The sequence below is a fragment of the Pseudonaja textilis genome, chromosome 2 (assembly GCF_049901715.1).
Source record: "Pseudonaja textilis isolate UNSWEBS1 chromosome 2, rPseTex1.2, whole genome shotgun sequence".
NCBI lineage: Eukaryota > Metazoa > Chordata > Lepidosauria > Squamata > Elapidae > Pseudonaja > Pseudonaja textilis.
Window position 1 is genome coordinate 224,238,081 of NC_141991.1, and position 288,358 is coordinate 224,526,438.

Below are 288,358 nucleotides of genomic sequence, written 5' to 3' on the forward strand. Positions count from 1 at the left end.
TGATTTAAAAAGAGACAAGACAAGGATTTCCACTGTCTCCACTTTTGCTCATTTTAGTTCTTGAAGTACTAGAGACATAAGACAAGATAAGAGAGTTATGGGAGTTAAGATTAAGAAACAAATTTATAAGAGTATCTGTGGATGTTAATTCTGAAAGATTAACTAGAGAAAATAGAAACATTAATGGGAAAATTAAATGACTTTGGTTTTAAGATTAATAATCAGAAGACAAGGATGATAACAAAAATATGAAAGTAGAAGACCAAATACAATTGATGGAAAAAAGATTGATAAAAAAATAAAATGCTTGGCTATTACTATAACAAATATGAATTGCATGCTATTTCAAAATAATTAAGATATGAAATAAAATTAAGAAGGACATATGGAATAGGAGGAATTAAAATTATCAGCATTGGGGGAATCTTTGTCATAAAAATAAATGTTTTGCCAAGAATGGTGTTTTTGTATTAGACAGTGTCTATTTTGACAACTGATATTCCATTCAAATAATGACAAAAAGATATACCTCAATTTATAAGGCAAGGAAAAAACATGAATTGAATATAAAGTGTTAAGAGATTCAAAAGAAAGAGAAGAACTGGGTTTACTGGATTTGAAATTGCATTTTACTGCTTGCTGTTTGTCTGGAATAAAGAATTAATGTTGCTGAGAAGCAAGCTTTTTTAACAATTAAAAGATCATAAGTGACATGGATATTTATGGTACATTAAGGTTAAAGTTAACGTAGACTTTAAAATCAATTTTATATGTGCCATATTGAGAATATGGAGTGAATATAAACCTGAGTCATGATGAAAAATATGTTTATGGATCTCAGCTTAAATAGCTTTTCATAGAAGTTAAACAGATGAGGACAAATGGTTGGAGTACTGGGAATTATTAGAAAACTATCAAGGGGAATTTAAACTCAAACCAAAAGAGCCACTAACAGCAGAAGATTATGGTTTTCATTGGTTTTCCCCTTTAGTTATCAGAAAGATTCGAAATGGACAGAATGACCAATGGCATGGAGCAACATAAGACAAAATGTGAAGTACAATTGTATACTGATAATGAATGTTTAATTGCTAAAATGTATATACTTTCACTGAAATTTGAAACAGGAAATACAGGTTAAATAATGTATGATAAAATGGGCCAAGAATTTTGGTTATAATATATAGATGGATCAATCTGAAAATATGTGACTAAAAGGACTGAAAGTTGTGTGTTATGATCCCAAACAGAATTTTCATAAAATGACACTATTGTTGGTACATGATACCAGAGAAGTAATCTAGAATGTATAAAGACATTTTAAATGTATTTTAGAAATGTGAACAAAAAGCAGGAACAATTTATCATGTTTGGTGGACATGTAAAAAAGCTTTAAAATTGGTTTCAAATACATAATTTGCTGTAGAAGATTTTAAAGATTAATATTCAACTGAAGTGAGAATTTTCCCTTTTAGAACTGCAGTAATGGATAAACAGTTAGAAAAGAGCCATGGAAGATTATTTCAGTATACGATTACTGTGGTGAGATTACTATATGACAAAGATAGAAAGATTCAACTAATGGAGGAATTGTGAAATTTACAAATTTTGCTGCAATGGATAAATTGCTTATATTTATTAGTGATTGGAAACCTCTAATGGATTAATGAAAAAATGAAAGTGATTTAGGGCTTTGATGACAAGATAGCACAAATTAACAGTATTATGAAAGAACTTTAGAGAGGTTACATATAATTATACCTTTAATTGTTGTGAATTATCATTATTCAACTCAGTCTGGAACTGGTAAAAATTTAACAGTTTGTGCTAACCAAGGACCTAAGAGCTGTTAAGGTAGCATCTGAGTATATAGGCAAAGCTTCTAATGTATGATTTTAATAACTTTATCATGATGTTGTAGATGAGATTTTGGTACAGCTACTAATAAGGTGATCTACTGTTTCATTTTTCTCATTGCGTAAGTGTCATTTGCTGTTGTTACTGATATGTTGAATTTTTGCTTCCATGGAATTGGTCTACAAGACTTGTTCTTGGGCAGCCAAAATGAAGCATTCAGTTTCTTTCTTCAAGAGCTCAATTCAGGGCAATAATAAGAGGCACAATGATATCATACACCATTAAAAGAAATAAAGAAAAATATGCCCAACAAAATAAATTAGAACAAAGAATCAAGGAATTAGAAACTCAGCTACAAAACATCCCAAAAGATTGTAAATTGAAAAATCAGATGATAATAACTAAACATAAATTTAATCGAACAAGAGGGAATGGTTTCAAAGTTGAATATAGCTAGACAGATATTCTTTGAACAGGCCAATAAACGAAGAAGGTGATTGGCCTACAAACTTAAAAAAACAAAAAAGATTGATCTACCAACTAATAGATGAAAATGGGGATGCCCAACAAGGAGTAGAACAGAAAAAAGAAATTGCATATACATTTTTTGAAGATCTTTATAAAAAGAAGGAGGTAAACGAGGATATGATAAGAAACTATTTGGCTATTACTAAAGATAAAATAATCAAGGAGATGAAGGAAATGTTAATTAGAGACATTACGTGGCCCGAGTTAAAAACAGCAATAGAAAACCAAAAGAACGAAAAAACCCCAGGACCTGATGGGATACCAGGGGAACTTTATAAGAAAATAGGAGAACAAATAGGACCTCTCATGATGGAAGTATATAATGAGGTCTTACTTGCAGCAAGAATGCCGGATTCATGGAAGGAGACACTGATATCGCTGATCCTGAAAGAAGACTCAGACTTACGACTTATACAAAATTATAGACCAATTTCCCTGTTAAATACTGATTATAAAATATTTACCACAATTATAGCAAATAGATTTTAAAAAATTGAATGAATATATACATAAAGATCAAAACAGATTCCTTCCCAATAGACAAATTAGGAATAATTTAAGAATAGTACTTAATGTTTTGGAATATTACGAAGCCCACCCGGAAAAACAAATAGCTCTTGTATTCTTGGATGCACAGAAGGCCTTTGACAACATAAATTGGCAATTCCTAATTCAACAAATTTACAATATGAATTTAGGCACTAAATTTGAAAACATTGTGACTACAATTTATGATTCACAAAAGGCAAATATTATAATTAATGGAGAGTACACGCGCTCAATAAAAATAGAGAAAGGAGTTAGGCAGGGATGTCCATTATCTCCCTTGCTCTTCATATTATCTTTGGAAACATTGCTTACACGAATTAGACAGAACCCAGGAATAAAAGGACTAAAAATTAAGAAAGAATATAAACTCCAGTCATTTGCGGATGATATGGTTTTTTTCATAGAGGAACCAATTGAAACAGGTCAAGAACTATTGAAAGAGTTAGATCAATTTGGGGAAGTTGCAGGACTTAAAATCAATAGGAAAAAAATGAAATTAATAACTAAAAATTTAACAGAAAAACAGAAATTAAAATTTGAAAGGATAATAGGATTACAAATAGTAAAAAAAGTTAAATACTTAGGCATTTGGTTGACGACTCAATGCAAAACCCTAATGGAAAATAATTATAATAAACTACTACAGCAAGTCAAAAAAGATTTAGAGATATGGGTCAAATTGCAAATCTCTTTACTAGGGAGGATTGCCATTATAAAAATGAGCATTCTGCCCAAATTTATTTACTTATTCCAAACAATACCAATAAAAAAAACATAAACATTACTTTGGGGAACTTAACAAGATAATCACCAAATTCATTTGGCAAGGAAAAAAACCGAGGATAAACCTAAAGGCAATGCAAGATATGAAGAGCAGGGGAGGTGTGGCACTCCCAAATTGGGAAATATACTATAGTGCAGCCTCCTTACTTTGGTTGAAAGAGTGGGTAAACCTATCAAACAAAAGAATCTTATTTCTAGAAAGCCACGACTTACAGAGGGGGTGGCATGCATTTTTATGGGACAGTGGAAAAATCAAACAGAACTATTTCCACAGACATATAATTAGAGATTCCTTATTGGCTAATTGGAATTAAAAAAAACTTTCTTTAAAAATCCCAATCTGAATCTCAACGATGGAGGCGATGATACATCCAAATAATCTAGATCTTAACAAAATGATAAAATACAAAGACCTTCTTGATGCGCAAGGAACTTTAAAATCATGGCAAGATCTCCAAGAACAAGGGCTACAAGTAGACCGGTGGGCTTACCTGCAAATTTAAAATAGATATAGTCAGGATAAGAAAAATTTTGGAATTTATGCTAAGTCACAACAATTAGATAAAATCCTATTAGGCCCAGATAAAAAAATATAACTAAATTTTATAATTATTTATTAGAGATAGAATTAGAAGAGGAAGTAGTCAAAGGCAACATGATAGCTTGGAGTAGAAACATAGGACGTAGCATTACATTATTAGAATGGGAAAAGGTCTGGACAAGAAACAATAAAATCACAAAAGCAGCAACATATAAAGAAAATGCCTATAAAATGTTTTATAGATGGTATCTCTCACCCTCGAGAATAGCGAAGATGTCTCTTAACGTGGATCCGAATTTCTGGAAATGTAAAAAAGAAACACGGAACATTCTTTCACATGTGGTGGTCCTGCATTGAAGCCCAAAGATACTGGCACAGAATAAAAAAATCGTTAGAGGAAATAACAGCGGAGCAAATTGAATTAAAACCAGAATTCTTCTTACTGGGGATATGTAATAGACAAATTTCTAAAAAAGTCAAATATATAATACTGCACATTCTTACTGCAGCCAGAATAACCTTTGCACAGTGTTGGAAACAAGCAGATATTCCAACTGAGGAAATGGTCATTCAGAAAATAACAGCTTGTGCAGAGATGGATAAATTAACCTTAGCACTTAAGGAAAAAGAAACATCAGAATATTATAAAAGCTGGGAATGCTGGTATGACTGGATAGAACAAAAATAGAAAATATATTAGTAAACACCGTAAAATGTAAAAGAGGTAGTAATTATATACTTGCAATAAGATGTATTTGTAAATATGTCACCAATATTGATAACAAACAAGGAACCATAGACTGTTGAGAATAGAACTGCTAGTTTTTTAAAATCTTTTTTTCTTTTTGTGTGTTGTATATGTGTTTTTTTGACATTTTAGTTGTATAATTAATAAAGTTTTTTTTTAAAAAAATAGTTCAATTCAGTTTTTGTTTTTATAGTCTTAAATAATCTTATGTAGAGCAAATGGGAAATTTTCAACCCTTTTTAGCCAATTCATAGCCACAGTTTGTTTTGATTAAAATGCTGTTAGTAATCCCATCAAAAGTACATATAACAGAGGTGACAATGAATTGCCTTGGAAGATTCCTTGTTTGATTATTATTAGTGTATGTTACATTGGCCAGACTATGGAATCACACAAATAGTAGTTTAGCTGCTTGTTTACCAGCTCTGTCAGGTACCCACTTGCACGCTTCCCATCACACAAGGCGAGCTAGTTTCACCAGAAAGACAGACAAGTGGCTCTTCCTGCAGTATCATCCTAGGCTCCCTCCCTCCCCAGAGCAGCCTCACAAACAAGCACAATACCCGGGATGGTTCAGAAGGCAGGAATCTGACTGTCTGCAGAGTACCAGCTCATCTCCCACTAAACCAATTCATCTACTCACATGGAATATGCTTTTGAACTGTAACGTGGACAGAAGCTGAGGTGAAAGATGGGAGCTCACCCTGACACACAGCACTGGGACCCAAACTGCTGGAGCAGAAATAATCTTGAACATCATTAAGCCATTGAGCCTCTATTGCTGTGAAGAATATCAGAAACTACTTTGTATTTTTTTTCTTACTTTTCCGTTTTTAAAAAAAACCTTTTTTCTTTCACTTCTTGCTTTCTTTTTGCTGTTTCCTTTTCTTTTTTCCTTAATTTTATATTAGTTTGCATTAGTTTTCTTTTTAAAGACTTCAATAAAAACCATATTTTAAAAAGGAATTGTAATGATGATTTGATGACGATAATGAAAAATATTCTTCAGGATATTTGCAAGTGTGGAAACAGAGATTTTCATTATTTATCCTTAAATGTGAACTCTAGGCAGCTCCTTTCAGATAGGATCACCTTTAGGATTCTAGTAGTCTACCATAAACTTATTACCTTGCTGGCTATTCGGGGGTCCAGAAATACATTTACCTGAAATAAATATTCTGCCTCAATTTCAGAGACAGAATTCTGTCTTAGCTGTAGAAAATCAAAAGCCTATCCATTGTGAAGATGAGAAGCTATTTACTGTGTTGCAAGAAATTTTTACCCTAATCCCAATTTAAACCAATAAAGCCAAACAGTGAAACAACAATGCTTTGAAGTTTTATTGATTTGTGACCATAGTGTGTTCTTAAGACAAAATTTATATGTAAAGAAGCATTTTTATGAAACTATTTATGTACATCATCTTTCTGCTTACCTTATTAGGAACCACCCATAATTATTGGTATGCGTTTGCTTCTATCTCAGTAACTTATTTTAAAAACAAGGAGAAGTGTTTTTAATTTGTATATGGCCTGTGCTTCACATCACTTATTTTCTTTCCAGCAAGTGCTGTGCTTTGGATACCTTTACTACGTGACAATTACTTCTAGCTTATTCAATTGAACACCTTAAATGTGGCTTTGGTTATGGTTGCTAATGCTTTCTGGTATAGAGGTCTGCAATGTTCATTCCCGTTGAAATTATCCTCCTTCTATCTTCTGGGTTTTATCTTTTCCTGTGAGGAAATGGATAGGGTGGTCTATTTCAAAAGGTCTATTTCTTATTACTTGCTTTTATGCATCAAGACTTTTTTTTTGGGGGGGGGGGCAAATTATTTATTAAAAGTATTTTTTTTTACTAAGTGTGACTTTTATATCATTGAAACTTACAACTCACTCTATTTCTATACTGTCTCAGTCTCACCCTGCCTATGGAAATCCACTTTGGTTAATCCTGGTTAATTCCCCTGGCTGTCATCAGCTTGCGGCATTTTGGTGCCAGCCTTATATTTATTTAAATTAATTGTTACTCTTGCTGGACTCTTGTTCATTCGCTTTGCTGGCCTGAAAAGTTAGTGTGATTCTGATTTTGCAGTCACTGATATTTATGCTACTGATAGTTTAGAATGGTTACAAGGCTCTTCAGTTGGATAGTGCTGAATGATTGGACTGCAATATTACCATCAAAACAACAACACACCCCTTTTCAGCATCCAGCATGGCCCTTTGCAAAAGCCTCATTTCCATCTAAGTCAACATCTGAGGAAAAAAAATTCTCAGTCCTCAGTTCTCCAGCTGTCACTCCTCTTCTGCAAAAAAAATGAAAAGAAAATCAGAGTTACACTTTAACTACTTCACCCACTGGAACATCTCGACTCAGAATTTATACTTGTGTTAAGGCAGCTACTGTGACTTATTCAGGAAATCATGATTCAAGCAAATCATGGAGTAACATAATGCATTTGTTCAATCAGCCATATTTGCTATCTTTCCCTCTGTCTCTCGCACTCAAATACACTGTACCCCCAGTGTGGGCACGCAAAGTTCCAGAATGTATTAATTGCTCCTCTCTCAGTGCATCAGATCAAAAATGTTCCTTCTATTTGCCACTTCAGTTTAGCTTTAAGTACTCATCCCTATTTAAATTGCATTCCTTCCATCTCAATTGGTATTTCAATGGGCTTGGAAAAAGCAAGGCTGAGGCACAGCTAGGCTGTGACGCCATGTCATTTAAGTGCTGGATAGACAACGTGCTTAGTGTAGGTCAGCTGGAAGGAAATGACAGTGATTTTAGCCTTTGGGCATCCATTTCAGAATGGAGGAAATTGAAATCCTGCTAGTGGAAATAACTTGAGAGTTACTAAGGTAGTATTTCTAGGCATAGTCATAACATTGACTGACCAACTGCATTGCTGGGCTGCACTATCTGGATTGTAAAAATCCAAACAGCCACTAGATGTTAGCAAAGAAAGATGGAAAATTCTAATATTTTGCTGCCAACTTGTGGCTGTTTAGCAGCTTAGTCATAGGATGCCCCAGAAAGGTGCAGATAGCATGAAACTTCACAATAGACTCTAAAAGTCAGGGCTTTTCCCTACCTTTCAGCAGTTTCCTGATTTTCTTTCACACACAGATTGAAATTGCACTCCATGCTGAAAGGCAACAATTCAGTTGCCTTCTCTCATTGGTTCTTTTATTCAGAATATTCCTGTGATTTTGATTACAAAAGGATTACAAATAACTTAAAAGGGGCTCACAAATTCTGTAATCAGGCTTGCAAAAGGGGAACCCTGTCAAAATTTGCTAAGGGCTTTGTACCCCAGCTTACCTCCGGAAGCCCACAATTGGTTACTGAAGTCTGAGAAATTTGTGATACACAAATTAGATTTTTCAAAGTAAGTACAGCAAGTGGCATGCTGAACTAGTGAAATTATTGTTTCTGTATTGGATGCTGGTGAATGGGAGTATAGGTATTTGTATCTACAGTGGTGCCAAACATGATTAATGGCATCAAGATGCAAAGCCTGCCCTGCCATACTTGTATTAATGATGTCACACTTAAATATGGAAGGAACAGACTATGCATTGCAACATACATTTTGTTACTTTCTACTCTTGTAGATACCTTCTGGGGGATCAAATGTTATTGCATCTTCAATTTTTTAGTTTTCTTCTTGTTTGGGTTTTTTGTTTACTTTCCCCCCCAGTTTTTATTTTTTATTTACTTTTGTTTGTGTTATTATAAAATACCTTGTACTTCTGATTTTTTTTCCAAAATTCCCACTGATTTCCCCCAAAGTAAAATATGTCTGCAGATATAGGCAGTTGTCCTGAGAAATAAAATGTTTATGTTGGCCTGGGGCCCCACTGGGGGATCAGCATGATGGAACTGGTTGATCCAGTAACAAGACATCCCACCGCTCCACATTCTGCCCACTTTCCCCATGCGCCCTTAGATCTTAATCTTTGGTTTTATTTATGTTGTAATAATGTAGATATATTTTTGATTATTGTAAGCCACGCAGTTATCTTATGGTAAGACAGGCAGTCAATACATTTTATAAATGACAACACATAAAATATGGCAATATGGTAACAACATCACAAATGTTCCATTACTTACTTTATGAAAAGAAACTACTCATCATGTGATAGGGTTTTTTTGGCTCAGATGTACAAAGAACTTGACTGACCTAAAGTATTATATACCTAGAATGGAACAAAAGGGACCCCACCTATTATTCCAATCAGACTTTGGATCAGTATACAGAACAATGTTGAAAAAACTAACTTTAAGATGTGTGAACTGACACATAGCATGCTGGCTGGAGAATTCTGGAAATTGAAGTCCACCCATTTAGTTACCAAGTTGAAAAAACATTAGTAGACATTAGACTCAAGAACAGTTCCCCCCCACAAAAGCCATCACTCTGCTAAACAAATAATTCCCTCAACACTGTTCAGCTATTTACAAAGTCTGCACTACTATTACTGTTAATCTTCTCATCACTCCTTATCACCCATCCTCTCCCACTTGTGATTGTAACTTTGTCGCTTGTATCCTTACAATTTATATTGACTGTTTCCTAGTATGATTTGATTGCTTATTGTACCCTATGACTATTATTAAGTGTTGTACCTGATGATTCTCGGCTCTTGATGAATATATATTTTCTTTTATGCATACTGAGAGCATTTACACCAAGACAAATTCCTTGTGCATCCCAATCACACTTGGCCAATAAAGAATTCTATTTTATTCTATTAGTATATAGAGTGACTGCAAAAACTGATTATTTTCCATCTCACTCCACACAAACCTGTTTATTTCCTTCCTAGTTTTTCAGCAAGTGCAGGATCTGTTAGGAATATAAGCCACCTAACAGGTATTTGGGTTAGAAATATATAAACCAGGATAAACATTTTAAAACTGTAACTTTAAGAAACTGCAAAACTGTAATTGGGTGTGTTTTCTCAAACAGCCATAAGAGGGAGCCAGAAACCTGGGTTGTTCAGTCTGAGTTGCAGAAGAGAGTCTGAGTGATTATCCCTGTTTCCTTCTGTTGTAAAATATTGCCTTTGCTCCATTTCTTCTAATTGACTGATATTACTGGATTTAATGTAAGTCTGATACTGAACTGTTTTTGACACTGGAATTTGATATTTGGATTATCCCTGGATTGAAAACTGACTGATTTAACTTTGAATGACTTTGGATTGCTTATTTTGGACTTTGCTTAAATCTTTCTGGAAGGAAAAACCCACATTTACTGTACAGTGTATCTGTGTACTGTGTGTGTATTATTCAAACACTTCTCTCAAATACGTCTCCCTGTATGCGCTCATTCTCCTAACGGAATTACCTCAACAGGATCTACTCTTTTTTTCGTTCAGCCAAATCTCTAAGGAACTAGTCTCTTGATTTTTAGCCAGGTGGCTTAACCACTAGACCGAACTGGCTCTTACTCTGCAAGACGCTTATACCTCGGATCGAAACGAGACCCACCTAACAGGATCAGCAACTGGAATTATCGTTCCACCTGCAAGCACCCTATAATTCCCAGCCCACTGGCGGAAACGTCATGGGAGAGAAGACTGGGCTACAGTCTCCAACTCCGCCAGCGTCCAGCGCTGAACTGCAATGGGAGCTGCGAAAAGCATGGGGGCAAAAATTGAGTTAGTACGCATGCGCAGAGTCCGGGTTGCCTCACAGCGTCGCCTCTGCCTGTTTTTTTCCTTTCCGGCGGCCATCTTGGTTCCCTCCGCGTGCGGCTCTCAGGGTCGGCGCTTCCCTCCTGCGGCTTTTCCTGCTCGCTTGCCGGGACCCGCCCGTTTCGTCCCGCAAAGGTACGGCAAGATCGCCCCCCCAGGAGAAAAGTGGGAGGGAGACAGAAAAAACAGTCGCAGGTGGCAGTCGAGATCCGTTTCTGGGACAGCCCTGGTGGGCCTCTCTTGAGTCGGGAAGACGCCCGGGGCCTTGAGCGCGTAGTGAATCCCGGTGCAGCCTCCGGAAGTGGCCGCCTGATTTCGGTCGCTCCACAGCCGTCGGCACTTGGGGGAGCGGACGTTGCCTTCTCTCATGAGGAAGGACAGTTGCTCGTAGGCTGAGCCGAGCAAGGCCGGGGCGTGGAGGGCGGAGATCCTTTGAGGGTCCCTTTTAATCCCGCCGGCCCCGAAGCGGTGCGGCTCTACTCGTTTTAACCCTCCCGTTTGCTTTTTTTTGTGTGTGTGCCTTAGATGAAAGAAACGATCATGAATCAGGAGAAATTAGCTAAACTGCAGGCCCAAGTGCGCATCGGTGGGAAGGTAAGACGGGCTGCTTCCCATTTCTCGTCCCTCTTTAACCTCGCACGAAATTAGGATCTTAACCGTAGCCATTTTGGGGGGGTCGGGGGTGGGGGTGGGGGGCTTGCGGTGGCTTAGCCCCCCAAAAGGCCTCGCCTAACTTTCATCTGGCTTTCATGGATTAATTCTTTTTTTTCCTTTCATGGTTCGTTTGAGGCGTGACTTTGTAACTGGTTTGGAGGGGCGAGCTGCGAGATGAACCTCGCCTGGGGGGGGTCTAGTGTTACGCAGATCTGTTAGAAAAGCATTTCGTGAAAGTTATTCACAGAAAGTGTATCTTTTTTTTTATTAGAAAAACTTTATTAAACGTTAAAAAAATACGTGTTTTTAGATAGGCCTCATTTTTATGTGATGACATTGTTAGGTAGGTGAACAAGTAAATCGTAGCTGGTTGATAAGTTTTCTAAAATCATGAACGGTCTGGCTAAGTGAGGACAGATCTGGTTAATACTTGAGTGAAAGACAACCAGAAAAATAGCAAGAGTTGTAGGTTGGGCTATAAAATTAAAAAAAAAAAGACATCCCAGGAAGAACACAGGGTCCACCATTTTCACATTGTTGCTACTAAAACTGTAATTATAAGGAGCCATTTTTGAGGCGAGGTGTTTGAGGAGACTGTTTCTTAACTTGCATAGCAGTTAAATTCATTGGTAAAGAAAAAGAAACTAAGGCCATTTTGTTTTGGAGAAAAACTAGGTACATTTAGAAACAAATGTAATGTGCTTATGTCTTCATTGGTTTAATCAAACATTGAATTGAAAACTTCTAAAGAAAAGCCTTACATTCACCATACTGTACTTTGCATGTGGTTATATTTGAGTTGATGTTAGTGCTGCTAATGAAAAGGGATGTTTTCATGTTATAATAACCACAATTATTAGTATCTGAAAAATATACTTTTATTTCTGGCAATTTGTGAAAATAACCTGATAAAGATTATTTGCTAGCAATACATAATGTACTAAAGATATACCGCGTTTCTCATATAATAAGGCCGGGTCTTCTTTTTTTTTTTTTGAGCCCCCCCAAAATGGGTAGGCCGTCTTATTGGGGGTGACTGGGCGGGCGGGTGGCGATGGCTTGGATGTTGACCTCGGCGTTGGTGGGGCACTTCATATCAGGAGACCTTCCTCCACTGTTGCTTTCCCTTCTGTGGCCGCGTTTGGCGCAGCCACGCGGGGCTGGCCAGGGCTCTTCCCTGCAACTGGAGCCCGGGAGAGACACTTGGTTTCAGGTGCTCCTGTCACCGCCTTCCTGGGCCTTTTTCGAAGGCAAAGCCTATTCTTTTAAAAATGACGCCCTACTATGACAAAGCCTCCCCTGCCGGAGAGGGCAGACCAACCCCATGTGGAGAGGCGAATCTTCTGGGCCGCAGCGCAGGATTGGCCCATCCCGGGAGAAGTGCCCAGCCACCATCCCTGCCTGGCGCTGGGCAGAACTTCACCTGGGCGCCCAGCGCAGCTGATATGCGGGCCTTCCTGCCCAGCGGCGGAGCTCTGGCCAAGGCAGCGAGCCCCTCCCTGCCCATGCCGCGTCCGAGCTGAGCCCTGCTGAATGAGCGCTGATGCCTGTGCTGCTGCAGCATTTGGAGCATCGCCGTCATGTTTGTAGATGTACGGGGACGGGCTGGGTGAGGGGTGGAAAGGACGGGTGCCTTTGGGCTCTCTCCACCAGACCCACCAGCCAGGGAAGCAGCGCTGCCCTCGCCTCACCTCCCTATCTGTGGACGGGTGGGTCCTATCACTGCCTTGGGCGGCTTCTCCCGGTGGCCTCTTCAGGGTCGGCCTGGAGGGACTTGGGAAGCCAAGCTCTGGTCGGCCTGGCTCTTTCGCTTGGCAGGAGGGTGCACACCCACAGCTCACTTTCCCGGTTCTGCCCAGCCTGCTGAGCTCCGGCACGGCCTTGGGATGAGCGGAGGGCCCGGCAGGGAGGCACTTGCTGCCTTGGCCAGAGCTCCGCCGCCGGGTAGGAGGGCCCACCTGTTAGCTGTGCTGGGTACCCCAGGCAAAACTTCGTGCTCTGCCCGGCGCCAGGCAGGGATGGCGACTGGGCACTTCTCCCCGTGTGGGCCGATCCTGTGCTGCAGCCTTGGGAGATTTACCTCCCCATCTGGGGTTGGGCTGCCCTCTCGGGCAGGGGAGGCTTTGTCATAGTACAGTATCATTTTTAAAAGAATGGCCTTTGTCTTTGAACGATGCCCAGGAAGGCGGCGACAAGCTGAGTGTCTGCCGGGCTCCAGTTGCAGGGAGGAGCCCTGGCCGGCCCTGCATGGCTGCGCCAAATGCCGTGGCGATGCTCCAAACGCCGCAGCGGCACGGGGAGTAGGGAAAACAATGGTGACGGAAGGTCTCGATACGAAGTGCCTCACCAATGCTGAGGTCAACGCATGCAGCGCCATACCGGGGTGTGCAGCAAAAGTACTTGGCGACAGTAGGGAGGTTGGTGGCGAGGCATGGCTGCCCACGGGGTGCTCCTAATGGCAAGCCCCCGCCCTTCCCCGCCCCCATTTTACATGTTTTAAAATAGGCTTAATTTGGGGGGAGGGGCTTAATTTCATTTTATGCCTATAAAACATGCTGGGACATCCTATTGGGGGAGGCCGTATTGTTGGAGAAACACGGTATATTGAAACTAGTAAATTGAACAGAGTTAGGTGTAGTTAGTAGTCCAGTGGAAGTTCCTAAGATGCTAAGGCTTTAGGCTGAAAAGTCTAGAAACATCTTAGAAGAAGGCAGTAATGAATCACATACTGTTACCAAGAAAACTCTTTGGACATTTTTTGAGGACTTCAGGAGTTGGATTTTAGTTAACACAGACTTTATCTTTTTATGCTACCTGTTCCTAAAGTAAAGATTTAACAAATTCAGTAAGACTTTTTCCATCAGACAGATTGCCAAACCAATGGCATACCACCACTGCTCTGGAATATAGTCTTGTGGCTACTTATTTGGAAGAAAGCCTATAAATTAATTATATGGCTGTCTTGCATAGATACACATGGTATTCTGTTCAAAGATTAAACATGGTCTGTGTACAAAATGGTGTGTATTATACCTTTCTGATACCATCAGTATTAGATTCACTGTGCATAAGAAACCTATCTTTAATTAAGGGTGGAGTCTGGAATTTCAGGTCCCAGCAAGTTTACAGCTGGAACATGTAATTTTCATCGTATACACTAAATGGTATTAAGCATAAAGCAGTATAGTTTTTGCACTGGAAATGATGTCTTAGCCTATGAATTTAGTTGATTCAGTTGAATTAAACTCTTCATGTTTTCAGAGTAAGGTATAGTACTGAAGGTATTGGGTTCATACTCTTAGCTAGGAAGCTTATTGAGCAGCATTCCAATCTTTCAGTCCAGTCTATACCTCATGGGTCATTACTGTTCATAAAATTAGAAGAAAAATTGCTACTGTATATTTGTCACTTTATCCTGGTTGATTAATTGGCACCCATCATTTGTAAAACTTCAGAATTGCTTAATTAGAATTTTTTTTTCTGCATATACAAGTAGCTGTGCAGAAACAAAAATGTGAAAATCCATTTCCATGAAGAATAATGGATGTGATTCAAAAAAAGGACTGTCTTAAAACGTTGACTCACCATTCTGCAGTCATTAAACCCACTGACTTAAAATACAATTCCAATCTAGCAGGTTTTATATTTTTCCTTTTTTTGTTGTTTAGTCCTCATGGCCTCCTGACAGAATTTCACTCACAATTTTTTCCTTCAAAGAAAGAGAACCTGAACTTTGGAGGATGTTTTGTGGAAAGGGGCTTTTTTTGAGTTTGATTTATTATATATAATATATGTCACCTTCTAGTAATGAAAGACCGATGGGTGCAACAGTATCTGCTTTCATTTTCTTCACAGATGCTTTGTATGTTTGCCTATGAAAATTGAATTACTTAAAGAAAACAGGGTATAAACTGCCAAAAGTATTTAACAATGTTTCAAATCCTACTGTTTCTTCTGTTAGAAGTTATTGAGCTCTTTAGATATATCTGTGCTACTAATGTTCGTGTTAATTCTCTGAAAAATATGTTTTCAGCATTTGGAATATAAGTATAATGAATAATATGGATAAGTCTGTTTTCAGCTAATTTTATTGAATTTGCTTCATTCTTGTTTATCAGTGGAATTGCTTAGCTTTAGTGCTTAATGCATCCAGAGATAGAATTAGGCTGCCTGACATTTACATGCTATGCATAAGTGTTTAAAGACAACATTTTGAAGACTTTAAAATGTACTTTTTATCTGTAGGGTACTGCTCGTAGAAAGAAGAAGGTAGTTCACAGAACAGCTACAGCAGATGACAAGAAGCTTCAGTTTTCTTTAAAGAAATTGGGAGTAAATAACATATCTGGAATTGAAGAGGTAACAGCTTTTTCTTTCAGTGCTTATAAAGACTTGACAAAATGCTGCTTTTAAGAAAATAGAGTTAGTAGGAAATGGGGGAAATGGAGTGCATTCATATAAAAATGTATTGGTACAATTAATAGATATTTTTCATGTATTATAGGTCAACATGTTCACCAACCAAGGCACTGTAATTCACTTCAACAATCCTAAAGTTCAAGCCTCACTAGCTGCTAACACTTTTACAATCACAGGCCATGCTGAGACAAAACAGCTGACTGAAATGTTGCCTAGCATTTTAAATCAGCTTGGTGCTGATAGTCTGACAAGCCTGAGAAGACTGGCAGAAGCTCTACCAAAACAATGTAAGTAAAGACCCACTATAATTAAGAATGAATATTCTGGAAGCATTTCTATTAAGTACCTAGATCAGCTTGCAATCTTTATGAAAAAGATGCTAAATTTGGGTTTCCATGGGAATGCCTTCTTAATTAGAACTTAATTTATTGTTCCTTATTTTCATTTGATACCCAGATTGAAGAAGACATGATAAACAGGAGATCTTTTTGACAAACGAATAAAAGATCTATATTAAAAGTATATTCTGGATGCTGAGTTATGCAGAGAAGATTTGAGAAAAAGTTTTTGTATAATTACAGGCTGGGGCAACAAAGAGTTCACGATAGGTGTAGAGTTAGCGCTGCAGGGATTATAATAGCATAAGAAGAATTGATAAAAATCTGGTTTTTGGAGGAATTGTGCTTTTAAAAATAAAGTGGGTGCATTCATCTTAGTAGACAATAGGATTATTTTCTTGTTCCACTAAAAAAAAAGCCCTTTATTGTGACTTGAATGTAAATCAAAGCAGGAAGGCACAAATTTTGCCCACAAGTGTAACTGCATCTTCATGCTTGTAATAGAAAATAGGCAAAAAAATTTGCCTAGTAATTAGAAAAATGATTCAGTGTGTCATGCAAAAAAGTATTACCTGGAATTTTAGATAATTCAAATGTCTTTCATGTCCTCTTCCAAAGAGTAGAATTAGAAAAGAATGATGATAATTCTGTTCCTCTATTGACAAAGACATTTTTAATGACTTGAGAAAACTGCAAGTACATTTTTTCTTAGTTCCTGAACAAAAGAGGAATTTTAACATCTTCCCTTGACTAATTAGTATGATTAGCCAGATTTTCTGCATATGAAGAAACTGGTTGAAAATATCTGGTGTACTTTTTCAAGGCTAAAAAAAGATAGAAATTGGTTGAAAAATATTTCAAGTTATGATCTCAAATACAACATTGAAATCAGAAGTGCTTTTGATTTTACCTTGGGAGCAGTCAATATTTTTTCTAGCTTGAATAATGTTGGACTGATTCTTCCTTAGTTTATTACGTGCAATTTTGGACTCCTTGCCAAAAAGCAAACTATATGCGTGAGATCTTAACTATTTTGAAAAATGGCAGATAACAAAATTCTAGACATACTTTGGGTGGCCTATTCCTATATTAAATATATTACATTCACAAATGTGTCTTGTTTGGAAGTGCCATTGAATTCAGTAAGACTCATTCTGAGGCAAGTGAATAAGAGACATTGTGATGGAAACTTAAAACATTAGATGCTTCATCCATGTTTTAATATGTGATTTCAGCTGTGGATGGAAAAGCACCTCTTGCTACTGGAGAAGATGATGATGATGAAGTTCCAGGTAAAAATTGTTAGCCTCATTTATTTTTAAGGTCAGGATTTGAAAAGATTTGTGTTCTTACTACTTTATCTGGAAGTATTTTTCGCCCAATTTTTGTTATGTCCAGAAGAGTGGAATATGGATTAGACTTTTGGTGTATATAGGTAACCTTCATGTTACAACAGAAGTTGGGACTGGAATTTCCATTGCCAAATGATGCAGTTGTAAAGTGCAAAGTTACCCGTATGATACTTAGGTACAACAGTTCAGGCATCCCTGATTGCTGCTGTTAAATGTATTGCCCTGGGTTGTCAGGCAAGGACACATGATTACTTTTGTGATTTCCTTTCAGCTTCAAATACTGAATCTGAAACAAGTATTTAAACATTAGTACCTCACAGGAATAACTGATAAGTACAGTAGACATCAACGCAGTAATGTTCACAAGTGAACATTCGCTTGCTGGAACCTGAGAACGGTCACAGATGGTAGCCATATGATTGTGGAATTCTGTGTCACAATTGTGAATAGGCACTGAATGCTTGGCTGCAGTTGCATGACCATGGGGACATTCCAGCAGCTGCAACTCATGGACAGGCTTCTTGTTCAGTGTTGTTATAACTTTGAATGAATAGATGTAACTGAAGGACTGCAATTGATCAAAAATAGTTGCATTACAATGCATTGCTTCCCTCAAATCAGTTGTGTAAGTATATGAGGTAGAGATAGTTGTATAGTTATGCAGGAAGCTTTAATACTTAGTGCCCTCTGACAGATATACAATTCTAAAATGCTTTAGATGTTAGCATAAAGCACAGGACTTTTTCCACTGGGGAAAAAAAATCTCATTCCATTTTTTTTCCTTTGCAGATCTCGTGGAGAACTTTGATGAGGCTTCCAAAAATGAAGCAAATTGAATTGTCATGTTCAGTAAAACTTGAAAATTATGTGGAGCTGCTATTTTATATTGTGACTTTTATTCGTAATATTTTGTACTGATCTTAGTCTTAAGATCTGTAATATCTGGAAACTCAATTCAATGCAGCTCTCTTCAGTTGTTAATGCACAGTGCAAATGGGCTGGAAGTGCAAAAAATGGAAAAATACTAAGTCCAAAAGCTAATAAAGACTAAATTTTAGGCAAATACTTTATTAGTATTTTTGTATACAATTAAAACAATCACTTGTGGATAGTGGTGGGAAATGAAGGTTCTTGGCTTTAAATTTTATTTTGATAAAAACCTAAAATCTTCCAGAGCCACCTCTTTCGCATTACCTATTATTTATTCTAACATATAATAAAATGGATTTAAGTTCACAATTAGATTATTGATGGTGGTTCAGCTTTTATCTGGATAAAAGACAGGTTAGATTACTCAGTTATAGATAGGCTGGCACTAACCTTTTATTTAAAGGTTTCATGGTTGGCTTAATCTTCATTGGGTCACCCCTTCATATACTGGACTTCAACTCTTCAAGTTCTTAACAGTAGGACATCTTTATTAGCTGAGAATTATACAAGAAATCTGATATTGAGGAGCCTAAAATGGAGAAGGCAAACTTAAAAGGATGTTATTTAATATAAAAAAATTCCTTTGTTTATTTAAATGAATATGTATGCATGATCTTTGCTAACATATCTATACAGTGTGGACAATGCAGAATAATATCACATGGCTTCAGAAGAGCCTAAAGGCATTTACAATAGACTTTCAAATAATAAAGGAAATATCTGAGTTGCTGAGATTTTAGTGATAGGGTGATTTTTTTTAGTTTATTCTTTACAGCAACTGTTTGCCATTCTCCTTTCCATGTGGAAGTTAATATAAATAATTGTTCAAAATAACTACACATCGATAAAACTACCATCAGGAGCTGTTCTGGTTTCTTTGCTTTTATTTTTAAGACAGCAGTTTATTAACAGCAAATGACTGTACGTTGTCTTGAACAACTGGATCATTAGCAGAATTGTGTTCATTATGTCTAGATGCAAAGAATACTAAATTTGAAACAATTATTTAGACCAAGGGTCTTCAAACTTGGCAAGTTTAAGGCTTGTGGACTTTTAACTCCCAGAATTCCTGAGCTAACATGACTGGAGGAAGAATTCTGGGAGTTGAAGTCCACAAGCCTTAAACTTGCCAAGTTTGAAGATCTCTGATTTAGACATTGGTATCTCACAGGAATAATTTATAAGTACAGTAGACAACAAAATGTTCACAAGTGTACAGTTCATGACAATGCATGTTGTCTCAGTTGGATGAATCTTGATTTTTAGATAAAATAACAGCTGCACTAGTGTTTGGATAAAAGCTTGTAGAAATCTCTATTTCAGTCTAAGACCAGAGAAGGGCTTTTGTGACAAGTTACCTGTTTAAAAAAGATAGGCACAGGCAAGATGGATAATTTGACATTTGTACTATGCTCTAAAACGACACATAAAGAAGACTTTCTTTCCTAGTGTTATTTTAGAGATAGTAATTAATCCAGCCCATGGATAAGTAATCTACCTTGGGTACTATTTGGATGAAAGAACACCAGGAAAACCTAGAACTTATAGGCTGCACGGAAAAGTTGAAACAATTTCTTGGAAGGTCATGGCAAATCAGTTTCATATTGCCATTAATGAAGAAATGAATGGCAAATCCTTGTCTTTGCCTTAATAATGAAAAAAAGCAGTTAAGATGCATGAAATATACAGCATCCCATTTTGAACAAAAATAATATGCCCATTAAATATGCCCATTAAAATTGACAATATGCCCATTAAAATTGACTACTGTAGATAAGTTCTTAAAATTGCTTAAGTCGGGGGTAGTTATATAGTAGGAAAGTATCCAACGCTGCCATTTACCCAAATAGCTATAATTGTGTTGGTGCAGCCTAGTTGCTTTCAATAAAACTTCTGGGACCAGAACTGCGGTCTTCAACATGCTGTTGCAGAAGACAAATTATCCACATGACTCATGTATTTTTATTTATATGGTAATGAATACTGTGTGCAAATAGTGTGTTAACATCTTTTACAATTTCAGTGAACTACAGGAAAAACTGATTACTATTCAATGGTGAATTGGAAGCATGGAATAATGGCAATATATAGCTTGCTGCTAGTTATAAATACTGAGGAAAAGCTATTTATAAAAGATACAATACAAAAACATGAAAAAAATCATGATAGACAAGAGCTCAAAAACACAATTTGTACTTTATATAAAATACTCCGAAAACAGTTTAAAACTGTAGGTTTGCTTTCCAGTCACAATTTTATAAAACCAAAACAGCATTTTATCTCAGAAGGCTTGAGAATATAATAACGTATAGTATATTAAATATACATTGAGAGATGCATACGTTTTTGGCCACCTAAAAATAAGTGGCAGAAGCTAAAGGATTCTCTTTGGCTAGTAAGATTCTCATAAGTAGGCGAATCTACCATATATTAAGTATTGCACAATTTCCCCACAACAGTTTAGAGGCATATGTCTATTTTCAATGAAACATGTTTACCTCATGCTTTTTGCGTCTTATGTGAGAATTAACAATTCCATACATGCAATAAAGATAATTTTCAGGATAATATCAATGCATGGGTTGAAATTTTGTTACAATCGACTGTAATTTCACTTAGTGGTATTTTTTATAACATTCCTAAAACAGAAGGCTTTGAACCAACATTACAATAAGATACATTTATTTTAGGTGGTTCTTAATTAAAACACCAATATTTTTAATTGTAATAGTGTGCTAATGTTAACAATTTTGTTCAGTCATCCCAGGTTATAGCTTCAGCCAGCAATATTGTTTTTTGTGTATATATTATTTCTCTATCCAATTCAAATACTTAATCTATAGTAGAAAATCATATTAAACCTGTATATTTCAATAGAGGCACTGAAATAAAACAAGCTATTTGTATAAAAAAGTCTGTTCTTCTAAGATTTTAGAAGTCAGTTGTAAACATTAAAAATCCTTTCTAAAAACAGCAAAGAACTGATTGTTTATACATGAAAATAAATAGACACAAGAACTACACATTATAAAACCCCTACTGGCACTAACTGAATCAAATTAATTCGATTAATACAGTCTGAAAAGCTATCTTGCTATCAGTTTGAAATGTATAATTCATACATCAGTATGTAATATTGTGTATTGTCATAGTACTTTTAACAATTCATTTTTCAAGTGCATACATGAAATAGAAATAAATAGATAAGTTTGAATTTTAAACATCTATGAACATCACTCAAATGAACATGGTTCACCTAAAATATAACTCAAAAGAAAAAAAACTGCTTGAATAAATCCTGTAACATTTTTCAGCTTTCAAGTGCTGTTATTACCTATTCTTGTATCTAAACATTGAAACAGAAATTCTAATGTCATAGATCCTACTATGAAATATTGGAACAATAAACCAGCACTATGGTACAGGAAAGGTTTGCTGGGGCAAAAGGCAGTCTCTTCTACTTATAAATCAACTGCTAAATATGCATGTCACCATTTCAAGCACATTTGGTAAGTAGTAAGAATGAAGAACGGACTAAGTTACCAATTAAGAGATGCTTTTATACTGAAGTCCATTTCTTCTCTTATTCCATAGCTGCTATTCTTTGATATTTTGAAGGAGTGATAATAAATGAGTCTCAATAACCTGTTGAACTGAAATAGAGGAAAACATGGTTAGCATTCAATTATTTAAACCGGGGACTTCTAAAAGCACTGAAACATGTGAGGACTAGAGAGATTTTGTAATAGTTGATATATGCATTAGGCATACACCTATTAGTTTCCAATACACAATTGATTACACTTGTGAAGAAAAAGAACCAAGTTACACCCAGCGATATACCTAATTCAGAGTGGCTGTGGTTAGCGATGTTGGGTGGGAGTTCAGACCCAAGATACAGATTTTCTACCCTTCACTTCTATATAGAAAAAATAAGATTTGCTGTTTGAATGCATTGTTAGGAGTAATGGCTGTTCCCAAGCCTTGACATTGATAAAAGCATAGCTACCATCCTGTATACATATGTATACATATATACAATGTGTCACTGCAAATACATTTATGCCTTGTGTAGCCACACGATGGTTTTTTTAGATTATTAAAGTTCTATTGTGTTATCCCTTGAACATGCTGTACTACAACCAAGCATTGGTGAAAAGCTTAGTTCTAACTGTACATTGTGTGTGTGTGTGTGTGTGTGTGTGGTCATTATCCACACACACTACAAACAAACAGCCATTTATAACATTAGGAATATTTTTATCTTGACATTAAAAGGGAATTGATACACATAATATTTATCTTTGCTTAGCTATGTAAAGGGTAAAGAATGCTGTTCTTTAAAGAAGCAGTAAGAAACACTTGGGAGGACTTCTGATTTAACAGGCCATGGTTCTAAAATGCCCATTCGAATATGCATAACAAAACCTATTAAGTGGCTAAACTAACCAACTGACAGTAAAAAGGACAGCAATAGTAAAAAGGACAGCGCTTGAATACTCACCACTACGATGGCCCAAAGCTACAGCGAGATCCATAGAATTATATCCAGAATCAGTTTCTACAGTTGGATCAGCACCATGTTCTTTTTAAAACAAAATGACATTTAGGAATATGTACATAAAGGTTAAATCTCATTGTTTAATCTAACAAGTTCCTGAACTCTTACTTCACAATGCCCTTAGGGTGCTCCAGTGAATACCCTGACAGTTCCATTTATTTAGCAAAATACCCCACACTACCTCTGAATTCACTGCCACAACACAGTTTGGGCACTATAGGTTTAATTTGTATTATTAATAATTACCTAAGAGTATTTTGACACATTTCACATGATTCCCATGAACAGCATAAAGCAAGGGTGTACCACCATTCTGAGGAGAGAAAAAAATTAAAATTTCCTTTGCATAGCTCAATGATAAAACCATTTGTCCCAAAATTTCAATTTATTTATCAGCAAAGTGTATCATATTGTCCCAATTCATCTTTTTCTTATCAAAGCAAGAGAGGTGGATTTTCTTTTGTGAACTAGACTTTAGCTTGCACCCACTAATTAGATGGCTTTCTTGTGGTTGGGCTACAACTCAGCCTGATGACCAGAATACTACAGGAAGCATTCAGATATCCTGGCTACTTGGAATGTGGAAAGGAACTACAAGCCATAGGTGCCCTCAGATCCTGGAAAAATAACAAGAAGGAAGTGTTCAGGAATTAAACCAGGTCAGAGAAGTTGCCATTCTGGTATTCTAATAGTTTTGTAAGATGACACAGAGCAGAAATTGCAGAAAAATAAGACTTGGTAGGTATTCTTTCCCAAGGTTTAAAAAGAAGAGGAAGAAGTAGAAAAGAGGGATGGACATTATAGGAAAGTTGTAGAATAATATGTTAAAATGACAGACCTTTATCTCATTTCTGTGTCAAGCTTAACTTGATGAACTTAAGTCCCTTGAAAATTATCTTAGCCATTTTGATTGGTATGAAGAGCCAAAACCCATAATTATACAGTCAAGGAAAATAAAGTTAAATATGTTTATACAATCCAATTTACCATATCAACTATTCACAAAATGAAGAGTATCAAAAAAAAATTCTAAAGCAGACATTCACCCTTTATGCTCTGCTGGGGGCATATCAAGTGCTGTGATGTGTACCCAAGCCTTGGTCTATGAATAGGTAGGTAGGTAGATAGATAGATAGATAGATAGATAGATAGATAGATAGATAGATATGGCACTTGCACTCCCACTGAGAAACTTACCCAGTCATATTCATTTACATCAACTCCACAATCCAGTAGCATCTTGACAATGTCTGTATATCCTTTACTACATGCTAGTGAAAGTGCACTCTCTCGTCCTTTCCCCAAGATTTGTGGGTCTGCACCCTGTCAGGAAAAGCAGCATTGGTTTCATTATCAAGATCATTCAGGTGTAGAACACATGGATCAATCAAATGATCTAAGTCCAAGGATCAAACCCATTATAACATATAGCCATTTGCTTCTTTAAAATGAATGCAACGTCTCCAAACAGCCAAGGAAAAATTTGTTTGAATGAGCCATTCTTTCTTCTTCTTTTTTTGTAAATTTTATTTGAGTTTTCACAAAGAAAAAAAAATACAAATAAAACATCTTTTTTTAAAGCAGCATAATCCCGGGTTACATTTCTTCATACAGACACAAATTCAGGTTCATGCTCATTTTTATATTCTATCCCATATCTTACTACTATTTTACATTTTCTGCATAGCTTCTCCCCTCTTTTAATTTTCTCAATTTTACTTTAATTATCTCATCTCAATTCAAATCATTGTATTTATATTTTTTGTCTGTCCTGTTTCAATTATCTATTATCTTTTCTCATTAAACAAAATTTTTCCTGTAGTTACTGATTGGATTATGACGCCTTTATATCTTTTCACTAAAGTTGTAACATTCAATATAATACATAACTTCCATTCGGATTCTGCTTGGTACATTCTTAAAATACACACTGTATTCTTAAAAAAAGAAAAAAATTATAAATGTATATAATTAAAACAACATTCCATTCCAATTCAATTCTATCATTAATATTCATTAAAGTCAACATCTTTAACATTACTTTTCAATTAAATATCATACTTCTATGGGAACAATTATAAGCTTTCCATAGTTAATTCCCCCCCCTTCACTTATATTTTATTCACTTATTTTATTCACAAACATTTCACTAAATTACACTATTTTATCCCTCATTTTAATCATATGTTGTATCCAATTTTCTAAAGTTATTTCTATTACTAACATAACAATACAGTCTTATGTACCTTTACAGAATCCCTTTTTCAGTTAGATTTTCACCCATTATCTTTAAATAGGTCCTGTTTGAAGGGCTTCGGTGACAGACAGAAATCCGCGATCGTGCGTGGTTTCTGTCTGGGCTCACCGCTGGAGTGCCCCGAGATGGCTGGTTTCGGGACTAAGCCACTCCATAGAGGTGAAGAGGGGGGAGACTGCCAGCAGGGTCGAGGAGAGCTGCATCTCTCCTCCTCAGCTGGCCGTTACTCCCTTTCCTGAAGGCGGTTGCAGCGGTGGTCAGAAATGTCCACCACAAAGAAGAACTCGACCAGAAAAGAATGTGCAGGAGGAAGATAAGAAGTGAATGTTTTGGCTGACCGGGTTAAATTGAAATGCAACAACCAAGGTACCCTGGAATTTAAACTTACAAAAAAATAACATCGCTCCCAAAGAAGAGTCGGAAGCAGCGAAGCCAAGTGAAAAGGGAAAGGTTTGGCTTTTTTTCCCTTCTCTCTCCTTCCCTATACTGACAACTAAGAGACTTAAATAAGAAATCAGAAAAATCCGCTTTGACATCAATAGGCAATTAAGCTGAAAATAAAACAAAATGCCAAAGGGATAATAAAGATTTCTGGACATTAAAAACGTTCTTTTTCATAAGCAGGAAGGGAGAGAAAAAGAATAAGGGCAGGATCTGGAAGAGGGAGGAGACTGCCTGGAATTAAAAAGAATCTAAAGTAAAACTTCAACAAGACTTCTAAAAGATACATTTTAACTGAAACTTTGCAACTAAATAGTAAACCCAGGAAGAGAAAGTGAAAAAAAAAGAGTAAAAAAGAAACAGCTTGTGTGTATTTGGATTATTTGGTGATCTTTGGAGTTTTGGTTATTATATTTGAATGACTAAAATCAATCGGGTGGTTGTTTAAAAATTTATACAATGGCACCACTTCCGGATGAATTGAAAATGGAACGTAAAAAGTACAAAGAAGATGCACAAGAAGGGAAGGGTTCTTTTGGCTTCGTTTTTCAATTCTTAGAAATGGAGATTTGGAACTATGAGAAACAACAAGAAAAGACTGCAAAACAAGAAGACTGGGACAAAGAAGAAGTCATCTTTAATGAACAAGCAATTTTATGTGGGGAAGAAAAAGGAAAGGGGGGAAAGAGAATGGAAAATTTAAGACTTAAAAAAACAACCAAAGAAAAGAAAAATAATTCGAAAAATAAGTATAATACTGGAAAGCAACAGAAAAGGGGAATACAGAAGAAAGAAATAGAGGTAGAGAGACAAGGGGGTAAAAAGGGGAGAGAGAAGAAGAGAGGGAAGAAGGAAAGGAAAAGAAGTTACAAAGGACCGGAGCAAGATATAGAGAAACAGGACCACTCTTTCTTCTTATGCACAACTCTTCCTCTGTTGCAGTTTAAAATAATTGCTTCTTAAATCTGACCCTTCAGTCAGTTTTTTTAAATAATAACCTTTACATTCCTAAAGAATAATCACATATCTTTACTCATTGTATTTTCCACTATCCCTCTTTTAGAACAGGAATGCAAAATAATAGTTTAAGTACTGATGAATCTATCATTTAATATGATTCTGGGGAAAAGGTTATTTATTGCTCCTATGAAAGTATTAGACAAGGGACATATAGAAATAGAGAAATAGACAATTAACGATCTGGATATGAAATTATTTCTATAAATGGAAAAATACTTAATAGGAGACTAATGCAGTATCATTTATAACTGCAGATCAAAACACTTTGAGCTCTACTGATGTTACTTACATACCTTAAAGAGACTGACGCCCACAAAAGGCCGACAGTCCTAAATCTTGTTCCCCAGATGTGTTCTGAGTCTTTATACTATTATCCCACCATCTGTTTTGGGGCAGTAGTTTGATATTTCTGCTGCCACCATCTATTGTGGTAAGAACAGCTCTGGTCATAACAAGCAGCTTGCAAATTATTTCATCCAAAAGAAATCCAAAAGAAAATCTATCATTCTGGAAAGATAATAAGGTAGCAATGGATTCCTACAAATTAAGAATCCTCTGCCCAAAATATTACAGACCACAAGGAGATGGTTCAAAATATTAGAGATCACCAGAAAATTCTAAACGAAAAAATCCATCTTCATGTGTATAGCCTGAAATACGGAGGAACGTGGAAATTAAATATCCAGTTATATAATTTGTATCAAGAGATAAAGAAATATAGAATACATTTTTTTAAAAAAATCCCTAATTCAAATTCCTAGTTATATGTTTTACATATTTTTATAGCAACCAAAAGTTTTCTGAACCAAATGGTCCTCTTGTTAAATTTCCTGCACTTCTCTAGTTGCTAAAGATCCAAAAATTGATCATAGGCTGCTGAGGAAGATAGAAATGCTTTTTACATCCAGCCTATCTCTATAAACTCCTTTCTGGTTTCAGAAAAGCAGGAGAAGTTAGAAAATCTTGCTCTGTACTAGACAAAGAAACCATTTTCACTCACAGGGATACGGCTTGTGAATCTAAAGTCTGCCATGCAGATTCATAATACTTGCATACTCATTTCTCAGTTTTTATATTTTCTTGGTACTGATGCAACTTCTTTAACAATTTACATTCAGATGGAAAGAAACATCTGCTTGTAGCATCACTAGGCATATATAAAATACAATACAATTTCACTTACATTTTGGAGTAGAAATTCTACTACTGCGATTTGCCCGTGAGCTGCAGCCCACATTAGAGGAGTAAAGCCTTCTTCATCCATATGATTGATAACATTTTCTGTTCAACAAAACATACAGGTGAACTCTCCACTTATTCTGCCCTTGAATTACCCAACTGCTGCCAAAACTTGCATCCCATTCATAGTACTTTGGGGGCTGCAAAATACACTTTCCATCTCCATTTGGCTGGAGGTTCAACCATGTCTGAGCTACATAATCCATCTGACATGTTAAAACAGATTTTTTCTGTTTTTGTTTCTTTTTAGTTTAAATAAATTATGTTTTAATCAGATAAAATCTTTTTATATATATTCCTACATCAGTTCTCTATTACAAAAAAAAATCCTAAGAATTTCTAGCTGAAATTAAAAATATAAACACTCTAAAACACTCATTATTAGTTGTTCACATTCATCAAATAGTCAAAAAGGTACACAGGCTGATCTCAGAGGTAAGAAAAAAATTATCTGTGACAACACTGCAATTTAAGCAATGTCATAGGAAATCCTGTCAGAAATGAACAATGACATAAGAAGCAGCTTGTACAATTTAAGTAAAACTTTTATTAAAAAACATGTTCCCTTGCTCATGTCATATGATTCACCAAAATTAAGGATACCTTGAATAATAATTTCATAGTACTATAATAAAAGGTTTGCTAATAAATATATTTTCCCAATGAAAAAAATGTAGAAGTCCCATAATGCAAGACTATCTATTGCTTTTAAATCTTTTCTTTCTGTAACACTGGTACATAGTTTTAAGTATATATATCAGTATTTGTATCAATGCTGATATAAAATGATTTGACATGATTAATTGAATTAAAATGATTTTGAACTTATTTCAAAGCAGCTGGAGAAAAAGAATGAATGCAAGGAAGAAATGGAAACTTTCTTTAAAAAAAGAGCCCTGGTACAGACCCCACCTAGCACCATATTATCTCTGCCAAAACCCCAGAAAAATCCAGAGATAAATTCTTACCTTGTTCTATACGTGTAGCTAAATATAACATTTCTCCCTGAGCTGCCAGCTGGTGAACAGACAGAGCTGCAAAGGAAACAGCAGAAAACTATATTAACAATTCGGTAAATAACAAAATTCGGTGGATAACCAGGAATCCACAGACACATAAATTAGGTTTATACTACAAATTGTACTAAGATATGGTTTGTCTTTAACTACAGTTATTATACTATATCACTTAGGTTCACACACTGAACTACAATCAAACCCACCAATTATCACATTGGTTTGGTATATGAAGTCAATCACAGGGTTAGATACTGGTAGGACATATATTAAGAAAGTGAGAGCTTCACTTTAGTAATAGTTCAGTTACAAAGCAATATGGTTGTATCTTTCATTGCTATAAGGCAACATGGCTGTACAAGTTTTACAATATATCTTTCCTGAGTAAAGCACTTGTGTGGAATTCTTGATGCAGAATTTGGTTGTTTGCTTGCAGATATTTTATTATCCAACTACATAGCATCAATGCTTATGGGGGTGGGATTTGCTCTATTTATATACAGTACCTTGCCCTGCCAGTATTGATGGAGATGGTATTGTAGTTTATTAATTACAGTATTGTTTTCCGCTTGTGTGGAATTCATCCCTATTTATCTGAATGTTGACTACTGAACAGGATGTATTCTGGTCTTTTTGTTTCCTTTTTGGCTTTTTTATTTTCTCTTTTGAATGGTAGGTAAATGCGATTTATCTTTACAATCTCAATTTATGACCTTAATAGAGCCTGCCCATCATAGTCATAAATCGTGGCAATTTTAAAATGGGTCAGTTACATGACCAACCTGATTTTACAGCCTTTTTGCTGTGGTTAAGTAAAGCAATGGTTCCCTATGGATGTGATTTTTGACAAAATATTATAAAATGTAGTCATGTGACTGTGGGGAGCTGCAAATAGCCATAAATGCAGCCATGTCGCCAAGTGCCTCAATTCTGTCACGACTGCTGTGTCAGTTGGAATTTTGAATCCAGGTCATAAACAGCCTCAAGATAGGTCCATCATAACTTCAAATGGTCACTAAGCAACTGGTTGTAAAGTTAGGACTACCTATATGTATCTATTGATGGCTAATTTGGCTAAGTGCCAACTTAAATGAATTCCCTAGTGATTTTGGATTTATTTTGGTTTAGGATGCAGTTTCTCAGTTGAAACTAGGTTGAGTCTGTTCATGCATTGTGAGATTAAGTTTTTATTGCTAGATGGCAGCAGTGAAAATCCTCTGCTAGTCTTCTGCTTACTTGTCCTATATAATGGCTATTACAGTCCTGACATTGTATGCTGTAGGACTTCTGTTTTTCTTCCTTGGGCTACTTAGTCTTTTGGTTTATTTAAGATGTTTTAATTTAAAGGTTTATATATATTATCTTCAATTGGTAAAGTACTTCTCTGGGTCTGTGGTAGAAAGCAGCCAAAGTAGCTTGAAGGCTCCTGAGGACTTCTGTATCAATATGTATTTCTGGGACTGTTTTCAAACTTAATTCTTTCTACAGAGAAACACGTACAGTTTACAAGCAAAGGTGTTGTAGAAACTTCATTTCCTCTGTGCTTGTTAGTTAAAGTAGTTGACTGCTTGATAGGTGAAAAATGCTTAGTAGTTGATGGAGTATAGACGTGTCTCACTTGAATCCCAGGAGAAGGAGAAGTGTGGATGTTGCACTCAGCTAGGTTAAAAAAAAAAGCTACTGTCAGAATGTCATATGGTATAACAATAATTTATTATATGAAGCAATGTGGTTGTTTCATGCTTTATTTAGATAACAACAGAGCTTATCCTCAGTTCAACATTTGCATAGTTAGAAGGACAAATGTAAAATGCAAAATAAACCATAGACTCAGGCAATTTAAGGCAAATGAGATTATGTAGGCAACCTTCATAATATGCCTGAAGATAACCTGGTAAAATATTTTTGGCTCCTAGCTTGTAATGATAATCTAATTATCTGACAGAAAGAAATATTTAATCAGGATTCTGCTCATGGTATAGGAAAAAGATGGCATTGATCACACTCTTGAATGGCCTGTAGTAGCAGTGGGATGGAGCCACCCTAGCTCCATCCCACTTCCACTACACTAGGGAATTGGGGGTAGGTGCATTGTGCTGTGTTGGTTCCTTTCCTTTCTCAAAGGTCTGTTTCAGTTGGTGTTAATAAGAGGGGAGAAGACCAATCCTTAGTCCCTACTTGTGCAATGTTTCAGGGCTTCGTTCTTTCTCCCCTCTTGAAACTACTGGGTGAGGTTATCTGACAGTTTGGGATGAGGTACGACCAATATGACTGGGAACACAAGTATATGCAAGGACCTGTTTTGTAGTTAATATAGTCATTATAATACCATGGGTGCTTTATTCTCAGCTGCCATATATTTTAATGTTTGCATTATTTTAATTATTATTTAAATGTTGTTTCCCCACCCAGAGTGAGATGGGCAGCCATATGAAATAAATATTACTCTATTTAGTAGCTTGGATTGGACAGACCCAATCATAACAGAAAATAGCAGGACCCTGTATTTTTATTCCTAAATTATTGTGTATATATCTGAGACTAAATATTAAGTCAATCCATAAACGTGGAAAGTTCAGGTCACTTTACATATAAGAATGGCAGAAAAATGACAGATTTTCCACAAAAGTGGAAAATAGAAGGGAAGAATATTAGATATACTTGCTGCCTTGAGTCATTTATAAAAAGAATGTACTATAAATAAATAATAAATAAATAATAGCAAAGAAAACAGGAAAAATGTTGGGTCAGATAAGATGGAACATCAAATCAAATTTAAGTCCATTCTTTATAAAAAAAAATACACTGTTCAACTACACCCATATACTCATTTCCCTTGATAGCATTATTGAAATTTTTTTGAAAAACTGACCTTTAAATAATACTGAAGCCACTTCAAGGTCAGAATTCACTTGATCTTGAATATTTTTGCTATCCTCTTCATTCAAGGACTTGACAAATCGAGAACATACATTCATATCAAACCTATTGGGCAGGATGAATTTCATTCCCATGGTAACACTCTGAGGTGGTCCTTCCTCCACACTGGACTCAAGGTGATGTTCAACTTTAATATCTGGCATATGAGACAAGCTAAAGGTGCCAGCACAATCTTCCACAATTAGCTGGGTATCAGCATCTAGATTGGTTGAAGACTCCATGATCTGAATTTCAATTATGTAATCTGTTTCTCAAAGTATTTGATGTATTCTTTTTTTCAGTATTGAGATTTCTAATAATCTATAGTTGGAAACAAAATACCAGTAAATTAGAACACTGAACACTGATTCAGTTTACTGTGCAAAAAATAGCAGTCACTACTATAAACAACTAATTAATTCTGAGTAGTGTAGAATATTCTCCATCTTCTGTACATAAGGAAAATCCCAAGATAGCCTCTAAAATTTCTATACTGGACTCGACTCAAATCAGATTTTTACTATGTTAGAAGGGATTCAATCAGTTCCTGATAGAAGTTTTAAAAATTGAAAAGGACTTCTTTTCATAAACAGTGACTGATGATCTCACATAGATGATCTCACTTATGGCAGAGTACTTTGGGGATTTATCTTTGCCAGTTTCGTTGCTGGTTTTACTATAGGCAGGGCTAATGCATCCTGAACATGACATTTATTTTGGATAAAAACTACATTTAAATTCCACTTTTAAAACCATTCCATTCCATTAAGTTCTTTTGGGGGAAAGCATGTAAACCAAGACAGCTTACAGAACAAACATGAAACATCACATTTTATAATAGCAACAGTACTTCACAGTTATACCGCTTCACAGTACTTTACGGCCTTCCCTAAGCCGTTTACAGAGTCAGCTTATTGCCCCCAACAATCTGGGTCCTCATCTTATCTCACAGTATTTTTCTTTTTTCAGGAAGGCTCCCTATGAATTGCAACACAAAACCAGTACAGGCAGTCCTCGACTTACAGCAATTCATTTAGTGGCTGTTCAAAGTTACAAAGGCTTATGACCATTTTCCACACTTTTGACCTTTGCAACATCCCCACGGTCAGATGATTTACATTCAGATGCTTGACAGCTGACTCACATTTATGACGGCTGCAGTGTCCTGGAGTCATGTGATCCCCTTTTGTGACCTTCCGACAAGCAAAATCAATGGGGAACCAGATTCACTTAACAACCATGTTATTAATTGAAGAACTGCAATGATTCACTTAACAAATGTGGCAAGAAAAGGTGTAAAACGGGGCAAATTAGAAAAATTATCACTTAGCAACATACATGTGAGGCTCAATTGTGGTCGTAAATTGAGGACTGCCTGTATCTTTCCATCGGACACCTCTAAGTTATTGTTTGTTGCCGCATGAATGCGACACAATTGCAACCAATTTAAATGCCCTAAATAGGATGCCTGTGAGATCTCCTCACCTGCAGAACCGGCATCTAGCAGAAGGACCTCCCCTTCGCAGACCCGGCTTACTTAAGCCGACCCGGGTCTCAAACTTCGCCACTAGAGGTTCCTCTATGGAGCGGACGCGTCTGTTCCCGCCACCTCTCCGGCTTCACTTCCACAGGTCGCCGAACCCTTCGCCTCCCACCTCGGCATCCTTCAACTCCATTGTCTCGCTTCGTTCCCCGCGCTGTAGCGCCCAGCCGCGGCTGTTGCGATTCCGTCTCATGACGTCACTTCCGTCGAAGCACAACAGGGGACTCAGAAACGGGGGCCGGCTCTGCTGCTTCCGGTTACTACCCGTCAGCTGGGCTGCAAGCTTCCAGAAAGCCGCGAGAGGGCAATACTGAGGAACTCTGGGAGTTGAAGTCCACAAGTCTTAAAGTTACCAAGGTTGGAGACCCCTGTCTTGGAGGTTTGCTCAAGAGAAGCTCAGCTCAAGACAAGGAAGACGCTCTGGATTAAGAATGGGGAAAATTTAGAGCAACGCAACCCCCTATTTAAAAAAAAATAAAATTGCCGAGGACAGGGAGGAATCGCAAAGCCGTTTCCCTCCGGCTTATTCTGCCCTCTTCTGGCAGAGGAATGAAAAAAATAAGCGGAAAGGAGCGCGAAAGCGCCTGCGAATGAGAAAAACAGTCGCCCTGTGCCAGGCCGCCGCAAAAGTTAGAGAGGAGGCGCGTTGTGATGACGTATTCGGAGCCGCTACACTTGCGTTGCGATGGCGGCTCCCTCGGTGGCAGCGTGAGAGTGAGGAACCGGAGGACCAGGTAACCGCGATCTGATTGTAGGGGGGGACTCCCACAGATGCGAAAGACCCCCCCCCCGCCTCTGAAAACAGAATGGTTTCCTTCCCCTGGGATAGCTGTTGCATTTTCGGCCTCAATTCCTCCTCTCTTAATATAGGTAGACGGTAGCGTTTCAGTGGCAAGGAAGGCAGAGGAGGAACAGACGCTACTTTCCCCACCTTGTCGTCTCCCTTCCAGAAAATGCTGCAGGAGCATTAGAGTAGATTAACGCTTCCTTGTTTGCCTGTATTGTTGTGCAGGTAGTCCTGGAAAGCCTTCAAGTGAATTCTGAAAGCAGCGCTTTCCCATGTTTGCAATCATTGGTATTTGGGGCAATGTTGCTTCTGAATAAAGTTCCTTGGAGCAGTTGTCCACTGGCATTCCTGCTATCAATGAATTCTAAAAGTAGCTGCAATAAAAAAAGTGCCCCATGTTATCTGTTACCAATCTGATTTCTTTTAAAATGGAGAAGGGGGGTGGGCAGAATTTTATTTTATTTTATTTTATTTTTTATTTAGTTGTCAAACATGTACAAGAAAGCAAGTATAAGTATGAACATGAACAAAAACAAAAGTAAATACAGATAAATGGGGACAATAAGACAGGGCATGCTGGTGCGCTTATGCACACCCCCTTTATTATTTATTTATTTATTAATATTTACTAATTGAGCATAAAATCTGTATGGTCATAAACCCAGTTTATGAACTCTGAATATATCAGCTATAAATTATCATTTGCAATTTACTATGTATGTGATTGTTGACAGTGAGACTTTTGCTCACATCCCTCTTCAGAGCTTGTAACTATTGTCTCTAAGGAAAAATATAAATCTTCAGATTTAAAAAAAAACTGAATGGAAAAGTGTAATAGAATAACAGAATTAAAACATACCCTGGAAGTCTTGTGTTCTAACTCCCTGTTCAAGCAGGAAATCCTATCTCATTTCAGATAAATGGTTATCCAATATCTTCTTAGAAATAGAATACTTATTTTAGATTATGTAACAAATATAGTGTAGATTATTGTAGAATGTTACCACCTCCCATTTCAAAATGAATGAAACAGGTTAGTCTCCAACAGTAATTTGAATTCTAAGATTTATTTTGCACATTCATATTTTAGATAAAAAAAGATTGGAGAATTGTCTGTTTACTTGTTTTTTTATTTGAAACAACCTGTTTGCTTTTTATTTTAAAAGGTTGCATTTAGAAAATTCTATCCCTATGAAGTTTACAGATAGAAGATTGCTTTCTGCTCCTGGAGAAATTTCATTTAAGAAACAATGGCAAATTACAAGCCTGTAATAGTTCAGACATTTCCCAAGCTTGGAGAAAAAATTACAAAGGATACTTTGTATTGGAAGAATTATAAGGTAATAACACATACTGTAGTTAATTATAGGAACTGAAACTGAAATTCTTTGTAAATATTACCTGATTTGTCCCAAAGGTGCTTTTTCAGCAGGCAACTGGACTTTTTTTTTTCTTTTGAAGACATTTCGCTTCTTATCCAAGAAGCTTCTTTAGCTCTGACAAGATAATGGGGAATGGAATGGTTGCCTCTTGAAAAAGAACCTTTGGGACAACTATAACCAGGATGACTGAGAATCTCTACACACTTTTAGCATTACCTGATTTGATTTTTTTAAGTGAAAAAAGAAAAAATGCAAAATTTGTATATCACTTCTGCATTTTCCCATTCATGGATGAACCTTGATTTAATGAATCCTCAGTTTAGCTAACTTTAGAATCAATGGATCAGATTTCATCCAAACATCCCCCCATAAATGCCAGACAAGTTGATTGCATTACAGTCTTGGTGAGATAGTTGAAGTTGCAATAATTTAACCTACATTTTACAAAACTACAGCAATTATGCAAAATATGCTCATGTTAATTTTTGAGAGCCAGTTTAGTCTAGTGGTTAAGGCACCAGGCTAGAAATCAGAGTGTGAGATAGTTCTGCCTTAGATAGTAAACAGTTTTCTAATAACTTTGCCTTAAAAAGGATAATAATGTTTAATGTACTATCTTTGTTCAGACTCCCATTCAGATAAAGGAATTTGGTGCAGTGAATAAAATAGACTTTTCTCCAGTTCCTCCATATAATTATGCTGTCACAGCCTCATCAAGGGTAAGATTTAAGTTAAATTTTGTTTTAAAATATCTACACTTTTTCACATTCTAATTCTACTTTATATTACAGGAATGGTGTATTTCTGCAAATTCACTTGCTGTATCATCCTATTTTTACTGCAGTAGAATAAATATGTCCATTTGCTGAAGGAGTCAAAACCATGCATAGGAAATTCAGTTCTGTTATATGGAAAGGGCTTTTATAATCCCATAGTATAGACATTGCTACAAACCAGAGTTATTTTTTGGCCATTTCACATTGGCCACACCAATATCTGTGCAATGAGAGTCAGAATATTATGGTTATTGACTTTGGCATAGGGCACATGGATAATGATTCTTGCAATAACTGAGACCATAAGCAACAAAGCTTTTGGCTTTTTCCAGTGTCATTCTGAATGAAAATTTGTGCATTATATGTTGTTTTAGATTCACATATATGGGCGATATTCACAAGAGCCGATCAAAACATTTTCTCGCTTCAAAGATGTAGCTTATTGTGCTACCTATCGAGAGGATGGGCAACTGCTTGTTGCTGGCAGTGAAGAGGGCAGCGTTCGGATCTTTGACATTGGTGGGAGAGCACCATTAAGACAGTTTGAAGGCCACTCCAAGTAAGTATGGGAACGTGACTGTACTTGATTCATTGTCTAATTGTTTCAATCTACAATTGTACTTCGGAGTAATTGAAATTTCAGATGTGAGAAAACATATTTGAAGCATCTGTTTTCTCAGCTAATCAACAAACGTGTTAATTATGTTGCAAATATAGTATTTATAAGTAAGTTATTATGTCTATTAATGTCATTAGTCACAGTGCATTGATTTAAAAATGATTCGTGTATGTATATGTAAAATGTAGTCTTTTAGGATATATTTTTCACATTCACTTTTGCTGCATTAGATCTGATTTTATTTAATTGTGACAGAAAACCTGATTATTTATTTTGCTTTTAATTAATGTTACTGAAAATATTAACAACCTGGAAACATTTGACTATTGATCCAAGCAGTGTTTTCAAAATTGTATGTTTTAAAAGTGTGGCTACAGTTTGTCTCTTTTTATGAATAGTACAGAATTTTAAAATATGAATTGTTGAATATATTTAATTTGCTAATTAAAGTTTAGTTTTTTATTTGCAAATTTTATAGGGTGCTCAAATCCGAACTATTTCTGGCCCATAAGCTGCATATAATATCCTGTTTAGCACATCATGCTTAACCCAGAATAACTGGATCATTGTTACCTTGATGAGTGAACTCAGCCATTTTATTTGTATTTGCTATGTGAATTAGATGGACAGCTTCCACCTATTTATAAATATTATTTTCTTAGATCTTTAATGTATTGTTCTCAAGTTTTGTGTTAATTAATTTTAAACAATAGAGATGATTTCAGATCCAGACTTTTAAGTATCTCAGATAATCCACATAATTCAGAAAACCATGCTAATCAGTACTCTAAAATAGTAGAATATACAGTGTTTCATGCTTTGAAGGTGGTGTATTGACTACAGCAAAAAATTGAAATGGCCTTATATTTATTGTTTTTTTTGTTATTGTGATTTATAGAGCAGTCCACGTTGTAGGATTTCTGTCTGATAAGTACCGAATAATGTCTGGAGCAGATGATTACACAACACGGGTCTGGGATGTTTCAACTTCATCTGAAATAGCCTGCTACAAAGAGCACACAGATTATGTAAGATGTGGCTGTACTAGTAAACTGAATGCAGATCTTTTTGTAACAGGTTGGTGATTAACCTTACATTTACTTGTGACAAAATGACTTCCTGAGTGATGTTTTCATTACCGTTACAATATTATCCTAATTATAAATTTCTTATTTATGTTCAAATATATTGATTTTCCTGATTCAGCTTGGTTTTCTGCTCTGTATTTCATTTTTTTGGGGGTGGGGTGGGGTGTAAGAATGACAATCATAATTGTAGGTTGGTAATTCAAAAATTCTGCAGACATTTTGGAATCAGAACATGAAATCCTTAGATGGCACATTTGACCTTAGATTATAAGACGCTTTATGTTGAAAACTTGGTTGTTGTTGAGTTTGTTTTATTGTTTTTAATGTTTGTAAGACATTATACGTTGTAAGACACCGAGTAAAATAGAATAGAATACTTTATTGGCCAAGTGTGATTGGACACACAAGGAATTTGTCTTGGTGTAAATACTCTCAGTATACATAAAAGATACATTCGTCAAGAATCATAAGGTACAATGCTTAATGATAGTCATAGGGTACAATAAGCAATCAAATCATACTAGGAAACAGTCAATATAAATCGACAGAGTTACAGTCATACAGTCACAAATGGGAGGGGATAAGTGATAAGGAGTGATGAGAAGATTAACAGTAATAGTAGTGCAGACTTTGTAATAGTTGAACAGTGTTGAGGGAATTATTTGTTTAGCAGACTGATGGCTTTCGGGGAAAAACTGTTCTTGTGTCTAGTTGTTCTGGTGTGCAATGCACTATAGCATCATTTTGAGGAAAGGAGTTGAAACAGTTTATGTCTGGGATATGAGGGGTCTGTAAATATTTTCACAGCCCTCTTTTTGACTCATGCAGTATACAGGTCCTCGATTGAAGGCAGGTTGGTTCTTGACTTACAATCATTCATTTAGTGACTAGTTACAAAAGCACTGATAAAGTGACCCGTGAATGGTTTTCACACTACTGTTGCAGCATCCCCATGGTCACGTGATCAAAATCCAGGTGCTTGGCAACTTGGATTATTTATGATGGTTGTATTGCCCCAGGATCATGTGGTAACCATTTGTAACCTTCCCAGCCACTTCTGAAAGCAAAGTCAATGAGGGAAGCCAAATTCATTTAACTACTACATGATTCACTTAACTGCAGTGATTCATTTAACAACGGGCAAAAAGTCATAAAATAAGGTGCAATTCCATTAATAACTGCCTCATTTAGCCACAGAAATTTTGAGCTTAATTGTCGTAAATCAAGGATTACTTATAATCAGTTTGTCAGTTTTCCAAATTGGGCAGTTAGAAACAGGCACCGAAACTACAACAAGCTTAATCAAGACAAGTAGGACAAGTTGCCACACAAAAAGCCAACAAACCCCATTCCTTTGTGTTAAAGTACTAACAAAGTTAGATTGTGTTTTAAGTCTGAAGAAAAGCACATGTGCTGTTCCTTCATGTGTTGTGACGCACTAAATCTTTTCTTCTTCTGGGATACATTCTAGGTTCCTATGACCATACAGTGAAAGTATATGATACACGGACAGACAAAAGCATTATGAAGATAGAACATGGGCAACCAGTTGAAAGTGTTAATCTGTTTCCTTCTGAAGGTCTTCTTGTGACAGCAGGTATTTCTTTTAATCAGAAGGGTTTTTTTTTCTATCTCTCTTTGCCATCTTTATTTTAAACAAAACATCCTGTTTTTATTTCCATATGCAAAAACTCTGTTTCTCAGTTGCTGTTGTTTTCATTACACAAGCATAGGATGGGGCAGATATGAAGTCCCTGTGACTGCTTAATGCATGCTGAGATTTGCAAGCCTTTTCTAGATTACAGTCTAGTTTCTTTTGCCGCACTCCAAGTGAAAGTGCTGAATCTATTTAAAGCTATTTTGTTAGTAAAAAGGGGCTATTTTGTTAGTAAAAAAATTAATAGATTGGGAAGAGAAGTAAATTATGGATATTGCCTTCCAAAATGTCTGTATAAAATGCTATTTTTAAAAACTTTGCAGGTGGTCGCTACATTAAAATCTGGGATATTCTTAAAGGAGGCCAGCTATTAGTGTCCTTGAGAAATCACCATAAAACTGTAACCTGTTTGTGTTTGAGTAGCTCTGGTCAAAGGCTTCTCTCAGGCTCCCTAGATCGGTTTGTATTTTTCAGCATTTTCTATCAAACTTTTAATGGTTCTGTGCAATGAATGCATATTCAATTAAAAAATTGAAAAGTGGACACATAGCTTAGTGGCATTCCCAAAGTATTGAGTGCATTTCTTCATTTTCTGAAGACAAAGGTGAAACTTGCAAGCTTACTGAATCTCAGAATCAGGGCTACACGTCTAATGATGTGATTTTGGTGCCAGCAATAGATCGCTGTCTTTTCATTAGCTGGATAGAAAATATGACCATTTTAGTCATATATATGAACAAAGAAACTCATTCACAAGAAGGGGTACATAGTGTTGCAACCATACATAGAGATGTTTGTATGGCAACTACATAAATCAGTGATACAGGGATCACTTTGACAACTTGAGGTAACTTTTGAAATTATTTTTCATTCACATTCCTGAAGGGCTGATGATGTCATGGCATCATGTGTAAAAAGCCTGGAGATATTCTTCAGTGTTTGACTGGGAAGAGTGGGGACCTTGGGAGTTGTTTCAGGTATATTCAATCTTTCAAAGAAAAAAAAGTTGGTCTTGCCTGCTGAAGCAGTAGGAAAAGTAACTGCTCAGTTAAGGCTATTAAATAATATGCTACATTGTATACTTTATTTTATTAAATACAGGTGTCTCTTGACTTAAAACCACAACTGAGCCCAAAATTTATATTGCTAAGCAACAGTTAAGTGAGTTTTGCCCTTACTTGTCACAGTTGTTAAGTGAATCACTGCAGTTGTTAAGTTGGTAACACAGTTGTTAAGTGAATCTGGCTTCTGACTTTGCTTGTCAGAAGTTTGGTGATCACATGACCTTAGGATACTGCAACCACCATGAATCCATGCCAGTTGCCAAGCAGCCAAATTTGATCATGTGCCGTGGGGAGGTCCAATGGTTGTGAATGTGAAAATGGAAATGTCACTTTTATCAATGTCATTGTAACTTCAAACGGTCATTAAACAAATGGTTGTAAGTCAAGGACTACCTGTATTGACAAAATTACAGCAAAGGGCTGATTATGGTATTGATATTTTCTTTTTTAGGCACGTGAAGATTTACAGTACAACTTCCTACAAAGTAGTGCACAGTTTTAACTATGAAGCATCAATTCTCAGTCTTGCATTGGCAGTAAGTAGTATAACCTGGTGGATAAACAGATAACAGTCATTTGTGTCTTTATTGTTCTAGGCCAGTGATGGCTAACCTTTTTGGGCTCCTGTGCCAAAAATTGTGTGCGCTTGCACACTCGCACTCACGTGCCAGCAGACAGAAAGGCAATGTGTGCCCCCCCACACCCCCTACACATGCATACGTAATCCCCACCCATCCCTGCTGCCCTCTTACTTGGACTGCGCCTCATAGCTAATTTTCGGCCGGTTTGAGGCCTTTTTTGGCCTCCCAAAGGCTTGAGGAAGGCTTCTGCAGGTTTTTGGCCTGCGAAGCCTGCAGAAGCCTTCCTCAAGCCTTTGGGAGGCCGAAAAAGGCCTCAAACTGGCCGAAAAATCAGCTGTGAGGCGTGCACATACCCAGTGAGGTAAGCTTGCCTGCAGCTCGGGTGCCGGCACAAATGGCTCTGCGTGCCACCTGTGGCACACGTGCCATAGGTTCACCATCATGGTTCTAGGCCAAATGTGTTTGGCTTGCTTTTTGTTTTAACATAATGCAGTGAACCCTGCTATTTTATTTTGTAGGCATTCAGATTTTGTCAGTAAAAATGCTTATCCGTCTTAAGTTTTTGAATATAAGGTGCTGGATACAAAGACATTTATAAAAATAGATCCTTTTAAAGAAGATGTTGTGCATATGCCATGCTTTTGAACAATATTCTTCAAATTTACATAGCTGCCCAAATAAATAACATATCTGGCTTGCTAATAAAGAAGTAGGAGCAAAAACATGCATATAACAAAGCAAGTAAAAGAGATTTACCGAGGTATAAGCCACAATGGAATACTTAATATATGGTTAGAATAGTTGGGCTAAAAAACTTGATTGGGCTTAACCTCAAGCCTGGTAATTTAATATAGTTTTATTTGATTAAAATCTTTTAGTCTGACATTGTAGAATGCTTCTTCATGTTTAATATTAGGAGTTAATTTCTCTCTGAGGCAGTATTTTCATAAAATTAATATAATTGAACTTTTTTTTAAAATAAAGTTTTATTGAGTTTTAACAAAACAAATAAAACATCTTATTTGAGTACAGCATGGTTCTGGGTTATCACATTTCCATACAAACACAATTTCATATGCATATTCATCTTTTTTTAAAAAATAAAATTTTATTTGGGTTTTCACACATATAAAATACAAGTAAAACATCTTTGTTGAAAATAGCATGGTCCCGGGTTGAACTTCTTTATACAGACACAAAACTCAATTTCATGCTCCTTTTTGTGTATTATTCCATATCTTATACTATTCTACATTTTTTATATAGTTTTTCCCCTTTTAATTTTCTCAATTTTATTTTGATTATCTCATCTCAATTCATATCATTATATTTATACTTTTGTCTGTTCTGTTTAATTTCATATTATCTTTTCTCATTAAACAAATTTTCTCCTGTAGTTACTAATTGGAGTATGACCCCTTTATATCTTTTAAGTATATCCATTCAACTCTTATTTAAACTTCAATATATACCTTAAGGTTATGACCTTCAATATAATACATAATACATAACTTCCAATTGAATTCTGCTTGGTACAATCTTATAATACACACTATATTCTTTTTAAAAAAGGATTATAAATATATGTAATTATAAATCCTCATTCCATTCCAATTCAGTTCCATCATTAATAATCATTAAAATCTTAACATCTTTAACATTTCTTTTCAATTAAATATCATACTTCCTTAAAGACACGTATAATCTCCATAAATAATTTTCCCCTTATTTCTCTTCACGTATGTTTTGTAAATCATTAAATATTCATTTTGTTACATTTATTTATTGACAAGCATTCCACTGAATTACGATAGCTATTTTATCAAATATTTTAATCATACATGGTTTCATATTTTCTAAAATTATTTCTAATATAACAATACTATCTTGTGGACCTTTGCAGAATCCCTTTTTCCATTAAATTTTCACCCATTATCTCTAAATAGGCCCTATTTTGTTTCTGTCCTTTATAACTTCTTTTCCTTTCTTTCGTACCTCTCATTTTCTGCCTCCCCTTTTTACCCCCTTGTCTCTCTACTTCTAATTCTCTCTTCTGCATTTCCCTCTTCTGTTGCTTTCTGATTTTATACTTATTTTTCACTCTATTTTGGGGGGGAGTTGTTTTTCCCAATCTTAAACTTTCCATTCTCTTTCCTTCCTTTCCTCCCCCCAGATTACTTGTTCATTAAAGATGGCTTCTTCTTTGTCGCAATCTTCTTGTTCTGCAGGCATTTCTTGTTGTTTCTCATAGTTCCAAATCTCCATTTCTAAAAACTGAAATACAAAGCCAAAAGAACCTCTGCCTTCTTGTACATCTTCTTTGTACTTTTTAAGTTCCATTTTCAGTTCTTCTAAAAGTGGAGCCATTTTAAACAGTTTTAAACAACCACCCGATTGATTTTAGTCATTCAAATACAATAACTAAAAATCCAGAGATCATCAAATAATCCAAATAGTCCCAGCCTGTTTCTTCTTATTTCTTTTTCCACTTTCTCTTCCTGGGATTTTTGTTGCAATGTTTCAGTTAAAATGTATCTTTTGGAAGTTTTGTTGAGATTTTGCTGTGGGTTCTTTTTAATTCCAGGCAGTCTCCTCCCTTCCAGTTCCTGCCCTTTTATTCTTTTTCTCTCCTTTCCTGTTTTCAAAAGCTTTTAATTATCCAGAAATCTTTATTATCCCTTTGACTTTTTATTTTCAGCATTAAATGCCTATTAATGTCAAAGTGGATTTTTTCCCAATTTCTTGCTTAAGTCTCTTAGCTGTCAGTATAGGAAAAGGAGAAAAAAAAACCCAAATCTTTTCCCTTTCCTCTCTCCTTCGCAGCTTAAAAATCTTCTAAGGGAACAATATTATTGTTTTTTAATAGTTTCAATTCCAGGGTACCTTATTTGTTACTTTTGACCTGGTCAACCAAAACTTTCTCTTCTTATCTTCCTCCTGCACATTCTTTTCCGGTCGAGTTCTTCTTTGAGGTGGCCATTTCTGACCACCGCTACAACCGCCTTCGGGAAAGGGCGTAATGGCCAGCTGGGGAGGAGAGATGCGGCTCTCCTCAACCCTGCAGGCAGTCTCCCCCTTCTTCACCACCTCTACAGGGTGGCTTAGCCCCAAAACCAACCGGCTTGGGGCGCTCCAGCGGCGAGCATGGATCGAAGCCTTGCAGAGACAAGGTTTCGGTCTGTCGCCGAAGAAGCTCAAACTGGAAGTCCCATATGCATATTCATCTTATGTATTCAACTTCATATCTTATTACTCTTTTTCCAACTTCTCACTATTTCTCCCTTTACTTCTCTTAATTTTCTTTTATGGTTATCTGATTTTCTTCTTATTCAGTTGTATTTCTTTTACCTAAATTTCTATATTTTTTATTCATTGTACTTATACTTTCGTCTGTCTTGTTTACAATTTCATATGTTCTCTTCCAACATTCTTAAGCAAAATTCACCCTATGATTGCCAATCGAAGTGCAACACCTTTAAATCTTATTGTTATTATCATATGAAATATCATTAAACATTGAATTTATGCATTCTAAAATTATATAACATTCAAATTTCTAATATTTATTTTATATCATGTAAATCTCATCATTCAGACTCTGCTTGGTACTTCCCCTTGAAAATGTAAAAAGAAAAATTCTAAAAACATAGCAAAAAAAATACACATACACACACACACACACACACACACGCACACACACACACACACACACATTAGTAAACAAAATAGTTATTCAAAATCATTCTAGTACTGGTATGAACCTTGTAAATCTTTCACGTTTCTTTTCAATATCTATCAATCTTTGAGAACAATTGAAATGTTTCCCTCCCTTCTTCATTAATTAACTGTTAATAAGCATACCATTGGATAGTCATACAGTTTAATAAATTATTTACTATTAATAAGCAAAATAATTATTCAAATTCATTCTAATAACTCGTATAAATTTCCTTATAAATCTTTCACATTTCTTTTCAATATTTTATCAATCTTTAGAAACAATTGCAATATTTCCCTCTCTTCTTTATTATTGCATTACCATTACATAACAATACAGTTTTATCTCATAGATTATTTACTTATTTGATTTCTAACTCATTACAGTATTCTACTGTCACAACACTATCTTTTGTACCTTTGCAGAATCCTCACTTTTAACTTAATTTAACCATTGTCTCTGTGTTTTCTAGCTGAGCAAATACCTTTAATCCTAGTACGTTTCCCGTTTTTCTTTATTTCCTGTTTTTGTCCCTCATAAGTTTTTTCCCTTTCTATCTTTCCCCCCTTTTTTTATACCCTTCTCTCTCTAATTTTCCCTTCTGTAGTTTTCTTTTCTGCTTCTCCTTGCTGTTATACTTCTTTTTCAGAATATTTTTCTTTTTGGCTGTTCCCTTTGATCTCAAACTTTTAACTCCTTTCCCCCTTATTACCACACTTTGCATTATTTGATCATTGAAAATGGCTTCTTCTTTGTCCCACCCTTCTTCTTGCTCTTGACGCTTTTCCTTTTGCTTTTCATAGTTCAGGATCTCCATTTCAAAAAATTCAAATACGAAGCCAAAGGATCTTCCTCCCCTTTCTGCATCTTCTTTCTGTTTTTTAAGACTCATCTTCAATTCCTCCAGGAGTCATGATATTTTAAACACTTTTGAACAACCACCCGATTGACTTTAAGTAAAAACAGAAAAAGAAAGAAAAAACCAATGCCAAAAACTTTTTTAAAAATCACCAAATGATCCCAGACTGTTCCTTCTTGTTTCTTTTCCTTTACTTTTCCTTTCCGTGGGTTACTGTATCTTTTAATAAGATTTCAGTTACAATGTATCCTCGGGAGTCTTTTCAAAGTTTACTGTTAATCCTCTTTATTTTTCCAGGTGGCACTCCATTTTTCCATTATTCCAAGTCCCACCCTTTTGCCGCCACTCTTCTCCTTTTTAGGCCTTTAAAATGACCAAGAAAAAATCTTTATTGTCCTTTTGACACTTAGATTTCAGCTTATGGTTGCCTATTAGTGTCAAAATAGATTAATATAAATTTCTTTCCATGCCATTTGTAATTGCCAATATAAAGGTAAAAAAAGGGTTTTTAACCTCCTTTTCTCTTTCCTTTGCTGCTTAATGATCTTCTTTCAGAAGTATCCCTCTAGGTACTTTTAGATTCAGGGTACCTTGCTTAGATGTTCTCTGTTGTTTAGCCCTGTCTGTCCTGTTTTCCTCTTTGTCTTCCTTCTGCACAATCTTATCCAGTCGGGTTCCTCTCTGAAGTGGCCATTTCTGACCACCGCTGCAACCGCCTTCGGGGAAGGGAGTTTAAACCAGCCAAGGAGGAGAGATGCGGCTCCCCTCCACTTGGCTAGCAATCTCCCCCTTCTTCACCACCTCTACGGGGTGACTTCAGCTCCGAATCCAAAGGATCGGGCCGCTCCAGCGGTGAGCACAGATCGAAACCGTGCACAATCATGGATTTTGGTCTGTCACTAAAGAGACCCAAACCAGAAGTCAATATAATTGAACTTAATATATCAATTAAACCAACTTTGTTTTCCTTTATAGCCTGAGGATGAAGCTTTGGTTGTAGGCATGACAAATGGCATATTGAATGTTAAACATCGGAAGCATGAAGGAGTAAAAGAGGTTTTGCATCGGAGAAGGCCTGCATACCGAACCTTTGTGAAAGGAAAAAATTATCTACCAAAGCAGGTATGCAGAAAAAAGTGTTCAGAGAAAGCCTTATTTTTTTGTTAGTGAATAGCATAAAGAAGTTAAGATGTGAGGGGTATATTTCACTGCATATTAACAAGAGTTAATTGGGGACCCGGTTGGAAAAGCTGATATGGGATAGCCAATTAAAAAGAAAAATAAAGATGCTACTGGTTAACTGGATAATAAACATTTAAAATGTTAAGCAGTAAATATAAAGCATTTAAAATACAGATGTGGGCAGGTGGCAAACATGGTGATTGAAGTAATCAAGTTGCACTATATTCAAAGTGAAGTGAACAAAGTTTGGAAGGCCTTAGAACAGTCTGATGTCTACTGAGACCATCTCTCACTGAGTTAAGTGAATCTTTTTTATCATGTAAAAGGATCTGTTTTATTTATATAATAAGTATCCTGCTTGGTCTTGTACTGCATAGATGACAGTTTAAATCAGTGAAGAATTAAAATATAAAATGACACAAAAGCAGGATTATTTGAAATATTGAAAACCTTGTGGTGGGGTTCATACCAGGAAGTTCAAAGTGTACTTATGGTCACTGAAGACACCTTTTCTCTTGGCTTCCTCCAGTGAGCTCTGCCATTGCATACAGATACAGAAGACCAGTTCCACTTTTTTGTATGGTCTGTGCAGGGAGTTTGGGGAAATAGACCAGAAGGTATTCTGGATTGCAGTGATATTATTTAAGATAACTGCTTAAAATTACATAGTCAGGTGAGAACCCAGAAATCAGTACCCCTTTTTTTCAATGCAAGAACCTTGCAAGAACAAACTATATCTGTTATAGGTTCCATTTGGCAGAGGACGAGATGAATTAAGACAAGAAGAAAATGAAGCTAAAACAGGAATTTTTTACCGCTTACGTTGTTGACTGTTCTCTGACTCTTTTCCTGTCATTAGGAAGATTTATTTGTCAGCAAGCCTGTGAAGAACTATTTGAAGAAATATGACAAGTTTCTGCGAACTTTCCAGGTTTCCAAGGCTCTGGATGCAGTACTTCAGGTAAGATAATGTTACTTGAATCATCTGCTTTATTTTTAAATATACCGCAGTGGGTCTGGTCAATATTTTCATAAATATAAGCCTTCTGCTATATATGCAATAACGTTGGTACTACGGTGCACTAGTGGTACTGTTTATTAGTGCACAGTACTAGTGGACTGTGATACTAGTGTGGAATACCAAATGCAATGTTAAATGGTATTGGAAAAATCCTCTGTAGATTTTACGTGAAGAAGTATGAAGGACTAGGAAAACAAAGACATGACATTGTTTTGAGTATTGCTTGTTTAACTAGAATCTCTTTATATTTTAATAGAATTTTACAAAGCTCTGATCACATTGTAAATTGCAGTACTTCAGGATTACAGAAGAGATAGGTAGTCCCAAGGTTCACAAACATTCTCTTATTGCTGTTTACACTTTAATTCCTGTGGTTTTAGTGGTTTTAGATTGGTAAAAGATGCTAAAAGCATTTCAGGTTTTCAAATTTGTTTTTATATCATCCAAAGGAAAATAAAAGCTCTTCCCTCTGCCATTAATATTTCCTGAAAATTTCTATCTTCAGGCAGAGCAACCTTTAATTCAAATGGTGGGTGGAAAACTGAGTCTGGCCTAGGGACTGGATTGAGTTCTCCACTGCTGTAGCAAATTGAAAGATAACAGGTTAAGTTCTCCCTCCTGAAGGACCTTCATAGACAGCACTCTTCTGCCTATGAAAGGAGTTGAGGGCCATTGCTTTCCATCTCTTGCCTGGACAAAGGCCTTTGGTAGAGAGCATCTTTCCCTATCTTTCACTGCATGGCAGGCATTTGTTTGCAGGAGGAGGCAAAGTGGTGAAAGGTGGACATAGTTTTCACCTAATGTGTTTCCTTCTTGAGAACAGCGATGAGTGGTTAACGGAGAGCTGTGTTTGAAGGCAAGTCACACAATAATGCCAGAAGGGAGAAGGTTGAAAGAACTGAGACTTACTTGAGGCCATGTGGGTCAGATTAGATTTGGTTGGAGCCAGGCAGCTAAGTGGTTTCCCCAACTCAGGCTGGCAAGCGCTCTGTAGGATTTCATATTGGTGCCTTTCCTTCTTGGAGAAGCCAGATTTTGAATTATGCACCATTTGTCTGCAAATCATATATACTGTGCCACTGACCTGAAATCTCTCCCCACTTCAAGTTCTTATATCAGCATGTAGGTATTTTTTAAGGAAAAGTGGGATTAAAAGATTTTAGTACACTTTTTATATGTAGTTGTTACCTGCTTTTTATCATTAAATGTGAATGTGGAATGAGCCATTTTTAAAATATAATTTATTCATATAATAAAGCAACATATAAGATTATCTTGTCCTGGAAATAACTGTAAATTAAATTATGTTGGTTTGGAAAACAAAAAAAAAGTGTTTCATTAGTGATCCTTGAACAGCTCCTTGCAATCAAGACCCTTAACAGATGTGTCCTTGGTCCAGCAATTAGACAAGATTGCAACAAGCTGTTCTGAATGGCTTTTAAATGTAAACTGTTACATTCTGAATTAACTCATTTTATTGTAAAAATGTGTTCTTGAATACTTTCTACTTTTAGGGCCCTGAAAAAAAGAATCCACCTGAAGTTACAGTTGCTGTCATGCAAGAATTAAACCGCAGAGGAACCCTGAAAAACGCACTTGCTGGGCGGGATGAAAAGCAGCTCAGTGTCCTCCTCTCTTTCTTAATAAGGTTAGTTGTCAAAGACAACTGCACAGTAATCCAAATGGGAATAAATTGCCTGGGATATTCTAATTTTAGAATGATGGGGTTTTCAAATTCTTTTTTTAAAGTCTGGATGAGTTTCATTGAATCAAAGGGGATGGAGAAATACCAGAATATCAGAAAGAACTTAATACAATAATGTGCTACAGTCTGATTTAAAATCACAGTTAAAATACAGAGTCTCCGCCCAAGTGGCCCATAACGTTTAAACAATGTTTAAAGCATTATTCTGCATGAAGAATTAATACTTAAATCAACTTAATGGGTAGCATCTTGACCCCAGATTATAATTTTGGGGGGGGGGGGTAGTTCCAGGGCACCAGTGCTAGGTGGAAAAAAACTCCTAACCATGTAATTTGGAAGTTATTTCTTGATAAGGAAGAGGAGTTTCCTTTCTTTCTCCAGTAGGTCATTAAAAGTGAAAAAAAAGGGCATTATAGGAAGTTTAATACCTGGTTATTAATTACATTTGCAGAAATGTGACTGATGCAAGATATGCTCCTATACTGATAAATGTTGCAGAACTCATTACAGGTACGTTCATATGTCAAATAACATGAATAAAGTTGACGTTTGCCCAGATATTTCAAAACTGCATGCATTTTGTTGTTCATGAAAGAATACAATCCACAAATAAGCAAAGAGGCAGCTATAATTCAATGGGAAATTGAATTGTATGCAATTGAATTGTATGCAATTGCTTGCATATAAGGAAGTTTCAGATCTAAGCACTCCGCAAGTCAGATCCAACCAGCGGGCCTTGAGTTTAACACCCCTGAACTTGAGGGCATCTTGACCTTGTAGGATCCAAGATGGAGGTGGTGGTGGCTCAAGAAGGCTCATGGATAATTTTGTATCTCTTTGTTGCCATGTCTCTCAAACTGGTGCTATTGTTTTTTCCAGTTATTTATTTTCAGTTAGTGAAGTGGCAAGAAAGCAAGGAATTAAAGACATCACTTACTCCATCCTTTTCTGTAGTAACAAGACTCTGGCTGCCAAATTAGTTTCTTATTTATATCTTGCTTAAAATTGTTCTAGAAAAAAGGCAGTTGGGAATTCTTAGTATGTCTTTATCCTCATTAAGTACACAAATTCCATTAATCTTTATCTGTTCTTTTCCAGATATATATATGCCTGTGATTGGACAATCTTCAGTTATTGATAAGCAGTTTCTGAAACTTCAAAATCTTGTAGAGAAAGAGATTGATTACCAGGAGGAATTGCTAGAAGTTTTGGGAATGATGGATGCACTGTTTGCTACCATGACAAGAAAAAAATCCAGTTCCATGGATGTGAACAAAACAGTGGAGCTATAAAAAACACTGGAACTGTGCTGAGAATTTTCACCAGTGGAATCTGCATTTAGCTCTTATTTGCACCCCAAAGTAAACATTACTTTTGACTGGAGAGTGACATAACTTCTGAAATATTTTAATGCAGCCAGGTGGATTTTTAAATTCAAATGCTGTTTTATTTTAACCCTTTTATTTATGCAAATTCATCAGGCTTTTCATTTTAGATTATTCAAATATTTTTCTAATCATTACAATTGTCAGCTGCTAAAGTAGAAATAAATGCCATAACATGTATCTCTCATGGAACCATTTGTATTTAATCAGGTCTGCTTTCATTTGGGAAAACCAAGCCTTTGGAGATGTTTCTGTGCCAACTTTCAACAAATTTTTACTATAAAAATATTCTGTATATGTATAGTATCTAAGAATACTTATGCTGAATCTTTAAAAATTTTAAATTCTAAGAATTTATTATAAACACGTACTTTCTGTTGACTCAGCAGATGAAAATAAATGATAACAGTTGGCAAAATAGTATGTTTTCTCTTTCACATAGGATGAATAAGAGCATGTTGTCAGCCAACGACTAGGATTATTTACGAATCTAATCCAAGTAGCAAATTATTCTTGGACAGTGTGGGATTGCCTGATTATTATTTCTAATTGCCAGGAATGCACATTCTACTACTAATAGATTATGTGTCATCAAGCAGTCTCTTAATGAACATATGTTTCCAGCTTAGTCCTTGAAAGTCTTCCAATGACGCTGGTCATCATGGTTTTTTTTTCTTCCACCTTTATATACTTCTCAAGAAAGCTATGTCTTTGTATAATGATAATTCGATCCTGGACATTTGTGCTTCAAATGATAACTGGGTTGATTTGTTGAATAACCCATTTGTTTGTACTCTTGGCTATGCATGGTATTTTCAGGAGTCTTCTCTGATGTCAAAGTTCAAAATCATCAATATGCTTTTCATCTTGCTTCTTAAAAGTACAACTTTTTCCTTCCATAAACAGGAAAACCATTGACTGCATAATTACAGTCTTTGTTAGACACAGAAATATCATAGCAGTGAATATCTTCCAAGGCCTTCATTGCTACTCAAAAGAACTAGCATACTACTTGACTGTTGGTTCTTTTGCTGTTGATAATTGATTCTTAAAAACAGAAGCTATCTATCTCTTCAGTAACAATGGTTACTGTTCTTGTTATCATTAGCATAGCCTTTTTTTAGTATTGGTCCCATTTTTTAAAACATATTTCTTGACTTTAATACTAGAACTTGTAAATCATTTACATATTCAATTATCAGAGAAGTCTTACCAGAATGGTTTACCATTGATGTCTCCCATGCAATATGAAATTATGGTTTTGCCATTGTCATTAAAGTAATCATCTGCCTCAAAGATCTTTTTATATCATTCTTGCCCAATATTGGTGCCTGCTGAGATGGAGATTATATAATCTTATCATCCCTTATTCGTCCTTTCCATGAACATAACACCACCATAATGAGACAGCCCAGCAGGATTTGAGGGGACCCACTCTTATACTGCACTTCAAATTAGTAACTTTAGAATTGTACGGCTGGAAATATTTGATTAATAAATAAGAATACTACTAGGTCAGAATGCTGTGTATCTGTTAATTGAATTTCTAAAATTGCAGACCTTTCATCAACCTGGTCATTTCCAGGGGTGTTGGTCATGCCTCTGACTAATGGGAATTGTCTAAAATATTTATTAAGTACCAGTTTGTTATCCAGATTAAGCCATTCTGTATGCTGTGACCTAGTAATTCGCAAATCAGTTTAAGATGTGCTTTACTTTAAATTGACAAAAACCCCACAATCTGCACAAGTAGCACAGAGATATATTTATATTGATGCAGCGGTCAGTCCATAATTTCAGCATGATAAAGGGCCAAATCTTATACAGCTCAATGAACAATCATGTCTGAGGGAACTTGCTTATTTGTTAACATACTTGAAAAAATGAAGTGTACACCCTTGCAGGTAAATTTTTCTGCTGTAATAGAATATTCACAGCTAAGTATGCAGTGTTGCTTTCTGCTGCCAGTAACCTGATGACAGCTCGATAGCAGTGATAAATTCCATTTTAAGATGAGTTCGTGTTTGACTCTATCCTGTTACAGCCTCAAGAGTGACCTTATGATATTTATTTTCGTTGAATTTATTGAATGTTGAATTGATTCAATGTTCTCCCAAAATGTTCCCTTACAGTGAAGGTATGAATAGAAATGTCAGGAGATTGGTTAGTGTTTTTTTTTCTCTCTCTCTCCCCCCCCCCCGCCCCCACATTGCATAGTGACACAGACATGGTCATGAAACACAACCCACACAGTTTCAGTGAAAGATAAGAAATATAAGATCCCTCCAGGGTCATTGGGAATGCTGGCTGGTTCAGTGCTGCAGCTTAAGAATGAAATAAGCAAACAAAGTTTTGTAATTTACCTGTAAGCTTTCTTGCTCTGAGTAGCTGTTCAGAGAAGTTATGTATATTTCTCTGAAATATTTTTAGTTATTGAACAAATGTTATGACTCACAAGGTTATTGCTTTCAGCATGAGACAATATTGTTGGCGGAGAGAGAGTCCACCTGACAAAAACAGGACATTGAATACTCTGAAACTAGAAACTGACACACACAAAAAAGTTACAATAGTCTTATTTATTAGCATAATCCCGCCTACTACTTCCAGTATCTTAAACAGACATCTATTGTTTGATTTTGGTGGTGACTTATTTAAGTGCAATTGATTAATGTGTTTTATTAATTGAAGGACTGGTGACTGAATTAATTTTGAGTGAGATCTATTCCCTCACCCTTCTTTATACCTTTAACAAGCTAAAGTTATATAGGTAATGGCGCAACTAATCCAAAAAGGTGTATAATTTAAGACCTGCTCCCCTACCCTGTTATCTTCTTGAAAGCAATCTTCTTATACAGTAAATATAAAAAGTCTATACACTCCTGTTAAAATGCTAGGATTTTGAGATGTAGAAAGTCAGACTAAGATAAAGCATTTCAGAATTTTTCCACCATTAATATAAGTTGTACAGTTCAATTGAAAAAGTAATTGAAATCTTTTAGGGCTAAAATTAACAATAAAAGTACAATAACATGTACAAGTTGCACATTTTTAATATTCCCCCATTTGCCTAATGGAGGGACCACAACATAAGGGAAAAAGGAGAAGATAGGGCACTTTTGAGTTCTGTGAAAGTGCCACTTATGGTTGAAGTTGGTGAAGCTTGTAACCACATGAAAGAGGTCTTAGGTGGTAGAGGAGAAAGGAAACAATCTACTTGAAGTACATGGAAATAAAGGTCAAATTCTCTTTTTGTTTCTCAAAACATCGGAGAAGCAAATGAAGATATTGTGGTAATGCATATCATCTTTTTATCCAGGAAAGTTTTAATAATTCACCCTTCAATTTAGATGAAAGTTTGAGCAGACATTTGAACTGCTCAAGGATCTAACAAGTTGCATGCTCAATGCCACTTAATTCAAGGGAAGAAATAGAATTTTTGGGAAATTTGAACATGATTTTGTGAACATTTTTCTGAGACTAGGAAGTTAATTAACATCCCTACTGGGGGAAAAAAAACTAATCTTGTTCAAGGTTACAGGTGATTACACTTCATTGCTCTGAAAATTCAGTTCTATGCTAAAAAAAAATTCTTCGACACTTTCAAGAACATTCTTAATCTCTATTTATTATTTAATCTATTTATTTGATTTTGACACCATCTGACTCCAGTCCAATTCAGTTAACAATGTACAGTATTGATAATGTTTTTGTTATCAGTGATTTAGCTATGCTCACTAATTGTTTTATATGAAATTGATCTTCACACAAATATTGCAATATATCTCTTTGTGATATTTCTTTTACATATCTCTTTGGCCAAGATTTTAAATTATTAATTTTAGTTGCAGCATACGTTTACATTATATGTTCTAATTTGTACTGAGTGGCATGGCAATAAAATGATATCTCACATGCTTACAGTTGTACTCAGCATTCCTCATCAAATTGGGGAGAGATTTTGATTTGATTCACAAAGCTATATAAAGAATATAATAAAGTTTATTATATTCATGTTGGTCATGCCTTAGCCAATAAGTGGAAAGACTGCTCATTAAATTTGCAAATGGCACATAAATGGTGATACAGCTTTTTAAAAGGATGATTTTACAATCATGTTTTGGATAAACACGTGTCCTTCATCTGACAAAAATGTATAAAATAAAAAAAAAACCCTCCAAGGGTAGGTTTGATGGATCATTTTCTGTCATCAGTTTTCTATGTTTCCATAATATTCAGAACTGAGCACAGTAATCAAGGTGAGATCTGACCAAAGCAGAAAAAGAATAACAACTTCCTTTAATTTGGAAATTATGTTCCTATAGATGCAGCCAGAAACTGCATTTGTCTTTTGTGAAACTACATATACTATGGACTCATATTCAGCTTGCAATATACTATTCCATGATATTCTTTGCAAGTATTATTACCAAGGGAGCGATCCCTTGTCTGAAATGGTATAGGGCATGGGTTTCAAACTCGATTATGTCATGTGACGTATTGTGACGTATCGCAATGTTTTTTGCCTTTGTGGAGCCAGAGTGTGTACGTGGCCTGCGTGTGACGCATCTGGCCCACGGGCTGCCAGTTTGATAGGCTTGGTATAGGGCTTCCTGCCTGAGCAGTGGGTTGGACTAGAAGACCTTCAAGGTCCCTTCCAAGTCTGCTATTCAATTCCATTCCATTCTCTCAGCCTGTGTCTCTGATTTGATTTGATCACAGCACGTTTCTGCTACATTTTGTTACTTTCAGCCAATTATTCAGATAATTTTTTAATTTTAGAAAAAAATCCTATCAGTTCAACAGTTTACCCAGAGAGATGCTAAACTTTCCTTCACAGAATCTGCTTAAGCAGTGGCTAAACAACCATGGTTTTGAGATGCTTTAATTTTAACTTTTGCACTGAATGAAGATTTAGATATTAGGGTTTAAGTAAGTATATTTAGTTTCATGAAAAGAAGGATTAGGGGTGACATCATAACAATGTTCCGATATCTAAGGGGCTGCCACAAAGAAGACATGGTCAACCTATTCTCCAAAGCACCTGAAGGCAGGACAAGAAGCAATGGATGGAAATTAACCAAGGACAGAACCAATCTAGAACTAAGGAGAAATTTCCTGATAAGGAGAACAATCAGTGGAACAATTTGCCTCCAGAAGTTGTGCTCCAACACTGGAAGTTTTTAAGAAGAGATTGGACAAGCATTTGTCTGAAATGGTATAGGCTTTCCTGACTAAGCAGGGATTGGACTAGAAGACCTCCAAAGTCCCTTCCAACTCTGTTATTCTATGTATGAAATATATATGTAATGAATTGTTTAGAGTGTCACAAGATTACTAGGTTTGCCTAACTTGAATCTCCTTTAAAGTATAATTTATATTATTTCATTAGCAAGTCTAATGAAATATTAGAATTGCTAAATCAATAGTAAGCACCCAAGGCAGTCATTTTCATGATGAGGAAGATCTTTAAATAACTTCCTGCGACTTGCTTTAATAGTAAAAAAGGTTAATAAGTCTCTTAATTCATACATTATTCTAAAAGTTTGGGAGGAGGTTCAAAGTGTATTTTGTCCAAAATATGTTATTTGTCACAGAAGTTTCATCTATGTTATTATTACACCAGGGTGGTAATAAAGCTTTACCATGAAAATTTTGCATGCTATGTAAACTGTGTTAGTTCTTGCAATCCCGAGAATGAACTATTTTTGCCTGTTATGTTGCTTTGGAATTATTTGGCAGCAGTATCTGCCCCTTAAATAGAACAACCAGGAAACTATTTAGGTGTTAAGTCTTTTGTTTTGACTCTTACTCTTACTCTTGAGTACTAAGATGCAAGAAAGCAAGCAAGCTCAGAGAACACCAAGGATAATTTTCTAATATTACAGAGAATTTAACTTCATTTTGGGAATTTCTGTATTTATACTTTAAATTTATTATCTGCATAATAATATAACACTGTGACTTTCTCTCTCATACTTCCTAAAATATGTCTTTCTGTCCAAAGCATGTTATTGAATATTCAGGAGATGTGGAACCAAGTTAGTTTCTTTTTTATTCTTTCCTGGCATATCCTTTCCCTCCATTTTGTGTAATAGGTCCATGGCAGTTTTGTAAAATAGATTAACTATAGTAGTTGTGTAACAAATTTACCTAGTGTGGCAGAAGCTTTAAAGCAGGGTCTCCAACCTTGGCAACTTTAAGCCTGGAGGACTTCAACTCCCAGAATTCCCCAGCCAGCAAAGGAAAGCTGGCTGGGGAATTCTGGGAGTTGAAGTCCTCCAGGCTTAAAGTTGCCAAGGTTGGAGACCCCTGCTTTAAAGCTATATACTACTGTTAAAAGACTAATTTATTCAGAACCTTGTCCTAGAGTCCTTGCAACTAGTGTACTAGTTTTTCAGTAGTTGCTTTCATCTCTACTTTGCTTTTTGTATCTTTACTCTTGTGCAGTTTTGATTAGTTTATCAAAATTTGTGCATTAAAAAATAGAGTTTAAAAAGGGTACTGTTCATTGCCATAATTATCAACACAGTTAATTTCTATATGTTGAACCAAGATAGGGAGAGAAGGAAGAACACAACTTTAAGTCTTAATGCTCACATGCATAAAAGTACTTGACTTCCCATTTTCTCTTGTTACATACAGGATAGGATACCCTTTAATTTCGTTCTTTTTTGTTCACTAAATCAGGAATGGGGAAAAAAAGCAAATGCAGCTCCACCATATAGTGGGGATTTAAAACTTAAAATTATTTTCTTATGTAACATTTCTACATTTTAACTGATTCCTTTTATCTTTTGAACTCAGGCCCAGCATAGCCTGAATCAGTCTAGCAAGCTGAATTCATACAACCCTCGCAAGTCATAAAATAGCTATATTTTAGATTAACATAATGGAGAAATAGTCTCATTGAGGTAAACTAGTCCTTCTGCATCAGGCTCTGTATGCTGGTTTCTCCGTCTGAATAGGGCCTAGGAAAAATGTCTCCATTCTCTTTTCCCCATCTTTTTCGACCACAATCTTTACACTTAGCGCGACCTCGACGCTGGCGGTTCCCAGCGGAGCAGATCCGCCTTTGGTGCCCCCTCTCTACCCGCCGGGATCCACCGGAGGTCGCTCGCTCCCTCTCCGACGAAGCTTCTACCGAACGCCGGCTCCCCGTAGAGAAGCGAGGGCTCTTTCACACGCCAGAGACCGAGCGGGCAAGTCGTCAAAGGAGCGGCCGGCCCAGCCACTCCTTTTCACCGCTTGGGGCGGCTGTGCCTGAGCTCAGTAGCAACAAGTCTCTGAGTGGGAAGCTCCGCCCCGCCAGGAACCCGGGAGCCCCCGAGGTGGCGAGAACAGCAGCCGGCGACGGAGCGAGGCAGCCGGCGACTCCGAGGGCGCGCGCTACTTGCTTTTGCGGGGCTGGCGAAGCGCTGCGGCCCCGGCTTCTCACCGGGAGCCGTTTCGGGACTATCCCGGTGGAGGGAATGACAGGTAACGTCGCCGGTGCGGGGAAATGTGGCTCCGCTTTCCCATAGACTCGGGGATCGTGTTTGGAGGGGCGGGGGAAAAGGAGAGGATCGTTGGGATGCAGGAAGGCTCCTGCTTTTTCTTTTTAACCGATGGACGATTTATCCAGATTCCGCTTTGATACCTTCTTCCCCCTTTCTTTGGTAAAAGTTGCTTTGCTTCGAATAACATTGATCCAGCAGGTGCAGTTCTGGCTATTGTGAGACAGCGCTTCTTCTTTTTTGTTTTTTGTTTGAAAAGGCTCACCTGGCGTCTTTGGAGGGTCTTCCCACATTTAGACGAGGGACTTAGTTGCCTGCTTTGACTTCGTACGGTCTTGAGAATGGGTACCATATTGAACGTGGAAACCCGAGGCAAAGGAAACAAAGCTCTTTTATCAAGTTTAGACCAACCGTATTGCTGCAGGCTAGCGGGATTTGCATTTGCAAACAGGTTTTCTGTGTGGTCTGAAAAACAATACTTTTCCATTTTGGCCCCAATGAAAAGTTTTGTGTAAGTTCAAGTCTTAAATGCATTTCTGTGAATTTCTGTAAGAGGCAAGTCTCTAAAGTTATCCATCTCAAGCAGATGCGGTATTGTTATTCTTTAAACTACACTAGGAAACAATGTTTACTTTTCCGTATTTCCCAGTAAGGAGTTCTGTGTGACTCAGAGGCTTGTGTTACAGCAGCCATTTTCTACCTTTAGCACAAGAGCAGCTCCTTAATTGAAATGTAGTAGAATAGGTCTGATTTAGAACTTGTCTGCACTGGTGCCATAAAACATGTTAAACTTGATTTCACAGTGAAATTCATGCCTGTTTCACCTGTGCTATCTGCCTTAGGCATACCTCAAAATCAGTTCATGTTTGGAAACAGCTGACTTTAAAAAAAAAGGACCAAGGTAGGTTTCAATTATTTTTATAGTGCAACCAGTTGAAATACAAGCAAACTTTTAAGAGGACAAAAGGAAACTACATATTGTAAGCCAATTCTCTATTTCCCTTCTGCATTGTAGCATATTTGTTAGAAAATTAGAACTGATTCCTTTTCCCACATCCTCCTTGATTTCTAAAGACATTTATTGTGAGTACTTCAGCCCTGTGGGATGCAGTTTTCATTTGCCAACCTGGATTGTGGGGAAAACCAAATGTTTAATTTTGTTAAATATATTTTATAAAGTTTTCTTAGCATAATTTACCACCCTTTCTTGTTACCTTGACATACTGTATTGACGTAAATGATTTTGCATAGCATGCCAGTATAAAAAAATACAACAAACAAATGAACAAAATAAAAGAGTTCTAAACTGCAGCATTCATATCCCCATGGCTGACCTTCAGTGGAAGCTTATAATTCTTCAAATTGTTTTGTTGTTTGTTATAGAGAAAATAAAGACTCCAGTAACTTAAAAGAAAGCTGTATATTTTATCCCTTGTTGTAGTTAGCTCTCTTATCTTGTCTGGCAGGGTGATTGCTACTGCAATTTCTTTGTGTCAGGTGTGAATAAGTGATCCATTATCTTGGTGCAAAAACATAGAGGTGTTTCAGCTCCCCAGAAGAAGGCTTACTACAACCCCATATGAGTCACTGCTATGGGCTTGCGCCTTGCTGATTTGCATCTGCTTTTGTTTCATGTATGTATTATGTGTGGTTGCATCATTTAATTGCCCTGATGAAGAAGCACAGAAAAATCACCTGTTTTCAGGAAGCCTGATATTTCATTTGGATTTGCTCTTCAGCACCAGTTTGGAGAATACAGGCAATTTCATTTCTAGATGTGTAAGGATTAAGCAATCAATATAGAAATTCATAGAAACAGAGATTGCTTATAGAGCTCTGTGTGAGTGATCAAGTGGTCTTGTTTTTTTCCGGTTAAGAGTTGCTCCAGAGTATTCTCAGTGGGGTCCAGCAAGGAGCTCTCTTGAAGAGTGTGATTCCTTTTTCTTTACATCTGCTGAAATCAATGGTATGTGAGTGAATAAGTGTCTTTCCACATTTAATTGGAAGAGAAGAAATTGTATCATTAGCTGGACTTTTGCACTCATGGCGGAGGTATCATGAGTTGCATTTTGTGCTGTGCCTGTCTAAAGAAGTAGGGAATGCAAAATGTGTTCATTGCTTCGGGTTAAATGCAAGCTGTATTAATAAAATAATGGCTTTGTTTTAAACAATACCTAGAAGAGTGGCAGCATTAGTGAACATTTATTAGCAAGTCTATGTTCTTGTTGAGGAAAACAACACTTTCTTTTTTTGTCTCTGCTATGAACTGATTTCAGAAAGGTTTACAAAAATTAAATAAAATAAGTTTTAACCAAATAAACATCAAATAAACAACTCATGCATATAATTGAACACTTGGGAGAACCTGCAGATAGACTGGGATTTGCCATTCATAAGTGATTTGAGATATTTTGTAACCAACATTAAACAAGACTGTCCTTGGATGGAACAAAGCAAGTGATAGAATAAGGTTGCATGCTTTTTAAAGGAATTGGCTGCATAAAACTATTGCATAAAGTCTATAGCTTTAGAGCTTCATTACTTAAATGCTATGTAAATTCCCTCGGCATCTGTTCACTCAGCCTTGCCATTTTGAGGGTAAGATGATGTTACAGTATATTAACGTGTAAATGGGAATTACTGCCACTGTACTTGGCAGTGAAGGTGATGGAGGAAAACTTCAAACCAAATTCCCTCAGTAAAAAGATCATTTAACTGCATAACCTGCTCACCAAGTCTTTCCCTTTTCTCCCAAAGTAGACCAACAGTGCTTTTCTTTGTTGGGTTCTAAACGCTATTTAAATTTGAGTCCTGTTTGTTCGATAAAACTTGTGTTTCTATACGGATTAATGAAAGTTTTGGAAGTAAAAATATTTCCCTCACTTAGTTTTAAAAGTGACCCCGAGAAGCACAATTTAAATCTAGAAGAAATGTGAAAAATATAAAGATGAAATTGGAAATGGAATAATTTGAGATGCTTTATGGAATCTGTTGAAATTATGATAAAATGTGGGTATAGGATTCCCCCAAAAGTCTGCTTGCATGAAGTGAGGCCTAGTGTGCTGACCCTGAGAAGCACAATTTAAACCTAGAAGAAATGTGAAAAACATAAAGATGAAATTGGAAATGGAAATAAATATAGTGGTAGGAAAGAGGGACAGTATCACAAAGTAACCAGTGAGAGTTTTTATTTAATTCTACATTTTTTATAAATAACTCAAAATGGCACACTTCCTACTCTTTCTTCTTAACATTTTTGCCACAACAACCCTGTGAGATTTACTAAGATAGTTATACAAAGTGGCTATAACTACTATAGAAGAGGTTTGAGGATTATGTTCTAAACTAACTAAAAGCAATCATCTCTGGGATGAAAAATGATCCAGCAATATGAAGAAATATTAGAAAAAAGACTAGAAATTAAAGTGCTATCATAATGCTATAACTGAATATGTTTATTTGTGTACATATCTGTGCATATGCAATGATATATACAATATTATATATGGGTTAAGTTACCCTATTTCTAAAACAATGTCATAGGGTTCGAAAAAGTTACAGAAATGGACAATCAAAATAATGATTAATGTTGATAAAACTGGATTGTAGTGAGGAAAACATTACCTGGGCAGAGGAGGGATATATTTAATACAACTATACTTCTCTGCTCTTTTCACATCATAAAATACTTTCACAAAGAGTTTCCCCCCTCTCAAAATCCTAGAATTTCTTCTGGGAAAAAGAAAAGTCCAATTAGTTGAAGTAGAACATTTCAACTCATGTATTGCTAAGTTTTGGTGTTGTACCACCACAGGATGTGATAGCCAGTATAGCCAAGACTAGATAGAAAAAGTTTTAAAAATTCTAAATTGGTTTTTCTTTTATTTCATTGTTATATTTATTTCCTAAATCTTATGTAGGAACTCAGGTGGCATGCCTACTAGTCTTTTCTACATTTTTCCCCAAACAGCTGTGTAAGGGCAGAATTAGATTGCTCTGAAATCACTCAGCATCTGTGGCTGATTGTAGATTGGGCCTAGTTCTCCCCAGTCTTGCTTTGACTGCTATATTATACTATCGTTTCAATAGTGAGATGAGTAGCATATACATTTCATAAAAAAAAAAAATTGACAATTTTGGACATAGTAGCTGTGGAGGTAAGGGTTGGATTTGAACTGCCATTCCACATGGATAGAGATTTAATTTCTCCATCTCTGAGCAGCAGCCATGAATTAATTACATTTCAGAGAACAGTCCTCTATATGTTTGCTTTGGTTGAAACAGTCTGATACTCCCAGTTATGCTGTGCATCTCCAGATAGTACATTTAGTGAAATAATAAAAACTTTAGTATGAGAATATATAGGGAAAAAGGTGCACCTGCAGAATGCCTATAATCTATTCTATGCTGTTAAAATAATTGTAAAGATATAAAGCAACAAAACATTAATCTATATTAAAATATTGATATTTGTGGATACTTGTGATGAGTAATAAAACAATGCATCCATAAAATGCTGAATAGCAAGGTAAAAAAAAGTGTATCCAGCACATGCCTAAATTGAAATAAGATTGACTCATGTTTTGTCATTTTGGGAGAAGGTCTGCAACTACTGAGTAGAAAAAGCCTTCTACTTAAAGGAAAACAAATTCCTAGCTTAAGGCATTATTTAGCTGAAGCTGACATCTAGTTTAAAGTGTGTGGATGTGTAATGCAAATCTATAGAGAGAGAGCATGCTATGCATGTGTGCATAGGAACCTTACATTTCTCTTCTAGAGTTAGCATTTTGCCAGCAATTTGAGCTAGCACATAGGTCAGTCAGTCTTTCCCATGGTAGCACAAGTGTGAGTGGCTAAAGAGTTGAGCAGTACCAAAATTGAACTCAGTGAATAAGTAAATAAATGTTTCGGAAAGAGTAATTATCTCTAAATGTGTGTTAAATCTGTAAATGTATACATGTGAATAATATGCACTTGGAATCATATAACCTTGGCAGGCCAAAGCCAAATTAATATAAAAAGAAGTGAGACCAAAGTACAAGAGCCAATGAGGTGTACTGGTTAAATGTTAGATGAAGAGTTGGGAAGCCCAAATTCTGCTTGCCCTTAGCTGTGAAAACTCTCTAGGGGATTTTCTCTAAGTCCAACTTATCCACAGATTTGTGGGGAAAATAGAAAGTAGAGCTTCCTATGCTTCCATCAGCTCCTGGATGAAAGGAGGGATATAAATGAACCCCCCCCCCCCAAATACCTTAACTTCATCAGCTTTGCAGCTGCCTAAATCTTCAAGGGAGGGCCAACTTTCCATCCTGTGACTGGCAGAATGCTGGTTGGTATCCAGAGAAGGACATCCTTTCTGAGACAAAATTACTGTATCAATGATCTCCCTTCTGTGATAATGCTGGTTCCCTCCAATATTGATATATATTGGACAGTTTCTAAAAATACATGTTTCTATGTTGGTCTTCCCATCAGTAACAATATAAATGTGTGTGTGTACATACACACACACATACATGCATATATGTGATTATTTTTACTCTGTTCCTTTTTTGCCTTGATTTTTAATCACATCGTTCAATTATAGACAACTTAAAAGTTTTTAAAAATTAAAAGTGCTATAGAAATACCTTTAATAAAATAAAACAATAAATAACCATGATTTGTGACCATTAATTATTTGGTCATTATGTTTTTTTGCTAGTTCTTTGAGCACCAGTGTTCTCTCTGCAGTAGCTGAAATATCAAGATGACTTGCAGTGACACCACACCAAGCATGTCTTGTAGAGAAGTACAGTATATAGAACTGCAGCCAAATTTAGAACAAAATGTACAACTTCTGTTGAAAGCCATAAAATGATGACTGGAACTTGTAGTTTATGCACTATTATAGGACCAGGTGAGATTTTAAAATTAATATGTATGTCCCAATCACAAAGACGCAATCTTCCAACTTCTTAATCAACTTTTACTGTAATGCTGCTTCAAAAAAGAAGTTGCAGAAGGGTAGGACAAAAAGTTTGTTTGCCTGCAAAGGAGATTGGGTCAAGGTTAGGCTTTAACCTTTGTATGCAAATAAGTTGATATATTCTCCATCTTTAGCCCTTATAATTAGTGGTTGTGAGATATTGGGGCTTTAAATGCAGGTGATAGAGAAGTTAATCTGTCAATGCGTTGTCAAGACATGTCAACTTAGAATCTTCATGTTGTGTACAAACTAGAGAAATAAATGTGGTTTACTTTGCTTCTTCCCTTACCTGTAGTTTTGACATGCTCATACTTCATTAGACCATGATTAGAATTATGGAGTTGGTAAACTACCATTTGTTGTTCCTGTACTCTTTTACATGTGGATTTGCAAGTTTGTGGGCATCATGCTTATGCTTCAATGTGCTGTTTTTGGTTCTGAGATTTTCATTCATTCAATATTTAGACTTCAGTCAAGTTTTTTGGGTGCAGTTTATAATATGCAAGTGGATTAGGTTGGAGTAAAATTATGATTCAGATTATTCAATTTTAATTTTTTGAGGTAAAGGAAATGAGTTAAACATTAGGCTAAAGAATAAAATTGGCTTTAGACTGGAGTATGGGTTCCTGAAAAGACTGAAGAGCCCTACATTTGTCAGCACTACATCTGTTTAGGCTAGTTGCTTCGTATTAGCTACTTAACAGAGGTGTCAAACAGGAAATAGATGGGAGCCAGTTCTTTGGGTTAAGCTGTCTGCTTGAAAAGTCAATAGGAAAGTATGATTGTTCCACATAATGTAAAAAATGATGCAAAAATGCTTACGTACATGTATCTGGGCTTGGGATATGTATAAAGCTGAAGTCTATATTCGGAATTTTGAAAGCATGTTTGGGATTTTCTCACAGAAGAGTTGCCATGGTGAGCATATCCAGTCCAAGAAGGCAAGCTGGTGAAGTTGCTCTCTTGCTTCCCCCCCACCCCCGCTCAATTCTCCTTACCTTTCTAACTTATTTTAATATTTTTTCCCATTGAAAAGTAGGCATAGTTACAAACAAAACACTGGATTATATGGCCTCCATTTTTCATTTTTGTAATGGTCAGAGGCATTCTTGCAAAAAAGACTTTCTGGTTATATCACATGAAAAACCAACACATGAAATCAAACCTGTAAAAAAGCAGGCTGTGACCCAGAATGTATTGTTCTAATTTAAAAGGTGAAAGATTCCATAGAAGTAGTTCTTTTGATACTAGCCTTAAGTGAACATTCTTTTGTGTCCTGTTTGTCACAAGCCATAGTTTTACTTAATTCATTTTACTTATTCAGTTATGCATATTGAATTCTGTCAATGTATAGATTTCAGGTTTTTCTCTGACTGCATGGATTCTTTAATACTGTATATTGAGTACATTGAGCCATTTGTGTTGTGTGGTACTAAATATTTATTTTTCCATCTTTGGATTTACAAAGTAGTTGGCAGGTGCTGGATGCTGCTGTGTGTTCAAACAATAGCAGCATGAATCTTTCTGATAAAAGAAAAAAAATACAGTTAATTGTGTGCCCAACCATCACTTTGCCAGCAGTGTTTTATGTTATGTTCTCTGCTTAATCTGATTCATTTTCAAGGAATGCAAGCTAAAACAATTGTTAACAAAATCCCCTTTTCTATTAAAACAATGTACCATGTTTACACAGTGTCTTTGTTTTTCACTTTTAGGCAAGCAGAGATAATTCAATGAAAGCTCTTTTGCTGTGGGGAATTTTTTTATATGCAGGTTCTAATGTACTCTAAGGAGGTTTGCATCACAATGAACATAATCCAGTTCCTCCTTTTTCCTCCAGGAAGAAGAAGAAGAAAAAAATATTGAATTTTGCTTCATCTTTGAGACAATTCACCATTTTAAGATGCTTGCTTCTGTTCATATTCAAAATCTACTCAAATTGGGCTAACATTACTGCTTATGATATTAACAAGATCTTGTACAAGAGCAGGAAGTCAAAGAGGATCAATTATGTGTCCTGTTGCACGTCCGTTTCAGGAAATACCATTAACATGGGATTCTACCAGGGCTTATTGAAAGGAAATAATGAGCATTTTCTAAAACAATGACTGTGGCTATCCTTCTGCATGGAAGACTGAGGATGTTCCCTAGAGTGTTTGATGCTTGAGATATTGCTTAGCATAATACCTGTTAGAAGTGATATAAGGATAGCTGTCACATATATTTTCATTCCCGGATGTGTTTGGTATATGTTTGGGCAGACAAGCGTCTAATCATGTTGAGTTTCTAGTGGTATTGAATGAGTTAGAGATTAAATATATCTGCTTTCGTTAGGGACTATTGCTTAATGGTTGAGCACTAGCTGCATATTCCTAATGTGGAGACCTTACAAAATGCTCAAGTAGACTGCAATCTACTCCACATTTGGAAAACCACTGCAGTCATTGAAAAAGCACAGTTAAAAAACTTTGGTACTTCTGAATTCAAATTCCCAGCATCTAACACAATCAACCATGTTTTGGGGAATGTTGGAAGCTGTAAGTTCAGAACCTCTGGAGTGTCTAATTCTTGTACAGAATCTGTTGTAAATAGTTGAAAGAAGCAGACTGAAATACTATAAAGATTTTGGGGATACAAGAATATTAGCCATTGATATCTAGTCTGTTGAGAATCATTTTATAGTTACTGGTGGTGTTCTGAGATAACCTCTTGTCTTCATATTTTCTGCAGTCTGATACAATTGCCTTTTGACAAGAATAATTGCTATTTAAACCTGAATGCCAAGAGTAAGCAGCCTTAAAAATATTTTACTTTTATGGACTTTTGCTGGAGCCTTTCACCAAGTATAAACAAAGAGCATCATAAGTGTAGAGACCTATCTTGAGCAAAGTGTTTTAATAAAATACAAGCTAGAAAGTGATATTATAGCAGCCTTTCAAGCTGGCACTCCCTGGAGTGAGAGTAGACCTTCTAGAATTTAAAGGCACTAGACAGTAATTTGAACTCTTTTGTACTTAGATATTTGGTATATAAGCAGTACTTGCTTTCTTCTTAGGGCTTAATGTTTATAATCTGTTTCTGTAGGATACAGATTGCAGATAATTATTATAGACAGCTGGCATTGCCATTTTCATAGCTGAGATTGAACTATGGAGAAGAGAGACTAACAGCTGAATCTGATCTGATTTGAGAATAATTATGGACCAAAAGGATTAAGTACCCTTTAATCAACTTTTTCTACTTCTTTTATCTTGTATCTTAAAAATGATGAGTAAGTGTATAGCAAAACCAATATTTTTTTCTGACTATAGACTAAGCAAAAATTGCATACTTTCTTGTTTGACATGTTGGGTAGAAGGAGCATCTGGAGAATAAACTAGATAATTTCAACTTTGATTTACTGTCAGATCAAAATCTTTATTGTAAAATAAATTATTTAGAAAAAGAAAAAGTACACGGATAGAAGAGAATCTTTGCAAGTAATTAAGGTAACACTTAACACAGTTCTGTAGTAGTAATACCTTTTTAACTAAAGAAATTTATTTTGTTATACTGGAGAAAAGTAGATCCGGAAGAAGAAATGTGTAAGTAATTCCTGACTCATTGTACACTGTGTGGTACAAATTACAGACTGTGCTAAATAGAGGTGTAGTGAGTTTGCAAAATATTCATCTTGAATAAAACGAAGAAAAATTATCAAGAATAACTTCCTTATTTATATTTCCAATACGATTTTTGTTGTGTTGAGAATATTTTGCAATTCATTAAATTCAAATATCTTCTGAGTAATTTCACCCGAGGTTTTGGAGATGTTCATTGTGGATTTGTTGAAAGAAGGACATTACAGAATCTTTAACTAAATATAGTTTTAATAAACTAATTACTCAGTTACTCAGTACAGTATTACAGTCCGCACAGTCTGAAAATAAACTTCTTGCTCTTTGGTTTTATACCTCAAATTCCTTTCTGTCTCCAAACATCTATTTCTTAATTCTAATGCATGAAAATATTTCTTCAGTTACCTCCCCACTTTTCTGTCTACAGAGAAAGGAGGGCAATTTGTGGCCATCACAACCCACTCCACTGTATCATTAAATCTAATCAATGGACAGCAAAAAAGGATTTACATAGTTGAATTAAGCAACAACACCAACATCCAACTGGGGAAAATGATTAGGTTTCCCTCAGCCTCCCAAATCCAGATTCTTATGTGAATGAATCAGTTGTTTTGTAAAATCTTGCTCACAGCAATTCTTCATCTATTAAACTTGACTAACCTCTCTTTACCTTATGCTTTTAAAAGGAGAACAAAGTCAGCATCTGTGTACTTTATCTCTCTCTATTCAATGCCCAACTCCTACATATGCATCAGCTTCTCTTGGGCACACACAAAGTGATAAGAACAAGGAAAAAAATTGCTGCCCAGGTTGTCCTAATGGAAAAAATACATCTTTGTTTCCTATAAAACCTAACCGACTTAATTTCCATGTAAACCCAATTTCATTTAGGATGTGTCTGCCCAGTAACCAATCCCATGCCTATTCTTTCTTATTGTAGTTTCCTATGTGCTAGATTAGAAATTGCATGTGAGTAATTTCTTCAACATGCTGAATCATGTAGAAAAGCAACTCCTATTAAATAGAGATTGCTGCCAGAGTACAGCTATATAATGAATTCAAAATCAGTACCTTTCCTTGTGAAACAAGCTAACTTTTCTAAAGTGTCTCATTCAGAATTTTCAGAACATGTTGAGGTTACTTTTAGGAAATAACTTCTGGATCGGCTTCTTGTTCAAAATGACTGCTAAGGAGACACACCAGTCATATATATTGGAATATTACCTGCTCCCCTGCCCCCCCTTCATTAAGCCCCTTGTTGTCTAGAATGCTTGGGCTTAAAGGAATTCTTGGAAATATAAATGTTCCTTGAATTTTGCAATTTATTAGCTCTTCATTCTTTAAAAATTAAGATCCCTTTATTATTATTTTTAAATGTAAAGGGGCAGATGGGCACAGTCTGATTGTCATTAAGAGGGGTGCTATGAACATAGCAGAAGTTGAAAAACATCCATTTTCCTTTGTACATCACTAGAGGATTGGGGAAATTTCCTTACCCCCAACTAATCAGGTACTGATTCATTCCTGGGAAGAATATTTTAGAGAGCTATATACAGACCCCGACTACGTAACTAAGGAGCGTCAAATTAGTTTGGACCAAACTCCTTATTGGCCCCCAGTTACACCAGGAGAGATATCCCGGTTGACCAGTATTGAGGTATTCCCCGTTAGGAGAGTGAGTGCACTCAGGGAAATGTAGTGAGAATGGTGTTGAATAACACACATCCAGCATACAGATACACTGAATAGTAAAATGTAGGTTTTACTTCCAGTAAATGGGTAAACAAATTCCAACAAACAGTCCAAATCATACACGGTTAAAGCAGTTAATATCAGTCCAGGGATAATCCAAAAACGAAGTTAAGTATCATAAACAAAGTTCAGTAAATGGAGTTTGCTAACAGTTGCAAGACTCACAACAATCCAAGCAGAACGACAACCAGGCAATATGGCAAAACAGGAAATGCAAAGAGAAAGAAACCACATTTCTGGCTCCATCTTATGGCCATTGGAGGAACCTCAGCCAATCACAATTACAGCATTCTCTTAAAGATACAGTATTAAATTACTATCCTGGTTTATATATTTCCAACCCAACTGTTAGGTGACTATCATTCCTAACAACCAGAACGAGCTAATAAGGCACCAGGAGCTGATAATGTCCTGCCAGAAATAATCAAAAAGAATGCCAGTTGGTGGGCTCCACTTTTAGTCTCTCTGTTTACATTTAAAGATAAAACGGGCTGTATGCCAAGAGATTGGGGAGTAGCAATTATCACACCAGTTTATAAAAAAGGTAATAGAAATGATCCAGGCAATGATAAACCTATTAGCCTTCTGAATGTTATTAGTAAATTGTATGCCAATTTCTAAACTATAAACTTCAGGATTGGCTAATATCTGGGGGGATAATCAAAGATGAGCAAGCTGGTTTTAGAGAAGGAAGATCATATTTTGGTACTTCAACATCTGTTTCAAAAATACATAAAAAAAAAATCCTCGCTTTTTGTGGCCTTCCTTGATTTTAAGCAGGCCTTCAACTCAATATCCAGGAACACTCTCTGGGAGGAATTAAAATGCACTACCATCAATAAGCGCCTCCTTTTCCTCATACAAAAATTGTATGCTAATTCCACCTTGAAAGTGAGGTGTAATCCTCAAGGGACTTTAACCGGTTCAGTAAGGGTACAAAAAGGGGTACAGCAAGGTTGCATCCTGTCCCCCTCCCTTTTTAACTTCTATATTAACTCCCTGATCAATCTCTTACAGAAGTCTGATTTACATCCTCCTAATGTAGCACAATATAAAATTCCAATTCTCCTATATGCCGACGATGCTGCTATAATTTCACATACTCCCATAGAACTGAAGACAGCAATTATGGCAGCACTTGAATATTGTACACAGAATAAGCTGGTCCTTAACTTTGACAAATCAAAAGTTTTAGTTTTTGCTAAAAGACCTAGACAATACTCCTGGAAAATAGAAGGACATAGTTTAGAACAGGTTAGGACATTTAGATACTTCGGGGTGGTTTTCCACTCACAAGGAACATGGAAAGCACACCTGGATCACACATTGCAAGCAGCCTATAGATCCTCAAATGCAATTAAACATTTTTTTTTACACCGGTGGAGGGCAATCAGTACTTGTGGCCTCAAAATTTTTTGAGGCCAAAACATTGGCACAAATTCTATATGGGGCACAAACAGGAATCCTTGTAAAAAAAGACTTGCTAGAACCTATACAAACCAAATTCTTGCGAGACATCTTAGTTGCACCCAAAGGAATTCCAAATGTCCAGTTAAGAATCGAGACAGGCATGCCTCAAATTGAGGTAAGAGCTTGGAAGATGGCGATCATTCATTGGCTAAAAATGCATTTCTTTCAGAGGGACTGATCCTGCTAGTACTGACTGATAACTACCCCTCCCCCTGGAAGCACAAGCTGGGCTCCTATGGGCTCTCACCAATTTTCTTAATGTCCCTAGACTTTGACCAAGCAAAGCAAGTAGTAATCAATAGAATGAAGGACATGGAGTTGCAAGAAGAACTAAATAGGTTGGCTTGCCACAGCAGGGACAGAATCAAACAGGGAGTGTGGGAATCGGCAAGATATCTAAATGATCTAATCTTCCCAAAACAAATCATAGATTTCTTCAGAGCCAGATTTAATATTTCCCATTCCTTCAGGGCAGGTGTAAGAAAACACCAATAGCAGAACGGGTATGTATATGTGGTAAAGGAGAAGTTGAAGGTATCTCGCATGTTTTATTGTACTGTGAGTTATACAGAGTTTATAGGTCATTGTATATTCTCCCCTTAGTAGAGAGATTGCCAGGGAGGGCAGACAATTTTTAAGTAGGCTTTTTCCTCCAGGACTCAAACCTGGCTATTATGCGTGCAGTGGTAAAATTCTGTGTTACTGCAGTGTCTACAAGAAAAAAATTGATTACAGAATTATAGCTGTCAATTTGTGCCAATTTTTGGAGATAGAACAATCTTTGGAAAATGATATTTACACACCTACTTATTGGCTCTCCACTTATATAAACTAGGGAGTGACCCTAACTGTTTGAGAACATGTATTTTCTTAACAGGGATGTTTTTATCCACTATTAATGTATTATAATGTGTCAGTACTATTTTTTTATATATATTGTAAATACTGATGACTATTGTTGGTCTAAGACCGTAATAAAGTTATATTCTTCTATTTTTCCATCTACCTTTGGAATGTTAACTATGAAACTGTTCCTGTTTCAACTTTTCTTTGCTTTACAGACCTGCAAAGATCATAAATGTGAAGATTGATTGTAAAATTACTTTTTCATCACTGTTGTAACTGTGAATAGTTGCTAAATGAGGCAATTGCTAAACAAGGACTACCAACAATAAATTTACTGTTGCATAAACTGTCTCCAATCACAATTTCTTTGTCAGAGGATTATAGCCCTGAGGATGAGAAAGAGAGCTGGGAGAAAATTATCTATATCTGGTTATATTGTTAATTTTGGCTGAAATATTGAAGGTTTGAAAATGAATGGAGGCTGTGTTTACATTTAAGAAAGTTTGAACATAATAATATTAATTCTTTTGTAAGAATTCTCAGTAACTATTTCCTAGCAAAATCAATGTTTTTAAGGAACATGTGAGGAGAGGCAGAGTATACTATGGAGTCCAAACGGCTTTATTTTTTTTTATTTTTTTTAATATTAGCATTTCAGATGTCATATTTGTGTCAGTTTATTATTTTGCTCACAAAGGATTTAGCTTGTCTAATGTGTTTTGATAGCATTATCAAAATATACTCTTTCAGATTTTTTAAATAATGGCAAATATAGTTACAAAATTTGAATTATTTAGGTAATTATTATTTTTCATTAATTAGGTATTGTCTTGTTTCTGTTACATAAACTGTGGGTTATGTAATGTTTCATTTATTTAAATTGCAAGCATTATTTGGTGAGTCTCCAAATGGAAAGTTTATTAAACTTATTGGCACCTGGATGACCTTACATAATGCAAATTCAGTTAATTTTAAGTAGTTTTTGTAAAAAAAAAATGGTTGTAATGGTTGCACCTGTTGTGTTTTCCTTCTTATGGAGGATAATGAAAAAAGGGGCTGCTTTTACAAATGTATGGGACAGAGAATTGCTCATGGAACTCTTCAGATACCATGGTGATGGTCTTAGTATCTTTGACTATCCACAGTATAGTATCAATGCTTTGCAATTAAGTGTGCGATAATTATCTTGGTTTGCTCTATTTGCAGATGCTGCAATGATGGAATTGAGCTGCACTGAAGCACCTCTTTATGTAAGTTCCACAACTTTAGACTTATGCCCTTTTCGTTTGTTTTGAATAGAGGCTTATTGAAAGGCGGCATGAATGAAGCAAAATATTGTGTCTTGCTTGACAGAATCTGAAAGCTATTGAATGCTGCTGTCTCATTCTAACTGGGCCATGCCTTTTATGTGCACTGTTTCTCATTGTTCTTGAGGTAATTTTCAAATTGTGGTATACAGATATTTGTACTTAAAGATAATATAACCTAGTTTGTACTTAAAGATAATTTAAACCATTTTAAAGTTAAATCATATTAGGACAGAAAATATTTAAATCACAAAATATAGACATCATTGCAAATCTACCCATTATCTTAATAGCTCCACTCAAATGAAGAACTTCAAACCACTACTTCATAGTGAAAAGCTACTGCTTGGATAGTCCATGATATAATTGGTACCATTAGAGCAGAATTATTACCCCCTTTATTTCTCCCAGCACAATAAGCAGGAGACACTCAATGCAACTGGGCTAATTTATAGTGTGATGAAGTGAGTAAAGTAACAGGTATTACAGGAGGGCCTATATAACCATTAAGTTTGGAATTTAAAAGAATGAACTATGCATGGAATGGATGAGAGGAGAGCACTCTCTGGAGTTGAAGTGATGGTAGACTCTGAATTAGGAGTATCTTTAACACACATACATTTATTTGCAAGGCTGCTTTGACAATTTTTAAAATAATGTTTCTTACCATAGTGAAAATATGGTTTAGAAAGGTATGTTTCTCCAGAAATGTAATCTGATATTTAGTGCATGATTTTTTCTTGCTGTATCTGCCTCTTTTCTATTTTTGTAATTGAGGTTGAATTAAGCTAATTTTAATAGCTCTGAGCTTTAATGGTCTATGTATACTTGAACGGCAAGATGCAATTTTTATATGAATAAATTAGTTCCTGTAGTTCAAATAGGGAAATGTAGGCAAAAGTAACAAGATACCAAATTCTGATAGAAGTCCTGCGACTCTGTTGAATGACCATCTAATATCTTCATTCTTCCCTAGCCTGATATAATCAAGGATTTTATCAGATTAAAGAAATTTTAAAGCACCTGCTTTGGAATAGTTGCAATTTTTCTGGGGATTAAAAAGAAAATTTAATGTAAAAAATGAATGCATGTTTATATTTCATTGTATTTTATAAGAAAACATATATTTATAAAAATAGATTAATTAAGAACTTATTTTTAATCTCTAAATATTTTTAATGTGTCTATGTTGAGAGAAGTAAATTAACCTGTATAATCTTTTAAATTTGACTTTAGTATTTTACTTAATTGATGTATCTTAACATGAAGATACACTCTAGATGTGTTAGGTTAATGGTATATTATCTGAAAGTAATGGCAGATTGGGGAAGGCTAATCAATCAGGCTTGGTTAAGGTATCAGTTCTAAATGCATTCTACTAGCAAGAATGACACGCTAAGCATAATGGTTCAATTCATATAGATGTTAAATCAGGGTTTGAATCATTTTTGAATCATGGTATATGAAGCAAGCCATAATGGTCAACTGTGTTGAATTACAGTTCTTGCAGTCTTTTGCCACTGGCCAGCAAGATGTTGAAAAACAAAATGCTCTTTAATGGATGATAAATTAAGAACAAACAGATCAAATTTTGTACTAGATAACGGTTGAAACAAGTCATGAGCTTGACTGCTAAATGGCATTTTTTGTGCATGACATTTTGTTTTTTTGTCGTGATTTGTATCATATCCTTCAGAAACTACCTGCAGCAGATCACAATTGACCATGATGGCTTAGATGGCATAAGTAATAGCCCCAAAACATCTAGATGGTAGTAGAAGTGAAGGGAGGGAACCATCTCCACTAGATAGAGTGAAATGTGGAAACTTTGTTTTGATAACATAATGGAATTAATATCTACCAGTAAATGATTGGGGAATTGTTTATAATTTATTACATAGAGAGTAATACTGTTGATACTACAATTATTTTTTAAATATGTAGCTTGACTATACTGCTGTTACTTAGGTTGTTGACTATATTTTTAAATCAGTTACATTTCTGTTCAAAGTTGTATAAATAAGAAAAGAAATCCTGTGGTAAGATGGGCAGCCAACAGAATGTCCAGTAAAAAGAAATAGAATAACATATTATAATGATGAGTATCCTTTGAAAATCTTGGATCACAAAATCCATCATTCCTAGACTAGTAAGCACAGCCAGTGGATCAGAGGTGCTATTCAGCCAGTTCTCACTTACTCGGGCGAACTGGTAGCAAAAATTTGGCGTGGGTCGCCGAACCGGTAGCAACATCTAGCTGGCCACGCCCCCAACCTGGTCGCCCAGTTTCCGCTCACTCGCTTGCCCCACCCACCCGATGCTCGCTGTCCCAGTTTAAAGGAGGACTGCTCCCCTGCCTTAGCCATGCATTTCCAAGCAGCCACTTGAAAACACATGACTGTGGGCGGAGCAGCGGTCCGTTAACCTGCAAAACTGTTCCAAGGCTGGATTCTTCATGGATACTAGAAGTATCGCTTCCCCTTGTGAGTGAAGTGCCTGGAGCGAGAGGGAAAGAACACTGGGGGGAATCCAGCCATTGGGAAGTTTGCAGGAGCTTCAAATGCAAGTCCGTTTATCTGCAGAACTTCTCTAATGCTGGATTCACTTCCCCTTGTGAGTAAGGTGCCTGGAGTGAGAGGGAATGAAGGCTCACAGGGGTGTGTGTGTGTGTGTGAGAGAGAGAGAATGAGAGAGAGAGAGAGAGAGAGAAGAAAGAAAAAAAAAGAGGAAGGGAGAGAAAGAAAGAGGAAGAAAGAGAAAGAAAGAAAGAAAAAGAAATAGGAAGAGAGAGTGTGGTGTGTGTGTGAGAGAGAGAAAAAGAAAGGAAGGGAGAGAAAGACAGAAAGAGACAGAGAAAGAGAAAGAAAAGGAAATAGGAAGAAAGAGAGAGAGAGAGAGAGAGAGAGAAAACTCTGTGCTAGTATTTTTAATTGTTCCATTATTTATCATGTGTTAATATTTTACACTGTCCCCACACCTAGAGTGATTCTACTGCCTTTCTTTTGCCCAGGGCTACCACATATTTTTCAGGGTTTACATGCATTCAATGTCTATGGTCCAGAGCATAAATACATGTGTGTTTAACAGAGTTGAAAGGGAGTTTGGAGGTCTTCTAGTCCAATCCCCTGCTCAAGCAGGAAAACAGGATGCCAAACTCTGAGTAGAGGTCCTGGGAAAGGTGTCAGAATAACACTTAGAAGGGACTTTTGGGGGAACCCTATAACATTTCAGAGAAATGATGTCCAGTCTTTTAAACATTGATTGATCACCCAAAACTTCTGGGGACAAGCAGGTCCACTGTCAGAAAGTTTCTCCTTAGTTTTAGGTTGCTTCTCTCTTTGTTCAGTTTCCATCCATTGCTTCTTGTTTGCCTCCTGGTGCTTTGGAAAATACATCCCCCACTTTCTTTGTGGTAGCCCCTTAAAAGCCTGTTGCCTATATCACACTCGTGAGTAAAGCATGTGAGCCATTTTCTCCTTTCAGTATTCCATGAAAGTACATCTATAGCATGCAGATAATAAAGTCAAAAAAGGTGAACAACATTTTTACAGAACTATAGATAAGTTGAGGCTGGGTGACAAGGAATGGCTGGGAGGGGAGGGGGCCAGGCGAGGCACCCCTTGATGTGGGTGACATTGACTTGGCCATGCCCACCCAGTCACATGACCACCAAGCCATGCCCACCAAATAAGCCACGCCCACAGAACCGGTAGTAAAAAAAATTGAATTCCACCACTGCAGTGGATGATATAATATGTCATCAAATTTTGAAGGAACTGTGCTAGGGAAGATTATATCAATATACAAATAAATGTGAGCAGCCTGACAAATAAATGTGAGCAACCTGACCTTGTATAAAAAGGCAGATGGAAATCAGTCACAATTGTGTTCTATTGATGAAACAGCAATAGCCTATGCCAGAAATGCCTCAGTAATTGCCTTCTAATGTAGTATAAACCTCTTGGGATTCCTTCCATTAGAGAAACTCCTGCCTTATTAGTATATCTTCATGGGAAACACAATCAAGTTGGTATTTAAATCAGACATAGAGAGTAGTTCTTTTGTCTGTTTTCCTTGAATAGATTACTGACTTACTGTGTTTGGCTGAAATCTTATACAGTACATTTGGAGTTTAAAGATTTGAATGAACCACAAGATTTGTGTAAGAAGGAGATGGTGAAAATAATCTACTTGAGTTTCAATCTTTTTACAGCATGGCATAGAACTCATCAGAGCATAAAAAGATGATACACATGTGAGTTCTGTTTTATTTGGGGGAATATAGAGGGAGAGAAAGATAGTAAGGTTGATGATTTCATTTGTCAATACGGTACCCAGCAGAAATCAAACAAAATACCATTTCAATTTTCACTTGCTCAGTAAAGTAGTGAAAATCTCAACTTAAAAGCTGGCAAGGGAGTCACTGAAGGATGAACATATGAAATTCAAATTACATTGTTGAACATAAGGATGCCAGGAATGTGACATGCATATAGGTTTGAAATCAACAGGGTTTTAACAAATGTCCTTTTTGTTTGGCGGAAATTACATGATGCCTGTAATATACTAGTTATATGGTAGTATTAGTAAATTGTTTGGGGATGTAAAAATGGGGGTGGTAGGACAGTAACACATGTGTTGGAAATAAATTCATTTGCTTTTTAATGTACAGACTATGATCTTACTGAAATTAAGTGCAAATATTGTGCGTTTTCATTATTTCTGAGGACCATTTATATTCTAGAGACAAACTATTTAAATAAATTCCAGTTGATGTCTCTTCTTAGTAATAACTTTTGTGATATTAACCAGGAGTGGGATTCAATTTTTTTTAACAACCGGTTCTGTGGGCATGGCTTGGTGGTCATGTGACTGGATGGACATGGCTTGGTGGTCATGTTATTGGCTGGGCGTGGCCAACTCAATTTCACTCACATCGAGGCACCATCTCCTCGCCTGGCCTCTCATGACTGTGGGGATGCTGCAACAGTCAGTGCCATTGTAACTTTGAATGATCACTCCACACAAGCAAAGTACCAGCAAAGGAGGGAAAAAAACTCCAGAGAAGTTCCAGAGACAGGAAGTCTAGTCCTGCCAAGAATGTAATAAGGGTTAACAGAGAGGCAGTTTCTGTAAGCAACACCAGAATGTTTCCTTACTGCCTTCCTTACAGGATTAGGCCAGTAATTTCTTCTAACAACCAGTTCTCCGAACTGCTTAGAATGTTAACAACCGGTCCTAGCGAATAGGTGCGAACTGGTAGAATCCCACCCCTGATACTAACTGAGACAAAGCATGGAATTTAAATCACACAAATATTCTCAAATTTAAGATTTGGAAGTAGAAGAGCATTATGTCATAATTTGTGAATTTAACTTTTGTTTTTCAGTTTTTTTAAATTTCACATTTACAATATAAAAGTTAGATCTTTTAACAGGAAATAATGTAGTGATCTATCTTTTTCAGTGTTTTGTTTTACTGAACTGTAGTAATGCTAAACTATAGTATACTATACCAGACAATTTGGTGCAGGTAAATAATTTGAGACAAATCAATCTATTTACAGCATAAAGTTAAAAAACTTTATATGTTAAGGCATTTTTACTTGTTTGACATTTTAAAATATGATAGCATTTTAAATTCTCACATTCATTTGGCAACAGCAATGATGGCATGTCCTGAAAATGTGAATGACCTTTCAAAGCCATTTTAACTTGGAAGATCTGGTCAATCTTATGCCTTGTTGAAATGAATGTAAACTTGCATAAGTTCAGAGGAAAACTTGATGTTGCACTGCTAGCATAGCAAATAGTATTCATCTAATGTGTGAACCAATTAAAAAAGCTCTTTTGTCAAATGTCAACATACTTCTAGACTAAATGACAAAACTTCATAGTTAGCTATTAGGTGATATGTACAATCGCTTTATGTTCCTTCTATAAATTGAAAAGTTCTTTTGATCTCTTTGTATTCTGCAAATAATCTTTTCTTTTCCAATCTTTCCTCTGTTGGCTTTAGTTGACTCAAGGCTAAGCAAAATAAATTAGTTCCTAAATGGATGCCTTTAATTCATTTAGTTCCAGGGAGCCCATCTTGGTTTGTAAACTTTAAAAATTACAGTATAACCTTATGCTACCCCCAGATTGGAGAAGGCTGTAGTATTGTTATTGTTTAGTTATGAATGATCAAATTTCACCAAGATCTTTCTTGTAATCTCTCTGTTATTCAAGCAGAATATATTTTATTACTAGCCCTACCTAGCAATACAATTTAAATAATAAATATGCTAATGGCATCATGTAAAAATACAAATGTTTATTTCAAATAATATTTATAGTTTCGAAAGATTTATATTCAAAAATTAATCTTTTATAATATGTAGCCATATGCATATGTTTTTCTAATCAAATTATTTTAAGAATGCCCTTTTATAGATTCAACAGAAATAAAAGTATATTCAGATTAAAGATGTGTTGCATAATTTTTTCTTTCTTCTTATCTTGCATCTTCTTTTACCTTTTTTTCCTGATCTTTATTTTCATTTGTAATTTATATTACAATAAACTTTAATAAAGTATTATTATTGGTATTGCTTATTTGTGTGTGTGTGTGTGTGTGTGTGTGTGTGTGTGTGTATGTGTATGTGTATAAAGTTAATCTGTGTTAAGATGTGCAGCAAACAAGCAAATAAATTTCTGAAAGTGATTAAGAAATAAGGTTCAGTGAACCTTATGTCCATATAGGCTACAATATGAGTTTGGTTGAAATCCCTTGCCTCCCAGCTACTCAACTCACAAGTCAACCACAAAAACCTCAGTTCCCGCAGTCTACTCACAAGAAGCAGCTGTTTTAGCCTGAAAAGTGGGTGAAATCATAATCTCTCCTTTTTCTGGAGAGACTTTGCCAGATGAACTTCACTGTCTGGCTGCCGATTCCTGCCACAATGCTCCTTCTGGTTCATTATACATTTTTACCTGAAGTCAGGTAAGACAATTTCTGAATAAAAGGTAAAGTGGTTTTAGAATTGAGATTTATAGCTCTGGCTGTAAAGCCTGATGAAAAGTTAGTCTGCTATTAGACATGAGGCAGGCCTCAGTCCAGCTCATTAGCCCTGCCAAGAAATCAGACAGGAAACAGGATTAGATGAACTAATTCTACTTTATTGTAAAGCCAAATTAACAGAATCTTGCAAGTCTGAACATACAAACTTCCCGCTGCCCTTTTAACTGCAGCAAGTCTTTCCTAAGTTTCTTTCTCTGACACTTTAAGCCACTGGGAGCTCCTGTCTCTCTTGTCTTATTGTTTCCTAAGCAGCATCTCTTTCCCTCTTTCGCCAAGGTCAGTCACACAAGCTGCTTGAACTGTAGTAATAGTAAGTCATCCAGAATCATTGAGGAGTAGATGGCATAGGAATGTGTAAACAATAAATAAATAGATCTGTTCTTCACTAAAAATTTGGAAGCATTCCCTAAAGTATCCCTGTAATAGTTCCATATTCCAGTGCATACAAAGGTAGAATATTTAAGAATTAGCATTTAATTTCATCCTGGACTTCTTTGATCAATCCTGTATTCCGCTTCAGTGTACTTATATTAAGCTTTGATTTGGGAGACCACAGAGACCTCTGATGAATACAGTGACTGGATATTGATAAATACAGTGAATGATAATATTAATTACGAAATATTTTGATTGTTGATTATATGTAGTAGAGCTTGAAAATCAGTTTTGATCTTTGGTTTGTTCAAAAATTCTAGATAATGCGTTTTGTCATAGCAAAGTTTCTGTGGTAACATTTTGTGAGCCATTGCATTTAATTCTAGACTTGGAATAACCTTGTGACAATTATCTCTAGCAGTGATTTTTCAAGTATGAAAATATTAGTAAGCTTTATGTTAAATATCTCTTTGAGGACCTTTGAAACTATTCTGCCTGGTGCTTCAGTTTAATTATAACTTAATTAGAAGTGTGATATATATAGGGAACTGGTTTGGGACTCTTATGATTTTAATACAAATATAGATCTGAAATCTAGTATATATACGTAATTTGGTGCTAGGCTAACTTATTTAGACAAGTTGCATTAAAAGCAAACAATCACTTCCTAAGCACTAGATAAACACAACTGATAATTTGTGAAATATACACTGGAATAAAGTATGGAATTGCAGAGAGCAGGACAAAGACTGTATCAAGCAAGAGGGAAAAATATGATTTCCTTTAGTTGAACTCTCTGTATAGAAGAAAGATTTGCATATCTTGTTTTTTAAGGAAAAATCCTGATTAATTAAATCCTAATTAATTAACTGGTTGTTCTGAACTGACTTGTTTAGCTTTTCACTACACTAATAATTTACTGGGCATCATAAATAAAAGAGAGGCAGTTTTTTTTAATGAAAAGCCAGTATGGAACACTTCAATCCCCCAGTAAATTCTGCCACTGATCTTCAGTTTTCCATTGTTGAAAAGGGATTTTTAAAGACTGATTATGTCATGAAAGAGTTGAATTGTAATAAATAAACCAAGAAATTTAATTTTATTCCTTTGACTTGAATTGGGTAGTTATCTTTAAATTATTTTTTACTTGGCTCCCTAATACAAGATTGCCTGTGATAATTTCAATAGAGTAGAATAGAATACTTTATTGGCCAAGTGTGATTGGACACACAAGGAATTTGTCTTGGTGTAAATACTCTCAATATACAGGTAAACTCGAAAAATTAGAATATTGTGCAAAAGTTCATTTATTTCAGTAATCCAACTTAAAAGGTGAACCTATAGACTCATTACATGCAAAGCAGGATAGTTCAAGCCATGATGTCTCATAATTGAGATGAGTATGGCTTACAGCTCATAAAAACCCCAAATCCACAATCTCAGAAAATTAGAATATTGTGAAAAGGTTCAATATTCTAGGCTCAAAGTGTCCCATTCTAATCAGCTAATTAAGCCATAATACCTGCAAAGGGTTCCTGAGCCTTTAAATAGTCTCTCAGTCTGGTTCAGTAGGAATCACAATCATGGGAAAGACTGCTGACCTGACAGTTGTGCGGAAAACCATCACTGACACCTTCCATAAGGAGGGAAAGCCTCAAAAGGTAATTGCAAATGAAGTTGGATGGTCCCAAAGTGCTGTATCAAAGTCCATTAATAGAAAGTTATGTGGAAGGGAAAAGTGTGGAAGAAAAAGGTGCACAAGCAGCAGGGATGACCGCAGCCTGGAGAGGATTATCAGGAAAAGACCATTCAAAAGTGTTGGGGACTTTCACAAGGAGTGGACTGAAGCTGGAGTCAGTGCATCAAGAGCCACCACACACAGACGGATCTTGGACATGGACTTCAAATGTCGTATTACTCTTGTCAAGTTGCTCCTGAACAACAAACAATGTCAGAAGCGTCTTACCTGGGTTAAAGAAAAATGGAACTGGTCTGTTGCTCAGTGGTCCAAAGTCCTCTTTTCTGATGAGAGCAACTTTTGCATCTCATTTGGAAACCAAGGACCCAGAGTCTGGAGAAGGAATGGAGAGGCACACACTGCAAGATGCTTGAAGTCCAGTGTGAAGTTTCCACAGTCTGTGTTGATTTGGGGAGCCATGTCATCTGCTGGTGTTGGTCCACTGTCCAGGGTCAACGTAGCCATCTACCAGGAGATTTTGGAGTACTTCATGCTGCCTTCCACAGACGAGCTTTATGGCGATGCTGACTTCATTTTCCAACAGGACTTGGCACCTGTCCACACTGCCAAAAGCACCAAAATCTGGTTCAATGACCGTGGGATTACTGTGCTTGATTGGCCAGCAAACTCGCCTGACCTGAACTCCATAGAGAATCTATGGGGCATTGCCAAGAGAAAGATGAGAGAAATGAGACCGAACAATGCAGAAGAGCTGAAGGCTGCTATTAAAGCATCCTGGTCTTCCATAACACCTCAGCAGTGCCACAGGCTGATAGCTTCCTTGCCACACTGCATTGAGGCAGTAATTGCTGCAAAAGGGGCCCAAACCAAGTACTGAGTACATATGCATGCTTATACTTTTCAGAAGTCCGATATTGTTCTATGTACAATCCTTGTTTTATTGATTGCATGTAATATTCTAATTTTCTGAAGTTGTGGATTTGGGGTTTTCATGAGCTGTAAGCCATAATGATCACAATTATGACAAATCACGGCTTGAACTATCCTGCTTTGCATGTAATGAGTCTATGTCATATATTAGTTTCACTTTTTAAGTTGCATTACTGCAATAAATGACCTTTTGCACGATATTCTAATTTTTCGAGTTTCACCTGTTCATAAAAGAAAAGTTACATTCGTCAAGAGCTGAGAATCATCAGGTACAACACTTAATGATAGTCATAGGGTACAATAAGTAGTCAAATCATACTAGAAAACAGTCAATATAAATTGTAAGGATACAAGCGACAGTTGTGAAATTATTGATCTTAATAATATGAATTATAACTAAAAATTAATAGAACAATAAAATTGTTGCAATAATAGTCAATAGGAAATTGGTACTGTCTGTACTGATGATATTTTACTATGTATTTATAGATCTCTTTCCCTATACACATCCAATAGTGAGTAACATATCTGAGATGAAATGGATACAGTTTCTAAAATTTTCTGCCATAGAGAATAGAGGAGAATAGAAGAAAATAGAATAGCAGAGTTGGAAAGGACCTTGGAGGTCTTCTAGTCCAACCCCTTACTTAGGCAGAAAACCCAATACCATTTTAGATTAATGGTTGTCCAATCTCTTCTTCCAGTGTTGGAACATTCACAACTTTTGGAGGCAAGTTGTTCCACTGATTAATTGCTCTAATTGTGACGTAATTTCTGTTTAGTTCTAGGTTGCTTCTCTTCTTAATTACTTTCCACCCATTGCTTCTTGTCCTGCCTCCAGGTGGTTTGAGGAATAGCTTGACTCCCTCTTCTTTGTAGCAACCCCTGAGATATTGGAATGCTACTATCATGTCAGCCTTAGTCCTTCTTTTAATTCAACCAATTATACCCAATTCCAGCAACTGTTCTTTATATGTTTTAGCCTCCAGTCCCCTGATCATCTTTGTTGCTCTTCTCTGTGTTCTTTTTTTGGAGTCTCAACATCTTTTTTACCTCATGGTGACAAAAGCTGGCTTTAGTATTCCAAGTGTGGTCTTTCAAAGTCATTATAAAGTGATATTAACACTTCAGGTGATCTTGATTTTATCTCTTTGTTAATGCAGCCTAGAACTGTGTTGGCTTTTTTTTGGCAGCTGCAGCGCACTGCTGGATCATACTTAAGCGATTATCCACAAGGACTCCGAGATCCCTCTCACAGTTATTACTATTAAGCCAGATACCGCCTATACTATACCTGTGCATTTGGGTTTTTTTTGCCTAAATGTAGAACCTTATTTTTTCACCATTGAATTTCATTTTGTTAGGTAGAACCCGATGTTCAAGTCTGTCAGGATCCTTCTGTATCTTAAGCCTATCTTCCAGAGTGTTGCCTATTCCTGCCAGTTTCGTATTGCCTGCAAATTTGATTTAATCTATGCCCTCATCCAGATCCTTGATGAAGAGGGTCTAAAACAGAGCCTTAGAGTACCCCTCCAAGTGTAAGGCATCCAGAAAGTATCCATGATATCAATCACTCTGAGACATTTTCTTTCCAGTTGATTTATTTAGAAACAAATCTGGCATGTCAAAGTCAATTTCCCAAAGTGAAACTTTTTCGCACGTTACACAGAATCCACCTTCTCTCCTCCCTTCTCTCCTCCCACTTCTACACTTCATAAATCATGAGAACCAATTAACTGTCACTGGAATTTCTTAATGCGACATACAGAATAAACTTGAACTTTTCAACTTCTGCAACTCTCTTAAAAAAAATGTGGCAGCTGAATTTCAAAGCTGACAGGCCTTGAAAACTCCTCCTCCTAAAAGAAAAGGGAAAAAAACACATACAGGGTTAATACATTGTCCTAAACCCCCTCTCCCGCCTCCACGAGGACCCTTCGGTTTGTGGGGAAAATCCTCATGGAGTTGGTTAACCAATTGATCATCATGAACATCCCAACTCTTTACCCAACTAGCATCTGATAGGAGGTATCCTTTCCACAAGACCAAATATTGTAATCGGCCACTGTGTAATCTAGAATAGAGAATTTTTCGAATCTCATAATGTGTTTCCCCCTGTATCATTAACTGTTTAGGGGGAGTGATTGGCAGTGGTCTTATCATTGATGCAGTAGCTGGTTTTAGTAAATTACAATGGAACACCAGATGAATTTTCCCCAATAGTCGAGGAAAACTTGGACAGTGACCAGATTGATTATTTTTGAAACAAACCCAAGAATTTGGGACCCAGCTTCTTACTGGGCAGTTTCAACCTAAGATACTTGGTCAACAAATATACTTTGTCCCCTACTTTAAAAGGTGGTTAAAGGGATCTATGTTTATCCGCTTATTTTTTATATTTTTTTGCAGCTTTGTTCAAAGCTTTTTTGGTATCTTCCCACCCTTTCTTTAATGAGTTAATCCATTCTGTTAGGGACATGGATGAGGGAGGTTGTCTAGGTAATTCTGGCATCGGGACAAAATCCATTCCACTGTTGATTTGGAATGGAGTCAATTCCGTGCTGCTATGTACTGCATTACTGTAAGCAACCTCTACAAAAGGTAATAACTCAGCCCAATTTTCTTGTTGATAATTTACATAGCATCTAATGTATTGTTCAATCATGGCGTTAGTCCTCTCCACTGCTCCGTTACAAGCAGGATGGAAAGCTGAAGATAACCCTTGAGAGGAACCCCCTGAATCCTGGCTGGGTGGTGCGTCTCTGGAATAGGGGTCCCTGTGGCCTCGCTGTCGGTTGGGGCTGCAATTGTGGTTGCCAGGAGGAAGATGGGTTTGGCCTGGTTCCCTGGTCGGGTGGAGGGGAAGTGGCTGCTGTCTGCTGTCTGGGCAACCACCCTTCAGACCAGGGTTATGTTGGTGCTGGCTGCCATTGGCATTGAAACCACCCCTGGCCTGGATAAAATTCCCAACCCTGGAGCGATACTCTCTGCAGGGGGCAAAATTCCTTGTGGAAAATGAGGGGATTGCCTGGGAGGCTGCAACATACCTCTGTCAGTTGATACTTCTTTCTGGCTTCCACCAACTGGCATCTGTATAGTCTCCTCATTCCTCGCGATACTTGGGTAAGTGAATATGGGTGGTCTCAAGCTTCCACCCGTCCAAAGAGACTGTGAGACCAAACCTGTCACCTTTAAATTCTGGAACTGTTGATGTAAATCTGCCCTTGATGGACTTCCAGGATAAATCTGGGAGGTGTCTTCTTGGGAGAATTCCGACCCCAGTTGTCTCTCTTCCCTCCAATCTGGCAGAATAGCAATATGCCTGGGGCTAGAAAAAGATTTCTCTTCAGACAGCTGGGTTACATCTCGGTTATAACAACTTCTTGAGTTGAAATGCTTCGGTATAGCTCCCAAATCTCTTTCTCCTACTGCCATCCTGAAGGCATCCATCATCTCCCCCAAACAAGGGCTGGCAGGTTCAATTAATGCTCTGGAGGGAGGGCCCCCACACGCTCCCCCCTGCACATCTCCAACTTCGGCTGATTGTTGATCTTTCTCCATCTCTGGGAAAAGAACTCCGGGGTGTCAGCCAAGCCCCCTTCAAAAAATAAAAGATCACTTTGGGAAATAAATGTAAGGCATCCAGAAAGTATCCATGATATCAATCACTCCAAGACATTTTCTCTCCAATTGATTTATTTAGAAACAGACCTGACATGTCAAAGGCAATTTCCCAAAGTGAAACTTTCTCGCTTGTTACACAAAATCCACCTTCTCTCCTCCCTTCTCTCCTCCCACTTCTACACTTCATAAATCACGAGAACCAATTAACTGTCACTGGAATTTCTTAATACGACATACAGAATAACCTTGAACTTTTCAACTCCTCCAACTCTCTTAAAAAAATGTGGCAGTTGAATTTCAAAGCTGACACCATGTAGATGTGGTTCCATTGAGGACTACATGTTGAGTGCGGTTGGTTGGCCAGTTACGAATCCCTAAGATTTTTCTATCTTATCAAGTACAGGTAGCACTTGACTTACAACCACAATTGAGCCCAAATATTCTGTTGTTAAGTGAGACATTTATTAAAAGACTTTTGCCTCATTTTTTGATCTTTCTTACCACAGTTGTTAAGTGAATCATTTTAATTATTAAGTTAATTTCAAAGTGGTTAAGTGAATCTTGCCTCCCCATTGACTTTGCTTGTCAGAAGGTGGCAAATGCTGATCACACGACCCTAAGATACTGCAACTGTCATAAAAATAAGTTGCCAAGCACCTGAATTTTGATCGCATGACCATGGGGATACTGCAGAAGTTGTAACTGAAAAATGCCTTTTTCCAGTGCCATTGTAACTTTGAACGGTCATTAAACAAACTGTTATAAGTTGAGGACTACCTGTAGTAGGTTGTGGTCTATTTTATCAAATGCCTTACTGAAGTCCAAGTAAATTATATCCACAACATTCCTCTGGTCTACTAATTTTGTCACTTTGTCAAAAATGCAGTAAGATTTGTCTGGCATGATCTGTTTTTTTACAAACCCATGTTGGCTTTTAGTTAATATCAGCCAGTATGTTCACATAAGATTTAGTTAGCTTTTACTGCAAAGTATGAATTTATCCTCCTTTTGAAATGATTTTAGTCATAACATCTGGGACAAATTTGGAAATGGTCTTGGTTTTTCTGGTTTTACTCAGAAAATGCTTGTGAGTGTATAGTACTTGAAATAGATGTTTACTTTCAGTCCTTTTCTAGATCAGGTTACTGGTGCCTAGAGAGAGAGTCAAGAATACTTTTTTAAACAATGGCCTTTAAAGTAAGCACGCAAGGCATAGACTTTTTATGGAAAATAATGGTTGCAGTTCTCATTTTGTTGCAATAAACTAGTTCAGATATAACAAGGAAAGTCAAAGAATGAAAAAAATTATGGAGAAATAAATAATATCCACGAGGATCAGTGTAAGCAGTTCCTTGCAGACGGAAGCTTTAGTCAGACTTGGTTCTCTGCCATTCATATGGCAGCTATTGAAGGAAATTCATCTCTCTCAGCTTTGAGTTGCTGGTTACTGAACAGCCTAACAGTAGTTGTGATTTGGATGGAAACATCTTAATCTATTTGGACCCACGTGCACAGTTTGTATTTTCCAATCATATCGAAGTGGGAAGATGTGGATAATTGTGCGAGCCAAATATAGTCATTGGAGTAAATCCTTGTAGCTTGTAATTATTGGTAATTGCAGAATGATAAAACTTAAAGTCTGCCTGAGAAAGGATAACTGACTACAATTATCTATAATTCAAAAGATACAGAAATGTAGGTATTTCTTAGTTTGACGCTAAGATTTTTTTAAAATAAAACTTTCCAAGGCTGTGTAAAAAGGAGTCATAAATGTAGATAGAATATAATCTACAAGCCATAGTTAAACATGAAATGTATTTAGTTGGACACAGAACTATTATTCTGGATATTCAGAAATATAATGGATAGTCAATGGTTGCAATTTTGCAACCTAAAATATGAAGATAGATCTTGGATCTTTCTATGTTTTTTCAATATTCTTCTATAGTGAGCAGAATCGTTGGTGTGCCAAACAGATGGAAGGGGAGGCTAGACAAAGAAAAGGATCAAAGAGCAGGTGCAAATCCCTGCGTCTGCTGAATCGACCAGTTAGTTAGGCAATGTGAAGTGATATTCTCAATTTGCAGGTTCCATTAGGGAACAAGCTGGGTAAGCAACATTGCCAAGCACTTTTGGTTGGGATTCTAGAGCTACTTTAAGTACATCCAGAATTATTTTTTAATATGTCTATCTAGAAATAGTACTTTTTAAAAACCACCCCTTCCATAAAATTTTCTATATGTCGCTAAGGCATATAGTGTGTATGGTGTGTGTGTTTGGATGGTTGGGTGGGTGGGTTTGGTTTACCTGCCTTTTGAGTCTGAAGTTTTGACTCAGTTTTCTTGGCAATATTTTGGAAATAGTTTGCTATTGCCTGGTTCCTAGGACTGAAAGCAAGTAACTGGCCCAGGTCACCCAGCTAGCTTCATGCCCAAGGCAGGACTGGAACTCAGTATCTCCTGGTTACTAGCTGGATGCCTCTAACCATTACACCAGACTGGTTCTCCAAAGCAGATGAGTCCTGGGATAATTGCATCTGCAGGAGCATGATGGCGCAGATTGGCAGGCTAAGTACTCTACCTACACACATACCTGTGCAGTGTTTTCCCTGGACTCTCATGATGGCTGTGTTCAAGCTTTAGGGGTAGTCCTTCCCTGACTATAGTAGTCCTGGATTTAAGATACAATCAGAATCTTGGTTATTGAAAGATTTAGTAGTTAAATGTCCGTTTTGCTTAATGTCTGCAATCCTGGCACAATGTCTGTTTTGCTTAATGTCTGCAATCCATTTGTGGTAGTTAAGCAATCTCATGGGTTGTTAAGTAAAGTGGAGGAATGCCTCAAGGGTTAAGGAGGCCCTGGGAGCCCGGCAAAAGCTACGGGGTCCACTGGCATGTGGAAACTTGCCTGAGAAATTTGGGGTACTCCCTGTTACACCATGTCTAGGATTTTACTCTGAAAGTGCTTCCTGCCCACAGTTTTCAGTTCCACCATGCAGAAGAGGGAACCTGAAACCTTTGGGCAGGCAGCTCTTTCAGTCAGCCCCAGGCATGAGAGGGAGTCCTCTTGGCAGGTGATAGCAGGTTGCAACATTCCCTTCTTGCTTCCCCATTGACTTTCTGGGGAAGCCGGCAGAGAATATTGCAAATAGTGATCACAGGGCATTTGGCAACTGATCGTAAATGTAAACAGGATGCCCATCACCAAGATCACAGTCACTTGATCATAGTGGGGCAGTCCAATGTTTTGCAATGGTTGAAAATACTTTACAGCCATAAAGCATCCTTTCTGAGGCTGCTATTATTTCAAACCATTGTTAAGTGAATGGGTTCTAAGTCAGGGACTGCCTGAATGACTGTGGTGTGGACTTCTTCTTGTGATGCTGATCAGATGACTTCTTTTCCTTGTCATTTGTGACCTATTCATGGGGGAAGGATATCACATGATTTCATATATTAACAGAGGAGGTAAGTCTGTTTTCTTTTATTATTTTAGAAGATCATAACATCACAGGGTTTAAGAAATTGATTTAAATATTGTAAGGCAATTTAGAAATTTTAAAATTTAAAATGTGGCAAAATCAGGAACAAAAGAGGCAGTAAGGTAGAAACAGTATTTTTTGATTAAGTCAAAAGTTTTATGAAACAAAATATTTTCTGTCGTCTCCCCCAATACTTTTTAAAAATGATCTCTATCACAGTTTTAAATGTAGCTTGCATTTAATAGATGGGATTATTTACTAAGAATGTCCACTAAAAAATCTTTGGGATATTGGAAATAATTCTCTGTTCTTGGGATTGTAGCTCATGTTTACACCTGCACTTCATTTTTATAAAGTAGTAGTATCTGTATGCACACCTAAGCCTCAAAAGCTTTTCTCCTAAGTATAAGCATAGGGATGAAGAAATCAAAGATGTGGAAGAAAGTAGATCCAGGTGCAAGGGTGTGTCAGATTTACACAGATTGAATTAATTTTCACCTTCCAGCCAGGAACAGAAAAACATGCAATTGTAATTACTAAGATCTTGATTATTATTTGGATGTAAGAAACCCACATATCTGAGTGTACTGCTATAATGTCTGTAATGTGAAACTAATTAAGCCAAAATAATTTTTGTCTCTTGATTTCTAATATGGTTAACCTTAGTTTTATTGCAAAAATATTTTGAAGTGTTGGGAGTTATACTCATTTTGCAGGAGACAAATGGCCCAAATTGATGTGAATAGTAGGTTAAGTAATAATCAGAGCACTACTTAACTGAGATTAGCAACCCACCAAATTTAACAGTCATTTTGCCATCATAGTGGTACAGACGCTTTAAACACTTCTTGCAGATTTCTAGAAATAAAAATTAAAAAAACAAGAAAATTGTTAATAGCACCTGTCTGATCTTGATGAATATAAATCACCGGAACCTGATGGTTTTCATCTCAGAGTTCTGAAGGAGCTGACAGATGTTATCTCAGAACCATTGTACCATATCTTTCAAAAATCCAGGAACACCAGGAAATTCCCCGAGGATTGGAAAAGAGCTGATGGGGTTCCTATCTTCAAAAAAGGAAAAAAATAAAAACAGACCCAGGAAACTACAGACCAATTAGCCTAATATCTAAGGATTCCTTGATTTACAACCACAATTGAGCCCAAAATTTCTGTTCCTAAGCGAATCATTTATTAAGTAGGTTTACGTCACAAAAATAGCAGGCAGAACAGGTAACAACCAGACTTAGCAATGGCTAAGAGCAGGAAAGCTGAAGAAAGAGACGCAGGAGCTAAATTCTAGCTGAACAAGACTTAAGAACAAATGCATACAAAGCCAGAATTGAGGAAACAGCAACAGACAACAAATGCTGTCCCTGCAAAGAAACTGGGGAAACAGTAGACCATCATGTTAGTTACTGCAAGATTATTCAAGCTGACTACAAGCAGTGGCACGATATAGCAATAGTGGTGCGTTGGAAGATTTATAAGAAATATCATTTGCATATGAGGAAGAACTGATGGGATCATAAGAAAAAAATAATAGAAAACGAAGAAGTTAATATGCTCCAGGACTTCAGTTTTCAAACAGACAGATACCTGTCACATAATGCCCCAGACTAAGCATTGTTGATAATAAAGACAAAAAAAATCTGGACATTGTAATCCAGCATAATGGAAGAGAAAGAACTGGAAAAGATAACAAGTACAAAGATCTGCAAATAGAAATGGAATAACTGTGGCAACAGAAAGCAAAGGTAGTACCAATAGTAATAGGTGCCTTGGTGCAATCTCAAAACAACTGAAACATCAATTATATACCATTGGCATGGACAATATCACCATCAATTAATTGCAAAAGGCAGCTTTACTCAGAACAGTTTACATCCCAGGGGTGGGCTTCTACCTGGTCAGACTGGTTCTATAGAACTGGTTGTTACGATTCTGCGCAGTTCGGAGAACTGGCAAACCATGTCACTGACTGGCCCTTCCCCTCCCCGCCCACTCATTCCTTACCTGGCATGCACACTTGCGTTGGATTTCTTGCTTTCTAACTAATCTAAAAGCAGAGCTGAACCTTCCTTAGGACTGAAGCTTCTATTTTTCAATGCAGACTCAGGTAGTGGATTGCAGAAAGATAGATCTCTGAGTGAATCTGCGATTCTGCAAGCAACTGAAAGTGAAAACTTATAGACATGTTACATTTCATCAAAAACACTTTAGACACTTGTATTTTTTTTGGCGGGGGGTAAGGTAGTGATTCTCCTCTCCTAAATTTGCATGCTGTGTCCAGTTTATACATGCTCAGTGCAAAAAAAAAAAATCATTCTGGATGTTTTAAAGAACCCTGTCTAGAAATTACTATCCTGAATTTTATTTGGAATAGTTAGAATTTCAACTTGGTTAAAATGGGTAATATAAACCTGATTGAAAAATGTTTTTTTTCCTGGAAAATGCACATTTGGAAATATCTTTTCTGTAAATGAACTTTGGTTTCATTTGATGAAATTATATTGTCAGCTATATGTTTGTTTTACTAGTAATATAATATTTTCAAAGAAAAATGGGATCAGAGCTTAGGTAAAGGTAAAGGTTCCTCTTCATGCTAGTCATTTCTGGCTCTAGGGGGTGGTGTTCATCCATTTCTAAGCCGAAGAGCCAGCGCTGTCTGAAGACGTCTCCATGGTCATGTAGCTGGCATGACTAAACACTGAAGGCGCACAGAGCGCTGTTACCTTCCCACCAAAGTGGTCCCTATTTTTTCTATTTTCATTTTTTACGTGCTTTCGAGCTGCTAGGTTGGCAGAAGCTAGGACAAGTAACAGAAGCTCATTCTGTTACACGGCACTAGGGATTCGAACCGCTGAACTGCCAACCTTCTGATTGACAAGCTCGGAGTAACCTGTTGGTGATAATAATTCCTGTTCATAATGTTTGCCAGTCATCATTTCCTAAGTTTCATCTGATTCATTATCAGTTAGTTCTTTTGTATCCTGTTTGCCCATCACACCCAGATAGCAAATAAGCAAGACCAAGTTTGCATCAAAAGTAAAACTAGCCCTGGGTGTTGCCTGTAGAATGATGGAGCCTTATGCTTTGATGCCAAGGTGTCAGACTTATCCATTGTCCATCATAATACAAAACACTGTGGCTGTACTCTTCAATAATGTTTTAATTAAAGAAAACCTGGGATGACATGACTAGAAGGAGTCCCACCTACATTTGATTGACTGGCACTTGCAGAGATTAGAAAAACAATATAATGTTGGTACTGTTGTATAGTTATCTGGAGATGGGGGACTCTGGAGATTTGTTTTTGTGTACACTCTGAACTTAGTAATTTATACATAAAAAGATACATTCTACTTGGTGTTTACTTAATGTTTAAATGCTGTATTTTCTCTTTACTTCAACAAACAATCCTCAAGTCCTGTTTAAATTAATTTACATTTTAAAAAATAGTAGGAATATATGGCACACACTCTAATTTTAGGTGCTCCAGAGAGTTGTTGGTGGCTCTGCTTTTCAAACCATATCAAATGATATGTATGTATATATATATGTTAGCGTGTGATGGAATCTCTTAATGCATGCCCACTGATTCATACATATCCTTTGGTTACATACATATACATGCATGCATGTTTTCACACTGTAAGCCCAGATGTTATTTGAAGCAGTCATGAGCTTTCAGACTAGGTAGCAGTGGTCTAGTTTTCTTGTTTTAAAACAAAAGAAAAGGAGGCCACCGACATCCAGCCCAGAGCTCATCCCTGCTTCATTGATGCCAGCCATTAAGGTTTACACCATCAAAAGTTATTTGTTTGGTTTTGCCTTAGTAAATTGTATGAATTCAGTCATAGTGAACCTGAATTCAATACATTTTCTCTTAGTATTCTTAAATGTGTGAGTAAGAAAATATATACTGTTATTGAGGTGATTTTATTGAAGATGAGAGAATATCTGGCTCTGTCCATTGTGGCATTTTGCTCTGAATAGTTTTCTCTGAGGAGTAAAAACTTTTGGTCCAGGGGAATTGATTTGAAGGCCTCTGTGTTAAAAAAGATATTTTAAAGGATTTGTTTTTGTTATTTTACTTGTTAACAAGTTGCTACTGATGAGGACAGTTTTATTGACCATTGTTAAAACTACATTATTAAAAATAACAGTAGCAACAAGTATGCAATTCTTATTTTAGGGAAACACAGCTCCATCTACACTTCCTCGCCAAAACAGATCTGATTTTTTGTTATTGCTCTCTTGTATATTTCATTCTTTTGAAAACTCCCTTTGGAGTTATATAATAGGGTTGTTTTTGGTTTGTTAATTTCAGTTTCTCAGAAAAAGTGTGATTTGTTTATAGTTTTGTAAATCCCGCTTTGAACTGAAAAACATTTATTACAATCCATCTACAAGTAAACATTTTCCACCTCACTGAATACAGTGTAAAAACTTTAACCATGTTAAATTTTGTAGAATATGCCCAGTCTACATTGCCAACTCTCTGTAATTAGAAAAGTTTCTCTTATGTGACATAGGATTAAAAATATGTCCACTTTCTAGGGGCAAACCATTATATATGGAAAGTTTGACAACGTTCTTCTAGAGGAGGCTGAATTTTACTTTGTTTACAAAGGATCAATACAGAAACATGTGGTTTTTGCCAAGCAAGTTACTGAAAACACTCTTGAATCTATCATTCCAGGTGAGTGATGTAGCTCTGCTACATTGTCCATTTGTCTTCTTATTGCAGCATTTTAAACTGTGTTGGAAGGGCTATTAATTATTGAATTTTGATTATTTAATTGTTATCACAATGGAATCCAAACAACAGGAAGAGAGTTTTTGTCTCTTGTGTACAGTTGCTGGGCTAAGACGTAAAGTCTGTTTCCAGATAACTGACTAAGCATAGCAACCAGTGGTGGTTGAGGTGCCCAAAATGTTTAACCTTTTCTTAGGAGACACTGCATTTTCCACATTGCTTAATTTCTCCTTTTTGAAGTCCTAGCATTATTTATTAGTTTAAAGAATCAGGAATGAAAACCTTTTATTTACAATATACATTCCAATCTAAAGCCTTATAAAAGCATGACTTTGCTAGTTTTTACAGCTTTTTGTTAACTATTTGTTAACTATGGTTAGATAGACATAGGCAGTCCCTATCTTGTTCTCATGCAATATCCAAGCTATTTTTTATCTTCTTCAGATTGTAGACCAATCTGGATTCTGCAGTTATCAGGTGCCTTGATAAGTTGCTTTCCCTTCCCATTTTTTGAATGCTGTCCTTTCAGCACCATTATCATGCCTTAGCAACTGCAACTGGACCAAAAATTTTGGTCATAGGTTGTTGCGGTCACTAAATGAGTTGCCATGACCTGATTCTATTTCACAGCTGATTATACAACATTACATGAATCATGTGGCTGTTAAGTAAACCGTTAAGCAAATCCACTCCCCTGAATGGGCGTTCTTTGCAAGAAACTAGTAAAAATGCTGGAAACTGGCAAAAAATTGCGAATTGTCCCATGACTGTGTAATATTGTAACTGTTCATAAAGGTGAACTGATTGCCAAAGCATTTGAAATGCAATCATGTGATCACACTGAGGAGGGGTGCAACAGTCATATCTTTGAGGGCAGGACAAAAGTAGCTTTTTGAGGTAACTTTGAACAGTTGTTAAGTGAGGACTACCTGTAATCAAGTAGCTATTGGGAAAATCCTCTCCCCTGACATGCTAGAATCAAATATTGATAAATGCAGAAGTAATTATAGTACTATTTGCATGGCCAGGCAGTCTTGCTGTGTCACATTGGGTGATCAACTTTAAAGCTCACGTAATGCAAACCTTTTTGTTTATATTAATAAACACCAACTTCGCTGATGGGGCAACTCTATGTGTGTTTTAACCATAAATTCCAGAATTCTCAGCCAACATAATGTGGCTAGGAATTCTTCTGGCATGTTTTTCTGCCTGGACTAGTTGGTGTTCTGGCTGGATATTAGTAACACTTGCATCCCAATACAAGTGGACGGTACAAATTGCACCGAATAAAAAGGTGCAATGTAAATAAGGCAACTGAAAATTGAAAAATATATCAATCTTTCTGTTATTTCTAATATTTCTATGCATCGTCAATATACTGTATTTTCAGTCAAGTGTATACATGTGTATGTAGTACATGGTGAATACTATCAGTTGTTTATTTTCCCCCTTCACATATAGTATATGAGAATGGAATCTGACTTTAATTCCAGTTTCTCATACTTTAAGAAATGGCAATAAAATATATTTTTGTAGAGGCATGTATTGACTATATAACACTTAATTGTTATACTTTTTCAGCTCATAGAGAAGAAGAAGATGTTTCTGTCTTTGTGGTTATGTATGGAAAGGAAAGTGAATTTGTGATTCTGGGTTCCTCATGTATTACCTTCAAGCATGACATTGCTTGTGAATTAGCCTGTTTCTTGGTGAGTCAGGCCAACTGTCTCACTCCCTCCAGTCATCACACCCTTCTCAGTCAGTTTGATTTGATAGAGAGAGATTTGCAGTCAATGGATCATGATGTTATGCTAGCCATGGCCTGTGAAGAGATTCCATCTTCCTGGAATATTGTTGGGAATAGTACAGAAGATGGTAAGTAATTCTTAATTAATTAATTAATTAATTTTTATAGCATATGAAATTAGAATTATATCCTGCCTTTTATCCAACAGCTTGAAGTTGAATATGCAACACTCCTTCCTCCCATTTTCTCCCATCACAATAAAATTGTGAGGTAGTACATAAAATCTGTACCAAAATTATCCATGATTGGGGGTGGACTTGAAGCTGTGCCTCCTTGGTTCTACTATATCTTTGTTGCTGTATCACTCTTTTACTTTGCTTATTCTTTTCTCATGTATTCTGATTCTTATTATTTTGTATATATTACCAGCATAAAGATCAAAGACAACTAGTACAACAGAAATTAAATTTAAATTGTAAAATTAAATTAGGCACCAGAAATTAAACATAATATTATAAACTGGTTTGTATCCTATTACTGTTAATATATAAAAAAGCCAATGAGCTAGGAACATTACAAAGCAACCAGATTTTTTTAAAAAAGTTGTTCCCTTGGTACATCTAATTCAGTTCATGAATTATGCTTGTCAGCAACTGTTGATAATTCAAAGTTTGCTAACAAGATTAATGTGGCACCAATATGAAGTTTTCACTTTGATTATTAGCAGATGAACATTTTCTCTAATTTAAAACTGTTATGTAATAACATGTTCTTGTTATATAAACAAAAGGAGACATCCTTTTCATTGAAGTGGTGAAAAGAATGCTGTAGTGCAGGAATTTTGGTAACCAACAGCTTATTTATTACAACTGCTAATGTTTTGCCATTGATTGATTTAACCTTTATTGGGTATGATTTTTGTTTAATAACACCATCATTATGGTTAAAAATATAAGTGGTTATATTTGGATTTTGAATTCCATTGAAAACCTGGGTTTTGCTTGTGCATGGGAATTGTTTAGCAAAAGTAGATTTTATCTTATTTATATATTTGTTTTTAAATGTTTATCCTGCCTTTCATCCAGAACTCAAAGCAATATACCGGTACATAGAATGCCTGTCTCCCTGTGAGGCAGGTAAGGCTGGGAGAGAGTGACTGGCCCCAAGTCAGCCAGTGATTTCCATGATTGACAGTGGAGTTGTCTCAGATCTCAGTTCTAGTCTAATTCTTTAATAGTTACAAATGTTCTTTTGGGAACTTTGAGATATGCAATTCATAAAGTAATTATGCATAATCATAAAGATTACACAAAGAGATCTTATATATGACTTTCTGAAGTTTGACTTTAAGTTTCATGCCAAGACATTTCTCAAAGCTGGATTTCTTCTAAAGTGATAGCTGCTAGTGAAATTGGTCTAAGAAAGCACTTCCATTCTCATAAGGGTCCATAATTGGGTCTGGTGCCTGCCTTTGTAAGAAAGTAAAATCCAGTTTATTTAATTCCAGTTATTTTTTTTCTCCTAAAGAGTTTCATATAGGACATAATTATATTAGGATTATAAAACACTTATTGTTACACAGTATAATGTGATGAATAATATGGCTCTTTACCTCCCCATCTTCCCAAACTGCAAGACTATGTTACAATGCTTTCTTTCAATTGGTTTGCAAATCAGGAATGCTATGAGATAAAACTGGCAGAAATCTGGAGAAATTCCTAATTAGTTTTGTGACAAACATTGATAAAGGCCAAAGGCAGAAAACAACCTTTGCCAATGGGTTCCCTTCATATATATTAGACTGTTACTTTTATGTTCTGCAGATAGCATAATCTATGCAAGCTATGGAGTTGTTGAAACTGAAATTCAAGCATCTCAGGACCATCCCAGATGCTCTAGAATTTTGGTAGCGTTAACATGAAGAAATTTCTGACAGAACAATCAACCAATGGAACAGCTTGCCCTCGGAAGTTGTGGGAGTGCCATCACTTGAGACTTTCAAGAAGAGATTGGACTGCCATTTGTCAGAAATTGTGTAGGATCTCCCGCTTGGGCAGGGGGTTGGACTAGATGACCTACAAGGTCCCTTCCAACTCTGATTATCTGTTAAGTGCAATTTAAGTAACCTGGCTATTTCTTAAATAACCTAAAGTTACTCACATTTTATTCTCTTAGGGTTGCCTCCCTCAGTTCAGTGCTAAAGTACTTCATATTACAAATTTTGCAATAAAGTTAAGGCATGTTATACTTTTTGTTCTGTTCTGTCTTGTAACTAAGCCTGAGTAATCACGTGGGCAGTGGAACAGAATGAAACATGGGGACTTAACTGATGGATTTCTTGATGCCATGGTGCTTCAGACATTTGGCTGGTTAGGAAAGTGTGCTGTGTTAGATACCCATCTCCTATTTTGATAAAGAAATATTTATAAAGAGCAAAACTAAGATTATGATCATTCCTTTTGGGTAGTCAGTCCAAGGTGTGTACAGGAAACAAAGTTCAAAGAAACAAAATTCAGCATGCTTATGGGAAAAAGCTGCTGCCGCCTATTCTGCATACACTAAAATTGAAATGTAGGAAAAACAATATTAGTACATCTACGTGAAGAAATAGCCTTTACAGCAGAATATTATAATTTCACTAATACTTTGAGATGGGCAGCAAATAAATTTAATAAATAAATAGGAAGGATTTATATTTCTTGGTAGATCAGGATTTTTGAGATGAACTGCACGAAAGCTTAGTTATAGCTGGATTCTTCCTAACACAGGATCAGGCAAGCAAGCTATTTAGAAATTTCAACTGTCATCTAAATTGGGATCCCTGAAATATCTATCCTAATTAAGTATAAGATTTGGATAGAGTCATAAAGGCCATCTGCGGATTTAGACCTTATGATAGGCAGATCACAAAAGAAATCTCCACAATCCACTTACTTGCTCCTATTGAAAGTGCCAAGCAGGAGGCTGGGGGAAACTTGTTTCATTTTCATCTGCCGAAAATAGAGTCATAAGCTATTCTTTTTTCTGTATCTTTTTTCTTTTTATATACATTTTTATTTTACTGCAGCACTGTTTCTTATTTTTTATTATCTCCTCTACTTTTTTCTTTCTTCGTCATCATTTTTTGTTCATTTTTTTTATTTTTTACTTTGAAAAACTTAAAGCTACTGGGGAAAAGAACCCCCTCCCAAACATCATGGAGGATATCAATGGAAAATCTAACTTTGTATTGGTTCTCCAAAAAACTACATGTCCATTAAATCATCAGAAGTCAAACCTGACCTTAAAAAAAAAAAGACTATTTGCCTTGGTGCCAATTTCCCTACCCATCAGGCAATGGCACACTGATTGCTGCTATTATCAATCATTCAAGTTCTCCTTGCTTTTTGCAGATGTGATTTACCTAGTATCGGTAATGTTAGTTACCATTGGTAGTATTGTGAAAATCATGCTATATTTGGTTCTGTTGTTCTCTGGCCAGCCATGGTGCTAGATTCCCCATAATTCAAGAACCAATGAAAAACAAAATATGTATCTGCCAAAGAATGAATTTAAAGACGTGTTTCCAGCAGAGGTACTTTCCCCATTCTTCTGAGAGAAGCCTGCTAATGGTTGCAAGGAAATGAGAGATTGCCAGGAGTAAGAACAAAGAGCAGCTGAGACCGTGGCATCGCATCTGGCCCTGGTGAAAGGTCCTAATGGCAGAAGGGTTCTCACAATTCATGATGGGCCTTTCTGAGTGCCTATGCCTTTGGCAGATTCCTCATATTAACCCTGCCAACATCAGATGTCTCTATGTTAACCTTATTTGGCTGACTGTAACTACTTAGCAATTCAATTCAATTAAGTTCAATTAACTCTTCAATTTCAGATGTTGAATAATGCTTTCTAGGAATTATTTTATTATGAAATTAGATTTTTACCAAGCTCTAATGTTTGCTAGCATTAATTCTAGACTTTAATTAAAACTTCAAGAAGGAAACTTATTTAACTTTCTTTCAGAAATTGGAATTATTTCCTGTTTTTATTAATGCAGGCTAAAGATTTCCTCAAAGTGGATTAATAGTGACTTATTGCCCAATATATTTGTCATAGGATTCTGTTTTTCTGCAATGAACATTACATTAGCTCTATGTTGTTTTAATGTTAACAAAACCTTGAGTCCCATTTTTCCAATGCACTGCATTGCTTATCAAACGAAACACAAACAAGACTATCATTGGGCTGCATTTAGCACATTGTGTTGCGTTCTTAAACATTCTGATAAGAACAGTTGTCTGGGTGATGTGTAAATCAGTACAATAATACAGTCCAACTATAAATAGCTCTATCACTGAAAACAAAACAAAAGAAACAATAAGCAGCAGAGCCAGTATAGTCTAGTGGTTGTGGTCTTGGACTAGGAGGCCTACTCTCTCCTAAACCAATGAAGCTCACTTGATAACTTAAGACATCACTTAACAGCCTAAATAACCTATGTGGTGAATGTGGAGAAAACTGCTGTGTGCGTGTTTGTTTGAGGCTTTGAATTCCTGGAGGAAAGGTGACAATTAAATCTGACAAACACAAGTGACAACATAAAGGCAGAAAAAAAAAATCTTAACCGTAAAAGAGGGCAAATTTGTGACATATTAAAATTATTTTTAAATGCTTAGGAGAATAAAAAGGCATTCACAGGGCACAAGAAAGTCTACAGCAGTGGTCCCCAACCTTTATGGCTTAGCAGCCAGGCTAGGATGAGGGGAGGGGAACTGGGCCACATGAGGGGCGGGCTGGTGCACACATGTGCACACACTCCAGCCATGCACTCACGTGGTCCAATTCTTAATAGACCACGACCCAGTAGGGCGTTGAGGATCCCTAGTATTGGTGTGTGATAAGTAAGTAATGTGAGAGCATTCAGTGATTAGAAGTCATCCTAAAAATCACACAGTTCTTTGTCAGTTAGGAAAAGATAAATTTTCTCTTTTCAGAGAAAAGTGTTTTGCTTGAAAGGCATCTGTTCTCCTGTTGACTGTGTTGACTATGTCAGCTTTGGAAACCTTATTCAACACTGCCACATAGCTTGAGAAAGTGGGAGGGTGGTGACTTCAATTGTATAGCTCTAAGTAGACAAAATAGAATTCTTTTGTTAGTTGAAGGTCATGAAGTGTGGCGCAGGAATAAAAAGGAACTTACTTTGGGATTGGTTCATGTGATGTGATGATGAGGGAAAAGGGGATGGATTGTAGATTGGGACATTGTGGAAAGTTCCGGGGAATTTAGTTATGAGATTTCTCAGATGTGCCAGGTGCTATTCTAATAAAGGTACTTTTGAGATGATGCTTGTCTCGGAGTTGCTGATTGGAATGGAGGTTTGCTGGAACGTTGACAGACTATGTATGATATGGCAGTTATGTATTGTTTTTTTGCCACAGTTTAATTTTTGTGATTGATTGTTATATGTGGCCTTATATTCTTTTTTAGAATATATTCTCTAAACTTTAAATACAGGTTTAGAGAGGAAGTAATCTGCCTGTGTTCAAAACTAAGACATCTGAATCTTAATTTATCTAGTCATTCATCACACCTCAGTACTAGATGATAGCTTCACTAAAGACTATGCTTCAATAGTTCCTGCAATTTAAGGTTATTGATGAGTTTCTTTCAGCTTAAATTACTTTGAGATACCTAGTAGCAAAAAATATTCATTTATTATTAGAAGTCGATCAATAATTTATTGATAGACACTCTATTATGACGTGTGAGTCATCAGTTTTATGTTTTCTTCTATCAACATTAATAAACTTTCATTGTATGGGTGCCATAACACTTGTTCTTAGATGTTTTGTCCCCTTGCAGTTCAGCTTCATTTAAATAAATCAGCAAACAATAAACGGTACTTGAATCTTATCACAAACTTTTCAAAATATGGGTTTCTGCCAGTGTGCACAGTTGTGGTTTGATTCATGATAAAAGCATATACAGAACTTGTTTGCTAAGAACAAAAAAAAAGTTGGTGGCAGATATCAGGGTGTGATCAGTTTTCAAGCACAACCTTTGCTTTCAGGGTTGCTCAAGGTAGGAAATTACCTGCAGTATTAGAATCTTCAACTGATTTTCAGGGAAAAAAATATTGGGTTTGAAAGCTTGTCAACACATTAAAAGTGTAAAAGAAGATTAAGCCTGAAACAACTGAAAACTGTAAGCCTGTTCTGATGCCAAGTCTTCCCTTCAAGACACAGCTAATATTTTCTACTTCCTTCCTGAAAATAAATGAACTTTATCATTCAGGGACAACTTAGTCACTTCTGTTAGGAGAAATATTTGTTTTGTGTTAAATCATTTTAAGCAAGGAAAGGGATTCAGGTGCAAGAAAGAATAGGAATATTCATGTAATAGATTAAACAGACTGGTTTTAGCTCTGCTATTATCCCTTAAACATTATATTTTGACTACAAACTAGAGAACTGATACAAATCAAGCTCTAGAATACTGGCTGTAACTTGCTTGCAACATTTCCAGCCCTTTTAAATAACTTGACTGCTGATTTTTCAAGAGACAGCTTGATGGAAACTAGTTCTTTAAAACTGGGAATCTTTCAGTTCTCAAATGAATTTTCTATCTACTTAATGTGAACTTTCTACTCATGTCTCATTTTGTTTTAATCATCCATTGAATTAGAACAAATGTTCTTTGTTCTGATGGTGTAAATTTGAGAATGGGTTACATTTTGCTGAAACAGCAGGCTTGTTCATCTATTTATATTATGAACTTGAAGTACATTGGAAGAAGTTCGTATATAGGAGTCTTATTGGCTGCATCCATTTACATGGATTATATTAGTAGTAAACTAAAAGAAAGATAAATCTGGATGGAAAGCAGATCTTTTAGAAAGAAGATAACAACAAAAGGGGTAAAATGCATACAACACATTTTCCAGATTTCTTACCTTCTCAGTTATAGTTACTAACTCCCACTGAAACCTGAAGCTTTCCCAATAAGTATGTTCATATGAAACAACCTTTATAGGTTGTAGATATTTGCAGTGGCCAGAACCCACGATCAAAAAAAAGGTTAGAGCCCAAGCAAAGACATGAAATGAATGTTATATGAAATAATGCTCACTGATTTAAAATGGTTGGCATTGGTTGATCTATTTGCATATATCTATTTTCTCTCACAAACTCCTACATTACACAAATGCACAAAAACACACATTTGACTAGAGACAGAGTAACTGTCTGGATTCAGTAAACATAAACAATCTGTGCATGCTTTTTCTGTAAGAAGTCCAACTGAAGTCCGTGACCCTTCTTAGATAAATATAACACTACTGCTCATGTTTATTCCAGCTTATTTCTTGAAAGTTGGCACGAAAATTAGGGAAAGGAGTTTTGGCGGTATTGAGGTGTTTTTTGCCCTTTACTTTGCTACATGGAATCGTTGTTCCAGGGTTGGAAGGAAAAGGAAAAATATTCAGGCTTTCAGTTTAGTTCCTTTTATTCCAAGCTCAAGACTTCTGGTCATATTCAGTCCTGGTGCTAGTTGCATTCTTTTTTCCTTTCCTTCAAGAGCAAGACGTAAATCTCTGCAGTGGAGAGTTTCTCAACCATGAACCTCTCCATGAGATTCCAGTCTCCTGATTTTTTCAATCTGCATGCAGAGCCTTTATTGATCGAGAAGGGTCTCCAAAGCAGATATTTATTGTTCTCATATGATGACAAGGAAGAGAGGTTCACATTACTATAAAGTGTCAATAGAATCTTCTCTTGTCTATTCATTCATATACTTTCAAGAGGCTCTGTCTCTCTTAGCATACTCTCAATCAATGACACAGCAGATATTTAGAAAATTCATTATGGATCACAATTAATTTTGCTCTTCATTTTCCCAGACTACATTGGTAATATCAACTTTTGAACTAATCTTAGCATATGCTATTCATGTGAGCAAATGTTTAGGCTTATTATGTTGTTCCTGAGGTCAGTGTACAAAAATTTCCTCCTGTTTTGGAAGTTGACTTCTGATTTTCCAACTACATCATCAGAAGGGAACATATGTACAGTCTCATTACTGTCTGCATTTGTTTATACTGGCTGAGGAAATGCCTGGTTGTAATATAAAATGTGTTGCTGTCTTTGTCTTTATGGAAGCCCAGATTGTTAATTAAAGTCATGGGAGAACAAACATAAACGTTATTCTGTACTTTCATTTTCATTTTTAATTTGCTTTTATGTTAGTCATAAAACATATTTATTGTGTTAGACCTGTATAGACAGTTATGTCCCGCTGAATAACTTTAGGCTGCTCCTTTTTTAAATTTAGCCTATTTTACAAGATTGCTGTTTGGGTGGCAAATGGCAACTGAGAGTAAGTAGTTTTGCACTGCTTAAAACAAAGGTGCAGGCTATCACTGTAGGAAACAGCCAAATAAATATTGGAGTTCTTACTGGTCTTTTCTCATAGACTCTGTATTGATTCTGGGCATCTTTATTATGGGATGGTCTCATAGGGGAATGCTTTGCTTAAACGTATGCTGGTAGGCTTTGGAGTTGGCTTAATTTCCAATTCACTTTCATTTACCTTCACTAACTGAAATAATGTCCATGATGTATGCTATGTTTGATTCTACTGTCAATCATGAGGGTAGACTGTGAAGATTATGCTGTTTCATTCTATGTTCGAGCTTGCATGCAGATTCAGCAATATGAATATTTTTCATCTTCTCAGGACTTTAAAGTGGTTGGGCTGTTTTAAATGCAATTAAATGGCTTGATCCCAAAGTTGAGCTGCTAATTAGTTGAGAGCTTCTGTTTTAGTGGTGATGGGGGAATAGAATAAAGAGGATATAACTGAGAAAGGTGAATAGACCTTCCAGAAGAGACCACCAGGAAGAGATCACAGAAACCCTGGAAAGGGGTGGGGGTGGGGAAATAACAAAATGAGAAAGAGCAAGTTTTTGAGAAAAAGAAGCTGAATTCATTATATTAGGAGAATAACTGTTTTAAAATGTTTTAGAAGCAGGCACAGGTTTACCATATTGAACATGGCTGAAGAGTCCAGAGGAGGAGTGTAGAAGAATATCTTTAATTGGAAAAGAAGTAGCAGGAGCAGATGTTTTGTAATTTTCATTAATATTCCTGTGAGAAAGAAATTTCTCCCAAGAAAGATGTATGTTTCTAATGTTCACTTAGCATGTGTAAGTATAAGAATGAATAGAAAATAAATGAAAACAGGATAAGGCAATCTGTTTTTAGGCTGAGGATTATTTTGACTTCCAAGAGTTATAGGAAGTATGTCCAGTAACAGAATAACAAAATAGTTATTTTGTCCATCTCATGTTTGTGGTTTTGGCAACTTTGGTCTTTGAAGTGGAAAAAGAGATGCATTTTGCTTTGCAGAATCTTAATGCATCATTTTCTACCCTTAGTTTGTCAAAAAGAACACAAAGTCATATACTGTAGTCATAATCATCCATTCTACTGTTTACATTATGGTATTGTGATTGGAGGGTGTACAGGGAGAGATTTCAAAATAGGGATATGGGATATGGATGTAGGATATGGATTACAATAACCGTACATGGGAGAATACATAGCCAGATTCATTCTGTGGATATATCTAGGCATATTTGTGTGGAAAACATATTGAATCTGCTACTTGGTCCATAACATTACTGGATGCTTTCCTTCTCACCTAAGTTGATAAGGCACAAATAAAAGTTTCATTTGTCCAGGACCTGGTAGAATGAAAAACATTTAGTGGTTCGATCTTCTGATTGAATGAGGAGCGGGGAGGGGACATAGTTCACTGAATTTCCCGTGCAGGCCTTTAATCATGGCTTCTCATACCTTTTGACTCTCTTAGATCTATGTGACAGTTTTTGAAATAGAAAATAAATAAGAGTATACCAACATCTGAATGTTAATATTATAATTTTCTGTTCATTGGCAAAGTATAGCTTGTTTTGGCTAATCTTAAAAGCTTAGCAGAGTTAGACTTGGTTAATGTTTGGAAAAGAGATCACCAGGAAATCACAGGCTAGATAATTAGTCTAAAATAAATCTTCAGAAAGGCAGGGGCAAACAATTTTCATACTGTTTCCAACTAAATCAGTTATCAATTTGTTTGGTACAGTGGAAGGGTCCTGCAGAGAAAACCCCAAATCCACATTGTTCTGAAGTATTCCCAAATCCTCAAGCAGATTTGTAGCCTGCTGTGGAACATGAGGCTTGTGTTCTATTCTGCTAATGAAATTTGTGCTGGGTCAATTAGCTTAAAGACTGCATTGTTATAATTCAACAGAAATTGAAACATGCTTGTATCCATTGAAAAATTGAAGGAATAAATTAAATAATTCCTTTTTCCCAAATATGATCTCAAGCCTTCCTTCCTTCTTTCCTTCCTTCTTTCCTTCCTTCCTTCCTTACTTCCTTCCTTCCTCCCTCCCTCCCTTCCATAAGTGACTGTGTGACAAACAAAAATAAATTAAAAACAGTTATAACTAATGATACATAATTAAAATATGTAGCAGGGATTGCTATAGGGATTCTATTGAAATAACCTTTCTTTTTACTAATCTGTGTTGATAATCAAGTTGCATTGTTATATTAAAAGATGCTTATAGTCCAGAAGAATAGGATTGCTGATTTTTAACGCAAAACCTGTATATGTTTTTATTTTAGAATCTAAATGCAAAGAAACACTTCTCCATCTTGCAATGAGATTGGGTCTGGTTCAACTTTCGCAGTTCCTGTTATTCCAACCAGGTGGAACAGTTGCAGTCACTTTACTTAACGAAGAAGGATTGACACCATTGGACTTGGCCTTACAGAATGGACATATCAGTCTTGTTGAAATGTTTTCCAAGTAAGTAGTATGGCTTGATATGAAAGAATGGGAAGAAAGAAATTCAATGACTACTTTTGTTTGTACCTCTCTTAAATTCAGTGAATATTCTATTGCAGATGTTTAAATGCAAATACTCTATCAGGGTTTTTCAACCTTTGCAGTTGCTGCTTGGCCTTTAGCACCCAAAATTTCCCAGTAAGCAAGTCCATTGCTTAGAATTCTGGGAGTTGAAATCTATCTGAAAATTGGCAAGACTAGAAAATACTGCTTAATGGGAATACAATATAATTTACTAGTTTATGTCTTGTTAAAGATTATAATCTCATATTTGGTTTACTTAAAGTTTTATGTGCTTATTCTTAAGATTTATGGGTAGATAATTCTGTAAATAATGAGTAAATAGAATACAGTAGAAGAAAAATCTAGCTGCATCTAAACACTTATTAGAAGGGTGGGCAACGAAAAACGGCATCTGTTTATATGTCCTTAGGGAATATCCAAAGTATTTAGGAAATAGCCAGAATTTCTCTCTCTCTAATGTAGACATGTATTCACTGGATTTGGTAGTTGTATCTTTTGCCCTTTTTATGAATTTAGCTTCTCAAAAGGCGCTAGTTTATAAGAGGTTAGAATATACTCTTACAGCAAAACAGCAGTATTCTGTCATTTGTGTTCCTCAACAACTTAGTTATTACCATTTCCTTCTCCTTACCTGACTTGCTTTTCAACTATATATAGATTTCTCTCTGCCATTCACATACAATCAAGCACCCCACTCACAAAGCTGCAGTGAAATAGAACAGATTTTAAGCTGTTCAGGAGTTCATTTCCTGCTGAAGTTCTGAAGCAATATGTTGTTGCTGATTAGACAACTTGGCTGGCACCATCTATTGTACCACAGACCTGCCCTGGAGATCCTCCCTACAATTGACTTAGCAACAGCCAAGTTGTCTGAACTGTATTTTAAAGTTGCCATGAATGTTCTATGCATAGTGAAACAAGTAAGCAAGGAGATTTGTGATTTATAAAGGGAAATAGCCCTTTTGGGGATATTTATTGGGGTTTTTGGTTTGTTGTGCACAAGGCCACTGTACCACATATGGGTAAGATAATCTTAAAATGAACAAAGAAGGTAGTTTGGAGCCAGGATTCTGACAGTTGTCTTGTCCAAATTCACCCATTCTCATTATCCAGTCATGATAGTATTAAATAGGACACAGAGAGAAAATGAGCAAGAAAAAAAAAACGTTACTCCCCCCTTCTTCAAATTTACACTGCTGTTTTGTTTTTAGCTTTACACACTATTCGGTTTGTATGAATTTATGCATTCTTTGTTATCACCCTTACTATGAATGTCTCACTTTTTGGGAACATTTAAACAATACAGCACTCTCTAGAGACTATTTTATATTGTGGTATGCTTATAGCTGGTATGCTTCTGGTTTGTCTATTGAATCTGATTTGTGATTAAATAGTCTGCATTTTTTTAAAAAGTCATAAAAAAAAAAATCAGCTGTACTACTTTTTTTCATCAGAATTCTTCCAAGTTGGAATTGTTGATTCATGGGCAAAGTTCTTCAGAAATTTTTTTTGTTTAGCCTGAGCATTCCATAATATTTTTTTCCATGAAATCTTTGGAATTAGTCAGATTGGAGTCTGAAATTATGGAATGCAGTGAGAGAGGGACTTTGTATAGTATGTTTTACTTGTCCTGACACTTTTACTCTAATCTCATGAATGTGTTGTTTCAGAAGGCAGATCATCCATCCTTTTGAGATTTCTAAAGTGGAACTTGATGAAAATGCTGTCCTTCAATTTGCTTATTCATCAGGGACTTTGTTGCTGACATTTAATCACACAACAGACCATTCGTTAGAATCTGATGTACAGCTCTTTAGGAAATACTTCTGGGATAGAACTTTTATACAAAAGGTAAGTGCCAAATGTAATATAGTGAAACATTATTTTGTTTTCAGTTTAAGAAAAAATGCTGTTTATTCACATTTGAATAGAGTCATTGATCATTTTTAAATTGTCAACTGGTCTTGCTAATAGGAAAAAGGATGGGAAAAAAGAATACTATGATGCCTTAAATACAAATAATTTTATTGTAAAATCAGGATTGTGATCTAGAATTTACATGCTTTAATTTAAACAGTGTAGTCTAGTCAAAAGTGTATGTGAAGCCTGGTATCTAAATTTAATTATCCTGAAATGTCTAGAAAATATAGTGAAATCAGGGAAGTCACTTTGGTTACTAAACCAAGAACTATAACATTTCACATTTAAATTCAAAGATGCTAAATTGCAATTTCCAAAACAGAATCTGATGGAAATGTAATTACCCCTTGATATTTTTATATTTTAAAAGTTACAATACAATTGTTAAGCTTGAACAGTGAAATAACGTGCTCAATAATTATAGAAAAATGTTGAAAATAATGTGCAAAAATGCATCATATTAGAAGCAGCCATTTGCAAAAGTGAATGATTACAAAAATGCTATATTAAGAAACATGCATAAAAATTCAAATGATTTTTATGAAGCTAGTTTTTATTAAACTTGTATGAAAAATGATGTGGAAATTGTGAAAAACCACATTCTATTTAATTGCTGCATGTATTTTACTTTGTACATACATATAAGTTGTATATATGTTCAAGAAAAGCAACCCTTGTCACTTATAGATAACAATCACTTAAGTTATGTACATTTGAAGAAAGAAATAAGCTATTTTATGTATGATTCAGCAATAAGGCCTTTGCAGTACAAAATTAGAAGGAAATGTCTGAAGGAGTGCATAGTCCATAGAATAAACAGGATGTCCTGGGCAGACAAATAGTACAGAGGTTGAACAGAATTTGGAAGACAGATTATAAACAAACCTTATATAGCTGCAAAAGATTAATGTAACCTGCTGAAAATTAAATTGTTCTTGGGGGAAAGGTAATATATGCTTGAAAATTCAAGATGAATCATCACTTAAGAATAAGAATTACAGAAATGTAATAAACTTTGAACACAAATTGCTTATATGGGATATAATGTTATTCGGGATAATGCTGCTATATATGAGAAAGGCACTGAATAAGACTAATATAAATTATAAAAAGAAGTTGAAGATTTTGCCTTGAAGTGGAGAGTGAAATCAGCAAGGCATACAGGAACAATCTTTTTTAGAAATACTTGATTTCTAGTAATTCTCATAGACTGAATAAATTATGTTCTTCTTTTAACAAAGAGGTGTAATTCATATACATCCTGAATTTGAAGGTAGCAACCTGACTGAAAAGTGTCAGATAACATACTTCCTCTAGAATTCTCTGCAGCTGAATCCCCATCATAAAAGTTGGACAGTACACTGCTGGATCCAGAGAAGGCCTTTTTAAAGAAAAATGTGCAGCATAGCTTTCTTAAGACTTGTTAACATATCTCCTTCCTGAAGTAGGCTGTTGCTGGCATCCCAACTTTTGTTGTTGCATCCCTGCAATCCCATATAATAGCCAAGATATGGATTCCATGTAATTCCATAATAGTCATGTGCCTAGCTCACAAATGGCAGGGGTCATAGCAGAATGCTTGGAATCCACAGGACGAAAGGAGCAGTAAGATCACTGCCTGTCCTTGAGTTTGGGGAGATGAAATCCAGCCAGTGAAGAGAAGCATGGTGATTACCTTGATGAAGGAACACAAGAACCATTAAGAGAAAATAAACAATAACTCAGTCCTGGAAAAGAAGAAAACAGGAGAAAAAAATCAAAATAATTTCATCTTGATTCTGTTTGGTATATGAGGGATTAGAGGAAAACTATCAGGCTTTCAAAATTTTGTTATACCTTATATATATTATATAGCATATACCTATATTTAGATATATGCTACCTAAAGCAGCATTTCTAAAATCTTTCCTTCATTTCCTAACCTGGCCTATCTTGAAGGGCTGAGAAATGGACAAAGTCAGCAATATCACTGTTTTGCTTAATTGGGTCACAGTAAAACCTGCCAAGTCCACCTCCTCATTCACTACCAGATTGCAGATGAGCATGCTGTTATTATGAATAAACCTAGAATTTACCAGCAGAATATGACAAGCACAATAATGAAAGTCCAGCCAAAATGTCTACTGTACTACTAATGCAGAAAAGTACTAACAGACCCAAGAACATGCCCATGAGTGAGTGAAGGAATTTTTAGAAGTATAGACAATGAGGGATGCCAGAAATAAGTCTGAGGATTGTATTGCTAAAATCTTAAGATCAAGAATAACAATTAAAAGCTTTAAATACTTCAGAAGCAGGAAATCGGCTAGGGAGGCAGTAGAGCTGTACAGAGAAGGAAGCCATAGTTGTGCCAGTAGGGAAGCTGAGGACATTGCAGAGAACCTGAATTAATTCTTTGCTGCTGGTTTAATCCAAGAAACTCATAATTATGTGGGAAGAACTTGCTCTGCAGCTTTTCTTCATACTGGCATATAGTTTCTGGTGCTGATGTTGGCTTAGTAAGGAGAATCTTATATGACCAGGGGCTTTCCATGATGCCAGAAGAACCAGCCCATCGTCACCCTCCTATAAGCAAGATTCACACCAGCAGCCAAAACAACTTGGAGAAGAGGGCTGACCCAAATTGCTAATCCTCAGCACCTGCTTCTTTTGCCTGTTGGGTCTTCTTGGTGGAGAGCAAGCTACAGAATATCACTTCAGGCTGAGTCCCTATCTCAGCCTTTTGTTTCCTAGAAATAATCTACATCGACACTATTTATTTATTGTTAGTGCAAGTGTTGATTCCTTTCTTATTTGACAGTGTCATTCCTCTACAATAGTGAACTTGAAGCTTTATTTTTATTTATTAATCGAACTTGGTATGCTGTCAAATCATCAACTGTGTAAACCTCTGTAAGTACAATGTCCAATAAAACAAAATCGCCATAATTCACAATACCAATATGATAACCAATATAACAGATATAACCAATACACAGAATGCATACCAAATTTGAACAGTTTTAGTCTTCACAATCTCTGGAAGGCCTTCACTGAGGATGTCAACCTAGCTTTTGGAAGGAAGCTGTTCCAGAGTGTTTGATAGTTTTCTGGCTTCATCACTTTCACTATGTGAAAATGAAGCACCTTGAGCAGTTTCTCTTGGGAGGATCTTTTCAGATGAGTTGAGTCTAATTAGGGAGTCCTGAAACTTTTGCCAATCTTGTATACGTTTATATATCAAAACTACCACTTTATTGGTGATCTGTACAAGGTCTGCAAGATAGGTTGACCAACTATAGTCTGTAAATGATCTTCACTTCTACTTCAAATAGAACTGATTCCAGAAATCTAACTATGAGGTGATAAGGCCGCGAATCATCAACTCATTTTGTCCTTTGCTATACCTATCTATATCTGGATAGGGGACATCCTGAGGAAGGTCCTCAATACCTGGTTGTCTTATTAGGCCTGGGGCTCTAAGGGAACTGGAGACAATGCTTAGGTGGCTCCATTTCTGAGCTGCCTATTTATCTTCTCTCTTCACCTAGGATTTGTATCTCTGCTTTTATAATGTTATTAATATGATTTTTATGTTTTTTTATAAATAGTATTTTTATATATGGTTTTCTCATTTGTTGTCCATTGTCCAGTCACCTTTGGTGAGATGTGTGGCTATACAAATTTGATTAATAAATAAATAACAATAGTAAACTCTTTTTCTTTTTCAGGTCTATAATTGAATATAGGCACTGGCTTAACTTAGGTTTACTTAGCTTCAAGCTATGATCTAACATATGTAGCATGTTGGAATAGTATTCCTTCCAGATATATCCCAAATGTATTTGGACATCAATTCCTAACACTCTGCTGCTAGTGATTTGCTTTGCTGGCTGTGCTGACTGCTGCAGCCTGAGTGCATCTGGTCAGTAACAAATTCGGGCAGGTTACAGATTAAACAGATAATCAGAGTTGGAAGGGACCTTGTAGGCCATCTAGTCCAACCCCTGCCCAAGCAGGAGACCCTACACCATTTCTGACAGGGAGTCCAAACTCTTTTTGAAAGTCTCAAGTGATGGCGCTCCCACAACTTCCGAGGGCAAACTGTTCCATTGGTTGATTTTTCTCACTGTCAGAAAATTTCTCATTTATTTTTAGGTTGGATCTCTCCTTGTTCAATTTCTATCCATTATTTCTTGTCTGGCTTTTGGGTACTTTAGAAAATAGATTGACCCCTTCCTCTCTGTGGCAGCCCCTCAAGTATTGGAAGGCTGCTATCATGTGTCTCATGGTCCTCCTCTTCACTAGACTAGCCATGTCCTGTTCCTGTTACCATTCATCATATCTTTTAGTCTCCAGTTCCCTAATCATCCTGGTTGCTCTTCTCTGTACCTTTTCTAGAGTCTCAACATCTTTTTACAGGATGAAGTACTCTAGGTATGGTCTTACTAAAGCTTTATAGAGTGGTGTTAGTACCTCACTGGATCTTGATTGTATCCCTCTATTAATGCAACTTAGGATTGCATTAGCTTTTTTGGCTGCTGCTGCACACTGCTGCTTCATATTTAGCCAGTTGTCCACGAAGACTCCAAGATCCCTCTCATAGTTACTGCTATTAAGCCTGATTTCATCCAGTCTATATGTGTACTTTTGGTTTTTCTTGCCTAAGTGTAGGACTTTACTTTTCTCTACATTGAATTTCATTTTGTTAGATACAGCCCAGTGTTCTAGTCTGTCAAGATCCATCTGGATCTTGAGCCTATCTTCTTGGGTGTTAGCTATTCCTGCCAGTTTAGTATCATCTGCAAATTTGGTAAGTTCCCCTTCTATTCCCTCATCTATGTCATTAATGAAGATATTGAAGAGTACTGGGCCTAAGGTGGAACCTTGTGACACCCTACTGCTTACTTCCCTCCATGTAGACTTAGACTCATTAAGGACTATCGTTGAGTATGGTTTATCAGCCAGTTGCAAATCCATCTGGTGTTGGTGCTATATATCCCACTTTTTTCTAGCTTACGAAAAAGTAGGTTGTGGTCTACTTTGTTGAATGCCTTGCTGAAATCTAAGTATTGTCAAGCCTGAAATTGACATATGTGTAGCCATTTTAGTTAGGCTTAGTATATATTCTTTTTCTTACTTTGTCTGTGGCAGTCATGGGGGGAAGGGTTTCAGCCACATTACTAAGAGAGTAGGAATAAAGATAAAGAGAATTGTTTTGGCTAGGTGATTCTCCTTCCCATGGGAAACGAGCTGTCCATGCTTGGGGGCCTTGAGGTGGAGATTTATGGCATCAAGCAATGTTGAATTACTTCTATTGGAGAATGTGATTTTTTTTGAGGGGGGGGTGTTTCTAACTTTTAATATTATGGGGTAATTCTGGGTTGTGTCAGATCCAGAATTACCCTGGACTTTGCCAATTTGATGCTTTCCTAAATAGAAGAATTTGTCTTGGAAGATGGACTTTGTTCTTTTCTTTTCAAATGGATTTCATCACTTGGAAATCTGACAAGTATATTGCATTACATTAGAGTACTCTGTGGATACATTACTCTGTGAATTTGTGTTGTGCATCCTATATGAAAAATATAAAATAACAATAACACAATGAACATACTAATTAAACTGATTTATTATTTTAATTTTTTTAAAGAATCTTACTCCAAAGCAAGCTGAAACATTGGGAGGAATACAGATGCCTTGCAACTCTATAACATCTAAAGAAGGTATTTTTATTCTCTATTGTATGAAATTATTTACAATCCATTATATTGTATGTGTAAAATACGTCAAAAGGCTTTCATCTTTCTTTTGTATGCCAAGGCACAGTTTCTTTTTAACCAATATCTACAGAATTATGAGACAAAACAAAGAGAAGCTAAATATTATAATCTATTTTAAATACAGCAATAATAAATATAATTCCAAAGTATTTAATTAAAAAGCATACCTTTGGAAGAATTTTAGAGGCTGTGGTCTAACTGAGAAAAAAGTAGCAATGGCTTTAGCTTCAATAGCAGTGTTGAAAACATGTCTGATTATAGATTTAATGGGGCATATTGCAGGTATTAGTTGAGCTCTCTGTTCCCTACAAGGGCAAAAATGGATGTTTTCTCAATATGGTGGACGTGAGCCAGTGATGAACATTGATGCTTGTGAATGTTGGACAGATTATCCTATTGCCATGTCCCCTTCCTCCCTCAATAATTCAGCGCTCACAGTAGTGCTTGCAGAAAAATTATCTTCCATTTCTTCCACCACTTCTTATTTCAGCTTGCTGACAGAATTTGCTTTCAAAATGGTCTTATTAAAGAAGAGGATTTTGTTGAATTTTTCATAAATAAAATGTGGTGTCTCATACTTACTTGATTTACAAAGTTGCTAGATTGTTGTGTGAGAAGGCTTTCATTGCACAATTCTCTATCCAGTGATTTAGTTTCCCTGATGCCCACACTTCAGTTAAATCTAGAAGAATTCTTCCAGTTTGGCTTTTTCCAGATTGGAAAGTGTAAGCACTCAGAGAAGCTTCAGAGGGCTGGATTTAAATTAAAAAGCAAAAGTCCAACAACACCGCCCCTCCCCAAATCCTTCCCCATCCTAAATGACATCACTCCTCAAAGGCTGTTAAATCTGGCTTTTGATTACAGAAAATAAAAGTTTGCATATTTCTTCTAGAGCATCAGATGGAAATTATAAAACAAACAAGGCACAGAAATGTAATCTGAAATATTTGATCATGAAACAGTTGTGTTTCACAACTCATGTTTACTTAGAAGTAAATCTCACTGGGCTCTCTGTATACATAATATGAAATGATCTCATAAGAAAAATAATTTAAGCTATTGATCTAGTATTGATATTCTAAGTGAGCTTTAAGGTTTATTTTATGGAACTGTAAAACATAATGCTTTGTTTTATGATTTGCATGTATTACATCAGCTATATTAGTTATTGTGACATATCTGTAAATCTCTTTTAATTTAATGTTCATTAGTTAACTTTGAAGTTAAGTAAGTGTCTTGTTTGTTAAGTGAGCATTTTAAGAGAGTAAATTTTCAACAAGTCCTTAGTCAATAATGATCTCATTTCAGAATTTAAAATTTGGAAAGACATTTCAGAGAAGAGATTAGACCATTTTGGAAACTTCCAGATGCCAAGAGCTAATTTATCTGGAAATTATAATGTTGAAGTTCAGTGTCTCTGAAAAAAACTAGAAGAGGACACATGAAACTATTTTCTGGACATTGATTTAAAATTTTCACTGTGTTCACAATTATTCTTTATATGTATCAATATAATTTTATTAGCTACTTAAAATATTTATAAATCACTGCTTTGTCTGTCTTTTATCATACTTAAAAAAAATCTGTCTTGATCAATATGGCATTGTAACAACCAAGAGGCACGTTTCTTCCTCTTAATCTGTGATGTGGGACTGCCTGTCAGACTTACATTCTTACATATTTCCAGCGTAGAAAGGCTCATGTGATGTTTGGCAATTACTAAACTCAGTATCTAGGCTTTCAAAAATGAACTGCTAGAGAAGGGTGGGCTCATCCTCTAAACCAGGGGTGTCCAACCTTGGCGACTTTAAGACTTGTGGACTTCAACTCCCAGAATTCCTCAGCCAGCTTTGCTGGCTGAGGAATTCTGAGAGTTGAAGTCCACAAGTCTTAAAGTCGCCAAGGTTGGACACCCCTACTCTAAACCTTTTTCTTTAAGAACTAAGTGAATGTGTACATGAAGTACTTTAGCACTTAGGGCACAGGACTCCAAACTTGGCAACTTTAAGACTTGTGGACTTCAATGCCCAGAATTCCTCAGCCTGCATAACATTGAAGTCCACAAAGTCTTAAAGTTGCCAAGTTTGAGGACCCCTGATCTAGAGTCATAGAATGGGGAGTTGAAAGGGACCCTGAGGGTCTGCAGTGTATAGGAAGACCTTCGGCAAACATTATCTGTTGCAGTTTAAATCAGAACATTAGCTTTACTAATTTATTTATTCGACTTAACCAAAACTTACTAACAGGGTTTATCTTCAGTTCTTCTTTAGGACTCTACAACAGATGTGACTTTTACTCTCTACCAGCCTGGGGGGGTGGGGGTGGGGTAAGATTAATTCACTCAATGGGAAGAGGATTTTCCTAGGGGTTGGGAATAGCTTCTTCCAAGGAGGAAAAATCAAACTGACCAAGCAGTGCTTTAGATAGTTTGATCAGCTGATTCATGTAATGCTTGTTTAACATAAATCTGAATTTTACAAACTAAGAAGGGATTAATTTAAAATATCATGAGCAGATTTTTTTTTCAAAGAGTTCTCTATTAATTATGATAGACTGTCAGTAGTCAGGATCAATGTTCTGCCTGATGTTGCTCTGTTTTAATTCTGCTAAGAACTTTTCCCTTCAGCCCAGCTTTAAAAAAAAAGAACAACTTTGGATTTACCTGCCCAGAGCCCTGAAATACAGAACTAGGGAAATATGCTTGTGTCAAATCTGAAAAGGCAATGGAAATCTGTGTAACTGTACCAGTTCCCAAATAAATATGATTTTAATGTACCCTTATTAAACCAATAAACCAAAATTGTGAGGTATAAAAAGTACACCTGTCCAAATAAAATCAATGTAGCCAGCCTAGTTAAAGTATTTACTTGTTACTTGCTTATCTAAAGAAGTGAATTTCAGAACATGTTCAAAATACATTGCAGAGAGGATAGTTGAAATAAATTATTACTTCACCTACTGGGGATGCTGTCAGGCAAATAATTTTCTTATAGCTGCTTACTTCTCTTCTCAGCACTGCTTAGTTTTATAGAATACAGAGGATATGGAAGTTAGCACCTTTGAAGAGATTTGCTTTATCCATTCGAGTAAAATGCTTAATCCCAGGTCTGGCCACTAAGAAATGATCTAATATCTAAATTCATTTTCCTAAAACCCATAGTGGAATGATAAAGGCACAGTCTAGCTTCTTTTAGGTGTGCCATTTCATTAGAGATTGTTTGGGGAAGCATAGATTGAATTTTCATTTTTCCTGGTGTTTCTGCATGGGGCCATTTTTATGGAGCACTGTTTCAAGTATGTTTTGATCTGGACATGTCAGGGCAAAAGATATCTGGCCATGTCTTTTGTTCAAAGGAATGATTAAACAAGTAGGGAATTTGAACCTATCAAAGGCATAAAAGGAAGTAGTAATGCTTAGAAACATTTTGTTGCTCTTGTTTGAGTCATCACCTTAGCTAGAAGCACCTACTGAAAGTGTAATATTCAGGAATTAAAAAAAAATGTTTAAACGGGTAGGAAAATTATGGATGTTCCCTCCCAAAATCATGGTAGCCTAAATTGTTGTCTGAGGAAGATCACAATAGAGTACCCATAGAAGGATATCTGTAATTGTTTTGACATCTTTAGGGATAAAATCAGACAGAATCTCTCTATGGCAGTGAAAATACACAAAGAACAAATAAAAAATTTCTACTGTTTTGTGACTTCCAAATCATCTCCTTGAAGCAGATGCTTCCCTCAGTCTCATAGAAGGATCATTCCTTGCTGTTAGTTCTGAATATTTAGGACTGTATTCATGCTGTGAATATCATATTCATGATATTTCTAGGTTATAGAGAATTACAATCAGATATAAATCTCTTTACAACAGAATTCTGCTGTTTTTATGTTTGAGTTTTTAATAAATAAATGTTTAGTCTTTGACATCGATTTCAGAAATGGCTACTGCCTGGTTAACAGTAGTGATACTTTCCTCCTGGAAATAACTTAATGTAGAAATAAAACAAATTGTAAATGTTTAATTTGCTGTAAATTAAGCAGGCTAGAGAATTACTGCACACAGAATGACATTATTATGTAGGTGATATTTTGATGGCTTTTACATTGTATGCATTGTTTTTCAAGAAAGATTAAAAAAACACATATAGTCCTTGATCCAGCCACCAAAATTTTAATTTGCTTTTTGTGTGGATGTGTAGATTCTGTAATGTTTTGTAAATCTTTGTGCAAGATCTTTGTGTGAAAGGTGGATTTGCTTTCAGTGTAATTTGTAAAGGAGAAACTTTCCCCTTCAGGTGGGGTCTGTGATTTGCAAAAGAATGCATGATTCATTTATGCTTCCTCCTTCCTGCTTTTATGTAATATTTGAAACCCAACTTTGCAGTGTAAACTCAAAAAACAGATCTGCATCCAGTGATAGAAACTTGATATAAAAATCGGCTAATGAAATAGAACTACTGTAAATGGAAAAACAATGCTCACAGACTATTAATTTCTTTTTTGGCAAACTGTTATTTTAGTTTAACCATGTAGGTTGTAGAAAAAGTTGGAGTTCTGCAAAATGTGCTTAGGCACAGAATATTCATGCTTCTCTTGCATAATATTGGCACTGTTTATGATCGGGGAAAATAAATTAAAAATGATTTTGATGCATCAAGTCCTTATTCCAGACTTTTGAAAAAGAGCCAGGAAATAAAATAATAACACAAATGCAGTTGTTTCCTGTAGTCAAAAGAAAAGGAAGGGCAGTTAAAAAAAATACATGAAATTGCTACTCTTGTTTACAAAGTCAAAATCTCAGGCTCACTATAAATGACTTTGCTGCTCAAGAAGTATTAATAAATAAGGATAATTTGAGATTAAATTTGCACTGTATAGCATACCCCTTTAAGGAGGAAATCTTGTTGAAATTAACCCATTAAAATAACACAAGAAGTTATTGTACAGCCGCCTAGCATTTCAGCTATAGTCATGAGATTTGGAAGTGGTGAATATAGTAAAGAAACATTGTTTGGTCTTTGTATATCCTTCTGTTTTCCTCTTTCAGTGGGTGTCTGGGAAGGGGAAATAAAAAGAATTACTTCTCACGGTTGGCAACAGGGAACTAATGAGAAACTGTATTTCTTTAAACAGATCTTATAGATGTTGCATCTGAGGAACCACCTCTTAAAAATGAAGATTTGACGGTATATAGTCAATCCCCTTTTTATGAATTGCTAAAATCTAATGAGACACCTATATTATCATGCCTATGTTGCACACTTTGCCTTGACAGCCCAACACTTCACAAAATCCCAGCTGGGTTAATGACAGCTAAGTAATGCTTTCTTCTGAATATGTTTCAAGACCAATTAAAAAGTCTCTGAGATTTTACAAAAACATAGTCTTGCTGTCTGCTAATAATATATTTAAAGAAAAACAGCCTTGTCTCATGCTTAAACCCTGATACTTGTGACCAGTCATGTATAGTTAGGAATCTGTACAGGATCAGGGACAAATTCTAAGAATAAACCATTTGCATGGCTGGAGCTGTTTTCTATGGGCATTTCACTTTTCCTGTTATTGCATAAGGCTAATGATGCTTTGCTAATAAGTGTTAGATCTGTGGAAGACCTGAAGAAACAAAATTGTTTTGGATACTTGAGTATGTGACCTTCCTTATATTTAATTGCTCCATTGGTTTTAGTATAACCTATTATGGGGTTTTACCTGGAGATATTTCCTTATAAAACCTCTTTTGATTGGCAATGGCAAGACTTACATTTAAAATCTTCAGCATAGCAAAGCATGTTTTTTTCCCCTTGAGCCCTGGAAATCCTTGCCTTGGATGGACTTGTGGCTTATAATGATTTAACTGTAACTCCAAATATCAAAGATCATAAGGCAGGACATAATTCATGTCTCCACCTATTTTCTGATATGGAAATGACTAAATGACTTGTGGGCACGTTCCCAAGTCTTTGAATTATACAGGAAATAGAAGGTAAGCAGATGTTTTTGATACTTTATGATCTGCATTGTCGGCCTCTTGATAGTTCAAAGTTGCTGGAAGTGTTGTTTTTTTATATGGTGCCTCTAAAAACTGCGACAGCTAAAATAGTTTCTTCTTCCTCCTCTTATAATAAGCTATGCTTGCTGTTGCCGAACTTGCAATATAAATTCTTGAATTTGTACTACTTTCCTGAAGTACTGGATGTCTTCTTGACTGTTGAGATTTTTATAAAAGCTCTGGTTTGTTATTTGAGAATATTGGACAAGAGCTTATTGTAAAAACAGATATTCTACTCTGAGTGGCTAATTTTGCTTGACAGTTTAGAAAAATTAATGTTATATTCTGAAATGAACCAGAGCAGAAAAATGCTTTTGAAAAATATATTGCGTTCTGAAATTTTTCAACACAATTTATTATAGATTACATACTAGAACATAATATTATTTCCATTTGTTTTGTAGTTTCAACAAGAACATATAATTCATCCACAGGAAAATGAAGATGAGAATGCATTGGATTTAGGTAAGAAAATTTTCAGCTGTGTACTTGTATTTTAAAATTCCATTTATTATCCCTTGTGAATGGAAATAACTGTCTGACGGCCTGAAGTGCTAGGTTGCAAATGATAGGACAGAAACTTGTCTCCCCTCTGTCAGCTCTTCTGTGCACAAAGACGCATCAGTTCAAGATTGGTGCTCTGCTGCTTTGTCACACAGTGTCATAGATGTTGGGTGAGTTTTCACAAGTTAAAGCAATTAACTATTCATTTGCTGATAACTCTAGGAGAAACAGTGCAAATAATGGTGGGTTTTTTTTTGCATATCCTCTGAAGCTATGCTGTGTAGTTGCATATGGGTGGGTATAGGCATTTTGTCCTGCCTTTTCATTCTTCAGAAGTATACCTCTCCATCTTAAAGTCAAGATACCATGGCACCATGTTACGTTCCTCTTCATTGCTTTGAAGAGAAGGACTGAAATTTCCGTGAAGAAAGAACAGTTGATTTTTTAATTGTTGTTGTTTGTTGTTTAATTATTGACTTCATAGAGACCCATGGTCACTTGATTGTGATTTTCCAACCATTCTTGCTGATTTCTCACAAGCAAAGTGAATGAGAAAACCAGCAACTGTTAGAATTTCTAGGCAGTATTACTTTCTGTGCTGATGTGGGATTCCAGGACTTGGAATAACAATATATATGAAAGTTGATATTAAATGCAGAATTGAGTATTGCAATGCTTTTTATATATTTCTTTTAAACAATAAGCATATACAGGTAATCCTCGACTTACGATCACAATTGAGCTCAACATTTCCCTTCCAAAGCTAGGCAGTTGTTAAGTGAGTTATGCCCCAATTTACGACCTTGTTGCCTCAAATATTAAGTGAATCACTGTAGTTGTTAATAACACGGTTGTTAAGTGAATCTGGCTTGATCTATTGACTTTGCTGGTCAAAAAGTCACAAAATGGGGATTGCATGCTCCTGGGACTCTGCAAATCACCATAAATAAATACCGATTGCCAAGAGTCTGAATTTTCGATCACATGAGCATAGAGTTGCTGCAACAGTCATAAATGTGAAAAATAATCCTAAATCGCTTTTTTCAGTGCTGTTGTAACTTTGAATGATTGTAAATCAAAGACTACCTGTAGAAACCACTGCCAATAAATCATTTTTTAAAAGTACGTTCTAAATTGGTTCTTGATAATTTATTAATTATAGATAGTGCTTATGGGGATTTCAGTTATGAAACCAATATTTCACACTTCTTGCATTAATTTCCACTTTATATATTTCTTCATTCCATTAACAGCAGCATTTTAGTTGTTTATAGACTAAAGGAGAAGATAATCATATTGGTGTGAAAACGTCAATTGATATACATTTTAGTAATGGGAAGCATGTTGTTGTTTTGGGTTTCTGTTTGCTCTCACATTTATTTCTTTTCAGCCACTTCATATATTGATTTTTGCATTTATACATTTACATTAATTCATTAAATTTTCACAAGCACAAACATTTTATAGTTACTAGTTCTCTGGGTGAAGATAGATTTTGCCCAATATTCTTAAGAGGGGTGGTGCTTATCTCCATTTCAAGGCTGCTGAGCCAGTGCTGTCCTAAGACAGTACTGTGGTCATGTGGCCAACATGACATTGTGGACCACTGTTTCCTCCCCATCCAAGTCATATCTATTTATCTACTTGCATTTGCATGTTTTCAACATGCTAGGAGGGTAGGAGCTAAGCAAATGCTCATCCTGTTGTATGACACTTGGGTCTCAAACTCGTTGGCTTTCCAGCTGACAAGCCCAGTGTCTTAACCACTGAGCCATCACATCCTCCCAGTGAAATGAAGAAGACTAAAAATAATAGAGAAGAAAACTAAGGAATAAGAGCTGGAGCTTATAAAAAGATAATACGATATGGAAATCAGTAAGAAAGAAGAACAAGCTCTGGATGTTAATTAAGCAAGACATACACTGGCAATGATCCAAATAAAGTAAGGGATTGATGAGATGACTAAAATGGACAAAAGTGGGTTTTTCTGCCACTGCAATAGCTCAGGTTATCGCATTGCGTTGGTTTCCTAGGCAGTGATGGGCTTTATCTTATGTTAGCTAGTTAAAAAGCACTGTTCAAAAAGTAAATTAAATTCCAAACTCTAGCCAAATGTTTCTATTTCTCCTTAGTCTCTCTGTTAAAAACATTGTTTCTGGCCTCTATTATCTCTTTACAGAATGATTATCCGTATTTTTGTGAGGAAGGGAAGAGCTGTAGCTAATTTAATGCTAAGGGTAAACCATTGCTTTGCATCAAAAAGAACAGATATTATCTCTGTCATTTCTAGTTAGGAATCTACTTTTTGGAGTATCTGCTAGCCAATGTCCTGGGTTAAATGGATCGGACTCTGTATATAGGAGCTTCCCTAAGCTTCTATTCTAGATCATATTCTATCTATTCATATGAACTTTGAAGATATTGCTTATAAAAAAAGATTTGGCACTCAACAGCAAAGGAACATACAGGAAAAATTGACAGGTTTTTTGAAGTGATGCATCACACATTTATAATTTGTAATTATATCTTACATTGTTGCTTTATCACCCACATTTCAGAAGAATTCCCACAGAAACATACATTTAGCTTAATATTAAAAAAAATTACAGAGATTTTACAAATCAAACTCAGCTTCTGGTGATTCCATAGACACAATCATGAAATTTTCTTGGCAATAATATGGAAATAGCTTCCCATTGTCTTCTGGGGAGTTTTTCAAATTTCCAGTTTAGTTTAGAACCTGAGTTCTCTAAAGACTTGCTACCTAAATACTAAGCAGGCCTGAGATTGGTTAACTTTTTAGAAACTAGAAAAAGCTAGTTAAATACTATTGTTGTTAAGACATTTTACATTAAAATAACAGCAATTCTTTAAAAAGCTAAATGTATTCCTATTTTAAAACATTCCTAAGCTCTGAATGTTTATGTTCTTTTATAACATTGTATTGGTACCTTTTAATAGAAATATATTCTATTTCTAAAACTCAAAATTTATAATGCCCAGTAGTCTAATAGAAAAAGTATGGAACACTAAAGGGCTGCAATTTTAAATCATAAGAGTCTGGATAAAGCACTTTTAACGTTGTTCATGTGATTTGGCAGCCAATGTTTTTATTTTGCTGAGTTCCGTGGCTTATATTTCTGAGGAGGAGAAACATTCTACTGGCCACAGCTTAATCTTCAAGAGATAAAAATCTCAGAGGCCAGATTATTGGCATCACTCACAGTGTGACCAGGGTAGCAAAAGAACATTTTAAGGAGTCTGATTTTTGGGTGGGTTTTGGATTGTTCAGTAATTCCCATTTAATTGCTCATCACTTTCAGACGTTGAACAGAGTGATCTGCTGCATTGTGAGAACCACTTGGGCTATACTGGAGTCTGCAAACTTTGCTTTCAATTCTTTAAAGTCAGTTTCTTTAAGAGTAGGATTATAAAGGATTTCGGTTAATCCCCTCTCTCCCCGGAAAGTAGGTATGACAATAGAAAAGGGATTTGGAACAAACATTTGCATGCTATTCTTTAGGTGCCTTCTCCAATCAGGCATCTTCCAGATATATTGGTCTGCAATCTCATCATAACAAAGGAGCTGATGGGAATTGAAGTCCAACATATTTGGATGATTTTGAATGAGGCAGATTTTGGATATATGCCAAGCTAGGATAATTAAACTCTATATCTCAGTCTTATTAATAGGATTTTGTGAGTATTGAAAAATCTATTTCAAGAAATACATGCCGAATAAAATTAGATAATCCAATTCTCAATTTCCAAATGAAAGAACTATAGTTTATCATTATGGCAATAAACTACAGAATGTCCTTGTTCCTACCACCTTAAGCCATAGCTCGGAGTTTGAATTTCAGCATTTTGCTTCCATTTTTATTAGCCATAGTTCAATATTACCTTTGCATTCAAATTAATTATGCTTGGTTTTAAGAAAGATTACTTGAAACAAGTGAACTTCCAAATCATAGTGTTAGAATGTGGCTTGTTTTAATTAACCATGATTAAGAGCAAGCATGGTTTGGCTTCTGATACAAAACCTTTTGCATTAAAGTGGTTTTGACAGTGAATATTCCCAGTGGCCTGATAACCAGTTAAAGGGTTGTAGGCTATATAGCTTCAGAGCATTTCTTCAACATCTGTTTATACCTCCTTAAAATAGTGGCATTTTTATATCTGTGCAGTTGCTGTCTGCTCTGTATTTTTTCTATTATTCCAATTCCCTTTTTACATATATTAACATTTTAAATAAGATTTATGTCTTTGTCATATAAATTCCTGAACTACAGTAATATAAATAGTGTATGATTTGAATGTCAGGTGGAGCTGAGAGAGACTTGTTAAGTAAAGAATTAAGACTTACCAAACTCTGGAGCACTATGACTACAGTACTTTGAGAATCAAGTCATGACATGTTAAGTGTTTTCAAAGCAATAAAGGCTGCTTTGTATTTTAAAATATAAGATTTTTTTATTCCCAATATAATAAGACAAGATTTATAGATAATCAAATACAGGAAATTGGGTTATGTTTTAGATGAGACAGATAGGAGAATTGTTTAATTGTCTGAACTGTATTTCAAGAAAAATGATCAAGAAGGCCTTTATTAGGTCTGTTTTACCTAATTTCCTTTAAAAAAGAAAGGAGAGCAAACATAGATAAAACTGTACATACAGTTTGTATAGTATGGAATCCATAACTGTATGCTTGTTTCAATTTAACATTAAAACATCTCTTTTTCCAAATACTCATTTGCTTCTTTTTTCAATATGCTGAACTATCAAAAGTTTGTTCTTCTTTCATGTGAGCCTATCAAAATATTTTGCTTGAGACTGTGTGCAAAATAATTTCTTGCATATTCCAGAAATATGAATTCGGATGATCTTGCAGCTAAGGGAAACACAGCTTCTTCCCTCTTGGACTTCCTTGCATTTTTATTCAATGCTGCCAGTAGCATTGTTTGCTTTGATCCATGGATTACTGCTTGTCTTTCAAATCATAGCTGGAAGCAATTGCTTTGAAGTGGGCTCCCTCTTGTAGACTTATATGGTGATATTAATCAATTTGCTGACCTAGACATCATAGTAAGTTAAGAACTAAGCTACAATCAAAAAGTGAAACTTTACTATGGACCTTTTTTGACAAGATAACATGGCTTATCACAAATCCATCTGGAGATTCTCTTATCTTCCTTCTGTCCAAATATATAAATCAGAGAGGAAACCTCTGATTTTTTTCAAGCTTTTTTGGATTTGTTCCAGTGGACAATGTTGCAATTTCAAAACAAATGAGTGATTTACTGCAGTTCATGTGCAGCCTACCCGTGGGCATAATTTTAGCTACCATAAGATATGTTATTCAAACATAGTTGGTGAGCAAAGATTAAAGTTTGGTGAGATTGCGATTAATTATTAATTTCTAGAGTTTGGAAGTTTGTTCAAATTGAGCTTTCTGGTGGGAAGAAAATGGGTATAAAATGTATTTTTTGCCTTTTCTTGAAAACTGGCTCTTGGTATTGGCTTAACAAGAAACATTCTTGTGCCATTTTAAAGAATAGCAAATATTTCATAGAATAAACCTTTGTAGGCAAGATACTAATGTTCAAAATTCAGGAATTCATATATATTGAATATTCAAAATTATTTTTTTGTATGAGTTGTGAAGCTGTCACCTTCTCTATTACAGCAAATGTTTCAAGAGGCGAGGGTTAATTCTTTGAACTGAGCAATCTATCCCATGATATGGCCATTCCCTATGATCAGTTTCTAGGCAACTTGGGATGCTTCTTTTTCTCTTGAATGAAGCAAGAGTTGCTAGCTGGAAGAATGTTTTGGTTGCTTGGCTATTCAACAAATCCTCCCTATCTTCCCATGCTTCTTTTTGATCTGCAAAGTTTATAGAACACCAGTGAGGTGAATTAAAAAAAATGGACCTTTTTCTTCCAGATAGAGATGACCCAAATATTGACATTTTTTAAAATTGTTCAGTTTCTTCTGTTTTGATAAACACCATTTTGCTAGAATTGTCTGTAACGGTTCCTTTTTCACCATAATGCATGTTTCTATTACCAATGACACTGTTTAGCTACATAGCCTTTCATTGGCAACTTTTCTGATTGCCTTTGATTTTTTTTTTCAAGCATTTCAAAGGGCTTTTCTAGTGACTCTTGCCTTCATGTTATGTCTCCAAAATATACGTCTTGTAATTCATTATTAGCACTGCCATTGAGCACGCTGCTTTTACTTTGTCCAGTATTAAATAATTCAACTTATTCAGTCCAAAGGATTCTCAACATTTATCCAGTGCCACAATTCCAAGTCACTAGTTTTTCTTCATTCACCCTTTGAGCTTTCACAGCCATATATTTCAGTTGAGAAAGCTGTAGTCCTGACAATACATAACTTTGTTGGCAGCCTTAGCTCTCTGCACCCTACTAGGCTTGTCATGCTCTTAAAGAGAAGCAAATGTCTCTTTAGCTCACAGCTACAGTTTCTAACACTATGAACACTGAGCCATGAAGATAAAGATGTTCCTTCATGCTCCATACATCACATTTTTCTGCACATGGTTGGCATTGCTTGTAGACCCAAACTTATAGATTTATTCTCTTTTTTAAACACTAAGCAGCAGGCCAGCTTCGCACTCTCACTTTCAACAAGGCATCCTTTAAGTCTCCCTTGCTTCCAGTCATCAGTCATCAAGACTGTTAATTTTTCTCCTGGCAGTTTTAATTCCAGTGCTTACTTCATCTAGTCTAACATTTTCCATAATAAAGTCTTTGTAATAGTATATACCTTGGCCTATTGTGTCTCCTATTTGATCACTCCATATTCTCTTCTGATAGTTGCTGCCTGGTCACCATACACATTCTTCCACAGAGGGATGAGATGACCTGGTACAATCAATTTTTTAAGGGCAGTCTACAACTTATGATCTAAATGAAGTTTTTAAAGGCAAACTGTAGTTAATAGTCTTTTTTTTATAAGCAGTAAAAGTCTTTTTATAAGGGTTAAAATGGACATTTTTTGACAACTCTTCCTTTTTTCCATTACCCACCAAGTGTTAATAATGTGACCTGGAGCACTATTGCCTCTTTTGAATCCAACTTGTATGTCTGGTTGTTCTCATTCCATGTTGTTGAAATCTGGAAATCTTATTCATAATCTTACTAGCATATGCAAGAAACACAATGTTTCAACAGTTTGAGCATTTTTAGCAGTTCCCTTCTTTATCCTGTCAGTTATGCTAAGATGCATACATTTTTCCAGAGACTAGATTCCTAGCCATAGTAAAAATAAGAAAGAGTGAAAATAAAGCAGTATCCCCCTAATATATTTTGTCAGAAAGGTGTTTTTTTAAAAAACAACAACTTTATGTACATCTGAATTTGCCCTCTATCTTAAACTTGGACCCTGGACCACATGTGCCCCCTACCTTTTCCTACTTCCTCTGCGTTCAGTGGTCCCATCTCCTCAATTCTGCCTAAATATTTGCAAAGATAGAGATAAAAGGGTATGGCAACAATGGAACAAATGCTGTAAAATATGGTAAATCTAAAATGCTTTTAATGAACTGAAATAAACACCAATGATTATTATTCACAGAGTAGTGATTGGGGATCTGTCATGTCTTCGCTTTCTGAAATTATGGGCTAGAAATATCTAGTATAACCATTTTATTTGTTCAGAGGCAGTTTAAATAGGTTTTTTTTCCTTAAAAAAAAAACTGTCGTTCTGCAGTTTGGCTAAGATTTTTAGTTCGTTTATAAAAAAAATATGGCACTTTTATCTTTAATAAATATACCCAAAGAAAATTACAAAAAAGTATCAAATAACCAAATTAAAACTAAGACCTTAAAAATCACAAGGAGAGGATTTTAACGTGGTTGGAGTGAATCTTATGTAGCTGAAGAAACTCTTTAAATGGTAATAAATCAAGTTTGATTTGGAAATTTGTAATTATGTACCTTCTTGAAAGTTGAATCGGCCCATGGATAGAAGAAATATTTCATATATCCTGAATTCACGCTTTATAAAGTGTTTAGGAATTATACAGTACAGCAGCATGGTTAAAAGAGCATTACCTTGGAGAAGTTTAGGTGTCTCAATCTGTATCTGCTGTGCTTTCTGAACACTTTTCAAAACCATGCCAGTAGAAGGCAGTAGTAAATAGCCAGTGTTCTCAAAAAGCAAGCAAAATTCAAATAGCTCTTACCTTATGGGATAAATGTAAATAGGTAAATGTTACAAACGTGACATAGATACCTTATGCAATTGTGTACTTAATGAAAATATTACATAATCTGAATGGAATGTGTAAAGGCTTGTTTAAAAAATGCTGACTAGGTAAATGGGGATTCTTAAACTTGAATTTGTTTCACAGAAAGAGGCTAAGAATCACTGGTAAAGTCTGGAAAATAATCTGACACAAAACTGTGTTTTAAGATAACATCATCTGTACGTATGACACTATAGTTGACCAAAGAGTGTTTTTGTTACTTATTTCTCACCTTGTAATGCAGGAGTAAGCCCAAGCAGCTTCAGCCCTTGAACCCTTTTCTTTAGCCCTCAAAGGCTTCCACATGGCACTGAAATTTGGCAGCTATCCGCCTATTTACAGTCGTGCTTAAAAGTGTGAGAAACCTTTTGAATTTTCAATATTTTTTGCATAAAAGTGATCTAAACCATAATTTCTTCTCCACGCAAGTACTAAACTGTATAAAAGGAATCCAGTTAAACAAAAAGATTATATTTGTTCATTTATTTTATTTCAGTGAAGACCTGGATTTTCACCTGGGCTCTAGGATCAGGAGGTTCATGGAGTTGGTATGGGGTGGGTGCTGAGTTAATGAGACTTTTACTTCAACATTGTTTATTGCTGTAAATGGACTTTTTAGTGTACGGGTAGTCCTCGACTTACGACTACAGTTGAGCCCAAAATTTCTGCTGCTAAGCAAGATAATTAAGTGAATTTTGCCCAATTTTACAACCTTTTTTTGCCTCAGTTGTTAAGTGAATCACTGCAATTGTTAAGTTAGTAAGACAGTTGTTAAGTGAATCTGGCTTCCCCGTTGACTTTGCTCCCAAAGATCTCAAAAGGTGATTACCCTGGGACCCTGCAACCATCATAAATATGATTTCGTTAAGCATCTAAATTCTGATCCTGTGACCATGGGAATGTTGCAGTGGTCATCAGTGTGAAAAACGGCCATGTCACTTTTTCAGTGCTGTGGTAACTTTGAAGTGACTGTTACAACAGCAATATTTGCAGTTACAACGTTTAGTGAACAGTCACTAAATGAATAGTTATGAGTTGAGAATTGCCTGTATTACATTTTTATTTCATCTTCTACCCAGATTTCCTTCAAATAAAGGGGTGGCTATATAAGTTGAACAACAAGTTATATTCTCATCATGTTTTCATGCTCTATAAATTGATTCTCTCTTCCCCATTCCCCTAAGCTTACTAGTCTTATCATTTGCAATTTCATATTTAAACTAAAATCATAGAATCAGCTTGTTCACTTTTCAGAAGTGTTAAACTTATTTTCATTTACTTGGGAAAAGCAAGCAAATATACATTGTATGCTGACCACTATCATCTTCATTAAGAGCAATAATTAAAACAATGATGAAGATCTTTAAGTACTAGAGTCATGCAGAAACCTAGACTATCATGCTATTTCATACACTTATGTCTATTTCATACACTTGTGACATTATTAGAATCACCTTATCAGGGAGATGGGCAGCATATAAATAAATAAATAATAAATATTTTGAAGACTTGCCATCTCCAGAAATATAAATTAAACTGGCCAGCAGTGGAGGTTCGTGATAATCAATAAGGAATGTATGGTGACAATTGCTCAATTAGAATTATGCATAAAGCCATGCTAAGCAAATTAATCGGCATTGGTGAGTTGAGTTTATACAGTATAATTTGCTAAATACATAAATTCTACCTTAGTGAACTCTGTAATTGCAGGCACAAAGATGGACACAGTTGTTACTGCAACAATGCCAGGTGGGACTAGATTGCCATTCTTATGTGAACCCTTCAAAATTCCCATTGCACTTATTAAACCAAAGAGAGATGGAAATTCCCATTAGTATCAGTATATATTTCAGCAAGCTCAAGGGAATGCTCAGCTTATTCATACATATTAGTTATGATGATTACATATTGGCTTTTTAAAATGGATAATATGCTTTTCTAGCACAGTTGCTGGACATTATGGGTAGGAATAACTTCATCAAATATATGTGTGGTTTCTATATTTGTCACAATTTATTAGTTTCTATGGTTATTTAAGAACAGAATGGTAAATTAGATATGACTTTATTTTTATTTAGCATATATATTGATTTTAGAAAGTTTAGATTTAGATTTAATAGATCAACATGACCCCCATAAAATCTTTATGTGTAAAGTGAAAAGAACTAACAGAAAAATAGTTTTGCACATATCTATTCTATTTTTAAAAAATTGAAAGATGAATTTTAAATAATTTTAATTGGCCCTGTTTATACACATATTATTTTGAAGAATTTAATCTGCATTTTTTTTCTTGGCAATACTGTTATTAATCTGTAACTGAGTGTGTGGGTTGGCTAACATATCTCACTGTTTGGAAATATGACTGAGGAAAGACATTGCTGTTTCTTAAACTGATCATTTTGTACACACTTTCCCCATTGAGCAAAGAGCAAAAATAATGTATGTGAGATGTTTTGAATCTTGGTTAAAAACTACTAATCACAAATAGGTTAGTTTTGTGTTTACACATGAAACCTTTAAACAAGAACACTAGCTGTAGTTTATGTAGTGTAATGATGGGGAAAAGATAATGAGTTTTTGTTGAATACTAATCGCCATTAGGTTGTTCAGGGAGATTGTATAAGAATGAGAGACTTGTAAATTAGTCACTAGTTCTATTGTAGATCCAAAGGAGGGCAAGATAGCTCTGTAAAGGTGCCAACCTTACAAAATAACTTTATGTAGCTTGTGAAATTCAGACATAATGACTGGGGGAAAAAGTGGTTTTAGAAGTAACTTGTCCAAAACAATAATAATAAGATGGTGGTTGTGGTGGAAAGAGCATGCTTCCTTTTTAAAATTAATGGACAAAGTATGTCTGCCAAAGTTATAAATTATGAGGGGAATCCTGAAACAAAGGAACTCAGAAATATGATTAGAGTCACCAATTATTGGTTTGAATCTTGCGTTCAGAGATGGCTCATGCTTTAAAATAATATAAGACGATTAAATATTTTACCTTTGTAAAACACAATTAAGGAAATAATTGCTCTAGTTTTCTATATCATTCCGAGACAATGCAAAAGTTCTTTTCCTTCTCAAGCAACCCTGATTATTCTTTACTGAGGTTTGGAAAATGAAAAGGCAAGTTAATGATTAATTGGCACACGGTGACCTTTCCAGTGACTGTAGACTAGGATACAGCAGCCTCACTCCTGGGTGCACATCTTATTTTAACTTGACTCTGTCTGCTTTCATGTTAGTCCATGTGCATTAAGGCAGAGAACGGACTCTTGTTGCTTCTTCTGGGTTTAGAGAGCAATTACTTGCTGTAGGGTTCAACTTTTTCATTTCCTATTGCTTACCTTGCTGCTCCATACAACAGCTAGTTACCACTTGAAAGAGGTGTTTGATTAGCAAGAACAATGGATTCAGATTCAGATACACCTTTTCATTATTCTTGGCCATCCTTACCTAAAATGAAGATTCGAAAAAGGACATCCAAACCAAAAGGTAGATAATTTCTCCCCCCTTTATATTATTCCTCTCCTTTGTTTGTTTATTTGATTTAATAGGTGCATACAGAAGAAAGTCAATAGTTCTGCTGATTCTTCTCATTTCAAAATATTTAAATACTGTCTCAGGGATGACAAAAAGTTTGAAACCAGATTTCCCTTTCTTTTCACAGTGTATGGATTATCTTTGTCTCTTTTAAGCTAGTTTGGTATTTTTTTTAATATGCATGCCTTCAAGTTTGAAATCATTTTATTTAGCAGAAACTATTTACAATTTCATTAGAACTTACTTTAAGGAGTGTTGAGCAAACCTTATGCCAGATATGTATTTTGAAAGATAATACAAATGAATGGTCTATCAGATGTGATCTATAAATAGCTCTGTTTTTATTTTGCTTTGTTTGCCATGAGTGAATTTAATTATATCCCTAGAGGCTCTTACAGTGAAAGCCTATTGGCTCATTTACAGGATCAGGTGTATGAGATTTAAACAAAAGAGAAAGAAACTTTCCTTCTGATATGAAACTTGGTCTTTAATGGTTAATCTAGCAGTTTCAGACAGAAACAAGGACATTTTTATAGAAAGATATATTTAAAAAGCATTGATTTAGCAAGGCAGTCAGGACTGTTAACGGAGGTTAGATATTGTACCAGAATTATGGTCACGCTTCTTTAATCAGTCCTGGCTTTAAGCCTGTTTCCAGCACTGCTTTAATACCCTGAATGGTTTTGTTCAAGGTTATTGAAGGCCAACTTCTGTGGACTTTCCGGGGGGTGGGGGAGGGGGGCTTTTTATCTAAGTTGAAAAGGGAAGGAATATTTCTTCAGTGTTAAAAAATTCAGTACTAATAGTTACAATGCTACTCCCAGTGTGAGACTTGTCATGTACCCAAATTGTTTTTTCAATAGCAAGTGGACATCTTTTTTCTTTACTTAGGCTTGCTAGTTTTCCAGTTTTATAACTTGTTTTATTTTTCAGTCCTTGCCTTATTTTTATCTTTTGCTATTTCTGCCTTGACTTCATTTGTTTGTGGACCTGCTTTAATTGACCGATATGTATCGTGTTTCCTAAAAAATAGGACACATCCCCAAAATAAGCCCTAGCCTAATTTTTTTGGGTGAGACTAATATAAGCCCTACCCCAAAAATAAACCTGGGTGATGGGTGTGACCAACACAAGAGGTGGTGAGTGCAGGGGGGGGTTGATGGTGTCTGGCAACCTGCCGGACCTTTGGCGCAGCAAATCGCTTCATTCCCAAGTGCCCAAACACTTTTCACCCAGAGGGAGATGAAGCTTCGTCTGTTTGCAAATAGAGTGTTTTGAAATGGAGCTAATCCCACTGTTTCAAAATGCCCCATTTGCAACAGATGAAGCTTCCACATTCTGTCATTTCTCTGTCCGCATGAAAAATGTGTCTGCCCTCAGAAGGCCTATAAGCTGCTTTGGCCGCGGGCAAGCAAATGGAGGGAGGGTGTGGGCGGATAGCCACAAAATAAGACATCCCCCCAAAATAAGACCTAATGGGTCTTTTGGTCCACCCCAGGAAACCCAGGAAAACATATATATAGTCTCTCCTTACATTAATTTGTTGAAAATTTCAGAGAGCTTCAGCTGTTCTGCAATATAAATGATACAGAAAGTGTGTATAACTGTGGTAAAATGAAGGTATGCAAACTGAGAATTGAGTTTTGAAAATATAATTAACAACAGATTATCATGAAAGAACGTGCACATTTGTCATGTGTTACTGTAATAATTTATAATAGACTATAAATGATTGAAAAAAATTGACTCAGATATACTTGTTTTTGCTTTTAGAAGTAGTTTGATTGTTCTTGGGATCATGAGAGCTGAAGAATCGATTGCTGAAATGATATTTCCCATATTTTCTCCATAGACAAGTTCAACAATGAATATATATTTAGACCTGGAACTGTTCCATTATTTTTCCCCATGCCATTTTCCCATTAAAACTGTCCTTTTCTTCTTTCAATATGTATTGTGAGATAAATATCTAGGCAGCAATCTACTTATCTGAATAGGATCTGACAAAGTAGAAAGAAAAACTCTGTTATCACTGACTTTAACTCAAATTTACTCCCATTTTTATTGTCCACCGTGACTCAAGTTACTATAAAACAAAAAACCATCTGGAAATCCTATCACAAATTATCTGCCATCTGGAAATCCTACCACAGATGCTCTATGTATCAGTGTGTTCCTAAGGATATTTCCAATTCAAGTGTTTGTGTATTGTGTCACTTGTTAAGTAGGTTTCAGGTATCACTGAAGTCCATTCTTGATTTTCCTGTATTTTTTCTGTTATATTTCTTTACAGGAAACAAATTAATAGGGAAGCACAGAATAATCAGATAGTGGTTTTAATTGGTAATGGTAGTCTTGAACCTTCGTCTGCATTCAGAGCTGAAGAAAGAAGGAGATTTTAGAAACTACTATTAGGAAAGTGATAAAAGCATAACCCACATAGAAGGGCATAAGCTGCACATATAAAATATTAGATATGTTCTATCAGCATAATATTCTTCCAATTACAGTCCTTGTGCATCACATCATGATTATCATGATCATCATCATAACTTTATTTGGTTTTTCAGATGAGTTTCTGAGACACACAGCATGTAAAATTAGAGACCCCAATATTCTATTCCAGAAATTCTAGGTCTTCACACTCACATTATGCATCCTGCTTTGGTGTAGCAGTTTGGTAATTCCTTGGGGGATTTGGAATTTTAATTTTGAAAACATAAATACAGAGTAAACACAACAAAGGGTATAAAATTATGCATGGTTGTACAATTTCATTATTTTTCCTATTTTAAAAATACTAGAATCTTGGATAATTGGTGGGAGATCAAAAAAGGATGAAGAAAAATATGTCTCCTAGCAAACAGATTCAATGTTTTTACATTTCAGATGTTGTGGTAGGTACCATACAAACTGGGTTAAATACATTTGTGGAAGATAAGGTTTTTAATGGCTATGAGTTATGTAGGTTATTTATTTACTTAAAGTTATTCCTAGTGGTTACTGAGGGATTTCTTTCCCAAAATTGGTATGTATAACTCTGAAATTGAAGAGTAGTTATTCTTTGACACTTTCCATAAGATTTATCGAAGAGCTTAGGAAGACTTGAGTACTGATAGAGAGAAATCTGGCTGATTCATATTAAACATGTGTAGAACTTGATCTGTGTTGGAGACAAAAACAAAAAAGCCCTTCTCCGCTTTGGGTAGTAGAGTAGTAACTGAAGAGACCTTTCCAAAGACTAGTTGTTGACTTAGGTACTCTACTGATAAAATCATTGCTGTCTTCTGGTGGGATGGTTGAGATAGTTACTTGTCCACATTTTAAATTGACAATGTGAGCAGTTTGCTTATATGGGTTAAACCAGCCACATATCCTTTAGACCAGGGGTCCCCAACCACCGGTCCCCGGACCGGTCCCGGTCCGTGGAACAATTTCTACCGGGCTGCCGGTTTGCTGGGTGCCGCCATCTTGTTTTGATGAAAAAGTGCTTCTGGTGAGCTTTTCCGGGTAGAAAGCGGCGTTTGGGTGCTGAAAGAATCCTCGCGCCTTAGTTTCATCGGGGGAGGGGGGCGGCTTCGAACAAAACTAAGGCGCGAGGATTCTTTCAGCACACATGGCAAGGCGAGCTGAGCGACCGTCCCGAAGCCATCATGAAGCCCATCGACACAGGTACAAAGGAGGAGTTGAAGGTGGCGGGGAGAAGCGGGGGACGGCTGGCTGGCCGGTCACTTGGCTCGCCTTGCCATGCGTGCTGATGCCGGTACTGGGCCGCAGCACAAAAAAGATTGGGGACCACTGCTTTAGACTTCTTCCTATCCTGGCTAAAAGAAGTGCAGGTGAGGTGTTGGTTATTTATCTGATGAGCTATATTTCTTTTCGTCATATAACTTAAGCACTTGTTATGCCATTAACGATGCAGATTTTTTGGTAATATTTATAAAAATATAGGTTGGATAAAATTGTCAATCATTTATGTGGATCAAATTTAATAACTATATCCCAATCGGTTCCAACCCTCTTTCAGTTTCACAAGCTTGGTGAAATGTTCAAAACATTTTCACGTACAGTAATTCTTTGGAACTTAGAAGCATGAGTATTGCCAGAAGAAAGTTTTGGCTTCTCTCACTAAGCCTAACAGAAAGAAAACATGTGGAACACAATTTTGAAGATCTGTCCTTTTAATCCTGAAATTCAAACATAAATTTTTACACGGTATGAGGTTGTACACTTTATCCAATATAATTTATACTGCAGATATTTTCCCTTTTTGGTTTCATAGCTTTCATTCTTTTAAGTTATAGATTAACTTACGTTAACTTTGCTGGAGGAAATTCTGGGAAGCTATTTGAAAACTGTTTGCTATTTTTTCCTAGGTGATCGTTTTTCATTTTATTCTCTGACACATGCCTAAAATATATGAAATACACTGGAATGTTACTAAATGGTGTTTAAGCATTTTAAATTGTCCTTTTAAAATTCATATGGGCATTACATTCTAAACACAGTAAATAGATCAGAATTATTAGCCTATTCTATGTGATTTATTTAATGAAATAGCTGCCGTTTTATTTATTTATTATAACGATTTGCATGCAACCTCTTCTATAGATTCTAAGCAGGTTATGATCAATAATACTTTATATATTGATAGTACTGAAAAGATTGAAATGTTGAAGTGTTATATGATGAAAGTAAAGCATGAAAGAGACTAAATAGAAAGCTTAGCAAATGGGTCAAAATTTAGCAGAGAGTAAAACAGGTGTATGTGGCATCACTATTGCTTTTATGGGAATTTTAAAGATACATACATATAGAGTTTTTATAATACCAGTTGAGTCACTACACTGTATTTTGATTGGCAAAATGGAAATGTGTACTTTTGTATGCAGATGCTGTGGTGTTGATGACTGAGAATCCGAATTATTTGCAGTACATGTTACATATATTGTATGATGAAATGAATATGGATATGAAATTAATATAGAGGGAAACACTGGAGAAGTTTTAAGCTATGCAACTATTTGTAAAAAAAAAGTTATTTGTCCAAATAAGCGAAGACTATACTCATAGGGCTATAGTTTATTTTATTATATGAAAGTGAGAGTTGTGTACATCAAGAGAAGTATAAAAATAAGTTAAATGCAGTGGGAATAGTTTATTTAAGAAATGTACATGATAAAAAGAATGGATGGACTCAACCATGAAAGGCTAATAAATAAATGTGGGATGAATATAAAAAATGAGTTGACCAACAAAAAAAAACTACATTGAGGTAGTTTAGTCTTATAGAGAGAATGAAGACTGAATTACAAAACAAATGTTTGCTGGAAGAAAGAATGGGTTGAGAGAAAGGGGAAGAGTTAGAATGTCATGATTAGATGAAGATAAGAAAAGAGAGAAATGAAAAGTTTAAATATATGAAACAATATATGAATTGATATATGGGAACAAGAAAGCAAAAATGGTTCACTGTTGTAGAAAAGTATGAAAAGATACAATGAATTGTGTTAGTGCAAACTAGATTTAATTAGATTTCCTTTCCTTTTGTTTTCTCTTTTTTGGTCTTCTTTTTCTTATTAATCCTAACTTTTTCTATGTTTTGTTTAATGTTGTTTGCTTGTAAGGAAATAGAGTGATTGTTGTGCTGTATGTTTATAAGTAAAATGGTAGCTTCCCACCTTGTTTCTAGGGTGGGAATACATCTTATGTTAAAGAAAAGACATTTGTTTTAAGGATTGTCCAGGCCACATTTAATTTAATTTTAAGCACAAGAAAGAGAAACAGGATCCTTTAGCTGTCCATCAAACATTAACTTCTAGACATCATAGTTGGCAGGAAGACAAGCCATAGGATCAAAATCTTCATATTACAGTGAGATGTGTCACATTTCTATTTAAATTATACACTAACAAATGCAAATCTGTATCCTCTTTCTTTAGGTAATGTGTTTCCTCTTTTTGAACAATGCACACTTGTAGTTATTATATTTGGTACACGTAATGTACCAAATTGTATTTTGGCAAATAATGACGACAGCTGTGCATATGTATGTGGTAGACTCAATAAGCATAGAATAGGGAATACTGTTGGTGAATTTGTAGAATTCTAGTTTTTGAACACAATGATGTGTGCAACAAAATCTAGAGGATACAGATAGCTCTTGTCAGCTGTCTTGTTAGAGAAGACCAAAGTACATCTGGCCTAGAATTTTAACCACAACCAGATGTTCCAATAATTAATACAAGCATTAAAACACCTTTTAAAAATGTTTTAAAGTACCAATTTTTACATGTGAACTTGGATTTTTGGTTAGAAAACTGATCTCTCTTGATTTTATAAGCGTCTACATAAACCACAGTCAATGAGTTAACACTTAGTGATACTTGTGCTGTAAAAAATGCATGGAACTTCAGGAATGTGATTTATCATCTGCACAATAGATATTTCTTTGTCATTTTTTAAACTGGATTGTTTCCTCCAGTAAAAATAAATAACTAATGGAATCAATGTGTAATTAATTTTCCTGTCTAGTGAATTAGAAGTCTTGAAATACCTTTCCTATTACAGTAGTCTACAGTATGGATGAAAATAGAAAACTGATGAGCTACTCTTTTATAACACTCTGTTAAGGTGTTACAAAGTTTAAGAGTCTGCTATAGCTATTTGATTGCTAAATCCATTGGAATTTTCAATTATTTAGGACTTAATGAAAAGCAAAACAGAACATATACCTTTAAAAAAAAATGCTCTGGATGGGCCACACCCTGCTGAAGGGTGTGGCCATCTAGCTCTTCTTCCAGGCCTTTGGCAAGGGTGACCAAAGCTTATTTTAAGCAAAGTAGTTTTCCTTTACTCCCAACTGTTTGTTATCCTGCCATCTTTTACCCTTCTTTTTGTTTCTTGGTGTTTTTAATGTTTTAAATAATTTGTAAACTGCCTAGGTTGCTGATAACCAAGCAGTGTACTTCAATTCACAGTCTGGTACCGGTAAAAACAGTTTAGTGTTATTATTATTTGCACAAAAATCTTAAATCACAGCTGCCAGGTCTTTAGCTGGTGTTCACCTTCATGTGCATTGACTTCATTACAACATGGGATGTTGTAATGAATCAGGATGATGTGATGTTGATGTTATTATGCATCTTGGTACAAATGATCTGTCCCAGAAGGATGTACCTTCTGTGCAGAAAGACTTCCAGAGCTTGGGGTATGAACTTAATACTATGAGCTATAGGGTTATCTTTTCAGAGGTTCTACCAGTATACAAGGAACAAAAAGGGAAAGGCCAGCGTGTGGCGGAGTTTAATGTATGGCTAAAGGAGTGGTGTAAAAGGGAAGGCTTTGGTTTTATTAGTTATGATGTCTGCAGCTGGTCCAATGAAAAGCTGTACAAAAGAGATGGTTTGCATCCATCAAAGAAAGGGACTGAGTTACTTGGCATTAAATTCACAGATTTTCTGGATAAACATTGAAACTGAACAGTGGGGACAGAGAATTAATTACAGAACATTTCTTTCCCCAGCAACCTAAAACTAATAAGGATACCAGTGCATGTAAAATAGATGTTTGTGCAGGTAAGATTATCAGCCTTGCTGTCAACGAAAACCAAGCATTTAATAGTGAGTGCGATACCATGTGCATTAATCAAACAGGTGGCAACAAAGAAGGGGCAGGCAGGCACAACACAGGTTATGTAGACAGCAAACACAGCATCAGACAAAAAGATCTCAAGTGCCTATATACAAATGCACAAAGTCTGAGGAACAAACAGAGTGAACTTGAACTACGAATACATGAAGGTAGATATGATATAGTTGGAATAACAGAAACTTGGTGGGATGAAACCCATGATTTTAATATACTAGTAGAAGGATACAAACGATTAAAAAAAAAAAACACCAGACACCATAAAAGAGGAGGTGGAGTTGCACTATATGTAAAGGACCACTGTATTGCTACAGAAATGCATGAAACCAAAGATGGGTCAATATAAAAGAAAAAAGGATGACATGGCCATAGGTGTGTATTATAGGCCACCCAATCAAGCAGAAAAAATAGATGTCCTTTTTGCCAACCAACTAACAAACATATGCAGGAAACACACAATAGTAATGGGAGACTTCAATTATCCTGATATCAATTGGAAAACTAATTCTGCACCAAGTGAGAAATCAAATAAGTTCCTAACCAACCCAGCTGACAACTTTGTTGTCCAAAAGGTAGAGGGTGAAACTAGAGGGACAGCTATACTGGACTTAATTCTTACAAACAGAAGAAGTGATAGAGGGAGTTGAAACTGCAGGAACCTTGGGTGAGAGTGACCATGTCATACTAGAATTCAACATAACACAAGCAACAGAACATAATGACACCAGAGTCTGGGATTTTAAAAGAGCTGATTTTAATAAACTCAGAGAGAACTTGGGAAAGATTCTATGGATGAAAATCCTAAAGGGAAAAACAACTCAGGAATCTTGGGAAACTCTAAAAAGTATGATCATAGAAGCCCAGACCAGCACAATACCACTGAGAAAGAAAAACCACAAATCAAAGAAGAAACCATCATGGCTGCACAAAGATCTTTCTGGCAAATTGAAAGAAAAAAAAGACAAGTACAAAAAATGGAAAGAACGACATACAACTAGTAAGGCAGACTATCAGCAGATAGCTAGAATCTGCAAAAACTAAGTCAGGACAGCAAAGGCTCAGAACAAACAAAGACTTAAAACAAAAGTCAAAGCTAATTAAAAAAGTTTCTTCCAACATATAAATAACAAGAAAAAAAAATCAAAGAAACAGTCGGTCCACAAAAAAGAGAAGATGGCAAGGAACTAACAGGCAACAGAGAGAAAGCAGAACAGCTTAACTCATTCTTTGCATCGGTCTTCACACAAAAAAGAAATTATAGCTCAACCCACCAGAATCATAACTGTAAAAGACAGACCAGAAATAAAAGTTAAAATAAGCAAAAAAAAAAAAAAAAGTAAGAGAATACCTGTCTGATCTTGATGAACACAAATCACTAGGGCCTGATGGAGAGTTTTAAAGGAGCTGGCAGAGGTCATCTCAGAACCACTGCACCATATCTTTCAAAAATCCTGGCGTGCTAGTGAACTACCAAAGGACTGGAAAAGAGCTGATGTGGTTCCCATCTTCAAAAAAGGGAAAAAAACAGACCCAGGAAACTATAGACCAATCAGCCTAACATCAATACCTGGGAAAATATTGGAAAAGATAATAAAAAAAACCAGATCTGCCAACATCTAGAAACAAAGTAATAACTAGAAGTCAGCACAGGTTTGTTAAAAACAGATCATGCCAAACCAATCTTATTTCATTCTTCTTAACATCTTCATCTAATCATGACATTCTCACTCTTCCCCTTCTTTTCAGCCCATTCTTTCTTCCAGCAAACATTTGTTTTGTAATTCAGTCTTCATTCTCTCTATGAGACTAAACTACCTCAATGTAGGTTTTCTTGTTGCTCAATTCATTTTTTATATTCAGCCCACATTTATTTATTAGCCTTTCATGATTGAGTCCATCCATTCTTTTTATCATGTATACAGTTCTTAAATAAACTATTCCCACTGCATTTAACTTATTTTTATGTTTCTCTTGATGTACACAACTCTCACTTTCATATAATAAAATGAACTATACTCCTATGACGCCATCTTCGCTTATTTGGACAACTTGGATGATATTTGGACAAAGTTGGATAACTTTTTTTTACAAATAGTTGCATAGCTTAAAACTTCTCCAGTGTTTCCCTCTATTAATTTTATATCCATATTCATTCCATCATACAATATATGTAACATGGAAATACTGCAAATAATTCTGATTCTCAGTCATCAGCACCACAGCATCTGAATACAAAAGTACACATTTCCATTTTGCCAATCAACATACAGTATAGTGACTCAAGTGGTATCATAAAAGTGGCCAAAATTATGGCATGTAAGATGAACAACCATACATGTTTTCTAAAGTAAATAAATGGTATTTCTGATCGCTAGTTTATTGTTTTAGGTTACTAAATCAGACATGTTAAAAGTAAAAAAATAAAATATGGTAATGAATTCTGTTTATTTTTTATGTGTTTAAAACATTTTGCTATTTGAAAACAGCAGATAACAATATCAGGTGAACATTCTGATCATGAATTTGAATGGACTTTTCTTTAACTTTAATGCAAGATATACTAGTACATGGATACTAAATTCTATTATTTATATGCTTTAATCTTAGTATTAAAGTGCATCATTGTGTTCTTCATTCTTTTAAAATATTTTTGTGCAGGTGTGCATATATTATGCATATAATCCTAAACAATTTCATAAAATTATTCACAAACTTCTCAATGGTCAGTGTTAATCAGGGCCTATGCCAGACAGTGGGATTAAAAGAGATAGATAAAGCTATGTATGTTTCTCCTCATAGAATTATTAGGAGTATTAACACCCTTTCAGGAAAGAACATTGGAGGAAAGAGTTAATCATTCTCTAGGATTGATTTCATTTATTTAGTACTATTGATTAATTGATAACCTCTAATTTCTGTTACAATAAAACAATGTTTCATTATTCAGTTCGGTTAGCTCCTTGTTTATTTGGACAGATTATATCCTGAATGAATAAACTATGAGGAAACAAATGTGTTGGCAGGCAATGTAGGATACACTGAGATTTCAGTACTTACTATTTAGTATTTTACTTCCTTTTCTTTCTCTCTCAGATGATTCTACCTGCTGTCTTCAAGCCCATTTTGAAATGTTATAGTAGAAACATTAAAAAATAATAAGCAGCTGAGACACCTGTTGCATTTCCTTCACAAGTTGGCATAATTGCAGTGGGTCATGCAGAGAACGTGGAAGAGCCAAGTTTAAGGAGAAACAACTAACCAAAATTCAAAGTATATCCTGGAAACAATCTTAGTCCAGGAAAAACATTGTATTGCACTGATAAGGGAATGAAGGAAGCTGAGTAGGTCCACCAGAATCAGAACTTGTAGTTCTTGTGGAACTCCTTTAGTTTGGAAAAAAAACTGCTGGTCAGATTCCTCCTGTTTTTAAAAATCTCATTTGATCTTTCTTTTTTAAAAGAAAAATCATGTAATCCTCCCTCTAGTAGACTCAGATATGGGGTTATGTGGGAAACACTGCTGTAATAATTCAGATTAATACTTCTGTTAATCTGAATTATGTCCATATTGATAGATACATTGATGATAGTAATTATAAAGATAGCCTTCCTCTTATGTGATTGAGATGATAAGGAACCTTTCATGCTATTATTTATAATAATTCTTATTGGAAAAGTTGGAGCTAGAAAGATAGGACAAATGAGCAGTATTTTGGTGACCATTAGCTAGCTAAGGGCTACAAAGTACATAGGCCTAGTTTACTTTTAAATTATAGTTCCACTCTTTCAAGACATATAACCACCTAGAGTGTTAGGCATCCAGAAATTGTCCATGGTAATCAATCACTCCGAGACAAGTATAATCTCCAACTGATTTATTAGGAACAGCTCTGGTAATTCTATGGCATTTCCAAAAGTGAACGTCATTTTCAGCACAGTAACACAAAATCCACCTTCTCTCCTCCCACTTCTACACTTCATTAATCACAAGAACCAATTAACTGCAGCTGGAATTTTTTAATGCGACATACAGAATAACCTTGAACTCCGCCCCCCTTCCATTCCTTCTTGGCAGCTGAATCTCAGAGCTGACATAGAGTCTTTTTGATACAAGATAGGTCGTAAATAAATTCAATCAATCAATCAATTAAAAATATACAGTAGTTATCTATTCTCGAACACTAGATGGCTATAAACTATAGTCAAGAAGGGCTATAAGTTGCCCATCACTGTTATAAACCCCATACTAGCTAATTGTAGGAATAATTCATTCCTTCTTTATCTAATTCCCCAATCTTCAAATATGATGGGATTATAACTCCTAGAATTCTAAACCAGCAATGACCAATAGTATTATCTGGAGGCCATGATGTTCCATGAGTACTAGAATGACTCTGATTTAGAAGGCTGAGTGTGGAAACAACAACGAGAAGAGGAGGAAGAAAAAATGGACTGATAACTCCTCTTCCCTCAATTGTTCTACTCATGAGACGAAAGCATGTATGATGTCATCAAAATTATATATTTCTTCTGAATTATCATGTAAAAAAAATCATTTTTCCTATTATTTTATTCCAGCTCAGCAATATTCCCCATTTGAAGCTTATAGGAGAAGACCAAATCCTTCCACCTTCTTTGCTGCAGCAAAACTTTCTGCTATGCTCAATGGAAATGATGAAGTATATGCAAACCGCATGGTAGTAGATGAGGTAAGACTGACAGGTGTATATTGAGATTAGTTATGTGTGGCTATTGAAAGTATGTGATTATATCAAGTTATGAATTGCACAATTAGTATTTGTTTATTTTATTTTAAGGGGAAGCAATAAGAGAAATGTTTATCATTTATAACCTAAGTGTGTTCTCTCTCTCTCTCTCTCTCTCACACACACAAATGTGTTGGCCAAAAATTACCTGCTAATATTTAGAGGAGCTTTTCATAATTCTACAAAAGTTTGTGGACTCTGCGTTTTCTCAAACTTGTATAGTATTGATACTTAAAAAAAAAAATTTCTGGACTAAAATGCTCTCTTTTTTAAAAGATGAAGAGTAAAATGTAAAACTTTTGTTTAAAAAGGATACCAAGAACCTTGCACTTAATTCTTCTGAAATGTCTCTTAATCTGTACTAATCCATGTCATTTAATTTTGGGACTGATTGATGTCAAAGTTTATGAATTATAAATTAAAGAAAAATCTTTTAAAAGTTAAAAAAACACGAAAGACCTTCAAGCAATGGTTTCAGTTTGCAAATCTCAGCCTCCTTCCTTTACTCCCCTTAACTACTGAGTGAATTGTACAAAAATGTTTTCTGGGTCTCTATTTCATCCCTATTTCATACGTGCTACCCATCTCTTTCCTGCACAATTTATCCCTTTCACTATTATTTTTGTCTGTTTCATGTACCCATCCAAATATCTGTTTTATGCTCTTCTCTCTTACCTCTTTTATGTGCATCTTATGCACGTATGCTCCCTCTCCCGGGTCAGATTTGTACCTTCAGATGTTGCTGGATCACAATTCTTAGTAATTTTACTGGGAAAGCCAGTGATGAGGCTGAAATTGTTGTTCAGCACCCTCCAGAAGATGGCATTTCTTCTTCCCTATCATAGACTAATAGGAATCCTTGTCCATGGAGTTTAGTGTTACCTTACAATTAATGTGGGAGACTACACTAAATAATTGTAAATGTTAAATAAACAGTATACATTTTATTTAAAATGTTTAGGTGTCAGCTTTGGAAGCCATTTTTTACTTGGAAGTTTTGATTCTGCCACATTCAGTGCCTGGGAATTTGGGAGGGAGGATTTCATAGTGAGGTAGAAAATTAGACACAACAACTTTCTTTCTCAGAGAGTCAAGGACATGTTGCCCTGCACCTGGAGGGGAGTGACCGGAAGGATGTCTCCAGTTGGGACGAAGATTTGATTAAGCCAGGTGATGGACTGATGGATGCAGGAAATAGATTTTTGATTTTCTTTTGGGAAGGGAAAATCCAGAACTCTCAGATTCAGGTTTCCTAGATTTACCAATATGACAACTCTAATAAAATGGAATTTTGAGGGAATGTTTGTCTCAGAGTTTATTGGTTTGGAGTTAGTTAGCTGGAATGCTGACATTAGGTTTGGTGTAACAATAGTAATATAAAAATTTAATTTTACTTACCTATCTGCTATCTGGTGTTTGCTTTCTGAGGAATTGCTATGCTTCCTTCTTGCAGAATTTTTATTTCATTTTGATACCTGATAATATTATAGATATTGAATGAATTCTTGGAGCATAACACTAAGAGTATATTCTGCCATCACTGGGTTCCTGATCCCACTGAACTTTTTCTGTTGGGATATTAATGACACCTGGTTCTAACAGCTGAATTTAGTTTTACATCATTTTGCATTATTTAGTATTTAACATTAATAATTTTATTTCCATACTTTAGTTGGAAGATGCTGGTGTCAAGTACATTAATAACAGCCCGAGTACTTTGGAAACTAACACAGATTCAAGTAAAGATCCAAAAGTGTTGAAAAATATTCCAAGCAACAAAAATCTATCATCAGTTATGATACCCAGCTTGGATACCTCAGGTTCTGACATGCCATCAAAAAAGACACATGCCTTTAGGAATCTACGGAATCATCGTTATCCCTTTATTAAAAAACGAAGGTGTGTGATAGTTTTTGTTTGCATTGTTATAAAAACAGTAACTCTTTACATATGTGTGTTTGTCCTATAAAATAAATATGGGTTGCATGGGTTTCGAAAGGAATGTTTTGGATAGGGTTCCAAAACTTTTCATGCGTCTGTTCTGCAAAAGTGCATCATGCTGGTTTTAATATTTTTTATCTGCTTTCTGAAAACATAACTAAGCAAAAGTAATCAAGAATGACTTTTACAGAATATTCTCCCTTCATTCCCCTCTTCCCTACTTAGAGAAGCATATTTAAAATTTCCCATCGCTGTTTTTCTGTTTCTGAATTCATGCTGCCACAGTAAATGTGAGTTTCGTGATGTGTTTGCTGAGGTATTATTGATTTTTTACCAAAAAGGTTATATTTTAACATTCAGGGAAATGTTGTCCTTTTCTTAATGCATGCTTCTAATTTCTTGAATTTTTTTTCCAGGTATTTTAACTATGGTTAAGGCTGGGTAGAGTGGATGAAGGACAATACACTTTACTTATTGTATATAACTACTGTAAGCTACTCTAGTAAATTATTGTATGTTTGTGTTCCTTTGCTCCCAGTTCCAGTCTTGATGACTTGGATGTTGACAGTGGAGATGAAAGATCCCATAGCTGCTATTCTTCAGTGACTTACAACTCTTCTGCGATCTTGCCGAGTGATAGGGAGCAATTAAGTGCTTCAGAGCCCACCGCTAGATTGGACGACAGCATGAACACAGCTGAATCTCTTCCTTTGTCCAGCAGTTTACAGTCCAAGGTATCGTTGTTTTCATTTTCCCATAAAATGAATAACACTTATTTAATTGATGGGAGAGCTTATTTATACTTATATTTCCCCCTCCAAATGCCATAGTATTATTATTTTTAAAATATTTGGAATTTATCAATAAATTTTACTAAAAGGAATTTTTCATAAGAAACATCATCATCTAGTTTTGCAATTAAAACATTTGTAAAACCTACGAAAGAGAAAAATTTCAAAATATGCTGTTTGTTTTATATGTTTAGGAATCTCTACTTTCGGGAATTCGTTTGCGTTCATATTCTTATACTTCACCCAAAGTCTTATTAGGAAAACCACCGTGCGTTCAGGAATTTATTCAATGTGATTCAAATGATGGTGAGCACTAATATTTTAATGTTCTTATATTTTTAAAGAAAATTAGCATGGTTAATTCAGCCCCAAGTTAACTTTAGAGTAGGGTATTAAGTATACTTTTCATATAAGATGAAACTATTTTTCTAAGTTGCAAGATTCAAATTACTCACACATATCCCACCTTTTTCTAAATCAGATTTATATCTAACTATTGATGTGTGAAGATAGGCAGGATTTTCTCCCTATAATGTACATCTTTCATTATTTATTTATTTATTTATTATTGATTTATTTGATTTGTCAGTTGCTTACAAGATAATAAGTATAAGCATATACATAGTTATGAATACATGAAATGGGTACATGTAAGAAAAATAAGAGAAACAATAGGACAGGGACGGTAGGCACATTGGTGCGCTTATGCACGTCCCCTACAGACCTCTTAGGAAAGGGGTGAAGTCAATAGTAGACAGTCTAAGGTTAAAGTTTTTGGGGTTTGGGGAAGAAACTACAGAGTCAGGTAGAGTATTCTAGACATTGACCACTCTGTTGCTGAAGTCATATTTCCTTGATTTCTTTTAATCAAGTTTGATGAGGTTAACCTTGAGTTTGTATCTATTGTGTGCTCTTGTGTTGTTATGGTTGAAGCTGAAGCTGAAGTATTCATTGACAGGTAGGACATTGCAATGTATGATTTTATATACCATACTTAGATCAGACCAAAGACGGCGTAATTCAAGGTTTTCTAGTTCTAGAATTTCAAGTCTGGTGGCATAAGGTATTCTACAATGAGTAGAGGAGTGGAGAACTCTTCTTGTGAAATATTTCTGGACTTTCTCAACTGTGCTAATATCAGAAAGGTAATGTGGGTTCCAGACTGATGAGCTGTATTCGAGTATTGGTCTAGCAAATGTTTTGTATGCTCTAGTTAGTAGTGTGATATTACCAGAGAAAAAGCTACGTAGGATTAGGTTAACAACTCTTAATGCCTTTTTGGCTATGTAGTTACAGTGGGCTCTAGCACTTAGATTATTAGAGATGAGTATTCCAAGGTCCTTTACAGAGCTTGGATCATCAACAAGATCTTGACTATTCAGCTTGTATTTTATTTTCTGATTTTTTATGCCAATATGTAAGACAGAGCATTTATTTGTTGAGATTAGAAGTTGCCATTTGTTTGACCATTCTGATATATAGTCAAGATCTTTTTGAAGAGTAGTAGTATTGTCTGTGGTATTGAACAGCTTTACATCATCAGCGAAAAGAACGCAGTTGCTCTTAATATGATCACATAGGTCATTTATGTAGAGTATGAAGAGAGTTGGTCCTAGAACACTGCCTTGGGGGACACCACTATTGACAGGTACAGAATTTGATAGGACACTCCCAATTTTTACCATTTGTTGTCTGTTTGACAGAAATGCTTCTATCCAGTTATGCAGTTGTCCAGAGATACCATAAGATTTTATTTTTAGGAGTAGTTTGTCGTGTACCACTGAATCAAAGGCTTTACAGAAGTCTATGTAGATTGCGTCTATTGCTTTGCCCTGATTGAGTTGTGTCGATCAGATCTTTCAGATCAGATCAGATCGAGATCTTTCAGATCAGATCAGATCGAGATCTTTCATTTTTGTACAGTTTAGTTATACAGCATCTTACTGAGTTTTTGAAAAAGGAAGAATATTTGCTTATTAAATTTATATGATTGCTTTTGTTCAGGAGCAAAGGCAGCATAGATGGTCCCAATTTTCCCCACAATAATAATTGTCTGAGGTAGATTAGCCTGGGAACAGAAAACTAATTTCTGTGGCCAAAGATGGATATTGATATTATGATTGGTCACAAAGTCATCCAGGATTTGGCATTTTTGCCCACCTATTGAGTCCTTGAGAACAAGGGATAGGCAGATGTTGTTTAATAATATTAAAGGTGTTTTTGCAGGATGTAAGCCGTCTTCTGCAATTTATTATTATAATAAACACAACATGTGAAATTACAGCTGCCAGTTCTTGGACATTGTGATGTATCAGTGTAGTATATATATGTGTGCATTCAAACTGTGTGCTCTTTTGTAATTGAAAGATAGAAATTCTGTCAATAAACATATTTTCTAAATCTGTCCAAGTTTTTTGGTATGGTACCTAATGTGTCAGTAACCAGTGGGAACACATAAATAGTGAGTTTATGCCATAATCTTTCAGCTTTTATTATTATTATTACTACTACTTCAGGGATGTTAGTATGCAATAGTCATTTTTAAATGGAATGAATACAAATGAATTTTTAAATGGAAATCTTATGCTGTCAACAATGACTGACTGCTAAAATATAATTATTTTAAACATTTTTTTTATAGAATCACACACATTCAGCTTGCATGAACAGTCAGAAAAAAGGTATGTTTTGTGTGTGTGTGTGTGTGTGTATGTATATATATATATATATATATATATATATATATATATATAATATATGTTTGTTTGTTTGTTTTCTTAAGTTTTCGCGGGTACTTACATGTATTCAGCTTTGTTCGGGTATTTTCCCACGTCATTGTAGTTGTACTTTTAAAGTTGTAGCAACGTTTCAGCAGAATCTCATCTGCCATCATCAGGCTTCTACAGAGTTCTCTGAGAAGCACAGAGCCGAAGACACAAACCTGAAGATAATAAATGAGACTTCATCGAAACGTTGCCTAGATACTTCCAATCTTACGTGGGAGAAAACCCGAATAACCAAAGATCTACATATATGTGTGTGTGTGTGTGTGTGTGTGTGTGTGTATTTTATTGGTAATAATTGCAAAATAGAGGCTGTTTACTTGAGCAATGTAAGAATTTCAGCATCAATCAGATATGCTACCTGAAATTAACTTGCAATAATAACTGGATAAAGTGCAAAAATGCATGTATACTGAAATTGTTCCACATTTAAATAAGATAAAAGAATGCAGATATTTATTTTTTGTATTTTATGAATTCTACAATGTCACATATTTTATTATACATTTTTACTTTGTAAGATGTTAAGATATTTCCTGGTATATTTTTAGGATTCAAGAAGAAGAATGGGATAAGTACATAATACCAACAAAATCAGAATCTGAAAAATATAAAGTTAGCCGAACATTCAGTTTTCTAATGAATAGAATGGCCAGTACACGAAATAAATCTAAGGTAATTTATGATCAATGCATTATGGGAGAGAAAAAAACACCCCACCAAAACAAAACAGAAAAAATCTTAAATATTATGAGTACTGAATTGTGCTTGTAATTAAAATATGAGCACGAAAATACAATTCTTATGAATATTTTATAACTTGACAATGAAAAATATTTTTTTGGACATAATGGAAAACATTTTTCAGTTGTAAGTGGTTTTTTTAAAAAAAGCATCGGAGAATAATTGCCCTACAGTGATATGATGATATCCTCTTTGTTAATGTAGGATTTATCATTCCATTGTCAGAAATTCTATGCTAAATAAATAAAGGGAAAAGGGACAGAATTCAATAAAAGGAGAAAAATCAGAGGGTTTCTTTTGGATTTGTGCTAAATATTTCTCTTCTGATTTTGGGACCGTTTGGGAACATTTTAAAAAAATTGGTTCATGTCAATATTTTTCCAATCTGCTATTCTTTTAGTTCCATTCTGACTTTTACAAACTCTTCTTTTGGAAAAGGTGTCATAAATAGTCCCGTGTAATCATGCAGATATGAAGATATTCAGAATTATCTTAAGATGATCCCTACATCCCTGAATGATGTAGCTTTCAGAAAGTGTCATCATTGTCAGTGATTATTTACTAGTTCCACTTTTGTTACAATAGCCAGCATGTACAAAAGTAAGGATTATTTATTTTATTTTAGGCTTTCAAGCCTAAGGCAGGGACTACAATTCAGAATCTCCTTGTTTCTCACCTGGTGCTTTTAGACCAAATGTTATTTGAATGAGGTTATTTTACTATGGTTTATATAAATATGTAAGAATATGATTTCTATGCAATATTGTTCTGCAAAATGGAGAGGAATGAAAAGATTATTCGTTGCTTCTTTTGAGTGGGGTAATTGACTGCCTCTGGAGATACTGATGCTGTATCGCTTTGTGAACTAAATTTGTATTTATTTGTATTTTTCATTTTGGTTATTAAGGCAAAAAACAAAGATGCCAAAGAAAAAGAGAAAGCTAACAGGCATCACTTTGGTTCTGGATCGTATGCTGGAGTAATGCCGTGTTTCACATGTGAGAAACCACTGTTGGGGAAAGAATCATTGCAGTGTTCTTGTAAGTAACTATAGTTTGTGTTCATAGAAGTTGCTTTCCCCAACTTTGTTGTAGAAAGTTGCTTGTATTTGTAGATTGATTCCAAACTTAGTCATATGTAGAACAGATCATAGACCCAGAAGCACAACTTACTTAAGTTCCTTAGCTAACTTACAAGTTCCTTAAGTCCCTTAACTTAAGTAAGATTTTTGTGGGCTTACTCGAAACATGATTAAATATAGATTCAATCCTATTTCTTGATTTGAGAATAATTTGCTTAGTTCAAGACACAGTGCTTGTATCATAGTTACTAAATTTCAGGATTCATCCATAGGCACATTGGATACTTTATTATCTTTATATTGACTAGCAGCAGTTTGTCATGCCTTTAGGGAGAACATTTCTAGTTCTGAGCTGTTGTAGCCTGAATTTGGAACTCTTCCCACAAACCCATAAGATTATTATCCCACAAGCTATAGTGATCTCTTAATTAGGTGTGACCAACACAATAAAGGCATATTAACAACTTAGCATATTAAATATCTAATGTTAACTCTGCCTAGAACAGCTGCTGGGTTTACATAGTTTTGAGTTAGATGTTCCCTTAAATCAATTTCATCTTTATATATTTCCAAAATAAACTTAAGAGTTGTAAATATTTTCTTTTAGCTATTCCACAAAATGAAGACAAGGATAGATATCTTTTTAGAAATTTTAAGGTGAAGATTCTAAAAAAAATCAGTTCTACCCCCACCCCTCCTCTTGAACTAAACCTACATTTATTTTTCTTCCTCTTGATTAGTTCCAATAGATGAAATGAGCCTAGAAATTGAAAGAAAAATAGCTTGAGGAGATATATAAGGGAGCTATATGATCAGGATTTAGTATAGTTCATTCATGCTTCTCTGCCTTCTCAAACATCGATCTCTCAGTTTAAACATGGTTGGGACTGATGTAAATGTAAACAGACAGACCTGTTCCAAATCATGGCATATCTGAGGGATCACCTTTCTCCAATTGTTTCTTCCCACCTGGTATATTTGGGCAGAGTGAATACATTCCATTTCCCCTTTATCAAATGCTGTGGGACTGAGGAAAGCATAGTCCTCTTTGTCATAGCCCCTGCCTGAGATAGGGTCTATGACAACTCACCATGATTAATTTGCCACAGCCAACTTGGCAGGCCAACTTGCTGAAGAACAACTCGCCATGGTCATCTTGCCACAGGACAACTCACTGCAGGACAAGAATTACACTAATATCAAAGAAATGGTGGAATAGAATCATTAAAGAAATGATGCAAAAGGAGGAACAGAATAAAATGTGAATGGCAAACATTAAAATATTTTTATTTATTTTAAATAATTAAATAGAATTGTTACATTGTCCCACAGCAAGTTGTCTGTGATAAGTTGGTTGCGATGAGTTGACCATGGGGAGTTGGCTGCAGCAAGTTGGCTGTGGCAAATTGTTCCATTCCCACCTGATATATGGCTTGTGGCATCTTGCCAGGGATTTTGGAAAGCCCTTAAGACTTGGCTTTGGTCTTTGGTTGGGATTAATTTATTTGCATGGTCCTTATCAGGCTTGTACTGGGTTGTTTTAGTCTGAGCTGTCAGAATTTATTTTCAACAGGTGTTTTTTTTAAATTTTGTAAGCTGCCCAGTCTGTTGAGCTGGGCAGCTATAACAAATTGAAATCAATCAGTAAATTTCATGCAGTTTGATTCTCAGGGTAATGCTAGAGAATAATTGTTTCTCATAATATAAACATAGAAGGGGTTGTTTTCTTGGTGGCAACCTCCTGTTCTGTATGATGTGTGGTTTTGGCCTAAGATCCAAGACATACTGTACTTCTTTATCCTTTCGGTGAAAATTAGTTGGGACTTTGCCGATTTATATAACAATTTCCAACCCCTTTGAAGGAACCAGTCATCACAGCTGGAAAACATTAAGACAAGAATTATTTCTAAATGAAAGTTGAACACTCTAAAATTGAGATTGCAATTGAGAGGATCTTTTCTTGCTTCCTTGCAGATTGCAATGCAATTGTGCATAAAAGTTGTAAGGACTGTGCTCCTGCATGTACAAAAGTAAGTTTTTAAACAAATACTTGGGGATGTCATTGCTCATTGTTACACTGTTCTGCTTCTATTTTGTTGTTTTTGAGTGTAACAAATCAAGAAATTTATATTATATTGGGTGTGCAGGTAGTCCTCCCTTACAATGGCAATTGGGACTAAAACTCCATCTCTAAGGCAGCAATTCCACTATGCTAACTTATGGCAGAAGTTCTGGCAGTGCCAGCTACTGTCATTAGGCAAATCATGGATGGTCACAGTATTCCACGATTATGTGAACACCATTTGTGACTTCCTGCTGATTTCCTCATTGACTTTGCTTCTCAGAAGCCAGCAGTGAAGGTCACAAATGGCAACTACACGATTGTGCAATGTTGCAAGGTCTGCTGATTGCCAAGTGCCCAGATTGCAGTCACATGATTATGGGTACACAACAATTGCTGCAACCATGAGGACTAGTTAGTTCCACTTGTTCAGCACTGAATAATTGTTGAACTTCGAACAATCGCTGAATGAGCGGATGTTAAGCAAGGACTACCTGTAAGTTTTATGCTAGAGTAATAATTTCAGGTAAGCATTTCAAGTGAGTAACTATTGTTGACCTATAGAAAAAAAAAACCAAGGCATTAGTTGTGGTAATAAAATCATTACAAATAAATACAGTGAGAGTCACTAATATTTATATTTTCCTAAACTCTCTTGCTTAATAGGTTTGTTGCTTTGTTTCTACACTGAAGGTCATTTTGTTTCAGTCTTTTTGTTTAGGCTTCCTTATTACAATGACTTGTCCTTTTTTATATTTCCTTACTATGATTTGCTAGTTATGTCACTAGTATGTACACCACTTATTAGTTGTCACTACCTTTTGTCATGTGGAACCAACTAAAAAAAATTAGACCTGCGGTTTTTCTGCATGAAGTGGAAAATTATTCCAAATTCTTTTTATCCTGAATTTTGATTTTCTCTGGAAGAAATAAACGGGATTTTGATTCCTATGTTGTGATAAATAGTCACAGGAATTTTTCCACAATTTTGCCTTGTCCATGACTCAGACTTGTCGAATCTTTCTCTGTCTCTCTTCATATCCCAATTAATTCTTGAGAAAGGGTGTTTATTTGGGTGGATGATTTGACTGCCTTTGGGGATTTGGAATTGGTTTCTCAGGTGACTATACATTAGACTAGTGAAGTAGCTGCTTCAAAATCATTGCAAGAGCATAATAAACTGAAAATTTAAATTGTAATGAAACAAAGGTATCATCTTCCTGTTTTGTTAAATCCAGAGGCTGTTTATATTATCAGGTAGAACAAAGAGGAATGGTGCCCCTTAGTGTACACAGTCAGAATGACATAAGTTCAATGAATAGCATCATATTATTGACTTTTCCCAACAGTATTAGTTATTTAAAAAATGCCTGTCAAAAATTCTAAAATACATAATGATTTATAATAATTATTATGCCTAGTACATTAGCAAAATTCTAGCAATTTGCAACTTTACTATTAGGGTTATGTAAAAAATGGAGCATCATAGGTCAATATAAAATCTTTCAATAAAATATGATCACATATGCATAGAAATGTTAAATTACCTCTTATTTATTTAACCAATTAAATAAACTTTATATTTAATATATTTAATAAAATTCATATTAATGAAAACATCCTTCTTTACCAGAAATTACAAGATAGAAGTTATGTTAAGAACAAGATACAAACTGTCCAGACAAGTAAGTTAAAGAGTAAGAAAGTTAAAAAGTATAAATTGTTTTTCTTCTGTTATTTTTCATACTTTGTTATTAGTGGCTGTCTTTGGGAGAATGGACAGCTTTTGTTGATTTTTTCCCTTCGTGCCTTTCCTAGCTTTCTAACAAAGGTGTCCTTGAATATCAGATTCCTTTGTTTTAGGGGAGGAGATAGTTTGGAGAGCTGCAAACAAACATTGGCAAATATTTGCTCTATATTTCTATGTTCTTTATGGGTTTCCACTCTTTCCATGAGAGTATGTAGTACACTTCTCAGAATGAACCCATTCACTAATCCAATATATTTAACTTGCTTCACTATCAACTCCAAGATTTTCTTTCATACAATAGTTTCACCATAAGTTCTGATAGCATACATTCAATAGTTAAATTAAACAAACATTAAAAGCAGAAATACCCAATCTATGACTATATTTATTGGGCCACATATAACCTTCCAGCTATTTGATGTGATCCTTGTAATTGGGGTGGGCTTCAAAAATTTTAGCAACGGGTTCTTTGCCTGGTTGGCGGGTGGCTGGGTGGCTGTGGCCATGATGGGCATGGCCTAGTTGGGCTCCTGCACCACGCGGGGGGGGGGGGGGATTTTTGCTTTCCCCGAGTTCCAGAGGCTTTCCTCAAGACTCCGGGCGCCTTCCCAGGCTCCGGAGGCTCTCTGGAAGATGGAAACGGGCTTGTTTCCAGCCTTTCTGAACTTCTGGGAGACCCATTTTTCACCCTCCCCAAGTCTTCGCATGCACACTGCACTTACCTGCATCCAAAACAGGCTGCATGGGTTCTCCTGGGAGGGTGGGAGGTGAGGAGGATTTGGGAGTTTTCCAAACTGTGCAGAATCTTAGATAGAGGTTCTCCTGAACCCTTGAGAACCTCCAGCAGCCCACCCTTGCTTGTAATCTACTCAAAAGTTCCTGTTATTTTTAATGTGGCAGAAAGATGAAATTATTAAATATACCTAAAATAATCACATTAAGACTTTTAATGGTATTTAAATTTAACTTATTTTAAAACAGATTTAGTTTTGGCCCTGACTTCCTCCATTTTTGAAAGTGAGGTTTGTAATATGCAATTCAGATAGCCCTCAGCTCATTATGTACCCTAGCTCTAAATTAAGACTTGGAAAATTGGACTTCCTGTCATACCACTGACACTGAGGGAGAGGAGGAACAGCCAACAGGGAATGGAAGGTTGGCTGCAGAGGTTGTGGAGGAGGCCGGGGAAGGGCAGAGCCTGGCTGAGCAAGCAGAGGTGGACCCAGGACCAACCCCTATCCATCCTAGGACACGCAGGGAGGAGAGGATAAGGGAAAGTTGTAGTCTACTCAGGAGGAGAGGGCCTTGATCCTTTTCATGGGATGCAGGTGCAAGAACTGCATAAGAGTTTGGACCTGCGTGTTAGCAAACGCTGGAAACAAAGAGTGTTTTATTCCTTGGTGAGGTTTATCTTAGTTGGCGTTCTTCCAACGGACTATACCTGGTTATCTTCTTCAAGTTTGTAATTAATTATCCTGGTCTGTCATGGAACGTTCTTCAGTGTGGTTTGTTTTTTGTTTTTTATTGCTTCATTATCTGCTCTTTGAGTTGTGTTATGATATGTACAGAATAACCCTTGAGTAACAAGGATATACACATGGAAGCGTTTATGAGAGTAGTTATGAATAATTATTCAGCCACATACAGATACACTAAATTGGGTTAAAGTTTACTTTAAGAAATAGCACAGTCCAATAAACGGTCCAGGTCATATACGTTTAACAGTCCAAAGAATATCCAACTACAAAGTCTTCTTACTGGTTGCCTTTTTCATTTACATAAACAAAGATATCAAAGTATAAGCACAACAGCAACAGAATGTCAGAGAAACAGAATGTCAGAGATACAGAATGTCAGAGAGAGAGAGAGAGCAAGCCATGATCTCTAGCTCCCTCTTATGGCAACTTGCAACACAATCAACCAATCAGTGATTTTATCTTAAAGCTACAAACATTCATTGTTGGTTTATATATTGCCAACTGAACTAATTTTACAGATTCCTAACAAGTTGGACTGTATTTCTTTCATTTGGAATGTTATTTTGGAAAGAGTTTAATCTCCAACTGTGAACAATTGAACAGTGAAGCCAAGTTGAAGGCATTAAAGAACATTTATTTAAGTTTTGTTTTTTGTTACATTTGTGGGACACTCCGGGTTATCACACTTCCCCTCCAATTTTGATTGAACCAGATTACGATCAAACATTAAATTTTTAAATACTGTTTACTCTTTTTGAACAACTATTAATATGTGAACTCTTCAGATAATCTGACATTTGTAGAAGTTATATTAAAGTGAGTTTAAAAATGTGAAATTGAATGCAGAAATTAGAGACTATGAAATATGTCTTAGTAATCACAGATGGAGGTAGGAACAAATTGAGGTATGTTAAAATAACATTTCCAAATTACATTTCATTTTGGTAAATAATTATTCATGCTCTGTGTTAAAAGACTTTTCAAAGCTATATTTCAATTTGATATATGTCTACTTATATATACATCTTATTAAATTCAGTGGGACAGTTATTAGTATATTAGATTTAGAATGTGGTTGCAAAGGCAGTTTATGATATGTTACTGCCTTTGCAGTCACATTCTAAATTGGTAGGGGATGCAATCAAAGGATGCAGTGGGTGAGTACAAACATTTTTTTCCTGTCTTAGCTATATACTGGAGGAATATAGGAAGCAGCTGTACAGTCATATGTTTACTGTCAAAGACAATATTGTTTAAACAGATTAGCAGTTATTCTCCAATATTTCTGAGATGAATTAGATTCTGGGATATTTCATGCATCTCATGAAGTGAGCATTAGTTCACAAAAGTTTATGGCTTTTAATATAATTCTTTAGGTGCTACTAGATTCTCCTGATTTCGGCATACAGTTCATCACGACTGTCTCTAATACATGGATAGAATACATTGCTTAAATTTAACACTGTATTTTTTGATTTTCCAGATCTATCATTCAGAGATACTCCACAGCCAGCATTGGCAACTCTGCCTTCTACCACAATTCCCATTGGAGTATCCCTTATGAAAAAAGAAGCATTACAGCAACAACACTCCTTATCCAGAAGTGTTCCAAGTACCACTTCTGAAAGGTAGACCACAGTCTCCAATGTCACGGTTAAAAAAAAACTTTCCAAGTGAATCACTATATTTATATGATTTTGTTTTATCCATAGAAAGAGTATGTCCTCACTGGAGCCAGATACTAATACCAGCAATTGGAGATCTAGGTCACACTCCGAAGAGTTGCTGCAAACATTAGGGTCTACTTCATCTGTTGACTCTTTTATAATTGAAGGTAAACCAGGAACTCACAGTGATATCATTCACACAAAATTTACTCTATATTAAAATTATTCCATATTAAAAAATTAAAAGGGATTAATTAGTGATCATGTTATGATGAGAAACATGGCTCAAAATTTAGAAATCAGCATTGTACAGCTGATCTAAACTCTTTTTTCAGATATCTAAAAATGTTGGAAATTTTTAAGAGGTACCATCACTGTATTTCTTTAAAGTGTCTTTTTAAAAATGAATGTACATTTGCCAGTACTACAGGATTACTGTGTTTCTTGAGCAGGAAGCAAATGAATGAAGTGTTAGTTCCTTCATAAACACTCAGCAAAATTTTCCAAGCAATACCAAAGAGATTTTAAGATAAAGAGTAATCAAACTGGATATGGTTTATCCATATTCTTCTCTTAAATTTAACAGGATTAACCTTTTGCAAAGTCAGTGACACTTGAGTTTTTCCTTAACAGAATATAACATTCATCTTGAGATCTCCATTTTTAAAGTAAAGTGCATCCCATTAAATGCTACCATTATTAAAAATGGATTATATATTAAAATACACAGATGCAAACATTATAGGAAATTGATAACCATATCTCCAGATTCATAGATGCATTAGTACACCTTTGGAGTATTAAAAATCAGCACACAAACCAATCCTGGAATACTTTTTAGTCGTTCAATTGGTATCTGAATTTAACTTTCCTATCTTTTATGTTTAAGAATGGCTTTTATTTTGCTATAGATGATGTTGATGCCTCTTTATGGAGTGACCTCAGCACTGATACGTTGGAATTTGAGGCAGAATCTTGGAGTCTGGTTGTAGAGCCTTGGTTTTGTAACCAACAAGAAAAGGATGTTATCAAGCGACAAGATGTAATCTTTGGTTAGTTTGCTATAGTATCCTCTATGTTTTGTCATAAAAAATATCAATAGGAAACAGATAGCAACACAAACAAAAATTCTTTAATACTTTAAGATCAGAGATTTATTGTTCCTAATAATTTGGGACATAAGATATGAATAGATATAAAAAAATATAATAGCAGTAATACACTTACATTAATAAGCCATTGCAATGGGGTCCAATGACGTAGAGCAAGTCCTGCAAGGACTGCCATAAATCAAAGGCCCCAAGCTGATCTCCAATCCTATCCTTTATACTGTACTTTTCTTCTAACCACATACACGCTTCACAACTTCACGAACTGTCACTTTCCTTAAACACCTGTATACATTGCTTTCAGTTCCTCATTTCTAACAGTTTCATTCTTCCTGTTTTAAACTTATCCAACGGCTCAGCAGGATTACATATAGTTCTGGTATATTTTGAAACCATCCTACCTGAAAACTTTGGTTCATGTCTCTTTCTTCTGGGGCCTGCTATCATCCATAGGACTTATTGAATCTAATAGATAAATTAGCTATATCTTTGATTCTCACAGTTTTTATGTAGATGGTTGGAAGTGAAAATATAAAACAGCTTTCTCTAATTTGGCACTCAACAAATGTGTTGTATTCTACCAGCAGGATTTGATAATAGGAATTGTAATCTAAAATTGTAATCTATGCTGCAATCAGTAGTGAAATAAAATTTAAAAAATGCATACTAGTTTCAGAACTTATATTTTATTTTTGTTTTTGCAACTTTTGTCTCTTTTGAGAAAGAGAGAGCAGCTATTCTCTGTGCAGTAATCTGATAAACTATTATTTAATATTCTTAATGGATATTTGTTTAAAAAGATGTTTTAATCCACCTTTATCATTTTTATAAATAACTATAAGCAGTGAACACATCTAATCCTTGCTCTTATTTTCTCCACAATAACATCTGTGAGGTGGCTGGGCTGAGAGAGAGTGACTGAACCAAAGTTATTTAGCTGGCTTTCATGACTAAGGCAGCAGGACTAGAACTCACAGTCTTTTCTAGCCTGGTGCTTTAATCCCTACATCAAAGGCAATCAAATTAATCAAACATCAAAGTGCCTTAACCACTAGACCAAACTGGCTCTCATCTAATAAGAGTGTTTGGACAGAATGATAGGACGTGCTCAATAATGCAGGGCACTTTTATTTAGGATTACAGGCAAATAGCTATGACTCCCTCACCCATCCAGTGCTGCATGCTGTTCTTCCTTTCCGTGTTATTTTGTTCCAAGGAGTTTGTCACAGTTGTGAGTGTATTCGTAGATTCTGTGGGCTTTAATCCCCATCTTCTCTTTTCAATTTATTTCTTGCTAAAGATGCATTTATACTTCTTCAGACCTTAGGTGTTCCCTAATGTCCTGATAGCACCCCTTATGTTGGAATAGTTCTTCAATATATAAAAATAAATAGATCTACTCTAAAATATATCTACCATGACTTATTGAATTTTATGGTTTTTTTATGTAGAACTGATGCAAACAGAAGTGCACCACATCCATACCCTCTTCATCATGTCCAAAATATTCAGAAAAGGGATGAAAGAAGAACTACAGCTGGACCACAGCACAGTGGACAAAATATTCCCTTGTTTAGATGAGCTGCTAGAACTTCACCAGCAGTTCTTCTGTAGGATGAAGGAAAGGCGACAGCTCTCAAGTCGGGAGGGAAGTGACAGAAATTTTGTGATCAGCAAAATTGGAGATGTCCTTGTGCAGCAGGTAGAGCGCTGAATAGAATTATACTTTCAGCAGGGTGTTTGTGAAGTTATAGTCATTCTAAGAGAAACCACTTACTTAGTAATTGTTCAGAATTAAAAATGTGACTGAATAAGGAGGATTTATGAACATTGTCACTGTTCTGACCATTACAGTGGATCAGTAGTCATGTGATCACGAGGCAGGCACTTGATGTCCAGTGTGGTCACATGATCAACATTTCCAACATTTCCTGCTGACATTCCACAAGCAAAGTCAAAGAAAAGTGGGCAGGAAGTCAGAAATTGCTCACATACTACACTCTGTAGTGCTTGTTCACAGCATCCTCTCCCCCACAGCATTCATGCATGTGCCTATGCTTCAAAATGCCTGCTGCTTGTGACACACCCTGCAACACCCATGTGCCCACATGCATTCCAGAGCCCCAGCCTGAAGCAGCCCCCCCCCCAAGTGTCTTCCTGTTTCGCTTATCCACACCTGTTGACTGGGACTCTCATCTTTTCACACTTAATGACATGCATGCTCCAGGACAAAGGTCAACAACTGGAACTGCCAGGATTGCCCTTGCTAAGGGATGCTGTGATGACCCAGAATATATCAGAAATATAACGAAAAAGAAAACGTAACTAAAAGTCCTTTAATGCCTTCAACTTGGCTTCACTGTTTAATTGTTCACAGTGGAGGAGTAAACTATTTTCAAAATAACATTTCAAAGGAAAGAAACACAGTTCAAATTCAAAGAGCCGATAACAAAGCAAAAAACAAAAACAAACCCCACTGAATAAAGTTTCACGACAGACCGGGATAGATAATTGCCAACTTCAGGAAGATAACCAGGTACAGTCTGTTGGAAGAACGCCAACCAAGATAAACCTTTAGGAATAAAACTCTAATTTGTTTCCAGTGTCTGTTAGCATGCAGGTCCAAACTCTTATGCAAATCTCACACCTGCAACCCATGAAGAGGATCATGGCCCTCTCCTCCTGAGTAGACCACATTTTACCCTGATCCTCTCCTCCCTGTGTGCCCTAGGATAGATAGGGGATGGGCCTGGGTCTTCCTCTGACTGCTCAGCAGGCTTCTGCCCTTCCCCAGCCGCCTCCACTACCTCTAGAGCCACACTTCCACTCCCTGTTGGCTGTTCCTCCTCTTCCTCAGAGTCAGTCTCCACCAGGGGCATGACAGATTCAATCACGTGATATTAATTACACTTTATGATTAAATTGTTTAGCGATGGAAATTGCGGCCACTATTGCCTTGATAAGCCAATGATTATCTATATATCCATTTTTATGATCCTGGTCCAATCACAACCACATCTCCCCTAAATATGTTAATCCTGAAAGAGGAAGGCCTTAACCTTCCTTTGCCAACATTTTCATGATGTTTGAGATCACATAGCAAATACTTCCCTTTATTTTGTGTGAATCTCCCAGTCTATAATGCTTTTCTGATGCACCAAATAGATTGGAAGGGAAAAAAGATCTATTTGGGGAGTGGGAGAACCAGTTTGCTTACATATTCAGTATGTAGCATAGCAATAATTCTACTGATACTCTATTGAATTGCTACTATTTTTTCAGTTTTCAGAAGAGAATGCAAGAAAAATGAAGACAATCTACGGGGAGTTTTGTAGTCACCAAAAAGAAGCAGTTAGCCTTTTTAAAGAATTGCAGCAAAACAAAAAATTCCAGAATTTCATCAAAGTAAGTTGATAATATCTATCTCAGTTGTACAAAAGTTTATCTACTTTAGGAGAACTGTTAACGTGAGAAATGGTACAGCACATTAGCTTAGCATTCTAATAAATAGTTCAAAAATAGTTTTTCCTAAGTATACCACAAGGTGGCTCGATTTTAGTGCAGTATGGCTGATAATACTGACTTTCAGAATTGTAAGAATTGCAGCCAATGGAATTCCTGTGCTACATAAAAGGCTTCCATTTATACAAAACAGTTTTCTTACTTTTTAATTTTGTTAAGATTTTCGAAGTGGAGTGTAGGTCTCTAAGGAAAGAGAAAATCGATTCCTGTAACAGTATTTTTTTCTGTTGCAGATAGAACTCATTAAATTTTGACCAATGTAAAAAAGCCATTGAATGTTAAGGCAGAAGAATTGGACATTGGGCGTTATACAAATGGAACAAAATGAACAAATAAATAAATACATGGCTCTTTTATAGAAGTTGTCTTCTATTTTTAATAAAGTAATAATAGACACTATTATTTTCATTCCAAAATGGCTTATCATTAAAGCCATATGAAATTAAAAAAATAAACTATCTTCAGTGTTTCTGATTATTTGAATAGTTAAAAAACAACAACAATTGCACGCATATTGGCTTACTTGCTTTTGGCTTATTTGTACCTAGTTAAAAATAAGATAGTAACCTTTCCCATTCTAATGAGACAGGTCCACATTGGAGATAAAAGCTTTTTATTTATATAATATAACAATATACTTCGTTAGTATTTTTTTTTTTATTGTTTCCTCTGAGTGTTCAGACCACCTACCAGCTTTTGTGATTCATTGGAGTGAGGGACAAGCAACATCTAGGCAAAAAGGTCAAAGTGACAATCACAGCAGCACAGCTGAAGCCCAAACCTTTGTGTGGGTGTGCAGGATTGATAAATATATAAAAGAGATGGGTTTTTGAAACTCTTGCTATTAGAGTCATCTTTACTTTTTTTTACTTTTTTAGCTATCCCAGGCCATTTTCTTTGGCACTGTAGATAACTTATTCAAAATTATTATAAAATTCCTTAGTCATTTTTCTGCATCAGCCATCTAACATGGCAAAATGAAGTGAATAATAAAACCTCAATATCAGATGGATTGAAACAAGAAATAAAATATATAGAAGATTGTCTTCCATCACCCAAGCAGAGAGACTTTAAAATCTAAGTGACATTTTATATCTAGCAACCTTGAAGGCTGTATATTAAAAGTTAAATCTCTTCTTAAAGCTGCGGAATAGTAATCTTTTGGCCCGGCGTCGAGGAATCCCAGAATGCATTTTGCTAGTCACTCAAAGAATCACCAAGTACCCAGTTCTAGTAGAAAGAATATTACAGTATACCAAAGGTAAGCAATAATTTTCTACCTGCTTCATGACTAAATCTTATGGTGTGCTTAGCTAACTAACATCAACGCATCAACATTACTTTAAAAATTTCTTATACAAAAATTTCTTTTTACAAATTTCAGATTTTTCTTATTTTGCAAATAACTTATTTCGCTATAAATGAAAATGAGGTGTGTTTCATATATTTGTTATTTCTCTGTAAATTTATTTGCCACCTACGTTGCTGTGGGGCTTCTCTAGGTGGCTTACAACAGTAAAAAGGAAGAACTGAAAAGAGTGTAAACAGAACTAAAATAATAATAAAATAAACAATGAAATGGAACACAACAAGAATACACCAATATGGTAACAAAAAGATTAATATGATAACCAAAAGATGGTCAGGTGGAGATCAGAGAACAAGGGAGAGGAGGTGGAGTCTGCCATCAATCCATCAGTAAAATGTGCTTCTCTATTTTATTGTTTTTTATTGGAGAATTACAATGAAGTAAACAGATTAAGCTCCTAACCTTGAAAAAAATTACCTGAAATATGGTAAAGTTTCTAGGATCTGAAGTAGTTGAAGTCCACATAGCCTGGGCATTCGGGTTGGGAAGGTTGTTGTAGCTAATCAGTGGCCCAATGAAGGGGTCTTTGTAACTCCCAAGTCCAGTAAACAAAAGTGTAAGTAAAGGAGGAGATGGTAGGAAGAAAAAGAAGTGGAAGCAAATCTAATTGTGGTGTCAGGTTCTATACTCCCACGGTCATGGTCCTACCAGAACAATGCAGATGTGGTAATAATTGTTCTACCAGAACAATGCATCCATGTGGTAATACTAAGAGATTAATGTGGCAACATCATGGATGATTCTTCTAAACCACAGGTGTCAAACTCGCTGCATCACATTGCTGTCACTTGATGTTTTGTTTTGTGACAGTTTTCCCATTCGTGGAGCTGGGATGGGCGTGGCCTGTGCCTGACACATCCCGCCCAAAGGCCGCCAGTTTGACACCTCTGTTCTAAACATTAAATGAATTTTCAGATTTCTGCTTTTAAAGTAGCAAACCTTGTATTTTGATTTTAGAATTCCACAAACCATTCACAAAACAGATTTGAAAATAATGCTCTGGTTCTTTTTTATGAAAATCCATTCTAAATACTTAAAGAGAAGGGTTTGCTAACATTATGTGCCTTTTTATTTTTATACAGAAGGAACAGAAGAACATCAAGATTTGTGTAGAGCTCTTAACCTTATCAAGGATATGATTGCAGCAGTTGATTTGCAAGTCAGTGAATACGAAAAGAAACAGAAGTTGCTGGAGATTCTTAGTAAAGTTGAGAACAAAACATATACCAAACTGAAAAATGGACATGTTTTTAGGAAACAAGATTTGATCAAGAAACAGAGAACGCTTTTGTATGAAGGGTTAGTCTACTGGAAGACAGCTACAGGACGTTTCAAAGGTTATTAAAATTCAACTTCCTTGTATACTTTCAGTGTGCATCATCTGTACTTTTCTAAAGAAAGTTTTTGTTACAAATATATAAGTTGCTAAAAATATGAAAAATGTCTTAGAGTATAGACAGGATAGCAATATGTTGATTAAGTTTATGGCCTTGATATTTTCTCTCATTAATTTTCTCCAGAGTTAAGTTTGTCTGAATCCTTTATTTTCTGTCATAAAAATAAGAAATCAGTTTATCTGATTGTAGCACACCCAACACTAGCAATCTGTTTTCCAATATAGTATGAAATCACATTTAGAACATTAAACCTGTTCAAATATCACCTGTTAGGTGTAAAATTATATCTTCAAGTTAAATTTATTTCGTTAGCCTAACAAGTGCACTGTAGTAACAAAAAAAAAGAAGCACAAAATTAAGAAAATAATAAAATCAAGTACATAAGTTAACTCTGAAATAGCAAGCTTATGCTCAAATTATGTCATCAAAATCATTCTGAATTAAGGTGCTAACATAGATGGGCACTTAAAAGAATTACAGCCAGCTTCCCAGATGAGTCTCTTGCAGAGGGAAGTGTCCCTTTCTGAAAATTTCTCCCCTTGACACTTGGTGCACCTTAAATATTGAAGGACATCTGGGAAAGGGTCCAAGTAAAATTTTTAACAGACAGACTAAAGCAAGTGAAATGAAGACTGAAGCAACTAGATGAACTGGTTGTATTCCCTGATTCGGGTACAAATAATCCTCATTTAGCAACCATAATTGGGACTGCTAAGTCAGTCATTAATAGAAGTGGTAACTAAGCAAAGCCACAACAGATTATGATTTTACTTCAGCTTTTCTTTGCTTTACCAGCCTGTGTAGCTTGTCATTACGAGAATTGCTAGTCATTGATCAACCGTGAAAAGTTTTTCATTATTGTATCTGCAAATTATCACTAAATGAGGGTTACCTGTATTAAAATATAAAACATAACCCAGAATTCTTAAAGTGAAGAAATATATTAATAACTATATTAGTTGTTATTGTTTCAAAATACTGCTGGTGATAAATCTGTGGATGTCATTTCACTGAATACAAATCATTGAGCTCTAGTCTGGGAGCCTCAGAGGGAAGTGTGCCCACCTCCTCAATTTATAACGTGTTTTCATAGGATGTCCCATTCTAATCGGTGCACCTAGTGAATCTCTGAATGTTGTACTGTGATGTGAATGTTTTTAAAGAATTGAATTTATTTTCATTCGATTTGTCTGATATGAATGATTGGTCTATAATGCAATTTTCTTTTTTTAAAGACATTTTAGCTCTGCTTCTAAATGATGTGATGTTGTTTTTACAAGAAAAAGATCAGAAGTATATATTTGCAGCTGTTGTAAGTATAAATGTTTAAAAACACTTTAAATTATCTTAATTGGGAAATTGTATCTCTTATAAAAATAACAAATATTGGGACCTTATTCAGGCAAAATTAAGCATTTTAGATGGCAATCTTGAATCTGTGTAAATGTGAATGTATTTGTGTTCCAGTCATTGAAAGAAAATAGATATTGAGTAGCAGATTTTGTCAAATCTCTAAAATGATAAATTAATTTGAAGATTCCCTTAATGATTCATACTAATGATTTCATAGCAGGTTAAGCAAAATATAATTACACTCTTTACTAAATGATTGGCGGGGGGGCTGTAGCATTCCTGAAGTTGGTTGTATGGGTGCAGATTGCCAAGCACCTGACATGACCGCACAGTGCTGCATAACCATAACTTTGAAACCAAGTCATAAAAAACTTTTGGGGGGACCTTTCAGGACTTTGAACAGTTGATAGGCGACTAGTCATAAGTTGAGGTTAATCTGTAACTTTCCTCAAATTGCAGTTTATATATTGTAGTGTGTAGGAGGTGACAAACCGATACATGTTAAATATTATTCCAGATAATATAATGGATAGATATTCAATGCAGGGCAGACTGAGAAATATTTAGACACAATGCACCTTAGAAAGTGTATAGAAGAACAAAAGAAAGCTCCAATAAGCCAATTATTGAAGAGGAAACAAAAGGAGCAATACAGATAAAATTCAATAACCAGGACCAGGTGGGCTGTTAATGTATTATAAGACATTTCATGAATTCTCATTAAGCCATTAACTTAGGTAATGAATGAGATTCAACAGTGTGAAGCATTTTTGTCTTCCTTTAATTTCTGTGTTATTCAGTGAGGAATATTACAGGCTGTTCAGAGTCATACAGACCTGTTTTGTTACTTAATGCACACAGCAGGCTTTTCAACAGCAATATTTGCAAAAAAGATTAATAAATTTCTAATTGAATTGATACATCCTGATCAGACCGGATTTTTCCTGACATGAAGGATAATGCTTTGTAAATACATTTTGAATGATGTTATAGTGAAAGGATAAGCTTGCTCCTGCTCACATTATTTACCTTTGTTCACAAAAAAAGATACAACAAAATAATGTTTCCAGAAATAGCTGACATAGTATTATATTGAAATGATTTAATTTAGATGGTCACTCAGATCCTTTTATTCAAAATATACTGTAATCATCCTCATCATCTTCTTTTAATGACCCCATAATCCCTTGTGGGGTGGAATCTGGCCAACTGAATGGAGCTGAGTGTTTTACTGGCCGGATGCCCTTCCTGTTGCCAATGCAGAGCTTTGTTCAGCAGATATATTTTCATTGTGCCCAGAGAGAGAAATATCTGGTCTCTACCTAGGTTGAACTCATAGCCTCCTGATTGTGAGGCGAGAGCTCTAACTCTAGGCCATCACATCACTCACTCAGAATATTCTGTGATTTGCATTTTTCTGTGATCTGTATAGGACCAGAAGCCTGCTGTTATAGCTCTTCAGAAACTTATTGTCAGAGAGGTAGCCAATGAAGAGAGAGGGATGTTCTTGATCAGTGCATCCTCCACAGGACCTGAGATGTATGAAATTCATACTAGTTCCAAAGAGGAACGCAGTCACTGGATGAGGCAAATTCAAGAAGCAGTGGAAAGGTATATACTGGAACATTGGTTACTGCTTGCTCACTCTTTCTTTATTTTAATGCAAAAAAATTCTCCTTAGAAATGTTTGTTAACTATATCCTACCAAAATAAAATACATGTGACAAATCTTGGAAACATATACCAATTTGAAGATTCTGAGATTTGATCTAAAAACTCATACTGCTTCTTGCTGTTAAAAGTTATAAAATGAAGCATATGTCTTTCCAAATCAGGCTATTTGGGATACTTAAATGGCAGTATGAATTGGGATCTGACTTGCAAAGAAACTTTTCTACTAGGGAGGACAGGAGGAATAGTAAGGCACCATCTTTGTGGCAGTTTAGTGTCATTGGGTAAGCATGTCATTTATGATGTCACATCCAGCCTGATTTTTAAAGTAGATGATGGCCAATTGCTTAAATGCAATCTTTATTTCTGTTTAATATTTCTTAAGCAGAAGACAAAATGAGGGAAAAATATATCTGCTAACTTCATCAAATTATAAATATCTCTACAATGATTCCTTTAAATTAATCCTATTAAATTAGTATGACTGAAGCTGACTTTTCCAAATGGATTCCTGTATATAATGTTTTATGGAAAAAAAAATAAGATAATAAGATAATCTGTTTTGCTTATATGGCATCCCTGAAGTTGCCCAGAAGAAGAAGGCAAAATAGGTGATTCTGATGAGGACCGAAAAATAACTGAAGCCAGAGCGGCCAAAATTCAAAAATGTCAAGGTATAGTGTAATGTTTTCTGGCACTTTAAAACGAATACATTCATCCATTAGAGTGGACATAGTCTTAAGAAAGAATGTCCCTTCCTCCATTAGACATTTTATAAGCATGTCTGTGCATTAGGATTTCCTACCCAGCGCTGTTTCCTCATTGTGAACTAACTATAATGTGTATGTGGTTGCTTCACTAGGGATGGGATTGCATGCAATTCATAATAGAAATACCAAATTTTAAACTGAAAATAATAATGTGGATAATTATGGTTCCAGCATAAATAAGTAATAATTACTATCGCCATATTTTTTAATCTTAATAGTGTACGGTTTTTTTGTATAGTACTCTTGAATAATCAAGACCAGCAGATCTGTAACTATTTAGAAGAGAAACTTAATATCTATGCAAAGCTTGGGAATATGAGTGGTTTTGAAGAAGTTCAGGCAGAACCACATCTACTTATTAAGCCCGACTCTGGAGAAACTCCTCAAGTGGCTTCACTTTTGGCAGCAGCTCTCAAAGAAGGTAAGTCTGTGTCTACATATAAAGTATTTTTCTTCTTCTCCCCCTCTGCCCCTTGTCACACTTCTTAGTATTTTAATTAATTTCAGGTTTAAAAAGTTTGAAAGCAAGCATTCAGAATTCTCCCCAAAAGGGTTCATTGTAGCTCCAAGGTACTTCTAACTTTCTAACTTCACTAAGTTTTTGAGTGGGGATTTCCAAAGTCACTGAGAAATCTGTAAAGACAAACTGTCTTGTTCTATGGAAAATCATATGGTTTTCTTTAAACTCTACTGTATGGAACTCTTAAAATGATTTTTTTAATTAACTAACTAGGAAACCCTGTAAGTGACTGTAGGCCTGTGCTGGGGAAACCAGTTTGGGTTTTGACTGCTGCTTTACTCTCCACTGCTTTCTGTCTGAAATTCAGAACTTATAGGCTCCAGGTGCCTCTGACCTTTTTTTGAGCCCCTTTAAAAAAGGGAACAAAATTAAAAAAAATTTATTAAACCTTTTAATTTGCTCACCTAAAAGAAAGAACAGAAAGAAATCATTCCAAATTAAGACCTACATCCTCAAAAGGTTTATTTATGTGATAGTAAAATATTATTTTACCATTATGCCCTTGGATACTGAAAATAATACTCAAACAAAAACCAATATGAACCTTGAGATACCTGATTTACTCAAACTAACTAAGAATTTAAACCTTCTTTAATCAAATTTATATCTTTGGTGGTGTATCCCCTAGAAAAGGACATGTCATAACCAATAAAAATGCACTTCTCTTCCTTTGGATCGCATTTATGTTGAAATTATAAATTAGGATAATTTTCATAAGGACCTCTAAATATTTTAGCTGACGGCACATTTACTCATATTGGAAAACTGGTGGTTCATTCTCTCTTTTTGCTTTAAAAAAGACTTGTACATTGTGGCCTTTCATTCTATTTGCCTCTAGAAATAGTCTACCCTTCATACTTCATATACCAGCTATGAGTCCAGCTGGGTGTTCTAGTGTACATTTATCTTTTGATTACCTGAAAATTATTAGGCTTCTTGAAAGTCTTTTTTAATTATAGATGACAGAAAATAATATTTCCAAGCCACTTTAATTATTACATTTACTTCAAAAACTAGGCATGATATTCTTTCCTGGCTTTGTAACGTTGTCTTATTAATAGGAGGTGACCAGAAAGCACTTGCTTTGAATCAGTTACAGGACTCTCTTTGATATTTCCACCTGCCAAATTCAGGATCTCAAATCCTAACAGTGCATGTTCAAATTTCCTACTTTGATATGGAATTGGGTGAGCTCAGAGTTCATCAGAAGGTATCTTGCTGTTCCTAATGGAACCTACACCTTGCCTTCCAGTCATTGCACAGGAGGCCTTCCTATGGGCCTTTCCCTCCTGAAGGCAAGGGGGCTTGGTTTAGTCTACAAGTAAAGATTTTGTCTTATTACTCCCCTTTTTGAATGTGTTATTTAGGAACTTTGAATGTTTGATCATTTCTAGGTGTTTAATGGTTGACATGTTAATATTACATGGTTAAATTTATATATATATATATATATATATATATATATATATATATATATATATATATATATATATATATATATATTTTCTTAGATTTTCACAGGTGCAGGTATGTAGGTCTAGTTATGTTCGGGTCTTTTCCCCAACCCCAAAACCAAACAAGCTGACACACGCTAAGAACACAGTCCCAGACCCAGACCCCAAACTCGAAGCCAGACTAAAACCCAGAATGCTACATCACAGCCACCCGCTCAGGATATCACATCAGAAAACTCAGGAAATTACACCACAAGAACTCAAGAAGTTGCAACACAGCAAATGATCCAGGATATCACAGCACAAGACCAAGGATACCACAGCAATAAGTCTCACAAGGTCATCACACAACCCATTACCCAAGCCATTACTACACAGGAGGCTAACGGAAAAGAGATCAAAACACAAATGACCCAGGAGATTACAGTGCAGGACCCAGGATACCACAACAAAAGAACTCGCAAGCCCATCACACAACCCATTACCCAAGCCGTTAAAACATGAGAGGCTAATGGAAAAAAGATCACTACAAAACAAACGACCCAGGAGATTACAGCACAAGATCCAGGATATCTCCACAACAAAACTCACAAGGCCATCACACAGCCCATTATACCAACATCAACTCCATCAACCAATCAAGAGGCAGCAGCGTAGCCAACCAGCACAGCACAGCAGCCCCCACACCAGTATTTATAGAGAGACGGCACTGGCACGAAGCTGAAAGCACCAGCCTGAGGATGGCGCGTGGGACCTTGCCGAAACGTCACCAAGATACTCTTAAGCTTACATGGGAAAAGACCTGAACACACTAGACCTTTATATATATGTGTGTGTGTGTGTACACACACCACACACACACACACACACACACACACACACACACACACACACTGAACTGATTCAGTTGAATTTTATTTGCTGTGATGAAGATTGTACATTACCATTAGACCTGATATCCTTCCCCAGAAGAAGTTTTTAATAGATTTTTTTTGTCCCTTATAAATCATGCATTACAAGGATGACTTGGAGGTGCGAGAAACTTCTAATGCAATTTACCGGATTCCCTGCATGGATTGCCCCTGTGACTATGTAGGACAGACGGGGAGAAAGCTAAGCATCAGATTGTAAGAACACAAGTGAGCAGTTAAACGAGGAGATTCAAACTCATTGATAGCCTCATATTGCAATGAACAAGGACATATATTCAGTTTTGCAGCTACTAAGATTGTTGGCCAAGCAGGGACAAAAATGGCAAGGGAAATGATTGAATCCTGGGAAATGGGCCCCTTGTCAGTCAACAGGCGTGCTGATTTACCACCAGCTTACTAGATACTTAAAAGTCAAGGGCATGGCAGCACAAGGAAACAACCAATCAGTGACTTAGTGGCTACCCATCAACAGCCCAGTTAACAACTAAAAGTCACACACAACCAAGAACCACATAAATATATATGTTGAGTGTTCTAGAGAGAGGAGCTCCCTTAGGATGGACTCCAACACGAGTCCAAAAGCTTGAAAGACTAAAATATACTTTTAAGTGTAGCTAAAGTTTGACATGTTATATATAAACTATTATATCTAATTGATTAAACATTATCAGTCGTATGTATATGAAAGAATACATATGACTGATATTTATAGGCTAATCATTGACCACAATAAACATCTCCTTCTCTTTCTTTCTTATAAGTGATATAAGAATTACTGTTTACTTCACAGACACAATAAACACCTAAGTGTTTGTTTTTGTTGCAGCGGAAAACCTTCATACAACAGTAGCATTATTGCAAACGAAAGACACAAACCACTCAAAGGAAGAGAGTGTTGGTGATTCATGTTTGACAAATCTTAGTGAAACTGAAGAACGTGAACCTTTCACTGATTGTTAGTAAGAGCTAATATTTTTAATCATCCATGGCTTAGATGTATTTACCATGATTGTTTCAAAATATGAAAATGTGGAAAATCTAATACAATATACAAAGATACTTACTAGAAGAATTAGGTATGTCACTGGTACTTGCATTCCTGACATAAATGTTTCAATCAGGTATGTGCTAATGTAATATAAACCGTGAATGGATTTAGTTAACTCAATCCTTATTATTGCAAAAATTGAGAAATTCTTAATCTGAGACAATGATTGAATCGCTTGTATGCCATGTTTATTCGTATGCTTGGGGATTACTTTAAAAAATAATAATCTGGCCTTGAAGTCTTAAAGATATTTGCTGTATTGATAGTGTGATATTGCATTTATTTTTCTATCACAAAAAGGGAACTTGCATTTCTGTATTATAGTAACACTCCATTGGAAGAAAAGTAAAACAAAGATATAATTTCTTTGATTTTTAAGATGAGAATGCAAACATTAACTTTAAATTTTTTGAAAGCAAGTAAAGTAGGTCTTCAAAACTTAGACCTTCCACCTAACTACAGTGATAATTGATGGTTCTCCAGTACCAGTTAAAATAAAAGTTCTGTTAGAAAGGAGTTCCGCCAATACCAATTGCACATATATGCTTATTCTTGGTGATTGAACTCAACATTTTATTTAAAAATTCTTAATGGTACAAAAAAATTGATGGAAAACTGAATAGCAGTATCCCTACTTGGACATGGGGAAAATCTCAGGAAAGAAAGGGTAGAAAAAGAACAAGAAAAAAGAACAAGAAAAGAAAGCAAAGAGTAGAATGCTAGAAATAATATATTGAATCCAAAATAATTAAAGAGAGACTGGCATTTAATTTTTCAATTCTGTCATTTTGTTCCTCTTGGCATTAATCTCTAGGTACAGAACTACAGAAGGTAGAGAAAGAAATTTGTAATTCTGACATGCACTATGAAAACAATGTAGCAGAAATGGATATACTAGATCAGGTACTGTACTTTCATATGCTCCTTGAATGGCATTATCTAGACATTGAATTTAGTCCTTTTCCTATTCTCTTTTTTGTTTGTACTTTCACTTTATCTAGTCTTTATGCCTTCTTTTCTTCAAATCTGCCATTAAATAGCTGCTTAATATATTTGTGCATGAACTACAACATATTTGTAAATAGCAAAAGTTTTAGATAATTTCCTAGGCGGACCAGAAGATGGCAGTACAGTTCCACAAATAGTCTAATGTAATTCTATGTTTGTAGGAAGAAAATGCCTGCTTTTCTGCTTCTGCACAAACTGAGGTAAGATGGTTCTCTTATAGCAATCTATTAATATTTCCTACTGTAAGTTTATTATGCTTTGTAATTCCTATCTCATCCTCAATATTTCCTTCTTTCCTTAGGTTGTGCAGACTATCCAGAATTTAACACGGCTCTTATACAGCATTCAGGTGATTATTGCTTAGCAAATTTAATGGATTTTTAAAAATTGTACATTGAACAGCTCACAGCTTTTCTGATTTTCAAAGAACTGTTAACAGTTTAGCAGAAGATTTACAAAAAGTCTTCTCTGAACATTATCCTAATATTTGAAAAAAAATGTTCATTAATTATAAAGAGCTGGAAACTACTATACAATGGATTAGTTAGAAGTTGTCTTTTTGTGTTGTCTTTGTTCTTGCATATCAATTTGAGGAAAACAATTAATTAAATTTAAACATCAGTGTAGCATTTATTTTCTCCTAAAGTACATGATTGATTGAGCCTGACTAAGGTGATAGACCCCTGAATTGTCTCTACTACAACTTTAAAGTCTGAAGTTAGTTTTTTCTTGAAGAATAGTCAGAGAAAATTCTGAATAGATATTCAATATCATGCATGTATTTACTGTTCATATGAAAATAAAAATATGAAATTAGAGAGAAAACCAATAAAGGAGAATATTTGTAGCTCAGAGTTGAAATGAGTAGTCCTTGGTGCTCTCTGCTTGTTTTCTTGCAGAAGTTTCATTACACTAAGTAGGTAACATCATCAGTGCTACTAAGAAGTGCTAAGGAGTTTGCTGTCCAACCATTCTATAAAATGTACTTCAGGGTTATAAAATTAAGCATATGTAAATTCTATCCAAGAAAATTTATCCCATGTGGACAAAAAGAATGATCAAAGATAACTGTGAATCCCCCCAACCTGGAAAATCAAAGTATAGGACATCTTAGTTAAAGCTGGTTGAAATGATAGGATAATGAGCAAACTTCAGGATTTTTCAAAGCTCACTGTTGGAAGTTTGATTCTGAGGCATCAAGTCATTTTCTATTCCTGGCAATCATATAGATCTGTGATGGCGAACCTATGCCATATGTACCAGAAGTGGCACGCAGAGCCATTTCTCTGGACATAGCAGCCATTGCCCATTGCTCTTCCGGGTTCTGGCGCATGCATGTGCGCTGGCCAGCTAGTCTTCATGTGTGTGGGAGCGCTGAAAACCGGAAGAGCAGCTCCCCGGAGCCCATGCATGCGCCGGGCAGCTGGTTTTCACATGGACATGCATATTAGAAACCAGAAGACCATATGCGTGTCGGGAAGCTAAGCTTCTGGTTTCTGGCGCTCCTGTGGACACATCAGGAAGCTGCTCTTCCGGTTTTCAGTGTGCACGCACTCCCATTTCAGCAGTGTTGAAAAGGTTAGACACCACTGATATAGATATTTGATTGATTGGAAATTTGGACCAGTTCTAATAAAGGCATTATTGAGGTTTGGAGCATAAAACATGTCCAAAGTTCATCTGAATGATAATAGTCATTCTTTATGTGTTGCTCTATGTGTTGTTTAGAAAAGTCCATATGTCTAGAATTGACAATTCTCATAGTTTTGTCCAAGTGTTAATGTTCTGATCTTAGAGCTTAGGCAAGTGCAAGCGTCCTTCAGATAATGTGACCCCAAACTTAAATATTTATTGTAAAAGGTGGAGGAGATTCTGAGATTATGGCTGGGATATATATGACCTCTGTTGAAAGCACTTCCTATCTCACTTAAGAATATATTTCCAGATAAGCCAGAATTTGTAAAATTGTATGGTATAGTGATCCAAAAACCATAACGTTAATCATAGGATTAGTGCAGAAAATGAACACATGTTATTATCTGAAAATGGAAACCGTATGTTAAAGGAATAAAACAACAAACATTGTCTTAGACTTGAATGTGGAATTTTCTTTTAAAAGCTATTATGCATTAAATGTGGATATTTTATAAAAAGGAATAGAACAACTGATAGAAATTATTACTGCATTTTGTTTTGATGAAAAGGCAGCCTTGACTATCCAGGACACTCACATTGAGATCAATAAGCTGCTTCTGCAGGAACATGAAAGGTCCAGCTTGAGCCACAGTCCACGGAGCACTTTCTTTCTCGAACAAGAAAAACACAGAAACTTAAAAGAAGAATTCGCAAATATTCGTAAACTCCAGCAGCAATTTCAGCAAGAGCAGCAACGATGGCACCGTGAATGTGAGCAACAGCAACAGGCGCACGAGACAAGAGAGAGCAGGTTGCTGGAGAAGGAGAAAGAATGCTGTAACCAAGAAGAGTTGCTTTGCAAAAACCGTGAAGAGCTGGATAGCCAGTTCCAAGATTACCAACAGAACCTACAGAGACTCCAAGAGAGTCAAAGGATGGTGGAGAAGGAACGGGAAACTGTCAGGTTGCAACAAAACATTTTGCACCACTGGAAACACAACCATCAAAGCAATCTGCCAGCAGTCATCTCATCGGGAACCAATGAGGTATGCAGCATTTCCAAACATTATTAAACTTGGTGATGCATCTCCCTCAAGCCCCAGCTGAGGTAGTCCAGTTTGATGAGCTAACGCATGAGACTGAAAACTAGTAAAGAACCCATTGAGTTTATGGCTGAGATAATATCTGAATCACTACCTTATTTATGTAACTCAGAAAAAGAAGAGATAAAGGTTGATTAATAACTTTCCAGCATTAATAAGTTTCCAGCATTCATACTACTATTTTACTAGAAATACCAAACTCCAGGCATTGTCACTGAAAAGCCATTGTATCATTCTGATGGACAAGTCAGGGTGATCAGGATGATCTAGGAATTGAAAAGGTGGGAAGGAAGCCATTGGCAGTGCAATACCACAGAGGAAAAACAAGGGTATTATTCTAGAAGCGGTATTCAGCAGGTTGTAACCAGTTCTGGAGAACCGGTAGCGGACATTTTGAGTAGTTTGAAGAACTGGCAAATACAACCTCTGTCTGGAGATTTTACAGTATCCTTCTACTGCCAGGCCCACCAAGCCACGCCCACATAACTGATAGTAAAAAAATTTGAATCCCACCACTGTATTATACCATGTTTCCCCAAAAATAAGACCTGGTTTTATTTATTTTTTTGCCACCAAAAAAGGTACCAGGTCTTATTTGGGGGGGATATCTAATTACTGACTCATTACTGATTGATCTGAAGGCCTCGGATGGTGAAACAGAGGCCGGAGCAACGTGCACGATTAGTGGCAAGCGGCCATAGAAGAAGTGGGCCTGCAAGGCAAGGCAGGTATCAGGGTGTACGAGGCCTGGTAAGTAGGGCATCTCCAAGCTTCATTTTTACCCATGTGCCTCACCCCACCCCATAAACCCTGGAATGGATGGGCTCTTAACTTGGGGTTATTTTGGGGGTTGTGTTTATATTGGGCACATGTATAAAAATCAAGCTAGGACTTACTTTCAGGGTAGGTCCTATTTTCAGGGATACACAGTAATTAGAGTACAGTATACATACAATAGAGAAATGCCTGAAGTCTTCAACCTGAATGTGCCTTTGAGGTCTTCTCTATAATATGTGGGAAATGAGGAGTACCAGTTACGATTGTTAGGATTTCTCTATCCACAGGAAGTGTCAGCCAGTGGAATGAAGATAGCAAAATTTGTTGTTTAAGAGTTTTTGTAGTTTATGGACTATAATTTAGGTATCATGCTTTTTCATTTACAAGTGATAATTCTACTTACATAATCTGAGAAGCAGGATAATCTCAAAATTAGCTTCTTTTTAAACAGCAGACAAAACATAGAAAAGTAGCAACAGTCTAATCTAGTGCTTACTTGGAGAAAATTATAGCACATACTTGTTTTAAGAGGAGAAAAAAATAAGAACTATTCCAAAACATGCCCCCTCCCCTCCCTTCTTCCCTCCCTCTCTCACTTCCTTCATCAGGTGAAGTTGTTTAAGTGTTAAATTATTATTTTTTTCCACAAATTGTTCATTGCTTGAACTTGCTACCTGCTCTTGAGTCTCATCTTGGCAACAGATGAATAAAATGAAGGGTTTTTCTTCTTTTTTGTTCAAAGCTGGTTAATTACTTCAAGATATAAGACAGATTTATGGTGGCAGGAAATGATAAAAATTTGGCCTGCTTAGACTTCCTTTTGTATTCTTATATACAGATAATGGGACCTGTTCATTTGGACAGTTTTTGTGGTGAAAATTCAGCCATCATAAAAGAAACCCTAGTACAGATGTCATTAAACCACCTCAACAGATCAAATTCTCTAGCTTACCAAGACTGTGGGAATAGTGTAAATTTAACAGATTCAGAGTTACCAAGGAGAACTGAAAATCAGGCCAACTTCAACATGGATATTTCTTGTCAGCAAACATTCACCGCTGATCTCTCAAAATCAACAGGACCTTGCCATCATCCTTCTTCCAACAGAAATCAGTCAGATGCTTGTAACAATCGTAAGTTATAATTCAATATCATATCTCCAGTAAATAACATAGAGAAAAAGTAATGTCTGTTTTTTCTAACTATTCTTATTTATTGAAATAAATCTTTGAATCTTCTGCTATTAAGATAAGGGTGGGGGAGGGGGAAATCACCCTTTTTTAAGATATGAAAGTTTGATACATCTCTCCCAGCCCAACCAAATCCAGACACAAAAGAGAAGCAAATATGAAAGCAGCCTATTTTTAAGGTTTGCAATATTTGCTCACCCAATTTCCCTTAATAGTGCTCTTGTAAATCCACACTACCCATCTTAGCTATGTAGATATAGTAGGAAACCATAGGCTGTGAGGGGACTTTGGATATTTTTTCTATGTATAGTGTAGTACAAATGAGATATTGTAAATCTGTGGTTGCTCTAGCTTTCCAGTCACAAAACAACTTTGGCAACTTGGTTCAGGATGATAAAATCTGAAATCAAATTAAAAGCTGCACATGTAACCAAAGTTAGCTGCTCAGATTCAACAAAGTGTATGGAGCTCTAGTAGTATAGTGGTTAGAATGGAGTATTGCAGGCTAACTCTTCCCAATAGTCCGGAGTCTTGACGACTCAGAGTTGATTCAGCCTTTGATTCTTCTGAGGTTGGTAAAATAAAGAGCCAGATTGTTGGGGGCAATTTACTGATGTTGTAAACTGCCCACAGAATGCTGTAAAGCTCTATGGAAAACTACATCAATGTAAATGCTATGTTACTATATTTTATTTCTTATAGAAGAACAGTGGCAAAATTTTGGAAAAGTGTAAGTTCTTCATTTTTAGCCTAATATTTTTTGAGGAACATAGAATAAAATTTGGGTCATATTTAATAGTGTCATTCTTCCATATGTATCAAAGCCAATAAGTAGAATCTCTGATCACGAACACTTCAGACCATGACCAAATCGGGTTCCAATAAAAAATTCACGAAGTTTTTGAATCTGGTCATGAACACATACTTGGGTGGTGATCAAACATGACCCCGACCCAGAAATTCCTGAAGACAAAACATTAGAAGATGAAGAAATCACCAAAGTTATGGAACAAATTATGATTGTGACCAGAGGTTCTACTGTACTTTGATTGAACTTATTCAAGCCGTAGTATAAGCTATGAATAAGCATGACCATTTCAGTAGGTTAGATCAAGAACGGGATACAGAAATTAGAAATAGTTTCAGGGTAGCCTTGTTCTTTTCCTACTCCTGAAGAGCCTGAGGAATCCTTCAGTAATTATATTCTTTAGGCATTAAAAATCTTTGGATTCATGTTGCATTATGTTTGCAGTTGCCTTCAGTTACATAATCAAATCAGGAAATGGTTCTTTAATAATTATATTAAAATTTATATATTGGAAGTGTTTTTTGTTTTCTTTTTCACAGTTTTAAATACAACTAAACATTATTGCCTAAGTGAGAGTGTGATGGCTATAATAATTATAAATTCTATTGGATTCCTGTTTTATTTCTAGAAAATTACAGTGAATGTAACAGAACTGACTATAATAATTTAGATCTCTTACAGACTTTTATTTAGATTTTATTTTTATAAGGACATCAAATCTAAAAGAGAGTCATAAGTATACACCGTATCAAACAATTTTGCAAACAAAATAAAATAATGAGATTAGATACATTTAAAATGTTTAATGCTTTTCAGATTTTACACAGTACCAAATATATTCTACTGGGTAATCTCATAAATATCCTTCCTTCCCCATAAATATTAGTCCAGAGAAACTTGTAAGAAAATGCAAATATTTATAGGTGGAGGCAGTTTGTTTGCTCCATTAAATGCTTATATAGATTTGGACTACAAGGTGTTTAATTGAGAGTTAAAGGTTGCTGTTCACATAATTGGCAATTGTTGGTTTCAGTGCATATGCTTTACAAATGGCCTTGAGGCAAGTTCTCCCAAATGGCAAAATTCAATACTAGATATTACAGGCTTTGTAACAAAAGGCCTGTCCCTTAGCTTAAAAGCAGGAAGAAAATGATTGAAAGACATTACATTCATGCTAAGCTAATCGTTGTCTTTTATGTAGATTAATAGCCAATTGTTTGATTAATTAGAATAGGAAGGAAATGAACGTTTATATCACACAAGGAGTCTTGTTGAGATTTCACTGTAAATTCCTTTTAAATCCAGGCAGTCTCCTCCATTTTTCCAGATCCTGCCCTTTTATTCTTTTTCTCTCCTTTCTTGCTTTTAAAAGCTTTTAAGTATCCAGAAATCTTTAATATCCCTTTGACATTTTATTTTCAGCTTAAATGCCTATTGATGTCAAAGTGGATTTTTTTTTTTCAATTTCTTGGTTACGTCTCTTAGCTCTCAGTGTAAGGAAGGAAAGAAAAAAAACCAAGTCCTTTCCCTTCCCCCTCTCTCCTTCGCTGCTTCAAAATCTTATTTGGGAACAATGTTATTTTTTTATATTTTAAATTCCAGGATACCTTACATTGTTGCTTTTGCAGTTTAACCCAGTCAACCAAAACTTTCTCTTCTTATCTTCCTCCTGCACATTCTTTTCCGGTCGAGTTCTTCTTTGAGGTGGCCATTTCTGACCACTGCTGCAACTGCCTTCGGGAAAGGGAGTAATGGCCAGCTGAGGAGGAGAGATGCGGCTCTCCTCAACCCTGCTGGCAGTTTCCCCCCTCTTCACCACCTCTACGGGGTGGCTTAGCCCCAAGACCAGCTGGCTCAGGGTCCATGGCGAGCACAGATCGAAAACCGCGCATGGTCACGGTTTTGGTCTTTCAGCGAAGAGACTCAAACCAGAAGCCCCTGTGCTCTACTTTCCTGATGTGGAGCTGGTGCCTCGAACATGGAAAGATGGATGGATAGATAGAGACAGAGAGACAGATGGGTAGGTAGGTAGGTAGATATATTGATAGGTAGGTAGGTAGGCAGGCAGGCAGGCAAGCAGACAGGAAGACAGACAGACAAACAGACCTTTTGGATGGATGTATGGATAGGTAGGTAGGTAGATAGATATATTGGTAGATATATTGGTAGGTAGGTAGGTAGGCAGATAGATAGATAGATTGATGGATAGATGGATGGGTAGGTAGGTAGGTAGATGGATGGATAGGTAGGTAGGTAGGTAGGTAGACAGAAAGACAGACAGATAGACAGAACTTATGGATGGATGGATGGATGGATGGATGGATGGATGGATGGATGGATAGATTGGTAGATAGGCAGGAAGGCTTTGACCACATGCCCAATATCCAGGATCCCGTTCAACCAAGCCCACCCCTCTTTGTAGTTGCCATGCCTGACAGCAAGTTCACAGGCTGCCCCTCTCACCTCCCAAGCACACCCCCTCACGTCGTAGATGGCAGTGCTGTTACCTGCTTCCTGGAGCCAGTACAGGGCAGGGTTGATGAAGCCCAGGGCAGGCAGTGGTGAAGCATTGGAAAAGTAGATCAAAGCCGTGCCACCGCTGTTGTGTTCAAGGCACTGCCCCCGCAGGCACGTTGGGAAACATCGACTGTGGAGCTGGTACCTCAATGGGTGAAACTGCAGGGTCGGCCGGCTCCTCAAATGTCCCCCTGTCACCTCTTAGCGCCTCCCTGCCAGCCCCCTTGCCTCTTAGCACCCCCCCAAGGCATCCCACCGGCCCCCAGGGGGTGGTACCGCCCACTTTGGGAACCTCTACTCTTAAGGACTGTCTGAGCTAAGAATTTTATAAAAGTATATGGAAAACTGAAAACCAGCTAGCTATCCTGCTTTAATTTTCATCATGGAAAAGAGATAGAATGTAAAACAAACAAATAAGCAATATGCATTGAATCCATTATATTTTCTATACAGCAATAGAATGACAGCCTGAAGTATATTTTGTCTCAGAACAAAACATAATCATAAATTGAGATTTCTTCTACATTTATATTAAAATGCTATGATTAACTAAAGCAGTGTTTCTCAGACTTTGTGACATGAACATATGTTGACGTAATGCCGGCTAGGGAATGCTGGGAGTTGAAGTCAACACCTCTTGAATTTGCCGAAGTTGAAAAAAACAACACTGAAGCATACCATATCACCAATGGACAGCATCTGTGTTAAGAGTCCACTTGGTTCACTCTTGACTATATCAATGTATATTTGAAAGAGTTATCTAAAAAGCAATGTTAAAACTAAGCATTTATATACAGTGAGATTGTAAAGAAATGGTTAAGCATATTTGCATAGAAAGTGCATGAGGTAATTCTGCAGTAGAATTTATAAATACATAATATGAATTACGATGCTTTATGTTTCCGATATTTTATTGTATGTTGAGAATAGTATGCAATATTATTAGTATGCTAATAATAATCTGGACCGCATCACAGAAGAAAGATTAATATTAAGCTGCAGAATCGCCCTATTATATTAAACTTTTGAAAACAATTTTATTTTTAATGAGTAAATAAACAAAGAAAAAATGTACTTTGAACAGTTTAAAAAGTACAAAAGCTAGCTTTATTTTACTATTTGTTTTCTTTAATACCAATATTCTATCCATTTCTTTTTTTAAAATAAACTTTATTCAGTTTTCAAAGGTTTAAAAACATAAAATAAAATTATCCACAATTATATTGACATTAAGACATCATTTACATTTCCTTATCTTATTTCTATACATATTATCTTGTTACATTACCATTGCATATTCTTTTTCTTATTCTTATTCCTAATTTATATCATATATTTTCATCATATATTTCTATTTATTCTATATTCAATATCTGTATAGTTTCTTATTCTTTACTTAATCACAACATTGTTTTTGTTACTATTCTTAAACCAGCCCTCCCAGACTATGTTGATTCCTCTTTATCTTTTAATTTTAGAGTCAGCTTGTCCATTTCTGCACAGTCTAATATTTATGACTGTTCCCTCTGATGGTATATTTCCGTTTCCAAGATTGTGCATATGAGTCCTAGAAGCAGTCAATATATACAAAATAATATATCTGTCCTTCTTACTATAATTCCCTTTTATTATCCCTAATAAAAATAGTTCTGGTTGAAATTCAATTTTTTGTTTTATTATTTCTTCTAACCATAATCAAATTGTATTCCAATATTTTTTGACTTCTGGGCAAGTCCACCACATATAGTTGGGTACCCCTTTCTTTTTTACACTTCCAACATTCTGGATTTTGATTCGCAAATATTTTTGCTAACCTTGCTGGTGGGTACATGCCACCTGTAAAACATTTTGTACATGTTTTCTCTATATACTGTAGAAAAAGTTAATTTATAGTTTATCCCCCACATTCTTTCCCAATGTTCCAAATCTATATTGTGTCCCATGTGTTTTGCCCATCTTACCATTGTTTCCTTAACTACCTCTTTTTCCATCTTAAAATTTAAAAGAAAATTATGTATTTTAGATATCATGGTTTTTTCCCCTTGTAGGATTTCATCTAATTATTGCCTATCCAAATAAAACCCGTATTCCTCTTTGTTCTTTTTATACCTGGCCTGTACTTGCATATATGGCCACCAGTCTATTTCTGCCTTTTGTTATTGTAACTCCTATAGTTTTTAGTCTTTCTCGTTCATCTAACAAATCTTTGTAGTACCTCATTTTCACCAAATCCGTTGCATTCGGATAGATTAGTGCCTCCATCGTTGACAGCCAGCATGATATTTTAACATAATGGTTCTTCTTGATTTTACTCCATATCTGAATTAATGCATCTTTATTTATTTATTTATTTTTGTCAATCGCTTACAAGATAATAGGTATAAGTAAAAACATAGTTATAAATACATATAAGAAAAATAAAAAAATAAAAGAAACAATAGGACAGGGACGGTAGGCACGATTGCTGTGCTTATGCACGCCCCCTACAGACCTTTTAGGAAAGAGGTGAGATCAAGAGTAGACAGTCTACGGTTAAAGTTTTTGGGGTTCCGGGAAGAAACCACAGAGTCAGGTAGAGTATTCCAGACATTGATCACTCTGTTGCTGAAGTCGTATTTTCTGCAATCAAGTTTGGTGCGATTAACCTTGAGTTTGTATCTATTGTTTGCTCTTGTGGTGTTATGGTTGAAGCTGAAGTATTCATTGACAGGTAGGACATTACAATGTATGATTTTATATACTATACTTAGATCGGACTGAAGGCGGCGTAGTTGTAGGTTTTCTAGGTCTAGAATTTCGAGTCTAGTGGCATAAGGTATTCTGCAACGAGTAGAGGAGTGTAGAACTCTTCTTGTGAAATCTCTAATTTGATGTCTCTGAAAGTAGGAATGTTGCTTATTTTTTCCGTCCAATAGGAAACTATGCCACCCCCTTTGCAAATCATGGCCTTCTATTAACAATATTCTTTTATTTTCTAAGTTAATCCAATCTTTAATTCATACCATGGCTGCTGCCTGGTAGTACATTTCCCAATCTGGGAGTCCATCCATTTCATTCTGATTCAGAGCTGAAATATAATTTACTTTTTTTTCTCCTTTTAATAGCAATAGCACTTAGACTTATATACTGCCCCATAGTGCTTTAAAGCACATTCTGGGTGGTTTTCAATGTCAGCATATTGCTTCCAACAATCTACTAAATATTCTAACACTTTATCATCTGTCCAAATTCATGGACAGCGATTGGCAAGATTGCAAAGATCCTTTTGAAAAAAACAACAGTTCTATAGTGGATTGGTTTTTCCTCCACTAAGAATTTTTTTGCAATTGTCCCATTTCAAAAGAAGATGAGAACACTTAATTAACTGGACTAGTTGTTGCAAAATAAGCAGAGTTCATTTTTTTAAAGTGTTTCTTTATAGGCTCACAAAAACACTGATCAAGGTGATTGCCAGAATATTCTCTTGGCAGGACAACTGTTTCTTTCCCCTCACGATAAATTCACAGAGATATATTTAAAAGCTCTAGGTTCCCTTTTCATTATTTCTTATTTAGAGCCCAGCTGTGTTTAATGAATTGGGAAAGAAGCAAGCCAATAAAAGGTATGTTCATCGTTAGAAGAATAATGAATGGATAATGTGTATGTGTATAATTTTACTACAAAACTTCAAAAGCTGAAAGGAAAGGCAGCTTTAATACTATGAATTTGAGAGAACAATAGAAATGAACCAGCAAGGATCATAAGATAAGATGAAAAGTAAGTAGTAAATGGCGGAATAAAGCTTTTGGAAATCCTAATTTATTCAGTTTAGCTGCTGCCCTGACTTCAGAACAATATAGTAATAATTATAAATGTATATGTCACCTTGTTCCAACAACTGACTCTGGGCAATTCACAATATAACAAAAATGGAATTTAAAAGGCCAAAGTTAGCAAGAACAATGACAAGATAAAGAACAAGATGGCAAATCCAGCCAACAGCACAAATAAACATATGTTAATAAAACAATAGACTCTCTATCCCAAGACTTGTGAAAATGGCCAGGTTACAAACAACTAAATAGATGGGAAAAGAATAAGTAGAGATTAATACTGAAGAGGAATGAGATGCTTTGCCCTAAAAACTGTACTTCATATTGATCTGACCTCAGATGTCTCTTCTGGCATTTCACTTCCCTTAGTTCATAGAAGAACCAAGGGACACATATTATGAGATGCCATGTAGGAGCAGTCCAGCACCAGGGCCTCAACTGATGCCCATACCAAGTACTGACTGAGGATTCAGTTGACTGCCGGTCAGGTCCAAGGGAAAAACCACAAAATCTCCTTGGAACCCGATAGATCTATTAAACATTTGATACAGACTATTTAATAAACCACACCTTCCCGCAGAAATAGAAACTAATAGGATGCAAAATGTACATATGCTTTGTGTGTCCAATCGCACTTGGCCAATAAACAATTATATTCTATTATTACAATGAATTCACATCCTTGGATCCTAAGACCAAATGAGGCAAAGAAAAGAGATTAGATCTTGTTGTATAATGAAGAATACATTTTTTTTCTTGTATGTCTCCACCGCAGATTTGAAAGAAACCAAATAATGGAAATCTCTTGCAGCAATTCTGGAGGGTATCATAACAAATACGTTTTGAATTAACATCACAGACAATTATGCTTTATACATTGTGATATTTTAATATTTTCCAAAACTCTGCTCTCTGTTTAGTTATGAAGATATAATGCAGATTATTTGGCCTTTAATGCAGATTAATGGATCTATACTAAGGCTGGTATTAGGTGGTAGAGTTGGAGTGGATTTTCATTTTGTTAGAAATAAATGTACTTCAATAAATTAAAATGATTATATTTGAAATAAAGTAAAGGTTTCCCATACAGCAACATTTCAGTAATATATTATTTTCACCTGATTCCAAGGCTTAGGTTTTGGTTTCCCTAGACCAGAATTTATCAAACTAGCATCTTTCAGACGTGTGGACTTCAACTCCTTGAATTCATGCTGGCTGAGGAACTTTGGGAATTGAAGTCCACACGTGTAAAAATTGCTGAGGTTAAGAAACATCGTCCTAGACTTCCAATCTAATTCTCCAATGCATTGTACCTTACAAATTCTGTTGCTAGTTGAAATGATAGCTTTGTGCTTTAATTGAAAATGTTTAGCCACAAAGACTTGAGCTGCAAAAGGGATTTTCCCTGCTTTCATCTTTGCAATGTAAAGTCATAAGTTACTTTACTTGGTTTGAAGAAAAGCTGGTGAACTTGTAGATTAGGTTTATTATACAGGTGTCCTCTACTTATGACTAGAGTTGAGCCCAAAATGTCCATTGCTAAGCGATATATTTGTTAAGTGAGTTTTTCCCCATATTATGACCTTTTTTGCTACAGTTAAATAAATCGCTGCAATTGTTAAGTTAATAACCCCACTGTTAAGTGAACCTGGCTTCCCCATCAACTAAGTTCGCAAAAAGTGATCACATGACCCCAGGATACTGCAACCATCATAAATATGATTTAGTTGCCAAGCATCTGAATTTCGATCACATGACCATGGGGAGGCTGCAAAGATCATAAGTGTGAAAAATGGTCATATGTCACTTTTTTCACTGCTGCTGTTACTTTGAACAGTCATTAAATAAACTATTGTAAGTTGAGGACTACCTGTAGTTTGTATTTTCTTGGGTCTCAATATCTGCAGAATAAAATATATCACCTAAAGTTCTGTATTTTCTGTATTTGTATCAGAAAGTTCTGTATTTTGAACAAAATAGCCATGTGATATTTTTGACTAATACAAATAGACTTATGGAAAATCTGCTTAAATTACAAAACAAATGTCATAATAATGATGACACCTTTCTACGCAGTAATACTCAATATTATACTACTAGCCAATTGCATTAGTATTGCATTGGTAACCAGTAGGTAAACTAGGACCATACCATGGCAAGGATAATTTTATATGATTGGCAATTTGTTAAGTTACAATATTAAAATTCAGAAGAATAAAAAGTGTTGCAGCTCCATAGACATTCTTGTTTAGCTATTGAGTGCACTGTTGAGCTAAATAAAACATAAAGAATTTTCTGCATTGTAACAAAATATGTCCCTATAAGATGTGCTATAGTAAATTAAAAAATGAGTTTTTTAAAAAATTCAAAACTATTTAATAAGATGTCAGAAGAATACAAAAGTTGATTCTTTTGTAACTTGTGTTCCAATTGCAACAGAACATAAGATTTCATATCAATAGTTTATTTAAGATGACTGACTAAAGCCTATCCCGAAGATACACATTCAGAAAAACATCTCATTTAGCTGGATTATTCCCTGCTATATATTTGAGCATTGGAATCTAAAGCTGTTTACTTTTTTTTTAAAGAAGACTATCACAAAGTTTTTCATTCAAAACTGTAACTGATTAGATCTGCAGTTTCATACTAAGGATGACATTTAGTGAATATAAATTTATATTTGCAGAAAGTTCTGTTCTTTTGTGGTCTTGATATTATATTTAATTTTTACACAAGTTTTGGGTAGATAATTTGATAGTTATATAAATGTATTAGAAATATTTATATACTTGAATAATAATTTCATTAGATTACTAAATAGAATTGTAACTACAGCTATAAAATGATATGGCTCTTATTCTTTCACATTTTTTCATATAGTTTTTTTTTAAAGATTTGGGTTTGATATCTTCAGATTTTGGAGAAATTGATCATAAACACTATTTATTTAAAAATATGGCATATTTTTTCTTGAATCAATATCAGAAATAGATATAAATAAGCATACTTTCTGATTTTACCTGTGGCTTTTTGATATCATTTCTCCAAAATATGTTTGCCTTTGGGGCATTATGGCAGTATCATTGTTGGCTCTTAGAGAAGTTAATTGCAGAAGTGGTTTCATGTTAGCTTTTGAAATTTTTTCATAGTTGTTAGCATATGAAATTTTTCGCATAGTTGTTAGCATATGAAATTTTGATTAGACCAAAGAGCTGATTTCCAGTTCCTGGAAATTAGAGATCTACACAAAATTAAAATAGATTTTGGTGAAGCATTGTTTTGATTATATTGTTTCAAACAAAAACAAAATCTAGAGCTGTGTTTCTCAACTATGGCAATTCGAAGACATGTGGATCTTAATTCCCACTATGGAGAATTCTGGGACATGAAGTCTACACCTTTTAAACTTTAGATTGTAGAGAACACTGATCTAGAGGAGTCCTAGTGTGTTTGTACTGAGCATAGAGGGCAAAGGTGGTGTAAGGTAACCCCTCTTTTCTCTCCAACACTGACCTTGATGCCTTCTACTCTGTCTTCTCTCTTCCATCTGTAATGATGACCCAGCAAGAAATCCCATCAGCTGACTGTCTCTGATCTTTCCTTACCCACTCTTATTAGTCAACTTCAATGTACTGACTTGTGTGCCTGTTCCTTAGAGCAGTGTCTCCATAATAAAAAATGGCTTCCAGGTACTGATGCACATGCCATCAGAAGGAAATCCCTTAGCACTGATTCTCCTCAACCCTTTAGGCTCCACATTTTTTATAGAGCAATCACATTTCAATCCATATCTAGAAAAAGAAACCAATTACACAAACCAAAACATCCCACATCCATGTTTTAGTTCTGGTACAAGCACTCAAAATAGCTATATTGCACGTTGAATGGTATGACATTTCTTTACTTTCACTGTGGTATTTTAGCAATCAATTGTGCCATCTGTTATGCCCTGGATTTGTCCCAGAACTCTGCCACTTTTAAGATGAACTTTGAAAACATGCAACAGCAGGATTTCCTGTTCCACTTTCAGAATGATGGTGTCACACATGGGAAAAATCATCCTTTTTGTAAGGGAGTCTGTGAAATTGTGCCTACTTACCTAAATAGCAGCCAAGGATCGGTACTTGATTAAACTAAAGCTTTTTCTCATCATTGACTTCCACTTTCTTCTAAATACTTTCTCATTTCTGGAACTTTCCAATACAAATCCTTCTGCATTTTCTCTTATCAGAAAAGCTGACACTAATCATTGTTTGGTGACGGCACATTTAATGACTCTTCTAGTAGAATCTGTATTCCTAAACTTCCATTATTCCATATTCTGGCATATAGAATGAGAATAAATGTATCATTACTTTTGTCAGCTTTGGAAACCATATTAAACCCAGAAACTTTCATGCTGTCACATTCCTGTGCCTGGATATTAGGAGGGTGGGGTTAGAGTGTTAGTAGTTAGACATAATAGCATTCTTCATTTCAGTCAAGGTCATGTTCTTCCTACACCTGGAGGAGGAAGGGTTGAAGGGATGTCTCAAGTTGGAAGATCTGGTGATTGGACCATGTGATGGACTGATGGGTGCAGGGGTTGGGTTTTGATTTTTGATTTACTGAGGGAAAACCCTGAACTCTCACATTCGGATTTTCCCAGGTATGCCAGTATGACTTTTCCAATAAAAAGAAACTTTGAGACAGGCATTTTCTAAAGTGGCAGCCGCGGTATTATGTAAAGAGAAGAAAGATGGGGGAGATTATGTGTAGATGCCAGTGGCGTGGCTACTTTCTTTGTAAGATGCTTGCTTAAGTCTTTCCCCCACTCCATACTGTAAGACTGTACATTCCTAGTTCTCTTAATCTTTTCTTGTAAGGTCAGTGATTGGTGACCCTGATATTGAATCTCATATCTTTAGAAACAACTGACAGCATAAAAAATTGAAACAGTGCCTGAACTGCCTTTAAATCATGCATTATTCAAATAGTGCTGTCATGACAACCCTGGAAAAGGTACAGTAATGTTTTATTGGAACAGTTTTTCTAATGTGTATGTATCCCATTGAGCTGCACAATTAACAATTCATTTTGAATTTCTCAGAAAACACAATGCTGTTGGATGTTAGTGTACCTTAAAAGACAGTGAGATGTTTATTTCAAAGTAAATATTTTGAACATTTTGAATATACAGTACAACATGTTCAAATATACTTTTAAAAACATATACACATGGACTCTAAATTCTCCAAATACTACTTAAATTGTGTTGAGGCATTCAGATTTTGGACTTCTTTTATTGGGAACTAAAAGATGACAGTGCATTTAAAAGGCTTTTCAGATGCTGCTGGCTTGTTCTCAAGAAGAACTTGTAACCAGAAGTGAAGATATGTTTGGTGGCTAGCAATAAAGTGCTGGAAAGTGACATCTCCCTGGGTCAGACACATATCTGAAAAAAGTTTTTAGGCATTTGAAGCTGGTGCTGCTAAATGCAAATCCAGCCTTTACTAAAAATTATTACCCTTCAGGTTTATGCTATATAGGCAGCATTTAGAAACTTAGCATCTTTTCTGCCTGGCCATTGTAAAAAGTTGCTTATGCTGAGTCATGAGTCTATAAATTTTGTATTGTTTGTACAAAAAGCAGTTGTTAAACTCTGAGGAAGGGCTAGTCTCCTTACAAAGGCACCAACTGCTCAAAATGGTTATTCCCTTAGTTCCCAGTCTTTAAACCTGCCAGAGACTGCTACCTTAAAGTCTCTTCATGAGGAATAACCATCTGGAGCACTTGTGGGTGCTCTCTCCTTGTCCAGAAAGGAATTATTGAGGAACTGGTTTTCTTGCCAGATGTTCATTGCCCCACAGTAATCAGTTCCACTTTCATGGAATTGTCTTCAGTCTGCCATTTCTTCCCTGGAAGACCTAACATGGAATCTATAAGATTCACCCCAAAATATTTAGAAAGCATAATTTATCAGGCAGCTCTGAGGTAGTGCCCTCCACTAAATAGCCATATTATCTCAGGATTGTGGGAGATGAATTTCAGAGTTATTGGGGACACAGGCTACATAAGGCTGCAATATATGTGCTACTTTACATTGATTGTAAATATTCATATTTTCATATCAATATTTTGTGTTCAGGAAGTACTGTATGCTGAAGAATAATACTTTCATTTATAGTATGTAGTATTGAATATTTGAAAGTCTGCTTAATTTTAAAGGTTTTTTTTTTAAAAAAATCCCCTTGACTTTAATGGTCACCTAAAAAGCTTACAGTGACAGAGAAAGAATTAAGAATAGATTTCCCTTGGTTTTCTTTTAGTGTTTGAATCCAAGGCATTCAAAAGGGGCTGAAATTTGCCCTCATTTCCAAAAGTTAGTTTTGAACATAAACACATTCATGCTGTGCTTGTTTTTGAACATAAATACAATCATGCTGTGCTGGTAATGAAGGCATTTAGTCCTTGGGAAGACACTTCTCTGGTATACAAGCGCTTGCTCTCAGCTTGATGAACTTTTAGGGATGGTGATGGGAGGTGAATGGTTCCCCCCACCCTCAAATTTTACAATATTTGTAATTCTTCCTGTTAATTGGCTTTTAAGGAGGTTCTCATAGCCAGTTCAGTGGCTTGGATCCAGAAATGGGCATTTGTAGTTTCTTTGTCTTCCAGAAGTGTTTCCAGATTACTCCCTGCACAAGTTAATAAAAAGAGATTCAGGTCGTTTCCATTCCCAGAATAAGTGAACCCTGTGAATCAGGATTGTGAGAATCACCTGGAGTCATAACAAATAGTTTGACAAGTTTAATAATTGCAGCACATTCAGGCCAGGAACAGAGTTTTCAGTGTTCTATTTAAAATGGAACCAATCTGGCTAAATTCTTGCTAAAGGCTCATGTAAACAAATTAAGCAATAAGCAGTACAAGAGTTTCTGTTGCAGCTCAGCTCTTGCATTTCATTCAACTGACCACTCACTGGATTATCTTTTTGATTTTTTAAAAAGTTTATTAAATATTTAATTAATATTAATAATATTCCTTTTATTTTCTTGTGAGAAAAATATGAAATAGTGACACTACATGTTTTGGGCAAATTTGTTACAAGGAAATCAATTGAAGAGGCAATTGTCCTAGGAAAAGAAATCACACAAGTCTAAACCTAGTGATTTAATTTGTTATTGTATAATTATGGCCAAAGTGGGAAACAGACATATGTGAGGTATTTTCACATGCCAAAATAAATTAACACTGGATACTTTGCACTTTGGCTTGGTGGCTGATAGTTATATTTGATTGCCTTGTTTTAGTCAGTAAATATCTTGGGCTGGTCCCACAAAGTAGCCATTAAGAATTTTTTTGAATATAACCATTTACCAGGGCTTACATGCATAGTGCAAGCCAAGAAGTAATTTTAACCTATATATGCTTTTATGTTCTAGATATGAATGCATTGCAGAGCCAGTATCCAAGATTACAAGATTTTGATTCAACTCATGGCAACTTTCAGTTACTTCACCCTTCAGATGTTCTGCTTCATAATTTACCTTGTGACATGGAACAAGATTCAGAAAATGGTGGCATGGAAGAAAAGATTGTTTATCTCTAATTCCCTGTTTGTAATATTAATACAGTAGCACTTTGGGGTAGCTTTTCTAATTGTAGTTATTCTGTATACAAATTGCTTTGCCAGTATATTATTTATTTCAAAATACAAATTTTCCCTATCCATAGGATACAAATTAAGTTATTTTTTAAAATATACCTGTAATATTTAAATTGTGACATTTGAACATTGATAGGCTCTAAAACTACACCTGGTGTATATATGTATATATACGTATGTATTTGTATGTCTGAAGTAAGATGATCAACATTGGACTAGGTTAAATGGAAAGATTTTTGCTTTAGATTATGTACACTATAATTTGAGCAGCTAAAATTTAAGAATGCAACTTCAATTACAAAAAAAAAGCACCAAGTGATAACACATGATGTAATGAAAAAACAGAAACAAGAACCTCGGTCTTTGGCTGTTGTACTTTCTGAATGTACCATAGTGAATTTGTTACAAACTTTTATAAGCATCGGTCCAATCATTACCTCAGGCTGCTTCCCTTCAGATACATTGAATTTCAGTTCATGTAACCAACAAGCATCAACTTGAAGAAGGCCGTGTTCTCAGTTACTTTCCAAGTTACACGACCACATTCCGTCTTTCATATTAGTTTCATAACATGTACACAGCAGACATGATCGTGACCTGAAATAATGATGAAAAGCTCTTGAAATAAAACCTCTTCTGAATCACTATAGCTTTTTCAGTTGAACACTAGGACCTCTGCCACATTATAGTTATTTTTATCTTGTTGCAGTTGTGAACCTTTTGATCTGTAGTCTAATGTGGTCCTAATATATCTTAACAGCAAAGAGTTTTAGTAAATAATTAATGGCCATATATTTGTCACTTCAAGCTACATTTGTTTACTGTATCATTCCTTAGTAGATATTTTTGTCATTTTCATCAACCATGTACAACATCTTTTGCTTTACAGGGATCAGTTTTATGTATTGCCTTAGAATTTGTCCTTAACTATTCAGAGTGGCCTTTCATATCAAAAGCAGCAAAACTCATGGCATTTCTCTTTCACATAGGATAGAAGGCTAGGAAGTGGAATAAGAGCAAATGCAGGATTTTTCCTATTTAAACAATAAACCAGGTTACACCGATTTCTTTTGTACATGCATGGGCTGTGAATCGGTATATATCTCTCAGAATGCAGAGCTTTGATGCACTACAATAAATAAGGATCTTTTCTGTACATTTTGCAAATGAATTGTATACTTTTTGAAAGGAATTACTATTTTCAATCTCCAAATGTGTGTTTCTGTGTATGTATATGCACATATACAGCTGACTATGTATGTAATTTTCAATATGAAATTGAAGCTGAGCTGAATATAATTCCTAGTGATCACATGGACACATCAATGTACTTTTATTGATGATAATCACAAAGTAGTATCCTAAAACTGTATTTTGGAACTTCCTTCCTTCCTTCCTTCCTTCCTTCCTTCCTTCCTTCCTACCTACCTACCTACCTACTTACCTACCTACAGTTGCAAGTGGGACTGCTTGCTTATGAGTTCATTCAAAGATCAGGTCTGATTGCATTTAGCTTTTTCAAAAATAGCCAATATTCTGTCATAAATCAATTAACTGCAGATAGTTTCATTTACAGTTGCTACAGTGGTGAGATTCTTAGTGTTTCAATGAGTTCTAATTCTTGTAAGCAAAGAGGGTCTGTGTAGGTTGCCTTAGGATTCAGTCAGTAGTTTTAATAAGTGCTTGCCATCTCCTCACTCCTCCCATTCAATACTTCCTTCAGAGAACTCCCTGTAGCTATGAATGCAATTGCCCTGTCACCTCTATATGTGTTTACTGATCACTTAACTTAAACTTAATTTAAATAGCAAACCTGTAGCAGTACTGTATGTTGCAAACTCCTAAAAACTATGCTTCTTTTTCACTTGGTGAAAATTATATGTTTCATGTCCCCCTCCCCTTCCTTTGTTTCAGCTATGGATGAAATGTTAATCCTGTATCTGCAGGAGTTGTTTTTCCTCACTGGATAAATGGCCTCCCAGGTGTCCCCTCTTGTAGATCCATTTGACACAGTCTAGGTCTAGAAATATACCCTTGTATGCTGCTTGGTTAGCTTGCTGAATTTTCATAATTTACTGAAATGGGACATTTCACAGTGCATGCTAGAATAGCACCATAGTGAATTGAAGGCTTCTTGTGAAAGAAGAGGGAGGGGCTGTTTGTTGATTCATGGAGAACTAAAAGGAGGGGGAAAGTAAACTTATTGACTAATGGGTTTACGGTAGATAAAATTTGCAGATAGGCTTAATTCTCAGAGCTAGCTATTGGTTTTCTAAAGTTGGGCAATGATTAGCTGAATTTGCTCTCTGTAAGTTCCAGGGCGATGCTAAATCGGTCAAGTTCAACAGAGGGGAGGGAGATAAAATGTGGAATTTTATTGCAAATTGGATAAAAATATTAAAATGGAGAATGGTCAGACAGCATTTCACATCTATGTCCAGGCAAAAATGAAATATAATAGAAACAGCAGTGGCTGTTAACAGGTAAAGGTAGAATGTGCACAACCAACCCATAATATATTGGAGTCCATTTACTACTAGTACTCACTGCGTGTATACTACACAGTATATGTGTGCCACATACTTTCTTGGAAAGAACAATTGCCTACTAACCTATTTCCTGCACTGCACTGTGCCTGTGGAAGAGAAATTATGTCATATCTTTATTTACAATACTTTCAGTGATCTTCAGACCTTTAACATTAAGTATTGTCTATTTTGTTTACCCATATTCACAATAAAAGTAAATTTTATCAGTTTATAGCTTGCCTCTGTACTTATAGGGAAAGAAAAATTTAAAACATAAACCAACGTACTGAATCTAGGTGGTCTTTTAAGCAGTCTGTATTCTATAAGTATCCATCATTTAGACATTTGTAATGTTTATTTGAATTAAACATGAGCTTTTAGAAACATTAAGAATTCATTAGCTCAGTATTAGAGACTTAATTCCTTTCAACACCCAAGAAATATTATAGAAGAACATTTCAATGTCATTTCAGGAATATCTGGGTTATATGTAAAAAAAAAAAAAAGATTGCAACTTTGCTTGATTGCAGCCATTATCTTGACAGTTTTTTTATCACTACTTTCCCCCTGGACACCCCAGCACAGTCTACATAGATGAAGGTTGACTTGCTAAGTGGATCTGGCACAGGGTTCATGAAGCAAACCAGTTTCGCTATATAGTAGGTAGGGACAGTGGGAATCTCGTTCATCCATTCATGTGTGTCACTAATTAGATGACGAGGCATTTGGCTAGGGTATCATAAATTATCAGAGAGGCAGATCTCTCTGAGAGTGAAAATTCACTAGAGATGGTGGAGTTGCCGCTTGTGGCAGTGTCATGAATCACATGTCACCCAAGGTCCATACTCAACCTTTCCCAGTTCCATGCATAAATGCATTGTAGCATTTGAGCGAGCCAATGATGGTAAGGAGACCAATGTCCCTGCAGTCTCTATGGCTCAAGCCCAAAGTCCGTAGCCCAGCGCCAGATGGTTCATACAGCAGTCCTCGGTTGGAAACAATAACAGGGAGGTGGTGGACTAAGACAGATGAGGTAATGGTGGCCCATCGCTGAATATCAGCGACACGATCAGGCTGTCTGTAGTTGGAGACCTTGATGTCCCAGGTCTCCCGCATTCGATAACCAGACACAATGGAGACACCCACGACCCAGAGCCGGTTCATCGCCTCCACCAGTAAGTCCGGTTTAATGAAGGATGTGCCAGATAGTACGATGGGCTCGACACTTGGACGGAAGCCTCGCTGGTGCAGAAACTGATCCAATCGCTGCAGAACATGGTTGTGCTGCATGCACCGGGCATCACGCGTCACCTCACAAGCTTACAGGATGTGGTTGATCCTCTCTGGGGCCTGGCAGGCTCCCCTACGCACCTTATCGGTGGTCTGACGATCGCCCTCCCGTGCACTCCTTGATCTCGTAGGGGGGCCTGCTGCCCCTAAATTGTATTGCCCTTAAATACAGGGGAACACTCGAGAGGGGCATAATAGCCAATCGTGGGTGGCTGAGTCGATCCTGGGGACCCTAGCTCCCAACCGTCAAAAGAAGTCAGGAGCACAGTCTTCCACTCCTCCCGTGCCCCAGCCTTGGTTGTCACAGCAGTAGCATTAACTCTGCATGGCTGGTTGGTGCCGCAGAAGACCAAATGCATCCTGGCACTGGACGATCTGAAACAGCGTGGTGGGATGGGATGCAATCTTCTCAAGTCGCAACGCCTGGAGCAATGGGATAGAAGTAGAGAAACAAGGCACCCCAGGCCTCCATCCTTGATGTGAGCGTGGAAGTAGCCCATGGGGGTATCTTTGGGCAATCGCAGCCAGCGCCACACCGCTGCATGGATCAGGCAGTCCAATTTCCGCAGTGTATTTCCATGCGCATGACCTAGTACGAGCTCATGGGTGAACTTGGGCATCAAGAATGTTTGTAGCAGCAGCATCCACTGTTGCGGCTTTAGTGGCACCCATGAGAGCTCCTGGAGCAGAGAGTCCAATTTGCCAGTGTACTTGGGGATCACACAGCCCTTCCAATTAAACTGGAGGCTGAGATTACGAACCGAATCCCCTGGCCCAAGAGGGTTGATGCAGCCATCTGCACATTCATAGATGGTTGGTAACAGGGCCATGCACTTTCTCTTCCCATTCTTGGCGATGGTAAGACCCAGGGACTTCTTGGCATCCAGCACCATTCTGGCTCGTGTAAGGGCTTCCAATAAAAGATGTAATTTTTCTTGAAGCTGCGGGGATTTCTCTGCAAACAGAACCAGGTCATCAGCATAAGCGATACTGCTGATCCAGTGGCTGTTGAGGTCATACCCAACGCTGGGTAGAGGAGCTGTAATGATCTGGATGACCATGATGAACAGGAGCGGAGACAGAGGATCGCCTTGCCGGATGCCCCGACCACAGGTGGTAACAGTTCCTCCAAGTTGTACCATGGCCCGCTCGTAGAGATGTCGAAGATAAGACACCAAAGGAAGTGGTAAACCAGCAGCTTCGGCGACACGAAACAGCGTATGGTGGGATACAGTGTCAAATGCCTTGGCGATGTCTAGGAACAGCATCGCACAAGGCTCATGCTTTGTATGGACCATCCGTAGAATGGTATGAAGAAGGGTCGTCGCCTCCAGGCAGCCGTCCTGCTGGAGAAACCCATGCTGGAAGGGTGAAAATTGTAGGGTATCGTGGAGACGCCATGCCACGATCTTATGGAAGGCACGGAGGATGGTAGAGGCAATCGAAATAGGGCGGTAATCTCCCAGAGCTGATGGATCATCTGTCTTGAGCAAGAAGGTCACCCGTGAACAAACTAAGTGTTCTGACGGGCCCCCGGCAGCTAGCAGCAAGTTGTACTAAGCTGCTAGAGATGGTTGGTGCCAGATCAAGAGATTGATGGCAGGAATGCGATCCAAGCCTGGAGTGCTAGATGTCATACTCTTGAGCATTGCAGTGACCTCAAATGGAGTAACTCTATACAGGAGTGACCAATATACAGACATTGGCATGGCTGCAGCCCTATTATCAATTGTACTCGGAGTCCTAAATACTGTCGACCAGTAAGTCTCCATCTCCGATGGTAGTGGTAGAGATCCATGATGCTTGTTCTTCCATTGCCCAGAGAAAACGGAGGACGCTGCCTCTCGTTTTCAGAGCTTGTAGAGCCGTTGAATGCTGGCATAATTGGCTCTACAGATGGAACGTTTGCTCCAGTGATGGGTTGTATCTGTTGAATGGGGCTTCAATGGTCTCCATGTATGGGAAAACCAGCGTTGGGCATAATCTTGGAGAAGGGCCCGGCCCCGTGACTGGCTAATCACTCCGGATTGTATGAGGGCTATCCACAATATAGATTATGTTTTCGTCTGTAGCAAGAAGGGGCAGAGCTAGCATGGCCATCTTTGGTCTGTGCATCCACCGCTCAGTCTGCATCTAGTCGTGCTAGTGGGAGGTTCGTATCGTTGCCTGTTATTTCACAGCAAATCTTTGAAATGTGTGCTTCAATTGAAAATCCCCCGAGTTGTGAGGTGCGATCAGTGATAAGGTTTCTGTTGGCAAAAAACCATAAACCGATTGAAATTTTTCGGCAACTGTGTGAAGTGTATGGGGACAACATCATCACTGAAGGTGGAGTGCGCCAATGGTGTATTAAGTTTAAAAATGGCCGAACTACGGCACTCGAGAAGTCCTGAATGCTTTCACTTGGTTCAAGATCGGGGCTGTAGGGCGGATGAGGAAAAATCTCCCACTTGAAAGCATTCAGGACTTCTCGAATGCTGTAGTTCGGCCATTTTTAAACTTAATGGACCATTGGTGCACTCCACCTTCAGTGATGGTATCTTATGTGATGAGCGAGACCAGCTGGTATCTTTAAGTGGTACAAATTAATCTAAGGATTACTTCTCCTGGGTGTGCTCTTTCTAGAAAGCTTAAATGACCTATCTGCTAAAGGGTTTCACTTTATGAGCAAGAGTTGGTTGCTGATAGTTATCATTGCATTTTAACTATTTAATTCCTTAAGGTGCTTTGGCACCCTGCCTGATTTGTAACTCTGGCTTGCAGGTGTTTTTAATCTAATGATTGGTATTTAGGGCAGCTTTTTGCAAGCAAAGAAGCTTTTTGTATTTTTGTACAGGTAATCCTTGACTTACAACAGTTCCTTTAGTGACCATTCAAAGTTACAACGGCACTGAAAAAAGTGATTTATGACCATTTTCACACTTACGACCATTGCAGCATTCCCACTTTCATGAGAGATCAGGCAAGGAGAAGCGCCCCTTGACATGAGTGATGTCAAATTGGCCATGCCCACCCAGTCACATGACCACCAAGCCACACCCACCAACTAAGCCATGCCCACAGAACCAGTTGTTAAAAAATTTGAATCCCACCTCTGCATCTAAGTGCTATAATCTGGCTGGAAACCAAACTGAAAGGGATCTAGATAATACTGCTTCACTTCTTTCTTCCAAAACTAACAGGTCAGCAAAAACTGACACAGTCAAGGTAGGAGAATAAAAGACTTCAGTTTGTAACAGAATAGTGCTGTACCAAGGTTGACATATTAGTTCTTTCTAGGTCTCATGACCCATGCTTTCTTATCTTGAACAGAAATCCAGTGATATTCAACCCTTGCTTTGGACTCTGCTTTTGGATTTTGGGACTATTGCCAGATTCCATTTTAGCCAGCTACAAGTCTACAAAACTTGCTGATCTGCAGCAGAGCAAATGCTAGTGCTAGTGCTAATAAGTGCTAGTGCCAATCAGCCAATGTTTTGGCAGCATTTTTAGAAGCTGCATAACTAACCAGCATCAGCAATTTAGTCTTGAGACTGTCTCACTTTTATGCATATATTACAACATATTTATGAATGTGTTACCATATGAATTCCTGAAATGTATTCCATTTTCGGCAACAGTCCTCATTCCATTACAGAGGCAAGAACTATTGCTTGGCCATTAGAGAGTATGAGCCAGCAGTATGCTCCAGCTGCCAAAAGGGCCAATGCAGCCCTAGGCTTCAGTAACAAAAAAAAAATAGCATCAAGATCATGAGTAGTGATAGCACTGCCTATGTGGCACCACTGAGATCCTACTTGGAATACTGCATTCAGTTCTGGTAGCCACAATACGAAAATTATGCTGAGACCACAAAAAGTATGCAGAGAACAACAAAGATGATAAGGGATCTGGAGGCTAAATTGTATGATGAATGATTAGTTTACTTTAGTTTATTGTCATTGCACTTCGTACAACAAAATTAAACGCCATCTTCAGTGTGCATTATGACTATGAAAATAAACACAAACACATATCCTTCACATTTTATACATTGAATTGAAAACCCCTGTTATTGCATTAATATTGCACTATACAGTAGAATTCAATAGAGTTACTTCCCTGGGATAGAAACTGTTTTTCAGCCTATTTGTCCTTGTTTTTATTATCCTGTACCGTCTGCCAGATGGTAATAGCTCAAAAAAAGGATTCCCAGGATGAAATGGATCTTTGAGAATGTTTGGAACTTCCTTAAGGCAGCGGGAGCTATAAAGCTCTTCCAAAGAGGGGAGAGGGCAACCAATGATCTTCTGGACAATGACATTAACCCTCTGGAGTGCTTTCCTATCTGCCACTGTGCAATTGGCAAACCATACAGAGGTGCAGTATGTTAAAATGCTCTCTATGGTGCACTAGGTATGTCTATCCTAATGAAGAGAAGAACTGGGGGTGACAAGATAGCGGTCTTTCAGTACTTGAGGGCTGTCATAGAGAAGAAGGATTGGCTTATTCTCCAAAACACCTGGGGACGAGCAGCAGTGGGTGAAAACTTGTTACATAGAGGTCTTACCTAGAACCAAGATATGTTCTGCCAGTTAGAACAATTAATTGAACAGTTTGGCTCCTGGAGTTATATCCTTGTGTTAGCAAAAGTGGGAAAACATCACATTTGCAGCAAAGGAATTAACTACTGTTAACTACTGGCAGAGTTTGCCTTGATAGTAACCCAGAGATAGGCTGAGGTTACTCTGTGCATTCAGTAATTAGTAGGGTGTTTCCATGCTAGAGAAAGCAAGATGGGTAGATTAGACCATTGACAGAACTATAGAAGGCCATCAGTAGCTATTAATTATGCATATGAAAACCTCCATGATCCTCTCAAAGGTGCTTTTTCAAAAGGCAACTTGACTATGTTTTTTTTCCCCTTGAGGAAGATGTTTTGCTTCTCATTTAAGAAGCTTCATCAGTTCTGGCTGGTGGCTGATGTGGCTGGTGGTGGAAGGATTAGTGCTGATAGGTTTCATAGAAACATGGTCACATAATTGAGTTAGCACAACACATTTGTTTCAAGCAGGTTTGTTAGTATTTTGTAACTGAGTCAGTTTTTCTGGCCTTCCTGGTGGCATCAGATGGTCAACATGAGAAAGGGGATGCTGGCCTAGATGCATCTTTAATCAGATCCAGACTTTGATAACTACTGCACAGACACTTCCACACATACCTCTTCAGATGCCAGCCTGGGAGAGGATGAACCAGTTCCTGGCACATCAGGAGAGGAGTTGGGTAATGGCTCCAAGAAGCTGTCTGAGAGTGATTTGGCTGAAGCACAGGTGCAGCAGGACAGCCCTGAGGTGTCAGATGGAAAAAGCATGCAGCTGCAGCCGATCAGGGATGAGGAAGAGGAACTGCCTTCTGCACTGATCCAAGAACACATAGGGCAGAGAAAGGCAGTGAAGGTCAGCCAGATTACTCACAAGAAAGCCTTGCCCTTCTTGGTGGGCTGCTATTTAGCACAGTAGACAGATGGAGGCAATGCTGGGAACATCGTACTCATTTCTTAACTGTGTGTTTTTGGTTGTTGTGACTCCTGTCTTGCTTTGGATTGATACCGTGCCTTGACTTGGATTGTGCCTTGTGAACTCTGGACTTTTCTTGCCTCGTGAACCCTCTTATATTATGGATTTAATTTTGTCTAGTGGGTTTATTTTAATTGGGAAACTTCCAAGTGCCCTGTAGACTCATTGCTCTGTGGACTAACATTGTTCTGCCTGTGACTGGACTTAATTGGGATAGTTCTGAATTTTTGGTGAAGAGAATTGCTGGGGAATATTAATATACCCACTAATAAACCCACTAAGACATAGTTACGTGTCTGAGTGAGTGAGCAGGAGAACACACAGGCAGAGCTATTATGTTTTTCCATTTCTATTTTCACTGGGCTAAATTGTTTCACAAGTTGTATCAAGTTCTTTTAAGTCTGGATTATAAACATTGTTATTTTGACAGTAGCATTTTTTCCTATCATGTTCCTCTAGTTCAAAGTATGCTTTGGCCTGAAATTATGAAAACAGTTGTTTTGTTTCATATACATCTGTTTTCCTGCCTATTGATTTCCGAATAACATCCTTCAGTGTTTCCCCACCCGGTCAGTGAAAATTCCTTCCAAATTGAGATAGGAAGCAATCTTTAAAAAGTATATTGTAACAAGTAAAGTTCTGAGTATCCTGTTATTCAGGGTCACAAGAACAGCAATATGGAAGTAACTGTTTCAAAATCTCAGTTATAGTTCTTCTTATTTACATTTTTCAACAAATCTTTTCTCTGATTCCCAAAGAATTAGAAGTGAGAAAAGCAAAAGAAAATTAAATGAAAAGAAAAAAAACCCAATAACTAAAATATATGATCCTACAATTCCCAACATTATTAAAATATTCAGACCCCAAATATAATGACTAGAACTGATTTGGACCTATTCACATAATCTAAAACTTACATAAACAATTGGAACTGCCAGTTGAAAAACACTGGATTCATTATTCTACATATTTAAAAAAATCAAAACAAAACACTCAGCCTGTCCAAGGAAGAACATTTCAATGGACAATATTATTACTATCAGTCTGCAGGCCTATTTTATTAAACGCTACATGGAGGCTTAAGATGATAAATTTTGTCTGTAAACAAAAAGACAGGGCTGTTATTTTCCCCAGTAACAAAGAGATGTGACCAAAAGGAACATGGGAAAACGTAAATCATGTCTTATTTCTCTGTCATTTTCACTTCAAAGATGGGAAGAGAAGATTATAGTTCAGTTTCTCTTTGCAAAATAGAAACAACCCATTTCTCTGCTCCTCTTTTAATTCTTTAGTACGTGGCATGGCTCAAAGGCGTTACGGATGTGGAATCACCTTCTGGCAACACTTCTGGCTTGCCTCTCTTTTCAGATTCTGGCACCATATGTGGTCTAGACTGAAGTCTGTATATTGACCCAGGGGAGAAGGGAAGTGATATGTGGTGTTGATGTCTCGTTCCTGGGGAGGAAGCATGATGATTTCTTAGTCCCATCTGCATTAACAATAACAACATCCCTCAGTCTGGTATGTTTCAGATGTGTCAATCTAAAAGTATTATAATTTCTTAGTCAGATTTTGGTCAGGGAATTATGGGATTGGTATTTCAACATATTTGTTAGGCATGATATGCAAAAAGAAAAAGAAAAAAAAGCTTCACAATGTCATCTTTGTAAGATTCCAGCAAAACCTCTCCCATTGTGATTTTTATCACATTCTCAGAAGTGATAATTTTGCAATCAAAATAATCTCCATTAGAGCTATCAAGAGCATCAAACCCTTTCATTTTTTATTCCAGCATGACAACGGAAAGAAAGAAAACACATGGTTGGGTTTAGATTGTAGCTGAGGCCTATGTAGTATTTAGTACGCTATCAACAACTTTGGATACCTTGCGCTTTCCTCTCCTTTCCTCTCATCTCCTTCCTTTTTATAAATAAACGGTAAGCTTTGCAAACAATCCTATGTATTAGGCAAATAAAGCATTCTTATAAAATGAAAATGATAAGGGATTGTAGCTGAGGGATTATTTGGAATGCATTCACTTTCTCAGAAAACAAAACCAAAAATACATTAAGATGGTAGGGGGCATCTTATGAAGATTGAAGGGATGTTGGGAAGCAATCATTAGCTTGCCTTGTGCTAAACTGATGTTTTATGATATCCGTGGTATGCATTTTATGAACTAATAAGCTTATCTCGGAATTCAAAAATAATTTGTGATCCTAACTGTAGACCCATTCTGCCCCACTCCTACTGTTATGTTTACAGTGGATCTCATTTCCTGATAGAATGTACTATTTCTACTTCTGGGGATTCTGTTACAAAAACTGTGAAGACAATTATGGTTTGCCTCATTTCTATATAAGTCTCATGGGAGATCAGTCAGTTTTTATTAATGCATCCAACAATGTTGGGAAAGGAGGGTGGGGAGTAGGGAAAAGCCTCCCATACCAGTAGACAGAGAAATATGTTTTGCCACTGAATTGTTCTGTTACTAATTCAGTCTGAGGAAACATGCAAAAAAATTGCATTTAGTACTCCATTTTTAAAAAACAGCTTAAGTTAGAATATATAAGTAATGAAAAATAAAATTTCAATAAAGACAGAAAAGTGTGCCAATAATCAAACCTAACACATTAACAGCATGTGACTCATTTAATCTTCAAAGCTTTACCCTGAAAGTTCTATAATGGATTGAGTCGATATTGTTTTGCAAGGAAAAAAATACCCCACAGTTCAGATTAATTTCTACTTACTGTTTGAATAACAATTTTGTATTATTAAAGAAGAGAATAACATTCTTTTCAACTTCATGGTACAATTGTACATGTTTAAAAAGACAAAAGTTATTTCTCTTACTAAATTCTTCCCTTTTCATATAAGTTTTCTCTTTGAACCTGTTATAGCTCGAAATAAGGGGAGGCCACACCAGAGCATTAACAAGAACACGCTTTATTCAGGGAATAAAGGGGGCTGTCGCATCTGCATACTAACACGCAGACCTGCTCAGTGAACAGCGGCTGGCTCGACCTAGCAGCCGGCTTTTATAGCCGGCTGTTGAAGGGAGCCAGCCAATGGGGGCTGCAAACGCCCCTGCAGTAAGAACGGACCTGGTTGGGAACTTGTGTCAGCCCCAAAGACATAACACCCCTTCCCCCCAGATACGAGCATGCATAGTCCTTTAAATATGCTGGTGGTCTGCGCGGGCGCCCGGATCGGCGCACTTCCGGTGAGTCACTAAGTGGCACAGAGTTCGGAGAACCAGGAACGGGGTCTGCTGGGGAGCAGGATTGTTCTGGGTCCTGGCTAGGTGTCAGAGAGCAGTCACGATCCCCGGGAGGGGTTGTCATACAGTCATTGTCCAGCAACCCGGTGGCGTTGTCGGTCGGTAAGGCTGGAGTCTCTGGTGGACAGTCCCGGTCTACCGTCCGCTCCCTTGGTTCGGCCGGTGGTGACTGGCCCCTCTGGTGGTCCCTGCTCGGATTCTGGTGTGGTGCTTGGAGAGTTAATGGTGTCCATGGGTCAGCGTTGTCATGACCGCTCAGTCGCCCTCTTATCTGGTCCAGATGTCTACGCCAAATGCGCCCATCCTCCAGCCGAATGCGGTACGATCTTGGACCGGTGATGGCCACGATCTCCCCTGGTACCCATAGCGGATCGCCGGCGTAGTTCCTTACAAACACCTGGTCCTGCAATACAAAACCTCTGACCCTACTGTCAGAACCGATTGGCATGTCAGGGCAATAGTGGGGATGCAGTCTATCTAACACTGTCCTTAGGCGTCTGCCCATCAGTAGCTCGGCAGGAGACTTGTTTGTAACTGTGCAAGGGGTCGAGTGTTGGCTTAAAAGGAAACGGGAGAGTCTGGAGTGCCAGTCTTCTTGATTGAACCTGGCCAACGCCTCTTTTGCTGACCTAACGGCTCTCTCCGCCAACCCATTGCTAGCGGGATGAAAAGGGGCCGTTAGGATGTGCCGGATGCCCAGGTTGGTGACATACCGACTGAATTCTGTAGATGTAAATTGGGGGCCATTGTCTGAGACTATGGTGTCAGGCAACCCGTGTGTAACAAATAAGCGGGTCAGAGCCTGGGCAACTGCTCGGGTGGTGGTCGTGAGTAGGAGGGCCACATCGATCCATTTGGAAAACGAATCCATGACCACCAAGAAGGTCTTGCCGTGGAATGGCCCGGCCAAGTCAATGTGAAGCCGTGACCACGGTGCGTTGGCACTTTCCCATTTGGTTGGGGTGGTGATTGGTGGTGCTGGCCTAGATTCCTGACATGGACAGCAGGAGCTTACCCATTTGGCGATCTCGTCGTCCATGCCTGGCCACCAGACGTAACTCCGAGCCAACGCTTTCATCCGGACGATGCCAGGGTGCCCCTCGTGTAGCGCCTTCAGGACGGATGTTCGCAGGGGGTTTGGGATGACAACTCTGGTCCCCCATAACAGGCAGCCCTGTAAACTGGAAAGTTCCTGCTGGCGGGTTTTAAACGGTGAGAATTCAGTTGAAAGGTTAGTGCCCGGCCACCCCCTCCGTACCCAGTCCAGAACCTGGGCGATAGTTTTGTCTTTTTTGGAGTGGAGGGCGATGTCGCCAGCGGTGACTGGAATGTTGAACTCGCTGACATCGAAGATGGCATGGATTGGGGCCGGGTCCTCCACGGGGGCTGGCAGCGGGCAGTGGCTGAGGGCATCGGCATGGCTGAGGTTTTTTCCTGGGCGGTGAACGAGCTTGTACGAGTAAGCCGCCAGGAATAAGGTCCACCTAGTCATCCTGGGTGACAAAACTTGAGGTGTTTGTTTTTCTCCTGAGAGTAGCCCCAACAGTGGTTTGTGATCTGTGATAAGTTCGAATTTGTGACCAAAAAGAAATTCATGGAATTTTTTTACCGCAGCGACGGCGGCTAGGGCTTCTTTGTCAATTTGGCTGTAATTACGCTCGGTTGGTGAAAAGGTTCTGGAAAAGAATGCGATTGGAGCTTCGGAGCCATTGGGAAGCCTGTGGCTTAAGACAGCCCCAATCCCGAAAGGTGAGGCGTCTGCGGCTAAGACTAGAGGGAGGCGCTGGTCGAATTGTATTAGGACGGCGTCTGAGGTGAGCAGTGATTTGACTGCTTTAAAGGCGTATTCCTCTTTGGGTCCCCAATGCCATGGAGTGTTTTTGTCTAGAAGCCTATGCAACGGCTCGGCTACTGAAGCTTTGTGGGGTAGGAATGACGCGTAGAAGTTTAGCAAGCCCAGGAAAGCCTGTAATTCTGACTTGGTGGAAGGAGTGGGTGCCTCGTGGATTGCTTTGACTTTAGATTCCACTGGGTGGATGCCAGAGGCGTCTATTTTATACCCAAGAAAGTCCACCTGCTTAGTGGCGATGGCACACTTCTCCCTTTTTAGTTTGAGGCCATGCTGCCTGAACCTATCCAATACCGCTCTGACTCTGTGGAAGAGTTGGGGTCTGTCCCTGGCTGAAACCAAAATGTCATCAAAGTACGGAACCACGCCAGGGAGGCCTTGAAGTATCCGTTCCATTAATGACTGAAAGATGCCTGGGGTGATGCTTACGCCAAATTGGAGGCGCTTGCATCGGAATGCCCCTCTGTGGGTGACAATAGTTTGTAGTTCGGCCGTTTGGTCGTCAACAGGAAATTGCTGATAAGCCTGTGACATATCCAATTTGGCGAATAGAGTACCAGGCTCAAATGTGTGCAGTAAGTGTTGGATTACCGGAACTGGGTACGCGCTAACCTGTAGGTAGCGGTTGATTGTGGTCTTATAATCAGAACAAATTCTTAAACTGCCATCTTTCTTAAGGGGTGTGACAATTGGGGTCTCCCACTTAGCAAAATCCGTGGGCTCAATCACCCCTTGTTTGAGCAATTTGTCCAGTTCTGCGTCCAGTTTAGGGTGTAGAGCAAATGGTACTCTACGTGGTTTTAAACGGACGGGAACTGCTTGGGGGTCCACAGAAAAGGAAATGGGCGTGCCATTGTAACAACCTAATTCATTGCTGAACACATCAGCGTAGTCTGCAAATAGTGAGTCGATATCGGAAGTTGAGACAGCATGAACTCCCGTTAAGCTAAGACCGAGATAGGGGAACCAATCTAATCCCAAAAGGCTAGGGAGGGCACCATCTACAACCACTAAAGGCAGATGGCCTTTAAAGGATTTAAATTTAACAAGGAACTTGCCTTTACCAAGTACTGGAATATTCTTTCCTTGATAGTCCCTCAAGGTGAGACGACTCTTCTGGAGCTGGTTCCTGGACAGGCTGGGTCGTATTTTCTTAAGTGTGCTCCACGAGATGATCGAGAACGCTGACCCGGTATCGACTTCCATACGACAGGGTTTACCTTCTAAATGAATAGAGAGTGTGATTTTATTAGGTGTCAAGAAAGTATGGTTAGCTTGGTAGCACGTATAACAATTTTCTACTTGCCTTGGTGGCCCCGGAGGGGGGTAAGAGGGCGACGACCTTTGTGGAGTTACGTGCGTTGCCTGGCAGGCCCTGGCGATGTGGCCTTTCTTGCTGCAATTGTTGCAGGTAGTGTTTCTGAACCTGCAAGTCGTTCTGGCATGGGAACCCCCGCAGGAGAGGCACAACAGGATGTGTTTAGGCGCGTTGCTGTTCCCGGGCCTTGCTCCTACCTGTGGTTGCCTGGATGGTTTGAGGCGATGAACTTCTGAGTTTTCGGTGGGGTCTTCTTCGCTCGCCGCTTCCTCGGAATGGACAGTGACCGGGCTGGGTTTGAGCGAGGTCCCTTGGATTTCAGCGGCTGACTGTGTCACTAGCTCTGCGGCCAAGGCTTCTTCGACTGCTTGGGCGAGGTTGAGGTCTTTTCTGGCCAGTAAACGCCTCTGTAACCTTAAATCTCTGACTCCACAGACGAGTTGATCAAGGAGCATGTCTTCCAAGTAATTTTTAAATTCGCAGTGGAGAGCTGCGGTTCTCAGGGCGGCCACATACTGATTGATCGATTCCCCATCAGCTTGCTTCCTCATACAAAAGGCAAAACGTCTCGCGATCTGCGATGGCTTAGGGGAGTAATGGTTGGAGAGTGTTTCCAACAGCTCGGCCCAAGGGACGTTCTTTAACTCTCTTGGAGCGAGTAGCGCCATGGCGGTATCGAAAACTGCGGCCCAACAGTAGCTCAGGAAGTACGACTTCTTCCTGTGTTCCGTAGCATCGGCCAGACCGATGGCATCAATGTAGTGATTGAAGCGGTTCCTGTAAGAGTCCCACTTTTCTTCATCTGGCTTAAATGGCGGGAACGCCGGATTAGAATTCATTTTGGATTTTCAGTCTGTTGGTAGACTGGCCAATCTCTCTGGGAATACGAGGCCCTGATGAGTGTGGCGGCTGTAACTGCAGCGCCAATCTTGCTCTGTGCTTACAGCTCTTAGGGGTTCTCTCTGTGTTACACGCTCTATGTGACTCTAGGCGGCTATGTCTATAACGCCTTAACTGACTTCGGTTTGAGTTTCGCGCCCTCACAAGGGCGTAGGCGGCTATAGCTGTAGCGTCGCGCTGACTGCTATTCAAAATGCGCGCCAATGTATTCTGGCAGCCGTGAGTGCAGCGCCGAGCTTCGCTAACAGCAGAATTCGAACAGCAACGGTTGAATTCTATGCTTATGAATGCTGGGCGGCTGAGGCTCTCAGCACCCTACTTTCACTTGGTAGCTTGCTAACGGAGCGGCTACAACGCTCCACTTTCACTTCCGCAATCAACAACTGACCGAGCTCTCAGCGGCGCGGCTACGGCTCAGCGTTTTGGTGTGTGATTTCAGCTCTTTGATAGTTGCTGCTGGTTGGCCTGATCCCATCCTCGTCACCAATGTTATAGCTCGAAATAAGGGGAGGCCACACCAGAGCATTAACAAGAACACGCTTTATTCAGGGAATAAAGGGGGCTGTCGCGTCTGCATACTAACACGCAGACCTGCTCAGCGAACAGCGGCTGGCTCGACCTAGCAGCCGGCTTTTATAGCCGGCTGTCGAAGGGAGCCAGCCAATGGGGGCTGCAAACGCCCCCGCAGTAAGAACGGACCTGGTTGGGAACTTGTGTCAGCCCCAAGGACATAACAGAACCCATCTGTTGCTGTTATACCAAAGCTTATTAGAAGATCAGAAATACACATTTAGAGATGTTAATTTTATAGGAGTTTACACTGGCTTCATTATATTAAGTTAACATTATATTAGCTGGTTATAACTTAAAAAGCATGCATGAATGCAACTTCTGATGTGGAGTTACTGCTAAACAAAGCTTAATTTAGAGACTCTAAGCAACTCCCACTTTTCCCGCTAGAAGTCTGAATTGGCAAACCCTCTCTTTGCCCTATCACCCATAATATGACTGATATGAATGAAACCAGAATCTAAATGAGGCTGGATAAGTACTTAATATTTGTGAGGATGAAAGCCTTAGTGAACAGAAGTTGGTGGTACCATAGATGAGCAGATTATCTTTTATCATTTCCAAAGTGCACCAAGGGGATGTAGTCTAAATATTGAGTCTTTTTAATAATATTTGAGAGCCCTGGGGGATGCATGGTTGCCTTAATAATGACAAAAGCAATAATTCATGCTTTAAACTCCGTCAACTTTTGAATGTGGTTTTCGACATGCCAGGCAAAGCTTAAGTGGTCTTTAAACTGTCAGACAGTACACTTCTATGATAACTTTATTTTGTTCCAATTTTTGTTTTATCTTTTGTTTTATTGTATTTAATTTTTCTCTATTCTGATTTTAAATCTAAAGCTTTTAGAACACTTATACTGATTTTAGCTGCATTCTGTCATATGTTTTTGAGGTTTTTTTTTCTTTTGCTGGTCATTGAATGTAGCTAAATAAATTTGATTTGACATGTTTTGTACATTACTTTTACAATTTCCTCTCTATTTGAATTCATAGATATGAAAAATCTATCTTGCAGGAATTTCTCATAGACCAATACTATGAAGTTAATGCAAAGTGATACAAAATATAATAAATAAATATGAGTAAGAAAAGTTCTTATGCTTACGGATGTATGAAATATTTTTTATATCTCAGGCTTACACTGGTAATTAAAATGGTTGTTATTGTTGACTCCCACAGATATATTTATTTTATCAGGAAAATTAGGTTAATTATAAAGAAAAAGGGCATTTAAAAGGAAACTTCTGTCTTATATTCTATAGTATAATAATTGTTCTACATGATACAATATCTAAAATAAATTCACCCCTCTGAAGGAATTTGTTTTACGATTGTTAAACTCTGGTATTATGGAAATAATGTAGAAATATATCAATAATAACTATAATTTGAATGAATATGGTACATAATAGTTTCATACTAAACACAGCAGAGGTTCAGCATAGTCTATAAAAAAGAATTGTTGCTATGGTAACTGTTGGGTATATGGATACACCAACTAGTTTGGGTGAATGAATATATAAACCTAGGTCTAAGTGTTTGCAGCTTTAAGCACAAAAACTGCAATGTAATGTGATAATTAAGGGTGCGGTTGCAGGCAGCAATAATAAGGCAGTGAGAGATTATTGATTATTGAATCCTATAGAAATCCCATTAAGTATCCCTGTAACTTTAAAAATAAAGTAAAGAGAGAATTACAGGAAGAGATAGTGCCCATAGAAGAAGAAATAGAACCAATAGCTGTGCAAGATGAGGAAAATGAACAGTTAGTAACTCTAAAAAGTCCTCATACAAGCCCTGTAATTCCCAGAAGAACTACACGAGTATCTAGACCGCCTGATAGATACCAGGCTAACACAGTGTGCCAGGTAAATAGAGTTCCAAATACTGTGGATGAAATTAAAAAGTATCCTTCTAAAGAAAAGGAAAGTTGGTATGCAGCAATGAATAAGGAATTGAAATCCTTGAAGGATATGAAAGTATATGAAAATGCGAGATTACCTGTAGATATAAAACCCATTGACTGCAAATGGATTTTTAAGTTAAAAACTGATAAGGATGGAAATATAATCCATAAGGCAAGATTAGTAGCCCAAGGTTTTAGACAAAGTGCTAATGACTATGATGAAGTATTTGCACCTAGTCTTAAAGCAGCAACATTAAGGGCAGCTTTAGTGTGGGCAGCAAGCAAGAAATATATAGTTAACCATTTAGATGTGGAAACTGCTTACTTGCATGCTCCACTAAGACATACTGTATATATGAAAAGGCCTATTGGATTGAAAGGTGAAAATAATAATGATTGTTGGTTGTTAAAAAAGAGCCTTTATGGTCTTAAACAATCGGGCTATGAATGGAACCAGTATATTGTAAAGGAACTGAACAATATAGGGTTTAAAGCTGGTTTAGCCGATCCATGTCTGTTTAAAAGGGAGACAAATGGAAAAATATCATTATTATTATTGTTCACTGATGATATTGCCTTGATTACTGAGACTAATGATGAAGCAAATAAAATAATAGCATCATTAGCCAAGAAAATAAAAAACAAGCAATTAGGGGAGATAAAGAGATATCTAGGTTTGAATATACTGAAAACACAGAAAGGTTTTAAGATATCTCAGGAAGATAAGATATCTAAATTGCTAATAGATTATAAGATGGAACTTTGTAAGCCTGCAAAGACTCCAATGAGTCAGGATATATGCAAAATGGATACTCAAAGTCCCAAGTTTGATAAGGTATTATATCAATCTTTGATTGGTAGCTTATCATATATTAGCAATTGGTCAAGGCCAGATATAGCTTATAGTATTAATCAGCTGGCACGACATAATAATGATCCGCTTCAATGTCATTGGATAGCATTGAAAAGAATCTTAAGATATCTTAAAGGAACATTACACCATGCACTGTATCTAGAACCAAAAGGTGATCTCATATTGAGTGCTTATGCAGATGCTAGTTTTGCATCAGAAAGAGACACAAGAAAGTCGACTTCAGGAACAGCCATAATGCTGGGTAAGACATTAATAGGTTGGAAGTCAATTAGACAACAGCATATAAGTTTGTCTACTATGGAGGCTGAATTCTCCTGTTTATCACTATTATGTACTGAATTGATTATGTATAAACAAATGTTGAATGATATGGGTATAACTGTAAATTATCCTATAATTGTACATGAAGATAATTAGGCAACAATTCAAATGGCCACAAATATTGCAGTAAAAACTAGGAGCAAGCATACAGATTTAAGGTATCTAAACGTTAGACAATCTGTACAGAGTAAAATGATACAGCTGGAGTACTGCATGTCGGAGGACAATATAGCTGATAATTTTACTAAAGCCCAAGGTGCCATAAAGCACCTAGAGAGTTGTGAAAAATATGGGTTTAGAATGTAAAGGCATTATATATTTATATCACCCAAAAGGGGAGTATGTTGGGTATATGGATACACCAACTAGTTTGGGTGAATGAATATATAAACCTAGGTCTAAGTGTTTGCAGCTTTAAGCACAAAAACTGCAATGTAATGTGATAATTAAGGGTGCGGTTGCAGGCAGCAATAATAAGGCAGTGAGAGAAACGTAACACTTCCTGGTTTCTGGTTCCTGGTGTTACTGGTCGCTGGTCTGCTGGTCTCTCTGATCTCTGCTGCCTGCTGTTTTACTCCTGTATGAGACGTCTGCTTGTTGGCTACTGTGCAAGATACCTTTTTCTACTGAACAAAAGGACTGTTTACTTGGTGAGCTGTGCATACTCAGCGTTGTCTTGAAGAGAAAGGTATCGGAAGGAGAAGATTTACAAGCAGATAAAGACATTGTATTTACTGTTAATGGACTAGGTAACTGGATGGATATACTGGATAATGACATATGGACTGAATGACACTTCTTAATCTCTGTGTGAATTAAATAACTATTTAAAACTACAAACAGTGTTTTTGTCTCCAGTGTGTGTATACTCTTGGGCCCAGCCTCTCTCTCTCATTTTGGCTGCCTGGCTTGACTGCTGCTGTGCACTCTGCTTGGGGTTTTTTCCCCAAACACTAACAGTAACAATATGGAACTTGAATTAAGGTCTTAACCAATGTTGCAAATGATGCTATATTATTTTAGCTTGCTGCTTGTAATTAGTATATGTATATGGAAATGTGTGTCTGTAATAGGAAGTTGTGACAACCTTATATTTTTCACCTACTTTCAAATATCTGAACAGCCTGATATATTTTTTTAAAATGACTTCTCAGTCAGGGTTTTGAGTCAATTGAAAGTGAAATTGTTGTCTTTGTCCTATGTTTGTGCTTGCTTGAAGTAGCTGGAGCTTTAATATTACTGCTGGGCCTGTAATAAAAATGCGAATGTGTCACATTTTGATGAGCTCTGTCACACTTGGAGCCTTTTCTCATTTTCATGTGATAAGTACATCACTAACATATCCCAGCAACCTCTGTTACTGGTATGTTCTCACGACTTGTCCTTCATCTGAGCCATAGCCCATTTCTAAAGCAGCCTGAAGTCATTCTGATCTGTACCAATGTTATTGTACCATTTCCCCCTTAACTACTTCACAGGATTTGCAGTGTATGCACTCTTCAGTTAGATGAACATTTAACATAAGTAATTCTGGCAGATAACTCAATCAAAACCTTATTTTTGCTATCTCAACAATTTGATCAGTAGTGCAGTTTGAGAATTTCTGTTGTTCCCCTTAAGGTGGTATAGTGATCCTCTGTTATGAACCAGGTCGCCCAAGCAGAGGCAACATTTGATAGAGACCTTTATTGCTCTGTTAAATCACCAACAAATGCCCCTACAATAGCCCATAAAAGTTCCACCCCAAACTTCCCTGAAGGCATCCAACCACAGTTCCACAAACAAAAGCCAATAATCATCATACCCGAATTGTAAAGGCAGAGAGGAAGTCCAAAAACAAGGTGCAAGTCCACAAGACAAGGTCCGTAAATCATATACAAGAGTCAAGGTCTACAGGGCAAGGGCAAGAGTCCACAAACAAGGTTTGAATTCCACAGGGTTAGGATTAGGATTCAGAGCAGAGTATTTGCAAAGCCAGGGAAGTGCATGCCAAAGCAAAACAATTGTTCCCAACAAAGACATCCTCCCCCAGCCTCTGCTTAAGTCAACTCAAACCAGGTGTTCCTTGTGAGGTGGGGCGGGGCCACCTTCTCACGAGCAGCCTTGCAGACCTTCTTTGAGCTTGCCTCCGCTCCACTCTCTGTGCCTTTGGATTGAGTAGGGGAGGCAGCTGGTCCTCATCAGAAGGGATCTGCTGCCTCTCAACACCACTGCCGAAGAGGTCTGGGACAGCATTGTCCTCAGTCCCTGGCCTCTCCAAATATCCCAAGGGAGACATGCTATCCCCGTGGACGGTCTTGGTTCCAACTCCTCCTCTTCCTCCTCCAGACCGGAATCTGATGGGGCCATGATACCCTCCTCCCCTCTGATTCCTGGATCCTGTCTTCTAGCCTGTTCTGCTTTGGGCAGTAGGAGAAACTTGTTACAGTATTTCCAATAGGGTTCTCTCCCTGTACTGTCAGATCATAACTGATCTCCAGTTTGGATCATTTTGAGCAACTGCTGACCTGAGGTGTTGATGAGGAGGCTTCATGATGAAGCAAGAATGAGAAAGAAAGAAAGCATTCTTTCTACTGCTTTATTGCATAACATTCCCTGCACCAGCCAGTTATTTGGTCGATTTTAAATATGGGTTTAGCATTTTTTTTTGGAATAGCATTAAATTCATGTCCAGAAGAGATGATAGTTGCGCTTTTTTTTTTGCTTGCTCAAAACCAACCTGAGTTCTAACAGATTTATTTCCTCCCTAGTTCCATCTCACACAAGGCGATTGGTGAATACTTTCCTTTCAGTACAATGAATAGTGAATAACATAACTTGGCTTTGAGAAAGACATCTTTGCATTTTTATGTCAAATTTAGTTTTTGGTTTCATTGAACTAGTCATTATTGTTCAGCCAAATCCTAATGTCCTTCCTTGTTTCTGTAAACATTTTCAGGAAAAATATAGGGGACAATTTACAATTTAATCTTACAATTATTTTATTTTAAGATAAGGTGATCTCCCCTTTTCTCCCTTGCAGACTGTAACAGGAGCTCAAATCCGTACAATTTCTGTTCATTGTTTTTAATTCCAATTCAGCCTTCGAAATTATACCAAGTTAAACGGGAGATGAAGGAGTTGAGTCATTGACATTATTTTTGTTGTTGTTGTTCTTACGCATGCAACTTAGTAAAACAGAAGAGACAACTAACTGAATCAGAAAATGGTTTATAATTCCCCTCTGTGACAGTTGTGAGTGGGTGGCAAAAATCCCAGTAGTATATTCTATACTACTGAATATAGAAACAATTTTCAAACTTTTCTGTTTCATTTGAAAACTGTACTGCTAAACTAAAAGAGAATTTGTCTAGGTAAGCTGGTAAGTAGATATCAACAATGGCTTCACATTCAAACAATATGTGTTTATGGGCTCATTCTAAGAGCACTGCTGATTATTATTATTGTTTTGAAAAGTAAAGCAAGAATGGTAGCTCCTGATAATGGTTCCAGGAAAATTAATATAGCAAACACTTCATTTTTATAATAGAATTTTGAGAGACTCTCTACAGATCAAACATAGTTTTGTATTCTCCTATTTTCTTGTTTCATTAAGGGTGACAGTTTGTTTCACGAACGTTAAAATAAAGAAGGGATGTGAACATATTTCTAGCTGCTGTCACTTCTAAGGAAGAAATCCCAGTTTATTTTGCTTGCATCTTTTAGACATAGGCTCAGTACATATTAAATTTATAGCCTTCTCCCCAATATAAATGTAAATTATTTTTGCCTCTGCAGAGATAGAAGTTATACCAGCTCAGGAAATATCTCCCCCTATATGTCTCCTGGAGGATTATTAAATGTACAACATTGGATTTGCTGAAGATATTAGCATAAAACTATAATTCTAGAAGTAGCAAAACCAGAGGTGGTATTCAGCAGGTTCAACATATTTTATATATATGTTTTGTTCTGAAGAATGCTCAGCAAGTTCTAGAATGTAGATTCAAACTTTATTCCAAAATGGATTAAGAATTATCCATTTTATACCACCATTATAACTATATCTATATATTATTAGCTGTTTTGGTCAATGGTGGGATTCAATTATTTTTGCTACCAGTTCAATGGGCTTGGCTTGATGGGCATGGCAGGGGTAGGATACTGTAAAATCTCCAATCAGAGGTGGTATTTGCAGGTTGTTGAGATAATTCCCCGTTAGGAAAATGAGCGCACACAGGGAGACGTATAGAGAGTCGTGTTGGAATAATACACACAGAGCACACAGATACACTGTACAGTAAATGTAGGTTTTTACTTCCAGAAACATTAAGCAAAGTCCAAACAAGCAATCCAAAGACATTCACAGGTAAATCAGTCAGTTTTCAATCCAGGGATAATTCAGTAACAAATTCCAGTGACAAAAACAGTTCAGTATACAACTTACATCAAATCCATGAATATCAGTCAATTAGGAAAAAATGGAGCAACGGCAATACTTTCCAACAGAAGAAAACAGAGATACACTCACACTCTCTTCTGAGACTCAGACTAAACAACCCAGGTTTCTGGCTCCATCTTATGGCCATTTGAGAAACCACACCTAATTACAGTTTTGCATTTTCTTAAAGATACAGTTTTTAAAATGTTTATCCTGGTTTATATATTTCTAACCCAAATACCTGTTAGGTGACTTTTATTCCTAACATTCTCCCCTTTTGAGTAAGACAATATATACAACCTTACATTCTAAGTCCATAATCTTCACAGCATGCCTTATGCTTTTTAGAGCCTTGGGCCTTTGTAAAATGATCTGCTATATTGTTTTCTGACATACAGTATTCCAGTTTAATCATTTTACTTTTCACACATTGTCTCACATTTAAATATCTTAAATCTGTGTGTTTCGTTCTTGTTTTAACAGCAATATTTGAAGCCACCTGCGTTGCTGATTGGTTGTCTTCGTAAGGAACAATAGGATCTTTTACATTAATTCCCATATCAATCAATAACTGTTTATACAAAACTAAATCTGTACATAATAAAGGCAAACATGAGAATTCAGCCTCCATTGTTGACAAACTTAGATGTTTCTGTCTAATAGATCTCCATCCAATCAATGCTTTTCTGAATAATACAGCAGTACCCAATGTAGATTTTCGTGTATTTATATCTGTAGCAAAACTTGCATCAGCATATGCAGTTAAATTCAGTTCACCTTTAGGCTCCAAATACAATGCATAGTGCATTGTTTGTTTCAGATATCTTAACACATGTTTAGCAGCTTGCCAGTGCCTTTCAGTTGACTCAGCGTTAAATCTCGCTAATCGATTAACACTGTATGCAGTAGTTCGGAGAACCGGCATAAACAACCTCTGACTGGCCCCACCCCCATCTATTCTCTGCCTCCTGAGTCCCAGCTGATCGGCTGGGTCTTCTTTGGTTGCCCTGCACAGGGGAACAGAACTGGAAAGCAGGTTAGTGGGGTGGGGAGGGAATGGAGATTTTGCAGTAACCTTCCCCTGCCACGCTCACCAAGCCACGCCCACAGAACCGGTAGTTAACATTTTTGAATCCCACCACTGATTTCAGTGTAGTACATTATCTGTTGTCAAGTCTTGCAATCTAACATAGCTAATTCAGTTGTGTCCAATCACATTTCAGGGACAGCTGAAACAGTAAAGGGTTTTCTTATATTAATGCCATTCCACTTTTCCACTTTTAAAAGTTTTCTAATTTGTTTTATAACTTCAGAGCTTTTCTTTTTGCCCTGGACACACAAAATATAGCATGCTTCTGAAATAACAAATACTGTATTTTTACATTTCTTCCATTGTCAGTGCTTTGCTTTTAATACCACTCTAGGTCAATTCTATCTAAATATTAAATTTCCCCTTTTTAATATTACTAGTATTGGCCAGTTCTACAATTCAAATTCTAAGCTGATATTATCTAGATTTCTCATTTCTCTAGATCAGTGGTTCTCAACCTTTTTTTCGCCCCCCACCCCTAAAGAAATTTCACTCGAACCTCGCACCCCCTGAAATTTAGACTTTAGGAACTACTGAACGCGTTAAATATATGGTAGGATTGAATCTTTTCAGCTATGTATGTGACGGCCACTAAATAACGATACTTAACTCTAAAATGAAAACAAAGTTAATCCATTGCATAATAAATAATAAATAAATATAAATAAATAAAAATTACCTGGACTTTTCTCGCAACCCCTGGAATATCGTCTCACACCCCCAGGGGGTGCAAACACCCTAGGTTGGGAACCCCTGCTCTAGATGAATTGTGCATTGTATTTCAAAGTTGTTGTCCTTAAATGGATAGCTTATAATCTAATGGGTTTTTTTTAATTAAAAATTATTATCAATGGAATTAGAGTCATATTGAAATGGAGGAATTAAAGAATTTCCTCAAAAAATTCTCTTCTAATGTTGATTTCTTCTGTGTTTGCCTAATCACATCTTCTTCACATATTTCAACTTAGTTCTATTTTTATTTGTGTTTATATAAAATCCAACTTCTGTGCCAATCATTAATTTTTCCCCTCTCCATATGTAAAGATATATTTCTTATAATTCAATCTACACTGAGAATAATTCCAAGAGTTCCATTAAGATGATTTACAATGAACTTTGTTCACAGAGATATTTATTTGTATTATCAATAAGGCCTGCAAACTAATAAGTGCAAAATTTGGCTACTTAAATTAAAAAAAAACATCTTCAGTGTTACTTTTTTTTTTGTTTCTGCCAGTTTCCAGTTGCTTTCCAGAATTCATTTGGTTAAAAAAAAAAACACAATAAATTTTATAATTTTCCTTATTCAGTCATTCCAAGGATCTGTCTGAGTAGAACTGAGCCAATGAACTTGGGCTGTTCTATTTGGCCAAGGTTCAACTTTATTGTCTTTGAGCTGCTCCTGAAAACCAATACCTAACTATTTTATTTGCCCTTTAGGTGCTTTGATGAGAAACTAATCTCTGTCTACAGATTTTAAGAGCCTGGCTAAGTTTAATGCTTATTGGGGAAATGGAAGCCTAATAGTTATAGGTAGTATTATGTCTTCTAGTTGGTTGGCACAAGTTTTTACCATTATCCCCAGCACTCCATCTGGACCTGCAACTTTACTAGAGTTCACAGCCTTCAATATAGCTCTCACTTGGCGTTCGTACCAGGTGAGTGGAGGGCTGGCGGGCTGGGGCTACAGGGTCAGGTCTTTTCACCTCATAGCAAGCGAAGAAGGTGTTCAGTTCCTCTACCAACGAAGCATCAGAGCCGACTGTCTTCATTGTATTGCCCTTGTAATTAGTTAGGTGCTGCAGTCCCTGCCACACTTGCTTCGGGTTGTTGTCTGCTAGATGGCTCTCCACCTTTTGTTTATATTTTTGTTTGGCTTTCTTAATGCCTCTTCGTAGGTTTGCCATGACCTCATTATATTTTTCTCTGTTTCCTGCCTTAAAGACAGAATTCTGAGCTATCAGAGATATCTGTACTTCTGTAGACATCCAGGGTTTACAGATCCCATAGACTCTGATGCACTTGTCCACTGATACGTTATCTTTGCACACTTTGATATATGAGAGTACAGCGTTGATATATTCACGCAGTTCTAGATGTTCAAATATGCTCCATTTAGTGATTTCAAAGCAATCCTGCAACTGACTGAGAGCACCCTCTGGACAGATTTTAACAGTTTTCATAACTGGCCGAGTTCTTTTCCTGAGAGGGACATACTTCAGGCATAACAGCAGAGATTAGTAGGACATTCCCAGGTGGGGGAGGGGAATTGCTCTGTAGGCCTGTTTCAAGTTAGAGTACATATGGTCTAAAGTGTTCTCCCCTCTGGTGGGGCAATGCACATATTGCACAAACTTAGGGAGAACTGTCTTTAGAGAAGCTTGGTTAAAGTCCCCAGCCACGACAGAAATGCCCTCTGGATGACTCTGCTGCTGCCTTGAGATAACATCTTAGAAAGCACATGCTGACATTGGCATCAGATTTTTAACATCTCTTTGCAAATGACCAGAGTTCCATCATGCTTGAAAGCAGCCTCTATCATCCCAGTCCCAAGGAAAACAACCTGAACGGCTACAGACCTATTGCACTAATGTTTGTAGTGATGAAGTGCTTCAAGAGACTGGTTCTTCAACACCTCAGGTCATGCCTCCCTCCAAATTTTGACCAATACCAGTCTGCCTACAGGAGAAATAGGTCAACAGGCAATGCCCTATGTTCTGCAATGAGTCATCTAGAGAAACCTGGGAACTACGTCAGAATGCTTTTCATAGATTATAGCTTGGCCTTCAAGACCATTTTGCCGAGCATTCTCATCAAAAAGTTGACTGACTTGAATTTTCCTTCTCTCACCTGTGACTGGATTAAAGACTTTCTGAGAGACTAGCCACAAATACCTTCCTCTTTGAAGCTCAGCACTGGCTCTCCTCAGGGTTGTGTAACTGTACTTGTATACATATGATTCTGTATCTTCTGATCCATCCAATGTAATTATCAAGTTTGCAGATGATACACCGTACTGAGTCTTATTATAGGAGGTGATGCATTAGCATACAGTGAAGAGATCCAGAAGTTATCCACATGGTACTCAGAAAACAGTTTGCACTTAAACATCAGCAAAACCAAGGAGATGGTATTAGACTTCTGGAAGAAGAGAGAGGAACCTGTCCCACTTTACATCGGGGGGCTGTGTGGAGAGACACTCCTCTTTCAAATTCCTGGGAGTTCAACTTAGTGAAGATCTCACCTGAAAAAGTAATACGATCCAGGTAGTCAGGAAAGCTCAACATTGATTCCATTTCCTCAGGGTCTTGCGGAAAAACGACTGGTGACCTCTTTCTACTGGTCTATGATAGAAAGCATCCTCACATATTGCGTTGCTGTATGGTATGCTAGCTTGACAGCTGCAGACAGACATTACAAAGGGTAAGGAGTACAGCACAAATATCATGGGCTGTCCCCTAATTTCACTAGATGAAATTGCTAGGACTTGATGTCTTAGCAGGGTGAGGAAAATCCATAGGGATGATTGACACCCTGGTCAGCACTTCCTTACTCTCCTACCATTGGGCAGGAGATGCAGAAGCATAGTCATCCTAACGATCAGGCTGAAAAATAGCTTCTGACCATGGGCTGTCAGACTTCTGAATGCAACATAAGACCACAACTATTTAGTATGATCGACTTGCAGGGCCAGCACAACGTGCAACATGTCTACAGTGGTGCAATATAATATAATGTAATGTTAAGCGCATATATGTATGTAGGATGAGGATTTTCTTTCTTTCACTTACAAGTTATTGAGATGTATTCTGTGTTTTTTGTGGGGGCTGCACTAAGGGAGGCTCATCCAATCTCATTGTGCACATGTTGTGCATTGACAATAAAGGCATTTTTATGGCATGTTGTCCATGTGAATTTGAATATACAGGTTGTCTGCTCCCTGAAGCTGCAGAATAAAATCCCGTGCAGTATACATTCTCTTAATAATAACTCCCATACATATTTTTCAATACGCTTTTAAATCTTTACCTATGGATGTAGGATGAATTGGCTATATATAATATTTAATACACTGAGGTTGGCTTGGATGGAAAGAGTATTCTTTTGCACAAATTATCCCCGTTGTAAGTTATCTTATCATGGATATAATTGTATTGCCAATTACCTGTTTGAACATTTCTATTTTATTTTTCCCATAACTGTTACACAAGATTAATAGTAACTAATTAAGATGAACCTACAAACAGCAACATGTTTAAAATATTAGGCTACAGGGAAAAAGTATAGTATATAGCTTAAGCAGCAGACAAAATAAGTCATTGCAAATTAAAACAGACCCAATAGTCAACTGTCAGACCCAAATAGGTATCCAATATAAAGCCCAACAGGCTCAAAACATATTCAAAAGTCTAACATGGCAACCCTTGCCTGACTTCTAAATTTACAAAGTAGTATGATAGAGAAGGGAGTGTAGATTGAACATGATCATCCATGAAAGAGGGCAAGGGACAAGAATGACATCACATATATGACAACTTAATCATTTGATTACAACATTGCTCACAAATTATTGTTTTGTGGCACCATGGTTTATTGGTTTTTCATAGAACAGAACAGAATAGCAGTACCTCTCCACCCCCCACCTTAACTTTCACCTTTCCCAACAATAAATACGTTTATAAGTATGACTAAAAGATATATGAGAATACCGATTATATGGTAAAAAAAAAAATCCCAATTTTCTTGTGGTGAAAAAAATATTACTGGAATTAAAATGAAGATTAAAACACAATTTTTAGTACAGTATTAATTTCGAGTTGACACCTCTTTGTATGTACTTGCATTTATTTTGGATCAACTTTAATACCTGAAGCTGTAGAGACAGAATGTTTAGTCATTCTTCACTCGTCAAAATGGTGCTTCTGTCTATGCTCTCTTTATGCTGATCTGAACTTCACTTAGAACAATTAGACTGAGGAAGTTCTTAGACATCAAGATTGCTCCTTGGAAGTGGATGACAGAGTTTTGTAACTCTCAGAGGATTTAGCCCCAGTTGAAACAAAGCAAACAGTTTCAAATGGTGTGCACTGATCTAATTCCTTTGTTGAGATATAAATAAAAGCCAGCTGTTCCTTGGGCCATTAGATATCTTTAATGTATGTCTTGCTGTAAATTTGTGTGCAAATACCTGCCTTGATCCCCTTTAGTTTTCCCGCCCCAGCTGTGCATCCTATTTAATAAACAGATGCAGTGTAATTTTGTTCTCAGAGAGGAAATAATGCAACCTTACAGATGGAGCAAAACATACCTTTATTTATTAATTTTCTATGACTGCTTTATCTCAGCAAGTAGGCAGTAAACAGTCTTAAAATAAATTAAAAACAATTCCCACCATGAATTCACAAATTAAAATACACAACAGGTGAGGAAGGTATCACAACCAACAGTTGCTAGTCCTACCAGGTGATGGGATCCTTCATACCTTCAGGGCCCCAGGCCTGGTGACAGAACCAAGTGTTCAAGCCTTATGGAAAGCCAGCAGGTTAGGGATCATCTTAATCCCTAGAGGAGGAAGAGAAGGAGGTGAAAATGTCATAAGGCATTTAATATACGTACAATTTTATAATCTAAATTTCATATGAACAATAAAAGATATAACTGCATGCAATAAATAGCAAAGCACAAAGGAAACCTGAGCAGTAATATTATTACAAATATGGAAATTCAGTAAAGAAGAAAGAAAGAAAGTGTCTATAAAATGAAAATCAGTCATTGGCCTGGTAAGCCTATAATGTATCACAGTTTCTCAAGAAAGCAATTTCTTTCCTTTTTTATAGACCTGTTGGGGTACAGAGCCATAGTACAATCTTGCATTATCTTGTCTGGTAGTGTTTGGATCAAGAATTGCACTCAACTTGATCTTATTCCATATTTGGAGGAGTTAATTTTGAACCTGAGTAGTAAACCTTAATTATAGCACAAGTGAGAAGTCTGTCTCAGTTTGGAATCCTCCAGGTATGTTGAACTACAATTTACAATTTTCCATAAAGGTTAATTTTTTTATTCAGCTTGGAGAAACTGAAATATAAATCTCTATTCTATTAATAAACCATAGAATATTGGTTGGACTGCCATTTGTCAGAAATGGTGTAGGGTCTCCCGCTTGGGTGACGGATTGGACTAGATGACATACAAGGTCCCTTCCAGCTCTGATTATCTGTTATCTTTTATCTGGTTTCATATTCCTTACAACATGAGGGCAGAAGGAGAATTACGTAAGCCACCTTCAATTTCTTAAAGAAAACATGAAATATCAATAATATTTATGAAATTTCCATTCCTGAACATTTAGACTACTTTTATTTGATTTCTCAACTATATCAACTTCAGCTTTCTAAACTATATCTCCTTATCTAATTATTAATTATCCTAAGACGGAAACAACTAGTATAATATCATTTTACCTGAAAACAAATCAACCAAAACATGAATTTTATGGGAAATAAACTAATAATATGTATATATATATCTACAGTTACAAGCTACAAAGTCTGAAAGAAACTCTGTGAACTCAGCTTTAACCTTCAACCACAACCCTACCTCAACCAATCCACCATCACCCAAGACTAGGCACGCACGCCCCTAACTACCTCAATTCCAACTTCTGCTGGCCTTAAATGCAAGCTACTCAATGCAAGAAGCCTTGTGAATAAAATACCTGAATTTTTCCTCTTACTAAATATGGCTAAATTCGACATCATATTTGTCTATGAAACATGGCTCAATGCATCTCTCCCTGACTCCATTACCACAGTAAGAGACTATCATGTTTACTGATCAGATCGTGAAATTCGTAGAGGAGGTGGTGTTGCTATCTTCTCTAAAAAGTCCTTACATCTAAAAAACATCCAAGTTACCCCAGGAGCTTGCTCTTCCTGAGACCATCATCTGTGAACTATCCTTAAATATCACATTTCGATTCTTACTATGTTACAGAGCACCTGATTATGAAATCAAACATGTAAACAAGCTAAATACACTACTAACATGGGCAGCATCCTGCCCACATGCTTTTATCTTTCTTGGTGACTTCAATCTACCTCATATTGACTGGACCCTAAATGAATGTACAACTGAACCCATACACACAACCTTCTTCAATGCTGTTACAAATCTGGGACTGGAACAACTAGTAACCAACAACACTAGACTAAAAAACTGCCTTGATCTCATCTTCTGCAATACTTTGAATTTAATTTATGGAATACAAACTAAAGAACCATTTTCCAGCAGTGACCACAATATGATTGACTTTTGTCTCAACATACGCCCACACAAAAATCATCACAATGACGTAAACCCCAATTATAACTTCAAAAAAGGCAACTATGATCTTATAGACAACAATCTCTCATCCCTTGATTGGCAATCTCTATTCACTGAATGCAATACTGTTGAAGACCATTACAACATATTTTTACTTGAAATCAAAAGAGTCATCAAACTATATGTACCAACAACAACTCCTAAAACAAAAACAAAAAAACAGATTACCCATAACAATAAGGAAACTTCAATCCAAAAAGAGATCACTCTGGCGAAAAAACAAATCTGGTCACATTGCCAATTTCAAAAGCCGATACAAAAGTTTATGCCACTAGATAAAGACTGAATGCACCAATTATCACATTAAACAAGAGGAAAACCTTCTATGCACCAATTCCACCCACGCTTTTTACAATTTTGTAAACAACAAACTAAAAGTCTCAAGGTCCATCCCACCCCTGAAAGGACCTAATGGTAAAGACTGCAATGACAACACCATTAAAGCCAACATCTTTAACACATTCTTTGGCTCAGTATTTGTAAAGAAGCAATGGATCATGCCCAGTATTTCCTAGCCGAACCACAGACAATTACAACGATCTAATACACATTGATTTTACAGAAGACAATGTTGAAAAAGCACTACGCAATCTAAAACCATCTCTATCTATTGGACCAGATGGAATATGTGCCTACTTCTTAAAAAAGCTACTCGCTGCCATAGCCAAACCTCTAAGCATAATCTTTGAAAAATCTTTCAGGACCAGCTCCTTGCCAAAACTATGGTCACAAGCCACAGTTATCCCCATCTTCAAAAAGGGAGACCCCAGCCTAGTTGAAAATTACAGACCAATCTCTTTATGCTGTGTCACCTGTAAAGTCATGGAATCAATTATTAACCAATCCATTATCCTCCACTTAGAAACAAACAACCTACTCTCCAATAAACAATTTGGTTTCAGGAAAAAACTATCCTGTAATCTACAACTCTTACACTGCAAAAACATATGGACTACACAACTTGATCAGGGCAAAGCAATAGACGCAATCTACATAGACTTCTGTAAAGCCTTTGATTCAGTGGTACATGAAAAACTACTCCTAAAACTAAAATCTTATGTTATCTCTGGACAACTGCATAACTGGATAGAAGCATTTCTGTCAAACAGACAACAAATGGTCAAAATTGGGAGTGTCCTATCAAATTCTGTACCTGTCAATAGTGGTGTGCCCCAAGGCAGTGTTCTAGGACCAACTCTCTTCATACTCTACATAAATGACCTATGTGATCATATTAAGAGCAACTGCATTCTTTTCGCTGATGATGTAAAGCTGTTCAATACCACAGACAATACTGCTACCCTTCAAAAAGATCTCGACTATGTATCAGAATGGTCAAACAAATGGCAACTTCAAATCTCAACAAACAAATGCTCTGTCTTACATATTGGCAAAAAAATCAGAAAATAAAATACAAGCTGAATAGTTAAGATCTTGTTGATGATCCAAGCTCTGTAAAGGACCTTGGAATACTCATCTCTAATAATCTAAGTGCTAGAGCCCACTGTAACTACATAGCCAAAAAGGCATTAAGAGTTGTTAACCTAATCCTACATAGCTTTTTCTCTGGTAATATCACACTACTAACTAGAGCATACAAAACATTTGCTAGACCAATACTCGAATACAGCTCATCAGTCTGGAACCCACATTACATATCTGATATTAACACAGTTGAGAAAGTCCAGGAATATTTCACAAGAAGAGTTCTCCACTCCTCTACTCGTTGTAGAATACCTTATGCCACCAGACTTGAAATTCTAGACCTCGAAAACCTTGAATTACTCCATCTTCGGTCTGATCTAAGTATGGTATATAAAATCATACATTGCAATGTCCTACCAGTCAATGAATACTTCAGTTTCAACCATAACAACACAAGAGCACACAATAGATACTAACTCAAGGTTAACCACACCAACCTTGATTGCAGGAAATATGACTTCAGCAACAGAGTAGTCAATGTCTGGAACACTCTACCTGACTCTGTAGTTTCTTCCCAAACCCCCAAAACTTTAACTTTAGACTGTCTACTATTGACCTCACCCCTTTCCTAAGAGGTCTGTAGGGGGCGTGCATAAGCGCACCAACGTGCCTACCGTCCCTGTCCTATTGTTTCTTTTATTTTTCTTATATGTACCCATTTCATGTATTCATAACTATGTATATACTTATACCTATTATCTTGTAAGCAATTGACAAATCAAATAAATAAATTAAATAAATAAATAAAACTTAAACATCAAACAGTAGACCTATACCAATCTATAATGCATACAGATACTTATACCTCTGCATACATATTTATTTTCTAGCATAATGCTTAGTGCAGAGATTCTTCCATTCAGGTTATCAGAGAAAGCTACTTTAAATATCATTCTGTTCCATATAAATGTACAATTGCAATAATAAAAATCCATAATTTATTTTATGTAAATTCAAAGCAGCTTGCTTAGTTCTTTGAAGATTATTAACTTTCTGAGTGGTTCGTCTTCTTAGTTACAACAATACTCCAAGATTTATCCATGGCTGTTATATCACAGATAATAACTGTTGATATCCTTGGAAAATATTCTTAATATAAAACATTTCTTTCTGGAAAAGAAAGAAACTTGTAAAATATAACCTATTTAGTTATGTGTTCTTTTTTCTGAAAAATAGGATTACAATAACCACACACTTACAATAACAACAAATTCATTTTAATTAATATTGCCAATATGTGACAAGTAAAGTATCATTAAAGCATGAAGGATATTAAAACTGCTTATGTGCTGCACGCTGTTAGTATTTCATGCTCCAAATTTATTCAATATATTTCAAACTGAAATTTGCAGAGACTGTGCCATGCTTGAAAAAATTTAATGCCTTCATAAATACCAAATGCCCCAGTGCATCAAATTATTTGAAAAATATGTTGAAAATACAGGAAAACAGATGCCTGGTTTATCAGCAGGAAATATTTCCTTTTTATACAAGGATGTGAACACTATATTATTTCATTATATGAAATGCATTCTATTAATCTTACATTCCCTTCAGAACAGTTTCAAGGGACACTTGACAAATGTACTTGAAACAAAGTTTTATAAAAGTATTCATTCAAACAAGGAATTAGGTTTTTATTCACAGATATACTGAACACCTATAGAGATATTACTAGAAGCATTTATCTAGGGTCCTCCAAGACATTTCAGCAGACTGCTCTAATTTCAACTTTGCTTCTTCTCCTTCCCCATTAGAGCCCCCTTGCTCTTTCTCACTCTTTCTTTTTAAAAAAGAGACAGCTATGCTTTTGTTTCAGAGTAATAAAAAATCCAAGTTGTGAGCTGGTTCCAGTTTTTCACTCTATCTATGGCAATAAGGCTAAGCTGTCCCAAGTAACTCTGCTGAGGATCAAGCTAAAAGTCCTATCTATGTGTAGCGTATGCAAGCCAATTGCTTCTGTGTGCAGAACAGAAGCAAGAGTTGAAAATTGATTAAAAAAAATAGAAAGGATTGTGTGAGATGAACTTAGACGGTTCTATAATATAGTATAATAATTTCAGATAAAGGGGACTATTGACAACAACTAATTACAGCTATTATCTATCAAATTATGTTGATAAATATGATTTGGAAAATATATTCATTGGTCCTGCTGAAAGAAAAAACATATTAATGTCCAACTGTATTAAATATCTGCTATAAATTAACAGAGATCTTTCCAGAAGTGGCCACCTAAATTGCATGCATAAATCTTTTTGGCAGGCCTATGAAGGTGTAATGAAATCAGACCTGTTATTTGTGGTTGATTAAATGCCCATCTGTGCAAATAAATTTGTGGGATTTCTTTGAGTTATTGGAGGATGCAAATAATTTCTGCAGATGAGTCCCACTATCAATGAGCAAAGGAACAGAATCATCACCTGGTGGCCAATGCATATGAACTATTGCTTGTGTCAGTTCCTAGCACTATAAGCATATACAGTTAATAAATTCTCCATTAGCTGGCCACATGCCCTGAGAGCAGTTTCATTGCTACAATTATCTCTGCAAACTATGTAACAGCACACCTTTTGCTCTCTTCAGGTTTTATGCTGAATGTTTGGAGGATTAAGATTATTCTTTTCTACTTAGTTTAACACTATCAGAGAAACTTGCATGCAACTCTTTCTTCACTGCACTCCTATGCTTCCCAAATAACTTGTGCAATTGTATTTTATTTTAAAATAAAAACATGAATCACCACCATTACAATGATATATATATATTACTGTATGTATGTATGTATGTATGTATGTGTGTATGTATGTTGTGACTCGGAGGTTTGAGCCTGCTCTGTTAGAAGACACAGGCTCGAGTAATGAGAAAGAGGAGGATTTGGCCTTGAGGTTTGAGCCTGCTTTGCTGGGAGACACAGACGTGAGTCAGGAGGAAGAGGAGGATTTGGCTCTGAGGTTTGAGCCTGCTTTGCTGGAAGATTCGGAATCATCTTCCTCCCCAGGACCTTCCTCCTGGTTGTGCCTCAGGTGTTGGCAGATAATCAGGAGAGAGTGCCGGAGTCCTTGGCTGAGGATCAAGCTGAGGAATGCTGGTTTGATGCAAGGCAAAGACTCAGGCAGAAGCGTGAAATACAACGTAAAAGGAAATGTCAAATCAGGGACTGACTTGAGAGACTGACATGCCCCTCAGGAAATAAAAGATGGTGTGTTAGCTCTGAATCCTCGTTCGGGCCAATTTGTTTATTTGGAATAGAAGCTTTGACAAATTCTCTGTGCGGTGTTTGCCTTTGATTTATGGTTTTGTCTTGTTATCGGACTTGGCAGGCAGCTTTTGGAAGACTGCCAAGGACATCTCCAGCCAAAGGAATTTAACTCTGTCATTCGTGGTCCTGTCTGTTTATTTATATTCCTTTGGAAATTTGGACTCTCACCTCATGGTCACAGGTGAGACAGAATATATATATATATATATATATATATATATATATATATATATATATATATATATATATATATATATATATATATATATGGATCTTTGGTTGTTCAGGTTTTCTCCGCGTAAGATTCGAAGTATCTAGGCAACGTTTCGATGAAGTCTCATTCATCATCTTCAGGCTTCTGTCTCCGGCTCTGTGCTTCTCAGAGTAATGTGAGATTGCAGCTGCTTCCTCCTTTTAACTGCCAGTGGGGGTGGGACTTGATTGGGTGGGGGCTTGGCTGTGTTCTGATTGGGTGGGGGTGTGTTCTCATTGGTAGGGGTTTGGCTGTGTTCTGATTGGTTGGGGGTTAGCCGTGTTCTGATTGGTTGGAGGCGTGTTCTGTTCAGGTGGGGGCTTGGTTGTGCTCAGGTTAGTCTTAGTTGCTGGGGGATTTGAGCTGGTGAGTTGTGATCTTGCTGTTTGGCTTCGAGTTCGTGGTCCTTCTGCATCTTCATAGTGGGTGTCGGTTTGCTTCATGTATGGCTCGGAGGGGTTTGAAGTGGGTAGTGATGCAGCTGCCGTGCAGCTTCTGGTCCATGGTCGTGTCTCATCTTCTGAGTGGGTGGGAGTCTGTTTTCTACATGGAAGTGTGGTGGTGGCATCTTGTGTGGCTCTCATGGGTGTGGGTCTGGTGTCCTTCTTCATGTTAGGTACTCGTCTGTTCATGAGGGCAGGTTTCCAAATGGCTGGAAGGCGGGAGGTGTCCTCTCGTTTGTTCATGCTGTGTGGGCGTTTTTCTATCTCTATGGCTTCTCTGATTATTCTGCTGTTGAAGTGTTCGGTTTTGGCGATAGTTCTAGTATTTTTAAAATCAATTTCATGTCCTGTGGCTTTGAGGTGTTGGACCAGGGAAGAGAACTCATCTCCAGAACAAAATGCTTAGCCAATGAACAACACCAAAAAACCGAACTACACACTCTCACCAACGTACTTGCAGCCAATGGATTCCAAAGAAAGAAGATTACCCACCTAATCCAAAAAGAAACCCCAACCAAAATCCAAGACAGAGAACAAGAAAACGGCAAAGCCCTCCTCCCATATATAAAAGGCACTACAGACAAAATTAGCAAGATCCTCCAAAAACACAACATCAAAACAGCATTCTGCACAAACAGAAAAATATCCACCCCAAAGACAAAATCGAATTAGAAAACCAAGGAGTATATGAAATCCCCTGCACTGCCTGCCCTACCACATACATTGGACAAACTAACAGAAGAATAAGTGCACGCATTGAAGAACATAAGAACTCAATCAAAAAAGAAGAAACGACCTCTTCCCTGGTCCAACACCTCAAAGCCACAGGACATGAAATTGATTTTAAAAATACCAGAACTATCGCCAAAACCGAACACTTCAACAGCAGAATAATCAGAGAAGCCATAGAGATAGAAAAACGCCCACACAGCATGAACAAATGAGATGACACCTCCCGCCTTCCAGCCATTTGGAAACCCGCCCTCATGAACAGACGAGTACCTAACATGAAGAAGGACACCAGACCCACACCCATGAGAGCCACACAAGATGCCACCACCACACTTCCATGTAGAAAACAGACTCCCACCCACTCAGAAGATGAGACACGACCATGGACCAGAAGCTGCACGGCAGCTGCATCACTACCCACTTCAAACCCCTCCGAGCCATACATGAAGCAAACCGACACCCACTATGAAGATGCAGAAGGACCACGAACTCGAAGCCAAACAGCAAGATCACAACTCACCAGCTCAAATCCCCCAACAACTAAGACTAACCTGAGCACAACCAAGCCCCCACCTGAACAGAACACGCCTCCAACCAATCAGAACACGGCTAACCCCCAACCAATCAGAACACAGCCAAACCCCTACCAATGAGAACACACCCCCACCCAATCAGAACACAGCCAAGCCCCACCCAATCAAGTCCCACCCCCACTGGCAGTTAAAAGGAGGAAGCAGCTGCAATCTCACATTACTCTGAGAAGCACAGAGCCGGAGACAGAAGCCTGAAGATGATGAATGAGACTTCATCGAAACGTTGCCTAGATACTTGAATCTTACGCGGGAGAAAACCCGAACAACCAAAGATCCACATACAAATACCCTGAGAACCTCAGAAAATATATATATATATATATATATATATATATATATATATATATATATATATATATATATATATACACACAAAAAGATTATGAAAGAAATAAAGAAACTCATGATTATCATTCTTTGTTTAATATCCATATGCTTATGGATTAACATAATTTAAATAGGATAGTACCTAATGAAAAATTGAGTGTATAAGTTATATCTCATACAGAGAATTCTCTTTTATAGAATTGAGGGTAAGACAAAATGGGCATGAAACTTTTTTATCAACACAAATAAAGAGCTTTCACTGCTTTGGTAAGATTTTACAGCCAATGTCCACTCGGAAAAAAATAATCCAAAATTTGAAGAGTTCATTTTAAACTACATTTATTACTAAAACTCTTGCCTGGGATCATCTGGTATGAAAGAATTCAGGATATTAAAATGGACACCAAAATCAGGAATCCAAAGCTAGGTTGAATGCCTGTCATCAAATCTCACAGGGAATAACCTTGGAAGGCCATGAAATTCTCAAATTGCTGAGAATCTGAGACATTTTGCTTTTGATTATAAAGACACCCAAAAGACTAGGTTGGATTTGGTGGGGTGGCTTCTAAATACACAAAATAGTTATCTGGAGAGTAAAAAAACCAAAACCTCTCAGAAACAGAGAACTTATCAATGCCAGTAGGAAGTTAGTAAATGTATGATATTTCTTACACCATAAGATACAAGAGTGGAAATTTTAAGCCTTCGTCCCTTCCCCTTCCCCCCCAAAACCTACTGACTTTCTACATCCTGATCTTCTTCCTTCATTTTTGCAGTTACTTAGTAGCCATTACTGCACTACCTATCTTCCTGGAAATATCTCACCTGCAATTTCTCCTTAACCCCTATTTGTGAAAAAATTAGGATTCTTACAATCTTCTGGTAAATAAATTTCTAGTTCTGGGCAAGCTTAGATTTCCACATATGCCATCTCTCTTGTGGAAACAGCATCGGTTGTTGATTTGCTTCTGGGTGTAATTCAAGGTGTTGGTTGTTACCTTTAAAGCCCAACATGGCTTTGGATCAGGATATTTGAAGGGCTGTCCTTTCCCAGTCATATCTATCTGACCCACCAGAGCTGGGAAGCAGAGAATGTTACAGGTCCGCTCTCTTAAGGACATCCATGTAGTAGAACCAAGAAAAATAGCCTTCTCCATAGTGACTCCATCCCTGTAGAAATAAGATTGGCTTCTCTTTGACATTTTTTCAGGGTTCTGCCTAGGAGCCTGGGGAGCCAAGGTGGCAATTGTTGGGTCTGATTGTTGTCACTAAGATGGTGGAGGTTTTTGTACAGGGCTTTTGTTTTTATAAGCTGCACAGTCACCATGAGTGAGTTGGGCAGAAATATAGATTTTCTTATTAAATGAATAAAATAAAATGGAGGGGAAATTATTTATTTTATTTTATCAAAATTAATATGGCCAACCATGCCAGGAGACTCTAGACAAAACATGGTTAAAAACATTTAAAATATGAACTAGCAAGAGTGCCTAATTAAAGCAGCCACAACAATCTTAACATCTCTATGACAGAGTTCTTGCTGTTATAGCAGAAAGTCATGAGTGGGAGTAAGTAAGATAACCTTCACAGAGACAGCAGGGGTGGGGTTCTACTGTTTTGGACCGGTTCGGGTGAACCGGTAGTTCTGGTGTTTGTCCCTGACCACTTGCCCCTGCTCTTTCCTGTGCTTTATTTCCTAGGGTTTTTTTTTAGCACAGCTGATTTGTGTGGCAGAGTGGTTTGCTGTGCCTCAGCTGTTTCAGTCACTGGGGCTGTAGTAGAAGGTAAGTAATTCAGTTGAAAATGGGCTTTTTTAAAACATAGAGCACACACGCGAAGCATGCGTTGGATAGGCACGCGCTCACCAAACCAGTTGTCATACAAGTTGAATCGCACCACTGAGAGACAGGTGAAATCCATTTCTAAACAAATGAGAGGAAAATATGGCTAAAGTCCAAAACAAGCAAAACAAATGTAAAAATGACATATCAATATAAGAGTGGAGAAATAAAGCAGAGGATTGTATGGCCAATCTTAATAAAAGTAGTTGTAACCTTCAGGTAGAGTTGATTTCTTGGTCTGGTCTACATAGTGGGCTGACAGCATGTGACTAATGGTTTTAGTTCTTCCTCCTCTTAAAGATAAATCAAACTCACAAGAGATAAACAAATCATAAATATTTTTTAAAAAGTTAACATAAAAGATATAATTTAAAGAGATATATATACAGTGCTTCCAGCACATTACAAGATGATGCTGGTCAAATTTATAATTAATAACTTTAAGAGAAATGTATTTCAAGTTATTCATAGGTTCCCCAAAAATTAATAAGGAGAAAAATAAATATTAAAGTCAGACTGTCATCACACATATTGTGCCGGGATATTAGGAATAAGAAAAAAAAATTAAGATTCAAAACTTGATACAGTGAGTAATTAGATTGTTAGCTATATCTTAGAGATGACCTGCATCCTAATACAAAACTCCTGTTTGTCTCTGGACCTTTCTCAGCTTCTTGGGATCAGAGCAGGAATTTATCAGAGTTGTTGGGGACAAGCTGCATCCCATCTCAGGTACAGCAACTTTTTTCTCCATGTCTCCAGAGTTCTTGTTCTTTAAGAGAACAAAGCTTATTATTTTTTCTGGCAGAAGGAGAGTTGGAGGAGAATCACTCTGTATAGTATCTCTGTGCCAAAAACCGTGTGTGTGTGTGTGTGTGTGTGTGTGTGTGTGTGTGTGTGTGTGTGTATCAGGAGGCAGACACAGTTTGTTGATCTAGGAATATTAGTTGGTTGGGAGCTACCTTGCAACAGTGATACTGAACTGCTTAGATTAGCATAGGAATTACAAAAAAACTTAAGCAATAACAATTTCAAGAGATCTTTCACCAATGTACAGAAATGGAAATGTTACTTTGCCTTTGTCAACAAAATATCCCTTTGTGCATTTTATCCAACCTTTTCTTCTCATATAAAATGGAATCTTTTCAGCATAAGTGCTCATAAGATAGAGGGAAGACATGACATGTAAGAACAAGATTGTTTCCTGGTAGCAAAAAAACGTGCATATCTACATTTTATTGAAACATATTCTGAAAAAGAATTCTCCACCTGATCTGTAGCATTAGCCAGTGGTGGGATTAAAATATGGTTGCCTCCAGTTCGGTGGGCATGGCTTGGTGGGTGCACTTTGCGCACATGCACACACTTTGCATGCACAGGGATGCCAAACGCACAGGTTGAGGTGTTCTAACTTGCCTCCTGCAAGCCTACACGATCCCGGTCATTTCAGTAGCTGCCGCGGGGCGCTATTCTATGCTGCACAAAGCAGCTGCACTTCAAATTCAGCAGATAAAAGTGAGTTTGGGAGCCCAGGCGGGTGGGTGGGGCCCAACAGCAGAGTGGCGGAGAGAACCGGTTCGGTCTCCACTGCTCATCGCTGCTAGTGGCTCACCAGAACTAGGCAGAACTGGTCAAATACCACCACTGGCATTAGCATATTTCTTATCAATATTTTCATAGGCTTTTTTGTGAGGAGAGAAACTTTGGAGAAAACTGGTCAGATTTATTTGAGTTGTTCGGTCTGTATTACAATGTTCTAGGTATTTTCTTTCTTTTTCTTTGTTTTTAAGATAAAAACATTTATAATGTTTGTTTTAGCAGTGTTTACCATTAATTTCAAGAGTATGGCTTATTAACATTTCATGGAAGTTTATACTTCTATTTTTATCATAACTGTTTTATTTTAACATATTTAATAAAACTTCAAAGAAATAATAATAACTATCATGAGGTTAACTGAATGCTGAAGTCCTTAAATTATAGTTTAGTTAGTTTAGTTAATTATAGTTCAGTTAATCTAGGATTTAGATGAAGTGAAGTGGAGTGATTTCACATTGGCTTTTTTTTTTAACAACAACTTCTTGGGTACCTAATTTCATTCTATGTTTTCTGAATAGATCAGTATGACTTATCTACAGTTGAATAGCTTGAAAAATACAGCAGAATCATTTGGTTATTTGCCAGCCTAAAATTTAATTTTTTTCTCCTCCAAGAGTTATTCTTTAATTTTTATATTAGTAACCATGGAAACATGAATATTGTACTAAAGAATGAGGCAAAAATGTGCATGGTACAATAATACTTGAAAAATCATAATGTTTTCTTAGAACTGGAACAGATGAAGTATAACATGTTTTCTTTTTTAAAAAAATTTCAAAACAACGTAAAGGGATTTTTTAAAATATAGTTACATACTGTAAATAAAATCCATGTTTTATACTCTCAGTAAGTTATATTTTGTCCCATAACAGTCTAAGTGCCAAGGCTCCTCTATTAATTATGAAAGGCACTTTTGCCCAATATATAAATGAGATTAGGCTGGGAAATTTTATATGCTGAAATAGGCAGGATCTTGTTAAAATCTGTTATCATTCCAATGCTGGCTATGACAAAGGACAAAATGAGCTGAGCCAGAGATAGAAAGGAGCTGTAGATGTGCTTTTATGTGCACATTTAATGTAAATGTGATATTATCTGTATTGTACACATGAACCAATAGGACCGTTAGTGAAAGATGTGAGTCTAAGAGAAGCGATATCATAGAGGATTGTGAAGATCTGGAGTAAGAACCCTGGAGGTCTAATTTTGATTTCTGGGCTGAAAGTTTCTTATACCTATAATGGACAGATTGACAGATAACTATGCTGTGGGATTCTGCTCTCACTTTTCCTAAATAACCATTTTCATCCTCCAGATATACAGGTAGTCCCTGACTTACAAAAGTTTGCTTAGTGACCGTTCAAAATTACAATGGTACTGAGAAAAATGACTTATGACTATTTTTCACACATATGACCATTGCAGCATCCCCATGGTCATGTGATTTACATTCGGATGTTTGACAACCAACTCACATTTATGATGTTTGCAGTGTCCCAGGATCATGTGATCACTTTTTGCAACCGTATGACAAGCCAAATCAAGAGGGAAACCAGATTCACAACAACTGTGTTACTCATTTAACAGCTGCAGCAATTCTCTTAACAAATGTGACAAGAAAAGTTGTAAAATGGGGCAAAACTCAACAAATTTCTCAGTTAGCAACATGAGTGTTGGGCTCAATGGGGTTTGTAAGTTTGCCCATAAAATAGAGATGGGGTTGTAGATCCAAGAATTCCTAACTATTGACCAAAGTGGTTCAGAATTCGCTTCAGGGTTGACATCTATGAGAGTGTAGACCAGAGGTGGTATTCAGCAGATTCTGACCAATTCTGGAGAACCGGTAGCAGAAATTTTGAGTAATTCAGAGAACCAGCAAATACCACCTCTGACTGGAGATTTTATAGTATTCTTCCCCTACCATGCCCACCAAGCCACACCCACGGTAGTAAAAAATTTGAATCCCACCACTGGTGTAGATTCATTCTTCTCAAGGTGGGAGGTTGAGAAACACCAAGCTAGAATTTCATTGTAGTCTCACTAGGTAATTCCAAAGCTCACGATTTGCATTGTCTTGCAGACATGCTAATTCATCTCATCATAAGGCCAAGGAAAGTTTGCTTAATTTGAATCTTCCATATAAACAATATTTATTCATCATTGACTTGGTTATTTGTCTTATCTTGCAAATGCTCAACAGCATTAATCTTCTAGCATAAATAATTGATATTTATCCTCCTGTGATATTTAAATACCCATATTTCTCTTTCAGGAAGAAGTGCCCTCTTTCAAAGTCTGAACTTTAAAGTGCTGTGTTTTGCAGGGATTTTGTCATTTATTTTGAAGAAATACTTCAAATTCTCAAGCCTCATTCCTCCGTAAGCTCTCTCTCTCATCAAATTATCTGAAGCTCTGAAGTATAGGAGAAATGAGTATAATCAGTCACTGTAATTAAATGTTTCATATTTTATAAGAAAATGCAGAGTGGGGAGTTTCTGCTTTCTAGCATACAATATCTGTCCTGGTACAGCTGTTACATGCTAACGCATTAATCCAGGCAGCAGGTTTTTCTGTTCCAAACCCTCTCTTTATAAAAAGCTACTTTTGTTTAAGCTGGGGTGAAATGTTAGCAAAGATGAACCTCCATGTGTTCTGCTTGATAGCTACAGTAGAATAACAGTCATATTGTGTTGAGAAAGTCCAGTTATGGTTCACGATGTAAATTTGGTTTCCATCTAGTTATTTATTTTTGTGCCTTCAAATCAGTGTTGATTCCTGGCAACTGCCTGAACATGTCTCTGAAGTTTTCTGGGCAAGATTCCTATACTGGCTTGCCATTGTTTCCTAGGACTGAGAGACAGGGACTGCCTCCAGGTCACTCAACTGGTTTCATGTGTCTGTTAGGATGAGAACTAGAACTAAGCAGAAATGTCCCAACAGAGACAACAATTAACCAATGGAATGGTTGTAGGTGCTTCATCACTGGAGTTTTTTAAAGAAGAGATTGTACATTTGTCCAAAATGGTATAGGGTCTCCAACTAGTACAGGAGGTCAGACTAGAAGACCTCCAAGGTCCCTTTCAACTCTTTTATTCAATTATTTTGAGAACCCACAGTCCAGGTTTCTAGCCTAGTACCTTAAGCGCAATATCAAATTGGCTCTCTTTTCATCTAATGTGATATAGGATTTGGTTTATGCCTATGTTCCTGAAAAGGTTTGAATGTAACTAAGAAAGGATGTTTCTTCCTTTTCTCCAATTTGAAATGGCTCATGTAATGGACATTCGTCTAGCAAATTGCCAATATGGCAAGAATTTCATATCAGCTTGTGCATCTGTAAATCCAAACATGGCTGAATAGAATGGTGACTGCCTCTGAGCAAAAGAGGGTCCAAAAACAGAAATACTGGCATGCCAGCTTACAGAGCTTCGGGAAGGAAAGGATCATTTGTTATCATGGTGAATATTAAAATTTTCAGAGTTGAACACATTGGAATATATTTTTAATAGTCAATCTTCTCACTCACAGATCTCCCTCAAATTGCTCTAGGCTAGAGGTGTCAAACTCCCATCATCATGGTGGCATCACATAATGTATTGGGATTTCTCCCCCTTTGCTAAACCAGGTGTGGATGGGGACAGCGTGTGTGATGTATCTGGCCCATGGCCCGCAAGTTTGACAGGCCTGGTCTAGACCCTTTCTGCAGAACAATAGATTAATATTCAGAAATACATGGGTTGTAGAAGAAACGGGATGCAACCAAGAGCTTATTTTTCTTCCAGAGATTGCCATGACCACTCCCATAGCATCTGAATTGATCTACAGATAAGCAAATAGCCTAAATTAAGAACTGGCAATCAACATTTTAGATCCAAAAATAGGGAAATATAGGAAAATGGTTTTTACTCTTCTGGAATTTTTTTTATACACTTGACAATACATTATGTCTTTCAAACTTAGAGGGATGCTCATTTGTTCAACCAAACCGTGATTTTATTATACATTGAGGTAAAATGGGCAGCCTATAAATTTTATAATTAACTAAATAGATAAATAATTATTTAATTCATTATACTTGCATCATTAGTTAGGAATCTTTCAATGCTGTGGAAGGCTTCAAGGGTAGGTTTCAGTTTGGTGGATTTTAAGTCAACAGAACCAAAAAAAGAAAGCACTTTTAAAACAAACAAAGACATTTGTTGAACACAGCTTTCTCTTCCATGCTTTCCCAGAAGTAAAAGGTCTCAGCTGAAAGCAATTCTCCAAATGTGGCAATGTTAAATTGATATGCCCTATGACATAAAAACATGTATGGTATAAAGCTGAAGCCTTCTTCTTCTTCGGGTCTTATCCCACCTTTTTATATATAACTCAAGGCAATTAACATGCCTAATACTAGGCATGTTATCAGCAGGGTGGGCTGAGAGAAAATGATTGGCTCAAAACTAGCTAGCTAGCTTTCATTTCTAAGGGAGTTCTTGAAATTTCCTAGTTTCTAAGCCAACATCTTTACTATTATACCATATTGGTTCTTTTACAGTGAATTAAATAGTAAATTTGCTATACGGGTAGCATCATCAGTTGGTTCTTTCAACAACTTTTTTTATCTTAGCCAGTAGAAAACTGTCTATAGAAACAGTTTTCCTTAATATATTTGAAAACATTTGCTATTTGCCTCAATGTAATGTTATATATACCAATTAAAATGTCTGTTTCACTGTCTCATTGATGAAACAGCAGGTGAAAAATAACAAATTAGAAAAACTAGAATTAGACAAATTAAACTCAATCCCATAGAAGATTGATTTTGTATATGTTAACCACAGCAAGATTACTATTCGTGCAATAGAGGAAGTTCAGTGAAATTCCCACAATGGAAGAATAAATTGTCAGAATTGTTGGAAATGGCAAAATTGATATGTTTGGTCATGAAAAAAACAATAAGTATTTCTCTGAAAGACTAGAAAACTTTTATGGCAAAAATTAAGGTATTGATTTCAACTATTGGGAGTCTGGCGTGTTTCTACCATAGGGTTTTATTTTTGAGGCTCCCATTTAGAAAATCTGATGCTCCTCAAGAGATGGAAATAAAGGTTGAAATCGGCTGTTCATCTGGATTCTAGAAGACAAGAAAAATACCATTTTTTTTTCCTTCCAAAGAGAAAGCACATTGACTGGAGAATTCTGGGAATTTAAGCCCACACATTTTAAAGTTGCTGAGGAAAAGAAACATTAATCTACAACATCCTGAATCATTTGCAAGGAATATATTTAAAAATTCGAATTCAAGCTACGTATTTTGAACATGTGTGCGTGTGTATATTTTAAAAACCCCATTTTGAATTCAAAATTCTATTTTACATTTGAAATAAGCTATTTTGATTACTTTAGGGATGTTTTGGGCTTAAAATGGAGGACTTCAAACTTAAAACAGAACTGCTTTAAACTTGACACTTCCATCATGATTAAAACAGCCTGTTTCAAATTTGAAATACTTCTAATCCAAAATGATTTGTTTACCACTTTTTGCAACACATGGGGAATCAGTGATCAACTTATACTTTAAGAAGCAAGTTTGTATGGAAAGTATTTTCTAGAAATAGAAAGTTTAAAAATAATAAACCAAGAAGGGTTTTGACTAATAAGAAACAATTTCTCATCCTAACAACATTAAAAAAAAGAGTAGAAGGCAAAAAGTCAACTCCAAATGTGCTCTGTTCACCCCACCTTCTAGAATCTTATCACTGGAAGATTTTCCCCCCTTGGAAATTACCATTTAAAATGTCTGTTTCACTGTCAAAAGCATTGACTGAATATGATTGTTTTGGTCTCCTCATTACTGTTTCCTTTAACATGTTCTTTGATTTCCAGACTAATTTTTCTTATTTCTTTGGTCAAATAAAATACGAAATGTTATAAGAGGCACATGAAACATATTTACTAAAATCTAATCTCCAAGGAAAGTTAAGACAACCTATTTAAGCAGCCATACACCTAAATTTAATGAATTAACTTGTGGCATGATAGAAAATTAAAACAAAAATCAGGATCAGGGTTACTGTGAAGAACTATTTGGTCTAGAAAACAAAAAAATTGAAAGTATTATTAGGGCATACAAGGAGACATTGAAGGATATTAACAAAGGAAAATGTTTTCAGTAAAATAACACATGCAATTATTACTAATGCCATCTGTCCAGGGGTGGGATCCGACCTGTGTAACTACCGGTTTGGTGATTTTACATTTTGCATGCTGCGCGCACGTGTATATCATCGTCATCTAGCTGCCTGGATAGCTGAGCAGCGTTGTGCGCAGGTGCGCAGTGCTTGAAAAAGCACTTTTTCCCTGCTTTTTCAACCGCAGCTGTGTTGCGCAAAGCAGCTGCAGTTGAAAACGCAGGAAATAAAGGTCAGGTAAGAGCCCGGGTGGGCGGGTGGGCCAAAACAGCAGCAGACATAGAACCGGTTCTATGTATGCTCTCTGTTTGCTGCTTTTCATAGCAACCGGTTCTACAGAAGTGGACAGAACCAGTAGAATCTCACCCCTGCATCTGTCAGTTTGGAGTTATGTGTCATCAATAAGCTATTCATTCCCAGCTAGACACTGCCACCACAAATTGAACTGTAAATGTTGTAAAAATGCTAACTTGGTGTCTGGAGAATATGAGTGACTGGATGGGCTCAAACTAACTCCAGCAAAGACAAAATTACTATTTGTCTGGAAACATCTTTGCTCAGTGATGGCTCCCATAAGGCTCACCTTCAAGGAGTAGGTTTGTACAATATTTCAGACCCACAATTTCTGTTGGAATGGCAGGTATTAGCGATAGCCAGGGTTTTTGTTTTTGACCATCTTAGGCTTCTGCATCAATTTTGGGGTTCTGGATTACTATCTGGATTGAGAAACCCTTTGGACAGGAACTTTGTCCTGATTATCATGTATTTAGTCTACTGTAAAATGCTGTACCTGGGGCTGCCCTTGAAGACTATCAGATGTTAATGAGTAAGAACTGTTATTTTAAAGCAGAAGTCTCCAAACATGGCAACTTTAAGGGTTGTGGACTTCAACTCCCAGAATTCTTCAGCCAGTTTTGCTGTTGTAAAGTAACACTGAATCTTCATTTGATGCACTGACTACCAAAAGACTATGTGTCCAGTTTAAAGTGTTGGTTTTAATCTATAAAGCCTTCCATGACTTGTGAGTTCCAGTATGTATCCTCCAAATGGAATCTGCCTGGCCTATTCAAATAGATAGGGAGGAAATACTTAGAACCCCATTTCTATGAAAAATCAAAGTGACATGGACCTGAAAGAAGTCCTGGTCTTTTGTGCAGAGGTGGTATGCAGCAGGTTCTGACCAGTTCTGGAGAACCAGTAGCGGAAATTTTGAGTAGTTCGGAGAACCGGCAAATACCACCGCTAACTGGAGATTTCATAGTATCCTTCCCCTGCCACACCCACCACAGAACCGGGAGTAAAAAATGTTGAATCCCACCACTGCTTTTATGGTATATGCCAGGACTGTCAAACCTGGGGGCTGGATGCATCTTACGCTGGACACACCCACACCCGGTTTAGTGAAGGGAAAAAAAATCCTGATACATCATGTGATGCTGTCATGACAGTGAGAGTTTGACACCCCTAGTATAGGCTGTGGGATATCTTGCTTCCTGGAGATACACCTGGCACCATCTTTAGAGATTCTTGCATACAGTCCTAAGAGTCTTTTGTTGGATATTGGGTGATTATTTCAGTGGGGTCAGATGTGGGATTCAAATTTTTTTACTACCGGTTCTGTGGGTGTGGCTTGGTAGGCATGGCATGGCTTGGTGGGCATGGCAGGGAAAGAATACTGTAAAATCCCCATTCCCTCCTCACCCCACTAACCTGCTTTCCAGCTCTGTTCTACTGTGCAGGGCAACCAAAGAAGACCCAGACGATTAGTTGGGACTCGCGAGGCAGAGAATAGATGGAGGCGGGGCCAGTCAGACGTGGGATTCCAAACTACTCAACATTTCTGCTACCGGTTCTCCGAACTACTCCACATTTCCGCTACCGGTTCTCCAGACCTGGTCAGAACCTGCTGAATAACACCTCTGAGTGGGGTGTATGTGATTCTGTTCTTGTGTTTTTATCTAGACTGCTGTTTGGAATACTGAAGTCTGGATTTTGGGGGGGGGGCTTGCTTGCTCTTTGTTTATGTTTCTAATTCTATTAATGTAAATCATCTGGAATCTCAGGGAGTTTGTCAGTATAGAAATGTATGAGGCCTGGCATGTTATATGAAACCAATAGATTCATTTTTGTTTTTAAAACCTTAATGTGTGAAAATAGGTTTTCCTTTAAATATTGCTATTCTGGCCTTAGATAGTTTTTAATATTACCATTATACTTCATGCCTGTGAGCAAGCTGATTTTTCATTTTTTGTGCACTCAGGGACTTAAGGATGCCTAAAAGTGACTAGACAAGTTGTTTTAGTTGTTTAACATATTTCTAATAATGAATGTTTCCAGTGGCATTACAACGATGTTGGTGATATAAATGTGTGTGTGTATTTGAATATAGGCATTGCTGACTAAAACCTAAATGAGTTTTCAGAAAATATTAAATGAATTGACTATTTCACATTTTAGTTAACTCATTCAGCACCTATTTATTCTTGACCCCTTTTCTTCTTTTTCTTACCATGGACCATTTTAAAGTGCTCCATATTTTCTACATTCAACTTATATTTGTGCTTCAGTTAAGACACCCAGTTCTCCTTTCCATATAACATACTGGACAAAAGCACAACCTTATAAACAGTCTTTTGGACAATTTTTTAATATCTTCGTCTATTTGGCTGAAATGGAAGCATCTCGGTGAAGAAATTATGATACCACATTGAATATAAATCTTAATTCACTGGATTCTAAAATACCCAAGAAATCTTGAGAGCCTCATTCCTAAGAATCAACGTATATTTAAGATCTGTATTTTCCATTAGGAAAAGAGGATTAAGCAGACAGAACTTCAGTGCTCGAAGGCAGGCTGGCCATGGTGATATTTCTCTATAAATGCTATTGAGATAAAATCCTTTTTCTCTACATAGAAGAATTATAAGGCTCCGTCCTGACTACAGATGGAATATAAATAGCCAGGCTTGCATTTGCATCCCAAAGCAGGGAACCTTTAGATAGGGCAGGAAAAACAACAACTTGAAAGCAGATTTCATAGTAAGAATCTATTAGGCCAGACATGAATGAAAGCAAATCAGTTCATCTAATCTCTCCAGGAAAAAGCATTTCAGCACAAAGCAACACAGACTGAAATGTCTGAGCTCAGGCTGACAGCCAATTTCCATAGAAAAGTGTGGAGAGAAAGATACTACTTGTTGGTAACCAGAGGTAAAGCCAGGATGAAACATAGAGACCTGCTGAATACTTAACCTCTCAATTTTATAATAAAGTCTTATTGCTTGAAAAAGAACATTGAGGTGATTTTATAGTACTTTGAACTAAATAGGAAGGGGAGGATTAGCTTTTCCTTGAAAATACTTCACCCAATTAAATTGCTGCCCACAGCATCACTAGAGGAGGCCACTTTTTCAGCCGGAAGATGGACATCACTGAGAATAGAAAAAATGCCTTTGCTGGATTATTATGATTGCTATTCAGAATTGAAAATACTAGGGTCTCTGATTACCATCTTTGACTCTTATTTTAGTGTATTGCTAGGGGTCTACAAGGGTAATTAACCTCTAGTCCTTTGAATTGTGGATTGCCAGCAGTAGTCTTTCTAGTATGAAAAGACAGAAGATGCAAGATGTCACAGTCAGAAACAATGTCATAAGCAAGGCAGGTGGCAATTAAAAATGAAACAGAAAAAGTAGCATTTGCAACTTTATGATCCTACATCTGTTTTTAGAGCAGAACAAATTTATGTCAGTGCCTTAAATATACTCCAGTTGTACAGAATATAAGAAATAAGGTGAGCTTCAAGCCCTTATTAGCTACCCCGAGTAACAAATTTGAGATGGACAGTTGTAATAAACCAACCAATCCAACTAACCAACAACCAACCAACTAACCAACCAATAAATAAATAAATATTCCAAGTGCTGAATGTGGATCAAAGCTGCCAATTATCTTCTCAGGATCAGCTCAGAAGGGCAATGTTCCATGAGCACAAGAATGGAAGAGGAAAGGACAAAGTATATGAAGTTCAAAGCAATAATAAGCACAGAGTTTAATAGCTCATTGACTGATTATTGGCAGCAATATCAGGAACCTACCCCTCGACCACTGTCATTCTCCCATTAGTGGAATTGAACTTGCAATATTGTACAATCTAACAATCTCAGTTTCAATTTCATTCTTTGGTTGTATCAGGCCTCCATCAGAGTCTGAATCTGCAGGAGGAGATGAGCTGGAACAAAAGCCAAAAGAGATTGAGAGGGCGGCTCTGTTGGCTTTGGAAGAAACTGAGGAAGGGTAGAGTCAGTTTGGGCAAGGCTTTTCTGAATTAGTAAGACCTGCAGACAGAGAGGAGCAGGAGACAGAGTTTGGGAAAAGAACAAGGATTACCCCTCCTGATCCTATAATAAGGAGGGAAGAGAAAAGGTGAGATCGATGCAGATTGAGCTGGCTACGAGGGAGGAGAATGCCCTGCCACCTTTCACAAGGCACACCTGGGGACTGAGATGTAAGGAGGTGCCAGTGGGAGTGGTATTTGTCAGGAACAAGCATTGAATCTGTGGAGCCTCACATGCCCTTGCCAACTCCTGGAGATTGCTGTACTCTGTCTTGTGGGGCTTGCCCGGTTTGCCTGCTTCGCTGAACTTCTTGCTCTGGTTACTGTTTGGCTAACCTGGCTTATTGGACTGCTGGCCTCGGTTGCTGTTTGGCTAACCTGGCTTATTGGATGCTGGCCCTGCTTGCTCTTTGGCTAACCTGGCTTAGTGGACTACTCACAGCCAGAGACTTCTGAAGGTGCATGTGAAAGCTTTGCTCCAGGACTTGTAGTGTATCATGTCCTTGGTAGAGTTGGACTCTGAGGGAGAGGAGGAACAACCGACAGGGAGTGGAAGTGTGGCTCTGGAGGTTGTGGAGGAAGCTGGGGAAGGGCAGAGGCCGGCTGGGCAGTCAGAGGAAGAAACAGGCCCGTCCCCTTGCATCCTAGGACACACAGGGAGGAACAGAGAAGGCAACAACTTGGCTTGCGAGAGAGGAGGCAGCCATGATCCTCCTCATTGGTTGCAGCTGGGGAGACTAGTATATAAGAGAGACAGTTAAAACACAGCATTGCCAGAAGCAAAGCGTGTTTTAGTTTGGGCTGAAGTTATCTTGGTTGGTGTCCTTCCAACAGACCGTGTTTTGTTATCTCCTTGAATTTGGTAATTACTTATCCTGGTCCGTTGTGGAAATTTTGTCATTGTAGTTTGTTTTTTTATTTCACCTCTATCTGCTCATTAAGTGCGGACTGTATTGCTTTCTTTTGAAGACTATTTTTGAGTACGTTTTATCTCCAACTGAGAATTATTGAACAGTGGGACCAAGTTGGAGGCATTAAAAGGACATTTATTTATGTTTTGGATTTGGTTACATTTGTGTTACACTCCAGGTAATCACATAGTGAATGTGGGGATGTTTGGGGGCATAGTTGGAGCAAAAAAGGGGAGTTAGACCTGTTCTCTAGTTGTTTTACTTTCATGCCACACCCCAGGTCATCACAGGTTGCACATCTTACGGGTTGTTAACATGCTGCATGAGCTACTTTCAGTTGAGATTCAGTTCAGGGACAGTTACCCTGGCATTTTCTTGTAGAATTTGTTACTACAATTCAGAATTTTATCGATGATGGAAAACCATCTTTGTCCAGAGACAGTAAATCAGGTCAAACTATGATACTGCTACCATCATACATAACACATAGGATAGGTTTTTATGTCGGAATGCATTGTTTGTTTTTGCCAAATATAAAGCTTATCATTCAAATAAACATTTACATTTTAGTTTTGTCAGTCAAAAGAACATTTTTCCAGTGACATTGGCTTATCATTGTGGCTTTTCACAAACTGTAAATGAACAGCAATGTTCTTTTTGGAGAGTAATGGCTTTCTCCTTGGAACCCTTCCATGCACATAATTGTTCAGTGTTCTCTTGATGATGGTTTCATAAACACTGACTTTCACCAATGTAAGAGAAGATGCTAACTCCTTAGATGTTACCCTGGAATTATTGGAGACTTCCTGGAATATTTGTTCTGGCAGTAGGCTAGTAGAGTCCAAACTCTTTGGTATTAATTTTGTAACTTATTCCAGGCTGATTGAGCATTGAAAACTATTTTTGGAGGACCTCAGAAATTTCCTTTGTTTGAGCTATGACACACTCATATATACGTGTGTTGTGAAGCACAGGCTCTAATGGTAAATACCAGGATTCTGTTCTTTAAATAATGCAAGATTACCCATTCTCACACCTGATTATCTTCCATTTGATTCATTCTAATTGCCCCTTCAAATGAATTGAGAATAGCAATAGCAATAGTGCTTTATAGTGCGTTAGTGCTTTACAGCCCTCTCTAAGCAGTTTACAGAGTCAGCATATTGCCCCCAACAATCTGGATCCTCGTTTTACCCACCTCAGAAGGATGGAAGGCTGAGTCCACCTTGAGCCTGGTGGGACTTGAACTGCCAAATTGTAGCCAGCTGGCTGCAGAGGTAGCTTGCAGTACTGCACTCTAACCTGCACCACAGAGGCTCCTAGAGATTCTGGAGATTCACATACTTTGCCATAAAACAAAAATTAGCTTTGGATCAAGTATAGTGTTTTTGACTCATTTGTTTAATTGAGTTCTCTTTATCTAGCTTTAGGATTTGTGTGGAGAACAGATCAGATTTTAGATTATATTTTTGCAGAAATATTGAAAATTCAAAAGGATTAACAAAGTTTTAACCACCACTATAAATGTCCTGTTGCTTCAGTGAAAATGGTTTTCCAATTATGTGATAGATTTGGTGAAAATGCAGGTTAACAGAGACCATGATCAGCTTTCTCTAGACCTGGAGATACTATGGCCTTATCTTTCAGATGCCCACCATAACCTGCCAATGCCACAGATATAAGGATCATCAAATTCATGGTTCTACAGCTAATCTTTTAATACCTTTTGGTAAGAAAGGAATAAGAAATAAGTAGAAAAATGATTGGCTAAACCACATGGATAATTTGACTTGTGCTCTAGGAAATGCATGCAGGGAGAACATAAATGAAATTTTTGCAACTGTAGCGCTTCTGTTTCATTAGTAAACCATTAGTGAGTGATTTGACTGTGGCGTAAGAGAAATGAGGATTATGGAATAAAAATAGCTTTTGAGAGTGGGGAAAGAGAGGGTTTTATTTAATGTTGCCAAGAAAATAAAATATCAGCATGTAAAATAATTAGGATGGAAGTGCTAGGAATATACAGTAGGAGCTCCTATTTGGTTTTCTACAGTTCTAATTCAATGTATTAAATTAAAATTTCTTTTAGAAATTATTAGAATTTTGGGAAAATTTTCATGGGTGAGGTGTGGTGTTCCTGTATTTATTCCAAGGGTCACCTTGATGTCTGCTTAAATGTCCCATTTTTTGATATGCAATCAACTCTTCTGCAGCTTCTTCTCATGTCTGTTACATTCCATCATAAGGGAACTCCTCTCACCATTTTTCCAGTTATTGCACTAAAGGGTACTTATCCCTTGACAAATTGTCACAGTAATTTTCTTTCCACTGCAGGGTTTGTTTTTTTAGAAAAATTTCCACGCAATCGTTTTGCCCATTAATTTGGTAGAGTATTCCAAGAGAAGTTGCATGTTCAATCTCCACTTGGCAATTTTCCAATACTAATGATCACTCTCGCTGCTTTCTTCCTTCTTTGATTTTTTTCCCCTCAACATATACAGATAGTCCTTATTTAGTTTGTTGAGTGAGGTGGTTGCTTAATAAAATGCTGCAATGTTCACTATTTTATTTTAACTTTTCCTTGCTTTATGGACTTGCAAAAGTCATAAATGGGCGATCAGTTGCAATGTTACTTTTTCATCATTGTTACAACTGCAAATGGTTGCTAAACGAGGCAGTTGCTAAATGAGGACGACATGAAATATCATTTAGAAAGCATAATTGAATGAAGAATTTTTGCCAAAGCATGACTATCTTAGGTTCTATTTAAGGATGATCTTTTATGCAAACTATTGCAGTATAAAAGTTTGCATGGTATGTTTTAGTACATTGGATCAGTTCAGGCAGATAGGAGCATTCATGAGTGTTAGATTAGAATTTATGGAAGCCAATGATAATTCCTCCCCCCCCCCCCCAGTTCTGTGGCATGGGGTGGGTGTTCTTTGGAAGGATGAACACAGAACATTTTGAGCATATGCCAAGACTATATATATATTCTCAGCAGGGTCACCCAAAATGTGAATGTCACCCCAGTTACTCAGCTAAAACAAGCAGACGCCTACTGTATATTGAGCAGCAGTGATACAGAAAGATGCTGGAGGAAGACAATTACTTCAATGGTACTGGCAAAAACACCATTCATACTGAGCAGAAAAGGGCAACGGTAAACCACTCCTGTATTTTTACCAATAAAAATACATGGATAGAAAATATAAAATGATTGATGATCTAATGCCAGATGCATTCAAGATGCAACTAAGGAAGGGTTGAGGATCTTTCAGGTACTAATGGTATATGTGACATGGCCAGATTAATGCCTTCAGGATGTCTAGCTGCTGATATTGCCATACAGGGAAAGAAAATCTAAAGCTGCAAAGATAAAATTATAGTGGAACATAAGAAGCATGAACACAAGGAAGTTCAACAAAGATGAATCAAATGATTACAAATTGCAATCTTAGACAGCAGTGAATTGCGATTGATTGGGAATCAGACACTTCAGTCATAAGATTCCAACATTTATTTCTTAGGACATGAAAAGCGAGGAAACACGGTGTTGCTTTTATAGTTAGTGAGAGTATAATAATAGTTTCTGGCTACAATGCAATCAATGACCTAGTAATATTGATTAGATTTCATAGATAACCCTTTAATATCATGATAGTTCAAGTTGAGGCTCCACTGATGTAGAAGAAGACCAGGTAGATGATTTGTATGATCAAGTTCAACTTGAATTTGACAAAACATGCAAGCAAGCTGTGCGGCTTACAATTGGTGACTGAATGCCCAATATGGAAACATGAAAGAGGAAAATGTAATTTAATTGTATGAAGCAAGAGACCAATTGCACCTCCAATGATTTCTTCACAGCTAACAACAAAAATGACCACCAGATGGAGAAATCAGATTGACTATATTATTGCTAAAAGGAGGTAGAGGAGTTCAATTATAGCATCAAAGACATAGCCAATTGCTAATTGTGGAAAAGATCTTGAACTGCTCCTTTGCAAGCTCCAAGTAAAACTAAAGGAAAAAGAAGAAATACTATCAGTTTCCAAGATACAATCTTGAATATACCTACCATTTTCAAGAACATCAGAAATCCCTTTGATAATCATCAGAGAAACTATGGAATGAATTTAAAGAAGTTAAAGGATAAATGTGAAAACAAACTGCCAAAAATTAAGAAAAAGAAGAAAGCAAGGTTAGAACATACTGCAGAAATTACCAAGAAAAGAAGGAAGCCAAAGCCAAAAAAGCCAATCTCAGAAAGAAACCTAGCAAAGAGTTTAATAGAGTTGTTAAAATGAACAAGAAGTAGTATTACAACAATGTCTGAAAAGGCATTGAAGATGGAATCAAACATGGAAAAACAAGGGAAGTGTTTCAAAAGATACCTGAATTTAAAAGAAATCTCCAGCTTTGAACTGGTATGCTAAAGGACGCCAAAGAAGAGGTAATAACTGCTTCAAAGAAGATAAAAGGAAAATGGGAAAATTTATTGAAACTCTATGCAGGAAACATATCAAGATCCATAAAATTTTAGAAGATAGTCTTTCTTATAAGATCCCCTAGAATGAAGAGAAAGTTAGTTCAGCTCTTCTGTTATTATCAAGCTGGAAAGCTACAGAAACTGGAAAACAATTGATGGATCAGTTAAAATCAACTTAGAGTTCTCACTTGAGGCACAAAGGACTAGACTCAAATTATTTTACTTCGGAGACATGATGTGAAGACCCAGTTCTAATGCTTCCTAATGCTGGAAAGGTAGGAAAAAAAGAAATAAGAGAATGAGTAGTAGCAAGACTCAGTTAAAGAGGTGATGTGTGGGAAACATGAAAAAACAAGTTAGGAATAGATTGACCTGGAGAAAAATTATCCTATGTGATTGCTAGAATAGAAAATCACCTGATGGCACATAATCAATTAAAAATATGATTATTCGGATCCAACAATGTGAATAGAAAGAACATATATATCTGCAGCATTATACAACCTTGTATCCATCAATGTCTTTGACTCCAGTTTTTATCATTCAATCTAGTAATAAAGCTGATTGGGGATGATACACATGGGAGAAAGATGATACTTTTGAGTCAGTGTTGACTCCTAGAGACGGCCTGGATAAGTCTCAAGCCCTTGTAGTTTTCTTGCCCGAGATTTTGGAAATGGTTTCTAGCTATTGTCTTCTTCCTATGGGTGAGAAAGAACAATCAGCACCAAGGCATGCTTATAACTCACAATCTGCCTGGTGCCTTAACCACTACACCAAACTAGGTCATATAAATTTTGTAGCTCAGCATATTCTAAGTATAATTGGAACAACTCTTGACACCAAGTTGGAGAAGGCTGCCAATAAACCTGATGATCCATGAGCCAACAATATCTTAGATCAAAAGTGCTGCAAAGCAGAAGGGTTTGACTTTGTATTAAAGCAATGTTTCTCAACCTCAGCTACTTTTAAATTGTGGACTAATTGGCTGGCTGGAGAATTCTGGGAGTTGAAGACCACAATAAAGCTTTGTTTGAGAAAGGAACTTGGTTTCTCTTCTACTACTGAATATTTCATAATTCAGGTTTCAGCTAAACAATATTTCTGCATGCCGGGAAATGTGTGAATTGTTGAGCAGGAAACCACAGCAAACAAAACATATGCTCTTATCATGGGAACAGTTGTGTCACATGTCTAAACATCTCTGAAAGAATCTTAGAGAAGAATCCTCTCAGGTAATTTGCATTTTGGTAGATATACTGCGTATAGCTTCCTTTTAACACAACAGACATTTTTTTTTCTGAGTTTCATATTTAGCTCTTCTAGAAATATGCATAAATTATAAAACATTGGAAAATTTTATATTAGGTGATTATATTCTTATTCATTGTGTAAACTGCTTTGAGGGCCCTAACTGATGATAGCTTTCCAGATTTTTCAACAAGAGTTATTCCAATTATATATAGAATGACAAGAGATTCAACTTGGTTTCATAAAAATGAGAGCAAAGATTTTTTAACATACATTCTTTCATCAACAGTCCTCTTATAAAGAAATCAGAATTAGCATTTTTGAGAGAATCAGAATCAACTATTAAGGCTCATCCACTCTCTCCCAAGGAAAATGAAAATAAAAATGTATTCTGAATACTTCTTTTCAAGATCCAGGGTTCAGTCTTTTCTGATGGACATTCCTTGTTCTCATCTTTGCAAAAACAAAAAAACTTTATTCCTAACAGATCCTAGCAACAGTATAAAATATCTCCTGGAAATATTCAGCCATGTGTGTGGATACAGATAACCAGTTTCAAAGGGTTTTTAAATATTTGAATGCTAATTCACCTGCATTAATGCAAAGATTGCACTTTTTTTCCACATTCTTATGATACATTCTCCATGTATTCTTCTCACGTAATTGAACAGTCTTATGTGTAGCTAATGATGGTTAATTGCATGTATGAAGCACATGCTGATGGAAAGCTTACAGTATATTACTACCTATCATAATGAAGTACTTTTATCTTTTTCTCCTTGATGTTTAGTTTTGAAAGCTGATAGAAGAAATAGCAGGGAAAAATGGAAAAAAAATTAGAAATAGAGAATAATATCCTCTGGACTTCTTTTAAGCTATGGAGAACAAAGTGATTTATGGTTGCAAAATAAAAACCTAATTTAGAGACATTTCCATACCAGAAATAGGTTAAGGACCCAGCTTTAATTCAAAGTTAACTTCAAAGACTCCCTTGAGCTAAGCTTGATTCCTAGTGACTAGAATGTTGTTTTCTTAGCAGTGGTGCAGGACTGATTTGTCCTATCTTCTCCCTTAATGTTCTTCCAAGATTTCAGTCCAGCCAATGCCACAGAATTCCCCAGAATTCTCTTGTCAAAGAACTGACTAGTCTTAATTTCCTCACTCTGACCAGAGTGACCAAATAATTTAATTTATACGCATTTAATTACTTGCAATTAATAGCATTGCTATCTATATATTTAATATTTTTCTCTTATTGAATATTATGTGAAACTTGTGATTCACTGACCAGAGATTTTAGGTGTGACATGCAATGCTGCAAGCTCAACTTAACGAATTAAGTTAAGAATACTACTGCATTTCTTTCTTCCACTTGGGGTCAGCATTCAGCTGATCTGCAAGAGTCTTTTGTGGAATGTATTTACAGAACAGAATCTGCTAGAACACACTTGGAACCAAAAGTTAAATAAATAAAACTACAGTGCCTGTTGGGTGAATCTGGAATCTAGAAATACTTTGCTTTTCAAAAGACACCATTGTGACTGAGTTTATAAGGCAACTGGGAAGCCTACTAACACATGTAAAAACAAAAGTATTCACAAACTATACTTTAATTGTTTTCAGGGGTCAGTCAGATTACATAATGATTTTATATTCTTATTTCAGCTTTCCTTTGCTTTATAGACCTATGAAAGTCACAAAGGCAAAAATTGGTGACAAAGCTACTTTTTTTTACCACTGTCTTAATGGCAAATGATTGCTAAATGAGGCAGTCACTAAACAGGGACCACTTGTTTCAGGATTCGCCCAGATTCTTTTCTTGCTATTTTAATTTTTTGTTACATTTCTTTGCCACCCATCTCCCCAATAATGTGCCTGTGGGACTAGATTAAAGCCAGAGGGCTAAGGGAGAAGAGTGAGATTGGTTATAAATAAGGAGCTGTTAGTTGATTGCTATATTGGATCCCCTTCCAGTCTGCATAATATGTTGGGTTTTCAATTGGGGAAGGCATGTATATGTCCCCCTGAAGCGTCAGGCTTCTTTCAGCCAGTATGACAATGATTGTAAGTGCTGTAGTTTCAATTTTGAGGACACTGAGTTTAACATCCTCATTCTCAAATGCTATCCGATCTTGTCTTAGCTTTTGTTCTTCCATTGCTTGACTTGCTTCAACTCAAAATTCTTTCAAGTTATCTAGTGCAGACTAGAATCATCATATCCTGTAGATTAGTAGCCTAATTGTTTAGCTCATGGATAGACAATGTTGAAAATTGGTTGTGTAATTGGTTAAAATGTGCCATCATTTTCCCCATATTTGAGGTAAGAGACAGAAGTGGACATAACTATCTCTTTAGCTATAAAATAGGCCCAATAGGAAGGGAGGGAAGGAGGGAGGGAGGAAGGAAGGTCTAATCCTGCCTAAAACAGGGGAAAAAGGGAAAAGCAGGGTTTACCCCATGCATTTTATATCATCTCATTATCATTATCAACATATGATAATAGTTGTCATCACACACTCAAAATAAATAAACATGTTTGCTAGATTAGCTCTTTTTTTAAAAAAAAGTGGGCGTATAATTGAATTTTTAAATGAAATATAGGTATGTAGGTATGTGTGTGTCTGTGTCTGTGTGTGTGTGTGTGTGTGTAAATATATCAATAAAATGCTGACTAATCCAGTGCTATTTTACATACATTGTATATTTGGAACTAAAGACTTGGAAGTTAATTTACCTTAGTCAATATCAAATTCATATTTGATTTTCATCGAGTGGAAGAATAGATTCTATGCTTTCTTTTCTACCTAATTTTCACATCAATCTGTGAGTGTAAAATACAAACTAGACATTCACATTATTATATGCTGCTTTCTCTGCCATGCATACAAAATGTGTAATCTTTGCCTGACATTTGGCACATCTCTTTTTCTCATATTCACATTTCATATGCCTAGGAATATGTCACAAAATTTAGACAAATGATATCCAACCGAAAGAATAACTGTGTTTCAATCCATGTTACTGATTTGGTCATCACAGATCATTCAGGTCATGAACAAATACAGAAAACTGAAAATTTCCAACATCTCTTTTGGAATCTCTATTCATACAATTGTTTTTCCACATGATCAAAGTCACAATTGCTCTTCAGGGCAGGATAGATACAGTAATAATAGTTGCATGACATAGCATGAGCACTGTGCAGACAATCAAAATTAAATGTAGATGGTATGTGATTAGGGATCAATGATTGTTGTAATCCATAATCAGTTTTCACTTGCATCTCTGTAAGAAGATTGAGAATCAGACCTTAACTGAAGCACCTCTTTTCTTGTAAATTACCTGGAAATTCATCAGGAAAAAGGCATAGAATGCTGAAGGCTTTTAATTTAATCAGCTATTTTTAGGAAAATTATCCTTAGAAAGAAAGTCATTGGTATCATTGATACAATAGGGTGCTGATTTCAAGAAAAAAAGATATTTTTTTCTCCCCAGCATTAATCAGAGGAAAAAGGAAGCCTTTAAAGTATTGATTAATTAGCGTGCAGTTCAGCTTTGTTCTGAGAAGTTCACTAAAAGTTCTTGGACCATATGTACATATGTAGTTTCAACTTTCTTTGGCACTCTAGACTGTTATGACTAACAGAAGTTTTCAATCAAAACTGCACATCTTAAGCATGGCTGGTCCTCCAAATGACACTTGTTTCAGCAACTGCAGGGTAGGGGTGGCTAGGAGAAAGGTAGAGAATCAATTGCCCTTACTTTTTAAAACAAAGGTTGGGTTTCACTGAATGATTGTACAATGTGAATGCATTTAGTTCAAACATGGTGACATTTATTAGCTTAAAAATATTTCCTTGCCTAAGTTTTGCATATCACACGAAATCTTTCTTCATTTTTAACTGTTGAAAAGTAATCTTAAGACCGAGCAGTAGCATCTAACAAAGGATCGGAAGAAAAAGGGAATAATTCTTTTGTGCCCATCACCTTCTCTCATCCTACTTTCTCCTAGATTTAACATTTCATAGCTTCTGCCACCTGTTGCTCTGCATGTTTACTCATAATTAAAGTGCGGTATGCAAGAGGCACAGGTTTTATGACACTCTTTTAACAGAGCCCTTGTACAGAAACACACTACTGTAGGATTAACATTGCTTTGCAACTCATAGAAATGCTTACATTCGCTGAGTTCCTTATCTGTGCATTATTCTGTACAGTGTCTATAGATAGTAACTGCCCTGAAGTTGGCCTGCAGCAAATGACTCAAGCAACAAATTGTACTGAAACTTATCTGAGACTAATTGTTTCTAAACTTGGTAACTTCCCTGACAATTTGGTGACTCAGCCGCAACCCTCTTCCCTGCAAATTTTAAAAATGTAATATACATTTGCAAATATATTTGGCTACAAAACAATATAAATTTACCTGAGAACAATGCCAATTGTGAGCAACATGATGCTCTTCAAAGCAGCGAATGTTAAGTGGAAGTTACTTTTTTCATTTCTTCAAATGAGATGTCCTTTATGTTGGAGAAGAAGGGGAAATTAAACTACTCCATTTTTTGAAGGGAAAATCACAGTGTGACAACCAGACTTAGCCAACATGTTAGAAGAGGGAGGTAGGACAGATGGTCTGTTCCTAAGCCTTGGCTTGTAAATGCTAAGTAATGGTCCTAACCCTGGTGCCATCTCAGATGACTATAATGTTTTGCCTCTACAATAGCGAGAGAGATAGAGGCAGAGATTAAAAGCTACATTTATAAAAGTTCTTGCCTAGAATGAGGATTTGTTCTAAATTGAAGGGTGCAATAGCCGTACTACAATAGCCTTTAAAAGAAACAACGAGAAAATCTCATCAGGGATATTTTGCATTCCCCTCAAATTGTGTCTTATGTCATTTATGCAAATAATAATCAATAAACCCCTGAGTATGAATACAGTCTCAGATGTTTCCTTCCACTACTTGCATGTATGCAAACTAATAACCCAATTCCCACATTGTATTAAAGAGAAGAAAAAAGGGTAATGTATATAGTTTGCTCAGTTTCATTAACATGAATTCACAAATCATGTTTTCTAAAAAGGGATTGAAATCGGATGTTTATGTAGAAAGAATGCCTTTTAGAAGTATGTAGATAATGTAAAATTGATTTTCTGGTTGTTCCAAATCTGCAGGATTGGTAGAGAAGTAGATAGATAAGAAAGTCAAGATGGTGGCCAGAATTACGCATTAGAATTCCTGCCCCTAGATTACACGCATCATGACATATGTTTAAAGTGGTGGGACTTTGGCATTTAGGGTTTATCTTGAATTTTTTGAACCCTTTATACAGATAACTTCCATTTCTAACTTTTTAGGGAATGAAAAAAATGGCAGCAGAAACTTAAGTATAGTCCATTTACACTACTGTCAACTTTAATTGTGATTTTGCATGTTATTAGTCGTGATGGATAAATATCAAGGGAAAAATAAGTGACCCTACTTTAATAATTGTCTTCAGGCAGAAATGATTTAGGTGACTCCCGTGGACTCAGTTTAGACAGTATGCCCCTAATTGTTATGTATCCTACACTTTATACAGCATTTGTAATGTCATGAATAAACAGATGGAAGAAAAATAGAAACTAAAACATATATTGCAAGAGCTGCATGTAAAGATTGCATGGAGAGGTTGACATATCACATCAAGACAGGGATATCTAAACATAATCTTTTCATAAAGACATGCTGTCATAAAGACATGCAGTCAGAGGAGGACCCAGGTCCATCCCCTATCCATCCTAGGGCACTCCGGGAGGAGAGGATCAGGGTAAAACGTGGTCTACTTGGGAGAAGAGGGCTATGATCCTCTTCATGGGTTGCAGATGTGAGATTTGCATAAGAGTTTGGACCTGCGTGCAAACAGACGCTGGAGAGAAATTAGTGTTTTATTCCTAAAGAAGGTTTATCTTGGTTGGCATTCTTCCAATGGACTGTACCTGGTTATCTTCCTGAAGCTGGCAATTATCTATCCTGGTCTGTCATTGAACTTTATTCAGTGAGGTTTGTTTTTGGTTTTTGCTTTGTTATCAGCTTTTTGAATTTGAACTGTGTTTCTTTTCTGTGAAATGTTATTTTGAAAATAGTTTATTCCTCCACTGTGAACAATTAAACAGTGAAGCCAAGTTGAAGGACTTAAGGACTTTTATTTACATTTTGGTTTTTGTTACATTTCTGATATACTCTGGATGATCCATATGATCCATATACTCTGCTTGATCCATGGTCTTGATCCATGGAAATAAATCAACCAGAAAAAAAGCCACCTAGATCCTTTGGTTTCCAGAAGTCATTCTAAAGGGATGTAAATATTTTGGAAGGCATATTTTGTAATATTGTGTAAAATCACCTCTAGAACGTTGTTGATATTGGTACAGTGCAGGAAGAGTTGTTATACTCTAAACCATGGGTCCCCAAAACTTGGCAACTTTAAGACTTGTAGACTTTAACTCCCAGAATGCCTCAGCCAGCAAGCTTAAAGTTGCCAAGTTTGGCAACTTTACCTCTGCTCTAAACTAATACTTAAATATTAATATTATTGTGTTTACTGGGATGCATGTTTCTGTGTATGAATCTTAAAACTTTGTTCATTTTGTTCAAAAACAGCTTTTGAAAAAGGCAGCTGTGCAAGTACAATCATTCAATGTAATTGCAATGATTACAACTTCTTTTCAGAAGTTGTAATTTTTTTTTCTGTTTAATTCAGAAGTAATTCATTATTGGGGATGCACCTGATGAGTGGCAAGGAAGCACAGAGTGGGTGGGGTCATCTGACAAAATAGATAGTCATGGCTCTCTTTCTCTCTTTGATTCTCCCTTCACTGTTTCATCAGCATCCAGTTCAGTGGTGGGATTCAAATTGTTTTACCACCGATTCGGTGGGTGTGGCTTGGTGAGCGTGCTTTGCCTAACGCCGGCGCGCAGCTTTCCCCACACAGCTGAGACCTGCAGAGCCAATCGGATGAGAGGATAAAGAAGAGAAAAGCGCAGGAGTGGGTGGGAAGGCCGATCCTGCACTTTTCTCTTCTTCTCTCAGCTGATTGTCGGAGGATTTTTTTTTCTCCCCTCAGCTGATCGTCGGAGGATTTTTTTTTATTACCCCAAACCAGTCCGAACCACCACTGATCCAGTTGAATAAAAACTACATTTAGTCCTTAGCATAAATCTGAGGTCATTTCTTACATATTATCAAATGGAGTGGGATGAACTTAAGCAGAACATAACCTGAATTTAATTTAGGGACTTTAAGTTGTCAGCCTTTAACTAAAGGAAAGCTGTTCTTTTTTCATAACCAGGATCTGGGAAGATAGAATTGTAAAAACAAAGATGTCTCAGAAAGATGTCAAGAATATTAGAAAGGTAGGATTTACCTTGTAGAAAAGAAAAAAAGAATACAAACGTAGCAAATGACAACTGGAATTGTTCTGGCCTGAAAATGATTAACAAGGGCGTAGTTGAAATGGGATTCATTTTATGATGGTTGCAATTCAAGTTGAAAAAGAAACACTGCCAATTTCTGTTATTTTTAAGACAGATATGTAGCTGCGGTTAAAACAGCAGGTTTTAATACTATTTTAGTTCTTGAACTTAACAATACAATGAGCAACAGTATCTCTAGGAAGGGTAAAAAATATCAAGATGATGATTGCAACTGTACAATTAAAACACCACTTCTCTTTTATATGTCTCACACATGGGGAAAAAAGGAGTGGCTACCATGTTGACTTTTTTATTTTCTTTGCAAACATCCCTGTAAATGATTAGTTATATATGACATATTTTGATATATTTTAGCCCAGTTTAAATTGATATCTCTTAACACATTCTGCAGACAATTACAATGATACTGGACATCACCAGACAGCATAGACAGAAATCAAATTGATTATATTCTTGGTACAGGGAAGTGGAAAAACTCAGTTATAATAATGAAGACATAGCAAGGGAGTGACTGTGGAATGAACAGGCCATGACTAAGTGATGTGCAATTTCCAAGTCAAGCTAAAGCAAAAGAATAAAGCCAATGGTTTCTGCAATAGGATACTGAGCTTTTACCTCCCATTTTCAGGAAGAATCTCAGAAATCACTTTGAAGTCCCGAATGTCACAGATAGGGAGCCACAGCAACTGTGCACTAAATCAAAGAAGTTATTAAGGATGAGATGCAAAAGACCAAAAGGTTTCAAGACTGAGAAACAAACAAATAATAAAAAAGTGAACCGGTAAAACAAGGTGAAAAGACAAAGATCTCAAGAAAAAAAACTTAACAAAGAGTTATTAAAAGAGACAGTTTGTTAAAAAAAGAAGAAGAACCAATTTGGTCTAGTGGTTAAGGAAAAAGGAAGAGGAAGATCACGAGTTCTTGTCCTGCCTTTACCCTGAAAGCCAGCTGGGTAACCTTGAGCTGGTCACTCTGTAAGAAGAGATTGCACAAGCATTTGCTTGAAATGGTATAGAGGGTTTCCTGCTTGAGCACTTCCAAGACTTCCAAGTGGTGGGATTCAATTTTTTTTTACTACCGGTTCTGTGAGTGTGGCTTGGTGGACATGGCAGGGGAAGGATACTGTAAAATCTCCAGTCAGGGGCGGTAATTGCCAGTTCTACGAATTTTCTACTCAAAATTTCTACTTCCAACCTCCAAAACTGGTCAGAACCTGCTGAATAGAACCTGCTTCTAACCCCATTAGTCTGTTATACTCTGTCAATAACAGGGTTATTGTTGTGGGGAAAATAGGAGGAGAAAGGTATGTTGGATATGTTCATCATCTTCAATTATTTGTGAAAATAATAAAGCTGGCAACAAAAACTTTTTTAAAAGATAGGAAGCGGTATTATAATCAAATATGGAAACCACACAATAAAACAAAGAAAATTTTCAAAAGTTTTAAAATTACTATGCTAAAAGAGCCAATGGTCAGGTAGTATCTGATTCAAGAATGTCAAAGATGGAAGGAATATATGGAAATTCTGTGCAGTAGAGATGTCAACTTCCAAAATTCTTAGGAGGTACTCACAAAGCCTCTTGAGGATGAAGTCAGATCAACACTCAAGTGATTACCAACTTTGGAAGGATACAGCAATTGCAGATATTTGACTAGCAACAAGACGAATTGGTAAAGGTTCTACAAACTATATCAGCAAATCTGGAGAAAAAACAGCCAGCAGATTGGAAGAGATAAGTCTACTGTACATATTAATGCCAAAGAAAAGATAACAAAACATATTGTTCGATTGTACAGTATCCTTAACTCTAGGAAAAGACTGAGGAATGATAAGAGATATCATTGCTGATACATGCTGGATAATTGAGAAAGCCAAAGATAATGAAAAAGAAATCAATATGTTCTTCCTTGATTATAAAAAGTGTTGCCTTTTATGGACCACATCAAGCTGTGGAATGTGCTTATGAATATGAGCATCCCAGAACATTTCATTGTCTTCATGAGAAAACAAATGTATGTACATATGTATTTGTTTTCGTAGATTTTCACGGGTACAGGTATGTAGGTCTAGGTGTGTTCAGGTCTTTTCCCGTGTAAGATTAAGAGTATCTTGGCGACATTTCAGCGAGGTCCCACTCGCCATCCTCAGGCTGGTGCTTTCGGCTTCATGCCAGTGCAAGGCATGAAGCCAAAAGCACCAGCCTGAGGATGGCGAGTGGGACTTCACTGAAACATTGCCAAGATACTCTTAATCTTACATGGGAAAAGACCCGAACACACCCAGACCTACCGTATGTATGTATATGTATACACATACACACGTACATATACATATACAATATATGCTTACAGATATAGAGAGAAATCAGGAAGTCACAATTTAGAGAGACATGGTGAAACAAATGGACTGACTCCAGGTTGGCACAAAAGTAAGGCAAAACTATATATATTCTCTGCTTATTTATTCAACCCATATGTGGTATATATAACCTGAAAGAGTTAACATATTCCCATTTTCAATTTCACATTAAACCACAGTGATAATCTATAAACCAGCAACAATTTATGGCTTCAGACTTTCATTTACTTCCCTGAAGCAAATCATAGATTATTCACTAACCTCATTCATAAATCATAATAGTCTAAAATCAAATGAACCACATTAAGGTGTAGCACATCGACCAACAGCTATAAGGATTATTTGGGGAATAACAGTGGAATATTACTGGTTGAGACTTCCATCTGTATATTCTCCTAAGGCTTATGACTCTATTTCAACTTCCATCAGTGCAAGAAAAATGATTTTTCTTTTACAGTCAAGAAAAAAAATAGTCAAATTGATTTCCCCTCCGAACCTTGAGAACTTATCCCAGGGAATTAGCAAAATTCCTTGTTCTGGATTTTTTTTTTTTAAGCAAATGAAACCAAGCAAAATTTTCTTCTTAGATAAATTGGGCATGCTGTATTTTTAAGACAGATGCTGAAAATATTATTTCCTTCTCCGTTTAAGCCTTTCTTGACCTTTTGGGGGGCATGGACTTTGATAATGGATGAAACCTTCACCATTAATAAGCTTTTCCCTGCTTATTTTCTAAAGGGCCATTCATGAGAAAATAATAACATTCAGGCACCCAGAAAAGGACCCTTGAACTCAGCTCAGGGGTGACCAGGCACTCTTATTAATCCCTGCAGGCAAACTTTTCACTGAATTTCTTGTTGTCAGCACTGGACATAAAGACTTTGACCTATACTTATTCCCCAAGCTTCTCAGCCTGAACACTTATTGGTAAAGTGGACTCTCCTTTTTCTGCGCCATTGAATTTCAATCTGAGGCAAACATAAACCTTAAAAATTATATATTTATTTCCATGCCATCTTTCTCCCAGATAATATCTTTTTGTCTTATTCTTCATGTTAATGAGGAGCTTGCACAGGTTACCAGAAAACTTATTTGTCAATAAGTATTCCTGTCAGGTTGGTCTGAGAAGTACAATTTCTTCTCTTTTCCCACTTAAAAGACAAAATTAGGGATAGAACGTCATGGAGAAAATCTATCTAGATGGGTGATAAGAACCGACACCAAATTAATGGCATATAACCGATCTACGTATCCACCCACCCAGGTCAAGATGCATATAACCATATTATTTTGATATGCATTTCTGTTGTTAGGAATAAAATAATAAAAAATTAAAGAGCAAGGATTTCCATGATATCTCAGTTTTACGATTTGAAGTATCTGCTGAACTCTCCCTAATGATTTTCTGATCCTAATCTATGAACATGAGCATTATTAGCAGTGAGAGTTTTCCTTAATACTTTACTGGCTTAGTAAAATTTATCCCAAACTACAGAGCATACATTACAGTTTTGCAATTTCTCTGCATCTTGGCAGTTATATCAATGAATAATAGCTTTTTATTAATTACAATATTAGTGCCACTTTTCTGAAATTGGTATTTTTTGGTATGGTAACAAGGCTTGTGGGCATCAACATCTAACTCTTAAAAAGTGAGCAGGAGCGAGAAACTTTAGGAATTTAGAACCCAAACTCATCATTAGAAAAGGGATTGTTCCCATTTGGAAAAAAAAATGAGAGACCAATATTTTAGTTTTCTTTTAGATCTGACCAGTTTTCTTTCATGCTGTTTTTCAGTTATAGAGGTAAATATTCCTTTTTGGCCAAAAGGCAGCTTTGAAGTTTGGTGGTGCAAAGTCCCAGTTAGCTGCTCAAACTCCTTTCCCATTTTGGTTGATGAAATGCCTGGTTCAGATCCTGGAAGTTTTGACACTAGACATCTTGGAACAGATTATTTTTTAACAGTAGACTATACTTTTATTTCTTTGTATATATAAAATGCAGACATCAGATGCCAGAAGTAATAAGTCAAATAACCAACATTTTTTTTTAAAAAGACCATTTTTTAAAGTTTATAGCCTTCCTTTTTGATGGTTGAATGACTTGTTAAACATCTGCATTCTTTTTGCACACATTTTTGCAACCACTCTCTGGGTGCTCTGCTTTCCCATTTCTTCCTCTCTACATGAGTTATTGTGGCAATCTGTTCTTTCTGAGAAGCTTGGGCTTCCATCTTTTGTCACAGAGTTTGGTTTACTTATTTATTGAGAATTATTTACAATTTCTATATAAAGTCACACCATCTGCTTTTTTAAAAACCATACATGAAGTTGCTTGACAATCAATGTCTTATCTCTGACATGCTAGGAAAGCAGAGGACATGACAAATGGAAACCTTAGCTTTATAGTCATCTATATTCACAAGATTCAGCAGGGATATTTTTCTCACACTTGCTTGGGGAACCACTATTAAAAGTTGGAAAGATATGACACTCAAATAGGCTTAAAAATCCCACTCAACTGAGAATCTATTCTTTAAACTCAGTTTTGTTAATTAACATTGCACTTCAGAGCCACAGAAGAATGCCTCAAGATTATAGTTATTATCCTCTAGAACAGTCATGAGTTCTTGGGCAATATAAGGGAGGAAAACTTATCATTAATTTCACTGAGAAAACTTGTGATACCCATAACAACATTAAACTAAATTCTATCTTTTTGTCTTTAACTTATTCCTGAATTCAATTAAACTATATCCTATTACAATATATTGCATAGCATTCTAGCAATTTTCCACAATGGGGATAATCGGGCACATCACAACGATGCTTGTGTTATTTTCTAAGTTTTGCCAATGTTGCTAAAAAGGCTAAAATTATGAGACAGTATGTGTTATGTCTGTGGAACTGGTTGTGGTCCCCAACCAGGTCCGCTGTTTGAGCGGGAGCACCAGCAGCTCCCATTGGTTGGCTCCGTTTGACAGCCGGCTATATAAGCCGGCTGTCGAGCAGAGCCAGCCGTTGTCGCCCGCTGGTCTGCAAGTTAGCAAGCAGACGCGACAACCCTTTATTCTTTGCAATAAAGCCTGTTAGTTGTACGCTCTGGTCTCATGCCTCTTCCTTACCATCGCTCTACAACACTGGCGACGAGGATGGGATGGTCGAAGGCTAACCAGACGCGTTTATTCCAGCCGCCCCACGCTCGCAAAGAGCGCGAAATTCAAACTGATATTGTTTGAGCTGATTCGCTGAAACGAGCCACAGGCACCGCAGCCGAGGCCGCCCACGCTCACCAAGAGCGCGATTTTCAAAAAGAGCTACGCAGCCCAGAGAGACAGCTGCAGCCGCGTTCTTTTAAGAGCGCAAATTCAAATAGCGATTGAAGAAGACGAACCTGTTCTTTTCTCCACGATGAGTACTAATTCAGCATTCCCTCCATTCAAACCAAATGAGGAAACATCGGACTCCTACAAAAATCGATTCAGCCATTTTCTTGACACCATCGGTTTAGCCGACGCTGCGGAGCATAGGAAGAAGTCCTATTTCCTGAGTTACTGCAGAGCCGCCGTCTTCGACACCGCTACAGCGTTAGTCGCACCCCGCGCCATCAGAAGCGTCCCATGGGACGAGCTACAGGAAATACTTTCAAATCACTATTCGCCCAAACCATCCCAAATAGCCAGAAGGTATGCCTTCAGGGTCAGGAAACAGGCAGAGGGGGAGTCGATCAACGAATACATGGCCGCCCTGAGAACAGTCGCTTTACAGTGCGGATTCAAAGAATATTTGGAAGACATGCTATTGGACCAGATCGTCTGTGGGGTGAGAGACCTGAGACTCCAGAGGCGTTTACTGGCAAAAAAGGACTTGACTCTAGCCTTAGCCATGGAGGAAGCCCTGGCTGCTGAGCTCTCGGCCCAGTCAGCAGCTGAAATTCAGGGCACCCAATCTAAACCCAGCACGCCAACTGTCCATTCTGAAGAAGTAATCAGCGAAGATGACCCCACAGACACATCTGACATTAACCGCCTTAAACATCAGAAGCCTTTACAGGTAGGAGCGGGGCAGAGAAACAACTTCACCCCCAAACAACCTCCCATGTGCCTAACCTGTGGAGGCTCCCACCCTAGGGCATCCTGCAGGTTCAGAAACGCCATCTGCCTGAACTGCCAAAAGAAGGGTCACATCGCTAGAGTCTGCCAAGCAGGGCGATCTTTACCTCAAAGGCCTCCACCACCTCCTAACTCCCAAAGGCAAGTGGAGGACTGCTATACCTGCTACCACGCTAACCATACTTCCCAAACCCCTGATAAAATTAAAATTTCTGTTTTCCTAGAAGGTATCCCTGCAGGATGGAGGTGGACACGGGATCCGCACTCTCAATCATCTCCTGGGATACCCTGAAGAGGATCCAGCCCAGACTGTCAAGGAAACAGCTACAAAGATGCCACTTGACGCTGCGGGACTACCAGGGCAAGAACATTCCTGTCCTCGGGAAAGGCAAGTTCCTTGTTCAATTCCAAGCCTTTAAAGGCCACCTGCCTCTAGTGGTTGTTAATGGTACCCTCCCTAGTCTATTGGGACTTGATTGGTTTCCTTCTCTCGGCCTTAGTGTAACCGGGATCCATGCTGTCTCAACTTCTGATGTAGATACACTATTTTCTGATTTTTCCGATGTATTTAGCAATGAGCTGGGTTGCTATTCGGGCACCCCTATATCATTTTCAGTAGACCCCCAGGCAACCCCTCTTCGTTTAAAACCACGTAGGGTACCTTTTGCCATCCGTCCCAAATTGGACGCAGAACTAGACAAACTACTTAAGCAAGGGGTGCTAGAACCCACTGATTTCACTAAATGGGAGACCCCCATAGTCACCCCACTTAAGAAAGATGGCAGTTTGAGAATCTGTGCGGATTACAAAACCACGCTCAACCGCTATCTGCAGGTCAGCGCGTACCCTGTCCCCGTTATCCAGCATCTGTTACACACTTTCGAACCCGGCACCATTTTCGCCAAGTTAGACATGTCCCAGGCATACCAACAGTTCCCTGTCAATGAGCAGACAGCGGAATTACAAACCATAGTCACGCACAGGGGGGCATTCAAGTGTAGGCGCCTCCAATTCGGGGTCAGCGTGGCCCCAGGCATTTTCCAGTCACTCATGGAGAGGATTCTCCAGGGTCTCCCAGGAGTGGTCCCCTACTTCGATGACATCTTAGTCTCAGCCACGAACCGACCCCAGCTCATTCAGAGAGTCAGGACAGTGCTGGAGACGTTTAGACAGCATGGCCTTAAACTTAAGAGGGAGAAGTGTGCCATCGCCACTAGGCAGGTGGACTTTCTGGGTTATAGAATAGACGCCTCTGGCATCCACCCCGTTGAATCCAAGGTGAAGGCCATCCATGAGGCACCCACACCCACCAACAAGACTGAACTTCAAGCTTTCCTGGGACTCCTGAACTTTTACGCCTCATTCCTCCCGCACAAGGCATCGGTCACTGAACCATTACATAGGCTACTAGATAAAGACTCGCCAAGGCACTGGGGACCCAAGGAAACCCATGCTTTCAAATCAGTGAAATCCTTACTCACATCAGAAGCGGTTCTAGTTCAATTCGATCAACGTCTTCCCCTGGTCCTGGCTGCTGACGCATCCCCTTTTGGCATTGGGGCTGTCCTGAGCCACAGACTCCCCAACGGTTCCGAGGCACCAATTGCTTTCTTTTCTAGGACCCTTTCTCCAACTGAGAGGAACTACAGCCAAATCGATAAAGAGGCCTTGGCTGCAGTGGCTGCAGTTAAGAAGTTCCACGAATTCTTGTTTGGCCACCACTTTGAGTTAGTGACTGACCACAAACCTCTTTTAGGACTTCTGTCTGGAGATAAGCAAACCCTGCAGGTACTTTCACCCAGAATGACCAGATGGACCCTGTTTTTGGCCGCTTACTCATTCAAGTTAGTGCATCGTCCCGGTAAGAACTTGAGCCATGCCGATGCCCTTAGTCGCTGCCCTCTGCCAGTTCCAGTCGAAGACCCAGCGCCTATCCACGCCATTTTTGAGGTCAACGAACTCAAGCTCCCAGTGACAGCCAAAGACATCGCAGCGCACTCAAAGAAGGACAAAATCATTGCCCAGGTTCTGGACTGGGTGGGAAGGGGGTGGCCGGAAACTCAATGTACAACTGATTTTGTCCCCTTTAAAACCCGCCAGCAGGAACTGTCAAAGTTGCAAGGTTGTCTATTGTGGGGAACAAGAGTGGTCATCCCAGCCTCCCTTTGAGTGCCCATCCTGAAGGTGCTTCACGAGGGTCATCCGGGCATCGTAAGAATGAAGGCCCTGGCCCGCAGCTACGTCTGGTGGCCCGGCATGGACGCTCAAATCGCCAACTGGGTAAGCTCTTGCCAGCCTTGCCAACAAACCAGGGTTGCCCCTCCAGCTGCCACGCCCACCAGATGGGAGAGTGCAAACGCCCCTTGGTCCCGCTTGCACGTCGATCTGGCTGGGCCTGTACATGGCAGGACCTTCTTGGTGGTCGTGGATTCATACTCCAAGTGGATTGATGTAGCCTTACTTCCCACAACCACCACCCAGGCGATAGTTAAGGCCCTAACCCGTCTATTTGTCACCCACGGGCTTCCTGACACGCTGGTTTCAGACAATGGCCCACAGTTCACATCGTGTGAATTCAGCATGTACACTGCTAACTTGGGCATCAGACACGTCCTTACAGCACCATTCCATCCTGCTAGCAACGGGATGGCAGAGAGAGCAGTTAGGTCAGCCAAGGAGGCACTCACCAGGTTTGGCCAGGAGGATTGGCACTCTAAACTGTCTCGTTTCCTGCTCAGCCAGCACACAACGCCCTGCACCACCACCAACAAATCTCCTGCCGAACTTCTAATGGGGAGACGCCTTAGAACCACCCTGGACAGGCTACACCCCCACTACTGCCCAGACACCCCCTTAGGGTCCGACAGTCTGGTCAGAGACTTCGCCCCACAAGACCTGGTATACGCCAGGAACTACGCGGGGGATCCGTTGTGGGTGCCAGGACAAGTCGTGTCAGTCACAGGTCCCAGGTCCTACAGGATCCTCCTAGAGGATGGACGGTTGTGGCGGAGACACGTGGATCAACTCAGAAGGCGGCGGAAGGGCGCGACAGATACCAACCCATGCCAACCTGCCAGCGCCAACGACGCCTCACCAGTGCCTGACGCGGATCCCCTGCGGAACCTGGGTTTCCCTGACGAGCGAGAGGACTGGCGGGAGAACCCGAGTTTCCGGCCAGAGTCACCACTCCAGCCACCGAGTGACCCAGTTGACCAGCCGGACCTCGGGACTCAGCCGGGCCAACCTGAGCAGGGGTTTTCATCAGCACCACAGGACACTACGCCGGGGCAAACCCACGCCCCGACGACCGCCGAGGCACGTTCCGAAGACCAGGACTTGACACCGGCCGACAGTTCACCCGAACTGCAACGTTCTGGTCGCCAGCGAAGACAACCCTCGTATCTACAGGACTACGCATGTTCCCAGCTGGGGGAAAGGAGTGTTATGTCTGTGGAACTGGTTGGGGTCCCCAACCAGGTCCGCTGTTTGAGCGGGAGCACCAGCAGCTCCCATTGGTTGGCTCCGTTTGACAGCCGGCTGTCGAGCAGAGCCAGCCGTTGTCGCCCACTGGTCTGCAAGTTAGCAAGCAGACGCGACAACCCTTTATTCTTTGCAATAAAGCCTGTTAGTTGTACGCTCTGGTCTCATGCCTCTTCCTTACCATCGCTCTACAACAGTATGATTATATTTTTTTAGAAGCCTAACTTTCCCTACACTTCTGTCATGTACGAGGCAGGCATTTTAACATCAACCCTTGCTATTGTTGATGCAAAGCATTTAAGATTTCTAAAAAGGCTACCAGAAGCTATGGCTCTAAAATTCTACACAACCCCCATATAGCAGCAAGAAGATAGATTTTTCTGTTCCCATTGGAAACATGTTGTGCTCAGCTGGACATTTGCAACCCAGATCTGATAACTTTATAGAATGCACCCCATCTATTGATCAGAGGTGGTATTCAACAGGTTCTGACCAGTTCTGGAGAACTGGTAGCAGAAATTTTGAGTAGTTTGGAGAACCAGAAAATACCAACTCTGGCTGGCCCTGCCCCCATCTATTCTCTGCCTCCTGAATCCCAGCTGATTGCCTGATTTCCAGCCCTTTGGTTGCCCTGCACAGGAGAACGGAGCTGGGAAGTAGGTTAGTGGGGTGGGGAGGGAATTGGGATTTTACAGTAACCTTTTCCTGCCATGCCCACCAAGCCACACCCACCAAGCCACATCATGCCCACCAAGCCACGACCACAGAACTGGTAGTAAATATTTTTGAATCCCACCACTGCTATTGATGGTCTCCTTTCTATGATAGTGAGCTACTTGTATGTAATGACATACTTTCCAGGTACCTACCATTTAAATTTCTCACCATTATGTAACGTAGTACTTTCTGGAGCATACTGAGAAATAAAAACAAATGTTCTCCATTTCAGCCACTAGGAACTAAGTGATTCCAAGCAGGCATCAACAGAGTGTTGCCAGAATTCAGTCATTGTGGGAGCTGTGCTGTCTAAAAATGGCTTATGTTAATGCAATGTTGGCACTGGGCTTCTGCCACAAAATCCTGCAACTTTGCATGAGGGAATTGAGGGAACTGAGGAATTTCTATTAAAATTCAGTGCCCCAATTTACCCTATCCAAAATTCCCTGAGAAAAATCAAGCATCTGCAGAGTATTATGCCCCATATCAGTATCACTTTGGCAAGCACAACTCCTTCATGAGCCGCACCCAATATGGCAAATTTTGAACCTCTGGAAGTCATAAGATTACCTATGATTTTAGTCTATATTTGCTCTTCCATATTTCTTATTGTGCTCCTGCAGTTACTGTCATGTGAGAAGAAGGTGGATAGTTCCAGTAGTTTATCCCCTCCCTTTGCCATTGTTCTGCATCTTCCATATTTTGTGGCTGAACTTCTGCATCAGAGAATCTTTTCTACTCAAGTAGGCTCACCACAGAATTAGTACTAGGAATGTGCTGATCAGATTAGATCCAATCTGTTTTATTACAGGGCAGATTTGTGGTCTGGCAGATCTATATACAGATTCTTAATAAAATGTTTGGATCTAAATATGTTCTTTTAGGCGCAGTGGAAATTTGCATTTAATTTTGAAAATGTATGGCATAGAAAAGCTTCTATGGTTTTTCCTTTCTTTTCATTAAAAAATGACAGACAACTTGTCTTTGTAGCCCTTCCTAGACTGATCATACAGTATGCAAATGTTGCATGGCTGCACCATGATTATGCCAGGAAATGTTATAAAAGCAAAAGCTTCTGATGTAGCTGCACTGCTATAAATATCTTAATCATTTTTACTATGAGGAGGACAAGGAAGGATGAGTTCTGTGGCTATATTGTACATTTTTAAAAGTGTTTTTCCCCTAAAAGGGATAAATCACAGTTAGACTTTATTCTGCTAGCATCTTTATTCTTCATGGATGTACATGGGAGTAAAAGAATCCCGAACAGCTGTGAGTGGTATATGTGACAAAAAATTTCTTTTATACCCAGATCCTATATCATGAAGGAGACCTATGCAAATTTCAAAATGTATATGATAGAACTGCATGCCTTATTTTAGGGAGAGTATAACTGAATATATTTTATGCCTTTGTTAAAATCAAATCTTATCTGAAATATGAAATAGAGAAGTTCTTATTTTGCACAACTTCTGAAATGTTGGGGGGGGGGGGGAAACAACCCAGCCTGACACTCTATGTGAATAAATTTTGACAATTTCTATTTCCATGCTATAAATATATTGCAGCCCTAAGTTAAATTTCATCTTAGCTTCCTGCAACCATATGCCTTTCCTTTTCTTCCTCCCTCCTACGGCTCTGAACCTAAGCAAATGAAATAATGAAAAGCCTCACTTTTCTACTGTTCCTCTTTAATGAAAATGGAGTGTATTTGAAGCCAAGTGCCAGATGGTGCTTGCAAAGCTTGGAAATGCAGAAAGTTTCTAATTAAACCATTAAACTTGGGGATGAGAAACAGCAGTCACCTATTTTTTTCATCCTCCTTTTTGATAGTCACACAGAAGACATGACAGCAGACGGCACAAACCCTTTGAAGCTCACTCCTCATTGATCCTTGGGGAACTCAGAATGGCAAGGGGTAGTTAATTTAAAGCTAATTGAGAAATCTCTTTCCTATCTTTGCATAATAAAACTGGGTGACGGGGCTCATCTGGTCTTCACATTCATGACAGAATGAAAGTATGCGGAATAATGGAAGGGAAGATGTTCCCTCATTTGCACTTCCTGTTCTCTGTTGGTGAACTGAGAGCGAGGTAGAAAAGCCATAGAAAAGGAGTGGTGGGCTCAAGATTTAACCCTAACACTGCCTTCCCTTAAAAAAAAAAAAGACTTCTGAAAAAATGATAGGGGAAGCAATCCTTGCCTAAGGAGAGGTTGTTCCAAGGAAGGGAAGCTCCATGGAGAATGCATGCCATCAAGCTTGTCCCTTCACAAGTCAGGTTAGAAGATGAGGCTTGGTCTCCCAAAATGGGTGGGCAGAATCTATCTAGGTCAGAGATGTAGGCATTCATTGACCCAGGTTCTAAGCCATGGATGTCCTGTAGGTTAAACTGCATTGAGAAACACACAATGGCCAATGCATCATCCCCCACAGGATAATAAGGCTGCCCAGAAAGCACACAAGACACCATAGTTTGGACAAATGAAATTTCTGGATGGGTTTCAAGGGCAGCTACAGGTAATGCAAATCAGAATTATTCAACTTAGAGATGACAAGCATTTGAGGGAATGTCCTCAGAATATCCTATTCCAAGAAAGGTTGCAAATGATTGATCAAGCCAGAAATGGGCAGAAACCACAACCCTTAATTGCCCTTGTAGCAAGAGCCATGAGTTCAGAACAGAGGTGGTATTCAGCAGGTTGTGACCAGTTCTGGAGAACCGGTAGTGGAAATTTTGAGTAGTTTGGAGAACCGGCAAATACCACCTCTGACTGGAGATTTTACAGTATCCTTCCCCTGCCACACCCACAGAACTGGTAGTAAAAAAATTGAATCCCACCACTGGTTCAGAAGGATCTCCCCCCAGATTGTGGGTCTGCCTCTCTGCGAGAGCACAACTCTATTAAGAATCACATAAAGATAAGTCATAAATAAAGATTTATTTATTTTCACCTGGTAGGACGATCTCCTAAAATTAAAAAAACCAAAACAGCTTAAATTGTAAAGAATAAGATACTGAAAATATTTTGTTGGTTAGAAAGATAAAACTAATCATAATATTTCTAAAATACATATGTATAATAACAAACAGGTAACTGCATATCATGTCCCAGTATTTTTAAAAATATGTTTAATAAAACAGAACAGATGAATAGCAGATGTGCTTTTTTTATTCTATGTGCAGCCTAGAAATCTAAATTCAGTGAAGATATCCAAGGGTGCTCCTAGTATTAACATTTAAATTAGCATGCAGGAACCAGTTCAAAGATAATGAATCAATGAGAGTGTCTAATATGAAGCTAGCAATGCAGCCATTAGGAATTAGCAAGAAATTATCTTAGTTTGCATTTTAATTCAAATTTATCAAGCTTTGCATTTCATTACTATGGAAGTAGAAAAGTACTGTTTTAAATGGGCATCTCTACATTTTCTGATGCAGTTCTTTAAAAAAGGGCATATAGAAAGACCTATATTATATAGGGAACACTGCTTCTAAAATTTGTCTTAAAAATGAAAGTTGGGTATGTCCTGTTTTGGGAAGCTGTCCTTGGATGCCACATTCAGAATCCCAAAGCTAGAACTTGTTCACGGCAGAAATATGGTTCAATTTTAAATTTAAATTTACACAAATGTAAATTTAAAGCAAATGGGCAGACAAAATATAGCGAGATGAGAGTATTTAGAATAAATACAAAATCTCTTCCGATTTTAGAATTCTGAGCCAAACATCACGTGGCTTTTATTTGTTTGTGTGCTTTTTAGAATTAAGGTTTGAAAATCCAATTTAAATTAGGCCATGGAACTTTGGAAATGCGAGTGTTCACACCTGGAGGGTGCCCATTGCAGAAGTGAACACTTAACATGTCCCAAAGTTCCATGGCCTAAAAGGCTATTTCTGAGAATACTGGGATTTGAAATCTACACAACTGGAGGGCTTTGGATTGGGCTCCTTTAAAGCTCAGGAAAGTTACTTTAATAAACATGTGATGAATCACAATAATTTGTCAAAAAGTTTCTGGCTGTAAAACATGGATTCTGAAGAAGTCTTGCCTGGTCGTCCCAGCCACTCTTTTTATTGACAAGCCAACTTATATAACTGAAACATGATGGTGATGAGCTGTGTTCTGAACATCTGGTTAAGCTCTAGCATTTTTGGCATATCCTTCAAAGTTTGACAAAGGAAAATAGGTGCAGTGGTTTCAATTAAGTGAACAACTCAAGGCATAGCAGTCGAAATGAATAACTTACATGGCTGGGGCTATGGTGGAATATGCACTTAAGAGATGCATTTTCGCTACAGACAGGGAGACATGTTTTACCATTTAAATAGTTGAAGCTGTATGTTTTTAAATTCCACACTGTGTCTCATACTGGAGCAAGTTTGAAAGTTCATCGTGTTGACAAAATTGTGTTGTTAGTTAAGGTGAGAGTAAGACTGACAGATATTTTACATTAAATATTTGTATATGTCTTTCTTAACGGAAGCTTATATATGACAAAACATCAAAAATAAAAGTACAGGCTGTAGATTACATACTCCTACACCATAGAAACCACTCATAGAAGGCCAGAGTTTATAGTTTATTGCAAACTTTGCTAAGCAGACCATAAAAAATGCATTTATGTTTGTGAATATTTCATATTGGATATAATTTAGGAAACATTTTTGTCATTCTGGGACTGGGAGGAAGTTCTAAGCATTTCCAATGTAGAACAAATGCTGCCACTAGGAAATATATTCTTAATTGTAGGTCCTTCAGTGCTGCTCCTTGCTTCTTGTGCAGCTGTATGTTGCGATGACTAGGAAAGTGACCCAAGAGCATAAGGTAAAGTAGAGTTCCCCTTGTGGGAGGAATCTGGCATCATAAGCTTCTCAGAATCTAAACTCCTGCAGTTATTGAGAAGAGTGCTTTGAAAAGGGAAAGAGAGAGGGAGAGGGAGGGAGGGAGGGAGGGGTGGGGTGGGGGGACGCCAGAGCAGACTGGAAAGCTTGGGTCTATGAGCTTAAAACCAAACAACAACTTTACCCTTAACAGCTGGTTTCTTTGGTTTCCTCTCATTGGAATCAAACCAGGATAGGTTCAGCAGAGGAGAAAGAAATGCTATTCTAACAAGCTAGAGAGAAAGTTGTTTATTACCCACGCTGGATTTTCCATTCCTTGTCCTTGCTAACATAATTAATATAAATGCTAGTAGAACTGTGCAAAGTGTTTGAAAAGGGTTCTTTGCAAAGCATATTAAAGCATCTCTCCTCAAAGTGATAAGGCCCCTGAATTTTTAACCCTGTGGCTACTTCAAAAGCTGTTCCCAATTGTACGTGTATGTGTGGTGCATTGCATTTGCAGACAACACTGTTGCTGGGATCAACAGTAACGTAAAGCAACTGACCTGCATATAAGGTAGACGTGATTATGGACGGCTTTTGAAAAAGCCATCCTGGAATCTACTGAGAGATATAACTGCTTAAACATTTTAAGGAAGATGTTTTGCTTGTCTCAATGCACCTTTTGAAAAAAAAAAAAAACCTCTTTAGAAAACTTCATGCAGCTCTAAAAAATGAGATGTTTCTTGCACGAATCATAAAACAGAAAGATTGAAGGATATATGGCAGGTACAAAGGATGAATAAAATGAGAAGGGCAGGAGACAACCAGGCTCAGAAAAACAGTTTTTTCCCCCCTCCCTTCTCCATTGTCTGAAGTAGCCATGCTGAACCTGGTATCTTTCAGATATGCTGATTTTATCTTCCATCATCCCCACCAAACCATGTGGCCTGGGAGAAATGGGAATTATAGCGTAACACATCTGAAAGATTAGTAGGTCAGACGCTGCTAATGGTCTAGAGGGACTGGAAGCAACCTTTGCTGCTATCCATGGCTCTACAAGGTGCACCAGCTTTTGCCTAGAGCCAATTGTGTGTCTGCAGGAAGATGAATGAGATACCAGGAGAAACTGTGTCTGGGTCAGTTTAGTATCTGAAATGACATTATTTGCTGTATAATTTATTCCCCCTCTTCCCCCAGGCATTCATTTTATTCTATTTGCCACTATCCTTTCTAGTTTTAGGCTCCTCAGGAAAACATAAAAACAGCCTCTCTCTTTCTTTCTTTCTCCTGAATAAATTTCTTACCAATAATGTTGCTTGTTGTCATACTTGGAATTGTGGAATTCTCTCTCTCTCTCCCTCCCTCCCTCCCTCCCTCTCTCTCTCTCTCTCTCTCTCCTCCTCCCTCCCTCTCCCCCCTCTTTTTTGTCAGTTAACAGCTCTGATTGAAAAAAAATCCATTAAAATTTGTGACCGATTAATAATAGAAATTTTAGTCCTTTGATTGCATCATTGCTCCATATAAACTAGCTCAAACGAAATTTGTGGTGACCCAGAAAATGATCATTCTTAATAAATCATAATCATGAAAATGAATTAGTACTACAGCCCATCCCTCCAGAGATCCCTATCAGTGTTGTTTTTATAGGGATACTTTCATCCTGACCCAGCATCACACCCTTTTTCTCTGGCTTTTTAAAATATAAAATATTATTTTGTTTTAAAATATAAATAAAATATAAATACAAGACCTCTGGAAGTTAAATAATTTGGCCAAGGATCTTTTTGTAAGATCAGATTCAGGCTTTTAGTCAGTTTTGTCAGTTTAGATAGAATGGAAGTTATGAGGAACAAATTCAAGTGGTGTTCCATTTTCCTGAAAAGAAAAGCTGAGATGTTTGTATGAAGTCTATCTAACAGACAATCAGAGTTGGAAGGGACCTTGTAGGTCATCTAGTCTAACCCCCAATCCAAACGGGAGACCCTACACCATTTCTGACAAATGGCAGTCCAATCTCTTCTTGAAAGTCTCAAGTGATGGTGCTCCCACAACTTCCAAGGGCAAGCTGTTCCATTGGTTGATTGTTCTCACTGTCAGAAAGTTTCTCCTTATTTCCAGGTTAAATCTCTCCTTGTTCAGTTTCCATCCATTATTCCTTGTCTGGCCTACAGGCACTTTAGAAAATAGCTTGACCCCTTCCTCTCTGTGGTAGCCCCTCAAATATTGGAAGACCACTATCATGTCTCCCCTGGTCCTTGTCTTTACTAGACTAGCCAAGCCCAGTTCCTGCAACCATTCATTGTATGTTTTAGCGTAATCATCCTGGTTGCTCTTCTCTGTACTTTTTCTAGAGTCTCAACATCTTTTTTATAATGTGCTGAACAAAACTGGATGCAGTGCAAGTCATAGGCTGCTTTCTTTTTCTTTCTTCTAGAGGCAAAAATTTCCTACTCATTCACAGTCATATAGGACTCTGATCATAAACTGTTGTCTCTGCGCAAACCTTTCACAGAATTAGAGATTTGGAAAAAAGACATAAAGGCAATTCAATACAACCTTCTTCTCAGTGCATGGATATGGATCAATGGATGAGGGACAGTCCACCACTATTTTGGGTAATTGGTTCCACCAATATGGAACATATTTCCACCTAACTTTCAAGTGGAGGTTCCTTCCCGTAACTGAAATTCATTATTCTCTGTCCTATATTCTGGGTACTATAAAGGTCTTGATCTTTTCCTATGTAGTATCTTTTCAGGTTCTTCCTCTCTTTATTAATTTTCCAAACTAACTATTCTCAGTTCCTTCAATCTCTTTACAGCTTTTGTTTCTAGTGACTCTCCTTGACCTACTCAGAATCTGTTTCAATTTATTTGAATCTTTTTCAAGCCGTGGTGCCCAAAACTCGAGAAAGTACTCAGGACAGGATCTGAAGGTTGATTTTTAATGGCACATGGATTAATGTTGAATTATTTCTTCTCAATGAAAGCCAGTTGGGTGTAGAGCATGTAGTTGTTAAAGTATCAGGTTAGAAACCAAGAGAGACCATAAGTTCCAGTTTGTTCTGTCTTACACATGAAACCAAGCCAGTCACTCTCTATCAGCCCTAGGAAGAAGGCAATGACAAACCACTTCTGAAAATCTGTAGGGATTTGTCTATGAATTCCTAGGAATAAATACTGGTTCAAAAGTTGTTTTTTAAAAAAATCCTCTTATGCTAACTAATTATTTTATTGGGTTAGTAATACTCAGCCTGAATTTGATTTCCATGACTGAGCAATTGTTTTTTAAAAAACAAAAACTGGGACATCCTTCTAAGTTACTTGAATCTACCTTGACAATCCATGCTTAATCCACTCCATGTCACAAATTCATTCCAAGCAGTGTTGCGATAAGAAGCATTCTCCATCGACTTTAGGTTTTAAGCTTTTGGCCTATCCAGGTTTCATATGGGCCTTTCTTGCCCAAATTCTGTGCTACCCAAATTTGAGAGGGTAGGACCCAGGAAACCTTTTATCAAGAATTCCTCCCTTCCTTCAGCTTTCCATATCCTTTGCAAATCCCTTGGTGTTATATTTAACAATAATTATTAAATTTACATGACTGTCCATCTCACACAAAGTGACTGTGGTGACATAACTGGCAGTTAAAACAGTCTATAAAATGAGTTAAAAACAATAAATGTAAGTAGATTAGTAAATAAACATGGTCTAAATAAAGAAACTTTCCATGAGGAAAGAAATTATATAGAATATAGTCAGCACACAAGCTCTCTATTACAAGGGTATGTACAGGCTTGCCGAAAAAGTTAAAGTTTAAGAGATTTCATCTTCTAATAATTTCCAAAACTCCTTTTGTGATATAACATGGAGAATGTCCAGTAATGACAAAGATCTGTCTTGTCCTTTAGCACTGAAGGGGAACCATACAGTATTTAAATGTAAAAAGTATTATGCAGAACCACGGAGGCTGTAGGCAAGGGAGGCATTAATTTAGTTATGGAAACGCTTAGATGAGCATGGAATTATGGAAATAGATGGTTGCTCACATCCTTATGAACTATGGGAGTTATAAGGCTTCTTTATGCTTTAACGTATCCTTGATGAATTGAGATGAATACCTTTTGGGATTGAAATCTAGAAAAATACATCACCAAATATTGCTATTGTTGTTATTTTCTTTTAGTTAAGACATAATATATTCTAAGTAAACTGCAAAAATAACTACCTCATCTATCAACATAAAACCAAATGACAGGCTGCAGAGTAATTTATTAAACCATGGTAGTATTTGGCTCCGTTGGGAAGAAAATGATCCAGAATGCCCTTTAGTATTAACTTGCAAGCTGTGTAACTGCTTTCCTTATACAATGCTAGCTTTCACATTTAATTTTCTCATTAAAAAGAGAGAGTGAGAGATCCCCCTCTGGCTTTTTTCCCCTTTAGAGGTGTTGATTGAAGAATACAAAGGCTAGGATTGCTTGAATGGCAGTTTATATCTTTGATGTCATTCAAACATTGCCTGTGAGATGTTATCCTAAAATTAATTATCTCCAGTGCAAAATGTCCTTTCTGTTTGTTTTTGTCATGATGATTGTCTTGCTAATTGGGTGCTCAGCTACTCATTATGGAGTTTCTTTCAGTATCAGTTTGAGTCCCTTGGAAATGATGTTTTTTAGTTCTGTGCTAGCTGTCAATCTCAATGACCACAGAGGTCAGAATGGCTGCAGGGCAGTGGACTGAATAGAACTTGGAACTGAATTGGAGAAAGAGCTAACAATGTGCAGTATCTAACATTATGTTCACAGATGAGAGGCTAGCTTAATAGCAGTGAAACGTGAAAGGCAGCCAACCCATTCCTAGATACTATCTCATTTGTCCACCTTAAAATTGTTCATCTCTGAGGGTAGAGAATTAAAGATACGTCATTAAAATATAATCTTTGGAATTTTTTAAGTCCTTCTCTGTTTCCCAGTTTCCTGGAGGTATCCTTGAATGGTATTAGTATTGAATATTATAGATAGCTAAACGTATCTTTACTTGTTTCTGATTGGCCATGTGAAGGCCTTAGCTACAAAGTTCCCAAGATATAAAATTATTTAAAGGCTATCACTAGCATATTTTGCACTATATCTAGAATCATACAGTCTTCAGTTGCTGTGAAGAGTTTGGCATCAAGCTTATCTGTCCCCTTTTTATAAATAATGAACAACAGAATCATGAAATGTATGCATTGGAAAGTCAATAAACCCAACTCCCAGCTAAGAATAGAAATTTGGTAAATGATCTCTCCAGTAATGGTAATCTAGTATCTGTCTGAAATCACTAAGAGATCAAGAGTTCTTCTTTGTTCTAGAACAGGGGTGTCAAACTTGCGGCACCACAGCTGCATCATATGATGTATTAGGACATTTTCCCCCTTTGCTAAACTGGGCATGGGCGTGGCCAGTGTGTAACGCATCTTGCCTGCAGGCCACGAGTTTGATAGCCCTGTTCTAGAAACACTGTTCTATTTCTTAACTGTTTTTGCCATTAGGAACTTCCTTCTGATTCTCCTTTCCTTTAATTTCAATTTATATATTTTGTTTTGTTCAGTTATAAGGAAAATAATTTTCTCTCTTCCTGTACAAGTAGGCCTTTTAAATATTTTAGACATGTTGTCAACATTCTGTGTGGAGAGAAGGTCAATTCTCAATGTCAACTCAACACTTTGTCTATTGATCCTGTTTAGCATAGTGATTAATATGCTGGATTAGAAACCAAGAAAACCTGAGTTTTAGTTTTTCCTTAGGCACAGAAGTTGGCTATGAGCCAGTCATTTGTTCTCAGTCTAACTTATCTCACAGGATAGTTGGGGAGAAAATAAAAGATGGAAGTCTTTTGTATATTCCCCTGAGTTGTAGAAAAGTAAAGTGGGATATAAATATAATGAAACTGTGTCTTCTTTTCTACAAACTAAAGATACTTGGTTACAGAATCCTATAATATTCCTTAGCAGCTAAATGAAAGCAACACAAAAACAGATGTCTGCTTAATTATTCAGTCATCAGAACAAAGGTTAATTATAAAAAGCCCCAGCAAGTCTATAGCTCATATTGGCCAGAAGGCTCTCCTGCTAAATAGGATGATAAACTTATTTTTTTTAGGTCTCAAAGCTGCTTTCAGTTGAACAGCAATGTTAGATGGGAGAGTTATTAGCACAACATTTTGCAAGGTATATTCTAACAATTGTATGATCAGGGCTGCTATAAAGTGAGGTGAGACAGGAAATGAAACATTTGATTATCAGTAGTAGCCAAAAAATGACTCCACCCTGCTGTCAAAAATCAGGCTATTAAAAACATGGGATAAAATGAAGTAGATTTTTGTGCATAAAAACTGCAACCATTGGTTAATTTGGCATTCAGATAATTTTTCTTTTAAAATATCTTCAGATGTTTTTAATAAAATGACAAAAAACTTAAGTGAGCAGAACATCTTTTCTATTTTGGGCACCCCCTGGATTTAAAGATTTCATTCCAGGATTCTCAACAAAAGCTATGCTGACTGAAGATGAAGTTCCCTGCATTTGGAATCTGCCCAAGGTAAGGAAAGATAACCATATTCTATCCACCCAACCTTCTTCTGTTTTTTTGACCTGGATCATTTACAACTTGCTCTCCCAAGCTTAGTACAAACAAAATCCCAGGCTGCTTTTGCTCTCAAGCAAATAGCACCCTCTCTCCTTCAGACTTAATCATCTAAAAGAAGGTATATTTAATACCTGGTTCAGATTGGCATATCTTAGAAGAGGAAGAAAAACAATTCCTATGCACGTAATTAACCATTTTCTGATTTACATGTTCACTCAATGTAAACGTGTGTAAACACGTTTATATAGTAGGAATCTGCAGTAAAATCTTGCGAAGTTCCATACAAAAGAACATTACTTCAAAATGCAGTCAATCAACTGTTTCTTCCAACCAAATTCTGTTGTGTCTTCTTGTAAACCATTCCCATTTATTACTTTGCTTGCTCAATTATCATTGTGCAATATGGAAGAGGGGAAATGAGAATTGGGTTTAAACTTTTAAACATAGGTGTTTTTATATTTTTTTCTTACAATTAAGAAAAAAAGTCATTTTTAAATTCTTTAAATTCTTTTGCCTATGGTTGTCAACACACATCACTGGGTTTGCTTCTGAATCTCAGAAGTCTAGGTGTAATCTTTATTTTTTATGAATAATTTCACATTTTCAAAATATGGTGGTGCTTGTGGTTTCTTTAAAATGTGCATAATAAACAAGTTCTTTTTAGGATCATTTGAGAAGATAATTATAAGCAGTATTGGAGAACATTTGAAAAGATAAAGTATAAGCAAGACTACATATGAAACTACGTAATTTTGGGCTGCCTGATTGGAAATATCACTTGGGAATCAGATCTGATATACTTTGGCTTCAATGTGGACAACATCCAGCCCTCAGTATCTTTTGATTTGTCAGTCTTTATAGAAGGTGTTAACTAACGTTTGAATGAGTCTCTGATGACAATCACAACCCAATAAAGGTGCTATATGTGCTTTTTGATTTGTTGTTCACCGATGAAATGATCGTGTCTGAGTTCTTTCATTTTTCCTTCTTGTTTGGAATCCAGAGACTGGTTCTATATTACAGTGGATCCCAGTGGCATGTGTTGCTACACAGTTTAGTTTTCA

The 288,358-nt window shown here is 36.9% G+C and overlaps 4 protein-coding genes and 1 long non-coding RNA gene across 11 annotated transcripts; 3 read left to right on the forward strand and 2 right to left on the reverse strand.

Moving 5' to 3' along the window:
* Positions 1–4,074: 4,074 nt before the first annotated feature.
* LOC148127389 (uncharacterized) lies at positions 4,075–7,316 on the reverse strand. The gene is made up of 4 exons (XR_015742292.1): positions 7,187–7,316; positions 5,650–5,787; positions 4,515–4,627; positions 4,075–4,208 (listed from the first exon to the last, which is right to left on the reverse strand). It is a non-coding gene; the product is annotated as an uncharacterized LOC148127389 (long non-coding RNA).
* A 3,425-nt stretch (positions 7,317–10,741) lies between these two features.
* Positions 10,742–18,543, forward strand: BTF3 (basic transcription factor 3). Of its 3 annotated transcripts, none has more exons than XM_026718118.2 (6): positions 10,742–10,852; positions 11,243–11,311; positions 15,617–15,730; positions 15,876–16,077; positions 17,364–17,420; positions 18,270–18,543. In XM_026718118.2, the coding sequence occupies exons 2-6, from the start codon at positions 11,243–11,245 to the stop codon at positions 18,314–18,316; spliced, it is 489 nt and encodes a 162-aa protein (XP_026573903.1). In that variant the 5' UTR covers positions 10,742–10,852; the 3' UTR covers positions 18,317–18,543. The 3 variants fall into 3 exon arrangements, with proteins under 3 accessions (XP_026573903.1, XP_087783270.1, XP_087783269.1); XM_087927143.1 differs by lacking the exon at positions 10,742–10,852 and adding an exon at positions 11,034–11,104; XM_087927144.1 differs by lacking the exon at positions 11,243–11,311.
* A 115-nt stretch (positions 18,544–18,658) lies between these two features.
* ANKRA2 (ankyrin repeat family A member 2) lies at positions 18,659–33,655 on the reverse strand. Of its 2 annotated transcripts, none has more exons than XM_026718096.2 (9): positions 33,349–33,623; positions 31,817–32,184; positions 30,445–30,603; positions 28,897–28,962; positions 27,873–27,970; positions 24,169–24,294; positions 23,218–23,284; positions 22,915–22,995; positions 18,659–22,063 (listed from the first exon to the last, which is right to left on the reverse strand). In XM_026718096.2, the coding sequence occupies exons 2-9, from the start codon at positions 32,103–32,105 to the stop codon at positions 22,008–22,010; spliced, it is 942 nt and encodes a 313-aa protein (XP_026573881.1). In that variant the 5' UTR covers positions 32,106–32,184; positions 33,349–33,623; the 3' UTR covers positions 18,659–22,007. The 2 variants fall into 2 exon arrangements, with proteins under 2 accessions (XP_026573881.1, XP_087783268.1); XM_087927142.1 differs by having other exon boundaries at positions 20,632–22,063; positions 33,519–33,655.
* UTP15 (UTP15 small subunit processome component) lies at positions 33,614–51,648 on the forward strand. 2 transcript variants are annotated; one of them, XM_087927141.1, is made up of 13 exons: positions 33,614–34,140; positions 35,371–35,533; positions 36,202–36,294; positions 36,726–36,910; positions 37,869–38,047; positions 39,530–39,655; positions 40,039–40,174; positions 41,231–41,315; positions 46,913–47,059; positions 47,979–48,080; positions 49,655–49,788; positions 50,297–50,355; positions 50,944–51,648. In XM_087927141.1, exons 2-13 carry the CDS (start codon positions 35,444–35,446, stop codon positions 51,135–51,137), a joined length of 1,530 nt encoding a protein of 509 aa, XP_087783267.1. In that variant the 5' UTR covers positions 33,614–34,140; positions 35,371–35,443; the 3' UTR covers positions 51,138–51,648. The 2 variants fall into 2 exon arrangements, with proteins under 2 accessions (XP_087783267.1, XP_026573868.1); XM_026718083.2 differs by having other exon boundaries at positions 34,014–34,140; positions 35,360–35,533.
* A 6,858-nt stretch (positions 51,649–58,506) lies between these two features.
* On the forward strand, positions 58,507–198,014 carry ARHGEF28 (Rho guanine nucleotide exchange factor 28). Of its 3 annotated transcripts, XM_026718072.2 has the most exons (36): positions 58,507–58,709; positions 73,586–73,629; positions 95,421–95,562; positions 97,201–97,494; positions 108,034–108,217; positions 109,951–110,131; positions 115,833–115,905; positions 121,096–121,148; positions 122,416–122,476; positions 146,566–146,696; positions 148,426–148,652; positions 149,233–149,428; positions 149,680–149,791; positions 152,127–152,166; positions 152,820–152,943; positions 153,920–154,052; positions 156,068–156,123; positions 157,789–157,840; positions 160,867–161,011; positions 161,096–161,217; positions 161,962–162,102; positions 163,611–163,861; positions 165,442–165,564; positions 166,825–166,942; positions 168,133–168,387; positions 169,683–169,759; positions 171,233–171,411; positions 172,057–172,145; positions 172,480–172,662; positions 175,974–176,102; positions 177,010–177,098; positions 177,365–177,403; positions 177,505–177,552; positions 179,408–179,884; positions 181,557–181,851; positions 196,473–198,014. In XM_026718072.2, exons 1-36 carry the CDS (start codon positions 58,703–58,705, stop codon positions 196,637–196,639), a joined length of 5,037 nt encoding a protein of 1,678 aa, XP_026573857.1. In that variant the 5' UTR covers positions 58,507–58,702; the 3' UTR covers positions 196,640–198,014. The 3 variants fall into 3 exon arrangements, with proteins under 3 accessions (XP_026573857.1, XP_087783271.1, XP_087783273.1); XM_087927145.1 differs by lacking the exons at positions 58,507–58,709; positions 73,586–73,629; positions 95,421–95,562; ... (1 more) ...; positions 108,034–108,217; positions 109,951–110,131 and adding an exon at positions 115,568–115,691; XM_087927147.1 differs by lacking the exons at positions 58,507–58,709; positions 73,586–73,629; positions 95,421–95,562; ... (4 more) ...; positions 121,096–121,148; positions 122,416–122,476 and adding an exon at positions 133,996–134,290.
* The last annotated feature ends 90,344 nt before the right edge of the window (positions 198,015–288,358 follow it).

Bases quoted from the DNA above. Each gene is read 5' to 3' on its own strand.
- BTF3 (XM_026718118.2), top strand. From the start codon at position 11,243: ATGAAAGAAACGATCATGAATCAGGAGAAATTAGCTAAACTGCAGGCC. The intron at 15,731-15,875 runs GTAACAGCTTTT...CATGTATTATAG, and splicing joins ACATATCTGGAATTGAAGAG to GTCAACATGTTCACCAACCA. The intron at 17,421-18,269 runs GTAAAAATTGTT...TTTCCTTTGCAG, and splicing joins TGATGATGATGAAGTTCCAG to ATCTCGTGGAGAACTTTGAT.
- ANKRA2 (XM_026718096.2), bottom strand. From the start codon at position 32,105: ATGGAGTCTTCAACCAATCTAGATGCTGATACCCAGCTAATTGTGGAA. The intron at 24,295-27,872 runs GTAAGTGAAATT...TTTTCCTGACAG, and splicing joins TAGAATTTCTACTCCAAAAT to GGTGCAGACCCACAAATCTT. The intron at 23,285-24,168 runs GTAAGTTTCTCA...TTCTCTCCTCAG, and splicing joins ATGTAAATGAATATGACTGG to AATGGTGGTACACCCTTGCT.
- ARHGEF28 (XM_026718072.2), top strand. The intron at 97,495-108,033 runs GTAAGTAATTCT...TTTTTATTTTAG, and splicing joins TGGGAATAGTACAGAAGATG to AATCTAAATGCAAAGAAACA. The intron at 172,663-175,973 runs GTAAGTCTGTGT...TTTTTGTTGCAG, and splicing joins GGCAGCAGCTCTCAAAGAAG to CGGAAAACCTTCATACAACA.
- UTP15 (XM_087927141.1), top strand. From the start codon at position 35,444: ATGGCAAATTACAAGCCTGTAATAGTTCAGACATTTCCCAAGCTTGGA. The intron at 38,048-39,529 runs GTTGGTGATTAA...GATACATTCTAG, and splicing joins TGCAGATCTTTTTGTAACAG to GTTCCTATGACCATACAGTG. The intron at 47,060-47,978 runs GTATGCAGAAAA...TCCTGTCATTAG, and splicing joins AAAATTATCTACCAAAGCAG to GAAGATTTATTTGTCAGCAA.